At 48.8% G+C, this 225,672-nt stretch overlaps 11 protein-coding genes, 1 long non-coding RNA gene, 1 other non-coding gene and 1 pseudogene across 27 annotated transcripts; 8 read left to right on the top strand and 6 right to left on the bottom strand.

Annotated features, from left to right (window-relative positions):
• Window positions 1-9,624: 9,624 nt before the first annotated feature.
• Rpp25 (ribonuclease P/MRP subunit p25) lies at window positions 9,625-11,039 on the top strand. The gene has a single exon (XM_020175874.2). It carries the CDS (start codon window positions 9,837-9,839, stop codon window positions 10,434-10,436), a length of 600 nt encoding a protein of 199 aa, XP_020031463.2. The 5' UTR covers window positions 9,625-9,836; the 3' UTR covers window positions 10,437-11,039.
• Window positions 11,040-30,347: 19,308 nt separating this feature from the next.
• Window positions 30,348-40,348, top strand: Cox5a (cytochrome c oxidase subunit 5A). The gene is made up of 5 exons (XM_020178760.2): window positions 30,348-30,534; window positions 35,858-35,974; window positions 37,292-37,413; window positions 38,716-38,839; window positions 40,183-40,348. The coding sequence occupies exons 1-4, from the start codon at window positions 30,435-30,437 to the stop codon at window positions 38,827-38,829; spliced, it is 453 nt and encodes a 150-aa protein (XP_020034349.1). The 5' UTR covers window positions 30,348-30,434; the 3' UTR covers window positions 38,830-38,839; window positions 40,183-40,348.
• Window positions 40,349-48,829: 8,481 nt separating this feature from the next.
• Window positions 48,830-57,380, top strand: Fam219b (family with sequence similarity 219 member B). 4 transcript variants are annotated; one of them, XM_020178753.2, is made up of 5 exons: window positions 48,830-52,037; window positions 52,186-52,273; window positions 52,955-53,032; window positions 53,432-53,590; window positions 55,053-55,188. In XM_020178753.2, exons 1-5 carry the CDS (start codon window positions 51,833-51,835, stop codon window positions 55,057-55,059), a joined length of 537 nt encoding a protein of 178 aa, XP_020034342.2. In that variant the 5' UTR covers window positions 48,830-51,832; the 3' UTR covers window positions 55,060-55,188. The 4 variants fall into 4 exon arrangements, with proteins under 4 accessions (XP_020034342.2, XP_073918029.1, XP_020034344.1 ...); XM_020178755.2 differs by having other exon boundaries at window positions 50,511-52,037; window positions 53,432-53,480; window positions 55,056-57,380; XM_020178754.2 differs by having other exon boundaries at window positions 50,523-52,037; window positions 53,432-53,480; window positions 55,053-57,380.
• Mpi (mannose phosphate isomerase) lies at window positions 52,753-67,171 on the bottom strand. 4 transcript variants are annotated; one of them, XM_020178752.2, is made up of 8 exons: window positions 67,017-67,171; window positions 66,423-66,550; window positions 65,521-65,721; window positions 64,613-64,754; window positions 64,101-64,283; window positions 61,933-62,106; window positions 61,095-61,303; window positions 52,753-54,461 (listed from the first exon to the last, which is right to left on the bottom strand). In XM_020178752.2, the coding sequence occupies exons 1-8, from the start codon at window positions 67,132-67,134 to the stop codon at window positions 54,456-54,458; spliced, it is 1,161 nt and encodes a 386-aa protein (XP_020034341.2). In that variant the 5' UTR covers window positions 67,135-67,171; the 3' UTR covers window positions 52,753-54,455. The 4 variants fall into 4 exon arrangements, with proteins under 4 accessions (XP_020034341.2, XP_020034340.2, XP_020034338.2 ...); XM_020178751.2 differs by lacking the exon at window positions 52,753-54,461 and adding an exon at window positions 56,236-56,529; XM_020178749.2 differs by lacking the exon at window positions 52,753-54,461 and adding an exon at window positions 57,917-60,804.
• A 5,038-nt stretch (window positions 67,172-72,209) lies between these two features.
• Window positions 72,210-75,330, bottom strand: LOC141419264 (uncharacterized). The gene is made up of 2 exons (XR_012444037.1): window positions 75,251-75,330; window positions 72,210-72,568 (listed from the first exon to the last, which is right to left on the bottom strand). It is a non-coding gene; the product is annotated as an uncharacterized lncRNA (long non-coding RNA).
• On the top strand, window positions 75,058-96,827 carry Scamp2 (secretory carrier membrane protein 2). Of its 2 annotated transcripts, XM_020178756.2 has the most exons (9): window positions 75,059-75,230; window positions 86,807-86,875; window positions 87,261-87,359; window positions 89,233-89,350; window positions 90,132-90,260; window positions 90,914-91,073; window positions 92,225-92,326; window positions 94,867-94,987; window positions 95,228-95,496. In XM_020178756.2, the coding sequence occupies exons 1-9, from the start codon at window positions 75,174-75,176 to the stop codon at window positions 95,360-95,362; spliced, it is 990 nt and encodes a 329-aa protein (XP_020034345.1). In that variant the 5' UTR covers window positions 75,059-75,173; the 3' UTR covers window positions 95,363-95,496. The 2 variants fall into 2 exon arrangements, with proteins under 2 accessions (XP_073918078.1, XP_020034345.1); XM_074061977.1 differs by lacking the exon at window positions 94,867-94,987 and having other exon boundaries at window positions 75,058-75,230; window positions 95,228-96,827.
• Window positions 96,828-97,335: 508 nt separating this feature from the next.
• Window positions 97,336-103,821, top strand: Ulk3 (unc-51 like kinase 3). 4 transcript variants are annotated; one of them, XM_074061974.1, is made up of 16 exons: window positions 97,336-97,518; window positions 98,138-98,275; window positions 98,360-98,480; window positions 99,011-99,115; window positions 99,787-99,930; window positions 100,120-100,202; window positions 100,688-100,843; window positions 101,018-101,123; window positions 101,331-101,371; window positions 101,638-101,740; window positions 101,850-101,914; window positions 101,992-102,070; window positions 102,141-102,181; window positions 102,513-102,560; window positions 102,695-102,761; window positions 102,865-103,821. In XM_074061974.1, exons 1-16 carry the CDS (start codon window positions 97,417-97,419, stop codon window positions 102,879-102,881), a joined length of 1,416 nt encoding a protein of 471 aa, XP_073918075.1. In that variant the 5' UTR covers window positions 97,336-97,416; the 3' UTR covers window positions 102,882-103,821. The 4 variants fall into 4 exon arrangements, with proteins under 4 accessions (XP_073918075.1, XP_020034351.1, XP_073918077.1 ...); XM_020178762.2 differs by having other exon boundaries at window positions 97,337-97,518; window positions 98,135-98,275; XM_074061976.1 differs by lacking the exon at window positions 97,336-97,518 and adding an exon at window positions 97,554-97,915.
• Window positions 103,822-109,297: 5,476 nt separating this feature from the next.
• Window positions 109,298-113,816, bottom strand: Cplx3 (complexin 3). The gene is made up of 3 exons (XM_020178764.2): window positions 113,556-113,816; window positions 112,320-112,407; window positions 109,298-110,411 (listed from the first exon to the last, which is right to left on the bottom strand). Exons 1-3 carry the CDS (start codon window positions 113,717-113,719, stop codon window positions 110,187-110,189), a joined length of 477 nt encoding a protein of 158 aa, XP_020034353.1. The 5' UTR covers window positions 113,720-113,816; the 3' UTR covers window positions 109,298-110,186.
• Window positions 113,817-114,701: 885 nt separating this feature from the next.
• On the bottom strand, window positions 114,702-131,441 carry Lman1l (lectin, mannose binding 1 like). The gene is made up of 13 exons (XM_020178759.2): window positions 125,497-131,441; window positions 123,222-123,376; window positions 122,998-123,105; window positions 122,837-122,895; window positions 121,259-121,358; window positions 120,760-120,880; window positions 119,924-119,979; window positions 119,314-119,446; window positions 118,886-119,037; window positions 117,819-117,886; window positions 116,854-116,977; window positions 116,127-116,254; window positions 114,702-114,936 (listed from the first exon to the last, which is right to left on the bottom strand). Exons 1-13 carry the CDS (start codon window positions 125,669-125,671, stop codon window positions 114,807-114,809), a joined length of 1,509 nt encoding a protein of 502 aa, XP_020034348.1. The 5' UTR covers window positions 125,672-131,441; the 3' UTR covers window positions 114,702-114,806.
• A 132-nt stretch (window positions 131,442-131,573) lies between these two features.
• Csk (C-terminal Src kinase) lies at window positions 131,574-151,304 on the bottom strand. Of its 3 annotated transcripts, XM_074062092.1 has the most exons (14): window positions 150,776-151,304; window positions 147,070-147,130; window positions 136,209-136,288; window positions 135,763-135,876; window positions 135,501-135,613; window positions 135,028-135,247; window positions 134,180-134,273; window positions 133,931-133,996; window positions 133,751-133,850; window positions 133,577-133,667; window positions 133,161-133,234; window positions 132,868-133,063; window positions 132,685-132,771; window positions 131,574-132,446 (listed from the first exon to the last, which is right to left on the bottom strand). In XM_074062092.1, the coding sequence occupies exons 3-14, from the start codon at window positions 136,221-136,223 to the stop codon at window positions 132,264-132,266; spliced, it is 1,353 nt and encodes a 450-aa protein (XP_073918193.1). In that variant the 5' UTR covers window positions 136,224-136,288; window positions 147,070-147,130; window positions 150,776-151,304; the 3' UTR covers window positions 131,574-132,263. The 3 variants fall into 3 exon arrangements, with proteins under 3 accessions (XP_073918193.1, XP_020034336.2, XP_073918194.1); XM_020178747.2 differs by lacking the exon at window positions 147,070-147,130; XM_074062093.1 differs by lacking the exons at window positions 147,070-147,130; window positions 150,776-151,304 and adding an exon at window positions 145,370-145,656.
• A 24,219-nt stretch (window positions 151,305-175,523) lies between these two features.
• On the bottom strand, window positions 175,524-181,681 carry Cyp1a2 (cytochrome P450 family 1 subfamily A member 2). Of its 3 annotated transcripts, none has more exons than XM_074061501.1 (7): window positions 181,548-181,681; window positions 179,971-180,801; window positions 179,285-179,405; window positions 178,466-178,555; window positions 178,078-178,201; window positions 177,187-177,273; window positions 175,524-176,114 (listed from the first exon to the last, which is right to left on the bottom strand). In XM_074061501.1, the coding sequence occupies exons 2-7, from the start codon at window positions 180,799-180,801 to the stop codon at window positions 175,820-175,822; spliced, it is 1,548 nt and encodes a 515-aa protein (XP_073917602.1). In that variant the 5' UTR covers window positions 181,548-181,681; the 3' UTR covers window positions 175,524-175,819. The 3 variants fall into 3 exon arrangements, with proteins under 3 accessions (XP_073917602.1, XP_073917603.1, XP_073917604.1); XM_074061502.1 differs by having other exon boundaries at window positions 179,971-180,806; window positions 181,548-181,651; XM_074061503.1 differs by having other exon boundaries at window positions 179,971-180,822; window positions 181,548-181,609.
• On the top strand, window positions 176,616-176,716 carry LOC141419381 (U6 spliceosomal RNA; annotated as a pseudogene).
• Window positions 181,682-197,263: 15,582 nt separating the features above from the next.
• On the top strand, window positions 197,264-204,132 carry Cyp1a1 (cytochrome P450 family 1 subfamily A member 1). Its single transcript, XM_020187046.2, has 7 exons — window positions 197,264-197,406; window positions 199,844-200,717; window positions 201,913-202,039; window positions 202,128-202,217; window positions 202,309-202,432; window positions 202,551-202,637; window positions 202,760-204,132. The coding sequence occupies exons 2-7, from the start codon at window positions 199,881-199,883 to the stop codon at window positions 203,067-203,069; spliced, it is 1,575 nt and encodes a 524-aa protein (XP_020042635.1). The 5' UTR covers window positions 197,264-197,406; window positions 199,844-199,880; the 3' UTR covers window positions 203,070-204,132.
• Window positions 199,423-199,491, top strand: Trnag-acc (transfer RNA glycine (anticodon ACC)). Its single transcript has one exon. It is a non-coding gene; the product is annotated as a tRNA-Gly (tRNA).
• Window positions 204,133-225,672: the final 21,540 nt, after the last annotated feature.

Raw genomic sequence — 225,672 nt, 5'->3', positions numbered from 1 at the left:
TGGTGTGGTAGATTGTCTACAGAGACAGCTGTCAACAATTCCTCCAGTTCTTGTATATGCATATGACAGGTGAGTCCATTTCCCTGTACCTTGAATCTGGGCTGGGCACTCATCTTTATTTGAGCAATAGAATGCAGAGAAAGTGATAACGTGTGACTTCCAGGTCTTATTAGGCCTTGCAGCCCCACTGTCACCTTAATTGGATGAAGCTGCTCAAGAAAGAAGCTTGGACTGGAGGCAGGTGTGGTGGTGCTCACCTGTAATCCCAGCGCTTGGGAAGCGGAGGTAGAAGGATCAACGAATTTGCAACCAGCCTGGGCTACATAATGAGACCCAGTCTCAAAAAAAAAAAAAAAAAACAACATGAAAACATGGGCTGGACACCAGCCAGCACTCTCAGCCATTTCTCCCTGGCTCAGGTCCCAGACACGTGAGTCAGGCCATCCTGAATATTTCATTAATGCAGCTGTGTAGAGTGACCAGACAGAGCCAACAGTGAGTGAGGCAGAATTGCTCAGCTGACCGGGCGCCGGTGGCTCACACCTGTAATCCTAGCAACTCAGGAGGCAGAGATCAGGAGGATCTTGGTTCAAAGCCAACCCTGACAAATAGCTCTTGAGACCTTATCTCAAAAAAACCCATCACAAAAGAGGACTGTTCTTTTTTTGTGATGGGCTCAAGGTGTAGGCCCTGTGTTCAAACTCCAGTACCAAAAAAAAAAAAACAAAAAAACTGCCCAGCTGAGTCCAGCCAAACCACAGTCACTGGAAATAAATCGTTTTTTACATTTTGTGCACACTGGCTTCGAACTCACTCTGTAGCCCAAGCTAACCTGGAACTCATGATCCTCATTAGCTCAGAATACCCAGAATACCTGGGATTACAGGTATGAGCCACCACATCCAGCTATTTAGTGACCAAATTTTAAAGTGATTTGTTACCTAGCATAGATAATGGAAACAATTGACATTTAAAAATCTGAAACTATCACATGAAAACATGATTTTTTTTTAATTCTTTTTTTGTTTTGTTTTTGGTGGTTTTTTTTTTTTGGTAGTACTGTGGTTTGAACTCAGGGCCTCACACTTGCTAGGCAGGCGCTCCACCAGCCCATTGCCTACACATTAGGAGAAAATTTGAAAGATATGCCAAATCTCAGTGAATATTGGTAGGTACTGCAGCACAACTGCTTTATAGGGAGAAGTTCTGCTCCCTTCCATGACTTCTCCTGGGGACAGAAATTATGGCAGGCAGTGACATTCAATCCCAACCCTAGCGTGCAGGTATAGCTCAGTGGTTCAGCACTTGTCTAGCAAGTGTGAGGCCTTGGGTTTGATCCCCAGCACCACTAAACAAAACCAACCCTGTATCTTTCCTGAGACAGGTCAGTGGGCAGGTCATTAATCAGAAAGTATGCATAATTTGGGGACAGAGAGTTCTCCCAGGAATTTTGTCAACAGAATTATTTACTCTCGTTGAAATATATACACTACACCTTCTGGAAGAGTCTGTGCAGTATGCCTGTGATTTAGTTCAGCACAATAGACAGCTAGCACACTTGATTAACTTCATCTTCAGCCTAAGACAATGGACGACCTGGTGGTGACAGGGGACACTCCTGGCCATAAAGGGAACTTGATCAAGTGTCTCCCTTGAACTGGTAGGAACCCCAGTACATCCAGCTTGATTTGGGGGCTCTGTTCTGTGATGGCAGGTTGGGAGATGGGGGTATCAGGGTGGTTTGTAAAAGAGCTGTTTCCACTCTCACCATTCCAAAGGGACGGGGAAGGGACAGCTGCCAGGAAGAGAGGTGACTCAGGGAAGAGGGACATATATTCCAGCATCTCCTAGGACCCCAGCCTATAAGTGTCTTTACAGCAACAAAATTTCATTGTTTATGGAGAACCTGACTCGACAGAATGTGAAGGCAGCGGGGTGTGTGCTTAGAACATGCAGAAAAGCTGACACAGCCACTCCCCATTGAAATGAAGCAGAAAATGTTCAATCACAAGCAATCAAAATAAAACTACTTGGCCTGCATTCCTGCCTGTCAACAAACAGCTGGGCCTGACAGCACTGGCTGCCCATGGAGGCTGACATCCCACTCTGCCCCCGCTATTTTTTTACACTGTCCTCCAGGTTCATCTACAAGCTTTACTGCTCCATAGCCTGTGGTCCAGGAACCTAGCCTATCTCTGAAAAGTGGGGTGATCACACCCTGGAGCTGCAGGGCAGGCTGGGGCGGGGGGAATAACATGAGACAATTCCAAGAGGTAAGTACTGCTACCATCATTTCCATTTTACAGGGAAGGAAACTGAGGCACAGAGAAGTCCATACATAGCTTGATCCAGGGCACAGCTAACAAGGGTCAGAACTGGGATTCAAACCTCTATAGCTGGACTCCAGAGTTCATATTCCTTACCACCCCACTAGATGCTTCTGCTTCTGGGGCTCTGTTGGCCAGGCATTCTCTAAGTTGTACCAAAAGAAAAAAAAGGCGGGTTGGAGGTGTGCCTCAAATGGTAGAGAGCTTGCCTAGCATGCCTGAAGTTCTGGGTTGAATCCCACCTACTGCAAAAAAAAAAAAAAAAAAAACCTAAAACAAAACAAAACAAAAAGAACCCTCAAACCCGATGTGGGTAACTCACATCTGTAATCCTAGATACTTGGTAGGCTGAGATCGGGAAGATTGAGGTTCAAAGCCAGCCTGGACAGGAGGTGTGGCTCAAGTGGTAGAGAGCCTGCTTTGCAAGCATGACACCTGAGTTCAACCCCAGTCCTCTCTCTCTTCTCTCTCTCTCTCTCTCTCTCTCTCTCTCTCTCTCTCTCTCTCTCTTTCTCAAAAACAAAAAAAACCAAAAAACCTCAAGTTCCAGCTACTCAAGAAGCTGAGGCAGGAGGATTGCTTAAGCCAGCCTGGTCAAGACAGCAAGAATCCATCTCTTAAAACAAAAGCCCTCAGAGCACCCCTCAAGGGCACTTCTATAACTCTGGAAAAGCAGACCCAACCAAACACCCTAACTCTGGTCAGAAGTGGAGGAAGACGAGTAGCAACAGAGTCCCCACCCCAGGGAAGCACAGAGCAGAACAAGGCATTCTAGCACCCTTGTTATGTCTGGCCAGGGTGGTCTTAATGACAGCTGCTGGCTTTCTGCCTGTTTCCCCTTCCTCCTGCAGGTGATCTAGTGCCATAATCAAGGACAAATGGAGCCAATCTGTCTGACTTTGGATCTGGCTCTATGTCACCTAGGAAGTGGGTGGCAGTGACCTCATAGTGCTTGTCATATTAAATGAATTACACATAAGCACTTCCTGTAGCGTCTGCCACATAGTAGTTACTAACTGAACGTCGGCAGCATTGGTAAGTATTCCTCACTTTATCACCTTCTTCCCACCCCAAGGTTCTCAAGCATTCTGATTCCTTTGTTATATATCAGTTCCCATCTTGGAGTTGGGGGTATGATTTTTCTTCCAGGGAAAAGTTGATCCAAAGATGGGAAGTAATGTCAAGGTCACAGCAGGCTCTTTGGAAGTGTCTTGGGGACAGAAGCTCTCTTTGGAACTCTGCTTAGAACTTTGCCCAGGTGAGTGGCTCTTTACTGCACTTGCCCTTGGAGTAAGGAAGGACAAGAGGGGAACTAGCAGCAGCACCCAACTCTTGGAGAGACAGAGAAAAAGATCTCATAGCTGTTTTATGCCCATTCCCCTCCCACAGACCTCTTTTCTCATTCATTTTAGGCCCCACATATTTTTGGCCCCTTTTTCTCTGCCATCAAGAACTTAGGTGACTTGGCCTATGTTCTAGGAAAGCCACCAAATTCACGCAAGATTAATGGTTCTTGTCCTCAAATGGCACCACTCGGTGGGTCTACAGTGGGAACTGAACCACCACTCCTCATCTGTGGGGCAAGAGGTAGCAGGGGAATAAGAACAAGCAGCCTGAAGGTGAGAGGTTTAGCTGGTGACAGGACTCCTAGATCCTCAAGGGGAAAAATGATACTTGGCGGTGAGACAAGGTGAGCCAAAGAAACAGCTGGAATCAGAACACTGCTCCAGGACCTGGGGCTCAGTCTGGCAGAAAAGTTACCTGACCTGGGCAGGAACTCCTGCACAACAGTCTTCTCCCTCCTCCCAGGCCATATCTGCCTCTAGACCTCATCTTCCTAGCATTATTTAATTGGCAGAGCTCTGATACCCATTGTCCCTCTGGATGCTCAGGAGAGCCCTGTAAAATAGTGACTTCTCTTATGCTTATGAAAATCATCTCATAGTCACACATGCATTCACTTAACATTTATTAAGTGCTTGCTGTATGCTAGGAAACAAATTGAGCCCTCCTGATTCAAGGGCAGTACTTTTTCAATACATAGATTCCTGCTTTTCTCTCCTGAATTTGCTTCCTAAACACTCCTTTTGTTTTTGTTGTTGTTCATTTGTTTTTGGTGTTATGGGGTTTGAACTCAGGGTTTCATGCTTGCTAGGCAGGTGCTCTACTGCTTGAGCCATGGTCCCAGTCCAACACTCCCTTTCTTCTGTGTTTTCTTTCTTTCTTTTCTTTCTTTCCTTCCTTCCTTCCTTCCTTTCTTTTTCTTCCTTTCTTCCTTTTTTTTGGCAGTACTGGGGTTTGAACTCAGTCCTGAGTTCAAAGAGCTTGAGACACTCCACCAGGCCTTTTTCATGATGGGTTTTGTCAAGATAGAGTCTGGCAAACTACTTGCCTGGGCTGACTTCGAACCATGATCCTCCTGACCAGCTAGGATTATAGGCATGAACCACCGGTGCCTGGCATTCTGTTGTGGTTTTGAAATTTCTACACATTCTTTGATATACCTCCCTTCAAGATGTGGAAGCTAAAGCTAGGTGTGGTTTTTCATACCTGTAATCCCAGCACTTGGGGAGGCCGAAGCAAGAGATGGTGAGTTTAAGGCCTCACTATATAGTGAGACATTGTCTCAAAAAACAGCCACAAAAAAAGAAAAAGAGGACGCTAATTCCTCTCCTTTGAATATGGGCTGGGCTCCCTTCCAACTGATAGAATAAAGTGGAAGTGGAGTAGAAATGATGTCAAATAACTTCAGAGGAGCTGGGCCACAAAAGAAGCAGCTTCCTGCCCGTTCACATCATGGTCTTTCACCTCCCACTCTGGGGGAAGCCAGCTACAGTGTCCTGACCCTAGTGGAGGAACGGGGACCCTCTGACCAACAAACATGGGAGTAAGCTTGGAAAAGTCTCCTCCAGCCCAGCCAACAGACTGTCCACAGACTCATGCAAAATCCTGAGCTAAGTGCAGCCTTCCACACTGCTCTTGACTTTCTGGCCCTCAGAAATGGTGAGGTAATACATATTTATGTGTTTAAGCTGCTGAATTGTGGGGATTTCTCTCTCTCTCTCTCTCTCTCTCTCTCTCTCTCTCTCTCTCTCTCTCTATTTATCTATCTATCTATCTATCTGTGGCAGCATTGGGGTTTGAATTCAAGGCCTCATGATTGCTAGGCAGGCACTCTTACTGCTTGAGCCACCCGCCAGGGCATTTTTTAATGTAGTAATAGATAACCAGTACATCTTCCCCACTCTGGAAACCCTCCCTGTCCCCAAAGCCAACCCATACCTTATTTGCACAACTTAAGTCATTTAAGTTTCTTTTACTAGGACATGGTGGTACATGCCTGTAACCCCAGCATTTGGGAGACTGAGGCAGAAGGATCTCAGGTTCCATGCCAGCCTTGGCTACATAGCAAAATTTTGTCTCAAAAATCCAAAAATGGTAGGGTTGGTGGAGTGGTTCAAGTGGTAGAGCACCTGCCTACCAAGGTGAGGCTCTGAGTTCAAACGCCAGTATGGCCAAAAAAAAAAAGATCAAAAATCCAAAAATGGTAGGGCTGGTGAAGTGTCTCAAATGGTAGAGTACCTTCCTAGCAAGCACAAATCCCTGAATTCAAACCCCAGAACTGGAAAAAAAAATCCAAATATAAATGAATTAATTAAAATAAACACAAATAATTAAAAGTTTCTTTTTTCTTTATACTCAACTAAGGCCAGAGTATCTGGATTTCAATATCCGTGGTTGCTACTTTCTAGCTGTGGTACATTGGGCAAGTTACTTAATCTGTCTCCGACTCAGTTTCCACATCTATCAGACAATCTGATGACACCCTCCTTGACAGGAAGGAGTCAAATCAGGGAACAGTCCTTTGAGAGTGCCCAATGCTGGGCACTTGGTGGGTTCCTAAGAAATCTGTGCTCCCTCTGACACCCTAACTTCCTGATTCCTGACTCCACCAGAGGCCGGGACTAGGACCCGTTCAAGAGCTCTCCTTGCCTTGCTGGAGCAGGAGTCAGAGGAAGAGAAGACCTGCCATGCATCAGGGATCTCCCTCTGGTCTGGAGTGAGAGATTTGCCACTGAGGCCAGTGTGTTTGCTGGAAAGTGCTTCTGCAGAAAAGGGGCTGGAGCCAGTGCCTTCTCCAGCCTGGCCACCCATCAGCACCTTCCCACAGTAAGAAGAATTCATTCACCACTCACCAGTCCCTAACATACTAGGGAAGCTGCTATGTCCAAGGCTTTCTCTATGTCTGTTTCTTTTCACCAGCTTTTCTCATCTCCCCTTTACTATTTTTTAAAACGTAATCACAGGGCTGGAGGTGTAGCTCAAGCAGTAGAGTGTCTGCCTAGCAAGGGCAAAGCCCTGAGTTCAAACCCAAGTACCGCCAAAAAACAGAACAACAAAACAAAACAAAAACTTACTTACAAATAATTTGTGAAAAAGAATAAACAATCAATGCATCCTGAGAAGTTAGCAGCCAAGGTTCTCTCATAATTAGCCTCATTTCACAGATGGTAAACCAAGGTTAAGTAAATCGTCTAAGGTCACAAGGAGGCAGAAAGAAGCTAATGAAGCTTCCATGCAGGGTCAGTACCTCATTTATACAAGCTATTTCAAGACTTTGTACTGTACTTAATTAATTTAGTAGTCCTTTTCTTAAAAAAGGCAACAAAACTCTATATGGCTGCAAATGTAACAGATACCAACGTGCAGTCTTCTTGTAGGTATTTTAAAAAATACATTCAAATGTATATATACACTATACGTGGAAACAGCGCTTAAAAAAAAAGGGTCCTACTGTGTGTTTGGAGGACACTCGCTCTTAGCACAGCGTCCTGGTATTCCACGTGTGTAACCAGGGCGTGTGTGCTGCACAGTCTGGGTTTACTTACCCTCTTCCCTGCACCGAGCCCTCGCTCCCCTCCCTGCAGAGTCTGTCCCCTTCCCTGGGGAGCCTGCCCGTTTCCCGAGTTTTGTCCCTTCGCAGGCTCGCGAAGTCTCACACTGCCCCTTCCCCTGTATCCTGGCTTGTCCCCCATTCCTTCCCGCCTCCTGCGTTTCTCCCCTCCCCCGACACCTCAGGACCCCCCGACACACACACACACACACTACCCCCCTCCGCCTGCGCTGGCTCCGGCCCTCCTCTCCATGCGGACTCAGTCAGTCCCCGCGTCCTCGCAGCCCCCGCACCACTGCCCCGCCGCAGCCGGCCAGGAGCGCACAGCCTGCGGGCTGCGCCGCGCGCTGACAGCGTAATGAATGGCTTCAGCTGTAATTAGCGACCCCGCGACTAAGCACGATGTGCATTTCCATTTTAAGTGCTGCAGAGGGAGGGGACCCGCAGGGGGAAAGCGGGCCTTTTCGGCGTTCTCCCTCCATCCACTCAGGACTGAAGTGAATGGGAGAGCATTCCACCGCAGAGGACAGTGGTGCGGGTGGCGGCGACTGCGCCCTTGAGGCCAACCTGGATGGATGCACGGCCACCCCATCCTCACCCTTCGCAAGCCGTAGTGTCCAGGTCCCTTCCTCCAAATTGCAGCCTATATCACCCCCGAGTGAGTGTTCGGCCGGGGCTTGTGTTCTCCCAGGAACAGAGAGCTCGCCTCTTCCTCAACCAACCCATTCCCACGTAGCTTGTCTTTTGGGGACTTTTCCTCGGGCCTATCCGAAACTGCCGTCCTGTAAGTCCTACCACCGCCTGGGCCTTGCAGAGCGCGCGGTTCCCCGCGGCCTGTGCGCACTACACACAGTCTTTATGTCTTTCGGAGACTGCCGTGTTTCCCGAGGTTGTGCTCCTGGAGCCCTCAGGAGCTGGGACCGGGCTAGAGTCCCTGTTCCGAGAACACTGCAAGGATCCCTGGTCCCAACGCGCGAGCAGATCGGGAGGAAGCCAGCCACTCCTACGTTGCCGCACAAACGTCCAGGGGCTGCAGCCACTCTTACGGGGCGATAAGGGGGTAAACCCTGGATTCGGAACAGCAAAGGTCTTTCACTGTCACAGGCGAGAACAACAGCGAAGGCGGAGAACAGGGCCCGGCGTTCCTTGATTGAAGCCCTGCAACCCCAGGCACTGTCGCGCCCCCAGTACTTTTGGGGTTGCCTGCTGGCCCCTGGGCGCTGTGCTCCTCCCCGTCGCGTCTGTCAGTTACCCGCACCAGGACCAAATCTGCCCTGCTCTGTAAGGAGGGTGGAAGATGAAGAGCAAGGCCCTGGGACAATTTTAGATAGGGTCGGCTCCTTATCAAACCCCCTCCCTACCATCAGTCCTTCAGGCCGGCCTCGTCTCTTTACTGTTCATCCCTCCTAGCCTCAGACCCCAGTTTCTCCTTCGGTCCTATGGAGTTTTCACAAAGGGTACCCAGTAGCTTTGTAATGTCAGTAAGGCGTCAATTCCATCCCTTTCTCGCCTCTCTCTCAAAACCTGCCTTCACTCAGTCTCCTTTTCTAAAAAGGAATCCACTCCGTCTCCAGAAGTCAAGCCTGACTTACAAGGAAATCCACCTGGGAGAAGGAAACTCCACGTTAGCAGGACATAATGCCTGGCCATGCCCTAAAGCATGTGGCTTAAAAAAGGGACTTTCAGGCAAGAGTCGCGGGGAGCTTAGAGCTTCTTGAGGAGGGGTCTCCTGTTCTCTTCCCCCCTTCACTTTAGGAAAGAGACTGGCGCAGAGCATCATTCCCCCAATCCCCAGGGGAGTGTGGGGACCCAGGAGCCTGGAGGTCCAGCAAACCGTGGCGAGGCCGAAACCTCGGCCTCTGGCCGCCCAGCGAGGACCGCTCCACCACCAAGTCGTTAGAGGAGAGACGCGGCGTGGAGCCTCAGCCAGCGCCTCCCGCACTCTGCTGACCGTGCACTGGCTGTCCTTGAGGCAAGAATACTCGGGAGGAGAAGGGAGGGGGCTCCCCTGAGGGTTGGGGGAGCGAGACCCCGGCAAGCCGCTCAAATATCTCTCCCTCGGAGGGGACTAGGGACGCCTTTCAGTTGAAACGAACCGGGCAGGACACAGGATCTGGCTGAAAACGGCGTTAGCACCGCAACCACAGTTTTTTTTCAGATAGCTCTTTTATAAGGGTTGGTTCGGAGAGGACTGATGGCGATTGAAAGGGAACTTCGCTTCCAAGTCACCCCCTGGAGCTGCTAATGCGACCCGCGCAGTGGACAGCTCACACCCCAGGCCAGCTGAGGACCCTGACTTCACCCGAAAGGCGGGGGTGGGGGCGGACCGGGCAGGAGAGGGGGCGGGGCCTGGAGCACAGGGCGGGGCCTCTCGGACTCCCGGGCGGGGCCTCCGCTAAAGGCGCGGAGCACAAGGCGCGGAGAGCGCGGAGTAGAGCAGCGCCCACGGGAGAAGTGAAGACCGAGGATCGCGCGATCCCAGCCCGCCCGCCCTCGTCCACGCAGTTCCCGCACCCTTACCCCTGCCGGCCCTAGCCGGGCGCCACCCGTGGCCATGCAGCCCTGGGGTTGAGGCGGCCCCATGGCAAAGCCGGAGGTCCCGAAGACGACGGCGCATGGAGAACTTCCGTAAGGTGCGCTCCGAGGAGGCGCCGGCCGGGAATGGGGCCGAAGGGGGCGGCCCGAGCTCGGGTCCCTTCGCCGACCTGGCGCCCGGCGCCGTGCATATGAGGGTCAAGGAGGGCAGTAAGATCCGCAACCTGCTGGCCTTCGCCACCGCAAGCATGGCGCAGCCATCCACGCGCGCCATCGTCTTCAGCGGCTGCGGCCGGGCCACCACCAAGACCGTCACGTGCGCCGAGATCCTGAAGCGCCGCCTGGCGGGCTTACACCAGGTCACGCGGCTGCGCTACCGGAGCGTGCGCGAGGTGTGGCAGAGCCTCCCGCCCGGGCCCACGCCGGGTCAGACGCCTGGCGAACCGGCCGCCAGTCTGAGTGTACTTAAGAACGTGCCCGGCCTTGCCATCCTGCTTTCCAAAGACGCGCTGGATCCGCGACAACCTGGCTACCAGCCTCCGAACTCCCATCCTGGTCCTTCATCTCCGCCAACCGCGCCGACGGCCAAGAGGAGCCTACGGGAACCCGCAGCTGGAGAAGGCACCGCCAAGCGGTCTCAGCCCGAGTCAGGGGCTGGGAACGAGGACCGGACTGCCTGAGAGCTCCCTGCGCTGGGCCACCTAGACCGGCTGGATCTTTATCGCCAACACCTCCAGCCTTTCACATCTGGGTCCTTAGGAGTCCTGGACACAGGTTCTCAGACTGGGAGCATGACCTCAAGGCGAAAAGTGAGGGGACCCAGGAGTGACACGAGAGGATGCTAACCAGCCCAGAGAAGCGTCGTGAGATTTGTTACCCGAAGACGCAAAACTTCACCTTTTCTGGGCCATACTGGGACCTTATTCGGGGAGGGAATGGTGGGCAGGGGGACTCTTGACCATAGGTTTAAAGGCGCCCACTCTTCGTGAAGGGGACCCGGACTCTGACAGCTGAAGAGCGCTCTTGGAATCGCCCCCACTGTTGACAGAGAAGGGCAAGGGTGGGAAACTGACTGTTTGAGGGTAGGGGAGTCTAAGATGTGGGGCCCTAATGTGCCCCCACCCCCTTTAGTTTTCCTTCGTCTTAACATCCTCCCTTCCCCATGCTGGCTCAGAGGGAGAGAGCCAGGACAGAACTTCCCATTCCTTCTCCCTTGAGCCCCACACCTGAAGTATTGCTTCAAATAAAACAAACACAAAAATTTGCTGTCTTCAGGCTTTTTCCTACCCACCTGCCTGTGTAGAGGTGCTTTGGCCTCCACCCATCCCCACTCCTTGTGTCTCAGCCTGCGCCTTTGGAGCTCTGTCCTCGTCCAGCCATAGCTTTTGTAATCTTCAGGGTCAGGCACAGAGACTGCAGGTTCAAAATGGTGCCAGGAGCATATTGCCCAGTCCCTGACTTCTTTCTCTCCTGCCCTGCTTGGCTGACTCTGCCCTGAGAAACTTGTGGCTAGAAGGGAGCCTGTATTCCCCTGTGCATCCACACAAAGGGAGAGGGAGCAGCACATTGTTTTGGGGGGATGGGCTCTCCTAGGGGTCACTGCCAAGGATGACAGACACTGCCAAGGTCTCTAAGCCTGCAGCCTCCTCCCAATAGACAGCCTTACCCAGAAAGCTGGCACAAAGCGCTCATTCCCATGAGCAGAATCTCCCCTTCATTGCCCTCTTTCTGCAAAAGGACAGTACACCCTTGGGAGAGGGGGAGGAGAGAGACAGCACAAATCCACTGCTGGAAATTACTATTCAGCAGAGAAGCTGGGACTTGGGCTGTGAATCACTGCAGGCTCCCTGATAAGCTGCTGCCTCCAGCCCTGCACAGCTGTGTTGAGGAGATAACAACCTTGGATGCCGCTCTTCCCAACTCCAAGTCAGCTGGGGAGTGTGGGGGGGATGGAGGGGGGAGTTGTATGCTGGAAGAGCAGGAGGGGTGGTATTGACTCCAAGGTCTCAGGAACAGACCCCACCCCTTGCAACTCAGCAGCACCCCTGGATAGGAGGAGATGGGGATGAATGTGTTTGTAAGTCATTTTGCTGATAGAACTCTGAAATAAATTCTGGTGACAAGAGGTAGGTTTCTGTGGCTGGAGGAGGGGCTTTTTAAAGAGGCCTCCTCCCTCCCCCAATATTTCTGCTTGCACTTTGGATCAGTGAGCTCTGTTATCCAGACTGTCACTGGCTGTCCTCCCTGATTTCCTGTCCCCCTTTTTGGTTTGTTTGTATTTTATCAGGATCTCTGTAGCCCAAGATGGCTTTAAATTCTTGATCCTCCCTGCCTCAACCTCCAAGTGCTAGGATTGTAGACATAAGCTACCCCTACCTTAATTTGCTGTTTCTGATGACTCCTTGGGGAGGGTCAAGAGGTTTAGGTGTGCTTGTGTGACCTAGGTGGCCAAGAAGGGTGGCAAGAATGTCATCTGTTCTGACAACTAAGGTACCCTGCGCCACTCCTGAGCTTCAGCACTTAAAGAAATGATAAAACTGCTGGATGCTGGTGGCTGTCACCTATAATCTTAGCTACTCAGGAGACAGAGACCCAAAAGGGTCGAGGTTCAAAGCAAATAGTTCCATGAGACCCAATCTTGAAAAAAATCTTTCACAGAAAAAGGACTGGTGGAGTGACTCAAGGTGTAGGCCCTGAGTTCACATCCCAGTGCTGCAAAAAAAAAAAAAAAAAAGATAAAACTTAAAAGAGGTCTTGCATTCTCGAAGCTAAAGGGATCCTGGGAACAGGGTGACTTTCCAAGACTTCAGTGGCCTGAAGTACTGACTGCCTGGTTCCCAGGACTATGTAATCACAGCCTGCTAGTCTTGCCAGGAGGAAGGCTGGAGTGGCTTTCTCCTTTGATGGGCCAGGTGAATCTCCTTTTAGCCTAGAACTTCATCCTAAGGGTTGGTGAAGAGAGAGGGGTGTATTTCCCCAACTTCAAAGTGTTAGCCTGCCCCCATGACAGAACAGGTCATGAGCTATTTTCTTTTCTGCACTCCCTCCCTATCCTAGCAGGTTTGACTTCCAGGCTTTTGGTGGGTATACTGACTCACCAATGGGCCCACCTCTGTAAGCACCCACCCTACCTTATTCACCTCGGGCCCTGCTATTCCCAGGAGCAGGCTTCAAAGGAAGGTGACAGATGTCTACCACAGCTGAGGTGGGAGCATGAGAAGTCCTGGGGCGCCTAGGGAAGCACCAAAGAGATAGGACCCACTTCTGGAAGGGATTAGTGGCAGAATGGGAGAAGTAGGGAGCCTCCCTTGGGAGCCCCCATCTTTAAGGGGAGGCCTCCTTAAAAAGCCCTTCCTCCATCCACAAACATCTTGGGTCCAGCCCGGGCTTGCTTACATTTCCTTGTGATACTTACAGAGTAAGGGGGACAATGAAACCTCACACCCAGAAAACTGTTAGGTCACAAAATCAAAATTCATTTGGAATCATAAAAGTACATAATGCATGGTCGGATAGGTGGCACCTTAGCTTTCTTCCACTCAATGAGTTTTCATTGTTGTGCCAGCTCTTAGTATAGGCACAGGGTGGGGCTGGGAGTGTAGAATCATGGAATAATCAGACAGGTCCCAGCCTTGTGAATTTTTTTTGTTTCTTGCAGCACTGGGGTTTGAACTCAGCACCTCACACTTGCTAAGCAGGCATCCTTATGGCTTGAGCCACTCTGCCAGCCTCCAGTCTCATGGAGGGAAAGAAAAGGAAGTTATGGCAGGCTGGCGGTGCATACCTATAATCTCAGCACTTTGGAGACAAGAGGTTCTCCAGTTTGAGGCCAGCCTGATCTACTTAGGTAGACCCTGCCTCAAAACAACAACAAAAAAAAAAAAAAAAAAGAAGAAGAAGAAAAGAAGTAAGCTATGGCATATTGATAAGAGAAGGTGGGAACTCTGAGAAGGGGACAATTAACTTGCCCAGAGGTGCTGATGGGATTGGATCTCCAAGAATCAGGCATTAACCAGCTGGACAGGGAATTCTAGACAGAGCACAGAGAGGTGAGGCTGCTATGGTGTTGGTACCTGAAGAATAGACTGAAGAGAAACAAGCAGGATTGGGCACGCGGAAATGGCCAGTGGAGGCCAGTGCATGCCCAGGCCTTTCCTGGTCTGACTGGTGTTTGAACTCCCTGAAGGGAGGCAGATTGGAAAGGGTTGCTGGGTGTAGGAGCTGAGACCATGGCTGTGGGGATGGAGATGGCTCAGATTTGAGAGCTACACGGCTCAGCTGCCATGACAGCCATGAAGGGGAGTGCCTCTTTCAGCATTAGCCTTAGAATGACCAGGATTTGGCCTGCCTTTCAGGCATCCCAGGAACCATGCCCTGTAAGGACTAGTGAAGAGGGGGAGGCAGTAGACTCCACACCTTTTTTTTTTTTTTTTTTTTTTTGGTGGGGCTGGGGTCTGAACTGAGGGCTTCACTTGCAAAGCAGGTGCTCTACCACCTGAGCCACACCAGTCTGTTTTGCTATGGTTGTTTTGGAGATAGGGTCTCTTGAACTATTTGCCTGGTCTGGCCTTGAACCTTAATCCTCCCAATCTCAGCCTTCTAAGTAGCTAGGATTACAGGAATGAGCCAAAAGAGCCTGGCAACCACATCTTCTACTCAGTAAAAATTTCAGGAGCTGTCATCCATTGGCCGTGAATCTGCCACAGACATCATACTGACCATAAATCAGCTGTGAACACACTGCCCAGTTGGGGGGAGACCTGAGCCCAATTGGGGGCTAAGGCACACCCCCCAACCCTTGCCCTCCATTTTTCAATCCCATTAGTTGGGCAGTTAGTCATTGTTTTGTCCACTAGGATCACTCTAGTCCCTTTATTTCACAGAGCTGTTGTAACACCTCTAGGTGTCCAAGAGAGAGGTGGTTATAAAAAGGGGGCCCAGGGAGGAGAGTAAGGAAAAAAATAAATAGCCACAGGATTCTCCCTGCTGGAGCACAGATACTACTTTGTAACTATGCCCTTTGGCTCGCCTTGAGGTCACCCTGCTGAAGCATGGGCCCATGACGGAATGAATCCGGCCTGTCTGCCTTGCTCCCCGCCCAGCTCCTGGCACACAAGAAGTCAATGAAGAGTTGTTGACTGAGTGAACAGAGACTGGCTGAGCCAGGTCTCTCAATTGTGTCACAACAAAGCTTGCAACTATTTAGGCCCATAAACAGTAGCCAAAGCAGCTCCTGTCCCAACCATAGCTTCCTTATCCCATCTGAGCCCTTGGATCCCCTGCTTTGTGGAGAAGCCAGGGTCACCGTAGCAATTAGGTGTGTCTGTTCAGCTGAGGACTCCAGTGTTGTTTCTGACATTTGATTATTACAGATGTTACAGATAGAACTGTGGCCCTCCAAGAGATGTTAAAGTCCTAACTCCTGGTACCAAATGACCTCATTTGGAAATACAGTCTTTGCATATTAGATGTAAATTAAGAAATTGAGGGGCCAGTGCCAGTGGCTCAAGCCTGTAATCCTAGGTACTCAGGAGGCGGAGTTCAAGAGGATTGCGGTTCAAAGCCAACCCTGGGCAAGTAGTTTGTGAGACTTTATCTCAAAAAACCCATCAAAATAAAAGGGCTGGTGGAGTGGCACAGCTTTTCTGAGCACCTTCCTGTACTGGAGCTTCTCTTTTCCTCTCTGCTTAATAAACTTCTGCACTTTCACTCAAAGAAAAAAAGGAAAAGAAACTGGGCTGGGGGTTCAGCTTAATGGTGGAGTGCTTACCTAGAATGTGCAGGGCCCTGGGTTCATTCCATAGGACCACTAGAAAAAAATGAAGGAAAGAAATTAAGACAATGCTATATAGATGTAGGATGAGGTTTTTATAAAACAAAGAGACACAGAGACAGATACACAAAGGGAAGAATGCCATGTAAAGATTGAAGCAGAGCTTGGAGTTCTGTATCTGTAAGCCATGGAACTCCAAGGATTGCCAGTGAAGAACGGAAGCTAAGGACTGGTGGCAGAGTGCCTGCTTAGCAAGTGTGAGGCCCTGAGTTCAAATCCCAGCAACTGCTAAAAAACCTTACAAACAAAAGAAAAAAAAAAACTAAAAGAAAGGAAGATATGGGGCAGATTTTTCCTACAGACTTCAGAGAGAACACAGCTTGACTCCAGACTGTGAAAGAATAACTTTCTTCTCTGGGATTTTTTTTTTTCAAGTGTAAAGCAGGAAAGTTTAATGAGATAGAAAAGTGTAAAGTTGGAGAGTAGAGCCCCCAGAACTGAGGAGGAAGGTGTCCTAAGAGAGGATGCCCGCTGAGATTTTTTTGTTTTTGTTTTCTGTGGGACTAGAGTTTGCACTCAGGGCTTTACACTTGCAAAGTAGGCAGTCTACTGCTTGAGCAACTCCTCCAGTCCATTTTGCTCCAGTTATTTTAGAGATGAGGCTCAGGATCTATCTGCCCAGGCTGGTCTCCAACTGGGTCCTTCTGATCTCATCCTCCCAAGTTGCCAGGATTATAAGCTTGAGCCACCAGTGTCTAGCTCCTCTCTGAGTTTTAAGCCACCTAGCCTATGGTACTTTGTGATAGTGCACTAGGGAACTAATTCCATAGGTATTCTTACTTCTTTCACTGGGAACAGCAAAGAGAAACATGGGGTGTTTGCCTAAAAAGCTTCTGTTCATCAAAAGAAATGGTCTCTAAACTGAAGAGAACACCCACAGAGTGGGAGAAAATATTTGCCAACTATACATCAGACAAAGGACTGATAACCAGAATATACAGGGAACTTAAAAAACTAAATTCTCCCAAAAACTAATGAACCAATAAAGAAATGGGCAAGTGAACTAAACAGAACTTTCTCAAAAGAAGAAATTCAAATGGCCAGAAAACACATGAAAAAATGCTCACCATCTCTAGCAATAAAGGAAATGCAAATTAAAACCACGCTAAGATTCCCCCTCACCCCTGTTAGAATAGCCATCATCAGCAACACCACCAACAACAGGTGTTGGCGAGGATGTGGGGGAAAAAGGAACCCTCTTACACTGTTGGTGGGAATGTAGACTAGTACAACCACTCTGGAAAAAAATTTGGAGGCTACTTAAAAATCTAAACATTGATCTACCATATGATCCAGCAATACCACTCTTGGGGATATACCCAAAAGACTGTTACTCCAGAGGCACCTGCACATCCATGTTTATTGCGGCACTATTCACAATAGCCAAGTTATGGAAACAGCCAAGATGCCCCAGCACTGACGAATGGATTAAGAAAATGTGGTATCTATACACAATGGAATTTTATGCAGCCATGAAGAAGAACGAAATGTTATCATTCACTGGTAAATGGATGGAATTGGAGAACATCATTCTGAGTGAGGTTAGCCTGGCTCAAAAAACCAAAAATCGTATGTTCTCCCTCATATGTGGACATTAGATCAAGGGCAAACACAACAATGGGATTGGACTATGAGCACATGATAAAAGCGAGAGCACACAAGGGAGGGGTGAGGATAGGTAAGACACCTAAAAAACTAGCTAGCGTTTGTTGCCCTTAACGCAGAGAAACTAAAGCAGATACCTTAAAGCAACTGAGGCCAATAGGAAAAGGGGACCAGGTACTAGAGAAAAGGTTAGATCAAAAAGAATTAACCTAGAAGGTAACACCCACGCACAGGAAATCAATGTGAGTCAATGCCCTGTATAGCTATCCTTATCTCAACCAGCAAAACCCCTTGTTCCTTCCTATTATTGCTTATACTCTCTCTACAACAAAATTAGAAATAAGGGCAAAATAGTTTCTGCTGGGTATTGAGTGGGGGGAGAGGGAGGGGGCGGAGTGGGTGGTAAGGGAGGGGGTGGGGGCAGGGGGGAGAAATGAACCAAGCCTTGTATGCACATATGAATAATAAAAGAAAAATGAAAAAAAAAATGGGATGTTTGCAAAGGTCCTTGTTATCACAATTTCCACCCCTGCATGGAGGGAGGGTTTATACATGGCAGGCTTGTGCTAGCAAGTATGCCTAGTGTTGTATTGGAGGTGATCATAGGCTTTGGAGGATGTCAGCCTGTGATGCTGGGCAAGTTACTGCTTCTGAGTCAGCCTTCTCATCTGCAACATAAGCCAGATTGTCGTGTGGAGAAGGAGGAAGATAATACCAGACCTCCAACCTTGGCTTATCGTAAAGATCATCTGGCACATTTGTTAAAAATAAAATTATCTGGGCTGAACTCCAAACCATTAGGACCAGAATCTCCCAAGAGAAGGGCTGGGGTGTTGCTTAGTGGTAGAACACTTGCCTAGCATGTGCAAGGCCCTGGATCTGATCCCCAGCATCACAAAAATAAACAAATAAATAAAATAAAATAATTGAAGAATCTCCCAGGAGGGACCCGGGAATGTGTATTTGATTTTGAGAATTAATCAAGGTTGTTTATTCTGAGATAATAGTTACATTTATAGTGTTGAGTTACTGTTGAGGAACTGCTTCGAGCTACCCCTAGAGGTGATGCTGAGAAAGAGAGGCTCTGGGCTCAGGTTGCTAGGAGGCAAAGGAGGGAAATCTTTTTTAGGACACTGGCTAAAGGACTCCAAGCACACTAGGCATCCTAGCTATTTGGGAGGCTGAGATCAAGAGGATCTAGGTTCAAGGTCAGCCTAAGCAAAAAAAAAAAAAATGTTTGGGAAACCCCCGTCTCAATGGAAAAAAGCTGGGCATGCAGGTCTGTCATCTCAGCAATGGTGAGAAGCTTGCTTTTATTTATTTAGTTAGTTAGTTATTTTGTGGTACTGGAGTTTGAACTCCGGGCCTACACCTTGAGCCACTCCACCAGCCCTTTCGTGATGGGTTTTTTTCAAGATAGGCTTTTGCAAACTATTTGTCACAGCTGGCTTTAAACCTCAATCTTCCTGATTTCTGCCTCCTGAGTAGTTAAGATTACAGGGATGAGACACCAGTGCCCAGCTTTGGTGAGAAGCTTTAAACAGGAGAAGCAAGGTCCAGGCTGGCATAGGCAAAAAGCAAGACCCCATCTCCAAAATAGATAGATAAAAAAGGGGCTGGAGATGTGGCTTAAGCAGTACAGTGCCTGCCTAGCAAGTGTGAGACCCTTAATTCAAACCCCAGTATTGTCAAAAAAAAAAAAAGAAAGAAAGAAAGAAAGGAGGGGGGAAGGTGGCCCAAATAATATATATACATATAAGTAAATATATATATTATAAATAAAATAAAATAAGAAGATAGGAAAAAAAGAAAAACGAGAGAGAGAGAGAACTCCTAGCACAAAGCTAGGAGTCTAGTCCCTCTGATGGGTAATTGGAAGAGTGGGCCCAACTCAAAGAAAGACCTAGATTTCATATCTGTGCAAATAGCTTCATCTGTGTGTGTATACATACATACACACATACATATATTCATATATAGATGTGGAAATACTGGAACCTTCATACTAGAGAAGTTACTTTGGGAAAAGGCTTGTCAGTTCCTCAGAAAGTTAAACAGAGTGACCATATGGCCATATATGATTCCCCTAGGTGTATACCCCAAAGAACTGAAAACATATCCACACAGAAAAAAATGGTACATGACTGCTTTGAACTGTATTGGATGGAGTATCCAGAACGATGTTAAATGCTAGCAGTGATATGTTCTTGTCCTGCTTCTAACTTTTAAGCTAAGGCTCATGGGATTTGTAACCATGAAAATTATGCTGGCATATACATTTGAAGTAGAGTATATTAAAATGTGTACATGAATTTTCATAGCAGTTCTATTCAAAGCTGCCCAAAAGTGAAAATAATATACATATCAACCAGCTGATGAAGGGGAAAAATAGCATTTTGATACAATGGAATATGAATCTGCTGGAGGAAGGAATGAGTACTGATTAATATTAGGTTATGGGTTGAATAAAGTCCCTCTCAGGGCTGGGGGAGTGGCTCAAGTGGTAGAGCACCTGCCTAGCAAGCATGAGGCCCTGGAGTCCCTCTCAAACAGTTTTTTTTTTTTTGTAGTTCTGGGGGTTTGAACTCAGGGCCTACACCTTGAGCCACTCCACCAACCCTGTTCTGTGATGGATATTTTTGAGATATGGTCTCATGAACTATTTGCAAGGGACTGACTTTGAACTGTGATCCTCCTGATCTCTGCCTCCTGAGTAGCCAGGATTACAGGCGTGAACCACCAGCACTGGGCTCCAAAATCAGTGTTGAAGTCCTAATATCCAGTACTTCAGAATGTGGTTACATTTAGAAACAGGACTTTATTTATTTACTTGGCAGCACTGGGGTTTGAACTCAGGGTTTATTTATTTGGCAGCACTGGGGTTTGAACTCAGGGTCTCATGCTTGCTAGGCAGGTGCTCTTACCACTTGAGCCACTCTGCCAGCCCTAAAAATAAGACTTTAAAGATGTAGTTAAAGTGAAGTGAGCTTGAGGCGGGAGAGATTAGAGAAATTGAGGCATGGGAAACAGGAGCCAGAAATTCAGAACTAAACATTGTCTTAGTGAAAGGTTGATTGCAAGTACACAGGCACTTTTTTCTTGGCTTTAAGCTTCACACTTCCTCACTGAGCTGCAACATATAACAGAAAAGCAGTATTCTTCACTTTCTTGCACCACCCATAAGCACCCAAGAAACTAAGCAAACTTATCTCCTAGAAGAATGCCCAAGTTGAGAAAACTGCCTAGGACAGTCCCTTCCTTTTATCTAAAGTTTGCTCATTAAAAATTACAGAAGCAGACTTCTATGTTGCAAGGACCAAATAAATAAAAGCTAATCAAGACATAATATTTCCAGGCCCAATTGATAACACCAATATAGTGCAATGACAAGCATGATTGACATGTACCAAGTGCTCAGAACAAAGGACAGCACTTATCTCAAGGAAGAATTAACAGAACCCCATAAATACCCTTGGTGTCAAACCAGCTGGCCACGTCTCTTCATCAGCACTTTGATTGCAAAATGTATCTTTTTTTTCTGCTTTACTTACTAAATTAAAATCTGCCCATTCCCTACCTTGTGTTGTGACTTGGCCTGAAATACTTTTCTGGAATAAGAGACAACTATGTATGGAGCTCAAGAGTTGAAGTTCTGCCAGGCACCTGTGGCTCACGCCTGTAATCCTAGCTATTCCGGAGGCAGAGATCAGGAGGATCAAGGTTTGAAGCCAGCCCAGGCAAATAGTTCAAGAGACCTTACCTTGAAAATACCCAATACAAAAAAAAAAAAAAACAGGGTTGTCAGAGTGTCTCAAGAGAGTGGCTCAAGAGATAGAACACTTGCCTAGCAAGCATGAGACCCTGAGTTCAAATTCCAGTGCCACAAAAAAAAAGAGAGTAAATAATGACATCATTAGTCCTTGTAAGAAGAGGGTATTGGAGCTGGATGTGCTCCTGTACACTTGTAATCCCAGCACTGGGGACGTGGAGGTTAAGACCACCATGAGTTTGAGGCCAGCCTGAGCTATATAACAAGACTCTGTCTCAAGCAAACATATAAAAAGAAGAGAGACAAGTCAGGTGCAGTGGCTCACATCTGTAATCCCAGCTTGGGAACTGGAGATTGGGAGGATCTCGATTCAAGGCCACCCTGAACAAAAAGTTAGTGAGGCCCCATCTCAATCAATAAACCAGGTGTAGTGGCATGCACCTCTCAGCTACTCTCGAGGCCAAGGCAGGAGGATTACAGTCTGAGGCTGGCCTTGGACAAAAATGCAAGACCCTACCTGAAAAATAACTGAAGCACAAAAAAGGCTGAAAGCCTGGCTTAAGTGGTAGAGCACCTGCTTACCAAGTTGCAAGGCCCTAAGCTCAAACCCCAGTATCACCAAAAAAAAGTGAGAAAAAAAAAGAACATATTGTGGATTCCCTTTATGCAGAATGTCCATAGCAGGCAAGCTAGATGTTTCCAAGAGCTGTCGGGGTTGGGGACAGTGGGGAGTGACCCTGTTTGGACTGCTGTTCTTTCTGGGGTGAGGACAATGTTCCAGAATTAGCAGCAGTGGTTGCACAATGCAATGGATATACTACACACCACTGTATTCTACACTTTAAAATTAGGAAAAAACTACCATTAGGCTCTCCCCCCTCATTGGATGGAGGTCATATAGGATCACCTTTTTTTGTTGCTGCTTTTGCAGTATTAGGGATCGAAACCCAGGGCTTCTTGCATGGTAAGCAAATGCTTGACCATTAAGTCAAATCCCCAGTCTTTTAAAAACTTTTTATTTTGAGTTGGGTGCTGGTGGCTCACACCTATAATCCTAGCTGATTAGGAAGCAAAGATCGGGAGGATTGCGGTTGGAAGCCAGCCCAGGCAAAGGGTTCTCGAGACCCTACCTCAAAACAACCCATCACAAAAACATCTTGAAAAAAAAAAAACATCACAGAAAAGGGCTGGCAGAGTGCCTGCCTTGCACGTGTGAGGCCCTGAGTTCAAAACCCCAGTGCTGAAAACTGGTTAGCAGTCTGCAAAAAACTGAAACTAGATCCATGTATATCACCCTATACCAAGATTAACTCAAAATGGATCAAGGATCTTAATATCAGACCACAAACTCTTAAGTTGATACAAGAAAGAGTAGGAAATACTCTGGAGTTAGTAGGTATAGGTAAGAACTTTCTCAATGAAACCCCAGCAGCACAGCAACTAAGAGATAGCATAGATAAATGGGACCTCATAAAGCTAAAAAGCTTCTGCTCAACAAAAGAAATGGTCTCTAAACTGAAGAGAACACCCACAGAGTGGGAGAAAATATTTGCCAGCTATACATCAGACAAAGGACTGATAACCAGAATATACAGGGAACTTAAAAAACTAAATTCTCCCAAAACTAATGAACCAATAAAGAAATGGGCACGTGAACTAAACAGAACTTTCTCAAAAGAAGAAATTCAAATGGCCAGAAAACACATGAAAAAATGCTCACCATCTCTAGCAATAAAGGAAATGCAAATTAAAACCACGCTAAGATTCCACCTCACCCCTGTTAGAATAGCCATCATCAGCAACACCACCAACAACAGGTGTTGGCGAGGATGCGGGGAAAAAGGAACCCTCTTACACTGTTGGTGGGAATGTAAACTAGTACAACCACTCTGGAAAAAAATTTGAAGGCTACTTAAAAAGCTGGACATCAATCTACCATTTGATCCAGTAATACCACTCTTGGGGATATACCCAAAAGAGTGTTACTCCAGAGGCACCTGCACACCCATGTTTATTGCGGCACTATTCACAATAGCCAAGTTATGGAAACAGCCAAGATGCCCCAGCACTGACAAATGGATTATGAAAATGTGGTATCTATACACAATGGAATTTTATGCAGCCATGAAGAAGAACGAAATGTTATCATTCGCTGGTAAATGGATGGAATTGGAGAACATCATTCTGAGTGAGGTTAGCCTGGCTCAAAAAACCAAAAATCATATGTTCTCCCTCATATGTGGACCTTAGATCAAGGGCAAACACAACAAGGGGATTGGACTTTGATCATATGATAAAAGCGAGAGCACACAAGGGAGGGGTGAGGATAGGTAAGACACCTAAAAAACTAGCTAGCATTTGTTGCCCTTAACGCAGAGAAACTAAAGCAGATACCTTAAAGCAACTGAGGCCAATAGGAAAAGGGGACCAGGAACTAGAGAAAAGGTGAGATCAAAAAGAATTAACCTAGAAGGTAACACCCACGCACAGGAAATCAATGTGAGTCAATGCCCTGTATAGCTATCCTTATCTCAACCAGCAAAACCCCTTGTTCCTTCCTATTACTGCTTATACTCTCTCTACAACAAAATTAGAAATAAGGGCAAAACAGTTTCTGCTGGGTATTGAGGGGGGGGAGAGGGAGGGGGCGGAGTGGGTGGTAAGGGAGGGGGTAGGGGCAGGGGGGAGAAATGAACCAAGCCTTGTATGCACATATGAATAATAAAAGAAAAGTGAAAAAAAAAATAGAAATCCAACTTTAAAAAAAAAAAAAAAACCCAGTGCTACCAAAACAAAACAAACAAACAAAAAACCTAAAGGTCTTGAGACAGGGTCTTGATAAGTTGCCCAGGCTGGCCTGCCTTGAATTTATGATCCTCAGGCCTCGGCATCTCTAGTAGCTGGGATTACAGAAGTGAGCCACAGCACCTAGCTCTTACCTCTGCCATTCTTGTTTCCAGGTGATCCCCACGATATGCTTGTCTGCCCACCTCTATGCCTTGGCCCCTGCTATGGCTGAATACCATCCCCTCCAAAGCTCGTGGTGAAGTTTAGTTGACATTGTCATAGTACTGGGATCTTTAAGGTGTGTGTAGGTCATGAGAGAACCACCTGCTTGAGTGAATTAATGCCTTTATCACCCAACTGGTTCACCCTTTCTCTCTTACCCTCACTTTGGCCTTCAGATATGATGGCCACTGTCTTGCTATGGCTATGACACAGGAAGAAGGCCCTTACCAGATGTCAGCATCTTGATACTGGCCTTCCCAGCCTCCAGAGCCCTAAGCCAATACATTTTGGTTCTTGTTATTTATTTGTTTGTTTATTTTTGTGTGTACTGGGGTTTGAACTCAGAGCCTACACCTTGAGCCACTCCACCTTTTTTGTGAAGGGTTTTTTCAAGACAGGATCTTGAGAACTATTTGCCCACCTGGCTGGCTTCTGCTTGAGATCTTCCTGATCTCTGCCTCCTGAGTAGCTAGGATTTCACCCATGAGCCACTGGTGCTCGGCTGTATTGACTTTTTTTTTTTTTTCCCCCGAGATAGGTTCTCTCGAACTATTTCCCAGGGCTGGCTTCAAACCATGATATTCCTGATCTCTGCCTCCTGAGTAGCTAGGATTACAGCCACTAGTACCTTGACATTTTGGTTCTTTATAGTCACCCAGTGTGTTAATCAGCTTTGCACTTTGGTAACAAAATACCTGAGATAATCAATATTAGTGAGGGAGGTTTCAGACTGTAGTAACTTGGCCTTGTTACTTTGGGCTGTGGAGTCTCAGTACATCACGACCAGAGCCTGTGGCACAGAAAGCCTATTCTCATTAGGGCATTCAGGAAACAAAAAGAAACAGGAAGGAGGTGAGGTCACAATATCACCTTCAGAGGCACATATCCAGTGACCTAACTTCTTACCACCACCTCTCAAGAGCCCCACAGGCTGGGGACTATACCCACAATACATGGACCTACATCAGATCCAAACTATAGCCCTCAGCCTCAGGGAGTAGTGCAAAATATGCCTGTGACCCCAGCACTCAAAATTGGAAGTAGGACAATCTTGAGTTCAGGACAACCCTGGGTTACGTTGTGAGTTCCAAGCCAGCCTCCATTACAGAGTGAGACCCTGCTCCAAAAAACCAAAACCAAAACCAAAAAGGACAGAGTTCTGGGTAGCTGAACAGGTAGAGGCTTCCTGGAAGGTGCGTAAGTGTGCTCAAGCCTGTAATCCTACCTATTCAGGAGGCAGAGATCAGGATTGCAGCTCAAGGCCAGCCCAGGCAAATAGTTCATGAGACCCTATCCTGAAAAATCCCATCACAAAAAAGGGGTGGTAGAGTGGCTCAAGGTGTAGACTCTGAGTTCAAACTCCAGTACTGGGAAAAAAAAAAAAAGATAGTGTTCCCCTGAGTTCTGTGAGCCATTCTGTCAAATTAATCAAACCCAAGGAAGAAGCTGTAGGAACTCCCAACTGGAAGTTCGTCAGGAGTTCCTGAGACCTGTGCTTGAGACTGGTATCTCAAGTAGTGGGTAGTCTGGTTGTCACTGGATTAGGGTTTCTAGGTCTGGGGGTCAGGAAGTTCTTGATTTTGTCAGTGAACGAATTCAAGGATGGACACAGAGGAGATTTAAGCAGGAGCAGGTTTATTAATGCAAAGTGAAAGCAAAGCAGAAGTGGTTTTTCCAGCTTGGCACCAGTGGCTCACACCTGAAATCCTGGCTACTTGGGAGACAGAGATCAGGAGGATTGTGGTTTGAAGCCAGCCTAGGCAAATAGTTCTTGAGACCCTGTCTTGAAAAAACCCTCACAAAAAAAACGCTGGTGGAGTGACTCAAGGTGTAGGCCCTGAGTACAAACCCCAGTACTGCACACACACACATAAAAAGGAAGTAGCTTCTCCAGCTGGAGGGGGGCAGACTCAAGAGGGAAGCTGCACTAGGAGTCCCAAGACCTCAAGCCTTTACTGGGGTCTGCGGACATGGGGGTGATAAGACCAGGAAAACTAGGTTAATGTGTCATTAACTTCTGGAGACTGGGTTAATGTGTCATCAGCTCCTCCGTGTGTTGAGTGAGGGCAGTGTTTAGCCTTGCATGCTCAGACCTGGCTGTGATTTTCCATGGGCTGTGGGAGCTGCCCATGGAAGGTCAGCAAGACCCTCCTCCTGAATGTCACAAGTCGTTCCATTAATGTTAGCAATCCAGGATGTGATTCCTTATCAACACCCAAGCCATCATTCTCAGCCATCATGCTTCCTTCCTCTCTGCCTAACATGGTTATCATGGTGAGGCTGAGCCCCCAGAACCTGAAACTGAATTAGGAGAAAGTGAGTTTGTTCAGAACAGTTGCTAAGGTATTAAGCATGAGGTTGTCGTCTCTTGATCTCTTAGCCTCTCCTAGGTGGGTTTGATCTAATCAGGTGAGATTTTCTTCTTCTTCTTCTTTTTTTTTAATGGTGGTTCGTACTTAAGGCTTCACACTTGCTAGGCAGGTGTTCTATCACTCGAGTCACTCCACCAGCCCTGTTTTGTGTTGGACACTTTCAAGATAGGGTTTTGCAAACTTTTTGCCCAGAACCGTAATCCTCCTGATCTCTGCCTCCTGAGTAGCTAGGATTACAGGTGTGAGACACTAGCACCCTGCTCAGGTGAGATGTTTAAAAAGGGGTGAAGTGTCAGAGAGACACTTGCCCACTGGCCTGAAGAAATAAGCTACAGTATTGTGAGAGGGCCTTGGAGGGAGTCACATGGTGGGGACACAAGGGTGGATGTAGGAGTTTAAGAGTATTCGTGGTTGACAGTGAATGAATGAGTGAGAATTCAGTGAATGAGTGAGACTCATTCACTGAATTCTGCCAACAACCTGAATGACCTTGAAAGACAACTCCAAGTTCTAGATAAGACCACGGACTTAGTCAATATCTTGATTTTAGCCTTGCAAGACTCTGAATATGTCAAACCCCAGATCTACAAAAAAAAAAATCCCAGGTAGAGAATTCAGTTATGCTATGCCTAGACTTCTGATCCACACAAACTGGAAAATAATAATGGATATTATTTTAAGTTGCTCAGTTTGTGATAAATTGTTCTGCAGTAAACAAACACAGGTGATTAGGGCTGAGGCCTAGGTAGCAGGGGGCTCAGAATTCACTGGCAGGTGAATTCTTTCAGCCAAGGTAAGAAAGGAAACAATTTCTAGAGACAGAAAAACTTTCAGCCAAGGTAAGAAAGGAAACAATTTCTAGAGACAGAAAAACAGGCTCAAATCTAAGGCCTGCTATTTATGGTCTGTGTGATTCTTGGACAAGTGTCATTTGAGTCTATTCCTTCATCAATAAAATAGAGATAGCCAGGTATGATGGCACATGGGAGGCTAAAGCAGGAGGATCACTAGTTCCAGGCTAGCCAGGCTACATAGTGAAACCCTATCTCAATAAAAATAAAATAGGTCAGGTGGCTTACACCTGTAATTCCAGATACTTGGGAGGTAGAGATCAGGACGATCAGATTTGGAGTCCAGCCTGGGCAAAAACTTCAGCTACGACTTGGGCAAAAAGTTAGTGAGACATCATCTCAATTAATAAGCTGGGCTTGGTGCCGTAAGTCTGTGGTCCCATCTGTGTGAGAGGTCATAGGTGGGAAGATCAAGGTCTGAGGTCAACTCTGGGCAAAAACTTGAGGCCCTACCTGAAGAATAACTATAGCAAAAAATGGCTGGGGTGTAGCTCAACTAGTAGAATGCCTGCCTAGCAAGCATTGGGCTCTTGAGTTCAAACCCCAGTACCAAAAAAATAAAAACTAAAAGAGATAAACATGTGTGTCACAAGGTTATGAAGCATAGATGAGTAGATAATAAATAATCAGTGGTATACAGTGGCATATAATAATCACAATTGTTTTGGGGGTTTTTTGTTTTTTTTGTTTTTGAGACAGGTGGTCTCGCTTTGTTTACCATGCTGGCCTCCAACTCCTGGGTTCAAGTGATCTTCCCCATTCACCCTCCCAAATAGTTGGGATTACATGCATATATCATCATTTCACTGGCTTATAATGTTATATTTCTTAAAAACAAAATAAAAATAAACAAAAATCCCAGCTGGTGTTGGTGGCTCACTCCTAGCTACTCAGGAGGCAGAGATCAGGAGGATCAAGGTTCAAAGCCAGAAGTAGTTCACGAGAGCCTATCCTGAAGACACCCATCACAAAAAAAGGGCTGGTGGAGTGGCTCAAGTGGTAGGCATATATGCCTAGTAAAAATGAGGCACTGAGTTCAAACCTAGTGATACAGAAAAAAAAAAAAATCAGTAGCCAATCTAGGTGAAAGTGGGAAGACTGTCAGCAAGCAGGGAGAACAGTTGGAATTCATTTACAACACACCCCGGAGCTTTCTTACTTATGGGAGTCCTGACTTCATCCTGAGCTTCTAGCTCTTGGAGATTTGTATAACACTCATTGACAGCAAAGAGGTCGGAGCTTCTCAGACATGTTTTGGCTAGGTTGGTGGAAGAAGGTAGGGACAGATGACTTTGAAAACAAAAGCTTTTTAACTCTTTCCCGAGCAGGTTCATTTCCCTCTAAAGCCACACTTTAGGGAAGGAAAAGAGGACAGGGGTGCTGAGAAGCAGGAGAGAGGGCCTATAGCGAGGAATAGTGACCTGAATGCTGGCTGTTTTATCTTCATTTGGTCCAAGATAGACAATGGGAGATCAAGACAAAGGAGACTTACTTTAACTCTGGGTGGCATCAAATCATTCAGGCCTGGGAAAAGTGCCCCACTGCGCAGGGGCTCAGAGTCAAGATGTATTAACTGAGACCAGATTAGATGTAAAAGTTTTGGAACTTGATCAACCCCATTTCAGAGGGTCTGCAAGAGAGTCAAGAGCCTTCCTAGCCAGGGGCTGGTGGCTCATACCTGTAATCCTAGCCACTCAGGAGGATTCCAAGCCAGCCCCAGGGCAAATACCTCATGAGACCCTATCTTGGAAAAAAAACCATCACAAAAATGGCTGGTAGAGTGGCTCATGGTGTAGGCCCTGAGTTCAAACCCCAGAACCACAAAAAATAAATAAATAAAAATAAGAAGCCTTCTTGTAGGGAATAGAGTTAGGCAGTTGGTCATAAAAATACAGAGAATCCTCAGAACTGAAGACGTGGGGAAGAGCCTCAATTGCAACAAACTAATTTCTGAGTGCTTTCTTATCTGTAAAATGAAGAAGTTAGACTTGTTTTTTTTTGAAGTGGGACTGGGGTTTGAACTCAGGGCTTCACAGGTGCTGTACTGCTTGAGCCACACCTCTAGTCCATTTTGCTTTGGTTATTTTGGAGATGGGGGTCTCCTGAACTAGTTCCCCGGACTGGCCCTGACTCGTGATCCTCCTAATCTCAGCCTCCCAAGTAGCCACGGGTGCCTGACTTGGACTCATCTTTTAATGCTTGTCAATTGATGATATAAGAATAGTCACTAATACATTCCCATGAATGTAGGCAGTTTCTTTCCCATTTGTTCTCTTATTTTAGTCTCAAGGGGAGATCCAGTGAGCAAAGATTTGGTTTTGTTTTGTAACACAAGCTTGCTCTATAGCCTAGGCTGGTCTCTTACTCATGGTCCTACTGCCTTTGCCTCCCTTATGTTGCTATCGCAGACCTGACCTAGTTGCCCTGTGGGACTTAGGTTTAGGTCCTGGTTGTGGTAGATGATACTGCATGATGCCTTCCCCAAACCCTTAGCCATTTCTGATGGCTTTTTACCCCTATGATTTTTCTGCTAGAGGGCGTACTTTGCTCAGAAGTGCCAGGAACAGCCCTCGGCCAATAAAGAACCCCCCTTAGCCTCCTCAATCCTTCCATGGGTTCCTGCATTTCCTTCTGCACTGTCACATGGGTCCCCAATAGGATCAAGCTCTGGTTGTTCCCATTTATAAGGGGAACTTATTTCTTTAATTTTTCCTTTTTTTTTTTTTCCTTTTTTCAGGTACTGGGGCTTGAAATCAGGGCCTACACCTTGAGCCACTCCACTAGCCCTTTTTTGTGATGGGATTTTTGAGATAGGGTCTCGAGAACCCAGGCTGGCTTTGAACTGCGAATCTCCTGATCTCTGCCTCCTGAATAGCTAAAATTACAGATGCCAGCTAGAAGTGAACCACCGGCACCCGGCTGAGTATTTTTATTACAACTGGTCATTGTTATTTCTATTATCTCCATATTGCGGTGGTAAAGTTTCCTCCATTGGCGGGCTCGATCCCTCACACAGTCCCTGGCGGATCCACTAAGGCCACCCATTGAGGCGGAGGAAGCGCGAGGCGCCCACGTGGTTTGTCCTCAGCGCCCCGCCGTAGCCCGCCGCAGGGGGCGGGGCTACACGCCCCTCCCACTTTGCGTCGCTGCGTGAGTCCCGCCCCCGCGAGCTCCGGAGCGGCCCGCGAGCTCACACCCGGCTTCTCTCCGGCTTCAGCCAGCGCGCCGCCATCGCCGCGATGCTAGGCGCTGCTCTCCGCCGCTGCGCTCTGGCCGCAGCCTCCCGGGCCGGCTCCCGAGGCCTTCGGCACTCGACCCCGGCCCCGAGCCCTGTCGCCGGTAAGCCGTCCGCCCGCCGGAGCCCGCGCCCGTGTGTCCTTGCGGTGACCTGGGCCCCCACGCCACTCGAGGGCAGGCTCCCCCGGCGGCCTAGCCTCTGCCCTGCGGGCGGGCGACCGAGCCCTGGGACTGCCACTGCCCTCGCTGCTGCCTCGAGCCGCGGAGGACGTGGGGGCGCGCCCGGGGGCCTTTCTCGGCTGCGACTTTCCGGCGCCGGCATCGCCACGGGTCAGGTGTGACCGGGGAAGGGGCGCGGGGTTCCCCCCCTCCGCCCCAGGGCCGTGACCGTGTCCCCGGACGACCCTATGGCCACCTGGCCCCGAGCGGACTCCGCCCGCCGGCCCGCAGTGTCCTGGCGAAGGTGACATTGAGCCTCGGGGCGCGGCGTCCGCCCCGGCGTCGCCTCGCGCGCTCCCTGCTTCCGTATGGGCACCGTAGACCCGGGTCCGACGGTTTTCTGTTGACGGTTTGCTTGTCACCTCCGCAGCCCGTGCTGGCCGTAGTGACTGTTGAGCCACGTTCGGACACATGGAAGCGGGTGGTGGGTTGCTTGCGGTTTGGAAGAGAGCCTGAGCGTTCTGGATAGGTTTTAGGGTACGAATGTGACTCTTGCGAACATGTCTGCAAACATTCATTTTTGGGTCCTGCCGCACCCTCCGTTTGGATTAGAAGAAGCCTCGTTGCTGGAGTATGAAATGTGCTAATTGTCTCCTATATTTTACCCTCCTCTTTACATGTGTTCCGGGAGATTTTATGTCCAGCACTGTAGTAGTCCTTTTGTGTGATGCTGGGGATCATGCATGCTCAGGCAAGTTCTCCATCACCGAGCTCCAGCTCCAGCCCCCAGTACTTTTAATTGTAGTTGTACCTGGATCTTGGTTCATGGTGGTAGTATGTATATTATGAGATTTAGGTCCTATATGACCTGAAGTTTGACATACTGAAACAGTAAAATAACTCAGGTAGTCAAAAACTAGTAACACACTTCCTTGACTGTTTGAATCTCAAGAATATTTTGTGCTTTATTCAATCCAGACTTTTATGTTTCATAATGGATCATAAAACAGTATGGCTGACACACACTTTTCAGACCGTGGAGATTATCGTATTTTACAAGAGAAGTCGGGGGCCCACCTATTTGTTTCTTAACTATAAAAGTTGTTGGTTCGGCCCATCCTGATGTTTGTCAGATTTTGTGGGGATTTTGTTTCTTTACTTATGTAATTGCTGAAGTAGCAAGTATTAGATTAGTTTTTATGTAGATAACACGGTTGGAGGTTTCTTTTGACATCTTAAAAGTTTCTGGAAAAAAATTTCTACATTTAGCAGTTTTGGGAAATGGCAGAGGTTTTTGGCAAACCCTATATTAAGTAGATTCTTTTTTTCCTGGTGGTTTATCTCCCAGGCATTCTCTTCACCCTCTGGAGTGTAATTCATAAACCCAAGGCTTTATTTTAGGCATTCGGTCCTTTACACTTAAATATTTGCCACCGGGAGGCAGTATTGATCACAAGTTGTGTCAGCTGCTTTTTATCGGTGTGACCTTGGACATGTTACTTAATCTTAAGCCTCAATTGCCTCTTGTGTAAAATCAGGATAATGTTTAGTAGTTGTAAGGTTTGAGTGAGATAATGTAATTTTCTGTTACCTTATGCAGTGCAAATAATATAGTCATGTTTTGCTTAAGGCTGCGTGGTGTATTCCTTCTTATATGCAGTCTGTGTTTGACTGAAATGCTGCTATGTGATACCTAAACTATATGTTTGCTTTATTAAAGTGTATTTCATTTTTGGATTTTTTTTTTTTTTTTCAGTGCTGAGGATGGAACCCAGGGCTTTGTGCATATCATGCAAGTGCTCTACCACTGAGCTACATCTCCAGTCCTTTTGGATAATTTTTGGGCATTATAGGTAGAGGTTTGTTACCACTGTGAGACCATAGAGGTTTTATGCAACTGAAAGTCAAAAAAGCAACCACATGGTGGTGTACATCTATAATCCGAGCTATAGCCCAGGCAAAGTTAACCTTATCTCAAGAATATACAAAACAAGAAGGGTGAGGTGTGGCTCAAGTGATAGTGAGTTCTGCTGGAGGCCCTGGGTTCAATCCCCAATGCCACTAAACGAAAGTCAAAAAAGCCAGGCAAGGTAACCCACGTCTGTAATCATCTATGATCCTAGCACTTCAGGGAGGCAGAGACAGGAATCTTTTTTTTTTTTTGGGTGGTACTGGAATTTGAACTCAGGGTCTCACGCTTGCTAGACAGGTGCTCTACCACTTGAGCCACTCCACCAGCCCAGACAGGAATCTCAAACAGGGCTAACCCAGCCTATCTAATGAGACCCTATCTCAAAAAAAAAAAGTAAAAAAGAGTTAGATTTCTTTTTTGGTGTTGGGGGTACTGGGGTTTGAACTCAGGGCCTCATGCTTGCTAGGCAGGTGCTCTACCACTTGAACCAGTAGGCCAGTCCTTTTTTGTGTTGGATGTTTTCAAGATAGGGTCTTTTGAGCTTTTTGTGGGAACTGGCTTTGAACTTCAGTACTCCTCATCTCAGCCTCTCATTTCAGGAAAGAGAGGCCTTGGAGGTAGGCTTAAGGGGCCATAAGTAACAACCTAAATCTAGTATTTGGTCCATGAAGTGGTTTCCAACTTGAAGCACAGTCATTTACCAATAACTGCTGAATTAGGTGATTTAAGTCAGTCCTTAAAACCTATGAAAGCCTGGCTTCTACCTCCTTTTCCTGAGAGTTATGGAAGGACCCGGAAGGGTAGGAGGTTGGCGTGGGGTTGAGTTTGTGCTGTACCTTTTTTTTTTGAACTCAGGACTTTACACTTGCAAATCGGGTGCTCTACCACTTGATCCAGACTCTAGTTCATTTTGCTCTGGTTATTTTTGCAAACTATTTGCCCATGCTGGCCTCAAAATTCAATCCTCCCTATCTCAGCCTCCCAAGTACATAGAATTATAGACATGTGCCATTGGTGCTTGGCTCCTTAGGGTTTTTTGTTTTTGTTTTTTTAAAGCATATTAGCTTTTAAAAGAAAAATGGAGCATGTAGTGAATACCAAAAACCTTTTTTTTTTTTTTTTTTTTTTTTTCCAAAATGTCCCCTGCTCTGTGTTGGGGATCAAGTCCTGAGCTACACCAAACGTTCCTGTTTTTCACAGTTGCTTCTCTTTTCCTCCCCTGGTATGTTCATGTTGTATCAAAGCACTAATTGTTTGCCAAAATTTTGCCTTTCAAGCCTCACAGCAGGGTGAAGAGGCTGTACTTAAGTGAGGTGGTAATGGTGGGATGGCTGTGTAATTTCCCTAAAATAAAACATGTGAAGTATATGGGTACTTGTCCATTGCTAAGGGAATAAATTCGGCTCTTACCTTTAGTGGATTAGGAATACAGTTTAAGTAAACCAAGTAGGAGAGGCTATTTTTACACTTACAGAAGAGATTTGTATTCTCAGTGCATGCTTGGTATTCCAAACAATTGCTGTATAATAGAGTTTTTGGGTATAACTAGTTTGTAATTTGACTTCTGGAAGAGAGGTGATCAAATTGAAGGTCAAGGTTTCCTTGGATTAAATTTTGTTGGTTATCTGTTTCACAGTTAGAAAAGAAAACTAGCACTCTTCAAGTCCATGCCTAGTGAACAAAACAATTGGTCGAGAAAAGGATACTTTTCTTGGTAGAAGGAAGGGTAAAGTTTTCTAGTTAACTCTGGGACTGGGATATAGGTCAAAGTAGAGCATTTGACTACATGTACACTGCTCAGGGCTGGATCTCTAGCACAGGAAAAAAACTTATCTCTGGGGAGAATGTGGATATAATTTCATTTTTCTTGAGTAAATACTCAGGAATGGAATTACTGGGTTATATGGTGCCTGTGTGTTTAACTTGATAAGAAACTAAACAGTCTTCCAAAGTGCTTGTATTTTATACTTGCACTGAGTATTCAGTGCAAGGATAGTTGGTTTTTTAAAATGGTGGCTTAAAAATTCTTGAGAGCATTAGGATAAAAGGTTATTACAATCTATGTTTTCAGTTATATCAAATGTATTCGTGTTGTAAGACATTAAATAGCCACATAGGTTTTGTGGGTTTTGTTTTTTTCTTTTTTTGGCAGTACTAAGGTTTGAACTCAGGGCCTGCATCTTGAGACACTCTGCTAGCCCTTTTTGTGATAGGTGTTTTGTTTTGTTTTGTTTGGAGATAGGGTCTTGAGAGCTATTTGCCCCGGCTGGCTTCAACCACAATCTTCCTGATCTCTGCCTCCTGAGTAGCTGGGATTCCAGGCTTGAGCCACTCATGCCTGGCTGCTGTATAGTTTTGACTAAATATTTGGATTTATCAGGTACATTTAGGCCTAGAGAGCTTTTTGTTGTTGTTTTTCTTGTCATAAAAGTTAAAACATGTCTACTTTCACCTTTTTTATATATATGTCTCACTTCGTTCTGGGCATGGACTGTAGAGGTAGCTTCGTCTTGGGGAAATTGGACTTGTGCTGTGATCTTGTGGGACTAATGATAGGTATTTTGCTGTAGGCTCAAATGATAATTTAAGTGAGAATATTAAGAAGCCTTCAAAGAATAATTAGAAGAAGCCGGGCGCCAATGGCTTACGCCTCCAAAATAATCAGAGCAAAATGTATTGGAGGTGTGGCTCAAAAGTAAAAGAGGGCCTGTTTTGCAAGCACAAAACTCTGAGTTCAAACTCCAGTCCCACCAAAAAAATAATGTAAGGGAGGGGGTGGGGGCAGGGGGGAGAAATGAACCAAGCCTTGTATGCACATATGAATAATAAAAGAAAAATGAAAAAAATAAATAAATAAAATGAGAAGAGCTGGGCATGTTGGCTGAGGCAGGAGAACAAAGCTGGAGGCCAGCCTGGCTACATGTCAAGGCCCTGTCTCAAACCAACCAAATAAAAAAAACAGCTTAATGCATTGAGCAAGTTAGTGAACTACTGGATGGGGGTGCGGCTACTGTCATTTGAGCTCAGGGCTTTGCACCTGAGAGACGGATGTTACTGTTTGAGCCATGCCTCCAACCTCTCTTTGCTGTGGTTTTGAGACAGAGTCTCAATTTTACCCAGGCTGGCTTGACCCGTGAACTTCCTATGTATGTTTCCCATGGTAGCTGAGGTAGCAGGTGTGCACCACTGCGCTCAGCTATGGGTTGAGATGGGGGGGAAGGTGGATCTCACAAACTTTGTAGTCCCGGCTGGCCTTGAACCTCCATTCTCCTGATCTCTACCTCCCAAGTACCTAGGATTATAGCATGAGCTCCCAGCTCAGCTACACATTGACATTACCTCTTTTCATTGTAGCTATCCAGTTAACTCGCTGCTATTCCCATGGGTCACATGAGACAGATGAGGAGTTTGATGCTCGTTGGGTGACATACTTCAACAAGCCAGACATAGATGCTTGGGAATTACGTAAAGGTAATTAGAATGTAGACATTGTCTACTTCAGTGTGTAAATGTGCACTCTCTCTCCACTTTGTTGAAAGCGAGTATTTTGAAGACATGCATCATGTAAACCGGGTACTGTCATGGAGCTTGAGGTTAGGAGAGTTTACAGCTTCTGTAGAGCTTCCTGAGAAACGGGTATACAGCAGTTGCTGTGGGCATTTTGAGCCAGATAATTCTTTGTTGCATGTGGCTGTCCTTTGCAGTATAGTATGTTGAGCAGTAATTTTGGCCTCTACCCATTATATGCACTATATATACACCACAGTTGTAGAAACCAAAAATGTCATTGCCCAGTGTCCCCTGGCGACAAAATCTCTCAGTTGAAAACTACTGCTACAGAAATAGGTCTAGTTGAGCAGTTAACAGTTTTGTACCTTTTAGGTAATTTACACAAGCAGTCATTTGTTTCTCTTCCCCTCTGAGTAATGGTTTGAGGTTTTTATTTTTTTCTTTAGAGTTTTGCCCTAAATTTGCAGATTTTTTTAAACATGAATAAGTATCATTAAAGATAACTAGTACTCCTTGTAGGTATATAGTAATCTATCTCAGACCAAGAATTCAGGGTCTGTGGGTGTACAGCTGTATGTATGATTTGTATTCACTTGTATCGTTTGTTTGAATATTTTACAACAATAAAAGCAAGAAACCTAAGTACCTTAAACTTCCCTGCTGGAACGTAATGACTTCACTGATGCAGCCAGGGAAATTGTTACTGAATAGTCTTGAGTAGAAGTAATGAAAAGCACAGTAATTCTGCATTCCCATTAAGTGAGTCTTAAATTTTATTATGTGTTATTTTGTGCAGACACGAAAAGAATCATTTTCTGGCTGAACGTTTATGAGTCTTTATACTAGTGTTTCTCTATAATGTCTCCTTAATGTCCTCATTTGGGCTTCATTAACTCTTCCTTGGCATTTTTCTGGTTGTTTTTAGATTACTTTCCAATACAATCTGTTTTAAAGCATCTAAAATAGGTGTATCATATTAGGAGTTAAATTTAAGTTGAAAATGACCCTCTTGTTTGAAGAGAAAAATTATGAAAATAGTGTTGCGTTTAAGAGTTTTTCTGTCTGTCTGCATGTTGCATAATTTTACTAATTCACTGTGGAAGAGCCATTGTTATTTTATCACCTAGAATTTGTTAAAGGTAAATTCTCAGTTTATAGATAATAGAGGCCCAAACAGATACAGTCACATGTCCATAATTCAGTAAGAATATATAGAACTAAATTTTAATTTAAGTGAGGGCATTTCAGGTTGACTTACCCTTCTTTTTAATTTAACAGGGATGAACACTCTTGTTGGCTATGATCTGGTTCCAGAACCCAAAATCATTGATGCTGCTTTGCGGGCTTGCAGACGGTTAAATGATTTTGCTAGTGCTGTTCGCATCCTAGAAGTTGTTAAGGTCAGTGAAATAACAATGCTAAAATTATTTCAGAAGTAGAAGGGCTGTTGATCAGATATCAGCATATTGTGTTTTTAAATTTGTTAAACTACCTAAAATTAGTTCTTTTTTTAAATAGTGAACATTAAATTGTACAAAATAGTGAACTTCAATGTGATTCGTGTGTATTATATTCTTTGATCATATCAAACCTCCTTATTCCCCTCTCTTATCCTGTTTCCTCGGATCCCCATTCTCTTCCCTAATAATCTACTATTAGTTCTTAAATAGCTAGAGGAAATATACATTGTAATTAAAATTTGTCCAACATATTAAAAAATGTGCATGATATACTTTGGCTCAGCAATTTTATTTGAAAATTGATCTGAATGAATAATTGAGGGCATAGAAAAGGTATTCATCCTTTTGCTATTTGTGAAATGATATGAAATGAAATGTTGTTAGTTTTCTTAGGATGGGACTTCCCAGAACTAACTGGTTATTACTGTGCAAGTACTAGTAATATAGACGTGTGTGTTTGGTGAGTATTTCGAAAGCCTCCTGTCCTGGACATAGATACTCCTGAGTGCAGCTCTGCAGATGAGATGCTGTGGTCTGTGAGAAGTTCAAGGTCCGTAAGGAGCAAAGTGCCATTACTTTATCTGTAGTGGGCAAAATAATTAGAGATCCGTTCAGCACTGGTAGCTAATTCAGTTAGGATTTTACATTGGAGGCAAATTAAAACCTTACCCTGTGTTAACTCAATTTTTCCTGTTGCCTGCTGTGCACGTTTAATTATCTTTAGAAAATTCTGTCATCACCACATTCTTTTCCAGTAATTCTAGACTTAAATTTTTTTTTCTGAATTTAGTCTTAATTGTCTTTGTTTCTCTGTCTCTCTCTCTCTCTCTCTCTTTCTCGGTGGTACTGGAATTGAATTCAAGGCCTTGCATACCTTAGAAGGCAGACACTCTACCGTTTGAGCCATGCCCCCAGCCCTTTTGTTTATATTTTGTTTTTGAGGTAGGGTCTCATTAACGTTGTCTGGGCTTTACTCAAACTCATGATCCTCCTGCCTCCACCTTCCAGTAGCTGGGGTTATAGTTGTGCACTTCCACACCCAGCTCAAAATACTTTTAAAACCTACTTTGCACAGTATAGATTGGTTTCTTCATTGGACAAATATGTCGCATGAAAATAGATAATTTATGTTAATTCTGTGCTTCCAACTTCGGCATAGATAAATGATTTAAAGCTTTCTCAAGTTCAATTTTGTTAGAGATAACTTCTCAGAGTTAACTTGACTATTTTCTTTGCTAACAGGACAAAGCAGGACCTCATAAGGAAATCTACCCATATGTCATCCAGGAACTTAGACCAACTTTAAACGAACTGGGAATCTCCACTCCAGAGGAACTGGGCCTTGACAAAGTGTAAACCCCCATAGGTGAGCAGCACACCACCGAGGAGGGAGGACTCTGAGCACTCTCAGAGCTCTTCTAGCTAGAGGTCATGGCCATGAGCATAAGGGACTTAGAGAGTACCATGGTGATAAATGTAAAGAACTGAAATTACTTCTAGTTGTCTTCATTCTCTTACTGGTGTGAAGGCAGCCAAAATCCTCCGTATTTAAAAATCTCTCCGTGAACTATTTCAAGTGTAAAGACTAGCATAGATGATAGCACAGTGATTCCATGCATACCCACCCAAGATTTTCATATATTATTATTTTGCCATATTTCATTTGTGGGTTTTTTTGGTTTTTTTCCCAGCACTGGGGTTTGGAACTCAGGGCTTCATACTTTCTAGGCAGCCATTTTTACTGCTTGAGCCACTCCTCCAGTCTCAATGATTTTATTTCTGGTGATACTGGGGTTTGAACTCAGGGCCTGACGCTTGCTAGGCAGGCACTCTACCACTTAAGTCATTCTGCCAACCCTGTGAGCTGTTTTTTGGTTTTTGTTTTTTCCCAAGAAATGACTGGTTTCACATAGAGTTGGAGCTCTCTGTGTGCCCTTATTATTTTTTTTTTTTTTTACTAGCAAAGTTAATTTGATATTTTTGTGTGTCTAGGTTAGAACTTAATAGACAAAAAAATCTATTCAGTAGTAAAACTTATTTGATATCTCGTTCTCTGTGGAAAGATAGATTAAGTAGTAAAAACCATCACATCACAAGATTATCTAGGCAGTGGGCAGAATGTAGAAAATCCTCTGTAAAACAAAATTTATAAGCAGTAACTCATTTTATTTAACAAACATAGTGTACATAGCTTTTACTGTGCTAGGCACTGTTGTAAGTGCCGTCTATATTAACTCATTTAATTCTCATAGCAATCCTATGAGATATTTACTGTTGTTAAAATTATTTCCATTTTCCTGCTTTACTGATGAGGAATCTGAGATGCCTTGTTCAAGGCCATATAAGTAGTGGTGTAAACCCAGGCATTCTAGCCTCAGTCCATTGCTCTTACTATGCCAAGCATCTAGTGCAGGCATTTTGGTTCTGAGGCATTTACCAAGGACAGTCTCCTTCCTCATAGACATTAATAATGAGGCTCAAATAGAGGATTTGCTTCCTAAGAGTAAGAGGACCTTTATTTTTTAAAAAGTGGAACTAAATTGTCTTATAAAAGTTTCAAAAGGAGTGTATCCAATTAAAATAAGAGCAGAAAAAGCTACAGAGAGAGTAATTTCCCAGGGCTGTAGTTCCAAAGGTTATTTTAAATAAGATTTCCAGCTATCTTTATTAACGCTTTGCTTGTTAATTCTTTGTGTTTTTCTCTTACAGATGGGCTTCCTACAGACTTACTGATATTGTTACTTGATTGTACACCATCACCTGGAAATGCTGATATAACAAATTACCTTATTCGAACAAATTTTCCTTTATTGAGTATCAAACCATGTAATGGTAACTTGGACTTTAATAAAAGGGAAATGAGTTTGAACTGAAATTAGCTATGGTTCCATTGCTTGCATTAAGAAGCAGAAGATGCAGTGCTGTGGGGCCACTGGTTTCTCCTTTTGTTGCCTTGTTACATGCTGAGAAGCTGCTGTAATTGTCTGGAAACCCATCAGCTGTGAAAGTCAGCTTCATCAACGTATCTGGGTACTCTGGCTGGTAAATGAGCTCAAGGCTAGACGTCATTTATAAATAATTTTCTTCTTGATAGGGCCAATAAGGACCTGGCCTTAGGAAACTGTCTATGGTAGTGGATCAAATTGTGTACTTTCCCAAAGCAGGTGAAGTAAGCTTAAAAGTGTGCTGTGTGGTAGCCAAAGCCTCTTAGACCTTGCGCTTCTCTTACTGTCCTTTCCTGCAAAGTATTTGCTGACATAGTTTTGGAGGCGTTCTTATTAAAGAATGGGACAGGTGCTGGTGGCTCACACCTGTAATCCTATCTACTCTGGGAAGCAGAGATCAGGAGGATCGCAGTTCAAAGGCAGCCTGGGCAAATAGTTCATGAGACGCTATCTCGAGAATACCTAACACAAAACAGGGCTGGTGTCTTGGCTCAAGTAGTAGAATACCTGCCTAGCAGGTACGAAGTCCTGAATACAAACCCAGTACTGCCACAAAAAAACAAACCAACAAACAAAAACGGGAGTAAATGGGTTTACCTCTTAAGAGAAAACTTGAATCCTGTCTCACTTTGGAAGGCCCATAATACTGCAACACAGCTGCAGGATAAAGAGGTTCTGAGTCTGGGTGACTCTGGCATGGCTAATGAGACTGCAGGAGCAGAACCGTTAATATCAGGTTGAAATTTAGATGTCTTCTCTGGAAGGCCATGTCAGGAACTCTTTGGTTCTTGTTTTCCTGCAGTATGAGGGCCTCGTGCATGCCAGTCAAGCACTCCACACTCAGGCAAACTGAGTTACATCCCCAGCCCATTTTGGTAAGGTTTTAGAACAGTAGCTTTTATAAATATTTGTCCCCTTACTTACCACCTTGTTAAGTAGAAATCAGGAATCAATTGAAATAGCATATATGCCTATTTAGAGTGTAGCAGCCCCATCCCCACTGCTTCCTCTGTAGCATGGACATTGTTCATGTTACTCCCTCCAGGAATGCATGCTAACCTAGTCCTGCCCCTCATGAATCTTGATGTGGGGCTGGGGGTGTAGCTCAGTGGTAGAGCACGTGCCTGATGTGTACAAGTCTTGGTGTGAGAGAAGGGCTGTTACACAGAATTATCACACACAAATACAGCAGATTTTAAAAGTTCTGTGAAGGAATAGAGGCCTCTGAGGAAAAGTTGAAGCCTAGAGAATTAATCCCAAAGGTAGTTTAAATATTGTGTGATATATTTGGCCTTTGCACCAAGGCCAAACAGTAGTAGGGAAGGGAGATTTTTTTTCTTTAAACAACTCTTGTATATACATATGTAATCACATTTAAACCTGCTTCAATTACCAAGATACAAAGGAGTTACAAATCATAACTAGCTGAGAAAAGACTGTTAATATCACATGCTCTTGACATAATAGGAGGAGTGCCAGACTAGTAAAATGGTCTGTCCTCGTGGCTCGTGGTCATGGGAGAAAGCGAAAGGGGGAAAGTAGGTGCACAGCTATCAACAAGAGTGAAATGATGCTATGATTCAGATCACAGACATTGAATGCCTACTGTATAGCAAACATGAAGAGTCACATTACTGTGGTACAGTTGATAATTTGATGAGGGAATGAGAACTCTGGGAAAGCCTGTTTTGCAGGTTGAAGAGATGATGCCATGTAGGAATAGAGGAGTCAGCAAAAAGGCACTTGGAGCAAAGTAAAGAAGGTGCTATATTTGATTCTGAGCCTGTTAAATTTCAGGCATGGGAGGGAGGTCAAGGAGGCCTTAGCTCTGAAAGGAGTAAAACTAGTGAGAAGAATTTTAGGTTTGAAACAGCAAAAGGTAAGATTTGCAAGGAAAGTCATTTGGACTTAGGCATAAAATAGGCTGATGGCTGGCACTGTGGTAAAGAGGAGAGCATAATTTCCTTTATCTCTAAGGTAGAGGCCGGCAAACTATAGCCCATGGGCCAGAAAATATCTCCTGGCATATGAAAATCATATGAAATTCAGAATTCAGTGTCCACAAGGATTTAGTGGCACACAGCCACACTCATTTACTTGTATATTATGTCTTTTTTTTTTTTTTTGCAGTACTATAGGGTTGAACTCAGGGCCTTGAGTTTGCTAAGCAGGCACTTAACCACTTTAGCCTCTCCTCCAGCCCTTTTTGAATTGATTATTTTGGAGCTAAGGTCTCCCTCTATGCGCTGGCCAGCCTGGACCACGATCCTCCTATTTGTGCTGCTCTGCATAGCTGGGATGACACGCCCACTGTGACATGCCACTGAGCCCAGCCATTGATCAAGAAACTTCTTCCCTCAGCCTCCTGATCCTCATTAACTAGGATTACAGGCTGGAGCCACTGTGCCTGGCCTTGCTGTTTTTAACTGGTAAAATACCAGAACAGAATCTTACCATCTTAACCATAAGTGTACAGTTCAGTGACAAAAAGTGCATTCAAATTGTGCATTATCTGTGGCAATTGTGTTAGAAGAGTTGAGTAGTTGTGGCAGACTTACATGGTCCACAAAATCAGACATATTTACTGTTTGGCTCTGGCCAGTTACAGAAAAAGTTTGCCAACCTTTAAATTAAAATAATGGAAAGCTTGGTGTGATGGTGCCCATCTGTAATCCCAGCACTCAGGAGGCTGAGGCAGAATGACCTCGAGTTCAAGGCCTGCCTGGACTACATAACAAGACCCTATCAAAAATAATGATAATGATGATGATAATAATAGTGACATTTAAAGCTTGCAGGAAAACTAGTGGAACTGGAGATCCTGCTGTTGAGCAAGATAAGCCAAGGTCAAAAAGCCAAATATTAGCAGGGCACCAGTGGCTTTTGCTCTACTCGGGAGGCAGAGATCAGGAGGAAGTTTGAGGATTAAGGCCAACCTGGCATATAGTTTGTAAAGACCCTATTTTGAAAATACCTAACACACATAAAAAGGGCTGAGTGGCTCAAGTGGTAGAGCACCTGCCTGGCAAACTCGAGGCCATGAATTTAAACCCCACTCGTGTGGACTCTAGACCTAAAGTGATAATGATAATAGTAATGGGACATGAGTGTAAAGAGACTGTCTGGGGCAGGTCAGTGTGAGGGGGAGGAATGAGTATGGGGGTGGTGAAGGGGATCGAAGTGCTGTTACATACATATACATACACAGCATAATGAAGCCCACCTGCATCTGCCTGATTGTTTCTTAACTGTCAAAACCCAGTTAGACAGTTTTGGCAAAAATATTACATGATTAAAAAGAAAAATACTACAAGCTGGGCGCTGGTGGCTCACACCAGGAGGCAGAGATCAGGAGGATCACGGTTCGAAGCCAGTCCAGGCAAATAGTTTTCCGAGACCCTATCTCGAAAAATCCCAAACAAAAAGAAAAAAAAAAAAAAACAGGGCTGGAGGAGTGACTCAAGTTGAAGCTCCAATACTACCAAAAAAAGAAAAATGCTGCAAAATTATGTGAAATTCCAGTTACATCCTCAAGAGTGACATGTTGACAATTTGTCTTTTTTCATTCCATCTGCCTACCAGCTGATGAAGCAGCATAATGTAGCAATAAGGTGGGAAATGAGGTTTAGATTCGGACCTGTGTTCAAACCCCTGTCTACCACAGTGTCAAGGACAAAGTTAAAATTTAGTTTAACAATCTTACTCTGCTGGTTTTTTTTCCCCTTAACTCAAAAATCAGGCAACACTTTATTCCATTAAATGGAACGAGTGCTTCCAGTGAGTGACCAGAGGAAGTTGGTTTTGTAGACAGAAAAGAGCCGAAGAAACCAGAAAAAAAGAAGATTGATCACTTAAGTTACTTTCTTGTAAGTTGGGGACAGGGAGACAGAGCAATAGAAAATTAACTAGTTACATAAGGTTACTTCTGGGTACTTTTTCTGTGAAAGCATTAAGGCACAGGACCTCATTATTATGCTAATGAAATTTGACTATTCTTTCTAATCCTGATATTTTGGGTCTGATAAAGTTTCACCTTGGTGACTTGGAACTTCAGTGGGAGTGACTCTGTTTTTAGTCTGGTCTGTTGGGGTCTAGTATAAGAGCTTATTTCAAATCCAATGGCCTCCTGTATTTGTTTGTGGTGCTTGACTGGGTTTGAAATCCAGGGCCTCAGGCATGCTAGACAAGAACCAACAACTGAGTCACATCCAGCCCCTCTAATGCTCTGTAGCAGCAGCCATATGGATAAGTTATTCACCCTTCCTGTTCTGTGGTTTTTCTTCAATGATAATGGGAGCTATCTTGCAGGGTTATAATGAGAATGAAAGATGAGGGAGATTGTCTGATTTGTTCTAAACGTGTTTTGGTAATGCTTGGGAAAATGGCTTAAGCCTAGGCAGTCTCTCCTAAGCTCATCAGCTGCACTGCAGTCTTTTGTCTTTTGGTTTTTTGGCAGGACTGGAGTTTGAACTCAGGGTTTCCTGATTGCAAAGCAGGTGCTCTACCACTTAAGCCACACCTCCAGCCCATTTTGTTCTGGTTATTTTCAAGATGGAGTTTCATGCCTGGGCTGGCCTCATACCAAAATCTTCCCAATCTCAGCCTCCCAAGTAGCTAGGATTATAGGTGAGAGTCACATGCAGTGCAGTTTCTCCTGCTCTTTCATTGTATATCAGGGAGCTTGTTTTCTTCCTTAGTAGGATGACACAAGAAGTCACATTTTGCTGAGGCATTGTTGGGTTTGCCATTTTCCTACACTGAGGAAGTTTAGTTGATGAGCAAAGTGAGATGATCCTGTGTGCTGCTTGGCTCCTCACAGCTATGACCATGACTCTGCATTAACTAGCATTTGGCCTAGGCAAAGGTGTGAGACCCTATCTGAAAAATAGACTAAAAAGCAAAAGGGTTAGGGGCAAGGTTCAAATGGTAGATTGTTTGCCTAGTAAGTGTGAGGCAATGACTTCAATCTCCAGGACTGCCCCCCCACCAAAAAAAAAAAAAAAGGACAGGTGTGTTGAGGATGTAGCAAGAGGCAGGGTGCTTGCCTAGCATGTGCACTAGGCTTTGGGTTCGTTCCTCAGCATCTCAAAGGAATAATTTTTTCAAGTGGATGGGGTCTTGAAGCACCCAAGAATTCAACTCCCAGAGCTGGGCACCAGTGGCTCACACTTATAATCCTAGCTACTCAGGAGGCAGAGATCAGGAGGACCTTGGTTCAAAGCCAATCTTGGGCAAATAGTTCATGAGACCCTATCTGGAAAAAAAAAAAAAATCACACAAAAAAAGGGCTGGTGGAATGGCTCAAGGGGTAGGCCCTGAGCCAAACCCCAGTACCGCAAAAAAAAAAAAAAAAAAAAAGCAACTCCCAGCCAGGTGTGATGGTACACACCTATACTCACAGCTACTCAGATGGCAGAGGCCAGAAATGCTCTTGATCCCAGGCGTTTTTGACCAGCCCCGGCAATATATACCCAGTATTGAAAAGAAAAAATAATTTAACTCTTTTCAATTTCTCTTCCACTTCATGGCCTCAGACAAGTCAGTTAACTTTGTGACTCAGTTTCCTTATATGTGAGGTGTGTATGCCAGTGCCACATGAGGATGTTGTGAGGATCATGAACTCTGTCCTTCCCCAGGGGGAAGTGACATGAATTAATGTGGGGGGAGGAAGGGAAAAGTGGGGCTTCCTGGAGCCCAGGTTTATGGATCCATCTGTCAGTTATCTGTGCTTTACCAGTGTTGGGAGAAGTTGAAGTGTCAAACTTGGTAAGATGGGTTCTGAAAATCACTGTTACTGGGCATGGTCTTTTGTGCTTCCAGTGCCAGCACTTTGGAGGCTGAGGCAGGAGCATCTCAAGTTTGAGACCAGCCTGGGGTACATCACTGTCCCTCCCCCCCCAATTCGAATGTCCAACCCCAGAAACTGGCCTAGATGAAGGAATTCAGTTAGGGTGAACAGCAGAACCAGAATTAACTGATGGATACTCCTCTGTTCCAAGATCAAGACATGTTAGGGAATGGATGGGATTCCCAGGGTTTGGAACCAGGAATAAAGGATGTGACTGCCCAGTGGGGATAGGAGATCCAAAGCCAGGGTGGAGGTTTTCATTCCTAACAGCTGAGAATCTCGTCCCAAGAACCCCTATTCAAAATTAGGGACTGAGCGGTGCCTTACCTATCAGCAGGTCTGCAGGGCCCTTGCAGCACCTGCACACCATAGGAGACAATGGACCTTGACTGAGTAGAAAAGCAGAGGATCCCCAGGCCTAGCAGGGGAGCCTCATGGTCACTGTGGGCTGGGTCTGTGGAGCAGGGGTGAGGAAGAAGGACCCTCAGCTGGCTGTGGGCAGTTCTTGCTCTGGAGCCTCTTAGAACCTAGGTGTTGTTTTTTGGTTTTTTTGGGTGGATGGGGAAGAACACCTTAATTTTTCATAGGTTCCTAGTGAATATAATTCCTTTTTTTTCCCATAGATTTTTCTAAGCTAACTAAAAGGAAATAGCTGGGTGCCCATGGCTCACACCTGTAAATCCTAGCTACTTTGTAAATTGAGATTGGGAGGATCTCAGTTCGAGGCTGGCCAGGCAAATAGTTCACCAGACCCTCATCTCAACGAGAGCAGAATATACTGGAGGTGTGGCTCAAGTGGGAGAGCACCTGCTTTGCAAGCTGGAAGCTCTGTGTTCAAACCTCAATCAATCTCACAAAAAAAAAAAAAAATATATATATATATATATATATATATATATATATGACCTTATGCTAAAAACAAAGGATACAACATGAATTAGTTTGCCTTTGGGGAGTATAAAGTCAAATAGGAGACCCTAGAACACTAAAGTATAATAATAGCATACATTTCTCTTTTTTCCCCTCATTTGTTTTTCCCTCATTTGAGGAAAGAACTTCAAGAAATAGGACCTTTCCCTCAAGATCCTATTTCTTGAGAAAGGATCTTGCTATGTTACAGAGACTGGCCTCAAACTCCTCAGTTCAAATGAACCTCCTTGCCTCAGCCTCCAAGCTGGGAAATGTAGAAAAGCCAGGAATAAACTATTTTGGTGCCCACAGGGACCTGAGTTCAAATTTCAGGCTTATGACTTAACTGATGAATTTGACAAAGTTTAAGCCTTATTTGTATAAAAGGAATAACAACAGCTTTGTTGGGAACTCATAAAGATGAAACATTGAGTCATATGAAATTTTTTTTTTTGCAGTGCTGGGGTTTGAACTCAGGGCCTACACCTTGAGCCCTTTTTTTTTTTTTTTTTTTTTTTTTTTTTTGGTGATGGGTTTGTTTCGAGATAGAATTTCAGGAACTATTTCCCTGGGCTGACTTGGAACCGCGATCCTTCTGATCTCTGCCGCCTGAGTAGCTAGGATTACAGGCATGAGCCACGAGGGTCTGGGTTGTTACGTGTCCGTGTCGAGAGTCCTTGTCTTCACAGGCCAGGGAACTGGCTCGTGAGGCAGCTGAATGACAAGCCAAAGTCAGTATATAAAGTACGATTTATTAGAGAGAAAGAAAAGGCTACAGCTAGAGAAGTGCAGTGGAGCCCGGAAGCTGGTAGCTCGCTGCTCGAGAGTGAAGGCTGGGGTTTTTATGGACGTTTTAACTCTGGGTTGGGGGGTTTTCTCATGGGCCTTGCATTTCAAGGGCTTCCTTAGGTGAACTGGTTTGGTTTGCACCTTTATTGAGGGAAGGAAACAATCTTGAGAGCATTTTGCTCATCAGCCCTGTGGCTGTCATTCAGACCCTGTATCTCTCCTTCAGGATGCAGGAAAGCAGGCCTCCATCTCCTCAGGATGCAGGAATAATAATTACCCTCCATGGGGGATGGGATACTCACTCATCTGCCTTAGGTCTCCAGACCCAACAAATCCCCCCTCTGAGACAAGCACCCAACTGCTGTGGGGAGAGGGATGATGACTCATCGATGACTCATCTAGCTGCTTCTGCTGACAATGAGGCGTGGGGGGATAGAGGAGAGGGTACTTGTCTCAGCAATCTAAGGAACCCTGTGAAGGCCACTTCTCTTGGTCACCTACGGTATACTGAGGCCAGGCCTCAGTACAAAGCTTCCAACATTTCCTTTCAATGTTTTAATAGACAAGCCAGAAGACTGGAAGGGGGCAGATCCCTCTAGAAAGATGACAACAATAAAGTGGGTCAGTTCCCTTCTGGTCAGTGTCCTGACTGGGAATGACCTTACCAGCAAGTCCAGGCGTCCCTTTCTCGTGACTTTCCCCTCCACCCGTGGTCAGGACCGGGGAAAGTGAACTGGTTGGGTTAGACCACATGACTGACACAGTGAGAAGAGAAAGAAAAACAAATGCTAGGATCCTGCCTTTTATCTAACAGCAGGCAGCCTCTTTTATAAGGCTACCTTTTTAACAAAGGAATACATCGTCTGTAAAGTTAGAGAAGGGCGTTCAGAGAGCGTCCTGGGGTAATAACAATACCATAAGGGAAGACTAGTGTTAATATTTGCAGGGAAAATTTATGCTGAGGCCAAAAGTATAGGAAATTTTAAATGAGAAGTTTAGAGACCACAGTAACATCCATTTTGCTATTTCTGGGACTATAACCTTGAGATAACAATTAGCTTATGAGGACTGGGTCCATCAGGCCCAAGGTGTAAGGTGGGGCTGGGAACCGGGCTTGAGCAAAGGGCCATTGCTCCTTCCCATGCCCGGGATGAGTGATCCCATCCTGTGGCCTGTCGCCTCTCCCCCCTTCCCATGTACGCATGCCTGCACATGTTTATTTTTCCTCTCATTCATTTTGGGGAAGTGGTGGCAGGCTGCAGCCATCGCCATGTGTGCTTGGCAGCCTAGGATATGCTGGGTCCTCTCTATGAATTCTCTTAGCTTGGCAAGTGTTTCTGCTGTGTCCAGGAGCCGACATCCTGGTGCCTGTTTGCTTTCCTTCCTCTCCTTATGGGGGCAGAGTTAGGGTGTGAGCATGGCAGCCACAGGTTTTTTGTAAGCGGTTTGCTTCCCCGAGAGTGCTGCTAAACTAGTTGGAATAACTTAAGTCATAACATACCATGCTACAAGTTTTTCATGGGAAGCCAGGATCCCAGTAAGCCCAGGGAGGGGAAGACAGAGATAAAGGACAAGGCAGGACCAGGGAGGGAGCTCACTGAAGGACGCCCACAGCTATTTAGAATTGCTTGGGAAAGAGGAAGGAGAGGCTGAGGATTGGGGAAAAGAGCATTTCCAGGCTCAACACATGAGGGACTATTGATCATCCCTGCTATCCAGGTCGATCCTGCCCAAAGGCAGTACTGGAGCACTGGAAGCAAGAGGTGACCTCCACTCTCGGGCCACGGAAACCATGAAGGAAATGTAAGAGAGCTGATTGTCTGTTTGCCACAGACATGGCTGGAGAGGTCTGAGACTTAGCCGCCTTTGGAGCCTCAGGGCGGGTCAGGAAGTTGCATCTCCAGCCTTTGAGTGACACTGGGGAGTGCCCTGGCCAGAACACCTTTTTTGGCTTGAAGACAAACTTTCCTTTCCATCAGCTGTTTTTGGACCTCCTCTTAAGTGGGTCAGATCTTGAAAGAGAAGAGAGAGTTTAAGGAGAGGAAAAAGAATAAGCCTCGTGCACTGAAGTCGAGTTCCGCCCACATAGCATTGGCAGTGCGGTATAAATCCCCGCCTGGCCTCTGAGTTTCCTCAGATTGCCTGCCGTACAGCTGTAGTGGGCTCGGACCTTTTCCTCAGTTTCCCAAGGGAGAAATCCTCCTTAACAAGACAGAGAGAGAGCGAGAGTGAGTGGGCCTGAGAGTTCCACCGTAGCTAGACTGTGGTGGTGGGGGTCTCTCCTGGAAAACAGACTCCACTGGAGTGCCGGACACTCATGGTCACGTTCCTAGGCAGCCTTTCCCAGTTTGGCACAGCCTATACCGACCTTGGTTCAGAAGAGATTGGGTCCCTTTGTGCATCGCCAAAATGTTACATGTCCGTGTCGAGGGTCCTTGTCTTCACAGGCCAGGGAACTGGCTCATGAGGCAGCTGAATGACGAGCCAAAGCCAGTGTATAAAGTAGGATTTATTAGAGAGAAAGGAAAAGCTACAGCTAGAGAAGTGCAGTGGAGTCCGGAAGCTGGTAGCTCGCTGCTCGAGAGTGAAGGCTGGGGTTTTTATGGACGTTTTAACTCTGGGTTGGGGGGGTTTCTCATTGGCCTTGCATTTCAAGGGCTTTCTCAGGTGAGCTGGTTTGGTTTGCACCTTTCTTGGGGGAAGAGAAACAATCTTGAGAGCATTTTGCTCATCAGCCCTGTGGCAGATCTGTATCTCTCCTTCAGGCTGCAGGAATGCAGGCCTCCATCTTCTCAGGATGCAGGAACAATAATTGCCCTCCGTGGGGGATGGGATACTCACTCATCTGCCTTAGGTCTCCAGACCCAACAGGCTGAAATTGACATTTCCAAAAGCCAGAAACAGTCCAAGAGATGGAGCAGCGGTGGGATCCACTAAGGATTCCTTTGTGTTTCTGATTTTTCAAAAACTCCAGCCCTGAGTTCTCCCTTTTCTCCTATACTGCCTAATGCATAGTTTCAACCAACGTTCTGTGTGTGACCTTCGGGGCTCAGAGGCCGCACAATGTTGGCCTGCCCTGCGGGGGCCAACATATTAACGAGCCTCGTGAGATCTAGCAGCTCGGACAACCATCTGGAGCTTATTTCCAGCCAGCCACAAACAAGCACACTCTTCCCTTGGGGCCGGAGAAGTGGAGTCTTGACACCGCTCCACACAGCCTCAAGGGCGCACTTTCACTCTACTTTCCAGTGTCCTTTTTTTCTTTCTGTCACTGTAGAACAGCTAGTCTGCATTGGTTCCGTGTCATCTTTTGCAGTGCTGGACATCGAACTCAGGGCCTTGCCCATGCCAGGAAAGCGCCCTGCCCCGAGGTGTGGAAACTGAGGCCTGGAGAGGGTCAGCCTCTTCCGAGGGCTCGGGCACCACGTGGTGTTAGAAAGATCGCCCGGGTGGCGTCGGCCCGCGCAGCCCAGGCACTGCCGCTCTTCGGGGCGCCTCCGCAGATCCTCTTCAGTTCAACCCAAGCTCCTGAGTCCGCGCTCGGGAGCAATGGCTACGGCGAGATGATCCGCGAGGCGCACCCCGTAAGTGTCACTGTATTTCGACTATGGACAGAACTGACAGCCTGCACACCACCAGGCTCCAACGGACCTCCAGTCTCACAGTGTGCGGGAAAGCAGGGCGGAAACTGCCCAGCCCCGGGCAGGCCGGAACATTTGTGCTGACCCCCGTGCAGGCGAGCCGGAAAACTCCAGGAGGGCGCTCCGCCCGCGCACCGCCATCTTGCTAAAGGAGAACCCGCCCCGGCCAGCCGACCGCTCCTTGGTCGTGGGGCGTGGCTAAGCCGCCGGAGGGGCGGAGCCTAGCCATGGCGGCCGCTGAGCTTGGCGGGCGTGCGGTGCGGGCCTCCACCCCGGGACCCGGGGTCCCGGACCGCGCGGCCGGAGCTGCACGGCCGCCCTCCGGGCGGAGCGGAAGCGGAGCCCTCCGGCCGGGGGAGCGCATCCCCGCGACCGTGGAGAAGCGGGGGCCGTACATGGTGACGCGCGCGCCTTCCATTCAGGCTAAGCTGCGTGAGTGTGGCCGGATGCGGGAGGGTCTCCGGCGGCCTCGTCCCCACGAGGAAGGGGTGCAAGAACAGCCTTCTGCGGCCCCCGAAAATCCGTTGGGCGACTGGGCGGGGTGGGGAAGACCCGGCTGACCCGGCCCTTTGATTTGCAGAGAAGCACCGGGACCTGGCCAAGGCCGTGCTGCGGAGAAAAGGCATGCTGGGGGCCGCGCCGCCCCGCCCCGACCCTTCAGGGAAAAGGTCTCCGCGCGCCACCGCCTCTGTGCCTGCAGTGCCCTCCGCCCGGGAGACCGGGTGCTCACGCTTAAGACCGAGCTTAAACCATCTTTAAACACGGCCTTAAAGATGGGAGAGCCTCTTCAGGGCTCGAATAGTATCAAGAAAAGGGCTTTGGAATAAAGGCCTTGTGTCCCTCATAGGATCATTCACTGAGCATCTAAGTCAGGGAGGAACTTGGTGGCTGGTGTCCCCAGAGTGAGGACGGAGAACCTTGTGGGGACGGCCGGTGCTGTTTTTTTTGTTTTGCCTTTTTGCAGATTGCTAAACTCAGCTGGGTAGGGCCTGCCGCAGTGCCTGCTTTTACAGCTGAGGGCTGAAACTCCCAGGGTGAAGGGATTTGCCCAAGGACTTGCAGTTTTTTATTCCTCTGGTTAAATAAGGGTTGGGCGGGGGTGCTTTACCTGGTTCATGGAAAGGGGAGGCGTGACTTTTTCCAGGAGCTTTGGGGGAAGTGGAGTGGGGCAGCATATATACTCCCAGGAGCTGTAGCCAGATTCAAAGAGCCGCAGGGAGTGGTGGCTGTGTGACCAGGAAGAAGGCAAGTCTGGAGCAGTCACTGCAGTCAGTTCTTCCACAAGAGCGAGGATTCTGGCTTTCCCCATTAACTGCCTGTGCTTTCATCCATGCTTGGTCTCTCGTCAGGTCAGTGAAGTTTAACAAGGGCTATACTGCTCTTAGCCAAAGCCCGGATGAAAACCTGGTGTCCCTTGACTCGGACAGGTAAGTGCTCCCCTTGCAAATACCTCTCGGGGAGTGACTTGGAAAGCACTGCATATCGCTTGGTGCCTTTGCCTGTTTCCTGTCTCCTCCGAGGCCCTTTGCACACTCCAGGGCTGTTCTCTGAGCACTGCCCCTTCCCAGGATGGCTTGCTTAGAGGACTCATAGGTAACCTAGGGAATCATCCTGACCTACTGTGTCTGCAGTTAGCAAGAGTGTCCCTGTTTGTGCTGGAGCCAACTGAGGGAGCCATTTGCACTCACCGCAGATTCTGGGCTTTTCTATGGCGTGTGGTCTTCGCTTCACAAGTCCTTCAGATGCCCTTGCATGCTCTCCCCGGTGCCATCTGCAGCTGTACTCCATAGTCCTCCCCTGAACTGACTGTCTTCCTCTTCTCCTAGTGATGGGGAGCTGGAATCCAGATACTCCTCCGGGTATTCCTCTGCAGAGGCAAGTCCAGAGCGCCTTTCTGCGCGGGGCCAGGCTGCAGGCAGCATCACCGCCACTGCCAAATGCTTGTTTGGTGCCTGCTATGTGCACAGCATTGTACCAGACTTCTGGTCTGTTCTCCAGTCTTCCATTCTGCCCTCTTCCCTTGGCAGAGATATAGGTGTTTAGGAGGGCTGTTGAAAACCCAGAAGACTGTATCTTCAGGGCTGGAAATGACCTCAGTAGTCTGACCACAGCTTAGAAGAGGAATCCTCTTTATGTTTACTAGCCTCTGCTTGCATGGATGCCTCTTGTAATTGGGTACTCCAAGAAGCATTGAAGCATTGCTTGCTGTACTCCCCCAACACACAACTCCTTCTTTAGATACCTTTTAGAGAAGTCTTTCTTGGTCATTTGAAATGTTTCTTGCAGCCTGCACCCACTGGTCCTAGGACTGCCTTCCAGTGTCACACAGTAATTCTACTGTCCGTTTGCCTGTTCTTTATCTGAGGTCAGAGTTCAACCCTCTCCCACCCATCTTCCACCAAACTTGCTTTCTTCCAGGCCAAACTACTTCAGTTCCTTTAGTCATTCCATCTCTGGGAATTCAGACTCAGACTGAGATACTCCCGGGCTGGCCTTGTGGACATATTTTCAGAGTGATTATCCCAGACAGAGACACAAAGACATGAAGTTCTCAGGCAGGCATAGTAGCATGAACCTGTAGTCCCAGCTACTCAGGAAGCTGAGGCAGGAGGATCACTTGAGTGCAGGAGTGTAAGGCCAGCCTGGGCAGACAGTGGAACCCCCATCTCAGAAAATACAGTTTGGGCACATGCAGCTTGCTCCCTTTGATGGAGGCGAAGTCCTGGGACTATAACTGTATGCTACTAGGACCTGTTCCTTATTCTCTTTGATATCCTTTCTTAATCTTTGAGTTTCTGCAAAAGATGAGAGGCAGTTTGCATGTTGCATCCTTCTTGAATGTCTGGGAGACTAAAACTGTTAAAAGTAAGGAAAGGAAACTTAGCCAAAAACCAGAGGAAGTCTTACACTTTTCGCAGCCTCATTAATTTTGTCTGCTCAGTGGAACTGGTGAAACCAGCCTGACCATTCCACTTTGCAGGGACCCAGCTCTGCTGGCAGGGAAGGATAACAGGCCTAACAGACAGTGCAGACAAACTACCCTGTCCCTCCTTCCACTGAAACTCATATTCCTCTACCACTCTAGTCCATCCTTCTGTTGTTATTGGCCCATGTTTCCATCCTTGACAGAGGCATCTGGGTTTCCAGTGGGAAGGGTCAGGGCAGTGACTTTCAAACATAATGTAGAATTTGACATTTATATGTGATGTCTCAGGATTCTTTAGTGAGAGCAGCTCCCCTGGGATCAGTGATGTGACGTCTGGACAGTACTCTCACTCTCACTGCTGGGCGAGGCACAAGGGAAGTGGTGCTTCTGTAGTCCAGGGGTGTGGGGCTTGCCTGGGGTAGAGCATGGATAGGAAGCTCTGGTGTGGAAACAGGCCTGCCTTTTGGGCAGCAGTTACTTCTGCTTTGCATCCTGGCTTAATTCCCTCTTCTCTCTTTTAGCAGGTAAACCAGGATGTGAGCCGGCAGCTGCTACAGGATGGATATCACCTGGATGAGATTCCAGATGACGAGGACTTGGACCTCATTCCCCCTAAGCCTATGGCCTCCTCCACGTGCTCCTGCTGCTGGTGCTGCCTTGGGAACTCTTCCTGTACCCTACAGTAGACATAACCCTCTCCAAGATGGGCCCTATTCACCATAAGGCCTACAGAGCCCTGTTGGCCCTTTATAGCTCCGAGTGCAGTGGGAATTGCTGTCAACCCAGAATCACTGGAGGCACTGACCTTCTGAGCAGGTCAGTGACCTACAGGCAGCCCTCACCTGATGCTTCTCAGGCCAGAGGCCCCCACCTGGGCCATAGAATGATAGGTGGAATTCTGCAGTTCTCTCATGTTGGAGTTTGGAGAAGTGGACTGAGTAAGGGCACGAGCAGAGGACTCACACTTCTTAGGATGGCTGACAGAGGTGACTAAGAAAACCACTTGTAGACATCTTGAAGGGTATTTACCATGGTGTTCTTGGAAGGGGAAAAAGAAAGTTTTTGTGGCCTGGGCAGTGTTGCATCAGGAGGCAGAAGATAGCACTTTATTATGGCTTGCAGATGGGAATCTGAAAAACAGTATAACTAGGACCAGTTCAAGAAATTCCATATGGGCTGGGGGTGTGGCTCAAGTAAAGTGCCTGCCTGCCAAGCCCAAGACCCTGAGTTCAAAACCCCAGTGCTGCAAAAAAAAAAAAAATTTCCATATGCTCTCCTCTTCCCAACTGTAAGATGAATTAACAGGTTTGACCTGTAAGAGAGCACAGAGTGGGTCCCTTTGTCCCTCTACTGATTACATCTACCTAGTTATGTCAGGGAATATAGCAGGTTGCTTAATGATGCAATAGAATCTTGACCTGGGGCATGCTTAAACTGGCCCACCATCTGGGTGGGTTTAGTGATTCTGGCAGCCCTTCCCTAGTTAGAAAAAAACTGCTCTATCATGTACATATTTATTTATTTGTATTTCCCTGGTCTTGGCTTGTTTCTCCACCCCAGTCTTTGCAACACAGGTGCTCTACCACTTGAGCTGTACCCCAGTCACCCCCAGTGAACTAAAGGTTCTGTTGAAGATACTGGGGTTAGCCCCAGAAGCTTGCAGTTTTTGTGGTTACCAACAGAGGGAGCTGCAAAGACAGTCAGTGCCTTCCTATTTAGCTTTTTCAACTTGAGAAGTAGCAGTGGGAGAGAGTAGGTGCCCTAGTACAGCTGTGTGGCCTTGGCCTAGACAGAAGCTTCCAGACAGGACGGAGAAGAAAGAAGACAACTTTCAGTCCTCTGCCTGAGGAGATCAGAATGCTAACTGCAGAGGGCCTCCTGGCCTCTAGCAAAGGCCATCCTGTAGCCTGTTTCCTCTGCCCCACCACAGGCTTCCAGGTGTAGCTCTGCTAGAGTGCTCATCTAGCATGTGTGAGGTTCTGGGTTCAATCCCCAGCTCTGCAAAAAAAAAAAAAAAATTTTTTTTTTTTTTTGAAGGCCCAGGCTTTAATATTAGCGAACTTGAAGTGAGCACAGCTTTTCTCCACCCCAGGCCAAACATGACAGAGACAGGCATAATTCCCTCGTGATCCCCATTGGGTCATTTCTTTTGCTGCTAAGTCTCTTTCTCTAATTTACTTTTTCAAAGCCCTCTGCCGTCTTTTTTTTGGCCTCACCCAGGATCATGGTGTGGCTTGAATGGGTTGAATGAGAGTGGACCATGGTCAGGATTAGGATGTGGTCCCTACATGGGGGAAAAGCCTCCTGTGACCACCAGAGGCCAGACTCTGGCTGTACCACAAGAAGTGACTAGAAGACTAAGAAGTCATATTAAAAAGGCCTGATTTGTTAGAGAACCATTCTAGTAGTGCTTGATGGGCAACTTTCTTTGTATTTTTCTCCCTTCTGAACTAGACAGTATCTAGAAGTTGTAGCTCCAGGAGGGAGATAGGACTGACCAGAGGCACATCAGCTTGACACTGTAGAGCACTGCCTTGTGGGAAAAGTTGCAGGGACCTAGATCAGGGAATAGTGTGCAGTGAGGCAGGGTAGAAGTGGTTAATTGTTGGAATCAGGGGGCCACAGACCAAAATACCACCAATAAAGGCACCAAGGTGTCCAGAGCCAAACTGCCTTAATTCCAAGTTCAGGGTGTTTTGCAGGTGACAGTCCCCTGGGGAGATGCATCTGGGCTTCCCACACAGGTAGGAGTGGCTTCATCTGATGTATACAGTACTGAGTGCTCAGACCTCTTGGCTTGCACTTCTACATTCTACCTTTATAAAAATAAATGCTGTCATGCTGGTTGAGCTGTGTCTGTTGCAGTAGGATTTTTTTTTTTTTTTTTGCTGTAGTAGGGTTTGAATTCAGGACCTACACCTTGAGCCACTCTACCAGTCCTTTTTTGTGAAGGGTTCTTTTGAGATAGGGTCTTGTGGAACTGTTTGCCCAAGGTGGCTTTGAACTGCAATCCTCCTGATCTCTGCCTCCTGAGTAGCTAGGATTATAGGCCACCAGCACCTGGCCTGCAATAGGATTTTTAAGAAAGGTCTGATGGCTGTGCGCTGGTGGCTCACACCTATAATCCTAGTTAATCAAGAGGCAGAGATCAGGAGGATCGTGGTTTGAAGCCAGCTTGGGCACATTTAAAAAAAAAAAAAAAAGGCCTAGATATCCTGAAGTGAAGAAATACCCTAATAGCTTAACTGGGGCAATGCTTTCTGGAAACCCCTTGAAGAAAGGGTTTTCCCTTGAGCATCATTTTTTGGGCCTGTTTCACTGGAGACCATGAGTTGAATGAGCCCTTTGCAGATCATCTCTCTTTAGAATAGGCAACCCCAGATCCTTTCTTTTCTTTTTTTTTTTTTGGCGGGGGTTGATAGTATTGGGGTTTGAACTCAGTGTCCATTTGAGCCACACTTCCAGCCCTCATAATTTTTTTTCATGTTCCTGGAGAAGCTGAAGAAATTTTAGAGGCAAAGAAAATCCCCCAAACTAGCCAGGTGCTGATGACCCATGCCTGTAATCCTAGTACTAGGGGGTTAGCGATCAGGGGGATCAAGGTTCAAAGTCAGCCAAGGCAAACAGTTCAAGAGACCCTTTCTCAAAAATAACCAACACAAAAGAGGACTGGTGGAATGGCTCAGTGGTGAGTGCCTGCCTAGTAAGCTTGAAGGTCTGAGTTCAAAGCTGAGTACCACCAAAAGAATAAAAAAAAAGTGGGCTGGGGATATGGCTCAGTGGTTTAGTGTTTGCCTAGCATGCATGAGGCCCTGAGTTCAATCCCCAGTACCACAAAAAAGAAAGTTTTTTGTTTTTTTTAACTATAGTGTCTTGCTATGTATCCCAAGCTGACCTCAAACTCAACAATCCTTCTGCCTCAGCCTCCTGGGTGCTGGGATTACAGGTACCACCATGCCCAGCTCTTAAACATTTTTGAAGGTGTTCTCTTACAACTCCATTGTGCAGGGGCATCTAGTGGGAGCAGAAGCCCAGAAACACATTTGGTGGTTGGCTTGATTTCTTTGGAGACAGAATTGCATTGCACTATGTAGTTCAGGCTGGCCTGGAACTTGAGATCCTCCTGCCTCAGCCTCCCTATGTCCAGCTTCAGAAACATTGTTTTCTATGACTAAACCCTTAGCCCACAGGAAGGAGAAGCCAGTGGTCTCTGCTTAGTGTGAAGTGACAGGATTTAAGAGTGCAGGTCAGAAACCTCAGGAGCCACACAGACAGACAACAGCCTTTTGCATAGGTGTATCCCACCCCTCCTCAGTACTTCCTGCCAGTTTAGCAAAGGTAGCTGGGCTTCTCACAATAAAAACTGGATTATTCTGTCCCTAGCCCTATAATCTACAATGACTGAAATATAGTTAGAGAAGGACATGGCAATTTTCTGTGAAGAGCAATACAGCCAGAGATTTCAGCTTGGGCTGAGCGTAGCCAAAGCACATGCCTAGCATGTGAAAGGCCCTGGGTTTGATCCCAGCACCACAAAGCAAGCTTCAGCTTTGCAGGCCATGCAGTCTGGTGCAGCCACTCAACTTGACCATGGCAGCCCAAAAGCCAAATAGTATTTAAATGAATGGGCAAGGCCTGCCAGCCTTTGTTTGTTGACTCCTACTGTAGTGCCAATTGAAAAATAGGAAGCCGGATGCCAGTGCTCACACTTATGATCCTAGCTACTTAGGAAGCTGAGATCAGGAGGATCGAGGTTCACAGCCAGCCTGAGCCGGCAGTTTGTGAGACCCTACCTCAAAAACATGCAACATAAAAAAGGGCTAGTAGAGTGGCTCAAGTGGTAGGGCGCCTGCATAGCAAGTGTGAAGCTCTTGAGTTCAAACCCCAGTATCACACACACACACAAAAAGTTGTGTGTGGTGATGCACACTTGTAATCCCATTTCTGTGGAGGCTGAGGGAAGAGGATCTCAAGTTCTAGGCCAGTCAGGGCTATATCACCAGACCCTATCTTTAGAAGAAAGATGTGAGTGTGTACTGGCTCACAACCTGTAATTCCAGTTAATTGGTATGCAGAGATAAGAAGGATCAAGGTTCAAGGCCACCCAACAAAGGAGGTGGGTGTGGTAGCACATGCCTACAAAGGATGATCTTAGTTTTGAGACCAGCATAGGCAAAAAGCCAAAAAGTGAGACCCTATCTGAAGAATAACCTAAAGCAAAAAGGTGTGGCTCAAGTGATAGAGCCTTGCTTGGCAAGCTTCAGGCCTCAAATTCAAACCCCAGTATCACCTCCGCACCCCAACAAAAAAAAAGAGAAGCTGCAATCTGTGCATCAGAGGCTGAAACTGGCTTCCTCTCCCACTCCTTCCTATAAAAGGATTCTGGAATCTAGCCTGCCCACCCCCAGGAAGCTGAATAAAGCAAAAAGGACAACCTCTAGGGAGAGCTTTCATCCTACTTCAGGGACAGAAATACCAAAGGCTGAGTACTGTTTACCTCACAGCCTCAACACAAGTGATCTTTAATTGCTTTGACAGAGCAAGAGGATATAGCAACGTTAGTCCACAGGCCTCCCCCTTCCCTTTTCCCTGCAGCCAAAGAGGCAGGGAGTCCCATGGCGAAAACCCTGTTCTTGGATGTTACCTCTTGCTCTCAAGGATGCTGAGTTGGGTCACAGGTTTCACCAGAAAGTCTAATGCCATAGCTGGAGCACAATCCTAAGAGGATGCGAGCCTGGCTCAGATGTGCAAGGTCCTGGATTGTTGAGAGACTACAATCCTGAGAGGATTCGAGCCTGGCTCAGATGTGCAAGGTCCTGGATTGTTGAGAGACTATAAGTAGAGTGGCAGGCCTTAGTCCTCACATGGGCCCCTCATCCCCAAAGATGGTTCAGCCTGGGCATGCTCAGGAGTCACTACCTTCAAGGTCACTACACCAGCTCTTCGAGAGTGCACCCAAAGAATGCACAGCAGGGAGGAGGATTGGGTGGGGCCTGAGAGGTGGGGCTGGCTGGGATTAGGGTGACCAAAAAAGAGCTAGGGAGGTGGAGGTCTCTACAGCAGACAGCAGGCCCGGAATATCAGCAGGTCTTTGGGCACAGTAAGCTTTAGTGACACACGCTCATTGGCCCCAATGAAGAGCACCCCACCACGCTGCAGAGCAATGGTCGCCTGGGTGGTGGGTGTACTGGCTGTCACTGTCCCTTGCACCATCAGGAGGATGCTGGCAGAGTCCAGTGCCATGACCTTGTATTCAGTGACAGAACCAGGGACCTGGGCAGGAGAGGGAGGGAGAGGACAGTGCAGCTCAGTCTCTGTGCCCATCAGCTCCCAGGCTGAGGACAACTTTGAGGACAGTGAGTGACAGTCCTGCTACCTCCTCCCACACTGGTAAGGCTCTCATCAGCCTTACCACATCTGGTCCCGGTGCAGGGAAATGGATGGGTCCTGTGATTGCACCCTACCAAGTGAGTCTGGCAGAAAGGAGACCCAGCCTCGGGGCTATTCCTCATAGCGATTCTTGCCAGGTTTATCATGCTACACATGCCACAGCCCCCACTCACCTCCATTTTCATAACAGTGAAGTCTGGTACAGGAGGGTCATAGATGGAGAGGTAGGGGTCTTCCTGGCTCTTTGTTGGGGGGAAGAGCCTGTCTTTGCTGGGGCTGGGGGTATAGCTGAGCATTTCACACAGGGTTGGCACATCGATGAACTTGGGTGTCAGGCCAGCACGCACTGTGTTGTCCGAACACGCCATGCACTCCACACAGTCTGGGGACAAAGAGTTGTCATGTACCAAGTTGATGAAGTTTACCAAGGAGTTTGGCTCCCAGTTAGGGCTGGGCTTCCTAACGTGGTCTACATGAACCCTCTGCAGAGCGAGGTAAAAATGTGTGAATAGCATTCTCTGGAAGAACAGGGGTATGATATCAAACACCAAAAGCAGGTGATCTGTCACCCCTTAGGAAGCCCAGTACCTCCCAACTTCTTTAAGAGAACCCTGTGCATGAGGGAATAAGCTGCTAACAGTCAAAATGTGACACCCTTCTGTAGCAACATGCATATTTAACAATCTCTGGATACTCAGAACAGGCATGCAAAGGCTGGAGTAGGAGGGAGAGAACAGGAAGTAGCCCTGTCCTGTTTCAAACTGTGGTTCCTACACTCACTGATAGGGGTTAACACTGAGATCATGACTTCACAGGCTGGCAGAACATTATAAGCAGTGTCCACTTAGGCGTTCATCACCCCTACTGGCCATTTCCCTGCTGACCCAGGAGCCCTCAGAGGAAAGAGCTGGATGGTCCTCAGAGAAAACCTTCCCAATCACCTTTTGTCCAGATGGGGAGACAAGGCTCAAGGGGGATGGCAGTGGGGCTCACTGCTGAAATGGGGCTCACCTCCCTTCAGGTAGGCATGGGGCACATTTGCCTCCAGAAACATGGCCTCTCCCGGCTTCAGGGTGAGCAGGTTCAGGAAGTAGATGGCAAAACACCCGATATCACCTGGGTACTGCTGATGCAGCTGCAGCAAGAGCTCCCCGCAGATGTCCTCCATGCTGTTTCCGGCAGACACTGAGGGTCACAGAGCACCCCAAGGCCACTCAGGGATGCTCTGTGATGTTCACAGTCCCACCCTGACCAGGGAGTCCTAGGGAGGAGCTGGTTCCCAAACAAATGCACATGGTGTGCTCAGGAACGCCCTCTAGAGTGCAGCCTTCTTTGGCCCTATAGCCCACACAGATGCCCTCTCTCACGTCACCTCAACTGTCTGCATGTCCACCACCCTGGCCTCCAAAAGGGCTACTGTCCTTGTAGGGAAAGATTTCTCAACCTTGGCACTGCTGGGTTTAGGACCAGATAATTCTTTGTCACAGGGGCTGTCCTGTGCACTGTTGCACATGAAACAGCATCCTTGGCCTCTCCACAGGGTACTACTAACACCCCAATCCAGGTTGCTTTTGTGTGTGTGTGTGTGTGGTGTGGTTTGAACTCATGGCCTACACCTTGAGCTACTCCAGCCCTTTTTGTGAAGGGTTTTTTGAGGTAGGGTCTCATGAACTATTTGCCTGGGCTGGCTTCAAACCTCGATCCTCCTGATCTCTGCCTCCTGAGTAGCTAGAATTACAGGCATGAGCTCCAGGGTTTTTTGATTGTCTCAAGATAATCAAAAAAGTCTCCAGACAACTGCCAAATGTCCCCTGATTGAGAACCACTGCTCTTGGAGCTCAAAATCTAGATAGTTTTCATGAAGGGTGACAAACTCCCCATTAGCCCAGGACTTAACTTTTTTAACACTGAAAGTCCCGTGTCTTATGAAATTTCTCCGTCTCAGACAAACTAGGATGATTACCTACTCCAGACAGCGCCAGACAGAATGTGCCAAAGGTCAAACTGTATCCCAGAGACTGACGGGCTGATGAGCTCAGCCTGGGCTAGAGTGCTGAAGCAGGCTTCTTGGAAGGGGGCAGGTACGGGGCAGGGGGAACTGAGTTTCCTTGGGCGTGCAGAGAAGTGGGGAGGGTATCTGAGTAAAAGCAGAATGTGTAAGTGCCACAATGAAGAAACCTCGTCCAGATGGGGGGGTGCTTGAGTCTGCATTCAGAGACTTGCTGAATGGCTACTATGTTAAGCACAAGGACTTACCAAATTCAGACACAAGTCCCTGGCCCAGTTTTAATAAGTGTGCATGTGACGACACACTTGTGGGTGCTAAGGGGTCCACACAGAACTGGGGCTGGAGGTATGGTTCAAGCAGTAGAGCACCTGCCTAGTAAGTGCAAACCCGAGTTCAAACCGCAGTACCACCAAATACAAAAAACAAAAGCATATATAACGGATGTATGAACCTATGGGAGCTTGGAGCAGAGGGAGTAACTGGTTCTGCTATGAGAGCAAGCAAGCAGAGGAAACACTCCAGCAGGGGAAAAGTGCAGGGATTACACCAGAAGAGAGCTCTGGCGCTACCTGAAGAAAGAAAGGCTAGGACTGCCAGGCTAAGGAGCAGAGGCCTCGTCAACTGACAAGTAAGCTCGACTGAGAATGTCTGCCTTATGTGTCACTGCTTGAATTGACTCTTCAACCCACAGGTGATGTGACCACACCTGTCAGTCATTTCCTGAACGCTTCTGAGCACAAGTTGGACCCCTAGGAGGTATTTAAAGAAGAGCTAATGATTGAGAGTGCTAAGCACCGGTTCTCTAGAGAAATGGTCCTGTTCCCTTCCTGCTTGCTGGTCCCCAAATACTAGTCTATCCATGCTTCTAGCTGCAGGGTTGGGGAGAAGCTCAGAATGCCTGGGTGGAAGGCATCAGGCCTTTCAGGCTAGCCTGCCTCCAACCATCTAGAAAGAGCAACCAGTCACTCGACATAGGGCCTCACTCCACAAACACTGGGAAAAAAATGGTAGTGGAGGGGGAAAAAAAAAAAAAGGTAGTGGCCAAAAGGCCATATACATTGGACTACTTTTTGTGTTCCAGTTGGGCAAAGGGATCGAGAATCCCGTCCTCTTAGTCTTTTGGAAGCCCAGGCCAGGGCACTGGCCCCACCCAGGCTTCTGCCATGCCCACCTTGCTGGGAGATCCGCTTCACCAACAGGTTGAGCTGTTCTACCACCATCTTCTTCTCACTCCTCATCAGGTGGGAGAAGCAGCTCCGCAGAGCAGAAACCACAGCCTGGGTGTCACTGCTCATGCTCTCCCTCAGCTGTGCTGCTGCCTCATCTCCAATCAGGAGCTGGAACTCAGGCACCTCTGCAGGAAGGCCAGGCCCAGGGTCCACATCAGGAACAGTAAGGAACCCTCAAGGCCTTGAAGGAGGCTTCTCCATCCCACCCTTAACTAAAGACCAGGCAACACTAACCAAATCCTGCAATGCACACCAGCTATTCCCCACTAGCCCTCAACAACCACACCCAAGCCTGGTCACATTGGTGGAACCCACTGACTCTAACACTGCCTCATGAGGCCAAACAGCCCTTCAGTTCTGACATATGTCCTCTGTTCTCTGCCACTGTTTCTGCTCTGGCCTAGGTTCCCCACATATCCCAAATGCATGCCCTCAGCATCTGTCTCAACCTTACTCTTCAGAAAGGTCACAATCTCCTCAACTGGCCGGAAGCCACACAAGCCCTGGAAGGAGGTGAGGGCAATGGCCATCTCTGGCTTGTGGTTGTCATCAGGGTAGTGCTGTGGAGCCTGGAGGTGCAGCTTCTCTGCCAGCTCCTGTGGTGGCCAAGGGAAGAGGATGGTCAGAGTGAGCCATCACCCAGCAGGAACCCAGTCCCACCAACCCCTTCTCTCCACCCTCCCCAGTTGTCAGATGGCAGTGGCTTGCTTCTTACCTCTGTCAATGAACCCAGTCAAGGCATGATGCCGAAATTTGGGGTTCAACCAACCCAGGGCAGGGAAACAAGCCAAATCTGGAGGAGAGCTGGGGCAGACTTTAAGAGGCCTGGCCTGTGAATCAAGAAACCCAAACAACAGGCCCAGCTCTGACACTAACAAGCTGTGTGACTTCAGTATACCCCTCCCTTCTCTGGGTCTTAGTTTGCCTATTTAAAAATGAGGAGTTTGGAGAGCTAAGGGCATAGGCTGGACTTGGGGACTCATAGAGAAGACTCCATGGAAATGGAGCTGACGTGACAGCTAGGGTGCCTGCCCTGCCATGGAGTTGAACTCTCCCAGTGAGCCAGGTGGGAAAATGGCAGATACGAATAGGCTGGCTGGGTGAGGAGAAGTCAGGAACAAATTCCCAGAATGAACTTGGAGAAGTCCCATGACACAGGCTGGTCAGCTGTCCACTTAGACATAGCTTTTGCATGTATCACCAGCATTTGGCCTTGCACAGCTAAATCAGGAATTGTTAGACCTGGATTTAACTCTGGGCTGGAGCTTGGCACAGCGAGGTAAAAGCAGCAGTAAAACTCATGAGAGGGCCCTGGAGTAAGGCTTTCTCTACCTTGACTTCTGCATCCCTCTGATCCAGTACCTTGTTAGGATGTGCCTGGATGGACAGGGCTGTTTCCACTGAGAGCACTTTGAAGAGGAAGGGAAGCTTGCCATTGAAAGTGTTTTTGACCTTTGAGCCCAAGCAGTCCTGGTTTTCAGCAATCCACTGGCCTAGGGTCTTCTGTGAGATGTGATTATCAAGGATCTTAGCATCACCCCGGGGATGAGTCCCCATCCACAGCTAGAAAGACAGGAAAACTTGAAAGAGGAAAAGGAAAAATCTGGCACCACCAATTGGGCCTGCCCCAAGCTATGCTATGGTTCCCTCAGGGCAGCTAGGTCCTGGGACAGGCTCCTAGGCCTGGATACAAATATACCATCACACAAAGGCAGCAGAACCCAGATCATCAGGAATCAGGAGACCCAGGCCCTGACTCTCATCAGCTGTGGTTAGAGCCTTGGGTTAGTTATGTCCCTTCTTATGTGTCAGTTTTCCTGTCTGTCCAATAAGAATGACACCTGCACTGTCAAGGTCACTGAAAAGCCATGACTCCCAAATTGCTCTGTGAGGAGTTGACATTTATTTATTCCATCTCAAAAGAGAGGATAAAGCTTTCTTATGCATTGCCTTTTTCTCTCCTAAATAGGCAGAATGAATAATTATTGTAGGTTAATAAAAATGCAAAACTAATCAAGGTAACAAATTTATTGTCAAAGAGGGCTGAATTAAAATTCAGTAGTGCTCAGAGTTGCTGGGGGAAAGGAGGGTACTGGAAAAGAAGAGAGAAAACCTCTCTTCTTTTAGTGCCACCGCCTGGTCGGTTGACCTGCACCCATCTGAAGAGCCTTCTCCTGCTCACGCTCTTCCCAGAAGAGCCACATGGCTTGCTTCAGATCCTTTCATCTCACCTGCGGCTACCTGCGGGTAAGCCCGCGTCTCACCTCTGCATAGGGCTTGTCCTCTGAGATCTGGGCCAGTGGGTCACTACTGGCCAGCAGGCACGCCACTTCGCTGTTGGAGCCCATCTTCCCCCAGGCATACTGCTGCACCACACAGGAAAGTGGAAACACTGGGGACACAAGCAGAGGGTCAGCTTCCACTCAACTCCTCAGACCCGGCCCTAGTGTTGGGGGGTCGGGGGGCAGGCACGAGCGAGTCAAACAAGGGTCTGTAGATTCTCGGGTGGGACCCCTCTCTTCTGCAAGCCTCGTTGTTGCCATCTTTAGGCTGGGCAGATGAAGCTCTTATCTGCCCGGGGCGGGAGGGGGGGGCGGTGCGAGGGCGGAGGGAGCAGGAGATACCCGCCCCACTGCAGGGGATCTAAAAGCGACCTGATCGCTGCCGGGGAGGGAGGGGCCCCTGTCCCTCCCCCCCCTTCAGGGCTGCAATCCCCATCGCAGGTCCTCTCCCCTGTCCGGCGCCCATTCAACTTTCCACGAAGCCCAAGGGGTGGACTCGACCCAGTAGGTCACGTCGGGATTAGTCTCCAGGACACGACCATCTTTAGGCTCAAGGACACCGGGTCAACGACTCACCTCGCTGACTAGCCATCCTGGCCGCACAGAACCTGGTTTCGGGCACGTATGCCCTTCCCGGCAACACCCGCGACCCTGCGCGCAGAGCCTCACGGGAAGTGTAGTTCCTGGCGCCCATACGGCTCCGCCCCTTCGGGCCCTCGCTGGAGCCCTAGCTCACCTCCACGGGTCGGGCACCTTCAGCAGAACCCCCACTTCAGTCCCAATCCGGGCCCCAGCATTCCTCCCATCCTTCTCCCTTCCCAGACCTATATTTATTGAGCACCTGCTGAGTGCCATGCACTGTTCTCAGGGGTGGAGGATGCATAGGAGAACAAGATTCACTCCCCCTCCCCCCCCCATACCCGTTGCCTTTGCAGAGCTTCTGTTCTGGAGAAGGGAAGAGAAATGAGTGTAAGATCAAACCATACAGCACGGCAAAAGGCAATAAAGAGCTGGGCGTGCTGGTGCGTGACTGTGATCTCAGCTACTGGAGAGGCTGAGGCAGGAGGATCACAAGTTAGGGGCCAGCCTGAGCCACTTGGTAAAAGACTGCCTTAAAAAAAAATAAAGCCAGGCGCCAGTGGCTCACGCCTCTAATCCTAGCTACTTGGGAGGCAGAGATCAGGAGGTCAAAGCCAGCCCCGGCAAATAATTCGCAAGCCCCTATCTCAAATAAACCAACCATAAAACGGCCGGTGGAGTGGTTCAAGGTGTAGGCCCTGAGTACAAACCCCAAGTAAATAAGAAAAAAGAAAGACAATAAAGATGACATATTAAGTGAGAGAGCAGCTGAGGCTGGAAGGCAGCATGCTAGGTGCACATTCCATACTGAGTATATCCTTAGCCCCAGAATTTAAGAGATATTGAAGGCCCAGGAGAGAAGAGTGTTATAGGCAGATGACACAGCCAGTCAACTAGCCCTAGGGCTGGAACCTGGGCTTGTGTTTGTCCTGTTCAGGAGTAAATAACAAAGAGGCTAGTGTGGCAGGAGCAGAGGGAGCTGGCCAGGGGGCAATGAGGAGGTCCCAGAGGAAAGATGGTGGGCAGGGCTTTGTAGGTTGTGGTGAGGACTTTGGGTTTTCTGCTTGTTGCCGGATTCAGATCACTGAGTCCAGGGCCAGAAAGTCCTTGTGGTTAGAGGCCTGAGTAACGATGATGATGGCAAAATTTCACACACATACCTTCTGTGAGCTTTGGTTTCTTCCTCTGTAGAATGGGGATAGCAATGTCGGCCTACCAGGCTTGTTGGAGGGTGTGATAGGGTGATGTGGGACCTGTAAGACCAGCAGTGATCTCTGCTTCTCTGATCCTCTCTGTCCTAGGTGTCAGGAACCCAACCTCTCTTCCAGTCCAAGCTATTTACAAGCTGTACTCACAAAAATCAGGGAGTTACCGCATGGCGAAGGCTGGGCCTCAGCTGTGGGGTAATCTTGCCATGTCCTATGGAGAAAGACTCTGACATCCCAACCTTCTTAGCAGCTTAAGAGGAGAGCAGTCAGCTGGGGGACCCAAAAGCACAGCTGTCAAAACTCGAGGGAACTGGAGAGAGCGGTTACACACAGCTGTGATTCCCACAGCTAGGAAGGATGAGGCCCTGAGTTCAAGTCCCAGTACTGACAAATTAAGACAAAAATCACTGATTTAGCTAGGTATGGTGACCTTATTCAGGAGGTTGAGGCAGGAGGGTCTTGAGTTTGAAGCTAGTCTACACAACTTAGTGAGACCCTGTCTCAGAATAAAATTTTTTAAAAAGGGCTGGCAGTATAGTTCAGTGTCAGAGCATTTACCCAGCATGCATGAGGTCTTGGGTTCAATCCCCAGTACCTCAAAAAAAGAAAGTCACTTATTTTTTTTTCTTTTGGTGGTACTAGGGTTTGAACTCAGGACTTCATGCTTACTAGGCACACACTCTACCAAAAAATCACTAATTTGGAGGTCACAAAACTAAGCAATATATTATTAGTCTGCCTCTGGCTTTGCTATTGATGACGCCTCTGACTGAAGCCCTTAATGGTTAAAACTGCTCTCTCATGGAAGTTGCTTTCTATCTTCCCCTGTCCTTTATCTATTTTTTTTTTTTGACAGTAGTGGGGTTTGAACTCAGGGTCCTAAACTTGCTATACAAGCTCTCTACCACTTGAGCCACACCCTAGCCCACCCCCATTCTGTATCTTATATATTTATTTTATTTTAGAATTAGCATACATTAATACTACAAGGGGATTTCACTGTGATATGCATACAGTGTACCTTGAACAAGTTCAGCCCCTTGATTGTATTTCTATTCCCCTTCTCTCTCATCCCCCTTTCAAACAGCATTTGGGAATGTCATTGTGCTGTCTTCGTATGGACATATGCAGTGCACGTCCATCCTCTTCACTCCTCAGTATCCTTTCCTTTTTCCTCCCCAGCCTCCCCACGCTGATCCTCCAAACAGTCTCCCATACATAATCACGTCTTTTTATCACCACCACAATCAGTTTAGGTCTAGGTTCCAGTAATAAGCAAGAACATGAGATATTTGACTTTGAGCATGCCCATACTATATTTTAAACTATGAGGTTTAAGGTCTCTAGGAAAAGGAACTTAACAGACATGTCATAAAACTTACTAATCGGTAATGTGTAAGTCTAATCAGAATGGTCACTATGAATCTCAACCCCCTGTATAATGAATATATCCTAGTAAAAAAAACTTAAGGAAAAACAACTTACTTATCAGTAACTTTTCTCTAGATTTTTTTTTTTTTTTTTGCAGTACTGGAGTTTGAACTTAGGACCTACACCTTGAGCCACTCAACCAGCCGTTTTTTTGTGATTTTTTTTTCCAGACAGGGTCTCACAAACTATTTGCCCAGGCTGGCTTCAAACCATGATCCTCCTGATCTCTGCCTCCTGAGTAGCTAGGATTACAGGCGTGAGCCACCAGCATCCAGCTATCCTTTGCATTCTTTATAATAAACTGATAAAACATGTGTTTCCCTGACTTCTATAAGCCACTCTAGCAAATTTATGGAACCTCGGAGAAAGTTGGGAAACTGATTATAGCCCAGTCAGAAGCACAGGTACAACAACCTGGGGCCTGTGATTGACACCTGAAGTAATGGGCAGTCTTATGGGACCAACCTATAGGACTGACCTGGGACAGTCTATCCCTAGGAAGATAGTGTCAGAGTTGAATTACAGGATGCCCAGTTTGGTGTCTGCTGGAGAGGTGCTTGGGGTGTAGGGAAAACTCTCTCACATATCTGGTATTCCAAGTTGTGACTGGAATTCAGTCACTTGGTATTCCAAGTGACTGGGAGAGTAGAAGAAAAAAAGAGGCTGTTTTTCTTCAAGTCTTTAGACAACCCTATAGGAGAGGTACTGTCACTAGCCTTACTTTTTGTGTTTATGTGCATAGAAGTAGTTTTTTTGGGGGGAGGGAGAGGCTGGGGTTTTAACTAAGGGCTTTGTGCTTGCAAAGCAGCCACTCTACCACTTGAACCACACCTCCAGTCCATTTTGCTTTGGTTATTTTGGAGATGGGGTCTGGTCTCCTGAACTATTTCCCTGGGCTGGCCTCAAACTGAGATCCTCCTGATCTCAGTCTCCCAATTAGTTAGGATTACAGGTGGGAGCCACCAGCACCCAACTACTAGTCCCATTTTATTATTTCTTCTTGTGGTGCTGGGACTTGAACCCAGAGCCTTGCACATGCTAGGCGAATGCTCTGTCACAGAGCTACAGCTCCAGATGAAAAATGGGACTCTATAAGGCAGAGAAATGGGTTCAAGGTATAGAGCTCCATGCCACAATACCCATTCCTGCTGAATGAATGAATGAGCAAATCAATGGTGGCTCTCACAGGGCAGTTGATGGACCCTAGGGAGTGTCAGAGACAGGTGGGAGGGCAGCCTCCACTCTGGCTATGATCAAGTTCTGTTCCTTCTTCATCCACCCAGCATCTTGCTAGCTGTAACACACGAGGAGGAGGTAGGACCCCTATGATGTAAATATATCCTTCTCTTAGGGTGTAGACAGAGACAGCAAGGATCTCTGCACTTGGAGGGGTGGCTGAGGGATAGAGGACACACACACAGATACCTTCCCATCCTCCCACTTGGGAATGTTTCCTTGAGAAATGGAGCTGAACCCTAATGGATAATTAGGACTTAGGGGACAGGAAGGTAAGAGAAGCTGACAAAGGAAACAGTAAATATTCACTGTACTTTTTTCTGTGGTACTGGGGTTTGAACTCAGGGCCTTCACCTTGAGCCACTCTACCAGGCCTTTTTCTTGAAGGGTTTTTTTGAGATAGGTTCTTGAGAACTATTTGCCTGGGCTGGCTTTGAACCTCGATCTTCTTGATCTCTGCTTCCTGAGTGGCTAGGATTACAGGTATGAGTCACTGGAACGTGGCTTATTCACTGTACTTGGTACTATGTTAGTGCCAGAAAAACAACAGTGAGCAACACAGGCCCTGGTGGAGCTATCTGTTAGTGGAGGAGACAGACATAAACACATAATCACCTATACACGCTTGCAATTACAATCTGTAATAGGCATTATGAAGGGAAATTACAGGGTAACATAAGAGCTTATGATGAGGGAGGGGAATTGATCTAGCGACAGAAAGCCACTACTGAGGAAAGAGCCTGAACTTGAGTTTGAAGGCTAAGTGTAAGTTGAGGATATTGGTGAGGGAGGCATGGAGTAAGGGCATATCATTTTGAAGGGATAGTCTGTGCAAGGATCCTGAGGCAGGAGGGAACAGGAGAACTGTGAGGAACTGAAAAGTCACTACAAAGGCAGGGCTCTCACATGTAATCCTAGCTACTCAAGAGGCAGAGATTAGGAGAATGGCAGTTCAAAACCAGCCTGGGAAAATATTTCTCGAGAACTTATCTCGAAAAAACCCTTCACAAAAAAGGGTTGGTAGAGGGGCTCAAGGTATAGACCCTGAGTTCAAATCCCAGCACTGCAAAAAAAAAAGTCACTACAAAGACTGAGATGAAGGGGGGTGGGCATGAGAAGGGATAGATAGGACAGACAGAGGTGAAGGCAGATCTTGAATGACCTTGAGGCCAAAGTAAGAACTTGGGCATCTATAGGAATTAATTGAAAGATTTTAAAAAGAAAGTTCCATGAGAATATTGTTTCCTTTAAAAAGATCTCTGGAAATGGTGATAGCCCTTGATGCTTTACATAGAGAGGGAATTGTATGCTGCGATTTGAATCCAAACAACATCTTATTGAATGACAGAGGACACATTCAGCTAACGTATTTTAGCAGGTGGAGTGAGGTTGAAGATTCCTGTGACAGCGATGCCATAGAGAGAATGTACTGTGCCCCAGAGGTTGGAGCAATCACAGAAGAAACCGAGGCCTGTGATTGGTGGAGTTTGGGTGCTGTCCTCTTTGAACTTCTCACTGGCAAGACTCTGGTTGAGTGTCATCCAGCAGGAATAAATATTCACACTACGCTGAACATGCCAGAATGTATTTCTGAAGAGGCTCTTGCAGTTCTGGAACGTCTGGGTGCTGGAGTTGCTGGTGTTGAAGATACCATATCTCATCCATTTTTCACTCCTGTGGATTGGGCAGAATTGATGAGATGAACAACATTCACACATTCTAATATCCTCTGTAACAGGCATCTCTGATATAGCAGCTCTGCCTCACAGTCTTGTACGGAGCACCAAAGCATTTGGACAAGGACCTTCGGAGGAAATTAGGAGGTGGGAGGCTAAAAGAGATTCATTTTTAGTTACTGTCTAGGCTAGAGATTGGTCACTTTTGCCAGTGGCTGTTTTATACACCTGTAACCAAGAGTGTGACTTAATTTAATCTACATTTAGGGTTGAGGTGTGTTTCATACTCAAGTGAAATAGGAATGCCCTTCAAGAAGTTCCCCTCTGTGAAGCCCTAATGAAGAATGGCGTTTTACTGGAAGAAGGAACTTTACATGGCAGCTACAGTGCTGCTGCTAACTGGGGTTGGTTCATATGATCAAGACAATATTGCTGACTAATACACTGAAAGTGCTTCAAGGACACTGTCATTCATGGGACTTTACAAAGTGAAAAAAAAAAAAGTACACATACTGCCTGAAAGGAAACCTGTACTGTGATGCTACATAATTAATGCATTTTGAATGGGGTCCCAGATTACTTCTGTGTGGAGAGAATACTTTATGTTGTCAATTTTTAACTTTGTTGGCTGACACTGCTAATTTTGAGAAGGTTCAGATAAACACTAGTTTCTCTCTGGTCAAGCTCATCGTTCTTTTCCATCTCCATTTCCTGCTCCCTTTGCTTACTCTCTCAGATTCTCTTCTTTCCTACTTCTACTAACACACATGCAATGAAAAAGTGAAAGGAGTATTTATTTCTCCAAACTGTATCAACTTGATAAAGACTAAGAAATCATGATATAAAGCAAATTTGGTAAAAATAAATAAAAATAAAAATAAAAAGATCTCTGGAGCTGGGCATGGTGATGCACACCTATAGTCCCTGATACTTGGGAGGCTGAGGTAGGAGGATCATGCGAGCCCAGGAGTTCAAGACCAGTCTGGACAACATAGGGAGACCCTCATCTCAAAAAGCAAAAACAAGCCAGGCCTGGTGGTATATGCCTATAATCCTAGCACTGGAGAGACTGAGGCAGGAGAACTGAGAGTTGGAGGCCAGTCTGGGTTACACAGACTGTCTCACAAACCAATCCCCCCCAAAACCAACAACAAAACAAAGAACACCACATATCTGGTTACAACATGAAGAATAAGAGGCCAATTAGCATCTCTGTTCTAGTCCAGGGTGAGAAATGATGATGGCTGAATTCCAAAACAGAAACAACAAAACCTGAACTGGGCATGATGGTAATCCCAATACTCTGGAGGCTGAGGCAGGAGGATGGAGAGTTCAAGGCCACCTTGGGCTACATAGTGAGTTTGAGGACAGCCTGGGTTATATAGTGAGATCCTTTCACCAAAAAAAAAAAACAAAAAACCAAAAAAAAAAAAACATAAAACATAAAAAAAAAAACAAAAGAAAAAGTTCAAGCTGGGCTGGCAGAGTAGCTCAAGTGGTAAGTGGTAAGAGCGCCTGCCTAGCAAGAGGGAAGTCCTGAGTTCAAATCCCAGGGCCACCAAAAAAAGAATTAAAAATTTCAAGCTAGGCGCCCTGGTGGCTCACGCCTGTAATCCTAGTTACTCAAGAGGCAGAGATCAGGTGGATCACAGTTAGAAAAGCCAGCCTTGGGGCAAATAGATTGTGAGACTTTATCTTGAAAATACCCAACACAAAACAGGGCTGGTGGAGTGGCTCAAATGGTGGAGCATCTAGAAAGCAAGAGGCCCTGAGTTCAAACTCTGTTACAGCCAAAAAAAAGAAATATTCAAAAAGGCCGTCTCAAGATATTTATAAGATATTTATAAGATATTTATAAGATATTTATTTATAAAAGATATTTATAAGATGAGCTTACAAGGTGAGCTTGTGGGAGTTAATCAGCCACCTCCCCTTGACCGAGGCTCGTTACTGAACTCCCTCATTCACTTCGTTAATGCCCAGGTTCAAATCCTCACCTGTGTGGGCTCAGGGATCCTTATCCCCCAAACAGTAAAACCTGACACCAGGGGTGAGGCCGAAGAAAGGGGGCTCAGCTAAGATAGGGGCTTCTGCTTGGTCCTTGTGTTTCTCTCTCTCCGAGGAGAACCCCTCTGCCTGACCCGTCACCCCGTCCCCTGCCCTGGGATTTCTACGGACTTTCCAAACTTGTTTTAGAGGAAAGGAAGGAATTAAGTTTTCTTTCGATGCCACTTTTAAGAGTTTAACTTTAGAAAAACGAAGCTATAAAAAAGAAAAAAAAAAAAACGAAGCTGGAAGGGCTCAGATTAAGACGCAGTGAGGACCCTGACTCCGGCTCCCTGGTTTCTCGGCGCCCCCGGAACAATGAAGTGCCTAGCGCAGAGAACTAGTGGATGGAATCAATCTCTCTCTCTAGTGGGCGGGCAGAGGGGTGGAGTCGACCTCTGTGACGTCTCAAGGCCACGCCCCCTGGGAGGGCGCTGCGCCTGCGCCGGAACGGCTACCTCGCTCCCGGAAGTGGAGGGTCTACACAGATCGCCGCTGGGTCTGGGTGCCCGGAGGCAGCTGCGCTCGCGGAGCTAGCCCTCTGGCCTCCGACCACCATGTCGGCCTTCGACACCAACCCCTTTGCGGACCCAATGGATGTAAACCCCTTCCAGGTAAGATCCCTCCAACTTACAGATCTCTCTAGAGTCAAGGGCCGCCGCCCGTGCTGCTTTCGCCAGCGGTGGGAGACGTGGCGTAGGAGGGACAGGCCATCTGCCCAATGGGAGAGCGGGCTCTGAGGGCTGCCCTATCGTAGCGTGTAGGGGGCGGGACTAGCAGCAGGTGGAACTGCGGAGGGGGCGGGGACCCTGTAGCTTGGGAAGAAGTGGGATGTTTTAGCACCTGGGGGGATGTAGCCGCTGTGACTGGGGGAAGGAACTGGAACAGGCACGGCCGGACCCTTAGAGAGATTTCCCTTGGCGTTAAAGAATAGCAAAATGTGGCTATCACATTCCTGCGATTTTGGGAAGACACCTGTTTTGAGTCAGCTTAGGAGAAAGGGTAACCGAAACAAGAGGAAGTGGAAGTGTCTAATGGGATGGAGAAGTGGGGGAAGCCCAACACATCCCACCACTACCACCAGCAGCAGCAACGAAACTAGCATAAAAAGTATAGGACAGTCCCTGGAGTTTATCAGGACTAGAAAGCTGGGAGAAGGTAGGAAACTAACCCAAGCTGAAAAATGACCTGGATAAGATTCCACGCTTGTGACCTCGGGTCTCGTTTGCAATGCGTTTTGGGCAGAGAGCAGAGCCCAGGTCAGGGTGGAGGGAACGCTGTTCTGAGTCTTGAAGCATAGGAATGTTGGTCTGATGGACCTGCGAGTGGCGGCAGGGTAGTTTAGATGCACTGACCTATGAGCTGGCCTGACCTTTGGAACAATCGAGGAAGAAACAATTTTTTGTTATTGTTTTTTGGCGCGCTAGGGTTTTGGACTCAGGGCTTCAAACTTGCTAAGCAGGCGCTCTTACTGCTTGAGCTACTCCACCAGCCCTTTTTTGTGTTGGGTTTTTTCGAGATAGAGTCTCATCAATTATTTGCCCTGGGCTGACTTTGAAGCAAGATCTTCCTCATCTCTGCCTTCTGGGAAGCTAGGATTACAGGCGTGAGCCACCTGTGCCTGGCTGCAATCTGCTGACCTAAAGCCAAAATCTTCCTGCCTTTGAGCAGACAGCACAGAGATGTTCCTTTTTTTCTGGTGAAGGGCGCGAACTCTTGTTAATGGCAAGACACATGTGCCTCTTCTTTCATGTCTGCTCAAAACCAGTTCTAGGGAAGCCTGCTTGTGCTGACCAGTGATTTATGAGCTCTGATATTTCTGCTCTGTTAGGATGTCTTTAGGCACATTAACTCATCTGGTTTGTACCTTATTTTGGTCATTGGCAGCTTCAAAGTTTCCTGCAGGTGTCAGGGAAGTCCTTGGAGAGGTTCTTCCTGTGACTTCCACCTTGAGCAAAGGGTCAGAGCAAAGGCAAAGGAGACTTGAACTAAATAATTGTGCACTATCAGGAGAGTGGAAATTTTATGCTTGTTTCTTGATCTCAAGGTGACTTAGCCAATGGGAGCCCTCAAGGCAAATTTTGGTAGCTTGTTCTTGTTCACACTGAAGAATTCTGAACATTCCTTTTGTAGCTTAATATTTCTTGACAGAGCCTTTGCAAGGACCTTGTCTCTTACGTAAGGCAAACAAACAGTCATCTCTACTAGTTGAATAAGGAAAGAACATTTGTTTTTTTTTTTTCCTGTTATTGTCTTCTGGTAGCTGTTTTGTTTTCATTACAAAACTGCTTTATAATACTGAGGTTTGGGTTTTAGAAGGATCTAGAAGCCTTTTGGAGTGTGTGGTGTGTGATAATGTTCCTGTTTTTCTCCCCTTTTCTTCTTTTTTTGTCCCCATCAGAATCAAAATTTCTGCTGACAACAGAGGTGGTCAGCTTTTCTCCAGTGCTAGCAGTGGGCAGGACTGTCCTGCCCTGTATTAATAGCTCCTTGACAGTCTTAAGCCATTATCTGAACTCAGAAATGATTGTGCAAACTGTGGGAGAAGTAACTTCTGCATTCAGGCAAGACAGTGTTCATCAGACAGCCAGCTCCAGGATATGGCAAGACAGGAAACAGCTGTTGGCTCGCAGAGCAGCAACATCTGGTGGGGAATCCTGTGTGGGAAGGAGAGAGCTGGCTGCCATACTGCTCTGCCTCATCCTGGACTGGCTTTCCATTCTTGGCACGCAGCTGTGTAGGGAGAAGCAGCTTTGAATGTGAGGCCCCTGAGTTCTTTCTCCTGGTCAGAACTGCTGTCCCTTCCTTAAGATGGAAGTGTCTGCTTCCCTGACTACCAGGGCTGGGACATTGCCTCCTTGCAGTCCATGGGTGATGGGTGTGAGCCCAGCTTCATTTGCTCAGGGTGTTGGCACAGAGCTCAGGAAAGAGCAGGTAGAAAGGTGATAGACTCAAACTGTCACACCAAGTCAGCCTCCAGAATAGGTTGGTTTTTGTTTTTTTTTTTTCACACCATATAATGGTGGATTATAAAAATATACTCAGCGTTCAGAGTCTGTGGTTGATTGTTAGAACCGGGAACATTCTTAGAAATGTAGTCTTTTCAGTTTATCAATATGAAGGCAAGTCCCCTGTGAGAATGAGACATGCCAGTCATCAGCAGTATGCCAGAATTAGCAGCAGGAAGGGGCTGAGACCTGGGTCTCATTCTTGGGAAGGTGCTGTTTTAATGGTTTTTTGGTGTTAAACTGTCCTTAGGTTATTTTAGGCCAGCTAAGATGGATTTTTATTTATTTATTTATTTATTTATTTATTTTGGTGGTATTGGGGTTTGAACTCGGGGCCTCAACCTTTTTTTTTGGTACAGGGGCTTGAACTCAGGGCTTACACCTTGCGTCACTCCACCAGCCCTTTTTTGCGATGGGTTTTTTCCTTTCTTTCTTTTTTTAATCTTATTTTACTTTATTTTTGGCAGTACTGGGTTTTGAACTCAGGACCTCACACTTGCTAGGCAGGTGCTCTACCACTTGAGCCACTCCAGCAGCCCTTTTTTGTGAAGGGCTTTTTTCAAGATAGGATCTCATGGAGTATTTGCTGGGGCTGGCTTCAAACGTTGATCCTCCTAGCTCTGCCTCCTTAGTAGCTAGGATTATAAGCATGAGCCACTGGTACCCAGCCTAGATAGGTACTCTTACTACTTGAAACACACCACCAGCCCTAAGTCAGCCAAGGAAAGAATTCATATCATCACCCTCGTTACTGTTCCTGAAATGAGAGTACTGGTAGTGATGAAAATAACAAATTAGCATTAACTAAGCTTTTTCCCCTAGTGTGAGGGAATGGAATAATATTGATCGTATTATTATACCTTTTTGTTTTTGTTAAGGTGATGGGGATTGAACACAGGGTTTCATCATGCTAAGCATGTATTCTACCACCAAGCTATACCCAGCCCCTTTATTGTGCTTTTTTTTTTTGATGGTATGGGGGTTTTGAACTCAGGGCCTCACTCTTGCTACCCAGGCACTCTACCACTTGAGCCACTTCGCCAGCCTTTTTTGGGTTGGGTATTTTCTGTCTCTCTCTCTCTTTTTTTTTTGGTGGTGAGGTTTGAATTCAGGGTTTTGCATTTGCTAAGCAGGCATTCTTGTGCTTGGTGTTTTTGAGATAGGATCTCTTAAACTATTTGCTGAAGCTGGCTTGACCCCCCTGATCTCTGCCTCCTGAGTAGCTAGGGTTATAGGCATGAGCCACCAGTGCCTCCTTTTTGTGCTTTTAAAGTTAGTACTTCTATTTGTTTATTTTTTGGTAATTCCTGGGTTTGAACACAAGGCCTTGTGCTTCGTAGGCAGGGGTTTTACCACTTGAGCCCATCCACAGTCCTTTTTGTTTTACTTTTTTTTTGGGTGGGGTGGGGGGAACTGGGACTTGAACTCAGGGCTTCATGTTTGCAAAGCAGGTGCTCTACAGCTTAAACCACACCTCCAGTCCATTTTGCTGTGATTATTTTTGAGATGGGGATCTCACGAACTATCTGCCCAGGCTGGCCTTAAACCTTGATCCTCCCAATCTCAGCCTCTTAAGTAGCTAGGATTAACATATCAGGCTGCATTAGTTATTTTTTCTGAATAGGGTCTTTTTGCCCCTGCCAGCCTGGACTTCAATCCTCCTATTTATACTTCCCAAATAGCTGGGTTGAGATGGTGTCTCTCACAGGCCTTGACCCATGATTTCCCTGATCTCCACCTCCCGAGTAGCTAGGATTACAGGCATGAACCACTATGACTGGCCCTATTTATTTATTTATTTATTTGAGACAAGTTCTTGCTATGTAGCAAGCCAGCCTTGAACTCCCAGTCCTCTTGCCTCTACCTCCTGAATGCTAGGATTACAGGCATGGGCCACCACACCTAGCTTTAAGTTAATTCTTTAAAACAATGTATATTCTGAGTACTGCCAGTCCTGAAAGGTGCTTAGAGTTCTGTGGTCAAATTGTTTGGGACTCTATACCTATTACATTTTTCTTTAAGATTGCCAAGGCTCATTAATTTGTTAAAGACTCTTTGAAATCCTATACTGAAGACATTTGCTCGACTTTGAGTCAGCATTTCTCAAAATTATTCAACCATGGAAATGTCTGCTGTCATAAATGCCAGTGAAACTCCTAGCACATCTTTAAGTTGACTTCCTCATCAAGTTCTTAGCCCTACCCTACAATTTGGGTACAGTGTTGATGACCTGGTCCTTGAGTGTAGGTACAGTTGGGATTGTTAGAAAACTTCCCACAAGGTAAGAGCTGTGAATGGAAAGTTAAGTCAGAGAATTCGGTAGATGCTTACCAAACTCCAAGGAGGAAGCAGGAAACATCAAGCCAAGGGTTGGCAATTTCACAACCTCCCCTGGCACTCCCTAATTTCTCTGTTAATTATGGCTTGTCTGTTCTGTGCCCTCAGGGTATTTGGGTCTCTTCTTTGGAATGATTCCAGGGTGTCTGCCCCCAAAAGTTTCTCACTAGGTCTTGTTAGGTGATGAAGAAGCAGAAAGCTACCGGGAAGCTTTGTACTGTGTCTTATTTTTCAGCAGTCCGCTAAAAATCAGACCACCCAGGCAAATGCCAGGGCTGCTTTTCCTACATACACTTCTGCCAGATTATCACAGACCAGTGCTCTGATCTCAGGAGGGGGCGTGGAGGAGGTGGTGGTGTGGAACAGAGGAAGCCTTTCAGTGTTCCCAGTTGCCCAGTCACACAATCTCACTTTCACACATTGCCTCCTTGCAGTTAAAAGATAATCTCAGTGCTGTGGCTGCTTCGCAAGGGTCTGAAACATTTTCCTCCTGCAAGAGGAGAAAGTGGCAGTAGAAACGTGATTTGAGTGTGGACCGAGTTACAGAAGTTCCTGCACAGGCACTGAGGGCTTCTCTGCTTCCCAGAGAGGGTTGGCTCCCCCTTAACTGTAACTTTGGGAATTCTCAGAGGCACCAAATGGAGCTGGTAGAATTTCACTGTAGAACAGCAGCATTGTCTTAAGAAATTTGAAAGTGGCAAGGTTGTTATAGCTTAATGCTGACTCCAGACAGCTGCCCAAATGGGGGTGTTCCTGCCTTTGTGGTTGGTACCTGGAACCAAGCTGGGTGTTAGAACTTGGCCAGAGACTCAGGTGAACTTGGACTCTATGCTTCTGTTAAATTATCTTTGGAGCCACTGTGTTTAGGACAATTCTGTGCTCAGAGATTGGTAATATTTAACCAGGATAAACAAGAGGTAACTGCCACCCAGAGAAGAGTGCTGCACACATTTGTAAGGTGTGGCCTGGCCAACAAGTGCCCCTTTGAGATGCTCACACATTGGTACACATCATTGAGTCCCTGCTACTCCACTGGCCAGAACAGGAGAGCAAGGTGACTGGCCAGGCCTTCTAATGTGGCAGCAGAACCAAGAATGCTCACCGTGACAACACACCGTAGTGTGATGGGGCAGTGTGCAAAAGGAGCAGCTGGGATCTTGGGAGGAAGCACAGAGCCCTGTGGCAGAAAGGGCTTGCTTGGGCTGAGAGCAGAAAACCATGGCAATATTGGGAATATTGGCACATGGGAATGTTTTGGATGAAGGATCAGCAAGAATCAAACTTGCTCTTGCATGCTGTCACCCATGTATTCCTGTGTGCAGCCCAGGCACCTAATCACTCTTCCTTGGCAGGAGTGGGGTTTGAACTCGGGGCTTCCCCTTGCAACACAGGCACTCTACCACTTGAGCCACACCTCTGGTCTATTTTGCTCTGGTATTTTGGAGATGGGGTTCTTGTAAACTCTTTGCCCAAGCTGGCCTTGAACCAAGATCCTCCTGATCTCAGCCTCCCAAGTAGCTAGGATTACAGTCATGAGCCCATCTCATCTGATCATTCTCATATACTGTGGTCTCTTGAGAGCTGTGAGACTGGGCGACCTGTGCTGTGTGTGACACACACCCTTGTTTGGCCAGTTCTTCTGAAGTTCCCTTTGGCTGATAACTCTCACCTGTGTTGGCCTGTTTTCACTTCCTGTGTCATCCATTTAGGAGTTCTGTACTTGACCCTGTTCTCACTCTACACTTTCAGTTCAGGGGCCTCAGAATAGCATCCACACGCTGATTCTATATCTAGATCTCTGGTTCTTACCACTCTCTTGAGCTTCTAACATTTCCAGCTCTCACCCGGGCCTTTTGAACATTCCAATCAGATATCCACAGGTGTCGTCCAGTCTGGCTCCGAATCTTCTGTGAGCCTCTCCCTACCCTCCTCACCCAACTTGAAAAACCTGCTCCTTATTCCCTGCAGTCACCTATGGCTAATAGTGGCACTTTCACCAGTCACCCAGGCTGGCAACCCCAGCCCTCAACTCCTTCTTTTCCTGCCCTCCTGACCAATCCCAAGTGCTGAGCCTGTGCCATTGACCCCAGAAGGGTTTTCTGCAGTTCTCCCTCCTTCTCCATCCTCAGCTGCCATCCATGTTGCCGTCTGTCCTAGCCAGCCCTCCTGCCGTCATCCTTCCCATCATTGCAGGTCCTCCCCATTGCCAGAATGATCATGGCATCCTCAGTTTGCACATGTCTAGTTATTCCCCAGGGCTGGTGGGGTCAAGCCTAAACCCCTCCGGTGTGGCCCTGCTCTTGTGAGGCTGGTTTCCAATACTCCTGGCTCCTCTCCACCCACCTTGACCTATAGCCTCCATAAACCTTCTCTCAGTCCCTAGATATATGCTGTTTTGAAAGATTCTGTAGTTAGCCAGGTGCTGGTGACTCACACCTATAATCCTAGCTACTCAGTGGCAGAGATCAGGAGGATCACGGTTCAAAGGCAGCCCAGGAAAATAGTTCACGAGATCCTATTTCAAAAAAAACCCATCACAAAAAGGGCTGGTGGAGTGGCTCAAGATGTAGGCCCCAGTCCAAACCCCAGTACTGCAATCAATCAATCAATAAATGAAAATGTTGTGGCTTCACAAATGCATTTCTTGCTTCCCACATTACAGCCTGCTAAGTTCCTTTCATCTCTTAAGATCCAGCTCAGATACCAGCTCAGTAAAGCTTTGCCTTCTTCCCTTCCTTTGGGAGCCCATCTTCCTTAGAGCTCTCCAGAGTGTCTCCCCTCCCTCCTGTCATCACTCAGCACCTTGCCATGGTCCCCTGGGATATGTTCACTTGTCTCTACTACCAGACTGAACTACACTAAAGCAGGAGCTGTGTCCTGCTCATCTTGGCAAATTCCTCCTGCTGTTCACTGAATAGAAAGAACTGAATTTGGGAGTTTTTTCCTACTTATAAATTCAATAAAGGATGCTGGGCAGTCTAGCAGTTGAGGGGTTTCACCTCAACTTCTCCATATGAAGCTTAGCCCTCAGCATCCTTTGCATAACTGCTTGATCCACTTAAGAGCCAGTGGGTGCTCAGTGAATGGGAAGGAAGGTTGGTGCTATTGGCTGTCCATTTGTGATTTACAGTGCAAACACTTATCCCAGCCGATCAGTGTGGTCCTAACTTGAAAGACCCTTTCTCTGAATGTGTCTTAACCGAGGATGTTCCCCGAACCAGCTCTTCAAAGTCAGAAAGGAAGCATGCAGCAGCTTTTGTCAGTGCCTTCCAGAGTGGGTTCTCTCATTCAGCCCCAGTGATGGAGCTCCCTCCATTTGTCAGGCACCATACCAGGCATGAGGAAGCCTTGGCCTCTCAGGTTTGCCCTCTCCTGTCCCCGGAGACAGACTGACTTTGACTCAGGTTCTTGCCCATCCAGTGCCTCTGGGTTCTTCGGTGAGCTGTTGGCCCCTTCTGAGCTTGGACTTTTCCAGCTGCAAAGCAGGATGACCCCTCCCTTACAGTGTTGTCCTGCAAGTCCACTGAGGAGGTGTGTGGTCACGTTTCTCAGCTAGGGCTCCTCTGCAGAGTCACAGAACATACAAGCTGACTATAGTGGCTTTTCTCCAATCTCTCCCAGTGGAGTATAACAAGTATAATCTAGATGCATAGAAGAGAAGGTAGGTCACTGCAAATAGTGGATTTTAAGTCTCTCAGAGCACCACATTCTTTGAGAACAGTGGCCACAACTCCACAATGGTATCGTGTGGTGAGCCTGGCACATAGTCGACACTCAGTGAATGTCACACCCCTCCTGCAGCCCCTCCTCCTCTCTCCCCTTTCTCCCAGGCCTCAGCTTCTCTTGAAGCCACACACAGCTTTCAGAGAGGACCCAGCTTTCCTCAATGGGAAGTCCCCTCACGGCTCAGTGTTTTTGGCTTGTCTTCTCAAGCAAGGTGTGTCTGAGTCCTTGGGCCCCTGCCGTGATGCAGGTCTCCTAGCATAGGGGAGTGCTTCCTAGAGAAAGTGGAGGCCTACAGTGTGCAGCACTTGTTGCCAAACCTCCCTGAGGGGCCGCTCACCTTGGGCCCTTTGCCACAGCCCAGGAAGCTGAAGGATGGACTGGGCCTTGATGCACCTGGCTACCCAGTGTTCCCAGCCTCCTAGTGGGGACAGGCTCTGTTAAGGGGGTCTAGGGCCAAACCTTGAAGATTTTAGAAAAAGGCAGGGGGATCAGTGTGGACAGGGTATCATCCCCTCCATCTCCATCCCACCCCAGAATCCGCTACTTGGCTGCCAGTGGTGAAAGAAATTGCATCTGGCCATGGGCCTCAGGTTGCATATTAGACGTGCACCTTGGCCAGGTGTATATATGCCAGCACCTGAAACTGCTACCAGAGCTGCCTCTCTGTTTCTCTGTCCCATGGTGACTCAGACGCCAGTAACCAGTTCATGGCTGCTGGGTCTGATTTCAGTGGCTTGAGCTCCCTCCCTATGCTCTGGCTGGGTTTCTGCTCACTTGGAGTGGGAAGCAGATGCTGAGCCCTCATCTTCCTTGCAGATGGAAGGAAGACAATTGCTAGTCGTTCATGAAATAACCTCAGGACCAATCCCTCCAACTTCAGGTGGCTTCCCAGACCTCACTTTATCCACATTCCAAAAGCCACCAGAGCAGAGGTGGTATTCAGAGGAAGGATGTGGACATGGTATCTGGTGCCAAGGAGGTTGGAGGGAGGTACAGGCTGCATAGGATGAAGCCTGCTCAGAGACAGTGATTTTGGGCTGTGTGCCCAGCTCTGGATGGGGCCCTGGGAGTGGTCAGACATGTCTTGCCCTCCAGGAGCTGTGACCTGAGTGGGAAGATGAGAGTTATTATCTGTGAGCCAGGCGTGGTGGCACATCCTGTAATGCTAGCACATGGGAAGCTGAAGCCAGACAATCATGAGTTTGAGGCTACATAGTAAGACCCTGTCACAACAAAACAAGCCAGGTAGGTGCCTGTGACTCAGGCCTGCAATCCTAGCTACTTAGGAGCCTGAGATCAAGAGGATCACTGTTTGAGGCCAGCCCTGGCAAATAGTTTGTGAGACCCCCATCTTCAAAATAACCAGAGCAAAATGGCTCAAGCAGTAGAGTGTCTGCTTTGCAAGCATGAAGCCCTGAGTTCAAACCCTAGTCCTACCAAAAAACAAAAAAGAATTGGAGGCTTCCAACAAAGGCCTCCTGATGGAGGTGAAGCTGGGCCTGAAGAATGGGAGCCCCTGGTGGAGTAGTGAGGGCCTGGAAGTGAGGTGCAGATATGCAGGCCAGTGCAAGTCTGATTCCCCCCACACGCCTCACAGCTGTTCCTCACAGAGCCCCAGCATGGCTGTGGATCAGACCTGAACACTGCACTTATGACCCTGAAGGGGAGAGTGTAGAGGAATTCCACTGAGGGAGAGCAGGATGACTGCTTAGGTGAAGAGGAGGGCTGGAGTCCCTAGCAGGTACCAGATGGGAAAGACAAGGCTGTGCTCTAAGGACCTTTTTTTTTCAGTGCTGGGGTTTGACCTCAGGACCTGGTACTTGCTGGGGAAGTGCTCTGCCACTAAGCTACATCCCTAGCCCCAAGCAGGATGTTTTCATTTTTTTGAGACAGGGTCTCATTATGTAGCACAGGCTGCCTTCAAACTCATGGTCCTCTTGCCTCAGACTCCCAAGTGCTGGGATTACAGACTTGTATCATCATGCCCTTCCGTTAGGACTTTTTTTTTGGGGGGGGGGTCTGGGGTTTAAACTCAGAGCTTCATGTTTACAGAGCAGGTGCTCTATCCTTAGGCCACACCTTTAAGTCTTTTTTGCTCTGGTTATTTTGGAAATGGGGTTTCATGAACTAGTTGCTTAGGCTGGCCTCAAATTGCAATCCTCCCAATCTCAGCCTCCCCAGTAGCTAGGATTGTAGGCATGAGCCACCTGAAGACAGCTTTGTTAGGAAATGTTTTGAAAAGAACTTAAAAAAACAAACAGAAAACATTTTTCTGGCTTTTCATCTGAGCCCTTCATATCGCTCCTCCTGGCAAGTGCACTTGATTTAATAAATCAGCATTGGCAATAGCAACATCATTCCATGACCTTATACTTGTCCTTTAAGAAACAAGAGGAACAAATGATTTCTGTAAAATAAAAAAAAACAGTACAGAAAGGTTATGAAGTGGACTGGGGTGTGGCTCAGTGGTAGAGAGCCTAGCATGCACAAGGCCCTGGGTTCCATCTCTTACACTGCAATGAATAGAGAAGAATAATTAAGAAAAAAAAAAAAAAAAACAGGCACTCTTGGTTCATGCCTGTAATCCTAGCTACTTGGGAGGTTGAGATTGGGAGGATTGCAGTTCAAGGCCAGCCCTAGCAAATAGTTCATGAGATCCCCATCTCTAAAATAACCAGAGCAAAATGGACTAGAGGAGAGTGTCCGTTTTGCAAGTGGGAAGCTCTGAGTTCAAACCCCAGTCCCACTAAAAGGAAAAAAAAGAAAGGCTATGAAGTGATAAGTCTCCACCTCCACCACCCCACTAACTACCCCACTCCCTGGAAGTAAATACCAAGAGCCCTTTCTAAGTCTATAGGGTGCTAAGAACCTGTGTGGTCCCTCCTCCCAGGCCTGGAGAGCAGAAGGCTTGCTTAACTCAGCAGGGCCGCCCTTCCAGAAAGGGAGAAGGGATTTTGGTTCCAGTGTGGCAGGTAGGACAGAACATTCAAGAGAGGCTGCTGAGGGCACTGGGAAGGTGACTAGCATCCTCACTGCAGCTGAGTGTCACGGGTTGCCTGCTGGCCCTTGGCCAGGGCTTTCTTCTCCCAGTACCTAATGCCTCTCTTTCACCTTTCCAGGATCCCTCCGTGACCCAGCTGACCAATGCCGCACAGGGTGGCCTGGCTGAATTCAACCCCTTCTCAGAGGTTGGTGAATGTGCCCACTCTCAGAGTCCTGTGGTCCTGTGGGTTGTAACAGGGTCTCTGGGGCAAAGATCCATGTCAGAGAAAGAAGCAGCTCTGAGAAGCTGTAGTCCTCAAATGTGAACTCGAGGTGAGGCAAGAATGGGGATGTCATGAGAGGTTTCTGAACCTCTCCCCATGGGATCCTGGCCTGGGCCCTTCCCTGAAGAGGACAGGGCAATGACTGAGAGCTCTGGATCCACTATGGCCAGGAAACCAGGTTAGAGGTCATCGTGTCCTGAGCCTGAGCCTTGTGGGCCAAGAGCAAAGCCCAGACCACATGGCTCTCACCCTGTGAGGTTGCCACTGGTAGAGCGCACTCAGTTCTCAATTTTGATCTGTCCCACAGACAAATGCAACAACGACAGTTCCTGCCACACAGCTACCTGGCCCCTCGCAGCCAGCAGTTCTCCAGCCCTCAGTGGAACCAACTCAGCCAACCCCTCAGGTACTGGTGACAAAGAACCCTTGGCCTCCATTCAGGGAGGGAATCACCCAGACCTGTAGCTGAACTCCAAGGCTGGAGGTAGGCAGAGGGCCTTAATCCTTAGCTCCCCTGCAGGGGCCCCCTTGCTAATTTCTCTGGACCTGGTCACTTACAAACGGAGGGGCTGCTTTACCACCCAGTGTCTCCACCCACGCCATCCCACATCCCACTGCCACTACCAAAAATAAGCTCTACTTACCAGGTTGGGGTCCTTGTTGTCTTTTGAGAGAGCGTTTGCCCTGCTGTGGCACTGCAGATCCCCCTGGGCCTTTGGCTTCTTCTCTTACCTGGGCCCAGTAGTCTGTGTTTGTTTGGTGGTGCTGAGGGTCAAAGCCAGGGTGTCATCTGTGCTAAGTACAGGCTGTATCACTGGGCTACATCCCCCAACCCATCTCTCTTTTTTTCAGCCTCATCTGTTTCTGCCTTCCTTCCTATTTTCCTTCCTCCCTTTACCAAATATGATGAATCCTGTTTGCTTTGTGCCCAGTACTCCCCTCTGTCACCTCCCTACCCTACCCTTGTGAGCTGCGGGCCACCCCTGTGACATGACCCACAGCGGAGTTGTGTGTTGCAGCTCCTGCTTAGGCAGGCCAGCAAGTTCCTGCCTGCCCGATTCCTGGCGGCGGGTGAGCTCTCAGAGAGGCAGATGCTGCTAGGAGGAGATAGTTTTCTCAGAGACAGCTACATGCAAAAGCTTCCGAAGGTAGGCCCAGTATAGATGAGGAAGAGGGAGGGCCGGGCCCTGGAGCCTACTCAGTTTGGGTCCTAGAACCCTGTGGAGGCGAGGCAAGTCCTGTATGCAGTGTGACTTTTTGTTCAGCAGAGGATAGGGTGGGCTGCTGGGACCCGGGTTCTGTATCACTAAAGGCACAGACTTGAGGAGAGGAGGTTAAGACCCTCAGTATGGTGCTGTGTGGTCAGTTCTCCTGCCTCTGTCTCCATTGCCTCAAGTTCATCTCTCAGAGGCAGCGTTGGCTCTTTGGAGAACTTCTTTTGGTGAGGTGTTCATATGCATACTGCCTGATTTGTCATCCTGTGAGCAAAGTGCACTGTAGTCTCATTCTTCAGGAAGAAACTGGTGACACCATGGCAGTAGCCATCAGGAACAGGGCCCTGAGCCCAGTTCTGCTCAGCCTCACTGAGTCTCTGAGCTGCCTTGCTTGGAGGCTCTGTTCTACCTGCCAAGGAGATAAAGCTTAGATTCTAGGCCAGCAGACCAGGGCCACACCTCAAGGGGACTCTGGGGGAGGGGTGGCAGTCATAGTTCAGGTGATCAGCGCTATTCAAGTGGGCCTCGGAAAGCAGCTTCTGGGGCAGAGCCAGGAGTTGGGGTGCTTCAGTATAGATCCTCAGGACTCCAGCACACATGTCTGCCCTGAAGTGTCTCTGCTCTGTGCTCACTGCTGACACTTTGCACTGTCCCCTCTCCACACACCCACACCCTCCAGGCTCTACACATGGGGTTGGGGGCCTCTGGATTTCTGGCTTGAGGTTAGTCTGTTGTGAGGTCTTTTCCCTCTGCTATTACTGCAGAGGTCTCTATAACTGAACCCAGCCTGGACTCCACTAGAGGGCCAAAGGGTGAAGCCAGGGGGATAGTTTTTCTATCTCAAGCCTAGGACTGAGGGGAGTCCTAGTAATGCCTGCGGGGCCACAGGTGGCATGAGGACAGGGGGAGACAGGTCTGCCTGGCTTCTCTATGGTGTTCCTTGGTGCCTGAGTCACTCTGTGGGGCTTGGACTGCCTCTGGGACTCCCTGCCTGGGCCAGGGGACCTTTGTTCACCTGCCCAGGTTGACACTGTTCCTCTTGTCTCCTGTCCTGGCTCTCTTTAGGCTGTGGCGGCTGCAGCCCAGGCAGGACTGCTCCGGCAGCAGGAAGAACTGGACAGGAAAGCTGCTGAGTTGGAACGCAAGGAGCGGGAGCTACAGAATGCTGCAGCCAACTTGCACGGTAAGGGAGGCTGCCAGGGCCCAGCCTGCCCTGTCTGCTGCAGGAGAGTAATCTGAGTCCTGCACAGATGGCCCTCCCCACACTTACCTGGGCTGTCTTCTGAGGCAGCTGCAGAACTGGTGGAGCTCTTGATCCTCTCAGAGGGTGCCAGTCATGGGGAGAGCAGCAAGTTGGAAGTTGGGAGACCGGTAGGATATTCCTAACAGATGTAGTTTCTTTCTGCACTCCTCCCAGCTCTGAAATTCTTTGATTCTTTGATGGCATGGTGGCACTGGACCCACAGGTCTTTGCTAATGATGATGACCCCAGTTGCCTGTTTATGGGCTGGTTGTTAATAAAAATAGTCACTTAGTCTAGGCACCGGTGGCTCACGCCTGTAATCCTAGCAACTCAGGAGGCAGAGATCAGGAGGATCAAGGTTCGAAGCCAGCCTGGACAAGTAGTTCTCCAGACCCTATCTCGAAAAACCCATCAGGATAAAAGGGCTGATGGAGTGGCTCAAGGTGTAGATCCTGAGTTCAAACCCTGGTACTGCCAAAAAAGAAAAAAATAAGTCACTTAGGCCATTTAGTTCTCCGTATTTCCCAGTGCATTTGGGCTCCATTATCTCTGAGTGAGCTTGTGGGCGTCTGTTTGGGTCCCTATTCCATCTCACTTCATGCTCCACAAAACCCCAGAGCCCCTTGACAAGCCCCATTCTACCCATCAACTGGGCCAGCATGCACACTTCTCCACGTCAGTTCTGAGGCTGGGCCCTCCCCCTGCTGTCTCTTTCCTGTAGTGAGAGAGAACAACTGGCCGCCCTTGCCCTCATGGTGCCCTGTCAAGCCCTGCTTTTACCAGGACTTCTCTGCTGAGATCCCTGCCGACTACCAGCGGATCTGCAAGATGCTGTACTATCTCTGGATGTGTGAGTCCAGCTCCTGCCCTTGGAATTCTGGGGTGCAGTGTGTGTGCTGTGAGAGCCCCGTCTTTTTTCTTTTTGCTCCTCCTTGGTGGTGGAGACTTCCTGCAGACTCTAGCCTTCCCAGTGCCTGGGCTGGTGTGAGGAGATCTCTTCTGCCCACCAGCTGCTGCCTGGCTGGGAGCCTACTCAAGAGAGCCAGTCCAGGCTACTGAGCAAGTGGGATGGGACTAGCCAGAGGCTTCCAAGCCCCTGAAGAGCTCCCTGCCAAAAACGGCCTGCCATCGTTGAAGGCCTTGCCTCCCCCCAGGCCTTTAGGAAAAAGACTCTCCCTTAGCTTCATCATGGGGCAGGGAAAAAGGTCACTTAATTTTTCAAGAATCAGCCATGGGTCTGTACCTCCCTATGTCCCTCCTTCCCCCAAGACCTGGGCAGGTCTGTCACCTGTCAGGAACTTAGTTTGGTCTCTGGTGTGAGGTCCCAGGAAATCAGGATTTGAAAGCTAACCCTACCTAGGTCGGTCTGAGGTCCTGTCCTATTTCTGCAGCTGCCCTCACAGCATGAACCTCATTTCCTCTCCTAGGGAGTGGCTTGCCCTGTGGGGGAGCCCTTTAGCCATCTTGGCTCAAGCCACATCTCTCTCCTCACCCCTTCCCCAGTGCATTCACTGACTCTGTTTCTGAACCTGCTTGCGTGCCTGGCCTGGTTCACAAGTGACGCTTCCAATGGAACGGCCTTTGGTCTCTCCATCCTGTGGTTTGTGATCTTCACCCCCTGTGCCTTCCTTTGTTGGTACCGCCCCATCTACAAGGCTTTTAGGTGAGTGGGGCTGGGGGAAGGGGTGAGAATATGGCTGGCATCCCAGTAGCAGGCAGTGGATCCCAGGCCCATGGGTCCCATTTCAATCTTAGCACAGCACAGTGATGGGAGAAGTGCACTTTCCCATACCTACCTGGAGCCAGAGAAAACGGATCAGGAAGCCGTTTTTCACAGTTGTACCTGAGATCTGCTCTGTGCCTTATCCTTGGATAAGCACAGGAGACCTAGAGGGCATCTGGAGTGTTACCTGCCATCCACTGTACCCAGTCTGGCTGGCAGGCAGATATTTCAGTTGCTGGATAGAGAGAGCTCCTTTCTGAGATTCTGAGTGTGTCTCGTTGAGAGTGTTAGGTGGGCACACTCAATAGCCCATCCCTTGTTCTCACTTCTCCCCAGTGATGCTCGGCCATATGTGGAGTTTCAGGACCTAGAATAGATCCTGTAAGCCTGAATGGAAGCCCCCTCACAGACCCTGGGGTTTTGGAATTGTACCTCATGGTTGATGCTTTCAGAGCTGAGAGGCCAGCAGACCCTAAGAAGTGTGGGAGCAGAGGGCAGCTGGACTATCCCATGCATCATTAGGCAGGTCCTGAACTCCCACTGTATTCCAGTCCACAGAGGTGCCGAGGTGCTTAACCCTCGAATCCTATCCAGTGTTCCTACTCTCCGACTACCTTCCTTTCTTTCCACAGGGTATTGGGGTTTTTTTTGTTTTTGTTTTTCTGGTTTACAGTCAAACTCAGGGCCTCGTGTATATGTGCTGTACCACTGGGCTACACTCCCAGCCCTAGTTTACAGTTTTATTATTAGAGATTTATGCCTTTGGGTTAGATTTTTCTTTCCTGCTATGAAAAGCAAGTATTCCAAGAGATGGACCTCTTTATATTGTCCTTTGAGTGAGCAGTTTGCTGTCTGTGCTGGGGTCAAGCTCTGACCCCTTAAATTGGGAAGCAGTAAAAGGCTTCCCAATCCACAACCCTTGTGGACTGTGGTGTACACCCTTTTGGACAGTGTGACTGGTCCCTGGGGCTCTGTCTGCTTGTCCCTCCTGTGTCCTGATGCCAAGTAAGGAGAAGTGTCACATCACGTAAGGAGTGCTGGAGAGCATGGCCCCAGTCCTCCTGTAACTTCCTATTTCCCTCTCTCCACAGGTCTGACAACTCTTTCAGTTTCTTCGTGTTCTTCTTCATATTTTTTTGTCAGATAGGGGTCTACTTCATCCAGATGATTGGCTTGCCTACCCTGGGGACCAGGTGAGAGCTGGGGCATCACAGGGAGTTAGGCTTTGGATATAGGGCTCGGCTTTCTTCCCCTGTTTCCTGGCTCCTAGAGAGCCCCACAGATGAACCCACTTCTAACATGGTAGGGAGGAGCTGGGCGAACCTGCTTGAATGGATCTTGGACCCCTTTCCAGGTCTTTTTATTTATTTGTGGTGCCGTGGATTGAATGCAGGGTCTTGCACATGCTAGGCAAGTGCTCTCCTATTGAGTTGCATCCCCACGCCCCCTTTCCAGTTCTTTTCCAGTAGCAATTTACTGTCTTCCCTTGCTCTTCACTCTCTAGGCTGTGTGGGTGAACTTGGCTTGGATGTTTAAGACTGACTGGCACTGAATTCATCCTCTTCCTTTTCTCCTGCCATACCCTCCTAGAGGCTGATGGATGCCCTGGCGTTTGCAGCCTCGGAGGGCCTTGCACCTGTAGGAGATGAGGCCCAGCCTTCCCTGGACAGGCTTCTTTTGCTCCTCCTTAAGCACGTGGCTGGCTTGAGTTTTCTTGCTACCTCAATCCACAGCTCAGAATTAATTACCAAAAGGAAAGCTCATGGCTGATGTTTTCCTTTCTACCCCAGTGCACAGGGAGCATTGCAGAAAGGTCAGGCTGGCACTTGGGTGAGAGCCTGAGCCTGCAAGGGTGACACTATTTTAGTCCACTCCCTGCAGTGAGACTGGCAAGTCCAGTGCATGAGGAGGGGGCTGGGACCCCTGGCACTCCAAGCCAGTGCATGCTGCCCTCTCACCATCCCACTTCTCTCTCTGCTGTTTTTAGTTTGATCCTTTGGGGTTTTTTGGTGGTACTGGGTTTGAACTTGTCCTTATGCTTGCTAGGCAGGTGCTCTACCATCTGAGCCACTCCACCAGCCCTTTTTGTGAAGGGTTTTTTGAGATAGGGTCTCACAGACTATTTGCCCAGGCTGGCTTTGAACTGCAATCCTCCTGATCTCTGCCTCCTGAGTAGCTAGGATTACAGGCATGAGTGCCGGGCTAGTCTAGCCCCTTTTGATCAATGGCCCAGTTTCATTATTCATTACCCTAAGCAAGATTCTGGTAGAAAGACTGTGATTAATAACTGCCATTTGCACTCTGGACCCGGAGGTGGAAGCTTGAGTTCTTATCCTGGCCCCGCCCTTCCCTCCTCTGCCTGGGCCCACCTAGATGAGCTCTGCAGCCTCCAGCCTCCTTTCTACAGCCCTTCCATCACCACACCCTTTCTTGTACCTCACAGCACTCTTTTATATTTATTGTAAAATGCATGTAACATAAAATTCCCTATCTCATTTAGCACTGAAACCACTTAAGACTATATAATTCCATGGCATTTAGTACATTCGTAATGTCACCTCTATTTCCAGAACATTTCTATCAGCCTAGGAGGAAACCCTATACCTCCTAAGCAGTCATTCCTCATTCTCTCTTTCCCCAGCCCCTGACAGCCATTAAACTGCATTCTGTATTTATGGATTTGTCTATCCTGGACATTTTATATGAATTGGATCATGTAATATATTGCCTTCTGGCTTTCTTCATAGAGCATAATATTTCCAAGATTCATTCATGTTTTGGTATGTATTAGTACTTCATTCCTTCTTCTTGTGACTGAATAATGTTCCACTGTAGGGATAGTCTGCTTTTATATATTCATCAGTTGATGGACATTTTGTAATCCTAGCACTCAGGAGGCTGAGGCAGGAGGATTGTGAGTTCAAGGCCAGCCTGGACTATGTAGTGAGATCCTGTCTCAAAAAAAATGAAAAGTTACTTCGACTCTAAGGATTTTAGCTCTTATACTTCCATTTCTGACTTTCTTGGAGTTAATTTTTCTATATAGTGAAGTAAGTTTCAGTTGTCCCAGTGCCATTTGTTGAAGAGACTTCCATTTCCCTTTGGTTTTAGTACCCTTGTCAAAAATTAATTGGTCACAGATTTATGGTTTTATTTCCGGACTCTGAACTCCATTTCATTGATCTGTTTGTCCACTCATCTTTATGACTGCCTTTGTGCTTTTATGCCAGTCTCATACTGTTTTGATTACTGTGCCTTTGTAGTAAACTCTGAGATCAGGAAATATGAGGATTTCAGGGGCTGTCCTTGGGTCCCAGTGGGAAAAGCTGAGGTGACAGGATGAAGGCAACAGGCTGGCTAGTGCTCCTCCTTCCCAGAGAGTGGGAGTGAGCAGCCAGGCCTTCCCTGCCCCCAACCCCAAGCAGCAGGAGAAGGCTGAGCCCAGTGTTGCTCCTCACTCTGAGGGCATCTGCCACATCGGTCCTTCTAGACCTCAAACAGCCAGAAATTCCCCATGTGAATCCACCTCTGAGGCTCCAGGGGAAGCCACATGGGCAGCATGGGGCCTATCCGTCCTCACATAGGCCTGGTCTTACAGGCCAAGGGTTCTCAGCCACAGCTTTCCTGTGCTGCAGGGAGACCCCCAAGTGGTGGTCCGGATACAGAGGCCTCTTGGAGAAGAGCTCCCCATGGGGACTTTCCCTTTGTAGTGGTTGTTCTCTTCCCTTTGTAGTGGTTGGCTTGCGGCCCTGTCTGCACTGAAAGAAAAGCCCTTGGCTGTGTCAATTATCATGGTGGTGGTGGCTGGCTTCTTCACCCTCTGTGCTGGGCTCTCACTCTTCCTCCTGCAGCGGGTAAGTAGGGGATGGGCCAATAGCAAACCCAAGGAAGCAGGTGCTTCTCTCCTGCCTTGGCCACAAGGTGCTCCTCACCTTTGCAGTTGGGCCCCCCAGAGGTCCAGTGCCTTTGTCCAAGGCTCTACGTGGACAGCCAGGCAGGGTTGGGCTCCCAGTGTCCCCTTGGAATGTAACCTGAATGGCTAGGATTGTGCTGTACCACAGGGCAGGCTCCTCTCACCCAGCCTCTTTCCCCAGGTGCACTCCTTCTACCGCCGGACAGGAGCCAGCTTCCAGCAGGCCCAGGAGGAGTTTTCCCAGGGCATCTTCAGTAGCAGAACCTTCCGCAATGCTGCCTCGTCTGCTGCCCGAGGCACCTTCCAGGGGAACTAGTCCTGCTGACTCTCCTTCCCTGTGCCCCAGCCTCTTCTCTCTCCTGCCTTCTGAGCTGCACTTTCCGTGGGTGCCTTATGCAATGGTTATGCCCGGCACAGACCTGGTGGGGGTCTTGTCCTGGCTCTTCCTCCTTCCTCAGCAACCGGCTGTCCCTTCCATCTGAAGGAAGGGGAGGGAGGGACAGGGAATTTTTTTTACACAAGAGAAAAGAAAAAATAACAAAGCTGTCTTTCCTTCTCTGGTGGTAGTTTGCTAGGATTCTTTTGTCTGGAAGCAGTGGGACTGAAGTTGTGTTTCCCCTTAATGAAGGAACACACACACACATACACACACACACGCCTGTGGCCTCCACAGCCCTGCCCTGCCTGCCTAGGCTAGGATAAGCCTCTCAAGGGCTCCATTTTAGGTGAGCTGAAGTCTGGGTAGGTGGGCAGTTCTCTTCCCCAGATTACACTGGGGTGGTCTTCCAGCCTCCAGAGCCTCTGACCTGGTTGCCCCAGCCTTTCCTCTGCCTTTGTTCTTCACAAGTAGGTTCATAGCCCCTTAGGTCCTTTGTAGCCTCCTGGTGTTGATAGCACCTGGGGCCCTCCCTGAGCTCTTCTCTTCAGACCTTCTGAATGTATAATGAGGTTGTTTGGGATTTGGGGATAGAGAGAAATAAGGATATTGATCCCAAGTTGTCCTGCTCAGCTTTTGGCTGTCTTCTAGGTGGGTGGGTCTGGCTGTCCAGGTGTCATTTGGCTCTGTTTGTCTTGATTTTCTCTTCTCCTGAGACCAGCTGCTCTCTGCCTTAGCCTTCCTTCTTACTTAGCAGTATCCAGCTTGGACAGTTCTTTGGGAGGGTGGGGGAATCAGACCAGAACTGTCCTGCAGGCAGGACTGCTGAGCCACCTTTCTGAGGTTTCCTCCTACAGAGTACAATCTAGGTCCCTTTCCACTCACCTTGAGGGTTTTCCTAGAGGTGTCACTGCATAGACACCCAGGGGGCCACCAGTGAAGCCTTCACCCTGTCCTGCAGAGCTACAGGAGCTGGTGTGTAGGCTATGGGAACTTATCACCAAGTTGGCCAGTCTCCTGCCTCTGGGTCCATCTGTGGCTATCAGCTCACAAGGGCCAAGAGCCACAGAATGACAGTGACAGCAACCAGGGTTTTGTAAATTTCCTGTTTTTTTTTCCCCTCCATGTACAAATGTATATGTTGGCCGGGTGCCAGTGGCTCATTCCTGTAATCCTAGCTACTCAGGAGGCAGAGATCAGGAGGATCACTGTTCGAAGCCAGCCCGGATAAATAGTTTGCAAGACTCTTATCTCGAAAATAACCCATCACAAAAAAGGACTGGTGGAGTGGCTCAAGGTGTCGGCTCTGAGTTCAAACCCCAGTACCACCAAAAAAAAAAAAAAAAACCCACAAATGTATATGTTGTTTCAATTTTTGTGCTTAAATAAAAGACATTTTCAGACAGCACTGGTCCTGGTGTCTGCTAGACTTGGGAGGACTGTGGTTCAATCAGGGTAGGGGCTGAGGGCCTCCTAGGATAGGTGAGGGGACATCTAGATGGTCTCTGACTGGCTTGTGACAAGTGGTCAAAGCCTCTCATCTCTGAGGACGGAGGAACCCTTTCCTAAGAGTGAAAGGCAGATGAGAGGCCCAGGGGAGACAACTTGGGAGTCTTCCAAAGGCATTTTGTTGTCCAGTTGCCCCACTTTCAGAGCTACTGATGTTGGCAGGCAGGACTTGGGGCCCTCCTTGAATCTTCCCTGCACCCCAGCACCTGCTCGCTAACTCCTCCCCTCCTGCCCCTTCAGTGGGTGATCTCTAGGAAGCTGCCACTGGGTGATCGCAGCTGTCCCCAAACCCGCCTCTTGGGGCCCGGCGGAGAGCGGGTGCGGGCGGGGGGGAGGAGCTCTGGCGGGGGCGGAGCCTCGCTGCGCTTCCGGCGGGCGGTGCGGGGGCCGCGTGGAGCCCCGCCCCGGCACCCCGCGCTCGGCCCACTCGGCTCCGGGCCGAACCCGGCGCCGGGAAACCGGAAGCGCCTGGCGGCCGGCGCGGGATGGCTGGGCCCGGCTGGGGTCCCCCACGGCTGGACGGCTTCATCCTAACCGAGCGCCTGGGCAGTGGCACGTACGCCACCGTGTATAAGGCCTACGCCAAGGTGGGTGTGGGCGCGCCGTCCCCGAGGGGCTCCCGGTGCCGAGCACCTATGCCCGCCAAACCCGAGCAAGCCCAGCCGGGCGCCGGCCGGGAGAGCTGGAGGGCCCGCGGCCTGCCTTCCGCCAGGCTGACCTCCGGTGCAGGTTGGAGCTGATCGCCATGCTGAAGTCTTAAAAACAAATATACACACACCCGCGTTTGGGCTGCAGGGGCGGGCGGAGACCTCGGTGGAGCCTCGGTGTCAGTGGCTGGGGACAAAACGGAAGTTGCCTGGTGGGCTGGGAGGAGTCTGGGACTGGACTCCAGGAGGCAGGACCAGTTAGGCATGTCCAGCTCTTGACACTCGCTGAGCGACGTGCCTTTTCGGGGCCGCTCTAGAACGCAGTGCAGTGGGCAAGGTAGCAAAGGGTTGGAGGGCAGCAGGCTGGGTCGGGAAGCCAGAATTCCAGAATCCAGATGCCTCCTTGATTCAGGAAAGGGAAGCTGGGAAGCCGGGAGGCCTGTGTGGAGTGGGTAGGCCCAGGGAGGGGGAAGGGAGCAGAGAGACCCAGACTCCCTCCAGCTAGTCATGGCTCTAGTCCCCCTCAGGCAGAGCCCCCAAGTCTCCCATCCCACAGAAGGACACTCGCGAGGTGGTAGCCATAAAGTGTGTGGCCAAGAGAAGTCTGAACAAGGCATCGGTGGAAAACCTCCTCACTGAGATTGAGATCCTCAAGGACATTCGGCACCCCCACATCGTGCAGCTGAAAGACTTCCAGGTGGGAGCCTGGGATGGGACTCCTTCAAAAGAGAGCTGGAGAAGGGACACTGTCTTCAGACTGCCTCTCTACCTCTAACTACAGTGGGACAGTGACAATATCTACCTCATCATGGAGTTCTGCGCAGGAGGTGACCTGTCCCGCTTCATCCATACCCGCAGGATTCTGCCTGAGAAGGTGGCTCGTGTCTTCATGCAGCAGCTGGGTAAAAACCTCTGATCCCAGCCTGACTCCCCTTCCCATGTTCTGTGCTTCTCCCCCGACGCACTGCTTTGCAGTCGTCTGCTGCCTAGCTTGGATTTTGGGGGCCCTGTCTTTTCCATGTTCCCATCCCTAGCTCCAGGATGCTGTGAGAGAGGCAGAGAGGAGCCTCCATCTGGGGAGTTTAGGCTTCCACTTGTGGGACATGACATAAGTACACTGTACCCAGGGCCCAATTTATGGAACCCAAGTGCTTTAGCAAGGAAAAGTGTAAGAACCTAAAGAGCTACAGCATCTCAGGACACTCCTGAGAGGAGAAGAGACTTGTGCAAAGTATAGGGAGGAGGACAGTGTGTACATAGGGAATGGCAAAGTCTTAAAAGTAGCTGGAGCCTGGTACTTCTATGCAAAGCATTTTGTAGACCAGCCAGGCCAGACCTGGGGTTGTGCAGCTTGAAGGGGTCTGGGGAGGAGAGAAGCAGGCAGAAGACGGGCTCCTCTGACCTGTATCTCTGTGCTGGTCCTGCTCCCCAGCTAGTGCCCTGCAGTTCCTGCATGAACGAAACATCTCTCACCTGGATCTGAAACCACAGAACATTCTGCTGAGCTCTGTGGAGAAGCCCCACCTGAAACTAGCAGGTCTGAGTCTGGACCATCGGGTGAGGGTTTTGGCGTGGGTGGACAGAGCTCCTTCAACCTGGGCTGCCTCTGCAACCTGGTTTTCAGCCAGTGCTCCATTGAGTCATCACAGTGACAGGCTGGATCCAGGGTGGGCCCATCACCAGAAGGTAGTACCTTTCTCACGCTGCCAACGCTCAAGTCCTTGAGTGTTTTGGGCAGAATTAGGGCTCAGTCTATGGTCAGAGTTGTGACTCGCTGTGGGTTCAGGTTTGGGGCTCAATTTGGAAATAGTGCCAGTTTGTAACCAGTGTCATGGATTGGTCTGTGATCGGGGAGCAGACTTAGTCTGTTGTCAGGGTGGGGCTCAAACTGTATTAATCTGGGGCAGCCTAGGAGGGTACATGGTGGGGCAAGGGAGGCCATGGTCCCTGTAAGAGCTGGATAAGAATGGACTTGAGGCTGGAGACCAGAGAATGTGGCATAGCCTAAGCTTTTTGGGAGCATTGAGGGGTTATGCAGGAGATGGAGGAGGAGGGTGCTACAGGCTGATGAGTGCAGGCAAGGGAGCAGGATCGATCCTGGAGAGTCAAGGGTGAGGCCACCCTAATACTGGAGCTGGGTGAGGCTTTATAGGACAGGAGCAAAAGCATCTGAAATTTAAACCCTCGCGCCTGGCCTCTTGCCTGCAGACTTTGGCTTTGCACAGCACATGTCTCCATGGGATGAGAAGCATGTGCTTCGTGGCTCCCCGCTCTATATGGCCCCTGAGATGGTGTGTCAGCGGCAGTATGATGCCCGTGTGGACCTCTGGTCTGTGGGGGTCATCCTATATGGTGAGACTTTTGTCCCCTAATCCCCACCCCAAGGGATGCACTGTGTGTCCTCAGGCCAGGCCTTTCTGGGCCTCTCCCTGATGGACCCAAGGACCCTGCTCTGGAGGGACATCAGTCCTCCTGCCTAGGGGTAGGCTAGGCTAGGCTCAACTCCATCCCCTCCAGTCTTCCCTCTGCCTCCTTCCACAGAAGCCCTCTTTGGGCAGCCCCCGTTTGCCTCCAGGTCATTCTCGGAGCTGGAAGACAAGATCCGTAGCAACCGGGTTATTGAGGTAGGTCTGGTAGGTCCTTGGCAACCATGTGGGAGGGTGGGGGGGAGTCAGGGCCCTGAGATGTTAGGCTCACTCCCATCTGCACAGACTGAACTGTGGGCTCCAGAATACCTGCTTGGCAGGGGGGCATTCTCCAGGGTGAAGTCAAGGCTCTTGTTCATTTCTGGGACCCAGGTTAGCCACAGCAGGCAGCCAAGGGCCTGCTGCACAGACTTCTGTGCAGGTCCCCATGGAGAGAAGATCACAGCAGAGCCAGGTACTAGCTTCTCTTGAGTATGGTCCAGGGCTAGGGGAGGACCCATAGTCAAAGCTTCACAACAGCTATGGGCAGGAGCCTGGGGAAGGAGGCCTGGTTCTCCATAACCTTGACCACTGTGTTCCTCCCAGGTCTGTCAGCGGTACCTCTGGAGGTCCTGACAGGCCCCTGGCTTCACGTCCAGGTGCTGGAGCCCAGTGTGAACTCTCTGTCCTTACCCCTCCTGCAGCTCCCCCTTCGGCCTCCACTCTCCCGAGACTGCCGGGATCTGCTGCAGCGGCTCCTGGAGCGGGACCCTGGCCGTCGAATCTCTTTCCAGGACTTCTTTGCCCACCCCTGGGTGGACCTGGAGCATATGCCCAGTGGGGAGAGCCTGGCACGAGCAGTAAGCAATCCCAGGGGATGGATGAGGTGGGGGGCCGGGTGGGATCCTGTCTGCCCCCTCTGATGGTGAACAGATGACTTACTCAGAGAGGGTGGCCAAGGGCAGGCTCAGGAAGACTGACCCTGGTGGGTGTGGGAGAAGGAAGGTGGGCCTGACTTCTGATCTGCCTATCAGACAGCCCTGGTGGTGCAGGCTGTGAAGAAGGACCAAGAGGGGGACGCCACAGCTGCCTTGTCGCTCTATTGCAAGGCTCTAGACTTCTTTGTGCCAGCTCTGCACTGTGAGTCCCTGGCCATGCCTGTAGCCCTGGGAGGGGATGGGAATTGGCTGTAGCTTTAGTGAGGGATTCCAGAAGTTCCCCATCCAGAATCTTGTAGGAGACAAGGCAGAGAATAAACCTGGAACTTGATGTTTTGGGGATTCTGGAGGGTTGGTGTGAGGCAGGGGTTTCCCCCAGACTCTTCACATGAACCTCCACCTTCTGCAGATGAAGTGGATGCTCAGCGGAAGGAGGCAATTAAGGCAAAGGTGGGTGAGGTCCCAGAAGGAAATGGGTCCCAGGAGGAGCACAAGGGGAGGGCGCCAAGAGAGTCCAGGCCTCTGGGGAATGGCTGACTTAGAATTGAAACCTCCTCTCCCATAACCAAGGGCTTGGGAGGGTCAGGCCAGCCTCATTTGCCCCTAATATGATTGTAGCTTGGGGCGATCAGTGAGAACCCAGAGGATGAACTTGGAGGTGGGTGCTGCCAGGGAGGCGTTGGGCCCTCACTCCTCAGCCTCTCCCCCTCCTACAGGTGGGGCAGTACGTGTCCCGGGCTGAAGAACTCAAGGCCATCGTGTCTTCCTCCAGTCAGGCTCTGCTGAGGCAGGGGACCACTACTCGAGACCTGCTCAGAGGTAGGAACCCGCAGCCTCCCTCCAGCTTGCAGAGGCAGGTTAGGGTCTGCAACCTGTGCCAAGAAAACAGGCTGCTCCTCTCACCCTGAGCCTTTGCCCCTCACTCCAGAGATGGCCCGGGACAAGCCACGCCTCCTAGCTGCCCTGGAAGTGGCCTCAGCTGCCATGGCCAAGGTTTGTGCCCAGTGGGAGGGGCAGGATGCAGGAATCCAAGTCCTGGCCGGAATGACCTATTGTCCACGTGGCTGTAGGAGGAGGAAGCTGGCGGAGAGCAGGATGCCCTGGATCTGTACCAGCACAGCCTGGGGGAGCTGCTGCTGCTGCTGGCAGGTGAGGCCCCAGCACCATCCCCACCAGTCCCCTGGCTGCTGTGCCCTCACCACCTGCCCTCTCTTTACAGCGGAGCCCCCAGGCCGGAGGCGAGAGCTGCTTCACACTGAGGTGCCCACAGGGGTTGGGGGTCTGGGGGGGCTTTCTCTTCTTCTTTAACTCTGCTCTTGTCTGTGGGACCTCCTGAGGTTTTCTGTGGGAGTTCCTGCTCCCAGGTATTCCAAGTCTGGTAGTCAAACCTCATAGACTTGTGAAGTCAGTGGCCCAGGGCTCAGATGAGCAGAAAGTCTGCTGGGTGGCTGCAGCTGGGAAGGCTTTGTGGAGGGAATGTACATAAGAGCTTACAGGGGAAGCTGTTCTAATGGGGCAGAGTATTCTGGAGAGCATCAGGGGTGAAGAGGAGCTCAACTGTAAACACACACACACCGTGTTTCCACTGCAGGTTCAAAACCTCATGGCTCGAGCTGAATACCTGAAGGAGCAGGTCAAGGTGAGCAGAAAGGGGCCACATGAGGCAAGGAATGGTGGATTCTCTCTCTGCGCCCCCATCCCCCTTGTATATGCTGTAGCTCCCATGTCTGACTCTGACTCCCTCAGCTCTCACACTGCCTTTGTGTCCTACAGATGAGGACGTCTCGCTGGGAAGCAGAGACCCTGGACAAAGAGGGGCTGTTGGAGTCAGTTCGTAGCTGTGAGTCCTGCCCTGGAGTCTGACCCTTCAGAACAGGATGAGGACTGGGGGTGGCCCTGGCTTTTGCCTCTCTTGCCAAAGACCTCCCCCTCTCCCCTCTTAGCATGCACTCTGCAGTGACCCTAGAAGGATGACTGGATGAGCAGCACATCTGGAGTAAAGGGCACACTAATCCAGATGGATGCTCAGAATGAGGTGGCCCTGTACATTCCTGAGGAGCTTCGTAGATGGACACCTCTGAAACCCCACATCCTAGAGTCCCCAGCCTCCCTTGGGATGTTCCCCACTCCCAGAGGATCTGGCATCCTGTGTGTTGTGTGCTGGGACCACCGGGGCCCAACTGGGAGGAGAGTTTCTCCCATGAGGCCTTTGTTACTGGTGACTGCTGGGTCTGAGCCTGTCCATCTAGGGTATCAAGCCACCTATGGTTTGCTCCAAGAAGATGACAGGGGGCCCTCTGCAGAGCACTTCTGCTTTCTCCCTGCCAAGGGAAGCTCCTGCCTGTGCCCTAGACTTGCTCTTCCTTGGAGCCTTTATTCTAACTCACCTCCCTCCTTGTACTGGAATGGGGTGCTCCATGACCCCTCAGGGACCACACAACCCCACAGTACACACTCAGCCTCACAGAACTTTTCAGACTTCCTGGGAGCTCACACCTGCACCATCTCAGTACTTAGATAGTCCTTCAAGCATGAAAGTAGTCTCCTTTGAGAACCCCATACCTGTTCCTGCCCTGACACAGGATCCTCAATCCTCGTCCCTCCATGGAGCAGGCCCTGTGCTGGAGTTTGGGCCTGGGTCTCCCCACCCTGCAGTGGGGGCCACTGATACCTCCACAGCCCACAGCATGGGCTCTTATGAGGGCAGAACTTACCCTGGAGAAGAATGTACACACCTCGAGTTACTTCATGGTTTCTTTTTAAAGTCGGAGAAGGTCGTGGTGACTTCTAACCCTTCTGTCCTTAACTGCCTCCTTAGGGCAAGAGTTGTCTGTCCTCCCTACAGGAGGCTGGGTGTAAAAAATGTAATTCACTGTTTGTCTATTAAATTATTTTTGGTACTTGTGCATCTCTTCTTGCCCTTGGAACAAGTGAGGTAGCCCTGCTCACAGCCTGGGGCAAAAGAGCCCAGAAAAACCTGGGAACCTGATGTAGGGCTGGGAGAGGTCACTGTAGAGAGTGATAAGCATGTCAGCCTCCAGCCCTCATCCCTGGTATTCAGGAGTCAGGATAACTGCCTAGGGGGCCAAGGAGAGGTGGGAGCTCAGGCCCAGGAGCCCTGTGCGCCTCAGCACAGTGGTAGGTGGTGGTCCTCTTAACCCCCCTCCCCACACTGTACACTCCTTAGCCAGGGTCCTGGGGTTCCCCCCCTTTAATGAGTGAACAGTGAGCTATTTTGGGAAAAGGGCATCATCTATTCTCAGTCCCCAAAAACCCCCAAAATGGGGTCATTTGCAGCAGCTTCTGTGCCCTTGGTCTGATCAGCCCTTGTTGGGAGTCCGTTAAGGAAGGGTGGTGCACGTGCAGGCAGCCACCAGGAGCATTCCTTACACTTTGGACTTGGGTTTTTGGTTTTTTATTTTGGTGGGATTGAACTCAGGACTTCATGCTTGCAAAGCGGGGACTCTACCACTAGAGCCACACCTCCAGTCCTGCTTAGACTTCTGGGTACCACCAAGATGCTCAGTTTTCCACGTGGTATTAGACTGCTTCTGATGCGTGGGGTGGGGGGGGGGACTTGTTCTCTGGGGGAATTAATTCCCCTGAAGCCCTCGGCATGGCCACTGGGGGGCAGCGTGGAGCCGGCTACAGTCCTAGCCCTGCCCCTTGGCTCCACGGCTTGGGACCTGTTGATCTGCATCTATGAAAGGAGGATATCTGCCCCATGGGAATCTGAAACTAGGTAGCATACATGTGTCTGGCACAGAGTAAGAATTCAGTAAAATGTTATTTTCAGATCTAGGAAGCAAGCATACTTCAGGTTATCTCTGGAAATGAGCCAAACAGAAAGAAGTCCTTGGTAGGTGAAATGAGAGGGAAAGGAGAGGATGAGTAGAAAAGACTGGGAGGACAGTGGAAAGGACAAAAGATAGGTGGAAGGTCACTGTTGTCCCCCCAACTTCCCAATTATTACAATAGCTGCATTGCTGGCTGAGAAGGGCCTGAAGTTCTTTCCTATGTGGTTGTGATGAAGAGTGAGCCCCTGTGGGGACCAGAGACAGGAAAGTCCTGAGAGACAGAGGCCCTGGGAAGGGCCCCTCCCTGGATGCATATCCTCCAGACCGATCCTGGATCCAAGCTGGAAGGAGGGGTCTAGGGACAAGGGAAGCGGTGGGCTCTCTCTGTAGGACGTTTTCTAATGGCACAAACCTATGGGAGACATGCAAATCTGCTTTTCAGATATTTTGCCTCTTGGGAGCAGAAGTACCCTTCTACCTCTCACCAAAGCAAGGCAGATGCCCCCCAGTAATGTCCAGGGGCCCCCACTCTGCCTTAGCGTCCACCTCCCTAATTCACTCAAGCTCAGAGCCAGTACCAGGCCAAGCTTTGGTGAACACCTGGGCTTGGGCCTTCTATTCTCCCAGGGCCAGAGAGGGAGCAGGTTGAGGGACCCAGATGTCCCTGTGCCCAGCCTATCCCTTGTTGGGCTTTCTGGTAGGATATAGAATCTTGGTTCCTTCAGGAGGTCATCTGGAAGGGCTCTTGTCTCCAGAGGCCAGGTTGCTGTCTCACCCCTGCCTCCCAGAGAGTTGGCCCCACTCTGAGACTGGAGTTGGAGCGACAGGGCACGTCAGTGACCACTTTCCCAGAGTAATGCACACCTGCAGCTATACATTTAAAATTATACACACGCACACACATAGACATGAAAACACAGCCCTGTCCAAGGTCACAGGCGCCTGCAGATTCCCCACAGACTTATTCTCATGGTCACATCACAAGCACAGCCCTTGCTCAGTGAGGTTGAGGCAGCCACAACTCTGCTGCTTTCTGGACCCAGGCTACTCTGGCTCCCTACGCTTCACACAGACTCTGGGAACAGTAGTGCCTGGCGGACACTGGGTTAGAGGCAGGGCAGTGGGCTTTGTAGCTCTCCACCTCCTCTACAGCCTCGGGTCTATGGGATAGAGGACAGAAGGTCTGGACTCCCGGGCTGAGCATCAGCTGGGTCAGTGGGCACTGCCAGCAGCCCTTGTGGGCAAGTGAACAGGCCTCAGGTGTCCCCAGTGCCTGCCTGAGGCTCCAGTGTCTGAGAAGGGACCATCTGGCTATTGGGGGAAAAGGAGATCCTACATATGCCAGGCCCTGGCCACCACTCCAACTCCTCCCTAGGGGCTAGCTGGCCTCTGGAATGTCACTTGTTCTTTCCACACCCTTCTTGCCACTGGGAAATGGGCCTGAGATGTCTGGCTGGGTGGAAGGCAGGAGAAAGGGAACTTTTGTGAATCATAGATCCAGAGCCCTGAAGGTGTATATGCTGGGGGTGAGAGTAAGTAAGAGAGGGAGTGGGGACAGAAGAGCTTTTCCCCCACCTTTGATATTTCCTGTGTCCTCAGACTGCCTGCAAGGGAAAGGAAGCTGGGTGCTGGTGGCTCAGGCCTGTAATCCTAGCTACGCAGGAGGCAGAGATCAGTAGGATCGTGGTTCGAAGCCAGCCCAGGCAAATAGTTCACAAGACAATATCTTGAAAAGCTCCATCACAAAAAAGGGCTGGTGGAGTGGCTCAAGGTGTAGGCCCTGAGTTCAAACCCCAATACAGCAAAAAAAAAAAAAAAGGGCAGGAGTGGGGGAAGGAAGAAGAAAAGGTGGGGCAAAGAACAGGAGGGTGGGAGTGAAGGAGAAGGCCTGAGCATCAGTCTCCAAAGTATGGTGACCTAATGGTGTGGTTTTAGGCATTGTGAAAAGAAAGTTTTGATGGCAAGTGGTTTTCTTTTATCTTCACCTCATACCAGGTTGGTGGACTGGTCATGGAGCATGTGATTGTCTCAGAGAGAGTGGAAAAAGGACAGAAAGACAGCTGGAGTCCAGGCATCCAGAGCCTGAGGGCCTGAGACTGGGGAGAGGGATGGGGCAGGTGCAGGGGAGGAGATCCAACTTGGCCAGTACTGTCCCCTGTGGAGGTCATGGGTGCAGGACAGGCACTGAACCAGGAATGAGGCAAAGGTGGGGGACACAGATGAGGATGTGGATGGCCAGAGAAATCCAGACAAAGGGCTGACAAAGGGGAAGGAAGAGGGAGGCAGAGCAAGGCCACCAGAAGCAGGGATCCCTCATGCTGCTCTCTTTACCCACCTTTGCCTGAGCCTACAACTCCTTCCTCTTGCCCCAGACCCTCCTCCACTGTATATCAGGGACACTGTAGACAGGTCAAGGCTTCTTGGGTTCCCAGACGGTTAGGTTAGGGGGGAACCAGAGGCTCAGTCCCCTTCCACTTCCTGACCCCAGGTGCCAAACAGCCCTGCTTTGACAGGGTTCAGTGAGTTTCCCTGAGCGCCCCCACTGCCTGCCACGCTGGCCTCTCCCTCTTGGCCTGCAAAGCACTGAGGGGGAAGGGGCTGTCCAATCCCATTAGGCAGAAGGGCCCTGGAGGGCAGAGAGCTGACGTGGGTCCTGCTGCTGACACTGCTGAAGAGAGCCCGTGCTCCCTCACGCCTGGCTTGGGACTCTTCCAGCTCCAGGAAGGTCAGAGCGGTTTTTGTCCAGTGGCCATTAGGTCGTTCCTAAGGGCAGCCTAGGAGCTCTGAGGCCCAGGCACCTTGGCAGGATGCACAGAAGAATAAGGCCCAGGGCGACAGCCTCAATCCTGCCGGCCCCACCTTCCTAACAGCTTGTTTTCTCTTTCTCCAGGCTGCCCCCCTCCCCAGGGTACCTACTGCACAGGTGTTCTCTTCCTGGTTCTTATTTTACAAAAGAAACCTAATGGAAATTTTGCTAAACCTGCAGATAGCCTTTCCTGCCTCTAAATCCTGGGTGGCTTCCCCACAGGCTGGCCTCAGCCTCCACTGGCCCCAGACTCTCAAGGCCAGGCGATACCAGGTAGCCTCTAGCCCTTTCCACCTGCCTGACAGCCCCTGGGATAACTGCTCCAGCAGAACCTTGGAGACACCATCCCCTACTCTGCCCACCTACTACAGGATGAGATTTCAGCTCACTCTAAAAATGTTTTTAAAAGATCTTTGGTAGAGCAGAGTGTGGCATGGCAATGCATGCCTGAAATCCCAGCACTCAGGAGGCTGAGGCGGGATCTAGGGAAAATTTTCAAAATAAATTTATTGCCTAGGTACAAACTCCTCTGAAGACACCAGGTTCTGTGCCAGGATCAGCTTCCTGCCTTACCCTGGGCCACCTCACACCAAGCTTTAGGGAACTCCTTCCTGCCCCTGCCCTGCCAGCAAAGCCCAGGAGGCACCACTTGACTTCTGGCCCTGCACCATCGTCACTTTTTTTTTCTTTTAAAAGGATTCGCTGCCATTCATTGATATGGTCTGTCACATGCAAGGGCTAAAGAAAGAAAGAAAAAGAACTGGGTGCCAGTAGCTCACGCCTGTAGTCCTAGCTACTCAGGAGGCAGAGATCAGGAGGATTGAGGTTCAAAGCCAGCCTGGGGTAAATAGTTCCGAGAGACCCTAGCTTGGAAAAACCCTTCACAAAAAAGGTAGAGTGGCTCAAGGTGTAGGCCCTGAGGTCAAGCCCCAGTACAGCAAAAAGAAAAGAAAGAAAGAAAGAGGGAGAGAGAGAGAGAGAGAGAGAGAGAGAGAGAGAGAGAGAGAGAGAGAGAGGAGGGAGAGAGGGAGGAAGGGAGGAAGGGAAAGAAAGAAAACAAGCTGAGTACTGGTGGCTGGTGGCTTATGCTTATAAGCCTAGCTACTTGGGAGGCTGAAATCGGAGGACTGTGGTTCAAGTCCAGTCCAGGGAAATAATTCGTGAGACCCCATCTCCAATATACCAGGACAAAAATGGACTGGAGGTGTGGCTCAGTGGTAGAGTACCTGCTTTGCAAGCATGAAGGCCTGAGTTTAAACCCCAATCTCACCCAAAAAAAAAAAAAATCACTCTTGGAAACATGTATCATTATTGTGGGTTATTGTATGTTATTGGGTTGGGAGACTCCTCATTTTACAGTGAACAAAACAGGCTCAAAAGGGACACAGCAGTGCCAGGTTGGAGGACAGTTGCCCTGCCTTGTCTGTTACATTGCTGCATTCTCCCTCTCCTAGGTGAGGAGGAGCTACAGACACAGATGCCAGAGACAATATAGTCACGCAGCCACGCAGAGGTGCTTCTGGTGCCCTCAGGCAATGCTCCCAAGGCCCCTTCCATACTCAGTCAGCTGTCACATCCTCCTCAAAGCCCAGAGCCCAGACCTATTTTGTCTTGCCCCAGGCCAGATCTGCTGCTGCTCCTACCATACAGATGCCCCCTCACCCAGGGTCCTGAGAGGGTAGAGGCAGAACATCTTATAGGAGTGGGCACCGAAAGGGGGTTCCTTGCACTGGATGTCTCCTCTCCTGTGAAGCTGCAAATGAGGAGGCAGAGAACACCCTACAAGGCTCAAGGTCAGTAAGAAATGGGAAGGTAGCCATGTCATTTAGAATTTTTATTTTTCACTGAGCTCGAAGAGGAGATTCCAGCTATGGAATCCAGAGAGAGTTCTACAGGAACAGAACACAACTGGCTGGGCCCTGGGCCCAGAAAAGGCCTAGAGCCGCCTGGGCTACTGTTCAGTGCCAGCTCCCTTCTTGGCACTCCGCCCCCTCACACAGCGTTGCTCAGCTCCCAGAGCCTACAGTGGCAGCTGCTTGAGGCTGTGGCTGCAGCTGCTGCCCTACCCAAAGAGGTGTATGGGCTGTGCTCTGAGTGACCAGGGATACCAAGTGGGAAAAAAAATCTTAGAAAAAATTCTGTTCAAACCCATTTTACAGATGAGGAAAAGAGGCCCAGAAAGAGTAGTAGCTTTCAAGAACAATAAAAGTGGAGACTAGATCTCAGGCTTCCTGTCTGCCCAAAGCCCCATCTGAGAACATATCTGAGTGTTGGTGTCTGGGGGGCTGCTGTACCCCAGACGATGTGTAATCCATATGTCATGAAGTATCTGTGGCAGATATACCAAAGCTGTGGGTTCCTGTTTGAAGAACTTGGAACCATACCCAGAGAGGGCTGGGCTTATTTCCATAATCTTGGAGGGCCTCCTCAGACAGAGTTGGGGATGGTAGGATGAGAAATGGGACCTTTGCTTCCACTGGAGACAGAGAGAGACCAGAAAGCAGGCTTGAGGCATGGGTGAAAAGGGCTTTGAGGCTAAACTGGGCAAGGGAACACAGTCCAAAATGGGATACACGTCCCAGGAAGTCGTTGGGACACAAGCTTAGCCCTCATGGGGGCCCAGAGCTCTGGCCATCCCAGAGGGGAACCCCATAGGAAGTGGTCACATGATGCAGCACTTCTCAGCTGATTGCTTGAGGTCTCCCAGTGTGGTTTGAGCCTTGTCCTTGAGTGAGCTGAGGTCCAAGCCAGGGAGGCTGGCCAGCTGCCCTAAGACCGAGGCCTTCTCTTCCTCCTCCTCTGTATCCTCCTCAATCATCTTGGCCAGCTCCCGGGGCAGCTCCACGTCTCCACCGGCCATCTGGATCTGGCTCTCATCTGTCTCATTCTGAAGGAAAGAAGGCAGGGGAAGGTGGAGGTCTATGAGTTCCCAGAGTTGAGGGGGCATGCAAACAAACTGAACTGGTTCCCACTAGATTTCCAAGTTCCCCGTTCCAGTAAGCTCAGTCCCGACCCCTCCCACATCCCAGGATCAAGCACTTCATGCATGGACACAGAGACCTTGTACTTTTATACATTGTATTTTACACCACCTTACTCCTGAAGAACTAGCACAGTGAGTAAAAATGAAAGGAGAACACCTAGGAGTCATACTGTTACAGTCAGCTCAGTCATGTGTTGACTATTGTTAACTATACTAAAGGATGTAACCAATAGGGTGCCATTTATCAAAACCTGTTATATGGCTGACATTGAACTGGGTGCTTTTAATTCTCACAATAAAAAGCACCTAAGCCAGGTGTCCCTGAGTTCCAACCCCAGTACCAAACAAACAAACAAAAAAAGCACTTAAGAGGTAGGACAGTTATCTCTGCCTCTGCTTTAAAAATAAGAGAATGAAGGCTCAGATAATTTAAATAAGTAACTCGCCCAAGGGAGCTAGCTCAAATCTCTATCACTAGCTGGACGTGATGACTCACACTTGTAATTCCAGCTCAGGAATTAGATGTGGAGATCAGGAAGATCTCCATCTGAAGTTGGACCTGGCCAAAAAAAAAAAAAAAAAAAAAAAGCAAGCCCCTACCTGAAAAATATTTAAAGCAAAAAAGGGACTGGGGGCATGGCTCAACTGGTAGAGCACTCTGGACCGAGTTCAAACCCTAGTACCACCAAAAAACAAACAAAAAAAAGTCACTATTTCTACATCTGTACTCTTTTTACATGGCACCTACTGATAGCCATTGTACTTCCTTATCCCTCTGGGAGGCCTTGGGGCTTTCCGATCCTGTGTTGTGCCTCTTATGTGCTTAGTGACAGGATTTGAGAAATGACTCCATTCCTCTCTGGGTTTGCAGTAAGGCAGGTTTTCTGGATCAAAAATTTCCCTTTGAGAGAATTCCAAACCCTGTGGGGAGTCAGAAACAGCCAGGGGCTCAGTAAACATTTGCTGAATGAGTGAATGTGATGTTGACATATTTGATCTTTCAATTAAAGTGGATGATCAAGGTCAGGCGTGCTGCGGCGTTTTACTTCTATTTTCCCCTCGAGCCTAGCACAGCTCCTGGCACACTAGGGTAATATTCTTGGCTCACGCTCTTCTTAGACAACAGGAGTAGCACATGCATGTGCCCATCTAGTGCTGCAATGGGGCAGGGGCCTCCTGAGACACACAGAAGCCACAGCAGACCCCATACCCTAGAAAGCAGGCTGGGTCCTACAGCAAGCAAAGACTCATAATTCACAAGCTTGAGTGCAACACTCACAGCTGTATGACCTCAGCCAAGTCCCTTCATTTCTTTGAGCCTCACCTTCCTTATTTGTAGATGTGGGTGACAGTTATCTGGCACCATTATTGGGCGGTTAGGTGAGAACAGGAAGGTTACACAGAGGCTGCTGCCTTCTGTCCCCCAGCCTGCCCTTCACATGTACTCAAAAGCCTAAAGAGCATTCATTCACCCCTTTGTAGAACCTGCTCTCTGCCTTCTCTGTGCCTTCCATGCACCAGGCTTGATCTGGGGTTGGGGAGGTGGGGGGGTGGAGGTGTGTGTTTTATTCCAAAAACACAAACCTGTCAGTCTCCAGAGAGACGGGCTTTACCTCAACAACAACCCGTGACCCTGCTGACTCTGGTTAACCATGAGTGAGTGAATGAATGAATGAGCGAGGGAAGGTTAGATATAATCAAACAGCTTGTAAGTCTTAGGGCTGGGAGCTGTGATGCCGGAAGGGGTGAAAATGTCCAGAGCTGAGAGCCCAGGGTCCCAGGACTGTGTCTCACCCTGAGTCTCCCTCATACCTTGGGCAGACGGTATTTGTCTCGGAAGTGACTCCGAAGAGTGGCTCGCTCTGCCTTCCTCTGAGTGAACTGCGCATCTCTCTCCATCCTGTGGAGGCACCAGGGTGGAGTCACCACAAGGGCTGAGAAGAAGGGGTGGGATCTTCGGGGGAGAGGCCAAGGGGGTCTCCGCCACCCCCACCCTGCTAATCTGTGTGTAGCGAGGGTGTTCTGACTGGAAGGCCTAGCCGGCCCCTCTCCTCATCACAGCAACTTTTATTGTCTCAGCACCTGACACTGGACAGAGCCAGCAGGGATGGGGTGTCAGTCTGTCTGACTGTCCCTGCAGACCATATTTTATGTACCTGCAGTCTTCACCTCGGGTCCGTCTTTCCCTCCCTGACAAGCTGTGTTGGGAGGGGAAAAAGTATTCGCCTGGCAGCTCCACTGCTGCTTTAGATAGATCTTTAGGTAAATCACTTCCCTTCCTCTTCTGTTAATGGGGTTGAGATTTTGCAACTTGCAGAACTATCAGAACGAAGTGAAATAGCAATAGCTAACATTTCGTGATTTGTCATCTGCTATGCGCTGTGCTAATGTGCTAAAGGTTTATATGCATTAAGTCATTTAACCTTCATGTATATATAAAGTCATATATTATGATTTCCACTCCCATCTTCCAGAAGAGGGAAAGAGACAGAAAGGCTAAGAACCTTGCCTAAAGTCACTCAGCTAGAAAGAAGCAAAGCCAGGATCTGAACCAAAGCAGCCTTGCTTCAGAATCCAGACTGTAACTCAGAGACTCCAGCTCCACTCTGTCTCAGAGCTGCTGACCATAACTGGGCTCAATGTCCAGGAGCGCCCCCACCCCAGGGTCTGGCCTTATGGCTCTGAGCCCCCTCTTTGGCTACACCACTTTTCTCAGAGCCTTAGGCTCAGAGGAGCCCCAGTTGGAAGTCAGGCGGCTAGGACCAGATCGGATTAAGGGATTACCTGTTTCGTCAGAAATGCACGTGCACCCCCCCCCTCCCAGGCACCGGTCATCCCTCCTGGACTCCATCTGGGCCAGAAATCAGAAGCTGGAGCAGGGTCCTGGATTTGAGACAGGGTGGCTGTGGGAGCAACCTGGAAGGGACGTCCCAGCCACTTACCAGGTTTAGGAAAGGAGCAGAAGGGGTTTGACCTAAACCTGGCCCAGGGGTGGGCCCAGCGGCTGTGTGTGTGGGGTCATTGGGGCCAGGAAGGGAACCCACTCACTTCTCTTCCACCAGTTGCTTCTGATACTCCTCGTACTCCTCTCGGCTCATGCCCTGCGCTTGGGCCGCTGACTTGTCCCCGTCCCCCTTGTCCTCGCCGCCCCCCAGGCTCCCGGTGAGGTTCTTCAGCTGGCCGCCCACCATAGTCTTCACCATGAACGCCATAGTCTTCGCCCGCCCCGGCACCGATCGCCCGGTCCCTCGCCCCGGGCTCTGGCACGTCCGCGCCCACTTCAGCACTGGGTCCCGCGGACAGCTCCCGCCGCGAGCCCGCGCCCCACGCTCTGCGCCGCCCGCCCCCGCCCCCCGGGCCCGCCCCCGCCCCCCGGGCCCGCCCCCACCTTCCCAAACCCCTCCTCGCGGGGGGCGGGGGGCACGCACGGGGCTGAGAAGGCTGGACCACGTGCCCGCGCCACACTCCCTCCTCTCCCACGTGCCTACTTCCACGCCGAGCTCCGCTGGCCACTGCTGACAGCAGATTAGGCCCTTCAGTGGTGGGTTTGCCCTCCCCGGGAGGAGGGGGCTGCGCCGATCGTGCCCTGAACCCCGCTTTCTACCCTCTTCCAACTTCCTCTTCTCTTGGATCATCATCCACAGCCAGGACTTCAGCTGGGAGACCCTGGTAGCAGCAGGGGGCAAAACACCCAGTCTTGGACCTCCCCATCCTCCCCCGCAACACACTCCCACCCTACAGTCTGCTGACCACAGCAGCTATTTTGGGAAGAGGGGAGATGCAAGAAAGTAAGCAGGAATTGCAGTTATGGTTCACCCATGAGTTCACCTCTCAGGGTTCCTGTCACGTGCCTGTCCTGCTGTCCCTGGAGCCTCAGGGGGTGAGGAGGGAGACAGTTGTTTGATGATGCGGGCAGGGCTGGGGCAGGAGGGACACTGGGAGACACCACACTTTTTTGTTCTTGGTGAATTTAGGGACAGAATTATACACGGTTGTCTCTGTCCTTCAGTAGTCCAGAGGGAAGGGCTGTGGAGCAGCAGGTCTTTGGGGAATTAAGCCTTGCCTGCTTGGAGCCCACTCCTGACTTCCTACCCAGAGGAGGTGAAAGCCATCCGAGAGATTAGGGGAGACTACAAGGTAAATAAGTGAGCACATCAAAACGGTAAGGAGGAAACCACCTTTAATAAGGCAGGGCTCTTCAAACGCTAAGATGTGGGCAGTAGCTGGACACTCAGAGGAAGTGGTTACTCTGGCCCTTGATGCCACCTGCTTCCCAGGGAGAAGTGACTTTGAGGTGGGTCAAGCATGAATGCTGGGTGAGACAGGCTGCCTCCTCAGAGCCCGCAGCACCCTAGGGAGGTGTGGGGTAGGACCCAGAGGAAGGCTTCCCGAGGACAGACCCTCCAGAATGCTCCTGTCCAGCTCCTGCCTGCCACCAGAGAGAGAAGAAAGTTACTTCGGTCCCTCCCTCTGGGCATTTGAAACCAAGACTCAACACTTGTCTCCTTGCACTCACTCCTTACAATGGTCTCCCTGCTCTGGGACCTTCTGTGGCTCCCTTGGGATGCCACATAAAGCCACAATTTCCCCCTAGCATTTACGGTCCAGTCCGTCTGTGTGGCTTACTGCACTGCACCCCAATGCACACTCATTTCTACCTTGTCTCTTTTAACGATCAGTACCTTTCACTCCTCCTAGGCACTGATTCTGATTCTTTTTGTCTTGAAGATCTCTCAGAGAGAACTGTCAGTCCCTTTTACAAGGCCCTTAGCATATCCTCATGTCTAAATATCCCTCATGCATTCAGCAAACACCCACTTAGCAGAAATAGTTAACCCCTCCCCCACCTTTTCAATTATCTTCACCCTGATTTTTTTTTTAAGGCAGCTTCTCTCTGTGCAACCCAGGCTGGCCTTGAACTCTAGATCTTCCTGTCTCTGCCTCCCAAGTTCTTGCAATTTCAGGTGTGCACTTCTACACCCAGCTTCTTTGCCCATTTTCAGGAAGTGGTTCTAACACTACTGAACTGTTACTTTTTTTTTTTGGCAGCACTGGGGTTTGAACTCAGGGCCTCATGCTTCCTAGGTAGGTGCTCTTAGTGTTTAACTGACTCCGAGGCCAGCCCTGAACTGTTACCTTTTTTTTTTCCCAAAAATACTATGATTTTTGCGTGTGTCCCTCCATATCTTTTTCAAGCTGTTCCCTTCACATCAATGCCTTTACTTACCTTGTCAGGGTGGGAAACTCCTAGTCACTTTGATGACCCAAGTCAAATGTCCTTTCCAGATCATTTTCTGGTCTCCCCCATTTGTATCAAGTGCTTTCTCTTGCACGCCTATAATCTCTGGGCTTCTTGCCTCATGGCACTGGCCACAGAGGGTGTTCAGTTTCTGTCTCTAGAGTGAGCTCTGTGCTGGCAGAATCAGATGCAGCTGAGGGCTGAGGAAGTGGTCTATGTCTCAGGAAAAAAATGGGGCCTAGCCTGCTTTGCTCCTTTTCATCTGGAGTGGGCAGCTCCCCTCTGGGGCCTCAGGGCCCCCTCTCTCAAATTGAACAACTGTAGCTGAGAACAGAGCAATGCTGGGTAATATGGGAAGTCGTGCCCACAGGTAGGCCCACCTGAAGTTCACATAGCAGAAGAAGCCAACAGTCTGGATGAGGAGGAAGAACAGGAAGATACCAGGCTGCAGGCATGTGGAGACACCTGGGCACCAGGCAGGTGGGCAGGACGCCTTGGCTGCCACTTTCTGAAAGGGGAAAATCTGAGGTCCTGGCTCAGCTTTTAACCCAGAAGGAGGGAGAGGACCTGAAATCACTATCATGCATGGTCCCTGTTTATCTCTCGCAGGCTTGTGGCATTCTGGCTCTTATCTAGGGCAGATGGAGAAAGGGCAGTGTACAAAGCTGCCTCTCCCACCCCAGCTCCCACAGCTCCATCTGTGTGATCAGCTGGGAAGACGTGGGTCCTGGAATCATCAGGGGGTCCAAAGGCTTAGGAGATGAGAGCAGAGAGAAGTGAGAAGTGAAAGACAGGGTGAGGGTAAGGGAAAGAGCAACACAAGGAAGGGCCAGGTCCACCACCAAACTCTAAATGATCTTCCATTCTGTCTTTGAGGGGGTTGTGTCAAGGGGTCTCCAGGGCCCTGCTGGTTCTGCGCGTGTGGGACTGCAGGGAGCAGAGAGGATAGAGACAAGCTGAGCTCTGGTCCCTGGATGCCGGTGTGCGTGTACACACGGATGCTAGGGGTCCTTTGAGGGAGGACAAAGGAAGGTTGCTCAGGGCTGCAGAAGTGCTGGACACACCTTAGGGATGGGCCTTTCATGCTACCCACTACTTTTTCCTTACTACCAGGCCCCGAAGGTCCTTCTGCAGGAGGCTGAGGATCTGGTCCAGCTCCAAGAAATGATGCTGGGTGCCCACAGGCAGGTAGAAGACCTGAGTTCCTGAGGCCATGTGGGCAGCTGCATCCCTGATGAAGGGGGGTGGAAACCAAGGGAGATGACCCATTACTGCTCTGGTTGTACCCAGATCATCTAATCATTTCACATAACCCCAGGAGCAGCACATGGTGGGGAACAGGCACCAGCCATAGGGTCCCTTCTTTAGGACTGGTCTTTTCACTCCAAATCTCCCTAGATCCTTAGACAGCTTTAGCTCAGTCAAGGATCTCCCAAAAGCTGTCTGTCTCAACGCCAGACTCCACTGGTTTTGCCTTTCGTCCCCAGCCCCACAGGACTTAGCTTCTATCCCTCTTCTCCTACACCAGTGCCAGGCGTCTAGTTGGAGGCGGTGGCCGGGGCAGAGGGGCTACAGCGTCCACAGTGTGCAGGTGATTTCTATGGGTAGTTCTAGAGTTGTAAGAATTCCAGAGTGGGATGTGGGAGGCTGGAGGGGAGCAAAACAAATTCAGGGACTCCCTTCTCCCACTGGTCTCATCTTGGCTGTGCTCCCTCCAGGAACCTCCATCAAAACACTTGGCTCCCTGCAGGAGCTGTCACTGAAGGAAAGAAGCCTCAGTTCTGCTGACCCTGCCTAGGGTGGGAATGTCTCATGGGGGCCTTTGTGATGGGCTCCTCCTCAAGAGAATTGCTTTTGAACTAGGACTTTCAAAACTTGATTCAATTGAGTTCAGGTCAATTAAGTAAACTTAACTCCACCCCTAGAACCTCCCACTACCAGGTTCTGTGCTCGGTGTTCAGGAAATGATGAAAGGAATGAAGAATTCATGGAGGAACTTCAGGCAGAGAGGCCAGTTGGTGCAGGGGCTTCTCTTCCCTCTCCCCAGTCCCCCTCCTCACCCTTTCCCTTACCTCATCTCTTGCAGGGACTGCAGCAGAGTACGCTGTCCACACATCAGGGTGCTGACCTTGACAGAGTCCTGCAGGAGGGCCAGGCTCTTGTCTAGCTAGGGTCCAGGGCACAGCACTCTCTTCTCAGAGCCCACCTTCCCCAGGGATACTGCAATTCTCTTCCTTCCAGACCTTACCAGGTTTCCAGGGCTCTCTTCATTTTGGACACATTGAGTTTCCTGACCCTTGTCCATCTGGGATTCTAGGGTACCCCCTTCTCCTTCTCCTGAACCCCTCTCCCTAAAGGCACCCATTTCCTCCAACAGGGACTCTCCTGGACTTCCTCAAAATTCCTCTTCTTTCTAAAAGTGGTCCAAGTCCACGATGGGGCAAAGGCCCAGGTCAAACCTCCCTGCCCCTTCTCCTAGGGCATATAACCCAAACAGGACCAGCACTGGCTAAAATCAGTACATAGGTTTCTGTCCTGCAGAGCGACTTAGAGAGATAGCTGTCTCTCTTGGTGGTGGATGGAATCTGGCAGGAAGAGTCCAGGACCTGGAGGTAAAATCAGAGGCCTGACTCTGGACTGTGGGCTCCTCCCTTCTGTCCTCCTCCAGCAGCCTAGCCTAAGCTGTTCTGGCCTGAGGACAAAGGCTTAAAACCTTGAGCTGTCAGAGAGCAGAAAAGCCTGCCAGCCCTGCTGGCCTCCTCTGCCCAGTAGCTAAAGCCTTGTCTGGGCTTGGCTCTCAGGCCCCCAGGCTGGGTGTGTCCCGGGGCCTGACTCCTCGGGGAGGAGCCTGGATGGCAATGAAGATGAAATGAGGATTCTGATGCAACTAAGCCATATGCAAATTAGCACCTAGTCTATTTCTGTCATTTGTCTACAGATCCAAGTCCAAACACCTGGCATCTCCTCTCCCTAGCCCCAGCTGTGTGGCTCTGGGAACATTTGCTTGTGCAGAGATGCCCCTCCCCATTCTATGACCCGTATGTAACCTTTCACCCCAGCAGCCCTTAGGGAAGGCTGGCTTCTGACTTCCTCTTTCACGTCCACAGTTGGAGCTTTGGGTTCCTGACAGGTCACTCACCCAGCCTCCCTCAGGCCTGGCCTGCCCTGGGGGCCCCAGCTGTTTCTTCCACTGCCTCTCGGCCTGGGCCAACTGCTGGGACAGAGCCTGGAGGGCCTGCAGGATCCACCTCTGTTTATCCAGTATCTCCTCCAGGTCGAAGAGCCTTTGCCCTGGGGATTGGGGCAGCCAGGATGTGAACAAGTGAGGTGCAGCAACAGATCCCGTCTTGGGAAGTAATTCACATAGAGGAGCGTGAGAAGGTATGGATTCTGCCTTCAAGGCTTGTCCCCAAGGCTTGGGTGGTTGACAGGGATAGGACAAAACACCAGGGTCCAGGTTCTACTTAGATATGGCCTGTTGGTTAAAGGAATCCTGATTCCAAGGACAGAGGTCTCGTGGCATTCAAATAGGCCATTTGTCCACCTGCCTGCTCCCTGGGTCCCTACCCTCTTCCTGGACTTTGGAGTTCAGCTGTGGAATGATGTCCTCTTGGGGGCCTAGGGCCAACCTTGCCTGCAGCTCTTCTAGCTGCCTTGCCAAGCGTTGCTGTTCCATTTCCAAGAAGGGCCGGGGAGCAGCCTGGAGGAGGAAGACAAAAGGTCATATCCAAAGGTGAGGGAACCTTCCCCTTCGGGCCACCCATTAGCCCTGACCACACACTTGCCCTGACCAGGAAAGAATCCTAAGCTCAGCCACTAGGCTCTGCAGTTTCTAGTCATCTAAGCCCAGCTTCCACCACCAAGTCTCACACCCTCCCCTTCCCCCCCACCACTGCAGGCCTGTGCACACTGCTCCTTTAAGTTTATCTTCTCCAGTTTGGACATCTCCTCTATGCTCACACAGCCCCCTGCACCTTTTGGCAGCCTGCATTGATCACTCTGAGCCACTATGACACACGCCTGGAAGGACAGAGCCTGCCCCAGCAGGCTCACACACAGCCCAGCCTGAGTAGAATGCAGGAGATAATGGTTGAAATAGTATGTCTGAGGACACTGTGACACTGGGTAGAAGCATCTGGGGAGACAAGGGTCCTAGGTGGATCAGGGTTGGCATCACCTCTGGACCTGGCTCGCTCAGACTGAAGGTCAGGAAGGACAGGACATCATGGTCATCTGGAAGAGGGAGATAAGATTCGTCCACCGTCAGCCTATCAATTCAGACCTCGCCCCGCCTACAGGCCCATTATATCTCCGGGAGGCAAAAGATCTGGGTGACTTTGGGCAGCTCTCTGACCTTCATCATAGGAAATGTATGAGGGTCAGACAAGCAGATGTGTGGACTTCCGGGGCTGAACCACACACTCAGCCAGAGGCGGGCTCCCAGGGAGTGGCAAAACTGCAAAATCAGTAAGCATCCCCAGCTAGAGTCATAGCAGCAGACCATGTGACATCCTTAGGCTCCAAGCACAGCTGCTGCTGGTAGCAGCAACCACGAACTGGCTGCTTCTCCACCTGGCCCTGACCATATCCCTGCCCTTAAAAACCTTCCATGGTTTCCCAGTGCCCAGCGTCTAAACACCAAAGTCCTAGCATTCAGGGACTCCCACTGTCTGGTTGCACCCTGCCTTCCAGCTGCGGGACCCTGTGTGAGCTCTCCATTGCGTCACATCCCTTCTTCCCCATTTCCTTAAATGGCTCTCTTTCGCCTGTCCCAAAGCATCTAGCACGGTGGCACTTGTAGGCTCAATCCTACAAAGAAAACTTCTCACATGTTGTCCCATTTGAGACTTTCATTAACCCTGCAAGGCAGATGTGACCCTCTCCCGAGGGTAACAGAAGCCAGAAGCTCAGAGAGGACTCATGGTAACTTACCCAGGCCATTGTAGACGGTATGCTAAAGTTGTTTCATCAAACACTGCCCCTCTGCTCTTACCTGCCCAGTGGGATCCTTACCTGCCAGGGTGCTGGTAGCTGCTGAGACCCCAAAGAAACCTCCAGGGGCCAAAATCAGGGGTCCCACATCAACACAGATCTCGTCGGGGTCATTTGGAGTGAGGCCGCTGCCCAAGGACACCTGAGGAACATGCAGGAAGTAGGCTTCTGCCTCTCCCCAGCCCCAGCAGGGGGGCTTGCCCTCCCCCCACTCACTGGTTACCCTGGTCCTGAGGGAGGGCAGAAGCCACAGGACTTGGGATCAGAAGGGAATAAAAGTGACCTACACTCCTGGTCTCATGTGACCCCTATGTGCACATGCCCTGGGTGTGTTAGGATTCTGTGCACAGCTGCAAGATCCCAGGTGGGTACTGGCCTGAATGTGTCAAGGACCCCCACGTGGGTATGAGGACTGGTGTATGTGCAGGGACCTCGTGTCAGTTGGGACCATGGGCACCCCATGCAACAGCTGTGTAACTTGGAGCACCCCTCACCCTCAAAAGCAGGAGGGGGAACTCACATGCAGCCTCTGCCCCCAGTAGGTGATCCTGGCTCTGAAGGGGTATGGCCTGTTCCGGAAGTCCCGGTGACAGGAGCCCAACACCTGATTGGCTCCATCCCTGTGGGCATTTGGAATTCAGCCAGGTCACACGGGACCCAAGGCCTGGCCAACAGGGAGCAGTCCTACAAGCCACTCTGTCCAAGCCTGCAGTGTTACCCTCTCCTACTGGGTGACCTGGTATGGACAAATCTCTCTGGTCTAGCTTGAGTCTCCCTTGTCGTAACTACCGGCTCCTTAGCAGGAGAAAGAGGGATGGGGAAGCAAGCTCTGCCTAGCAGAGTGTTTGGATTTGGGATTTAAGAAGGGGCCAGGAGCCAGGGGCTGGTAGTTCACACCTGTAGTCCTAGCTACTGAGGAGGCAAAGATCAGGAGGATTGCAGTTTGGAGCCAACCTGGGGCAAAAAGTTCTTGAAACTCTATCTCAAAAAAACCCATCACAAAGAAGCGCTGGTGAGTGGCTCAAGGTGGAGGCCCTGAGTTCAAACCTCAGTACAGCAGACAAACAAACAAAAAAAGAAGGAGCCAGATGCCTCCATGTGGCCCTTCCCCAGAGGGACAGAGGCCTGGACCAACCGTGGGGTTTCTGACCTCTGTACCTCCAACCCTGTGCCTCATCTTACCAGCCTTCCCTCCCTCCCTCTTTCCCTTAAACTTCAGGTCCTTTCCCTGTGCCTCTGGGGGAACCTCGTTCTTTTCCCTTATGCGAAGGCTTAGACTGCAGCAGGACAGACGGCATGGCGTCCCTCCTAACAGCTAAGGACAGTGAAGCCAGCCTACCTCCCCACAGGTGGCATGGACGGTGCTGCAGAGTCAGGGACACAATGTTGAGCCCTGAGTTTCTCTGGGCACACGGACAGTGCAGCTCACACCAGGGCACCCGTCACTGCCACCTTTAGTGGAGAGAGAGGCAGCACAGAGCGGGGCGAAACCAGCTGCAGGGAAGCACCCTGGGTTTGCACTCCTGGCTGTGTGACCTCGGAAAGTTCCCTCACCTTTCCCAAGCCTGGTCCTATTGCTGCCTTTAAAAGGAGGTTAATAACCACAACTACCTCATAACAAGGTTACGAGGCTTAACCAAGACAATGAATGTCAAGTGCTTGGGCGCCGTGCCTGGCGTACAGTAAGCTCAGCTCCATAAACATTAGCAATTATTCTAATTGCTATGAGCTCAGGGATATTTGCTAAGAGAGATGATAAACCGGCCCAGCCGCTGAGAGGCAGCCGGTTGGGGAGGACAGAATGCCATGTCATCTGGGAGAAAGGGACTGTGCAGCTGGTGCCCAGGAAGGGCAGGGATCCTCCCCAGGCAAGTCTGTGCTCAGCTCTGCGCACAGCTGTGTGACCTCTGCACATCATTTCACCTCTCTGGTGAAAGGCCAGCAAGGGTGGCAGTCCTAGGAGGAGTGGGCTCCCTGGGGCCAGCAAGGGTGGCAGTCCTAGGAGGAGTGGGCTCCCTGGGGAGTGGAAAGGAAGTTGTGGGTGAGTGCTATATTCCCCCCCTGCCCAAGAACCAGGTCAGTTCCCACAGGCCCTTACCCAGGTTGCTCAGGGAGGGTATGCCCATCGCTGGCCAGCACACGGATGGCAGGGCTGTTCTGCACAGGAGGTGACAATCAGCACAGGAATTGAGCCACCCGCACAGGAAGGAGGGTTTGGGCACTGACAGGCAGTGGGGCAAGCTGGAGACCGCTCCTTACCTGGGCATCCTTGGTTGAGGAATCAAAGATGATCCCAATGCCGTCCCACGAAGCTGGTTCTCCCAGGACAGAGTTGACTTGGCCTCTGTCCTGGGTGTACCACACAGCCTGCAGGTACCCAGCCCCTCAGCTCAGGGGTTCCTAAAGCACACTGGAATCCTGGGGCTTATCACCTCCCTCCCTGACTGCCCCCCCTCTGACGGACCTGGGTAGGAGCCACTCACCATGCCCTGGGCGCCCCTGCGTCCCAGACCCGTCACCCTCATCTGCATCTCCACCTCCCAGGCAGGGAAGGGGACAGAGGCCCTGCTCCACACGGCGCCACTCTGGTTCCTCAAGGATGGCACCAGTCGTACTTCCTCCAGGCCTGGGATGGCATCTGTGGAACAGGGCAACTCAGGGCCCAGCATGAGGCCTCATTGTACCTTCATCTCCCATCTCTGTGACTCATTAGCCATAGCTGGGGCCCCAAGAGGAGATCACGTGAAGACCTGCCATTAAATAAGGCATGGCTGGTCAGATGCACAATTCCACTGAAGAAGTGGAACCAGGGCCTAGCAGCAGGGACTTTGTTGCCAGAGGAGGGCAACAAAGGCCAGCACTTTGTGTTCTCACTTCACTCTCCACAGGTCTGTGTTGTCTGTTTTTATAAGACCCAATTTTATAGTGTGAAGTTCTGAATTCAAGTCCCAGCACCGCCCCCCAAACAACCCACAACAAGCAAACAAAAATCCAGTGACCCAGAACGTAGGAGAGGGGGAAAATGACCATGGGACACTCAGGATGGTGGGAAGGCCACGGAAGCTTGGAGGACACTTCTGGGTGGCCAAATGAGGCTCCTGGGGCAGGGGAACCTGGTGCTTTCCAAGGCGAGGAAGGCAGGAAGGCAAATGGGCAGAGGTGTGTGCTGGCTGGCAAGATGGTGAGGAAAGGGTGTAGGATGATTGGGTGTGAAAATTCTCCCTGATGCTGGTGGGTGGGTGGAAGGAACCCTATGTGATAGGAGAGGAAAGGAGGAAACTGAGGCAGACCTGGTAGGAACTAGAGGAAGGGAAATCAGAGGCCCCACTCCAGCTCCCCACCCTCCGGCCTGCCAGCCTGGAACCTGGCCTATGGCCCAGACCCTGCCAGAACTTTCTGGAGGCTGCTGATCCAGGCTGTTTGCTCTGCAAAGGCCAGAAAGGGGTGGGGAGTAGCAGAAGCTACAAGGTCAGAAGTCCTAGGGCTCCTGGGACTGTCTCCTGAGTTGTGTGTGTGTATGTTTGTTTGAGACAGGGTTTTGCTATTTAGCCCAGGCTGACCTCCTAAATGCTGGGATTAAAGGCTTGTACCACCTGGCCCAAAGTGACTTGCAGAAGTCAAGGGTTGTCTGTTACCTACTACCTTTATTCATTCAAGCCTTATGTGGAGTGTCTGTGGACCTCACCCCAGACTGAGTCAGCCCTGTGTCCCCTGGGTGGGCACAGAGGATCATTGAGGTGGGAGTTTGATAGAAGGAGGAATGGACAGTGAGTGTATCACTGGGCATCTTGGACAATGTGGCTTTGCTTTCCTATATATATGCTCTGTGACACCCAGACAGGCCAAGGCCTGACATGGTGCTATGAGAAATGGTCAGACCCTTGGTTCACCTGCTGTGCGGAGGCTGAAGGAGGCTGAAAGAAAGCTCCTGCTAACAGCGCCTGTCACTTTAGCAGGCCTCAGGCAGGAATCATACCATTTCTCAGAACTTGTGTCACATAAGCAGAGATACACACTGTCTTTGCTTTGTCTGCTAGGAAGCTCTGAACTAAATCCATGCCTAGGCAGAGCTCACAGAATGTTTGGAAACAAGGTTCCTGGACTCATTTTATGCTGCTCTCTAACCTGAAGTCCCACTCTTTTCCTTTACTCTTCACATAGGCTCTTCCGTAGGGTAAGTTCTGAGGAAGGCCTCACAGACCCTTTTGCAAACAAGATCAGGCAGAGATGGACTCTGTGTGCCTGAGTTTGGAGGGCGCTGACCAGACCTGAGGGCTAACATGAGCTTATGTCTGCTCCCACCTCCAACACACACCCTGGCAAAACAACTAGACGTGAGGGTGCCTGCATCCTGGTAGCCTCAGGTCTTAAGGACGGTAGGGCCAAACAGAATGGTCAGGATAGCGCTTTGTTCTATGGTCCACAGTGACTTATGTCTCTGGCTGGGACTTCATGTGTGTGTATGCATGACGTGGTCCAAAAGGCAGAGGAAGGGGTGAAGGGACAAAGAGAAGAATCAAGTCCTAGGGCAGAGAAGGAGAGGCAGAGAGGAGAAACTGAGGCTGGTGGGTGGCGGTGGAGTTTTGGTGAATGGAGGAGAAAAGCCTAGAAAGAGTCCTAGGCCTGTGCACTGTCCCTCCAGTCTGGCCCCACTTTTGACACAGGCTGGCACTGGCATATCCACTCTCCACCCAGCAACAGCCCTTCCAGCGCTCTGAGGGACCCCGGGCATAACTGGCCCCCGCCTCTGCCCCTCACCTCCATGATGGCTCCAAAATGGAATTCCAGCCCCAGGCAATGCCAGCTGTGGTCCCTTGAAGCTGAACTTGTACTCAAACCTGCGCCGAGCACCACGGGCCTCCTCAGCGCTGTGGGGGGCCAGGAGCAGGAGAAGGAGGCAGCGCAAAGGAGACAGACCACCAACCCCCGGCATTGTGAAGACTGCTGATGTCTGAGTGCCAGGGTAGATGGTAGCTGGGAAGCCAGGGAGGGGCTCTTGGGCCTGAGCCAAGCAAGGAGGAGCTGGGGACCAGCCAAGACCTGGCTTTTGGCACCGTCTTCCCCCTCCCTCCCCAACACAGACATCCTGTTCCTTGCAGGCCTGATCTCAGGCCCCACCCTCCCTCACCTCCAGCCCGGATGGCCAGTCAGCCCTTGCCACCCTCTGCAGCTGAGTGTTGCCCCTGCTCTTTGGCTCAGGCCATCTTTCCACCTTCCCTCAGCATCAGCAGCTGGTGACAGAGGCGGGGGTGGCATGCTCACAGATGCACAGGGACAGGCCCCACCCGTTAGCAGCCCTGGCCTCTCCTGCCTGTTGGAGACCTCCTTTGCTTTCTGCCTCTTTAATGGAACATGAATGATGACTCTAGTCCATCCACCCTGCCCTTCTGTTTCCTCTTCAGCCCTTCCTCCTCCCCCCTCCAGCTGCTGCTCAACCCTCCTGTGTTCCGGAAAGCTCATCTTTCCCAGCACCCTGGTGTCTTCAACAAATAAATTACATGAGCAAAGAAAGGGAGCCTCAAGAGACAGAACAAACAAATGTAATGCATAGATCTTCTTTAGAGTCTAAGTTTAACCCAACAACTGGAAAAAAAAGAGACAATTGGGGAAATTTGAACAATGGCTATTTGATTATATTAGGGAATTATTAAAAATTTTAGGGGTAATATGGTATGTTGCAGTTATGGGTTTTTGTTGTTGTGGTAACAACAACAAAAGGTGTAGGCTTTGAACTCAGGGCCTACACCTTGAGCCACTCCACCAGCCCTTTTTTGTGATTTTTTTTTTTTTTTTCGAGATAAGGTCTCATGAACTATTTATCCAGGCTGGCTTTGAACCTCGATCCTCCTGATCTCTGCCCCGAGTAGCTAGGATTACAGGCATTGAGCCACTGGCACCCAGCTGTAGTTATTATGATTTTTTTTTTAAGTCTTTTGGAGAAACATACTAAAGCTTTATGGATGAATTCATATAATGTCTGGGATTTGCTCCAAAATACTCCAAAGCCTGGGGAGAGCAGGTGGTATATAGACAACACAGGCTTGACCTTGAGTCGATAACTAAAGCTGCATGGTATGAATTTGAGGTTCAATACATTATTCGCATTTTTTATTTATGTATTTTTGTGGTGCTGGCAATGGAACCCAGGACCTCTCCGATACTGAGCAAGTGCCCTACCACTGAGCTATACCCCCAGCCTACTTTTTTATTTGACTTTCCATATTAAAACTTTCTTTTTTTTGGCAGTACTCAAGTTTGAACTCAGGGCCTCAAGTTTGCTAGGTAGATACTATACCACTTGAGCCTCTCCACCCAGTCAAACATGTTTGGTTTTGTTTTTGGCAGGGGGGAGGGCACTGGGGTTTGAACTCAGGGCCTTGTGCTTGCTGGGTAAGCAGTCTACCACTTGAGTCATGAATCTAGCCCTTTTTGCTTTTGTTACTTTATTTTTATGTTGGTGGGACTGGGGTTTGAACTGAGGGCTTTATGCTCACAAAGCAGACTCTACTGCTTGAGCCACACATCCAGTCCATTTTGCTCTGCAGATAGGGTTTTGCAAAAGTATTTGCCTGGGCTGGCCTTGAACCTAAATCCTCCCGGTCTCAGCCTCCCAAGTAGGTAGGATTAGAGGTATGAGTTACTGGCATCTAGCCCTTGCTTTTATTATTTTTCAGATAGGGTCTCGCACTTTCGCCTTCGCCAGCTTCTGACTGAGCTCCTCTTGCCTCATTGTTGGGATTACAGATGTGAGTTACCATACCAGCTCTTCAAGCACTCAGGGCCTCATGCTTGCTAGGCAGGCACTCTATCACTTGGATCACTCTTTCAGCCCTGTTTTTTATTGGGTATTTTTAAAGATAGGGTCTCATGAACTATTTGCCTGGGCTGGCTTTGAACTGTGTTCCTCCTGATCTCTGCTTCCTAAGAAGCTAGGACTATGGGTGCCTTTTTTTTTTGTGGTACGGGGTTTGAAATCAGGAATTTGTGCTTGCTAAGCAAGTGCTCTACCACTTGAGCCACTCAGTCAGCCCTACTTCAAATCTTTTCATCCAAATAAAAGTTGGTTTTTCATGGTGAATTCTTTGCCAATAATTCTGGTTAGCTGAACTTTCATTGTGCTTTGTATGTTACCATAGGATTCAGTCCCTGAGAGTCTATGGAAGGACTGAAGTAAGGTTGTAAATGGACAATTTTAGGACATGCTAAGTCAGTTCTTGACACTAAGCTCTCAACCACCACCGCTGCTCTCACCCTTGCCTTCTCTCCCTCCCTGTTCCTTGAGTTGGAGCTCCTCAGTTCTCTTCCTTCCTCACTTTCCACACATTTCCTGACACAGCTCATCCACACCCCTGGCCTCTAGCACACTGCCTGGTCTGTGATCCCCAAATCCCTACATCCAGTCCAGCCTATCCTTGGAACTGCAGGAATGTCCCTCTCTGCAGGGGGCATCTCTGTTTGGATGTCACTAAGGCCTGACACCATGTCCAAACAACCCCTCTTCTCTAGCACACACCCAGCCTCCTCCAGACCTCAGACCACACCACCTGAGCACCAGAGCAGAGATTGGAACTCCCCCTAGGTCCTTTCTGCCTCATCCTCTGCAACCACTACCAGCTAGCTCGTTTCCTCTTGCCACGCTCAGATTGTCACTTCATTCCTCAATCTCCCAGAGGTCTCCTGTGTAACATGGGGACAATACCTCAAGAGTTGTCTGGAGTGTTAGATGAGATACTCATGAAGTGCTTAGAACAGAGCCTGGCAGGTAGTGAACGCTCAGCTTGGTAACATGCCAGCTGGGTTGATCTCCCCCATGTTACCCGCTTCACAGCAATGACCTCCACCTAGCTAACAGGCATCCTCCCCATACCTCCCTGGACTTCCTCTATACCGGAAAGATCTTTGAAAAAGGCAGAGCTGACCCAGCATGCCCATTCCTCTTTTATAGATTTTATGATTCTTCTGATCACCTCCAGAGTAGCTAGGATAGCAGGCATGGGCCATAGTGTCCACCTGGGAGGTTTGTTTTTAAGAAGGCAGAGACTTGAGCAAAGTCCTAGACACTTTTACAGCTTCTGATCATCTTTGCATAAAGTTGAGCTCTTTATTGGGCCCACAAAGACAGGTAGGATTTGGGCTCTGCTTTCAGCCTCATGTGCTCCCAAATCACAGCCCTGGCTTCTGAGCCTGTCACTCTCTTCCCTGTGCCTGAGAAGTTGTCCAAAGCCTCTTGCTTCCTCTGCCCCATTGGCTGGGTGTTAGCAATAGGTGACATCCCACTGGGAACCAAGTTGAGTCCCAGGAGGGTTCCCCCACCTGCCCATGAGCTCCTGGGGGCAGGAACTGTCTTTCTCATCTACAATGAGCCAGCAGCCAGCACAGAGCAGAAGGAAAGGAAGAAAGGGACAGAGAGAGAGAGAGAGAGAGAGAGAGAGAGAGAGAGAGAAGAGGACTTAACCCAGGATATCAGCAAAACTGTCAATCAGAGCACCCCACCTCACACCCTGCCATAGATTTGGTGGTTAAACATTCACCAAGGCACCACTGTGAGTCTCCTTTGAAGTTTCAGAGGGACTGTCCATGTCCCATCCCATCCCAGGCCACCTTCCTTATGCTCTGGGTTCCGGTTCCAGACCCAGGCCTGTGCTTTAAGGAAGGCTCTGTCATTCATCACTACCACTCCTTCCTAGCTTCTGCCTCCTCTCAGGACTCAGGCAGGATCTGAAAGTCAGTGTCCTTCCCTTTGATAGTCAGATTTGCTCGTCTCTGCCTTCTTAAAACCAAACCTCCCAGTTGGACTCTATGGCCCATGTTTATTATCCTAGCTACTCTGGAGGTGATCAGAAGAATCATGGTTCAAGATCAGTCTAGGCAAAAAGTTAGTGAGATTCCATCTCAACCAATAAGGTGGGTGTGTGGCGCATCCTGATTTATGGGGGAGACCGTGGGTAAGAGGATCCTAGTCTGGGGCTAGGTGCCAGTGGTACATGCCTATAATCCTAGCTACTCAGGAGGCAGGGATCAGGATTGGGGTTTGAGGCCAGCCCAGGCAAAAAGTCCGACCCTATCTCAAAAGGGCTGGTGGAGTGGCTCAAGTGGCAGAACACCTGCCTAGCTAGTACAAGGCCCTGAGTTCAAACCCCAGTATGGTAAAAACAAAGCAAAAAACCCAGAGAATTCTAGTTTGAGACCACCAGAGACTCTATGTGCAAAATAACTGAAGCAAAAAAGGTTTGGGGGCGTGACTTGAGTGGTAGAGCACTGACTAATAAGTACCAGGCCCTGAGTTCAAACCTCAGTACAGGGCTGGAGGTATGGCTCAAGAAGTAGAGTGCTTGCCTAGAGTTCACCCTCTTCTCTCATGTCCTCCCACAAAGATCCCATTCTTATCTATGGCTTCAGGTTCCATCTATCCACTGATAACTCAAATTTCCTCCTCTAGTGCCTGGGCTCCAATAAATTACTTAGTACCTCTTGGCAGCTTCAAAGGCACATTTACAACCCAATACCCATGATGCTCCAGCCTGGTTCCCTCACTTAGCGGGTACCCTGCCCCAATCCATCAAAGTAGAGCCAGGTGTTGCTATGGCTCCTTCCTCTCCTCCAACCTCACACTGAACCCGTTTGGTCAACTTCACCTCTTACATTTCCCTGGATTCTGTCTACCTCCTACCATCCTCTCTCTCCTAGTAGCTAGTGTGGTCATTTTGCTCAAAATTTGCTACTGGCTTCCTATGGCTCTTGGTTTGATAAAAGGCCACAGCCTCCCCTCTCTAGCCCCATCTCACACCTTCAGCCCCTAGCTGTCTCTAAAGCATCTTCTCAGAGGTCCTGAACAAGCTGTTCAACCTCTGGCTGGTCTCTTCCTAGGTTGCTGCTAACCCCAACCATCCTTCCTCTCTCACCTTCTTCCAGAAGTGTTCCTTGATCAATAGGTGAGACTCATGTTAGGTGTCGTCTTCTTAACACTTGTCACTATTTGTGATTATGTGATTGTCCTCTCCACTGTGAGCTCCCTGGGGTCTGTTTTGCTCACTGTGGAACCCCAGTCACAGTAGTCTGGTCAACTTTTAGAAAAATTAGTCTGGTAGTATATGCAGAAGATGGCTGGGGAAGTGAGGAGATTGTTGCCCTGGGCCAGGAAGAGACCAGAGGCTGAGTCATAGTGGGAGCTGAGGAGGAAGGGCCTTGACAGGACAGGGGAACCTCCCCACCCATGTCTTAGATCAAGCCTCCCCCACCTGGGTTCTGCTACCCCTGGACAAGCTGAGGGGAGATTATCATTCTACATCTGTGTGCCTGGCTACAGGGCCTGGATCCCCTTCCCCCTGCAAAATCCAGTAAGACACAGGGTCTACACAGTGGGGATGGAGCAAAGCAGTTACATGTCAGGTGAAATGTGACGTCCACCAGAGGCTCAGAGGCTCCCCTTCCCACCACCCTTCAGCTCAGCATCTTCTGAGGATTCTCATCTCCAGTCAGGCCCTGGGATGTCATCCCATCTGGTCTGGACTGGGCTCCCGCCTCCTTGTGCTGTGGGCCTGAATGACTCAGCAGGAGAGGCAGCTGGAACCCCCAGGAATCATCCTGTGGATGGGCAGCCCCAGAGCCCAAGGCCCGAATGCCAGGCCCAGGTGCAGCTCGAAGGGAGGGGCAGGTGGTGAGCACTCCCCATGGGCAGACAAAGAACACTCGCTCGTGCAACTGACACAAAGCGGAGGCTACATCTTCTGGCCATGCTCCCCTAGCCCCACTCACAGAGACAGGGGACGGACAAGATGGCATGGGGGACGACCAGGCAGACAGCAGGCTCGGCGGAGGAAGCGCCGAGGCTGGGCGGCGGTGCCCTCATGGAGTGGTTTATTGATTCCATCTCACAAGGCAGGTGGGTGAGCGGCAGCGGCACATGAAATCCAAGCCCCCGACAGACGTCTGCCTCGGGCGCATGCAAACAGTGCAACATGGTCAAGCGCAAACATGGGGCGACCGAGGCAACATGGGACACGGGACACGAAATGCGGGAACGAGGCTGGGGTGATGGATCCCCAGAGAGGGGTTGGTCCCTCCCACCCTTGGGGGCAGGAAAGGAAAAATAAGATTCGTACTTCTTGTAAAATGCCCATTTGCTGGGTATTTTCTTTCTCCTTATCTTGAAAAATAATAAAAAATAAACACACGGAAAAAAATCTCAAAAAAGGAAAGGAATAAAACTCTAAGAAGGCGAGTGATGGGAGGCCAGGAGAAGGCTGATCGTGGTGGGGCACTGCCTCCCGCGCCTCAGCCTCCTCCCTTCTTGGCCCCCTCAGTGGGTACCCCAAGCCCTACAGGTGGGTCCATGAGAGAAGGTGCCAGGCCTAGGTGGGGCCCTTAGGCCAGAGGGGACAGATTGCTGGATCGGAGGAAAGAGGCCAGCCAGCCCACTGGGGCTCAGTTCAGGTCTAGGCCCAGCAAGCAGAGCAGCAGGGCACCAGGTCCACGATCTTCCAGGTCCAGTCCCTGTAGGCCCAGGGCCTGCGCAGAGGCAGAGGTCACAGGTGCAGCTCATGGGCTTTGATGTGCTCAAGCTGCTCTCGAAGCTGCAGAAAGGAAGGCCGCGTGGCGGCATCCAGGTGCCAGCACTTCTTCATGACCTCGTAGACTGCAGGCGGGCAGCCATCTGGGGCATCCATCTTGTAGCCCTTTTCCACCCGAGGGACGACGTCCTTCAGGGGCTGTGTGTGGGCAAGTGGGTGGTGTGAGTTTGTGCAGGGCCCGACACTACGTGGCACCCTGTCCAGGGATTCCCTTCAGCTCTGCCTCAGCCCCGGGCCAGGATGTGGCCTGGAAGCTCCACAGGGCAGGCCTGAAGTTTCTAGGCCTTAGATGAGGGAGGCAGCCCCAGGGGGCCACTACCCCAACCAACCCTCCCTCTACCCCAGCCACGCACAGGGCTCCAGTGCCCAAACTCACAATTCTTGGGTAAGGCACTCGCCCGAAGGAATAAATTTCCCAGAGAAGGATTCCAAAACTCCATACATCAGACTTGGTGGAGAATTTCTGTCATGTGGATGGAAGAACTGGCATCAGATCCTGGGAATCTAGGGCTGATGGGTGACCCAGAACCCTTGCCCTGTGTTGCAAAGGCCATCCCACCTTCTCTCTCAGGGCTTCAGGGGCTGTCCACTTGACTGGCAGCTTGCCTGTGTCCTGGGTGCTGGAGGCCTCCTTGGTGAGGCCAAAGTCGCTAACTTTGGCCACGTTGTCCTCAGACACCAGCACGTTTCGGGCAGCCAGGTCCCGGTGCACGAAGTTGTTGCCCTCCAGGTACTCCATGGCCTCACAGACATCTCTAAAGGCAGCCACGTGACACTCAGACCGGGGCTCCCATAGCAGGGTAGGGGTTTCCCTCAAGTCCCCATCATCCTCCCACCAGCTGTGTCACTCACAGTGAGAACTTGAGGAGACAGTCTCCGCCCAGCACCGACCGACCACGTGACCGCAGATAGTCCACCAGGCTCCCCTGGGGACAGGACAGACACACTGATTAGCGCACCGAGCAGAATGCCCTATGGCTCACAGGGATGGGGCTTGAGGGCTAAGTAAACAGTGACACCCAAAGGAGAAGGGGGACAGGGAAGGACCAGAAAGCTCTACTCATTGTCTGTTAGTCCTCAAACCTGAGGGAGACTTTGTTATCTGCACTTCACAGATGGGGACATTGAGACCTGGAAGGTCTCTGGACGTGACTGGTCCAGAGGCAGTCAAATGATGAGGGAGGACTGATGACCGCAAACCTCAGTCCTCCCTCAGGTGGGACAGGGTGAAGGAATGAGGTACAATGGGGTTTGGGACAGGCACCCACCTTGGCCATGTACTCAGTGACAATGTAGAGCCCGCCCTTCTCCTCCACGATCACACCCAGCAGCTGTACCAGGTTGCTATGCCGAAGTTGCCTGGGGCAGGATGGGATGTTCAGAACCTGCCCAACCTCCCTGCCCCTACAGGCCAACTCCTCACCACCCCTGCCCCAACTCACGTCATGACTGAGGCTTCAGCCAAGAAGGCCTGGGCTGTGGCGTCGTTTTTAATGCACTTGACGGCAACTCTGTTCCCTCGGTAATCACCCAACATTACGTCTGGGGGAAAGAAGGGAGGGCTGTTTCCTGGATTCCCCGCAGCCCCTCAAGACCTTCCTGGGGCTCCCCCCGAAGCTCACCTCCAAATTCCCCCTTCCCGATGGTCTGCAGCAGTTTCAGTTCCTTCATGTTTAGCGCCCAGCCACCTGTGGAGGGTCAATGAGGGTGAGAGGCTGGCCAGGGTCATCCTTGGGATGACAGACATAGGATGGACTGTCTTGGATGTGATGTTCCTTGGGGTCTCTAAACCTCCAGGACAGGGGTGGGGCTGGGAGGCCTGGATGAGGGGAGTCGGGTGAGTGAGAGGCATGGGGTCGGAGTGTACTCACTGCGGTAGAACTCATCCTGGGCCGCCACTGTGCCCTCCATGACCTTTGGTTTGATGAGGCGAGTGCAGAGTCCATCAGCATCAGTGGTGTAGTGCTAAGGTGGAAGCAGGGCCCTCAGAGGCAGCCCATCCAGTCCCGCCTCCCAGCAGCTACAGCAGACGCATCACTCACGTCTGACCACTAGAGGACGGCAGAGGCTGGTCCTGCCCAGCCTGAGCTGCTTTGCATACGGAGGACTCCCCATTTCCGGCAGGGCAGGATGTCTGCCCATTTCCCATGCCACTCTATACCCAACTGCCAAACAGACACCCAGTTGTTGCTACCACTCTGGGCCTCACCAGCATCCTGAAGTAGAGGGCAAAGCCTGGCTTCATCCTGACACCAATGTCTGGTGTGCTCAGAACCTCTGCCCTCCCCTGCTAAAGGCCAAGCCAGGCCAACAGTAGAAAGGAAAGTGAGTCTGGAGGCATGTGGATGCCAGGTGTGGCCTGGCCAGAGTTGGCAGGGCTGGCCTTGGAAGCTTTAGGGATCTGTGGGTATGTAGCTCGAGCTCAAGTTTACATGTGCACATCTGGACACGTGCTTCTGTGACTGGCAGGAGAAAGTGAGCTTTGGGATCAACATGCAGGCAGATTCTAGTCTGGGCTTAAGTGCTCTGAACCTTTGTGTGCTGGGCTACAAATGGGGATGGTGCTGCCTTCCATGCAGGGGCAGAGATCAGCCCTGGCACACAGCCAGTGCTCCACTGAGGTGGGAGTGGAGTTAGAATCGGGTTGGGTGCCAGCGTTCCCAGGTCTGTTCAGGAGCGTGGGGGGGGACAGGCCGCCTGCGGGAGCCCCTCCCCTCACCTCCACCAGCTGCATGAGGTTCTCAAAGTACACCTCCTCGTCGATGCTGAGCTTGCTGGCATGGTACATGATGCGGTAATGCTCCACCTTGCCCTCGCAGCTCACACACAGTGTGTAGTCCCCGGGGTAGTTGGTGCTCTCCCGCACCAGGAACAGGCCTGTCTCCGGTGGGTAAAGAAGCCGCTCGGCCTGCTCCCGTGTGATCTTGCCGTGGAACCAGCTGGATAGGGGAGGGGAGGCAGGGCCAAGGGTCATGGTGGCCTGAGAGTAGGAGCCTGGTGCCTCCCCCACCGTACTCTACTCAGTGTCTCCAGCTCCAGGCAATCAGGACTCTCCCGATTGCCGTCCCTTCTTCTTCCACACTCTCCCGGTGCCATGAGGGCCAGCTTCCACATCCTGTCCCACCCCAGGGAGCCGTCTTACTCTGGCGGCTGGCTGTGCTGTGCGGGAGGCCGGGCCCAGGCGGTACTCACGGCATCAGGCTGAGTTTGGTGCCCGCTTTTACGCCCTCTCGCTTCTGCACATAGTTGGCTGGGATGATGCCCTCTCGGCCCACCTTGTTCCGGGCTTTGTACCAGTTGGGGTCCTGCAAAGACCAGCCGGGCTGGACTCAGGCCACCCCTGCTGAAGCCCCAGAGCCAGGCTCTCGGTCTCAGGCCCGCCCCCTCTGCTGAACACCCAGGCAGAAGCCCCAGAGCAGGGACGGTAGGGCAGACGTCCAGGGTCCCCAAGTACCTTGGTGACTGCCACAATGGTGAGCACGTCTCCTTTGCAGAAGGGAAGGTCCTGCTCAGCGGTCCCATGGAAGTTGTACTTGGCAATACATTCTGTACCGGATGGCCAGGCGGCCTGCAGGGCAGGGGACAGGTGAATGGGTGTGGCCAGGGTCCCTTTCCACGCCCCTGACTGTACATCCTCCAGGTCACAGCCTCTTAGTGGGCTTCCATGAGGCTGGGTGAGGAGCCCCTCTCTGAGAACTCTGTGTCCCTTCCAGCTGAGATCCCCCAACTACATCAGGCCTGTGCTCCTGCTCTGTCTGACAAGCACACCGGAATTCTACTTTACTCAAAGTCTGGGCTGGAGCAGAGGCCTGGGAAAAAGGAACTATGCTGAACTAAGCCCCCATTCTCTCTTTCTGGGGGTGGTAGGAATGTGGAAACGACACACACTTTCTCTCGTACCTGTATTGCCGACATCTTCTCAGGAGATCTGGTGTCCCCGTGTTACAGGCAGGCCAACCTATCACTTGGTACCATTAGAGCTGTGGGGAGAAGGGTCAAGGCTGAGAAGGGCTGAGAAGAGAGTCCTACCCACTCAGTGGGACCAACTCCTTCCCCATGGGAGTGTGCACAGGTGTCAAGGCTTCCAAGAGCTAGGATGTGGGAACAGGACTGTTCTCTCTAGTCTTAGGCAGGAGAATAAAGGCTAAAGTCTCCCAGGGACTGAGACCTTTGTCTCCCAAGAGGATCAGAGGAAGCTTGGAGGATCAGCAATACCACAGCCACCTGCCATCAGTCCTGAGCTGGGTACAGCTATCTGGCCAGGCATGGAAGGGCCCAGGGCAGCTCTGTGAGACTGGGAAGGTGCTATGTGGCCTGGGAAGGTCACTTGTGCCCTGTAGGCCTCGCAGTTTCTCTATAAAAGCTTGCATCTCTAAAGCCAAAAACGTATAAGCCTACTTCTTGGTATACACCCAAGATAGAACAGAGCCCTGGTCCGCCAGGACAGGCCCAGGTGCCCTCACAGCAGCCCACTTTATAATACACCTCAGACTGGGAACTGCCCAAGTGTCTGAAACGGGAACAGTCTCAAAAGGGATGCTATATAGCAGTGAGCCCAATCCACTTCAGCTACAGAATGGCCCTGATGGCTTCCTCAACAGAGGAGCCAAGAAGCCAGGCACAGGAAGTCACACATTGTGATTCCATTTACATGAAGGTCAAAATTGGCCCAAAACAACCCACGATGTCAGGATGAAGCCCTGGGGAGGGGGGAGACTGGAAGGGGCGCAAGGGGACTCCGGGTGTTCCTTATGGGGACTGTCTAAGCCCATTTGCTTGATGGGATCACTGTGTGACAACTCTCTTGAAGCACCAGTGTGACTGGTGGGCTTCTTTGTGTGTGTGTACTTCAATAAAGGCAATTCCCCAAAGTGCTACCCTGGCCGAGCCCATGTACCCAAAGCAGCAGCCGGCTCTGTCTGTCTACAAATGCCAGAGCTCCCTCCAACACCTGGTCTTCTCAAACATGGCTCAGGGCCCCTTGGCCACCACTCAGGGAAAAAGTGAGGGACTAGGGCTACTGCTCCCTTTCTAGGTGGGGAAACTGAGTCTGAGACAAGGCCACAGGCCCCTCTGTGGTCACATGACATTAGAAGAGAGCCCCATGAGCTTTGTTGCCAGGCTCATCTGATGGGATGGATGAGATCTGGTGGCCAAACTGACGGTTACAAATATTATCACCTGTGGGAGAGGACATTTCAGTGCAGGTACAAGTATTGGTGAGTGTGCACACACGCCTGTACAGAGAGAGCAATGCAGCTGAGCCTCAAAGACTGGAGGTTTAGAAAAGAAAAGAAGAGGGTGAAGCCCCTATAATCCCAACACTCAGGAAGCTGAGGCAAGAGGCTCATGTGTTCAAGGCTACCTAGTGAGACCCTGTCTCAAAAAAAAAAAAAAAAAAAAAAAAGAAATGAAGTGAGAGAGGGAGGGAGGGAGGGAGGAGAGAAAGAAAGAAGGAAGGAAGGGAGGTAAAGAGAGAAAGGAAGGAGGGAGGAAAAAACAAAGGAAAGAGAAAAAGAGCAAGAAGGAAGAAATGGAGAGAGAGAGAGAGAGAGAGAGAAAGGCAGGTGGGCAGTGGCGTCAGAGAAGGTTGGTGTGGCAGCAGAGCAGAGGTGTTGGGTAGAGACAGCTCCCCCCAGGAACTGATCTGGGGGAAGCTGATGGTAGGGGAAGGTGGACTCTGTGATTCCAGCTTCTAGAGCACATGCTAAGCCCCCTCAACTGTCTGCTATAGAGGACCGTTTCTGGTAGGCCAGGCATCAACCATGCAGGGCGGCAAGGGGCTTTGGCTGCCACTATGGGGAGCCAGAGTTAGACTGTGAAGTGAGGGGCCTGGGGAGCTTCAGCAGAGAGCAAGAGATCTTGGAGCCCAGCATGAGCTGGGGAGAAGGGAGGGGGCACACATGACCACCACTTCCAGGCTGACTCCTGGCTCTAACCAGACAGACCTGGACTTCGAACCTGCCTTTGCCAGTGTGCATCTCAGGGTGAACGACTTCAACCCTTCTGAGCCTCTCATCCCTGCCCTTGAAAGGTGGCACTACAACCTCCTTCAAGCAGGGTGTGTGTGGAGGGAGTTTTGGAATGAGACCCCCAAACTTGGAACTGCCTGGCAATTCCTCCCCTCCTCCAGGACCACACAGCCCTTTCTGCAATGAGAAGCCATTTCATTAAGCATCACTGTCTAGACAGGGTGCTGAGGCCCAGTGAAGAGCTGGGAACCCTACATACCCATATTTTTGTGACCAAGCCAGCATGAATATAAGAACCACTCCGTGGACCTATAGACTACGAGCTATGAGGAAGCTGTGAGCTCTCCTCACTCCCATTTTACAGATACAGAAACTGAGGCTCAACAGCTCAAACAACTCGCCTAAAGTCACACAGCCCAAGTTTGAGTGGGGGTTCCACTGTGGTTGGGTTGGCCCTCAAACTCCAGCCTAAAACTTCTAGCCTGAAGGCCCTGCCAGCTCACGTGGACATCCCATGTCCTCCATCCCCTTCCCAAACTCACTACCCCTTGCTGCCACTGCAGGAGGGCGCAGGGCTGCTGCACTGTTAGTCATCCCTCCAGCTGTCAGTCTGCAAACACTCCTTCCCGGCCTGCAGCTGCTGCTGCCACCTCCCCACTGCCATGATGATAATAATAAAAATAATAACAGGCCCTGTTTTCTGAGCATTTATTTGGTGCCAGGCCCTGTCCTTGGCACATCATGGCACATCTAATCCTAACAACTCCAAGAGACAGGCTGTTATTACCCTCAGAGTGGCATGTGGCCTTGCCTGAGGTCACACCTCAAGTGAGCCTTGAGTCCCTCTCCAGTCAGATTCCTGAACTGTTCAGCAGACCTCCTGACCCACACAATGCCCCCAAGAGCTGCTGTCTGGCAGGCAAGGTGGGAGAGGAACAGCCATGAGGAGTACGGATGTAGTTAGAGAAAAAGGCAAGTCAGGAGTGATAGGGTGGACTCTGAAAGTCACAGAGGACCTGGAAGGTGCCCATGCCTGGTGGGCCTTTGGGACCTGGTTTCCTTATCCTCACAACTGTTCACTGAGAATCCTGTAGCTCCGAGGGCTTCTCTGAGGATGGCTCAGTAGCCTCTGTGCAGGCTGGGGTACCTCCTCAGGCACCCCTAGGTGAGGCCCTCCCCAGCCCGGTCTGAGGCTGAGAGCCAGAGTGGCTTTGAGAGGCTGTGTTCTGCAAATTGGCTTCAACAAGCTAGCCAGGATCCTTTGCCATGTCATCTCAACTTTAGACTAAAACAGTCTGTGCAATCATTGTGCAGGAACACTGTCCTAGGAGTCAAGAGGTTCTGAGTCCTGGACCTGACTGCCACCAATTTTCTGTGTGACCTGGGGAAAGTCACTAGAGCTTTCTGGGACTTGCTGGATTCCAGCACCCTTACTTCCCACCCACTTTTCCCCAACACTTGCACCCTGCCCACCTCCCTCTCCATTCATCCCAGGAACTTCCACAACCTTTGAAGTGCAGCTGGGGATGCTTTCTTTTGCCCAGACTTTTTTTAAAAATGCAATTGAGTCAAACCCCAGTACTGGAGAAAAAAAAAAAGCAATAGGAAAGTTCCTTCAGTACTGCTCGTAGGAGCAAGAGATGGGGAGACAGCCTTTATGTCCATTAATGGGGGAATGGCCAAACAAATTGCCAGAGAGCTAAAAAAACAGTACAGCTCAGGAGGAGGGGCCGGAACAGACCTCTTTTTGAGAACCTGGAACATTCCCCATGATACAGTAAGTGAAATGGTTTCCAGCTCAAGTCATTGAAGGAAAGCTGCTGCTGGGCTGGTAGAGTGGTTCAAGTGGTAGAGCGCCTGCCTAGCAAATATGAGGCCCTGCGTTCAAACCTCAGTACTGCCAAAAAAAAAAGAAGAAGAAAGCAAGCTGCTGGTGGAATAGAACAGGAACACAAGCAGGGCACAGTGGCACATCCTCCAATCTTAGCACTCAGGAGGCTGAGGCAGGAGGATGATAAGTTTGAGGCCAGTCTGGGCTACACAGTGAAACCCTGTCTCAAACAAGGGATCGGGGTAGGGTGGGGTGGGTAGGAGGTTGGGTGTTGGGGCTCACACCAACTATGCAAGCAGGAGGAGTGAGGTCTGAGGCCACCCCAGGCAAAGTTAGAGACCCTACCTGAAAAAGAAACTTGGACTTGGGAGTGTGGTTGTTGGTAGAGCACTTGCCAAGCAAATGTGAGGCAGAATTCAATCCCCAGTACCACCAAAAAAACAAAACAAAAAGAGATACAATTTCTAAGCCACAATGCCACAGATTAACTACAGAGAGCAAAAGCACTGTGCAGCAGGGAGACCCTTACCAAGGGACATCTTAACCAAGTGACGAAGTTCTTGCAATAAGGAGACTAGGAGACATTCCTACAGTAATGCAGTCTGTCTCACCTGTGTGTCACTCCTGCCAGCACTGTTTAACCTGACTCCAATCAGGGAAAGTATCAAATTCCAAATAAATGAAGGTCAATGTCATAAAAGACTTTAAAAAATGAAAAAAAAAAAAAAAGGCTGGAGAATTTTCTAGATTTCATTGGACACTAATGAAACATGACAAGATTTGATGATTCTGAACTGGATTCTGGATGGGGACTCATTTGGGGACAACTGAGGAAGTGGGAAGGATAGATAACAGGGAATTAACGTCAACGCTCTTGAGACACTTGGGGCCTAAACTCAGGGCTTCATGCCTGGGAGGCAGGTGCTCTACCACTCGAGCCACGCCTCTAGCCTTTAGTTATTTTAAAGATGGGGCTTTGCTTCATGCCAGGCCAGCTTAGACCATGATCCTCCTATTATGCTTCCCGCCGTAGCTGGGATGACAGGCTCCATAACTGTGCCCAGCCCCTTTTAATTTTTTTTTTTTTGAGACAGGCCACTGTGTTGCCAAGGCTGGGCTCAAGTGGTCTCCCAGTCCCAGCCTCCTGAGTAGCTGGGGAAGTTTTGCAAATGATGTCAGTGCTTTTTTTGGTGATACTAGGGTTTGAACTCAGGGCCTCGTGCTTTCTAGACAGGTCACACCCTTTTTTCCTTTTTCTTTTTGGTGGTAATGGGGTTTGAACTCAGGGCCTCATGCCTGCTAGGCAGGCACTCTTAGCTTGAGCCACGCCCCCAGCCAGCTCAATTTTCTTGTGTGGTTATGTAAAAGACAGACTAAATTTTCCAGCGTGAAAGACATAATGCTTGCAACTAGCACTCAAACAAATCAGAAAAAAAACCCTGTGTACACATATCTATGTAGATACGGGAGGTAAAGCAAGTTTGCCTGAAGTACTGCAGGATCTGGGTTCTACTCCTAGCACCAAGAAAAAAAAAAAAAGAGTGAAAGGTAAAGCAAATGTGGCAAAATGTTAAGAACTGGTAAATCTGGGTGAAAGATAAGTGAATATCATTTTACCATTACTTCCAATTTTGGAGGTTTTTTTGGGGGGGATAGCACTGGGGTTTGAACTCAGCGCCTCACACTTGTGAGGCAGGCACTCTACCACTTGAGCTATCCCACCAGCTCTTTTTTGGGTTGGGTTTTTTCAAGATAGGGTCTTGTGAACTGTTTGCCTGTAGCTGGCTTAGAACAGTCATCCTCCTGATCTCTGCCTCCTGAGTAGCTAGAATTACAGACATGAGCCTCCGGCGCCCAGCTATTTCAACTTTTTGATGAGTTTGTAACATTCAAAACCAAAGGTTGTGGGGGAAAAGTCAGGTGAAGTTCATTTACAGTACACTATAAATTGTGGGGGTTTTTTTTTGGTTTTGTTTTGTTTTTTGAGTTTTCAAGTTTTTGAGACCGGATCTTGCTATGTAGCCCAGGCTGGCCTCAGACTCTCAATCCTCCCGCCTTGGCCTCAGAGTGCATCAAGTATGAACCATCAAACCCAGCTCACAAGTTGGGTTTTAAAAGAAGGCACATAACACATCCTGAACCCTGGATATGCCTAAATTATCTTTGGAAAGACACCGGAAAATGCTAACAGAGGCTGCCTCTGGGATGGGGAGAATGGGATCTAGTTCAAGGAAAACTTACTTTTTACTCTGGATTTGCTAATTTGTCCTCTTTTGACCTTTTTAAAGTCACATGCATCTATTACTTTCCCCCTAAAAATAAAATTAAAAATGTCACTTTTTTTTTTTTTTTTTTTTGGTGGCACTGGGGTTTGAATTCTGGGCCTCATGCTTGCTAGGCAGGTGCTTTTACCACTTAAGCCACTTACAAGCCCTTTTTTGTGATGGGTTTTTTTCAAGCTACAACCTCTCAAACAGTTTGCCAGGCTGGCTTTGAACTGTGGTCCTCCTGATCTCTGCCTCCTGAGTAGCTAGGATTACAGGGGTGAGCCACCAGCGCCCGGATAAAAACGCGTCACTTTTTGAAACCACCTCTGTCAGGAGTCTTCCTTGGTTGCCAGCGGTGCTAGCTGGCAGGTGTCCTGGGCCTGTCACCCAGTGCTCCAGAGAGGACTTCAGTGGCCATGCCTGTGGCTGAGGGTGGAAGGGAGACTCTTCACGGTAAGCTAGGATGTGACTCACATTTGCATCCCCAGCATGGACCCAGCATGGACTGGGCCCAGAGCAGCTGTTTAGTAAGCAAGCGCTGAGTGAGTGAATGAATAAATGAACGAACAAGCAAGCAAAGGGAAAGCCAAGCTAGCTGCATCACACTGAGGTCCCATAACCCACAGGGCTGTGTAAACATAACCCCAAAGGGACAACGGCTATCACCTCATCTCCATCAGGCTGGAGGACACGAGGCTTGGGACATGGAAGGGCCAACACTTTAGTCTGACTTCCTGCCCCAAACCCTGCTCCCAGCAGCCCTTGTGCTGGGGTCCCGGGAACAGGCTGGGCATTGTGCCCAAGCACTGAGGTCAGCGGCCACAGCCTCAGGCAGGCCTTTCTTGGGGAGCCCAGGCTGTCAGAGAGGGAGGATGGAGGGGGAACTGAGAGACTAGATGCTCCCAGGCTGCCCTTTCCCTGCTCTGGAGGCAGCAGTAGACCCCCAAAGCCAGGCATGTGCAGAGGGCCAGGGTAGGTCAGGGGCCTCCTGCCCTGCCCCCTCACCAAAACTCCACTGCTTAATGGGGCGTGGGAGCCTCCAGTAACTGTTTACACCAAGCTAAAAATACTCACTGAAAAGGGAAGTGTACCCGAGACCTGGGGGGGGGCTGGGGGCCATGGCCCCCAGAGACTCTGGGGGTGGGGGCTACTGGAGACAACAGAGAGGCCCATTGCCTTCTCATTCTTTGAGCATGTCCAGAGGCATGCTTGGTGGGTGAAGTGGGCAGGAGAAGGAAAGGTCCAGGAGGTGTTACCCTTGGGGGACCAAAGAACTCCTCTGGGCCCACCCTGTGTTGGGGTACTGAGGACCCCAAACAAACGCAGACCAGGCCGCTGACTAAACGACAGTCAATCGTGGCCTAGTGTGCACAGTGCCTCCGAAACCTGAGGCGCTTGAGGACGGGGGTGTGGCTGAGCACGTAAAGCACCTACTTGGCATGCACACCCCAGTTTTCGGTCCCTAGCATTGCAGAAAAAGCCAGAGGAGAGCACAGGGGAAGGAGGAGGAGGGGCTGGAGCTGGAAGGATTTCAGGGGGAAGTCACTGGGAGAGGGGTGCCCTAGCACAGGCCAAAGGTAAGATTCGGCAGTCTGTACAGAGGGAGTTAGGTAAGGCTGAAGAAACTCAGGGCGGGGAGGCTTCCCACCGTCGCAGGGCAGACTACCTGAGGGGCAGGGCTGCCAGCAGTTGGGCTGGTTTGGCAGCAGTAAAATCAGCCCCACCCCTGGCTGTACTGAGGACACCCAGGCTGACTGACAGCACCTGTGTCACCCTGGCCACACACCAGGTCATGGGCCTGGAGGGTTCCCACTGCCCCAGCACCCCCAGTGTACAGATGCCTCAGTGGTCGGGCAGCAGAGACCCTTGGAGATGTCTAAACTGTGCGTGTGTGGCGGTGAGGAGGAGCTAGATGCCCAGTTTATACTCAAGTACATGCTGCCCTATCCTCACCCCCAAGGCTCCCTCAGCCTCAGCACCTGATCCAAGGGGAGGGCAAGTTTAATAACCGAAAAATGTGAAAAAAGCAAATTACAGCACCTCACCGGGCTTTTTTCCTACCCCCAATGGCTCAGTGGGACAGGAAATCCTGTCTAGCGGTTTGGGAGAGATGGGGGCTGGGTTTGAGGAGGCTAATGGGGAGCCTTGTCCCCTGGGCACACTGTGGCTTGAGGCTGCCACTCTGGCCCAGAAAGGTTTCTAATTACCGCTCAGGAGCCTAATTACCTATGTGCACTGGGCAACCGGGACTGCAGGTCTCCCCAGGGCCTCACCCCAGGCCTCTGTTCCCCCCACTGCTTTAGCACAGGTGGTCTTTGCATCTTCATTTGCCTGCATTTGCGTAGTCTTCTGGCACTAACCTCCACAACCCTTCAAAGTCATGGAGGTGTCTTCATCCCACATCCCCAGGTCTCCCAGCCACGTATGGAAGGGGAGACAGACAGCTCATGAGCACTCTAGAGCTCTGATTTCTGGCCTCTAGTTCAAAATCGGGATCTGCAGCACACACAGCTCAGAAGGCAAAGCCATGAGGACATCCAGACTTGCTATGTGTCACCTGGGGGGGAGGAGGGTCGTCATTGATACACTCCCCCTACAGGACAGGCTAACCCAAACCAGTTTGTGGCCCTGCTAAAAGTACTGTTGATCTCTATCGGACAGAGAAGGAAACAAGCTCTTCTGGCTTCCAAGGGCTAGATCAGGCAGGGCCTTAAGCTCAGCTGTCTGAACCTTGGTCAGGAGACCTTCCCTCCATCTTTTCAGGGCAGATGACACCCTGAAAGTGTGGGGGACACTAATGGGAGGGTTCTGCCCAGAGCTTGGCCCTCTTCCTCTAGGAAGGAAAGATACACATGTGCTCACTTCGTGCACCTGCATAGACTGGCTTTGCACAGAGAAGCCAAAAGCTCAAGCAGGGCCTCACAGCAACCAAGAAACCAGAAGCCCTTGAGAGGGTAAAAGTTCCAAATAAGGATCTCTGCTCCACCATACCTCTTCCTTCAAAAGCTTCTTGATTTTCACAGGCCCTTCCCCTTCCTCCAGGAAGTCCTCCAGGCTGCTCCAGCCCACGCAAATCCCCAGTTTCAATGCCCACCAGCCCTGCCAGGAAGTGGGAACCACAGGCCCCTTGTGATGACTGCCATGAGCCTGGCCTCCATGGCCGGTGTGGAACTCATGCCCTCCTGTTTTCCTGCAGTATGCACAAAGCAGGCTGCAGATGCCCAAGCCTGGGTGAGGACTAGGTACCAGGCTGGGCACAGCTGAAAAGCAGCAGCCGGGGAGGACAAAGTTTAGATGACACCCAGGTTTTACCCACCCACAAACCTTCCAACCATGCGGAACTCAGGACAGCTGGGGGGGCAACCAGCAGCTCTATTCTGCTGGTTCCAGACCACGGAAGGGGAGGTGAGGGGAGGGAAGCTGCGGTTGGAGGGCGTGCACAGCAAGTGTGCAGAGGATGAGAAGCTGCCCTCATCACACCAGGAAGAGAAACTGAGCAGAAGAAAGAATGCGCAGGGCTGTGTGGGGCCCTCCAGTCCTGGGGCCTGAGGAGGGGAGTGCCCAGATAGTGTCTGGACAAACCACTCTCCAAGCCTCAGTTTCCCCATGTAAAAAATGAGTCTCTCTCTGGTCTTGCCAGAATGCTGCTGATCCATGCAGTCTACAACCAGTGGGCGCTACAGGCTACATCATGGCCTAGAAGAGAGCACCCCTGATGGTGGGGAGCAGGGGCTAAGCCATCCAAAGCCAGTACCTCCCAGCTCACTTCTCCCCTCAGCCACGCAGGGAGCACACTAGCTCTTCCTTCTCTGGCTCTTTATTTTTAGGTCTGAATTTGACTTTAATCATTACTTAGCGGATTCTATTTCCAGCCCTTGGATGAAGGGACCCAGAGAGGGAGGCAGTGCTGGGTGTGGCGGGGGGGCCAGCCTGCTCCTCCACCCATCCTGTCCCCAACCAAGGGCGGGGGAACTGAGAAACACCCAAAGGGTTTGCCCCAGCCAGGCCAGCATCTTGGGGAGGACTCCACCCTGTGACCTCATCTCGGCCAAAGTTGTGGGACAGGCAGTTGTAGTGCCCAAGTCCCTTGTCCCGAGACCAGGGGGGAGGGAGACATGCAGAGGCAAAAGTCTGGCAGCCAGAGTTTCAGGTCACAAGCCTGGGGGACCTCTGCAATGAAGGGGCCACCTCTGGGTCATCTGGGGCTACAGACTCTTGGGTCCAGAGAGCGCCAAGCAGACTGGTTTCTTCCTACTGCCCACAGGGAGGCCCTGGGAGGGCACTCCCAGTTACTCTAGTCTGCATGGAAGCAAGGAGAGTCACAGTGGTGCACCTTCAGGGTTGGACCTGGGGACACCTGCCAAGGAAGAAGCTGCTTCCACACAGGGGTTCCTCAGGGACCCCAGCTCTCGGACGGGGGAGAACCATCGGAGTTCTCTCCCAACTCTCAGACGGGAGGCTCTAGAATCCCCTAGCCCAGACCCTGGCTTTCTTTCCACTCCTGGCCACTGACAAGTTGAGGCTGGCTGGCTGGCTGTCCCTGGCTCAGGATGCCCTGCCCAAGTCTCCTTCTAAGGAGGCCTCTGTTTCCACTGGGACACACGGGCTGCGCGAGCTTTGCAGAAGCTGGGAGGTAAGCGGCAGCTAATCTCTCAGAAGATGCATCTTGGGCCCAGTGTAGTGGTACACACCTATAATCCCAGCACTTGGAGAATCTTGAATTTGAAGTCAGCCTGGGCTATACAGGAGACCCTGTTTCAAAAGAACAAAAAGAGGACTCTTCTGAAAAGAAGGCCTCTTCCAATCAGCTCTGAGGCTGGGAGATGGGAAAGGGAACGGGTGAGGTCAGGCCTGGGGCACCAACCAGCAGTCCATGCCCTGAGCCAATCAATCAAGTGAAAGGAGGCAGAGCAGACCACTGCCCATAGTATCCCAGACCCTCAGGGTCAGAGGATTTCAGACCACTCCTGCTTCTAACCAGGCACAGGGCTCAGGTATCTCCTGCACAAGCTGAGGCATTCCTTCACCACCAACAACCTCTAGCAGAGACAGTCAGTGCTCTGAAGCAAGCATCGCCATCCCTGTGATTTGTACAAAGGAACTTGGGCTCAGAAGGCAGTGACTTGTCCTACGTCCCTTCACCCTGGCTTCAGCAGCATGGCTAGGCCTAGAATCCATGTGGGTTGACTGCCAACTGCCTGCTCTCTCCTAGCTGCTTTTGGGGCTCGTAGTAACAACCCCCACAGCTGCAACGACGGGAAGAACGTGCTCAGTAAGAGGGTACGGTGACGCTGCTGTGGCAGAGTTCCTGGGAATCGCTGAAGTTTTTTAGTGAGAACTACTCTGACCATGCAGCACTGTGAGAAAATGCCCACAGCCACAGTACTGAATGAGAAAGGTATCATGGCATACTCTGATGACAACAGGGACAAAGGAAGAGAAACAAGAAAGACTGGTGGGGACTCCAAAACGCTAAAGCAGTCACTGCCTGGGAGAAAGAGATGATTTTTCTTTTGTTTTCTAAATCTTGTTTTTTTTTTCTTTGGTACCAGAATTTGAACTCAGAACTTTGTGCTTTGCTAGGCAGATGCTCTACCACTTGAACTACATCACCAGCCCCTTGTTTTATTTTTCAGACAGGGTCTCAAAAATCCTCCTCAAGATCCTCCTGCCTCAGCCTCCCAGAGTGCTAGACTCCAGGTGTGTGCCATCAAGCCTAAGAAAATTAGAGTATGTAACTGTTCTTTTTTCTCTCATTTTTGGTGCTGGGAATCAAACTCAGGGCCTCACACATGTTAGGCAAGCGCTCTGCCCCTGAGCTATGTGTGTGTGTGTATATATATATATATACATATCCTTATATCCTTACCCCAGTTTCATTTGTTTGTTTTGGTGGCACTGGAAGTTGAACTCAGGGCCTCACGCTTGCTAGGCAGGCATTGCACCAGGCACTCCATTAGTCCAGTTTTCTTTTAATTAATTCAGATCCCAGGTCTGGAACAGGTGTCTAAGACATTTCTGCCAGGGAACAGCCCTTTTGTACCAGGACAGCCCCTCCGACAGGTAAAGATCTCTACATTCCCCCTCGCCACCCCCGACTCAGCACCTCTGCTCTTTGAGGATTGTATGTCAAGGCTTTAAAAAATCCCTCAAAAGCTGGGCGCTGGTGGCTCACGCCTATAATCCTAGCTACTCAGGAGGCAGAGATCAGGAGGATCAAGGTTTGAAGCCAGCCTGGGCTATATAGCTCCTGAGATCCTATCTCAAAAAAAGCCATCACAAAAAAGGGGCTGGTGGAGTGGCTTGAGGTGTAGACCTTGAGTTCAAGCCCCAGTTACCGCCCCCCCACCCCAAAACCAAATCCCTCAAAAGATGGGAGCCCAGAACTGGACCCAGATAGTCCTGTCCTATCAAACCACAAGGGAACTTCTTGGGTCAGATGAGTCACACTGTGGATCCCTGGCCTTTGCTCTCGCCTGTACTGGTCAGGGGAGGCTGAAGCCTGCCCTCTCTCCAAAACTTCTTGTGGGCCACTTCCAGTGGCTAAGTCTCTCTGGCTGGTGCCCTTGCAGTGGGGTAGGCAACTGTCTTCTGGTCTTTTCTCGCCTTTGACCCAATGCAGAAAGAAGAGTAGTCACTTCTGAGAGGGAGGAAGGCACCAAGTTCACCACATAAAATACACATCCCCATATGCGTGCTAGCCTGAGCCAGCTCCTTTTTACAAAGGCCTCGGGACCCTGAGCCGCACCCTCGAAGCACCCAACCATGTCAGGCCCAGGCCCAGCCCCTCAGGCAGGAAGGGAAATTCAGCCTGGGTGTGGGGTTGTGTGAACAGTCTCAAAGGCCCAGAACATTTGGGCCTTCTCCTCTGTGCATGTCAGGGCAACAGGAGCAAACCCTAAGTCAAGGGCAGGGGTCTGGGCAAGCAAAACTGCCAGTGGCTCCAAGGGTGCCCAAACATGGCTTAGCAACCTCAGGATGCCCGAGGATCCTGCTGTACTGCTAATCTCACTCCCCCGGCCTGTGCCCTGCTCCTGCTGTGGCCATACCAATGAAGAGACCAGAATACTCAGAGCTCAGGGAGCTTGAAATGAGCCCCATGGGTGTCCCCACCCTGCCAATGCTCTCATGCCAAGGCTGCAGGGTGCTGCCAGTGGAGACAGCGAACTCAGCGGGCTCCTGAGCCAGCGGGGCCAAATGTGGGGAGGGTGGATGGGGTCAGGACTGACCATCAGGCTGCTTCAACTCAGTGCCAAGAACAAGCATGACCCCAAGCCACACCACAGGTGCCCCCACGCAATCACTATGTCTCCTGCCATAACTGGTGCCAGTAAGACCCAGCCTTCAGACACTAAGGGGAAATTTCACAGACAGTGTTGATGCTGCCTGAACCCAGAATTAGGCAGAGCTGAGGCCGGAAGCCCTCTCCCTCCTCTCCACCTCTCTGCAGGGGAGCACGTGCTCACCCCACAAGGTCCCTCTTGGCCCAGGCTAGGGCCTGCATCGCTGGACAGGTGGCTGGTGTCTGCCTGGTTTTCCTCTACCCACAGTAGTCCAGTTCTGCAGCTAGCCACTAGAGGCCTGGAGTAGCGGCCTCCCTCTTTGGGCCTCAGTTTACAGATCTACAAAATGGGCAGGGAAGTAACTCCAAGTTAATTTCCAAAGATACACTGGCTGGACACACCCCTTCCTAACACCTGGCCTAGGCCCTGAGAGGCCTGGGAAAATGGGCTGAGCAAGGCCAGCAGGTGGGAGTATAGTGCTAATGCCCCAGGGTCAAGTCCACCCAGGACGGAAGTCCTGCCCAGTTCCCCCACCCAAGGGTCAGAGTTCCTTGGCTTAGGCCTGCTCTTCTGAGAGGCCTAGGGTGACAGGCTCAGTCCCAGGACCTGGGCTTCTAGTAAAGCTGAAGGGAGGTGGCTGGGCCCTGGAGGGCCTGGAGCCTGTAGGGCCTCAGTGCAGGACTGAGGGAGGGATCAGAACCACGCAAACCAGGGGACTTGCGTGGAGGCCCTGGGCAGGGAAGGGCAAACTCCCAAGAGCCCAAGTACAGTCTCCAGCGCCCTGGCCCTAAGTGACGCTCTCCCTTCCAGGCTCCAGCTCTTACTCTGAGTTCCACATCGGAGGGACTCAGGAGACCCGAGACAGTTCTGGGGGGGGGGGCAGTACCTCCCTCGTAACTCTCTCCCAGTAAGGTTCTGACAGTGACTCCCGGGAGAATTCGAACCTATGAAGGAGGAGGTGGGGGATGGGAGTGGACGCGACAGAGGCTGCACAGAGGCGGGACGTGCGACCTCCACCCTCCTCTCACGGCGGCGGCGGGGGGGGGCGATGGGGGGCGGGAGAAGGGAGAGTCACTCAAGACACCCATCTTCTCGGGGGCTGCCCAGCACTCACCTCTCTCGGGGCACTGCGGTCCGGGCCACCTCGTCGCGGGCGGCATCAGCGGCCTGCAGGACGGTCCATGCGGCCAAGGGGGAGGGGAGGGGCACAGGGGTCCCCAGAGGGTGCGGTACAAAGAAGTATGGATGCGAAAAGAAGGGGGAGGAAGGACAGCCAGGCAGAGGCAGGGGGACGGCCGCGCGGCCTGGGTCGGGAGGGAAGAAAGGCGGGGGAAGGGGGCGGGAGTCGGGGGGAGGAAACAATGTAGCCGGCGCGGCCCCGGCAGAGTTCCGCTTCCGAACGCCGCCACCAAGGCTCGCTTTTGGAACGTCGCGCCGGCTGCCGGGGGCCGCCCCGGACGCTCGGTCGCACGCCCCGGGGCTCCCCGCGCTCTCCGCCCCGGGGGCTCGGACGGCCAGAGGTTGTGGCCGGGGCGGGAGGGACAGCTAAGCCAGGGGACCGGCCCCGACGGCGGTGCGGCCGGCGGTCGTCCCGCTCGGACCCCGCCCCGGCGGAGATCCCCGAGGCAGGGCGCGGGGTGGCGCGGGAGCGGGAGGGCGGCGGCGGGCTCGGCGGCGGCGGCGACGGCGGCGGCCAACCCACCCCTCGGCTCGCCCGGGCTCCGCTGGGAGGAAGCTCGCAGGCCTGGCGAGAGGAAGCGCGGCCCGGATCCTCCGCCCGCCGCAGCGCGCCTGCGCGAGGGGGGCCTGCCCGGCTCGCGGCGGGGCGTGGGCCGGCGAGGCGGCGCCCTCTGCTGGCCGCCCGCGGAACTGCGGGGGGTGTGTCCGCGCCCTGCCCCCACTCGCCGGCCTGCGCCAAGGCGCCCTGTGCCTTCCCAGAGGGCCATCAGCCCGCCTTGGACCAGTCGCGACCTCCCCGCCTTCTCTGGACGAAGCTGCCCCGCTATAATGGGCAGAGCCTCACTTGCGGCAGTAAGCGTTCATCCACTCACTCACTCATTCATTCACAAACGTTTTCTCTGGCGCACACTATTAAAAAAAAACCCTTTCAGCCTGGCATTGGGGTCTCACGTCTGTCATCCTAGCTACTCAGGAGGCAGAGATCAGGAGGATCGGGGTTCAAAGCCAGCTCCAGGCAAATAGTTCCAGACACCCTATCTCCAAAATTCCCATCACAGAAAAGGACTGATGGAGTGGCTAAGCGTGAGATGATCCTGAGTTCAAACCCCAGTGCCGCCCAATACAAAACAAAACGCACCCTCATTACTGTTGAGATCCCCGTCGGTGGGAGCAGATGGACCATTGCAAAGAACTCATTGATGGAGAGGTGTTGTGCAAGGTCCACAGGAAGCAGGAAAAAAGGGAAGGTTCAGGACAGTGGAGACTTCATAGAGCTGGGACCCAGGCAGATAGGCACAAAAAGGGAAGGAGTGGTGAGAGAGCTTGGTGGCTTCTGGGGACTATAAATAGCTCAGTAGGTTGCAGCCTGCAAGTGGGTGGGGGATCGCATGGGACTATCTTGGACTTTATTTTCAGCCCGGAGGCAATAAGGAAGTTATCAGTAGCTGTGTGACCTTGGGCAAGTTATCTGACCTCTCTGTGCTGTACTAGCTCCATTTGATACAATAGGGCCAAATAATGACACCAGCTTAATAAGGTTTTGTGGGGAGGAAGTGAGTTAATAGGTTTAGAGTGTTTAGTGTGCTGTGGCAGGCACCTGGTGAGTCCCCAATTAAACATGGGCTGTTATTATATATCATTGTTAATGAGAAGTCAGGAACCTCCCTAGTAATCTGCTCTTAGCTATAGGAGAGGAAATTTGCTCAGGCAGGAGGGGAGCACAGAATGGGGGAGTCCAGCGGAGCTATGAGATGTCAGGGGACTTTCTAGTGACTGGGCCATAAAGGAAGGGGGGGCTTAGGTGGACAGAAAGGAAGGGGCAGCCTCAGGTGTGGGAAGTGAGGATGCTGGCAGTCTTAAATGGCAGAGTCCAGACTCACTCTGCATTCCAAATTTCTTTTTCTTTTCTTTTCCATACTGTACAAAAATTAGACCAGGAAAAAAAAATTAGACCAGGCGCGGGCAGCTCACACCTGTAATCCTAGCTACTCAGGAGGCAGAGATCATGAGGATCTCCGTTCAAAGCCAGCCCAGCCCAGGCAAATAATTTGCGAGACCCTATCTTGAAAAAAAAAATTATAAAAAGGACTGCTGGAGTGGCTCAGGTGTAGGTCCTGAGTTCAAATCCCAGTATCGCAGAGTGAGTCTGGAGGGGCTGACAGCGAAAGGGACAGTAAAGCGCCCTGTAGGACACAGAGCTAAAGATTGCAAAGAGCCTCGAATGCCCAGAGATGGGCATGGCCCCTGCCCCCCAGACAGACTACAGGTTGGACCTCTGACCCAGCATGCACCAGGACCAGCTTCTGAGTGAAGAGCCAGCCCCCAGGGAGAGATGCCCTTTGAGAAGGTATCTGAGAGATCTCAGGGACAGGAATGGTATAATGAACAAAAACATCAATTTTAGAAAAGAAAAAAAGAGAGAGAAAAAAATCCCACCAAATTTAACCTCAGATCTCAGGATTAAATCTTGACTGGGTGGCTAACTAGCTGTGTGGCTTTGGGTTGATTACCTAAGGTCTCTGAGCTCACTTTCCTCTTCTGTAAGATCAGAGTCACAGCACACCGCTGTCATGAGAGATGTGCAGATTAGCAAGATAAGGGGACTGGGGTGAAGGGGGTAGAGGCAGAATCAGTCTCCCTGTCTTTCCTTTGAGGTTAAGATGGAATGATATAGCCCCACATGGGCACCCTGTCTCTCAGAGTTCTGCAAAACCTGTGGAAGGGAGAAGTTGACACCCCCTTCCGTCCCTGGCTTAATTAACTAGCAGAGTGGGTGTTGGGGAGTACTGTGCAGACTTGGGGAGCACTCTAAACCCTGTTCAGGGAGGTTTAGCTCAAGTGGTAGGGCACTTGCTTTGCAAGCTTGAAGCCCTGAGTTCAAACCCCACTCCCACCAAAAAAAAGTTAAACCCTGTTCAGGTTTTGTCACCCACCTTTCTCCCTTTGCCCCCAAATACATTTGACTTTTCCCCTTGGCTGTGCTATGAACTTTGAAGTCAAATAAACCTGCATTTGAATCCAGGCTCCACCTCTTCTCGAGGGTGAAAAAAATGGACATTTTCTGAACCCCAGACACTGGGGATAAAAATGCTGAACCAGACGGTGCAAGAGCCAATTAACTTCCAACTTCACAGCTCATTCACTCTCTCATTTATTCACTCAACAATCAGTGAGCTCCTGCTAGTAGTGAGATGGATGCTGGAGATGAAGGAGTAAGAGAACACCACTGTTCTTGCAGGAAGATAAATAAATAAATAGGGCCATCAGACACCATGGTATGAAGGTGCTGAGCACCTGAAAGGATGGGTGACAACAGGAGGACATGCATCTCAGCTTCCAGACCCTGGGAAGGGACTGAGCCAGCCTTAGGAGAGTGGAGGGAGGGGACTGGATGGGCCTGAGGTACAGAAGGACTCAGTAATGGAGAAGCAGCCAGAAGGCCAAGGTGATGAGACCAGACAGCAGGGCAGAGCAGAATGAGAGGAAGACACCAGAACCTGCAGGCACAGTGGACCAGAGATTAATTTTGACTTTGGATTATGTTACATGAGCAATTGGATACCACTGAAAGGTTTTTTGTTTGTTAATTTGTTTTTCGTGGTACTGGAATTTGAACTCAGGGCCCTGCACTTGCTAGGCAAGCTCTCTACCACTTGAGGCATGCCCACATTCCTTTTTTTGTTTTCGTTTTGTATTTCAGAGAGGGTCTTGGCTTTTTCCCTGGACTGACCTCAGACTCACCTCCAGAGTAGCTCTGGCTACTGAAAAGTTTTAAACTGGAATGCCATGACAAAGAGGGAAAGACAAAACCCCAGTGATACCAGGGACAGTGGCTCGTACCTTCAATCCCAGTTACTTAGGAGGTGGCAATCGGGAGGATCACAGTTCCAGTCCAGGTAAAAACTTCTTGAGACACCCCCCCATCTCAATCAGTAAGCCAAGCATGCATTTGTTATCCCAGCTATGTGAGAGACTGTAGGTAGGATGATGATGATTTCAAACTGGCCCAAGCAAAAATTCAAGACCCTATCTGGAAAATAACAGGGAAAAAGGATCAAGGGCGTAGCTCAAGTGGTACCTTCTAGCAAGTCCAATGCCCTAAGTTCAAATCCTAGTACCGGGGTAGGGGAAAATCCAGTGAGGAGGCTGTTGTTTGGTCCAGACCAGTGATGATGGGTGTGGGTCCTGGTGGAAGAGCAGATGGAGAAGTGAGTGGACACAGGAGAGTCACGTGACAGTTCTCCATGACGTCCTGTGGGGAGGAGTGAGGTCTCACGAGGCGGGGTGGAGAACGAAGGGAGACACACACACAGGACAGATTGTGGTTGACAGTTGAGTTTGATTTTGGACCAACTGAATTCATGTAAAACATGGAGCTGTCAAGTCACCATTTGGGACCAAACGTTAGCGTTTCTGGGCTGGTTAACTTGTCCTTTAGTGGTGGGACCAGCCCTGGGGCAGGAGAGGGAGGAAGAAGGCTGGGGAAGGGCTGGAGGTGGGGAATAGGGATGCTGCATTTGGGTGAGAGGAGCCGAATGGGCTAGGGGCCTGCAGAGTGGTGCTGGCGTCCAGCAGGCCCGGGTTTAGGTTCTGTGTGCACCAAGCACTCACCAGGGTCCCTGCTGCTTCCCCTCCCCCACTCTGCTGACATTTTAGAGAAGCTGTGAAGTAGTTTGAAGTTTGCTCTGGGCAGGCCCCCAGGGCAGAAAACAGGAAGCCAAGATTAAAGGCAGGTTTCCTGCAGAGCAGGTGCTCAGGCCTAGCTGGCTTCTCTTGCTGATGGCACCTGGCACCCTCAGCTCTGGGAGCTATTAGCTGTCCTATAATGCTGGCATCACCATCCCTAGACCTTAGGAAAATGAGCTTCTTCCAGAAAGAGGTTGAGCAAGAAGCCTGATGGGGGCACAGGCAGGAAATGGGCCACCTGGGAGGTGGTGGGACTGAGCAGAAAGAGCACGCATGGGCTTTGGGGCCACTCAAGCCTTGTATGAATTCCACTTCCCTGATGTGGGGTCCTACTGAGCTGTGGGGTGGGCTGAGGGGTGAGAAGGGTGGAAAGGGAGCCTTATTGGAAGGTGGTCAAAGTGGCCGGGCCAGTGCTTGGGCACAGAATTTCTAGGGAAAGACAGGAACTGGAAGTAAGTAAAGCTTCAATGTCCACAGGTGCCAAAGGCTCCGGGAACCAGGGGGCCAGGACAGCCTCCCCTGTGACCTCCTCTCCTTCCTGACACACAGGATGGCAGGCTTCCTGGGACTCCCAAATCAGGGGGCTGAGCCTCTCTCCTGCAGAGCCCAAGCCTCCCCACCCTCACCCTCCAAAGCTGTTCTCGGAGGAAGCACCTGCTTGGATCCAGGGCTTTCCACACTGAAACCCTGCGTGACTTTCTCATGAGGGTGAGGCATCGGCTGGGAGACCCAGGCTCTGGGGACCTGGCCTTTGACATTGGGTCAATACTTTTGCTCTAGCCACCAGTCCCCCCACCTGCCAAAGGGTTAGATTAGGTGATCTGCAGGTCTGACTTCTCCTGCACAAGTGGAGGGCTCTAGGAATAGTGGAGAGGGCTGGCAACTACTTCCAACTTCTGTCCCCTTAAGACAGGGAGCTGCCATTTACTAGGCACGTGCCAGGCATGTGTTATTAACAACAATATTAGCAGTTGCAGTACTAATATTATTGGTGGTACTAGGATTTGAACTCAAGGCCTTGTGCTTGCTAGGCAGGCACTCTACCACTTGGGCCGCACCCCCAGTCTTTTTTCACTTTATTTATTTTTCAGGTAGGGTCTCACACTTATGCAGGGGCCAGGCTAGGAACACAGTCCTCTTACCTATACCTCCCATGTAGCTGGGATCGCAGATGGGCACCACAACACCCGATTTATTGCTTGAGATGGGGTCTCACTAACTTTTTGCTCAGGCTGAACTTGAACCTTGATCCTTCCAGTCTCCACCTACTGAAACTGAGCAGCTGGGATTTTAGGCATGAGCCACCACGCTAAATCTTGACTACTATTATTATTACTATTAGTGATAATGGCTGATATTTACTGAGCACAGACTAGGCACAAGTACTTTTCATATCGGACCAAAGTCTGTTCTCCACACCACTAGTTTCCTTCCTCCTGGGTTCCTGTCTTCTTGGAATGTCTGTCTGGCCAGGGCACAGAGGTACAAGGCCATGTGAGTTCCAGGTGGAAGGCAACACAGTGCAGAGCAGAGGAGCCCTCAGCCCATGCAGGAAGGGAAGCAGGTGGAGGGGAACAGGAACAGAGGCCCGGACCTGGAGGACCTTGAACTTTGGGAAACACTGACAGGGTTGGGAGCAGGTGGCGTGTAGGGCCTAGGGCAGAACACTGGGAGCAGAGGGTATCTGTGCACCACAGGGGTCTCTAGACTTCATCTTTAGGGCAGAGACACCTCCCTCCCTATCGGAAGGTTTCACCACAGCCTCAGCTGACCAGATTTGCATTGTAAAAGCATCACTCCTTCTTCTGGTGGAAAACTGACTGCCTGTCCTCCCAGAAGCTTCCATGACTCTTTTCCCAGATCCCAAGGCTGGGTCCCTCCCCTCTGCTGTGCTCCCTTCATGGCAGAATGGTCTTTGTTCCCCTTTTTACATCCTGGTCTGCTGCTAGAGCCCGAAGCCTGGTGCTGCAATGTTGGTTGGATGAATTAGTGACATGAATTTCAATTAATAGTAATAAAAAGAAACAAGAATATAGGGCTTACAATCTGCCAGCACCTTACTGAGCACATTTTTTTTGACAGGGTTTTGCAATATAGCTCAAGCTGCCTAAGCCTCCTGGTTTTTTTTTTTTTTTTTTTTTTTGTGGTGCTGGGATTTGAACTCAGGGCCTACACCTTGAGCCACTCCACCAGTTCTTTTTTGCGATGGGTTTTTTTGAGACAGGGTCTCGAGAACTATTTGCCCAGGCTGGCTTCGAACCACGATCCTCCTGATCTCTGCCTCCTGAGTAGCTGGAATTACAGGCAGGAGTCACCAGCACCTGGCTGCCAAGCCTCCTGAGTATTGAAATTATAGGCATGCAGCACTATGCCTGACCTTAGCACTTTTGTTTTGTCATTTAATCTCCCAATATAGTCAGGAAGTGGGCCCCCAAAATCATTTGCAGGTTGACACTTACCCCTCCATAAGGCCCCAGAGACCTTTATCTGCCAGGTGTCCTCTTTGTACTGGACCAACCCTCATCCAGGAGTCCCTAGCTCTGCTTGCTGATTGGAAGCCCAGTTGGTGTGGCTCTGACTTGCTCCTGGGGACAGAGTAGGGGAAAGCCAGCCAGGGGCCCTGTGGCACTCTGTGATGAAAAGGTTGGAGACCTGGGGTGGGTGGGGTGGGTGAGAAAAAGTAGGAGCTTGTTTCAGGCCCAGCTTTTGCAAATATGCAAATCCTCCTGTCCAGGTGTTGTACCTGTGATAAACCCAGGTGCCAACACTTGTGCCTGTCAGATTGGGGGATCTTAGAAAAGCCTTTGTCTGGTTTGGAGCTGGGGTGGTGCTCTAAAGAAGGGAGCCTGTGATCCCCAAGAAGCTTCCAAGACTGCCTGTGAGTCAGTTGAGGCCTGGTGGAAAAGATCCTTTCCCCTCAGTGGTTAGGCCCTTCAGGGTTTCCATCTGGAGAGTGGATGTCTGATGGCACAAGCCCTGTAGGGACAGGGACTAGTTCCTTTTCTTTTCTCCCTCCAGGCAGCACAGAACCTCTAGCAGAACACACATGCAGAATAAATAAGCAAGGGACTGAATTCTCCTTGGTGTCCTTGACTGCTTGCAGGGTTTCCATTCCATCCCTTCTATCCTCTCCCCTAATCCATCTTCTTGGGGCTCCTAATCTTAACCTCTGGACCTGAAGGAGTGCCTTTCTGATGTACAGGTAGACTGGGGGTTCCACTCAGTTCTCCCTTTAGCCTGGGCCACTTCAGGTTGGAGAGATGGGCCTCTCTGCCCCCAAAGTCTCCCCCACCTCACCATCCCCTACAACCACGGGGTCAGGCAGAAGTGAGTGGCAGCCTGAGAGGTGACAGGCCTGCCTGTCGGGAGCCAGGAGTCACTCCCCCCTTGCCTGGGGCCCAGGGCAGGAGGGTCAGGGGCTTTGCCTTTGCTCAATGAGTGAATGTTGGGGTGAGAGGACCCAGCTGGGGAGGAGCTTGTGATGAAGGGCTTCAAGATGCCAGGCTGTGTGACAAGGCTCCTCCAAGCACAAGGGTCCCTGGAGACTATTTCCATTGGCAGGTGGAATGAGAGACCAGGGGCAAGCATCCTGTTCAAATCGCACTGGAGGCTTTATCTTCCCGAAGTGGTTCTGTCCTTTCCGTGGTCCCTGTGAGCAGTCCATGCATATTTTGCTTATGTTAGCCAAGGGCAGTTTCTGTTGGCTGTGACTTAGAACCCTGACCCCTGTGGGGGCGGTGGAGGATGAGGTAAAGTCTTGCGTGGGAAGTGCTAGCTTCACAGCAGCTACAAACAAAGGCCATTGTCCTCGCCTTGCACTTTGCACTGACTTGTCTTCTGCCCGCCCTTAGAATTGGGTTTGGTTTCTGATGGCGCCCCCTGCTGGTCCCGTCAGAGCTGGGGGAGAGCAGCGCCCCCTAGTGACCAGAGACCAGATCTCACCAGGAAAGGGAAGAGAAGAGGCCCCAGGCAAAACAGTCCCAAGGCTCTGTCCCTGTCCCAGAGCACACCTAGAGCACCCCATATCTGCTTTGGGAAAGTCAGGCTGTTAGAAGGCTGGAGAGGATTTGCCAAGGCTCGACGAGGGCTGCTTCCCAACTGGGAGCATCCAGGGCAGCTGCGGGCTAGGGCTGGCCTGGGTGGTTGAAGGCAGGATGGCCTTAAGCAGCTGGAAGGGAAGGAGATAAGGCCACTTTCGGAAAGCATGACCGACATGGTCATCGTTCACAGAATAGCAGGAACCAGCCCTTCCAGACACCGCCCCCAGGGTTCCCATCGGGTTCCGGGAGGGGTTTTGTGGAGGGAAGCAGGTGGGGTCAGCCAGAGCAGCATGGGGCTGCCAGGACTCCCCTGGTTTTCCTCCTTGGGCTGCTCCCTGATTCCAAGGCCACCACCACACTGGGCCCCTGGGGCTCCCCTGTACTGGCACCAGCATCGTTTACAGCCCTGGGGGTTTCTTAAGTAAGGGCCAGGCAAGGAGGGCAGAAAGGTTAAGCACCTTCTGGATGCCGGGTGTTTGCATTAGCTCTCATTAGATCATTTTCCTTCAAGGAAGACAGTAGCAGATAGATCTTGTCTGTATGGTAAGGCTGATTTACAGAATCACCCCAAAGCCTGGACTTTTTCTCCTGCCCCAGGAGAGGGCTTGGGGGGCAACTGCAGAAGCCCTGGGCTCAGGTGCTAGGCTTGCTTGGCAGAGAAGGGCTGTGAGATGGGGGGAGATGTTTGCTTCCTGCCTGTCCACACTCCATCTAGCATTTGGAAACCTTTGGTGCAGAGTAGGAGGGTACAGCTGCCAGGGTCCTGGACCTTGGGGACACAAAGATGGAGGATGGGGAGGTGGGAGGGCGAGCAAGGCTCATGGTGATGAAGGCTCAAGTAGAGGTCAAACTTCTGGCTTCTTGAGTGCGATCAAGCCTGGATTCCAGGCATATTCGAGATTCTGGAATTTAATTCCTCTGAATACCAGATATGAGAAGACAGATGGGGGAGAGGGTGTAAATCCTTGTAGAACTTCCCACTCCCATCTTGGTGCCTTTGGTGCACCTGTAACCCTCATTTGCTCACCCATTGCCCTAGGGAAGCATGCAGTGTGCATCCCAGGTCAGGAATGGGATGGCACCATCAATGTTCCCAGTGGCCCCAGCACAAAGATCGGCCTTGGAGGTGGAGAGCTACCTGTTCTTGAAAATATGAGAGCAGAAGTTGAACTCCTGGTAGGGAGCTGCACAAGGAATTTCTACTTCAGGTGGGACTATGAAACCCACATCAAGGAATAGTGGCATATCCTCTGGCCACTTTTTTTTTTTTTCTGGTGGGATTAGGGTTTGAACTCAGGGCTTTGAGCTTGCAAAGGGTGCGCTCTACCACTTGAGCCAAGCCTCCAGTCTATTTTTCTCTGGTTAATTTGGAGATGGGTTATTTGCCTCAGCTGGCCTCAAACCACAATTCTCCCATTCTCAGCCTCCCAAATAGCTAGGATTACGGGTCTGAGCCACCCGCGTCCAGCCTCTGGCCACTCTTAGGGGCCCTCAAAAAATTATACATAGGAAGGTCCTGAGACTTGACTTGAAACTGCATTTGCCAAACAAGCTCACTTTTCCTTAGACTGCCTTTTTTTTTTTTTTTTTTTTGCGGGGGATGGGGTCTTCAGGTGAAGGACAGCCGCTGAGGGATGCATACGTGTCTCTGAGTGACCACGAGGGGGCGACACAGACTGCATTCTCATTGCTGCAGCTTCCAGCAGGGAGGGTGGGGTCAGATTCTCTGGATCAGGAAGAGGGGACAGAACGCGCAGCTGTGGGGAAGGGGAATGCAGGGCTTCTGTTTTCCCCACAGATCACAAGCCAGGCTCTTTTTAGGTGGGACGCTTTCCTTCCACCACTGGATCCTGCTACTGGACAAAGTTTGCGGAATGTGAAGACTACAGTTGTAGCTTGACATTTAGGGACAGATTTTCCCTCCTCTGGGGTAGCGAGAATGTGCTGGAGGAAGACAGCAGTGCTGACCCCCCAGGTGGGAAGCCTTAGACACAGGGTGAGCTGGTGAAATACTGGGTCAGGCACATTTGTGGAGCACCAGTGTCTTGTGATGGCTGGTGAGTGCTCATTTCAGAGCAGCCGGACACTTCCCGGAGCAGCTGCCCACCTGAGCAGTTGCACCTTTCCTTAGATTGGGGTCAGGGTTCCCCTTTGAGTGAGGGCGGAGGAGTCGGGGAGAAGCAATCCCTATTCAATGGTATCACGTGCCTCCCTGGGACTCAAGGCGGACAGAGCCAGGACCCCTGTGAGCTCCAAGATGAAGGTACTGGGCAGTGCCCAGGAGACCCACCCAGGCCCACCCACTGCCTGCCTGCAGGGCGGCGGAGGGGGCTGGAGGACACACAGGAGCCTGTGTGTAGGGGGCCTGGCAGGGAAGGGGCTGGGTGAAGCCTGGTGTTTATGTCTTGCCAGTTTTGTTTTGGGTTTTTTTTTTTTTTTTTTTTTGGTGGCATTGGGGTTTGAACTCAGGGCCTCACACATGCTAGGCAAGTGCTCTGCCACTTGAGCCACTCTGCCAGCTCTTCATGTTTACTCTTTTAGTGTCTTTTCACTAGGCCATAGCTTCCTGAGAACAGAAGAGAACCATGCTAATCCTGCTCGTTGCCATAACTCCACCAGCCAGCACAGCCGGCACCTGGCACATAAAAGATGTTCAATGAGTATTATATAAATTCCTTTTATAGGGGTGGTATAGGATTTGAACTCATGGCCTTGTGCTTGCTAGGCAGGGGTTCTACTGCTTGAGCCACTCTTCCAGCACTTTTTGCTCTGGTAACTATGGAGATGGGGCTCATGCTTTTGCCCAAGCAGGTCTGGGCCTTGATTCTTCTATTCTAAGCTTCCTGCCATCACTCTTGTACCACCACACTTGGCTTTTTTCCACTGAGATGGGGTCTCACAAACTTCCAGGCTGGACTGGAACTGCAATCCTCCAGATCTCAGTCTCTGAAGCAGCTAAGATTACAGGCGTGGGCCACTGCTGGCTGGCTGCCTTTTCTTTTCTTTTTTTTTTCTCCCTCCTTCCTTCTTTCCTCCCTCCCTCCTTCTTTCTTTCTTTCTTTCTTCCTTCCTTCCTTCCTTCCTTCCTTCCTTCCTTCCTTCCTTCCTTCCTCCCTCTTTCTTTCTCTCTCTCTCTCCCTTCCTTCCTTCCTCCCTCCCTCCCTCCCTCTTTTTCTTTCTTTCTTCCTTCCTTCCTTCCTTTCGTCTTTTGATATTGGGGTTTGAACTCTAGGCCTGCATCTTGCTAGGCAGGCACTTGAGCCATGTCCCCAGCCCTCTGTTGCTTTTTTTTTTTTTAGTTTGTTTTTCAGATAAGGTCTCATGCTTTTGTCCAGACCAGCCTCAGACTTCTCCTACCATGTAGCTGCGATTATAGGCATTAACCTCCACACTCTGCTTGTTTTTTTTTTTTTTTTTTTTTTTTTTTGTGCAGTACTGGGGTTTGAACTCAGGGCCTTCACCTTGAGCCACTCCACCAGTTTTTGTGAAGGGTTTTTTTGAGATAGGGTCTCACAAACTATTTGCCAGGGCTGGCTTTGAATCATGATCCTCCTGATCTCTGCCTCCTGAGTAGCTAGGATTATAGGCGTGAGCCACTAACATTTGGCTTTTTTTTAATTTAATTTTTAAGATTTTTGTTCTGATTGTTTTTCTTTTTGTTTTTTGGTTTGTTTTTGAGATGGATCTCACCAACTTTTTGCCCAGGCTGGCCTCAAACTGCCATCCTCCTATCTCTATCTCCCAAGTTGCTGGGATTACAGGCATGCATCATCACTCCTGGATAATTACTTTTGTGAAATAGGAAATCTATACAGATGGTATAAAGCCAAAAATTTACTTAGGAATGAAATCTCCCTCAAATCCACATCCCCTAGACTTCTAGTACCTTCCATAGAGAAGAAACATATTTTTTCTCATCCAAGCTCTTCTCTGAATATTAGCACATACTTGTGTTTAAAAACATAAATGGTAACAAAACTCTAGGTTTTGTTCTGTGTAATTCTCCATATCATGGTATTATTTTGTACGGATCTATCCTAATTTATGAAGTCATTTTTATTATTATTGCAATAAGTGGGATACTGTGTCAACTAGCTGGAGTCTCCAAAGATAAATCCATTTGTTTGTGAGTAACACTGACACGGCAATACACGTGTCATGGGGAGCTCTGCGTGTCTTTGCAGAGTTGGGACAAGGGACAGGGTTAAAGGTACAAAGAAAATGACATAAGTTATTTTGATACAGCGATTATTGGTTGCAAGGATCAATAACAAGGGTGGTGCCAGTCCAAGGTTGAGCAATTAGTGGGCAAATGTCCCATGGAAGTGACCCCTGTATAAGGCCACAGTGGTCACCGTGCAAGAGTCTGTTGGGAGTCGTGCTTGTTATCAGGTGTACATGTATTATCGATAAATAACTTTATTTTTGTTAGTGCTTGACAAAAGTGACCCCATTTTAATTCTAGTAACTTTCTGCTCTAATAAAAATCTTTGAATAAGTGAGATGCTGGTGGCTCATGCCTGTAATCCTAGCTACTCAGGAGGCAGAGATCAGGAGGATGGAGGTTCAAAGCCAGCCCGGGGAAATAGTTCTTGAGGCCCTATTTTGATCAAGCCCATCACAAAAAAGGGCTGGTGGAGTGGCTCAAGTGGTAGAGTGCCTGCCTAGCAAGCTCGAGGCCCTGAGTTCAAACCCCAGTCCTAGCAAAAACAAACAAAAAAACCTGTGAGTGTGTTAATGTCATTGATGTAAGCTTAAGTGAAGGATGAATTCCTACAAGTGGGATTGCTTTGTGAAAGAGTACTAATGTTAAAATTTCTCATGTGTGAGGCTCTGGGTTCACAATTCCCACTACCACAGTTGTGTTTTCTTTCTTTCTTTCTTTCTTTTTTGACAAATAGCATCACATTTATTCTTTAGGGCTTTAAACTTTTTTTTAATGTGTGGTACTGAAGTTTGAACTCCAGACCTTCACCTTGAGCCACTCTGCCAGCCCTTTTTTTTGTGATGGTGTTTTTCGAGATAGGGTCTTGTGGAACTATTTGCCCTGGTTGTCTTTGAACTGCTATCCTCCTGCTCTCTGCCTCCTGTGTAGCTAGGATTACAGACGTGAGCCACTGGTGCCTGGCTAAACTGTTTTTCATTAAAAAAAATTCTTGGCAGTACTAGGGTTTGAACTCTGGGCCTTGTGCTTGCCAGGCAGGTGCTCTACCACTTGAACCATGTCCCCAACCCTTTTTGCTTTAGTTATTTTTCAAATAAGGTCTTGCTTTTATGCCTGGGCTGACCTGGACCTTGATCTTCCTATTTATGCTTTCTTCTTATCTGGCATGACAGGCATACACCTCCACACTCAGCTTTTATTGGTTAAGATGGGCTCTAACAAACTTTTTGCCCTGGCTGGCCTTGAACTGCAATCCTCCCCATCTGTCTCCTGAGTAGTTAGAATTACAGGCGTGAGCCACTGTGCCCAGCTTCATTTTGTTTTATTTATTTTTTTGCAGTACTGGGGTTTGAACTTAGGGCCTACATCTTGATTCAGTCCACCAGCCCTCACCCTCCCTTTTTTTGTTGTTGATGGTATTTTTCAAGACAGGGTCTCCCAAACTATTTGCCTGGGCTGGCTTTAAGCCTCGATCCTCCTGATCTCTGCCTCCTGAGTAGCTAGGATTACAGGCATGAGCCACTGGCACCCAGCCACCATCTCTTTATTTTATGAGGGTACTGGGGTTTGAACTCAGGGACTTGCGCTTGCTAGGCAAATGCTCTACCACCTGAGCCATTGGTCCCAGTCCTTATTTTTTGCTTTCATTATTTTTGGGATGGGATCTCATGGTTTTACTTGGGCTGGCCTGGACTGTGATCCACCTACTTATAACTCCCAAGCAGCTGGGGGACAAGTGTGTGCCATGCCTGGTTTATTGGAGGAGAAGGGGGTCTTGCTAAATTTTTGCCCAGCATGGCTGGATCTAGCACCCTCCTGATCTTTGCCTCCCGAATATTTGGGATTAAAGTGTGAGCCATCATACCAGGCTCTCCATCTCTTTATAATTTTAAAAATCACTTATAGCTTCTTCCTCCCTTAACAATTCATGTAATTTGTCCATTTCTTTATTGGTTTGCTAGGTTTTTCTTTTAAATAAATACTCTTTGCAACTTAAGGAAATTGACCTTTTATCTGTGTATTATTCAGGTTCCTCCCAGAAGGAAATAGATGATATGTTCAAATCAGTTTAATTTGAGAAGGGGTTAATACAGGGATTTTTTTTTTTTTTACCAAGGGTAGGCAGGAGCAGCAGGCTTTGCAGAGTAGTGCAATGGCGTAGAGAAGCCTCTAGGGGGAGCAGTTACAAGAGATCCTGGAGAGGACCTGTCCCTAATTGCTCTTAGATGACTACACTGGAACCAGAGAGCAAGGGACTGTGGGTGGGGCCACGGCAGGCCAGCTTCCTGCGACAGGGAGCAGCGTGGAGAGGGGCTCCGGAGGGGTGAAAAGAAAGCTGAACTGCATACATTCCTTGTGTGTCTTCTGATTTGTTTATGATTCTTTGGAATGACTTTTTGTTTTTTTCTTCTTTGGTGGTGCTGGGAGTTGAACTCAGGGCCCTGTGCATGCCAGGCAAGCACTCTATCACTGAGCCATATCTCCAGCCCCTGGAATGACTTATTCTTATGTAGCAGAACCCATCTTTTTTTTCCTTAGGGCTTTTGGATTTGTGTCATATTTACAAAAGCTTTTTTTTTTTTTTTTAACTGTCAGATTATTTTACAAAATCAATTTCATCAGCTCATGTTTTCTTCTGGCCTTTCATGGTTTTATTACCAACATTTAAATCTTTGATCCATTTGAATTTATTTTGGTGTTCTGATGGAGGTGACTATCAAAATTTTTTCCAACATTATTCAATGATAGGTCCTTTCCTCACTAATTTGAATGTTACTATTTGTTTGTTTGTTTAAGAGATTTAGTCTCCCAAACTGCTGGGTTCAAATGATCCTCTTTCTCAGCCTCCTGAGCAGCTGGGACTATAGATGCGCCATGGTGCCGGACTGAAATATTACCTTTTCATAAGAATTCTTAAGCTGGTGCAGTGACTCACATCTGTAATCCTAGCTACTTGGAAGGCAGAGATTGGAGGATTTCAGTTTGAGGCCAGCTCCCGCAAAAAAGATTGTGAAATCCCATCTCAACCAATAGCTGGGCATGGTGGCCTGTGTCTCTTATTCCAGCTACGTAGGAAGAGTAAATAGAATTGTGGTCCAGGCCTGCTAGGGCATAAATATGGGATCCTATTTAAAAAAATAACCAAAGCGCAAAAGGGCTGTGGTTGTGGCTTGTGGGGTAAAGTGCCTGCCTAGCACTTATGAGGTCCTGGGTTCAATCCCCAGTCGTGCCAAAAAAAAGTTGGGCACAGGTGGCTCACGCCTGTAATCCTAGCTACTCAGGAGGCAAGGATCAGGAAAATCTCAGTTCAAAGCCAACCCTGGGCAAATAGTTTATAAGCCCTTATCTTGAAAAATCCTTCACAAAATAGGGCTGGTGGATTGGCTTAAGGTGTAGGCCCCGAGTTCAAACCCCAGTACCAAAAACAAAAGAACTCCAATGAATGAATAATTTGGGAACATTGCCAGTAATTAAGTCACTGCTGTATCAGTCATTACCCAGCATTGCAGCTCCTTGTCACTCCAGGCCCTGCCACACCCTGGTATCCTCTAGGTCTCCAAATGGAGGTGGTGTGGGGTCCATCAGAGAATGTAGTTCCTGGGGCCTCCAGCCAAGAGTACCAGTGGGGACAGGGTGGGCGTGCATATCCAGTGCTGCTCCTGGGTATGTGTGTGCAGGCTGCAGAAGTGGAGTGCCCACTCTGTAGGTACGTGGGCAGGTGTAGCCAGGTGTGTGCCCGTGCGCGACTGCACTAGGTGTGTGATCAGGTGGATCAGCAGGCCAGCCAGGCATGTTCTTGCAGGAGTGCCTGCCATCCTCTGTGCCCTCAGGGCCCAGGGAACCTGTTGCTCGAATGCCTGGAAATCTCTCAGTCCCCAGGTAGGTGACTGTGGGAAGCAGCTGGCTGGGTAATCAGGCAGCTTTGGGAAGCACATTGTGCTCCTCCTGCTCCCTGGCAAGGATCACACCTGAGGATGGGAGACCTGGACCTGGTGGTGACACTTCCATGGCCAGAGGAGCTGAGTTCCTGCCCAGTGTTTTCTGGGGGACTCAAAGAGAACAACGAGTCTCTGGGCAAGATCCAGGTTGACTTCAGCACCCACACACACACCCAGGGGTTGTGATTTGAGTCAAAGCCTTCAACGCATGCCCCACGCAAGGAGGGTTCAGTGCAGGGCTGGTTTCAGTCAGCCCCCCCACCCCCGTGCGTGCACACACATGCGCGCGCACGCGCACACACACACGCACACGCACACTGTCTTCTGGGTGGGGAAATCGGTGCCCAGAGCTCCTGGGCAGCAGCTTTCCTCGTGGGGTCCCTCTGAGCTATCAATTGGGTGTGGACGGGAGTAAATGGGAGAGCTGTTCCCACTTCCACCTGCCCTCCTTCCCCCAACACTGTCTTAGAGACCCTGGTCTGACAGTGGAGGTGCCAGACCCATCTGGAGCGTGGTTGTGTGTGCGCGTGCGTGCGTGTGTGCGCGTGCGTGTGGTGGGGGGGTTGGGGGGAGTATGGGCAAAGGTGCTGGTGCCATTATACAAATGAGACTAAGCTAACTATTGGAAGGATTTTGAGGAAGAGGGTATCCCCACACCCAGGCTGTGCCCTATATAGTATCTGGGCATTTTTGGGGTCCTAACTTCATCGCTCTGTGTACTGTAGGAGTTTTGGCCTCTCCCAGGTGGATCCTTCTGGAACTCTCGTCTTTGCTGGCTCATCCTCTGGGCTTCTGACTTGGCTTTCTTTGCTGGGTGGCTTATGCAGTACTCATGGAGATTATTCTAGACCAGGACACACATGGGAGATGTAGAGATGAATGAGAATAGGGCACTGGACTCTTGGGGGGCACCCAGCCCAACTGCAGAGAAGGGTCAGGAATGCCCAGCTAGATTGATTCTCTCTGGAAGAGGGGGTGGGGAAAGTCAGTGCAGGTGGTGGAGATGGGATGCCCCCAGGAGAGAGGCCTGGAGTGCCCCTAGGTCCCCTGGGCTTCTCCAGGTCAGGCGTCGGTGGGGGGCGGGGGAGGGGGGGCGGTGGCCTGTCCCACTGGGAGGTCAGCTTCCTTCCCGCAGCTCCTTCTCACGCGATGGGCCGGAAGGGGTTGGGGGCCCATTGTTCCCTGGCACGCTAGCACCCCCCAGCCCTCCCCAACTTTGGGTGGGGGAAGGAACAGGAGGAAGTGAGCTGAGCCCAGGCCCTGGCAGGACCCCAGTGAGAGAGGGTGCAGAGTTCCAGGAATGCTGGTTTACTCGTGTGTACCCAGTGTGTACACAGCTGCATGTGTCACACACATGGCGTGGGTTTGATCCTGTCCTGAGAACACCCTTCCCAGGCATGCCTGGGGTGTGTGTGTGTGTGTGTGTGTGTGTGTGTGTGTGTGTGTGTGTGTGTTGCACACACTATTGCATTAAGCCTCCCTCTCCTGGGGGAGGATTATCATCCTCAATTACAGGTGAGAAAATCCAGATTCAGAAAGGTTATGCAACTGACCCAAGGCTAGTGGATCAGGACTGGGATCCAGTGCCAGCCTCCTACCTTATCACCTTTCCATATCCCAAGCCCTGAGGCTTATCCCTAATTACTGGCCCCAGGTGGAGTGGGGAGTACAGAGGAAGGAGTGGCTCCGGGGAGCTATCCAGTGTCATCACAGTATCCTTCTAAAACCAGAAAAGTCCAGGCAGGAGAGCGAGGCAGTGGCAGTGGAGGACCAGAGGCTGCCTCTCTCTCCTCAGTGTAAGGCGAGGGATAGCAGGTGCCCTGCTGCACTGACTGAGCACTGCCCACCCCAGCCGCACCCCAGCGGATGCTGTGCACCTGGCGTTGTATCTTGGCAGAGGGGCACAGACTACAGATTCTTAGGAGACAAATTTTAAGAGGGTGCTCTGAGGGCTGGGGAGCTCAGATCAGGATGTGACTATCTCCAGTGGCAGCCCCCTCTCAGGGGCAGGAAACCAGTGACATGGGTAAGGTGGAGAACAAACTCATGGACTGCCTTTTTTTTTTTTTTTGACAGTACTGGGATTTGAACTCGGGGCTTCTACACTTGCTAGGCAGGTGCTCTACTGCTTGAGCCACTCCACTTGCCATAGATTGACTCTTTGAACTGTATAAACTCAGATCTAGGAAAAGCCAACCTCTGGTTGGTACCCCCATTCAGACAGTGCACTCAGTGCCGTTTCAGTCTGCTCCATCCTGATTCCTTTGTCAACGGGAAAGTCCTGGCACAGGGAGCAGATCCCCTTAGGAAGAGATTTACTGGGGGAAGGGCACCTGAGTGACTAGGCACCAAGGACATTTTGGAAGTGAAGTGACCCTGAGGGTAAAAAGAGCCAGGTGGGAACATCTGACACAGTGTCACAGCTGCCTTTGAGAAGGGGTAAGCTGAGTTGGAACCAAAACAATGGTGTTCCTCTCCCTATAATTTGTAAGGTGACCCAGTCTTGGGGACATGGGGATAGCCAGGGGAGCTTGCTTTCTGCCAAGAGTAGGAAGAGCAGAAAAGTGACACATGGAGGTTCTCATGTGACTCTGCTGGCTTTCTTCTATGCCATTGTCTCTTGTGGGCCTGGTGTGCAGGTGTTCCCTGCCAGAGTGGTCACAGTGTTGTGCTTTTCTCTCCTGTGCTCTACCACTGAGCTGCATCCCCAGTCCTGGTATGACTGTTTGGACTAGGATGGACACTATTCCAAGGGAACCCAACCACTGACTGACCTGTGACCTCTGACCTGACCTGTATGGCTTGGCTAAAAAGATGACACTGGCCAATCAAACTCTTCCCTCAAGAGGCTGACCTATAAAAATAGAAAACAAACAAACAAAAAAAGACAAAAAAAACAAAAGAGGCTAACCTATGTGATCTAAAGGAGATCTGGTTGATGGTAGATCCTTGATATAAAAAGTTAAGAGATCTTTCAGGTACAGTGGCTCCTACTTGCAATCCTAGCTACTCTGGAGGTAGATATGGAGAAAGTCATGGTTTGAGGCCAGACTGGGCATAAAGAAAAAGTAAGTGAGATCCCCATCTCAATAAAAAACAAGCTGGATATAGTGGTGCATGTCTATCACCCCAGCTACATGGGCAGCTGTAGGGAGAAGGAGGGTTGGTCCAAGGCCAGCCCTAGCCAAAAAAACTAGACCGTATCAGAAAAATAACCTAAAGCAAAAGGGGCTGGAGGCATGGATCGTGTGTTAGAGCGCCTGCCTAGCAAGCATTAAGGCCTGATTTCAAACTTCAGTATTGCCATTAAAAAGAAAATGGAGCTCTGAAGTGGGCAGACATGGAGGTCTAGAGAGTTCCTTACTTCCCCCTGGGGAACAGAGGAGGGATTCCCAGCCCAGTGAATTTTCTACCATTCCCTCTGCCAAAATTACCCCTCCCCAATACACTGCACTGGGTTTTGCCCACAACAAGCAAGGCTGACAGAGCAGGTGCTAGTGTTGGTTCCCTGATCTTCGGGTTCAGAGGTGGCTGAAGATAGGGACTTACTCAAGGTCACCCAGGTCTCCTAACCCTCCTGCCAATTACTCTTTCCACTGATCATGTTGCATTTCTGTCCAGGCGGTCCTGACTCATGGGTAGGACATGCAGGGAAGAGCCCCGGGATGCGTATGAGGGAAAGGGTACCTTCCCGAGTCCCTGCTGCACCAACGTGAGCTTGTGCCCTCTGAGCCTCAGATTCCTTATCTCCAGAGTGGATATAGCAGTGCTCACCTTCTAGGGTCATTAGAACAGACTGTGACAGTGCATGTCCAAGGCTTTCCCAGAGAGGGGCAAGACAGAACTGGCCCAGTATGCCCCAGTTGAAGACAGGAACAGTGACCAAGGGAGCAAAGTCTGTGTTCCAGTCATCCTACCTTGGCTCTGACTAGAAAGAAACCCTCAGACAGTCAGTTAAAGATTGACAAGGTGTGCTGCTCAGGCCAACTTTGGTGCACATGAGGTCAGATGGTGGGATGACTGTTGGATGATGTGGTGTTTTGGTGGCACTGGGATTTGAACTCAGAGCCTACACCTTGAGCCACTCCACCAGCCCTTTTTTGTGATGGGTTTTTTTTCAAGATAGGGTCTCATGAACTATATACTTGAAGGCTGGTTTCTATCCACGATCCTCCTGATCTCTGCCTCCTGAGTAGATTGGATTACAGGCATGAGCCACTGGTGCCCGGCTTCTAAGGTGTTTCTTGTTTGTTTGTTTTCAGTAATGGGATTTGAACTAAGGGCCTCTTGCTTGCTAGGCAGATGCTGTATTACTTAAGCCATACCCCAGCCCTTTTTTGTTTTACTTACTTTGCAGATAGGGTCTTTGCCCGGGGCTGCTCTCAGATCACAATCCTCTTACCCAAGCCCCAAGCCTCCCACATATTTGGATTACAGATGTATACCAGCTTGTTGATTGAGATGGTGGTCTCACTAACTTTTTGCCCAGGTTGACCTTGAAACTCCATGCTCCCAATCTCCTTGCCAGGGAGCTGGGATTGCAGACACGAGCCACCAAGTCTGGATTTTTTTCTCTTTTCTTTCTTTCTTCTTCTTCTTCTTTTTTTTTTTTTGGTGGTGGTACTGGGGCTTGGACTCAGGACCTCATGTTTGCTAGGCTTACTAGGCAGACGCTCTACTACTTGAGCCATTCTGCCAGCCCCAGGTTTTTTTTTCTTTGAGATGGGGTCTCCCCACGAAGGCCAGGCTAGCCTCGAACTCACAATTCTCCTGCCCCAGCCTCCTGAGGACTTCAGGCATGTGCCACTATGCCTGGCCTGTTTCCATACTTTTGCCTTTTCCAGATGTAGGGTTGAAATCATACAGTATGTAACCTTTTCAGATTGGCTTTCACTTAACAATCTGCGTTTAATGTTCTCCCATGTGTTGTTGTGACTTTGATAACTCATCTCTTTTTATCACACACAATATTTTATTTTGTCACTTTCCTTTAGAAAGATTGTGGTCCTAGGTTGGTGGCACACCAACCTAGCCTACCACACCTTGAGAAGTAGAGGTAGGAGGACAGAGAGTTTGAGGCCAGCATGGGCTACATAGAGATCCTTTCTCAAAAACAAGCAACAAAAAAACCCATGTGAAGTGATTCACCTCAGTAATCCCAGCTAGTCAGGATCGGAGATCGGGGAGGATCACAGTTCCAGGTCAGTTGGAATAAAAAGTTCTTGATACCCCATCTCAGTCAGTAAGCCAGGTGTGGTGATGAACATCTGTGGTTTCACCTAAGTTGAAGATGTATGTAGGAAGATCGTGGTCTGAAACCAGTTCTGAGCAAAAGCATGAGCCCCCACCTGAAAAATAACTAAAGCAAGAGGGTTGGAGGAGTGGCACAAGTGGTAGCACACCTGCCTAGCAAGCGCAAAGCCCTGAGTTCAAATCCCACTACAGAAAAAAAGATTGTGATAAAAGCAGTCATAAAACTTATCTTTTTAACCATACAATTCAGTGACGTTAGCTACACCGATGTTATGTAACCATCACCACTCTCAATTTCCAGAATTTTTCCATCATCCCAAACAGAAATTCTGTTTTCACTAAAATAACTCCCCATCTTGCCTCCTCTTAGCCTCTGAGAACCTCTATTCTCCTTTATATCTCTGTGAACGTGCCTACTTCCTGTACCTCTTGTAAGTGATATTGTTCAATAGTTTTTCCTTTTGTGTCTGGCTTATTTTGCTTTACATAATGTTTTAAGGGTTTATTCACAATATAGCCTGACCCAGGTTGTCACGCCTTCCTGCGGCTGAATTATCCCTTCTGTGCACTTACTGAGTCTTTTTTCTTGGTGGTGCTGGGCTTTGAACAGCGCCTCATGCTTGCTAGGCAAGTACTCCACCATTTGAGCCACAGCCACAGCCCTACTCACGGTCTTCTTTACCCAGGTATTTACTGGTGGACACTGGCCTCTGTCCATCTTCCCACTGTTGTGAATAATGGTGCAGTGAACAATCGTTCCTGTACTTTTTTTTTTTTTTTTTGGCGGGACTGGGGTTTGAACTCGGGGTCCTTCATTAACGAGCCAGGTGCTCTCCCACTTGAGCCACGTCTCCAGCCCTTTTTGCTTTAGGTTATTTTTCAGATAGTGTCTGTGTCTTTTGCTCAGGATGGACCTTGAACCACGATCCTCTCCAGGCCTCCCATGTAACTGGGATTACAGATGTGTTGCTACCACGCCTAGCTTGTTTATTGAGATGGGGGCTTGTTAACTTTTTTCCAGGTGGGCCTTGAACCTTGATTCTCCTGTTCTCTGCCTCCTGAGTAGCTGGAATTAAAGCTGTGAGCCACTGCACCTGGCTCATGTACTTTACTTTGGGAGTCCTGGAGTTTGAACTTGGCTTCCTGCTTGCTAGGTTGGCATTATCACTTGAGCCACTCCACCAGTCCAACTTGTTTTGGTTTTTTTTGGTGGTGGTACTGGAGTTTGACCTTCAGGACTTTGTGCTTGCAAGGCAGGCCCTCTACTGTTTAAACCACATCTCCAGCCCCACGTGTACTTTTTTCTTTTTTGCCATAATGGGGAATGAACTCAGAGCCTTACACATGGTAGGCAAGTACTTTGCCACTGAGATACATCCTCAGTCTTTTTTTTTTTTTTAAGACAGTCTTGCTGTGTAGCCCAGGGTAGCCTTGAACTCACTATTCTCTTGTTTCTGCTTCCTGAGTTGTAAGGATTACAGGTATGTACCACTGTGTCTGGACAAAAGTTTTTGTTTGAAAACTTGTTTTCAGTTCTTTAGGATATATATGTAGGAGTGCAATTGCTGGATCGTAAGATAATTTTATGTTTAAATTTTGATGAACTGCCAAGCCATTTTTCACAGTGGCTGAATCATTTTATATTCCCACCAACACATGGTGGGGGAGTTACAATTTCTCCATATACTTACAAACACTTACCATTTTTCATCCTGTACTAGTTCATTGCGAATTTTTAAACATTTGTTTAAATATTTATTTATTTGATGGTATGGGGTTTGAACTCAGGACCTCATATGCTTGCTAGGCAAGTGCTCTACCACTTAAGCCACACCTTCAGATCTTAAATTTTTTTTTTTTTCTAAGACATGGTCTTGCTATGTTGCCCAAGCTGGTCTTGAACTCCTGAGCTCAAGGGACCCTCTTGCCGCAGCCTTCAAAGTAGCTGGGACTACAGATGTGTACTACCACATCTGGCTTTGCTGTGGTTTGATTTATATTTCCCTATGACTAATGATAGTGAACATCTTTTCCTGGGGTTATCGGTCATTTGGATATCTTTCTTTTTAGAGAATTTTTATTCAAGTCTGTCCATTTTTTAATTGGCTTACTTTTTTTTTTTTTTGAGTTGTAAGAGTTCTTTGTATATTCTGGATATTAACCCCTTATCAGATTATGTTTTGCAGACATTTTCTTCCATTCTGAGAGTCATTTTGTCACCCTCTTGATAGCGTCCTTTGATGAGACGGTTGTTTGCAGGTAACCCAAACACTTCCTGGGAGCTATTCTCCCCTGGTTGTGCTTGAACAAATCAAGGCCTGGTGAGAAGTCACATATTCTACTTTTTGAGGATGAGACATGAAGAATCCCTATTCATCCATGTGAATTTGGCCCATGAGGCTAGATCACTTCTTCCCTGTCCCTTTCAGGTATTCAAAGACTTGGGTCAAACAAGAACAGAGGGAAGAGAGAGCAAGAAAGGCAGCGATTATAATGACTAATGAAACAGACCCAGGCTTGGTCATAGGACTTAAAAAAACAGGGCTATGGGTAAACCTTGAAAGGATGATGCTAAGTGAAAGAAGCTGGTCACAGACCACAGATTGTACCACTCCATTTATATGAAATGTCCAGAATAGGCCAATTCATAAAGACAGAAAATAGACCAGTAGCTAGTGGGGCAGTAGAGACAAGTTAGCAGGACCAGTCATGAAAAGCATTTCACAGGTATGGGTTTTTAGTGTGGGTGACAGAGATTGTCTTAAAACTATGATAGTTATACAATGAGTTATAAGAATTATAGCTCAATAAAGTTGGCATTTAAGAAGAAAGGGGAAGAAGCACGGACTGAGGCCCCCTGGATGCCCCTCCCCGGCCTCAGCATGGCCTGGCCTTCCTCACTTGGAGAGGCGCAGCCGTGCCTGGAAGTGCTGGCAGCGGGCATGTTTCATGGTCAGCCCGTAGATGGGGGTCAGGTCCACCTTCGTGCCTGGTGGCACGCTGAACTCCAGCTGATGCAACAGGATGGCCAGGAAGAGGAAGACCTCCCACTTGGCTGGGGTCTCCCCTATGCACCGGCGTTTGCCCAAGCCGAACAGCATGGTCTTTTCACTTAAGGTTTTGTTTATGGCTGTGTCGTTGGCCGTAAGAAATCGCTCTGGGCGGAACTCAGAGGGGTCCCCCCATGTCTTCCTGCAAGAGGAATACAGGAGATAGGATCCCTGCCTGGAAGGAAAGCCTGGGGTGGGGGATTTCTGAACAGTCTTCTGTTGAGAACCCGTGTTAAAACAGATTGAGGCTAACAAGAGCTTAACAGGAAAGCTCTCTCGAAAATGACATCTTGAACACCGTGCTTTTTACTGTTAATTATTTGTTTTTGCAGTGCTGGAGATCGAACCCAGGGCCTCACATATGCTAACTATAAACTACTACTGATCTACATGCCCAGTCCTAATTTGCTATTTTATTTTATTTTTTTGGCAGTGCTGGAGTTTGAACTCAGGGTCTCACACTTACGAGGCAGGCACTTTATCACTTGAGCCAATCTAACAGCCCTTTTTTTTTTTTTTCAAAATAGGGTCTTGAGAACTATTTGCTGACTTCTAACCTCCTGATCTTTGCCTCCTGAGTAGCTAGGATTGCAGTCGTGAGCCAGTGGTACCCAGTCTAACTTGCTATTATAAAGAAATAATGGTGGTCACTTCAGCAGCACATATATTAAAATTGGAACAATACAGATTAGCATGGCTCCTGTGCAAGGGTGACACTCAATTTGTGGAATGTTCCATATACGTATATGAAATAATGCTTTCTCTAAACTAAATTAAAAGAAGGAAAACATGTTTTTTTTTTTTTTGTCCTTTTGATTCTACTCAAATTATGCCAATAGCAAGGGAAATCAACCATTTTGCTTACTGTTTTGGAATAATTACCGACAGCACAAATATGGATGACACTTTCATACACAGAAGTGTCCCAGTTTGAATGGCAAATTCTAGGGTTCCCCTATCCATAGACTGGAGTGGGGTTTTCCAAAGAGACGGGACTGGGCTATTCCCGTCAGAGTCACTTGAGGTACTCTCTCTTGTCTACTAAAGTAGAATCGTGGGAAGCAGGGCATAATCTTAACGAACTTCCTGGTCAATTCTTATTTGAGAAACACAGATCTAAACTTGTCACTTAGAACAGGCTATAGAGCAATCCAGACATTATTTCACCAGCTCCTGCCAGCCACACCTGCGTCTCCGTGAGAACGAGTACTCACTGGTCATGGTTGACCTGCCACTGGTTTATGAAGATGCAGCGTTCCTTGGGAATGTGGAAGCCTTTCAGTGTGGTGTCCCTTGTCGTGCTGAGGAGGGAGGGTGGCTCTGTCAGACTCGGGGCTGGAAAAGTTGGGGTGGGTTTGTTCCCCCCTCCATCCCATCCCAATATCTGCCCTGGACATGGGGAAGGAGCACGAGGGCAGGGAAAAAGGGGATTATCCTCTCTTTCCTCCTTCCACAGCTTCTGCTTTTCAGCTTCAACACATGTTCACTAGACTCTGTGCCCAGCTGTGGGCTGGACTGTTCTCTGAAGGCAGGTGGTCTGGGCCAGCTCTGGGGAGTGTCAAACTCCTACTCCAAGAATAGCTAGACTGATATGGGCAGTAGTAAATGTTAACTAGGAGCTATAAGTCCTAGAAGACATCAGGACAAAGTAATGCCAGCCGCAGAGTCAAAAAGGCTTGAGGGCTAGAGGTATGGCTCCAGGAGTAGAGCATCTGCCTAGCAAGCATGGAAGTCCTGAGTTCAAATCCTAGTACTACACACACACACACACACACACACGGCTTTTGCTGGAGGGGAATCATGTCATGATTGACCTTGGACAAGGGATTCTGGGAACCAGAAAAGTGGGTAGAAGACCTTCCAGGCAGAAGTTCCACCATCAGCAAAATTGGAAGGTGACTGGATCACATGGAAACAGCAGGGAGGACCCAGCAGGAGCAGAGGTACTCAAAAGGAGTGAATATGAACTGAGCTCCAAGATGGGGATGAACTGGAGGCTGGGGGTCTGTGAGGAAGCTGGTGTCATGGCCAGGAAGGAAACAGATGGGCCTGAGCCAGGGTTGAGAAGCTAGGAGGAGGAACCCAGGGCAGACAAGCAGCAGAACCTGTGGGGAATGGTGAAGGGGACGAAGGAGGTGTGTCGGAAGAGCTCCAGGATGAAGGCCTCCAGATAGGGCAGCTGGGGTCTGTCAGAGAGCCGAGGCCTCCGCTCCCGGCCAATCACCGTGTCTGCCAATTAAAGGATGAACAGAGATTGGGGACTGCTCCTACAGCTCCTTGCATCTGTGTCCTGTACTATGACACATGTCACTCTATGTGGGATTATGTGTACTCACATGCCTGAGACCTCCCAACCCCCAACGTCTTCTGGGCAACGAATATCATATGTCCAAGGCTTGCACATAGTAGGCATTCAACAGGTATTTGGAGGTTGAATAAATGACCTGGGGCCCCAAGCTTTCTCCTGGCCAGAGAGTTGGGGGCACCACATACCCAGCTCCTTGTGGATCTTCCTCTGTACCTCAGGCCTTGTCACAAGGTACATAAGGCTCCAGGAGACAGCTGTTGTGACTGTGTCAAACCCTGGCAGCAATGGAGCAAGGTGAAAGAGAAAGGAAGCCAGGAAATCACCACTTACCAAGTGCACTTCATGAATACAGCAAGATTTTATCTTTCTCTGGCCCCAGACCATGAATTTCTGAGCCTGCCTTTCTTCTTTCTTTCCTTCCTTCCTTCCTTCCTTCCTCCCGTCCTTCCTATCTTTATAGTTTTTTGGCGATACTGGGGGTTCAAACTCAGGGCCTTGCACTTGCTAGACAGGCGCTCTACCACTTGAGCCATGGCCCCCAGCCCTAGACCACGAGTGTTCTGAGGGGCAGGGCTCAGTCTCTTGATTATGAATATGAGACACTGTCTTCATAAGTGGCTGCTAGAATTATACGGCCTATAATTAAAGGTCAAAGAACTCTTTTTCTTTTTCTTTTTTTTGGTGGTACTGGGGTTTGAACTTAGGGCCTCATGATTGCTAGGCAGGCACTCTTACTGCTTGAGCCCCTCTGTTAGCCCAAGGCCCAAGGTCAGAGAACTCTTTACTGTTCAGATGGGGAAGCTGAGGCCCAGAAGAGGAGAGAGACTTGATTGAGTTTCCACTGGGAGTTGGTGGCACAGCTTGGGGTCGAACCTTGATCTCAGGCTAGGTGTCTTTATCCTATACCCTCTGGCTTGAGGTTGGCAGGTTAGTTGATAGACCCAGGGCTGGGCAAGGTATGGGGTGAACACCAGGCACCGATGGATGGAAAGTCTGGCTCCTACCGGCTCCAAAGATGTCATTGACAATGTTGACTATCTTCTCCTGGGGGATGAGGCCACCATTGGCTGTGGAATTCTTCTGGCTGTGCTTGAACAGGGCACTGGTGATATCTTGGACAGTGTTCTAAGGGGACAGAAGCTTAAAGGCAACATTGGCATTTCCAGGGCCAGGGGGGCTGACATTTCCAGGAGAAACAGATAGCATCCCTAGTAAGGCATAAAGTTTCATTCATACCCCAGTGACCCTTCCTCCCAGTCACCCTGGGGGTCCAGTTTCAAAGGAGGAAGAGGTTGGAGCGAACACAGGAAGAAAAGTCATGCAGAGCTGGGGATTAGCCTCTGTTGGGACTCAGGTTCCAAAGAACAAAAGCCTTCTCACCCAGACTGGGCCCCCCTCCCCATTGCACGGCTCTGCCAGGGCCCCATTTGTAGGCTTTTTCACTCTGGGGCTTTGAGCAGCCCTGAGTAGGAGGCTGTAAGGAGGAAACTGAGGCACAGAAGGGAGGAAGTGATTACTGCTGGACACACAGCTGCTCGTAGTATCCCAGAGCCTTCCTAGCCTTGGTAAGCTCATGAGCTGGGCACAAGGGACCCACCCTGGCCCTTTGGGTAAAAAGCTCATGAGCTGGGCACAAGGGACCCACCCTGGCCCTTTGGGTCCCCCTTAATCACCTGCCTCCCAGGCTCACCTTGTCAAAGTACTGGTAGTGCTTCTGGACTGTTTTCTGCAGGAATACCAGGAAGTTCTGGTTGAAGTTCTTAAACCTCTGCAGGGCAGGGTTGGGCAGGTAGCGGAGGATGGGGAAGAAGTCCACAGGATTCCCAGAGGTGGCATTCTCCACGAAGTCCCTGCTGATCTTCACAATGTTCAGCATCTCATTGGTCTGGGGGAAGTTTTTCCCAAAGCACATGGCACCGATGACGTTGGCCACTGACCCTACCACATGGTCATAGGGGTCAAAGTGCCCAGCCTCTGCCATCAGTTCCTGGAACTTGCTGACTAGGGACTCAGCCTGCCTGCTCACGTGGTCCTCCAAGTAGCAAGAGGCTGTGGAAACCGGGTCTGAGGCTATGGAGAAACTCTTGAGGGCGTCTAGAGCCAGGCGTCGGCGGGCAGCCCACACCGGCCCACTGTCTGGGTTGAAGGTCATGCTCTTGCCATTTGTAATAAGGCTGAAGCTGTAGAGGTTGGGTCGGCCCTTGAAATCGTCCCCCTGTTTCACTAGGGCCTGCCGGATGGTGTCCAGGCCACTCAGCACCACCACCGGTGTGGAGCCAATTCGGATCTGCATCACATCTCCATAGTGCTGGCTCAGCTTGGCCAGCGTCAGGTGTGGGTTCTTCCCCAGGGTGAACACATGCCCGATCAGGGGCCAGCCCCAGGGCCCCGGTGGACTCTTCAGGCCTTTGGTGGAGACCTGGGGCCTCAAGGCTCTGATCACCCAGAACACCAGGCAGAAGATGGAAGTAGCCAGGAGAAGCTCCATGGCGGAGAAGGGAACAGACAGGGGCAGTGCCATCTGTACTGACAAGAAAAGAGGCTGAGAGTGGAGATGGAACAATTCGTTCCTTCATTCATTCACTTACTTATTCAAAAAGCATTGACATACATTCTGCACCTGGCTCCCAGCTGGACAGCCATCCCGTTCCTTGGAGCTCACTCTAGCATGTCACAGAATCAGAGGGCTGGAAAGCAGCTAATGCAAGAGTCTGAATTCCCAGCACTGGCTCTACCTTTTATTCACCCATTACTTTCCAATTCTGAGGTTGGAGTGCAGGCAAACAACCATCCAAAAACAGAGAAGCTCGGGACAGCCCCCAGGCAGCCCCCTGGGCATTGTGCCAAAGGGTCTTTTAATAGTGCTCCCTGCTGACCCCTTCAAACAGCAACATTTGGGTCCCAGGGATGAAACAAATGTCCTGTAATGACCCTTGTCTTGAAAACACGCTTTATCAAGGGTGGGGCCTCTTCAAAGTTTGAGTCTCCATCCCCTCAGAGTCTTAGAGGCTGAGGTGGGCCGCACCACAGCCAGGGCTACTCTAGTGCCAGGTGAGGACTCCCTCCCCATCTCTCCACTCCATGTAATGGTCCTTAGAGATGGCCTAGCTGCTCGACTAAAAATAAAGACAGTGAGGTCCAGAGCTGAGCAGCACAACAAGGACAAGACCTCGGGCCTTGTACACCTGCCCCACCTCTCCATCCCTGCTAGTTCCCAGGACATAAGTAGGGGATCCCAGGGACTGGAAAACAGGCTCAGAAAGTTACCTCTAAAGGCAGCTGTTTGAGATCAGCAGGCTGCTGGGACTAGTCCAGGAAGAAGGGCTTCTGGCTCCAGATGAGGGACTTTTTATAAATTCTGCCCTCTTTCCGATTGGTCCTGCTGTTCTGGTCACCTGCCATCAAAGCTGAATCACTGAACAAGGATGAAAGGATCAATCCTGGGCTTTGGGCCATCATCCCTCAGCTTTACCTACTACTTCGGGGTCAGGAACAGCTCTTTGGGGAGGATCTGGGGAGGAATGTCCAGCTCCTTTCAGGGACTAGGCCAGGGACCTATTTCTTTCAAGGGTAGACGGGATGCTGGGAGAGAAAGTTAGGCTCTGTGGACTAGTTCAGTCTTCTTTCCTACTGTGCCCATGAGGAAGGGAGACGCCTGGACAAAGTGTCCAGTCAGGGGCTGACCAGGCTCACTGCTCTTCTCCAGAGGGATGATCTGTAGTCACCTCCACTATCCTGTGGAAACAGACAGGCAGTGGGCATGTCCCAGCTCTCTCTAAATTTCAGGCCAAGTCCCCAATCTGAAAACAGGAGGTGACAAAGACTCTGCATCCTCACCCCCTGCCTTTGTGTAGTACTAAGGATCAAACCTGGGGCCTCCTGCATGCTAGGCAAGTGCTCTACCTCCAAACCACATACCAAGCACCCTTTCCTCCCTTTTTTTATTTTTGAGGAGTCTGTATTCTACAGAGAGGCTCTCTCACCACCCTCTCTCCTAAGAGATGGTATGAAATTAAAATGCTAACAAAGGCCTGGTATGGTGGTACATGCCTGTAATCCCAGCACTCAGATACTGAAGCAGGAGGACCATGAGTTGAAGGAAGCCTGAGCTACATAGGAGTTCCAGGCCAGCCTGGGTTACATAGCAAGACCCTGTCACAAAAAAGCGAATGAAGGGACTGGAGGTGTGGCTCCAGCAGTAGAGTGCTTGCTTTGTAAGTCCAAAGCCCTGAGTTCAAACTCTAGTACCACACACACACACACACACACACACACAAAAGCTAATGAAGAAAGTTCATGCCGTGGGTTGTTCCTTATGACAACTGGCTTGTTTTTTTGTTTTTTTTTTTCTTGTGGAACTGGGGTTTGAACCTAGGGTTTTGTGCTTACAAAGCAGTTGCTCTACTGTGTAAGACAAAGTCTTACAGCTCCAACTATTTCCCCAGGCTAGTCTCAAACTGTGATCCTCCTGATCCTAGCCTCCCAGTAGCTATGATTATAGGCGTGAGTCACCAGCACCCAGGTGGCTTGTATTCTTGAAAATGGTCAACATAATTAGGAAGAAAAATAAAAAAAGACGGGTCTGTGCTAGAGCCAAGAGACTAGAAAGAAATAAGAAATAAGCAAATGCAATATGTGAAGCTGATTGGATCCTGGATTTGACAAAAAAATTTAACATACAAAAGATATTTTGGGGGTAATTAGGGACATGTGAACATGGACTGGAAATTGAATATTTGGGGTGAGTGCTAATTTTCCTAGGTGTGGACAATGGCATTATGACTGCATCCTTGCTCTCAGAGATCAATGCTATCAATGTTATTTGGGGGTGAGGTTTTATTTCAAATGGTTCTGTTTTTAAAAAGTACACTAGGGCTTCCTCTAGTGGTAGACAGCCTGCCTAGCAAGTATGACAAAAAAAAAAAAAAAAGAAGAAGAAAAGAAAGAAAAAGAAAACGGAAAGAAAAATTCTAGTTGGGTGTGGTGTGGCTGCACTTGCAGTTTCAGCTACTCAGGGAGCTGTGACTTCTCCAGAGGCTGGAGCATCACTCGAATCCCTAACTCTTCAAAAAATACACTTCCATCTATTTATCCATCGATTCATCCCTCCATCCATCCATGTATCTATCCTATCTATCTAATCTGTCAATTTATCTAACTATCATCTATCTACCTACCTATCTATCATAATCAATCCAATCTATCATCTATGTATCCATCTATCCATCCATGTATCTATCCTATCTATCTATCCATCCATCCAGTCATCTATCATCTATCTATCTATCTACCTATCTATCTATCTATTTACCTACCCCCCATCTACTATCTGTCAAGAGAAAGTACATTTGAGAAACGTCAGCTACCCATGAACCTAGGTGATCATGGGTGTTCATTGTATAAAAGGCTCCTTAAAACCAATGTACAATATAAGCCTATTTGGAATTGTCACAATAAATCCCCCTGTATAACGAATACATGCTAATAAAAAATAAATGGATAAATATATTTTTTAAAAGGCTCCTTAAGATAGATCCAAGTCTTGGTCAGGTCTAAAAAGAGGATTAGGACAAGTCTGAAATTGGATTTGAGAAGTAAATTTTGATTCAAATGGGCTTTTTATTCCTGAAAATGAGAAAGCTGTAGGATCAACCTGTGAGGTCAAGGAGCAAGAAAGGGGACTCTGACAGAGTGACAGAGTGGCTTGAATACCTGCTGAGAGTAAAGGAAAACTGCTTCCTGTCTGCCTTTCCAGTAAGTTCAGCTCACTCAAGGGTCAACTTTGAAGCTGGGTTAGGTTTTTATAGAAAATTGACATTCTCTCTCTCTCTCTCTCTCTCTCTCTCTCTCTCATTAATGAACTAAAGTCCATTGTTTATTTAGATATCCTTAGTGTTTATTTAATGCCTTTTTTCTGTCCTCTGGGACACCATAGGACATTTAGTACCCATCATGTCTCTGTATAATTCTTAGCTGTGACAGTTTCTCAGGCTATCCTTGGTTTTGATGACCTTGACAGTTTTCAGGAGTCCTGGCCAGGTGTTTTGTAGGATGTTTGCTGTTAGAATTTGCCAGCTGTTTCTCTCCTGGTAAGCTCAAGGTTGTGGATTGTTGGGAGGAAAACCTCAGGGGTACAGCATCAGTTTCATCACACCCTCTCGTGTCAAGGGCACACACACTATCAACAGGACTATTGCAGTTGACCTTGGCCAGCTGACTGAACAGTGTTTGTCATGCTTCCCACCGTAAAGCTACTCCTTGCCTCTTTGGAAGGAAGTCAGTATGCATAGCCCACACCCAAGAAGTGGGGAGTATTTACATAAATATTTGGACATTTCTCTATGACAGATTATTTTTCTTTTTAATGGTTTCTTAAAACTTTAAGAGGTGAAACAGAAAGGTGTATATATTAAATAATTTTTTTGTGGTACTGGCAATAAATCCAGGTCCTCACGAATATTAGGCAAGAGCTCTACCACTTGAGCCATGTCCCCATCCCTTTTTGTTTTTTGTATTGTTTTTGAGGTAGGATCTCATTAACTTTGCCAACACTGGCCATGAACTCTTGATCCTTCTGCCTCAGCTTCCCAAGTAGCTGGGATTATGGGCATGGGTCACCATGCTCAGCCTGAAAATGTGGGGGAGGTGAGGGTAGAATCTTGCTCTGTAGCCAGGCATAATGGCTCATACCTATATTCCCAGCTACTTGGGAAGCAGAGATGGGGAGACTCAAGGTTTGAGGCCAGACCAGGCAAAAATTTAGCAAGACCCCATATGAACAAAATAGGCCAGATGTGGTAGCATGAGCAACCCAATCAGGATCAGAAGGCCCCCATGTGCTCCCTTCCCAAAGTAATCATGACCCCAACTTCTAATTGCATGGATTTTTCTGATCCATTTTTATTTTTTATATAAACAAAATCACATGATGTGTGCTTTTTTGGAGGGAATTTGTTTTAACTTAATAGACTTTATTTTTTTAGAGCAGTTTTAGATTAATAGAAATATTGGGTGGAAAGTTCAGACAGCTCCTATAGAGACACTGTGCCCCATTGTTTTTTTTGGGGCTTGGGGTGGTACAGGGATTTGAACTCAGGGCCTCATACTTGCTAGATAGGTGCTCTACCACTTGAGCCACTCTGCCTGTCTGAAATGTCCCGTTGTTAACATCTTGCATTAGTGTATTTGTTACAACTGATAAATGAATATTTATGTATTATCCACTGAAAACCATCCTGTATTTATTTACTTTGTGTGTGCTGGGGATTGAACCCGGGATCTTGTAAATGTTAGGCAAGCACACCCTCTGTGACTTAAATTAAGGTGTGCTCTTTGTGTTATATAGTTCAGTGGTTTTCCTTTTATTTAAAAAAAAATCCTTGCCAGGTGCCAGTGGCTCATGCCTGTAATCCTAGGTGCTCAAGATGCAGAGAACAGCAGGATCTCGGTTTGAAGCCAGTCCAGGCAATTGGTTCATGAGAGCCTATCTTAAAAATACCCAACATAAAAAAGAGGCTGGTGGAGAGGCTCAAATGGTAGAGCGCCTGCCTAGCAAGCATGACGCCCTGAGTTCAAACACCTGTACAAAAAAAAAAAAAAAATATATATATATATATATATATATATATATATATCTCCTGGTAAAATATGCATGAAATTTACCATTTTAACCTTTTTTTTTGTGGTACTGAGATTAAACCCTAAACCCAGGGGCTCCAATAAGCACTTTACCATTTGAGCTCCCTACACTGCTCTGTCTTTTCTGTGTCTATTTTGTTTTTGAGATAAGGTCCCTGAGCTAACTTTGCCTGGGTTGGTCTTGAACTTGAGATCCTCCTGCCTCTGCCTCCCAAGTAGCCAAGATTACAGGCTTCTGGCATTCTGGTACTACACATTGCTTTCACCACTTTTTTTGAGGTACTGTGGTTTGAACTCAGGACCTCATGGTTGTTAGGCAAGCACTCTACAGTGTAAACCATGCCCAGCCCTTTTTGCTTTAGTTTATTTTTTGAGTAGGGTCCTGGACTGGAGCTAGTCTTGGACCTTGATCCTCCTACTTAAACCTCTCATGTAGCTGGGATTACAGATGTGCATGTCCAGGCCTAGCTGCTTTAACCATTTTTAAAAATTTCTTTCTTTTTTTGGTGGTACTGGGATTTGAACTCAGAACTTCACATTTGCAAGGCAGCTGCTCTACTGCTTGAGCCACACCTCCAGTCCTTAACCATTTTTGTTTAAGTATGTAATTCCCTGGGCTTGAATCTGGTTTGTTATTTGACACTCTTTTTTATGACACAATGAGGGTCATTCTTATTATCATAAATGACGTTCCTTTACAATATGGATGCCAGTGCTTACTCATCTATTTGACTGACTATTGCTTGACCTCTGAGTTACTTTCTGTGTGGGTTATGATGGGCCCTGTGCTTGCCAGGCAGGTGCTCTACTATTTACTCCACTCCCCCAGTCCTTTTTGCTTTAAGTATTTTTTGAGTAGGGATTCACATTTATGCCAGGCCAGCCTGGACTGTGATCCTCTTATTTCCTCTTATTTCTGCTTTCCAAGTAGCTAGGATGGCAGGCCTGTGCCACCACACCCAGCTTTTTTCTTTTCTTTTTTTTTTTTTTTATTGTTTGAGATGTGATCTCAATAACTTTTTGCCCTGGCTGGCCTCAAAACCTTGATTCTCCTGATCTCTGCCTCCTGAGTAGCTAGGATTATAGGTGTGAGCCACCACACCCAGCACAATGTGTATAGACCTAGGGCTAGGATTGGTAGGTCACAGGTAAATGACTAGCTTTAATAGATTCTACCAAACAATTTTTCAAAATAGCTGAGTCAACTTTTACTCCTACCAGCTGGGTCAGAGGGTTCTGATACTGTTCATCCTTACCATCTCTGGATGGTTTTTTTTTTTGTAGTACTGAGGTTTGAACTCAGGGCTTCATGCTTGCAAAGCAGGCGCTCTACCACTTGAGCCACACCTCCAGCCCTATATGCTGAATCCTTTGCTTGAAACTTGCTCTCTGCCCTACAATCCCTGCCCAACTCCTGCTTGTCATTTTATACCCTGCTCAGCTGTCACCACCCTGGCTGAGTCCCTCTGAGTTCCTATAGCCCCCATACTGCCCTCTTCAGCAGTACTTGTCACACTGTCTACCCTCAGGACCATGAGTTCCTTGGAGGTTGCTATGGTTTGGGTCTCAAGTGTCCTCAAGACCCATGTGTTAGTGGGTTGGTCCCAGCTTGGTGCTATTGGAAGTGGGGGAACCTTTGAGAGGTGAAGTCTAGTGGGAGTGCCCTTGAAGCAGAGTGTGGGACCCTGGTTCCTTTTTCTTTTCTTTTCACTTCCTGGCCATGAAGTGAGCAGTTTTGTTACGCCACACTCTCCCCATCATGTTGCACTGTCTCCCCCAAAGCAACGGGGCCAACCCATTATGGACTGAAAATTCTAAAGCTATGAGCCAAAATAAACCTTTTCTCTTTATTAGTCATCATCTTAAGTACTTGTTAACAATGACAGAAAGCTGACTGTCACAGAGGTTGGGGCAGCCCTTGCTTTTCTTCCTATCTTTAGCCTCTAACACTGGTACTGGCACACAGCACACACTCAGAGAAAGGTTTGTTGACTGATTAGTGTTTACAAGCAAGAGTACAAGCCTGCATCAATGCACCTGTAATGGGCAGCCCGTCACCGCTTCTTCCTCACCTGTGATGACTTCAGTCACAAGGAGTGGTAGTTTTTTTTTTGGCTGGCCTATCACCAAACTCCTGCCCAGACTTCACGGGAGGTACCTGCCATCATGCCCAGATGGACAAATGGTCACCTACCTGCCTAGTAGACTGCACTCTGGGTCATCACCCTGCCAGAAGCCTAGGAATTCTTTTCTTTTTGGCAGTACTGGAATTTTGAACTCAGGGCCTCACACTTGCTAGGCAGGTGCTTTTCCATTTGAGCCATTCTGCCAACCCTTTATTGTGTTGGATATTTTTTGGTATAGGGTGTCAAGAAATATTTTCCCAGGTTGGGTTTTAATCATGATCCTCCTGATCTCTGCCTCCTGAGTGGCTAGGATTCCAGGCGTGACCCACCAGCACCTGGCCTGGGAATTTTTAAAGACACCTGGTCTCATTTACTGCCCACTAAATTCTCAAGATTCTACCTCCTCAGTACTCCAAGTCAGTACTCCAACTCAGTACTCCAAGTCAGTACTCCAAGTCAGTACTCCAACTCAGTACTCCAAGTCAGTACTCCAACTCAGTACTCCAACTCAGTACTCCAAGTCAGTACTCCAACTCAGTACTCCAAGTCAGTACTCCAACTCAGTACTCCAAGTCAGTACTCCAAGTCAGTACTCCAACTCAGTACTCCAAGTCAGACCCCTTCTCTCCGTTACTGTGGCCTCTGCCCTGGAGCAGGCTGTCAGTATTGCTTCCCACAGCCAACTTTGCAGGAGCTCTATTTGGCTTCACTGTCTTTAGGCCAATAGAACTTTCTGAGACGATAGGAAATAAGGCTGGGCCGTAGCTCAGTGGTAGAACACTTGCCTAGCACACTTTCTATATCCCCAGAACTTCAAAAAAAAAAAAAAAAAACAAGAAGAAGAAGAAAAAAAGAAAAGAGATTCTCTGTTTTGTTGAGAAGGTATCCACTAGCACTTGAAATGTAGATAATGTAATTGAGATCCTGATTTTTTTTTTGCAGAACTGGGGTTTGAACTTAGGACCTTGCACTTGCTAGGCAAGATACTGAAGTTTTGATCCAATTTGATTTTAAATTTAACCAGCCACCCGCAGCGCTAGGCTTGGTGCCCTTCTCATCCTCCAGTCCGTGCTCTGTGCTCCCCCCTAGGAGAACTTTCTGAAATTGCAAATCTGGGCAAGGTCAGCTCCATTTCTCAAGGCATTCCAAACAAGTCTGGCAGGTGGGCAAGTTCCAGCTCTCATCTCATTTTTCACCCATTCTTCCCCCTCATACAACTTTCCCAGCCAGAGGAAAAACCTTACAATTCCTCTTGTTTTCTGCAGACATTCTGTTCCCTCTGCCTGGAACACCTGACCTGCCTCCCATTCACCTCTTCTCATTCAGCAAACACCCTCCAGCATAGACAGTGTAACGCTATGGAGCACTGATGATAAAACAGTCTCATCTCTCTACTAAAGCCGGTCCTTCCCCAAATACTGGGCCAGCTTGGCCCCTGCTCTGGTACAGATCTTTCATGGTATGAACACCATGATGTCATATTGCTTTGATTTTTGTCCTCCCTCTCTACACTGTGAACAACCTGAGGCACACTATACTCTTACTTCCTGATTTTTACTGCGCTTCCTGTCAAATAGTGGGTGCTCAGCTGTACTCTTTGAGCATAAATTATGTTGCCACTTGGGACTGGGGATATAACTCAGTAGTAGAGTGAGTACATGAGGTCCAGGGTTCAATCCCCAGCACTGCCAAAAATAAATAAATAAATAAATACATAAAATGCATATATAAGAGGAGTCATTGTTCTAACAGGAAATTTTCAACAGTGAGGAAGGCAGTCTGTGCCTTCACAGAGGAGATGGGGACAATAGCAGGGAAACAAGCCAAGCAGCCAAGCATGGTGGTATGAGCCTATAGTCCCAGCCACTCAGGAGGCTGAGGCAGGAAGGATCACTTGAGCCCAAGAGCTCAAGACCAGCCTGGGGAACATGAGACCCTGTCTCAAAAAAAAAAAAAAATCAAATTTAAAATAAGGAAACAGGTAAATAAGATAACTGCAGGCCCAGGTTGGCCTGAAAATGCTTTTTTCACTCCATGCTCTGTGTGCTGAGGCCCCTGCTCCTTACCTTCTAGCTTCTTGCTGGGTTTAGTTGATGGAAGGCTCTGGAGGATGGGGGATGGGAGCCGATGACAGAATGAAGAGTACATTCACCCCTCCATCCCTCCTGCGAAGACAGCTTCCAGGCAGCTCTCCTGTCCTTACAGTCCCTCTCAGTTTTGGAAATGACTTGGGCTAAGGTGGTGAGGGCTGTTCTCTGTCACTTAGGCCTATGTTACTATACTGTCCTGTGTTGCTTTCTCTGTACTCCACCCATATCTTTGTGAGTACTTCTTTTCTTAAACTGTCTTTAATGACCCAAGTCCCAGTCAACAGGCCTCCAGCCAACAATGGTAGTGAGAGCTGTGCTCCCAGACTACTGGGAGAGTGTGAGGAACAGCACAGTGATTTTGCCCTGCTGATCAACTCTGCAGAAGCACACACCTCCCAACATCCCCACGCCTTCCTGGGGACTTTGGGAGATACAGTTGGCCTTCACAAGTGGTTCTGATGGGGGCCATTTTGGCACAGGGGAAAGCATCGGGAAGCTGCAGGGCAAGGGTGACTTCTTTTATGACTCTGTCCAGCCTGGGCAGGGCATTTTGGGACATGTACCCAGTGAACTCAGGGACTCACAATTGCTGGGCAGGTGCTCTATCACTTGAGCCACTCCGCCAGCCCTGTTTTTTTGAGATAGGGTCTTGAAAACTATTTGCCTGGGGTGGCCTCGAACCGTGATCCTCTGGATCTCTGCCTCCCTAATAGCTAGGATTATAGGAGTGAGCCAAGGCATCCAGCTATAACTTACTTTTAATTAAAAAAAATTAATCTGGAATTTTTTTTTTTTTTTTAGTACTGGGGTTTGAACTCAGGGCCTTGTTCTTGTGAGACAGGTGCTCTACCACTTGAGCCATGCCTCCTGTTCTAGGATCTTTTGAGAGTGCAAGAGGGTACTCTAATAATTATGGCAGGACAACAAGCCCTGACCAAGACTGTCCTGGGAAAGTATTGTCACCTTAACTATAACTGCCAAGAGCCAAGGAACCAAGGGCTGCCCAACTGAGCCCTGGACTCTTGCCAATTGAATCTCTCTGGCTCTTTAGGCACGGGGGCTGAGATCTTGGGCATCGTAGAGGGTGACTGGGTGAGAGACAGTCCTAGTTCCCCACACCTACTCAAACTTTGCTTTTCCCAAACTACTTTCCCCGGACCTCCCACTACTACTCTTTGTCCAAGCTGTGCCCTCTGTCCATGCCAGGAATGTTCTTCTTATGTTCCTTACACTCTGTGACCCTTCTCTAGCTCTCCACACTTCAGAGAGTCCCTTTGACACTTCTGCCCCTTCCCCAGTCTTCTCTGGTTCAGCACAAGTTTGGTTCAGGTGTGGCTCCTGACTCCACCATGGGGGAAGGGATTTTTGAGGTTTTGCTTGTCTCCCATCCCTTTGCTACATAGCAGTGCTGATTGAAGGGTCTAGGCTGGATGACTCTGTTAGGCCAAATCTCTCAGCTATCTACATCCCTACAGCTCAGAGCTCTCTCTCCTCCCCTCTGCCCCTGAACTCCTGGTATCGATCACTAGGGAATCCTAGCCAAAGAGCTTCTCACGCAAAGGCATGAAAACTTTGACCCAGGATTGGGTGTTCAGTTCCCGGCCAAGGTCCTTGAACTTCCTGCCTCCTTCTCTGCTCTGGGATCAGTGAGGTCCCCCTTTCATTGTTGTGGCTATTAGCCTAGACAGTTGTGGTGATGAGAAGTGCAAAGTACTTTGTAACCCCAGTACACCTGACTTCTGTCCTAGGGTCCCGGTGGAGGCCCTGGCTCAGGGCCTGAGGCTGTCTCCTGGGGCTTTCGTTGAGGGAAAAGCCCTGGCCTGGAAACAAGATTCCACAATTCTAGGCTCTGTTTTCCTTGGTCACATGTCATTGGGCCTTTTCCTTTCTGGCATCGGTCCTTCCAGCTGAGAAGTGGGAAAGGAGATGGCTCTAGCAGTTAATAAATTTCTTTGGAGTCAAGAGCCCCTTAGAAAAAAAAAAGAGCCCCTTAGAGAACATGAGGCAATTCACCTTCTAACAAACTCAGGGGTTTCCTGGATCCCTGGCCAGGAGCCCCAGCGCTAGATGGTCTTCCAGGCCTGGACACCAGGCTGGAGCTTCGGCACTGCTGAGGACTCTAGAAAGCTGAGGGAGAGGGTGGCTGCAGAGCAGGCTGGCGGGGGGGAGGGGAGGATCTGGAAATGCCTTGCTCCCCACTTCCTTGCCATGACTCCCATGTAGGCTGTTTTTACTCTGTGGCTTTTGATCCAAGTGGGACTGAAGGACAGACCTCTCTTGGGTACCATGAAGCAACTTGGGCTAAGTAAGAGATGCAGTGAAGGCAGGCACCAGTGGCTCACGTCTGTAATCCTAGCTACTGAGTAGGCAGAGATCAGGACGATTGTGGTTTGAAGCCAACCTGGGCAAATAGTTTACAAGACCCTATCTTGAAAAAACCCATCACAAAAAAGGGCTGGCAGAGCGGCTCAAGTGGTAAAAGTGCCTGCCTAGCAAGCATGAGGCCCTGAGTTCAAATCCCAGTGCTTAAAAAAAAAAAAGAGCAGCAAGTAGAATGAATGGAAGAATGCAAAGAAAGGCCACTAGCACCTCCCTTGTCTCCTGCCTATTCTGTTACCTAAGTTCCACCATTGTACATTTTGAGCTCAACCTCACTCTTACCATGTACCCCATCTATAATGAGGCTGTGTCTAATTTCTTTAATAATCATTGTATCTTATCAGTAATCGGTGTATTCCATCAGTTTCCCACAGGCTGGTTTCTGTGGCAGGGTATGGAGGAAGAAGAGGCAGATTGGGTCATAGGGAGGTTCAAATGTCCTGGGAACAACTGTAGAGAAGTGCTGGAGAAGTCTCACATGCTGTGAGGACCCCGAGGGGACCCAGGAGGAAGTGATGTTTTATCTGAGACACCAAGTCACAGACATTGGAAGTAAAGTGAGCAGTTGTGGTAGGTTCTGCTAAAGGATTTGGCTTCTATCCTCAGATATCCAAGGGCGTTAATCAAATGGTAACAGAGATTTTGCATTTTTGAAAAGACAATTCTGGCTGGCGGCAATGATTCACAACCATAATCCTAGCTACTTGGGAGACTGAAATCAGGAAGATCATGGTTTGAGGCCAGATGAGGCAAAAAATTCGAGACCCTATCTCAACCAATAAAAAGCTGGGTATGGTGGTGCAAGGGTATTCAGTTACAAGGGAGGTGTAAATAGGAGGCTCACAGACCAGGCCAACCCTGGCATAAATCCAAGACCCTATTCAAGAAGTAGCTAAAGTAAAAAGGGCTGAGAGTGAGACTCAAATGGAAAAACGCCTGCCTAGCAAGCTCAAGGCCCTGAGTCAAATCCCAGTACTGCCCTCCTCAAAAAAAAAAAAAAAAAAGCCACAAAAACCACTCTGGTAAGTATGTAGCTATGTAAGTTTGTCAGGTAAGACTAAATGAAGATGTTACATTAAATCATAATGAAGTCTTTTCTGTGAAATGTTCTTTTGTCTCTCCTGCCCCTCCTCCGGCAAAAAACCACTTTCAAATTCTAAAGTGTTTCTAATTGATGTTCTTATAAATACTCCAGCCTTTTGAGTCCTGGTCTTGTTCAAAGACATACTGTATGCAGGACTGGTACCAATTGACTGTTCAGTTAAGATTAATGGATTGGTCATAATTTTAAAATATGGGGGTAAAAATGATAAAGAATGGAATGGACTCAAATAGAACAGTGAAAAACATTCATCATTTGTACCTTGAATATAGAATTTCTCAAGTTAAAATAGTGTATTTATTTACATATGTAATAATTTTTAAATTTTTTTTATTTTTGCATTTACATACCTGTGTACACAGTTTTTACACCATATTCACTTTACTACCCTATATGTAGTAATTTATAAATTCCATTTTATAGTTTTCCTCCTCGAAGTTGAAATAATGCATTTAATAATTTGGGATTTGGGAAGTATGTTCAATTGGAATTGTCAGGGATGAGTTCTTCAGAAATTAAAAAAATTGTTCTAAAAGAGCTGTGATTTTTAACTCTTGAAATACATTGACACTTACGTAATTTCTTTCTTTTTTTTTTTGTGGTGGAACTGGGGTTGAACCAGGGCCTTATGCTTGCTATGCTAGACAGGTGCTGTACCACTTGAGCTATTCCATCAGCCCCCCATTGTCACTTAGATTTCCAATGATGATTAAAGTTCTTTTAAATTAGAATCACCAATGCCTTCAAGGATTTCTTAGAAAACGTGATGTTAGGCTGGACATGGTGGTGCACACCTGTAATCCCAGCTACTCAAGAAGTGGAGATTGGGAGATCACAGTTTGAGACCAGCCTTGGCAAAGTTCATGAAACCCCATTACAAACAATGCCTTGGTGTAGTGGTACATGCCTGTCATACCAGCTATCTGGAAAAGCACAACTAAGTCAGAAAGTGAGATCCTAGCTCAAAAATAACCAACACAAAAAGGGCTAGCAGAGAGGCTCAAGCAGTATAGCACCTGAGCTCAATGCCCAGTACTGCAAAAAAAGAGAAAAAAGGAAAGTTGGGCACTGGTGGTTCATGCCTGTAATCCTAGCTACTCAGGAGGCAGAGATCAGGACTGTGGTTTGAAGCCAGCCGGGCAAATAGTTCACAAGATCCTATTGCAAAAAAAAAAAATTCCCTCACAAAAAAGGGCTTAGCAGAGTGACTCAAGTGTAGGCGCTGAGTTCAAACTTCAGTACTATTAAAAAAAGGAAAATGTGGTATTGGGTGTTAACTTTTACACAGTTCTGAACATTATATCTGGCAAATATTTTGAAAGACGACAGAAAGCTAAAGATTCTAAACTTAACTAGAGGGCTGGCAGAATGGCTCAAGTGGTGTGCTTACCTAGCAAGTGTGAGATCCTGAGTTCAAACCCTAGCACTGCTAAAAAAAATATTTAAACTTAACTAGAATGTGCTTTTTTTTTTTTTGGCAGTACTGAGGTTTGAACATGCTGGGCAGGCACTCTACCACTTGACCCATGCCCCAGCACTTTTTTATTTCTATTTACTTATTTTCTTTTTAGTTACTCATTTTTGCCCAGGCAGGCCTGGACTGTAATCTGTATAGCTGTAACGACAGGCACTTCCCATCACACCCACCTAATTGGTTGAGATGGGGTGTTGCTAACTTTTTGCCCTGGCTGGCCTTTTATCATGATCTTCCTAATGTCTGCCTTGTCAGTAGTTGGGATTACAGTCGTGAGCCACCTGTGCCTGGCTGCCTAATTCTTTCCATAGTACTTTGTATCCTTTGCCATTCTCTGCATTTTGTTGCTTACTGTTTATCTCCTCCCATCAGAATGCAAGCTCCATCAAAGGAGCCGTCCTCTCTAGGCGCAGGTGGCCCACCCCTGTAATCCTAGTTACTTGGGAGGCAGAGATCAGGAGGATCAAGGTTCCAGGACACTCAAACAGTTCGCCAGACCCTACTTTAAAAGTACCCAACACAAGAAAGGGTTAGCGAAGTGGCTCAAGTGGTAGAGTGCCTGCCTAACAAGTGTGAGACCCCTGAGTTCAAACCCCACTACCACCAAAGAAAGAAAAAGCCTTTGTCAGTTTTTGTTCGCTTCTGCATCAATTGCCAGTGCCTAGCACACAGTAGGTGGTTGGTAAATATTTGTGCAATGCATGGGGAGGCATCTGACAGGAGTGGGAGGTGAGGAGGGTGAATGTGGTTGTTTTCTGGGTTCAGGAGCAGCTCAGGAAGGGCAGCTGATGACAGCTCGGGACTGGTTGAGCTAGACACGCAAATATAGGTTTTCTCCCTGGATCACTTACACTGGGAGAGCTCGGCAGGGGTGGAGACAGCCTCGGAGGCAGACAGCCAGGCGTGCCGGGCGGCGCAGGGCTGCGTGTCCTGCCACAGGCGTGGACCCAAAAATGTGGACACGCGCAGGCCTTCGCCAGCAGGCAGAAGCCGAGTTCCGCACGCAAGCCTGGCCCTTTGCACCGCTCCCCTCCCCCCACATCCAAGGGCTCGCTTGATTTGCTCGGTCGGCTCCTACCCCTCCACTCCCACCCCGACCCAGACGCCCAGCCAGAGACTGGCCCTTTAAGAGCCGCGCCCCCGACTCCCCCCACCCCCATCCCTAGCGTGACTGCGCTGGGACCCGCGCCCGGCGGGGGAGTGGGGCCGCTGGGTGGCTGCGCGGGCCTCCGGACGCTTCTCACGCAACTCCCGGGCACCGCGCCCCCGGCCAGGTGGGGCGGGGATGGGCCGCCCGACCTCTGCCCCCGGGGAGAAGCAGCAGGCGCACGCAAGCAGTCGGGGAGCCTGCGCGTCAGGCGCCCCTTGGTGACCCCGGGCTCCCTCCCGCTGCCTCCTTGGACCGTCCTATCCTCCGCCATCCGCACCTAGCCGTGCATGCATCCCCACCCGCCGCCCGATTTCTCTGCCTCGCCAACCCAAAATGCCAGCAGCCCTGGGCCGGGAGGGTCCCGGGCGGAGGGGTCCCTAGGTGGCAGCACGCCTAAGGTGACCCTAGAAGCGGCGCTGCGCTGCGCCAGTACTGAGCGCTCGGGTACACTGTACGTCTGCCTCCCACTCCTGCCCGTGGTCTCATGGCCCGGGCTCTGGGGGAGAAGGCCAGTCTTATGGCGCCTCTGGCCTTCCGGCCGGTGACCTCAGGGCTGGGGTCGCTGCGATTCTCACGCAAGCCGGGACTCAGTAACTCATGTTGGCGGAGAGGAGGTCGCCACCAAGCAAACCTGCCCCCGTCTGGCACTCACTGGTGTGTCGTGGGGGACAGGCACCTGTACACACCGTGTTCTGGTGGATGCAAAAATAAAGAGGCGTTTGCGTGCCCCGGGAATGGGGTCCTCCTCATGTCCTCTCTTGGACTGTCTTGGGACTTCTCCCTCAATCCCCTCTCTCAGCTGGGTTCTTTGCTGTCCCTGGAGTGCTTGGAAGTGAGGCGTCCCAGGTGTCCCAAACTGTCACCCTTTTACATATCGGCGCCTAGATAAGTTGTCCCATAGTGGGTTCTTGCCTATCTCCAACCCCCTTCTTTTTCCTAGAGCTATGAGCCCCCTCCCTTTTCCCCCTCTTTCGTCCCACATGCCGCCCCTCCCCCTGTCCCATCACCACGCTCCAGGAAAGGGGGCGTGGCCACACGCACAGCCTCCTATAAAGGTGGTGGTGCCTTCACTCTCACCCTGAAGGTGACTTGGAGCCTTTCTGATCCTCTTTGGGGGTCCCTGGCCCCAGAGATCATTCTCAGCTCAGCACCTTCTCACAGCCACAGGTGAGTGCTGGGGGACTTTGAGCTTGCCCCAATTAAAGGAACATTTTTGGTAACTGTAGGTTTTCCTAGGTAGCCACTGGCCTAGCTCTTCCAAAAAGAGCGTCTTTGGTGGCCAGCAGAAGAACAGGACTTGCCCAAGGTCCAGTAGCTGGTATCAGATCTCTAGCTATAGATGCCTCTACCCTCCCTTTCAGGACTCCAGGACCCAGGCTCCAGCTTAAATCTCCATCAACTTCCTGACCATCTTGGGGTTTCCCCATCAGGGCTGCCTGATGGGACAACTTGAGCGCAGCTGCTGGTTGCATGGTGGGATGCTTCCCCTGGGTGGGCAGGTATTGGATGGAGGGAATGGACTGGATTCTTTCTAGCTGTACTTTTCCCTATCTTAAAGCTGCTTCAAGTGGCCTCTGCCCTCTCAAAAAGTGACTCGTCAGAAATGAGAGGTCCTGGACCAGACAAGAGAGGCTGATCAGAGCAGGAGCCTGGGCACTACCTAGGGGCTTCCCCATCCCACTCACTGTCTTCTCTATCCTTTGCTGGGAGACCATCAGTGTGGCAGACTGTCTGCTGCAGGGAGCTGGAAACACCAGCCCCGGAAAACTCATCAGGCACATTTCCCTTGGCTTCTTACCATCGTATATAGGCTGGAGGTTCTTTGGGCACTCATGGTGTGGAAGGGGACACCATGGCACACCAAGGCTGACACACCCTGGTTCACTCAGGGAACCAGGGATCTGTTGTGCTTTGGGACTCTGCTCCTCCAGGAAGCCTTCCTCTCTCTCTGAGGCAGCTGTAGGATTTGAGGTAGGAGCCATACATTTCCTTGTCTTGTGTGGTTCCCTGTGGGGAAACCTCGCTGGTAAGACTGTCAGGATCACCAGGGTACATTTGGGTCTCTGTAGGATTAGGCAGGGCACTCTGAATTAGGAGATCCTGTCCCAGCCTCTCTCTTAGGTTGTGTAATTGGAGTCCAGAAAGGTAAAATAACCAGTTCTGACTTCTAGTCCAGTGGCCCATGATTGGTACACCTTCAAGCCTAGCGCCAACGTCTCAGCTCAGCTTCTGTTCCAATCCATTCCTTATTTCCTGTATTCCAGTCTGGAGTTTTCTTACAGCCATGGCTTGATGGGCATCTTTCATTTACTCTCTGCTCCCTGGGGACCTGCAAAAGAGGGTAGGCCTAAACTATTCATTCATTGAGAAATGAGCACAACAAAAACCTGGCCTGGATTTCTGCTACTAGGAGCCCTATTTAGCTGGTCTCTAGCTGCTTTTAAACTAAGGGTCAATTTAACTCAGACAGCTGGAGCTGGGAGCAGTGTAGCTTGGGCAGTGTGGCCTTCCTGTTTCTGTCTTACTGTGTACTAGGGTTTGGTGTTATTCCCTAGATTCTGGGATTCAACCCTAGAGAACTGTGGGTTCTAGAAAAATTCTGTCATTGATCTTCAAAGGGAGGTGTTTGTGATAACAGCTGGACACTTCCTCCAGAGAACTTTCCATCAGAGCTCTGAGCCCTGGTTCTGTCACTGATTGCTGGGTGACTTTGGGGAAGTCATTACCCCCTCTGGAGGTCAGTTTGCCCAAATATGAAATGAGCCAAAGAAGTGGATGATCCCTAATTCCTGAGAGCATAGTTTTCTTAAATGTGGTGGGCAGGACTCAAAGGGACTTGGGGTGACACATGTTCGATTATGTGTTTATTTGGATGTGTTGGGTTGTTTCATACAATTTTAGGGTAATGATACCTGGGTGGATTTAAAGCTGAGTTTAGGAAGATGTGAAGTAAATGACCAAACTGATGCTGAAGGAAATCACAGACTGAGATTGGAAGTTGCTATTTTAGATTGGTACAGCAGTAAGAGAAGGTGTTTTAGCTGGGTGCCAGTGGGTCACACCTGTAATAATCCTAGTTACTCGGGAGGCAGAGATCAAGAGGATAGCTGTTGGAGACTAGCCTGGGCAAATAGTCAATGAGCTCCTATCTGGAAAATATCCAACACAAAAAAAGGGTTGGCAGAGTGGCTCAAGTGGTAGAGCTCCTGCCTACCAAGCATGAGGCCCTGAGTTCAAACCCCAGTATCACCAAAAAAAAAGAAAAAAAGAAGATAAGGTGTTCTGAAATTGGGCAACTTGGGTTCAGAGTCTATTGAATATTCCCTGACTGTGATCTTGAGCATGTTACTTACCCTCTCTGAGCCTCACTACAGCCTTCATCACAGGCTTGTGGCTAGGACTGAATGAGAAATGACTGAAATTCTTGGCACAGAGTGGCAGCTCAACAAAGAACTTTTGCCTGCCACCTCCTCCTCCCCTTTGTGCCCAGTGAGCAGTTCAGAGTGGAAGTTTTCTCTTTTCCTGGACTTGCATGCTGATATTATTGGATATTGGCTCCTTCCATCCTCCATCTGATGGCTTGTTTTTTTTTCTTCTTGCCCAGTCTCTCAGCAGCCACCTCAAAGCTCTCTACACTGAACATGCTTTCTGTGTATGGACTCCTAGTCCCTGTCTCAGCCATGGAGTTGCTCCTGACTGCTACTGTCTTCTGCCTGGTGCTATGGGTGGTCAGAGCCTCAAGGCACCAGGTCCCCAAAGGTCTCAAGAGTCCACCGGGACCCTGGGGCTGGCCCCTGATTGGGCACGTGTTTACCCTGGGGAAGAACCCACACCTGACACTGGCCAAGCTGAGCCAGCACTATGGGGATGTGCTGCAGATTCGAATTGGCTCCACACCCGTGGTGGTACTGAGTGGCCTGGACACCATCCGGCAGGCCCTAGTGAAGCAGGGGGATGATTTCAAGGGCCGGCCAGACCTCTACAGCTTCACTTTAGTTGGCAATGGTGATAGCATGACCTTCAACCCAGACAGTGGGCCAGTGTGGGTTGCCCGCAGGCGCCTGGCCCAGAATGCCCTGAAGAGTTTCTCCACTGCCTTGAGCCCAGCTTCTGCATCCTCTTGCTACTTGGAGGAGCATGTGACCAAGGAGGCTGAGTCCCTAATCAGCAAGTTTCAGCAGGTGATGGCAGAGGCTGGGCACTTCGACCCCTGCAGATATGTGGTGGTGTCAGTGACCAACATCATCTGTGCCATGTGTTTTGGTCAGCGCTATGACCACGATGACCAAGAGTTGTTTAGTTTAGTCAGCCTGAGTCATGAGTTTGGGGAGGTGACTGCCTCTGGATTCCCAGCCGACTTCATCCCTATCCTCCGCTACTTGCCCAACCCTTCCCTGAAAGTCTTCAAGGACCTGAATGAGAAATTCTACAGGTTCGTGCAGAAGATAATCAAGGATCACTACAGAACATATGAGAAGGTACAGACTGGGAGAGGCAGGTGGCTGGTGGGAAGCTAGGGTCAGGGACTGAGAGGTCAGAGACAAATCTGAAGCCAGTAGTGGCTCCGCCCTTGTCCATCCTTGGCAAGGCAAGGAAATAGAACCTTTCTTTCCTTCTTTCCTTCCTTCCTTCCTTCCTTCTTTCTTTCTCTTCCATCCAGCCATCCTTTTTTTTTTTTTTTGCAGCATTGGGGTTTGAACTCAGGGTCTACACCTTGAGCCACTCTACCAGCCCTTCTTTGTGATGGGTTTTTTTGAGATAGGGTCTCATGAGCTACTTGCTTAGGCTGGCTTCAAACCATGATCCTCCTGATCTCTGCCTCCTGAGTAGCTAGGATTACAGGTGTGAGCCACTGGCATCCTTTCATTTGAACCCAGGGCTTAGCTCTGGCTAGACACTCTACCACTTTAGTCGTACCCCCAGCCCTTTTTTGCCTTTTTAGTCACTTTTCAGGAAGGGTGTCAGGTTTTTGCCCAGGGCTAGCCTCAGATCATGATCCACCTACCTATGGCCTCACACATAACTGAGACCACAAACATGTGCCACCATTCCTGGCTTATTTTTTGAAATAACAGGTGTGAGCTACCACATTTGTCCTAGGAAATAGAGCTTTTTCTTAACTTGCCCATCTATGTTTCCATCAGACAAGAGCACTGAATAACTACTTCTTGCAGGACCCTTGGCCAGTTGCAAGGCCCAGAAAGAGTTTAAGAGTTTGTCTCCTGGTCTCATGGTAACTACCATCCAGAAGGGCACATCCAGAAGATATCTGTATCAGACTCTGTGTGTCTGATGTCCCTTGAGTTGAGGCCACCAGTGCTCTAAGGTAGGAGAGGAAGTTGGAGAGGCAGAGAGAAGCTGAGACAGCAGCCTCAGAAGTGTCACCTCTTGAGCAAAGGTGTTAGCAATAGTGATGGACTAGCTGGGTACTGGTGGCTCAGGCCTGTAATTTCAGCTACTCAGGAGGCAGAGATCAGGAGGATTATGGCTCGAAGCCAGCCTGGGCAAATAGTTCACGAGACCCTGTCTTGAAAAACCTCATCACAAAAAAGGGCTAGTGGAGTGGCTCAAGTTGTAGGCCCTGAGTTCAAGCCCCAGTACCACCAAAAAAAAAAAAAAAAAAAAAGAGAGTAGGCTTGGGATCTTGCTTACCTGTGTGTCTTTCCTACCCAGGGCCACATCCGGGACATCACAGACAGCCTCATTGAGCACTGTCAGGAAAAGAGGCTGGATGAGAATGCCAATATTCAGCTCCCAGATGAGAAGATCATTGCTATTACCTTGGACCTCTTTGGGGCTGGTATGCACTACCCCAGTGTGCCCTTCCTGCACTCAAATGGTCCAACCTACCATAGACCTAATATCTCTTTCTGTTCTGCCCTGTCCAGGGTTTGACACAGTCACCACTGCCATCTCCTGGAGCCTCATGTACCTGGTAACGAATCCTAGCATACAAAGAAAGATCCAGAAGGAGCTGGGTAGGTGGTGGCTCCATTCAAAGGGTTTTAGGAGGGGGCCCTGCCAAGTCTGGGCAGCCTCTGAGTCTATTTGGACCTTTGTGTTCTGTAGACACGGTGATTGGCCGGGAGCGGAGGCCTCGGCTCTCTGACAGATCCCAGCTGCCCTATCTGGAGGCCTTCATCCTGGAGCTCTTCCGACACACCTCCTTCGTCCCCTTCACCATCCCCCACAGGTGAGGCCCCATAGATCTGAGCCTTACTCTAATCCACCATCTGGTGGGAGGGACATGCATGGAAGACAAGGGGATTCCCTTGTAGCTCTGAGGCTAGCTGAACTTCCTCTCTCCCCAGCACCACAAAAGACACAAGTGTGAATGGCTTTTACATCCCCAAGGGGCGCTGTATCTTTGTGAACCAGTGGCAGATCAACCATGACCAGTAAGTTAAGAGAGGCGGTGGAAACTCCTGGGTGGGCTGGGTCCTCTTGTCCTTTGGGGTTCAACCCAGTTGGTCTTCTGAGCCCTAGAGCTGCTCCTTCAGCTGCCTCCCTCTCTTTGCAGGAAGCTGTGGGGTGACCCATCAGAGTTCCGGCCTGAGCGGTTTCTCACCCCTGATGGCACTCTAGACAAGTCCCTGAGTGAGAAGGTCATTCTCTTTGGCCTGGGCAAGCGGAAGTGCATTGGGGAGAACATTGGTCGCCTGGAGGTCTTTCTCTTCCTTGCCATCCTGCTGCAGCAGGTAGAATTCAGTGTACTCCCAGGCAAGAAGGTAGACATGACCCCCATCTATGGGCTAAGTGTAAAGCATCCTCCCTGTGAGTACTTCCAAACACAGCTGCGCTTTTCTGGGCCTGAGTGCCCTAGAGCATAGACTCTGTCCACCTGGCCTGACAGTGCATCAGTCCATGGGGCTGGTCCAGTCAGGTCTAAACTTCACGGAAACTCGCAGATGCTGAAAGGTCATGCCTGCCCCCTAACCTGGACTTGACCCTCTCCACACTGACCACAGACAGTGAGCACAGCAGAGGCCCCACAGGAGCCAACACAGCCTTCTGAAGTTAAGCATGAGCTAGGAGGCCTGGTAGGGTTAGCAGGCCTTTGTGCCTCTGAACACCTCAAAAAAGCTCTTTGGGAACACCTGTGTCCAGCAGCTGGTGGGCTTGAGAAACACTTGAAGCAGGCGATGCCAGGGCCAATCTGGTCTCTTTGACAATGGGGAGTAAGGGTTCTCACCACTTGCACTGGCCAAGCAACCTGACCACTTGGGTCTGAGATACTGTGCTTGGGCATGTCTGCCCTACCTCCAGACTGGAGCAAACAGGGCTGCCTCCTGACCTTGTAAGGCTCCCTGTTCCTGTCCAGGAGGGAGTGAGACTTGTGTTTAAGAGGACCAGAAAGCAGAGGAACTGCGACTCTCCAGGCATGAGGACCTGGGCTGGAATGAAGGAATTACCTGTATTTTAGTCACATTTGTATACTCTGCATTAGATGTTTTTTAAAAAATGTTTGTACACAGGACCTTTTTATTCTGGCCTGCATTGTGCTTGCCCATGGGTATTAATCATATCTAAGAGTTTTAGAACCACTTATGTAATGCAGCAGAGAAAATTCTAACCCAAGTTTTCAGAAATGTACAGAAAACAGCTATCTGAGCTAAATAAAAACATTATCTAGAAGTCCTACAGGTGGAGAGCCTTTGAATCTTGGATGAAGCCATCACTCATCTACATGTATCCCTTGGGCCCAAACTTATGTGGGATTTTCCTGTGGGGAAGGGGAAAGAGAAGTCCCAATAAGAGGTGAAGGCACTGCTTTCAGGCAGTTTGTTTAGAAATCAAGATTGTCATTCAAGGTTTCCCTCCCTCTCTAACTTATCACACATTGATGGAAAGTAATCTTTGGAGGTATGAAGTGAATAAAACAGTGTCTGCTTTCAGGAGCCTCCCAATCTGATTGAAGGGTCTGACCCATAAACACATCAGACCTGCCTACGGGAAGGTGGAGTCCAGCGCTGGGGATGGGACTGAGTGGGGCAAGGGATGCTGGGAGAAGTTCCAAGGTCTTTGGGATATCTGAGTTAAGTCTTCCTGGAAGGATGAGAGGCAGTCTCACTAGCAGCTCACAGCATCAGATGAATCAGATCACAGTTTTGGGGGAAGAGGGAGTTTCAGCTTAGAACGTGTAACCTGCTCCTCACTGTTCATGACCTGGTTCAGGTTATAGCTCTGTTAGAACAACTGAGGCTAACCACTGATGGAGAACAAGGTCTTTGATTATGGGGTTCCCATAAGCAGACTGTGACCCACTTTTCAAGGCTGAAAGTCCCTGTCCAGCTGGGATGACAGAGTGGCAGTGGCAAATAACCCACATGTCCAGGAACTGCTCTCACCAAAGGGCTAAGGGGAGATGCATCTTGGGATGTGACCCTTCCCTTGTGTCACCTCAGCCCAGCCTTCTACCTGAACATTGTGTAGTGACAGCAGTGGCCATCCATGCTTTCTGACAGGGGGAGAGAGCTTCCGCTCACCAAGAGGTTCAGGCCAACCACAGGAACAAGCTGCAATCAGCTGGAGCAACCCTCTTTGAGTGTGGAGATGAGAAATCTGGTGCCCAGTTACTCTCACTCATATATATATCTTGCTTAGAAAATAACTTGTGGGCTGGTTGAGTGGCTGGTATGGTAGAGTGCCTGCCCAGCAAGCATGAGGCCCTGAGTTCAAACCATGGGACTGCCAAAAAATAAAATAACTTGTGACAGGCATGGTAGTTCATGCCTATAATCCTAACTACTCAGGAGGCAGAGATTGGGAGGATCGTGGTTTGAGGCCAGTCTGAGCAAAAAGTTCAGGAGACCCCGTCTTAACTAGTATGAAAGCTGGGTGTGGTGGCTACTGTCATTCCAGCTAGGAGGGTAGCATAAATAGGAGGATCTCTGTCAATGAGCATTCTTATTTCCTAATAGCCAGATCGCAATCCAGGGCTTTTGGGATAAACAACTGTTTACAAATCTGGGTCAAGGGCTGTAAAAGATAAGCTTGAGCTATTTGGTCATGTCAGATGGTTAGGATGCTACAAAGACTACCAGGAGTGGATCAAGGCATTCTGTAGTCAGTTTGAAGAGGCTTCAGTTATCAAAGACAGTGTCAATAATTTTTAAAATAATAGCCACAGATTAAAATCCACCAAATATATTTGAACCCATGAGTTCATAAGATTTCTTTTTTTTTTTTTTTTTTTGCAGTACTGGGGTTTGGACTCAGGGCCTACACCTTGAGCCACTCCGCCAGCCCTTTTTTGTGAAGGATTTTTTTAGAGAAAGGGTCTTGTGAACTATTTGCCCAGAATGGCTTGAATTGTGATCCTCCTGATCTCTGCTTCCTGAGTAGCTAGGATTACAGGTGTGAGCCACTGGCACCCGGCCATAAGATATTTAAGAGAAAGCCAAATATTATGTGACTTCTGATGGAGGAACATATCACAGAGTATCATCAAAGGGACTAAACCAGAGACCGACTGAGCCTCTGGATCCAGATGCTGATGTGTGACAAATACAGAGGATGAGGGACATGCTGAACCACGATGTGAATGTACAGCCTGTAAAATCTGACTTTAGAAACTATATGGGTCAAAGGGCCTGAGTTCTTCAACAGAAAAATTAAAAGGAAAAGAATGTAGGGGATACCTGTAGCTTAAAAGAGACTTAACAAGCCAGTTGAAATTTTAAGAAATAAACAACACTAAGCTCTAGTGTATCCTTAGAGAACTGTAAAGAACAGGAAATGATGACTAGAAGAGTTTGGAGAAGTTGGGTGTGGTGGTACATGCCTGTAATCCTAGCATTCAGGATGTTGTGGCAAGAGGATTGGGAATTCAAGGCCAGCATAGAGAGTTTGAGGCTGGTCTGGGCTACATAGTGAGACCCTGTCCCCCTAAAAAACCCACCAAAATACTGGGCATAATAGTACACAGCTATAATCCTAGATACGTGGGAGGTAGAGATGGGAGGATTGCAGTTTGATGCCAGTCAGGGTAAAAGTTATGGAGACCCTGCCTCAAAAAAGCAAGGTGGGCTTGGTGGTTCCCACCTGTAATTACAGCTAGGTGGGAAACAAAGGTAGGAGAATTGAGGTCCAAGAACAGTCCTGAGCAAAAGCATGAGATTCTATCTGAAAAATAAACTAAAGCAAAAAAGGGCTGGAGGTGTGGCTCAAGTGGAGAGTGCTTGCCCAGCAAGTGTGAGACCCTGAGTTCAAACCCCAGTAACACCCCCCCACACACACCCACACGAGTTTGGAGAGGGGTTACTTTTGCAGGGACGGAGTGGGTTGTAACTGAGGTGGGACTAGTGGCCTGCTGCTGAGATGGTTTGATAACGTTCCATTTCTTCAGCTGGGTGTGGCTATAAGGATGCTGGCTTTATAGAAATGAAGAAAAACATACAAATAGCTTGTATGGACTTTTGTAAATAAACTCCATCAGGATCATACCTGTAGTTAACCTGTTGGGATTCATCCCTCATTGCAGTGAGGGGAAGGCACACCACAGAGAATAAGATGTTAGAAAGAGATGATTTTAGGGTTTAGGCTTTGGTTGGAGGAGCTGTGGGGAGGACCTAGGGAAGTGGGATCAGGTCACGATTGGATGTTGTGAGATAGTCAGGACAATTCTATGATTATTTGATGGGTAGCCCAGGGACTATGCTTTTATCTGTGCTAGCCAAAATTACAAAGAGGCCTTCCTTTGTTTCATTTTATCATGCTGGCAGAGTGACCTTGTCTGAGATTGGTGTCCTGTGAGAAGAGAACTGCAGAGCAGGAGAATCAAATGGCCTGTGAGCATCAGGTCAGTGTATAATCAGCTGTGAACTTCAGATCAGTTTTGGCTGTCAGGGGCCGTTCTTTCACAGTTTGCCTTTTTTTGTCAAGGACAAAGTTAGGTCTGAGAACATTAATCTATTATATCCAGGCTTTCATCAGTGCCAAGATTTTGCTGATTAAAATCAATTTGCTAATCAAGAATAGCACCCACTGAATGTAGTCTGTAATTGAACCAGAATTAATCTTTTCTTCTTTTGTTGTAGGATGAATTATTGGAACATCTGATGTGACACTGCTGGGCAGTGGCACTTAAGATTCTGACAGATTATACTGGCCAATTGTCATATAGGCAATTACCAGAATCAAAATAACTCCTGGTTCTTTTAATAGGTCTAGAAGTCAAGAGACGAGATTGAGATGATGAAATCCAGGCAATGAAAATGTGTCTCAGAATCTAGTTTGGTTTGTTTTAGAGTCAGGTGGCCTTTTCTATTTGCTTTGTTGTATTTGTTAGGTGCAGTAAGTAGTGTTTGTTACAGCATAAATTCTCCCGTGACTGCTAAGAGGATATCAAGAGCAATATGGTTGCCTGTGGCAATTCCAGGAGATGAATTTAGTCTGTTGGGCATTCAGAGCAGAAGTGGTATCATACATGACAAAGTCTCCAGACATTAATCTCTTATATCTAGGTTCTCATCATGGGCAAAGTTTTGATAATTTAAACCAACTTTTTGATCAAGAACAATGCCCATTGCACAATCCATAATTGAACCTGAATTGATCTTTTCTTCTTTAGCTGTAGGATCAGTTATGGGACCACGCAATGTGACAATGATGGGCCAGAGACAGGCTTTGAACCTTTCCTTGTACTGTTCCCACCATGGGAACTGTAAATCTATTCTCCTCCTGGAATTTCCTCCAACACTCTGTGCTTACCCTATTTTGGAAGCTTCTGGGTCTCTTTAAGGAAGCATGATAATGTTTTTCCTATTTAAGGAAACATCCATTGTTTTGGAAATGTAAGATGGTCTAGCTGCTTTGGAAAGTCTGTCTTTCCTCAAAGGTTAAACATGGAGTTACTAAATCACCCAGCAATTCCACTCCTAGGTATATACCCAAGAGAAAGGAAAACAGGTGTCCACACCAAACCTTGTCCATGAATGTTCATACAGTGTTGGTCATAATAAAAGCTGAAATAATCCAAATTAAATAACCCAAATCACCCGACAGATGGATACAATGAAATGCTAATCAACCATAGAAAAGACTGAAGCACAAGTAGGTGCTGGCATGTGGATGAATCTTGAAAACACTATGCAAAGTAAAGAAAACATTACTATCTATGAAGACCACACATCATAACGTCCCATTGTATGAAATGTCTACAATAAGTACACTCATGGAGGCAGAAAGCAGGGCCAGGGGGAGGTAGGAATTTGGAGTGCACCCTTACAGACACACTCGGAAATAATGTTTAAAGCCAGGTATGGTGGTACATACCTGTAATTCCAGCACTTGGGAGGCTGGAGCAGGAGGATCACAAATCGTTTCAGGCCAGCCTGGGCTATATATAGCAAGACCCTGTCTCAACAACAACAATAACAACCAAGTGTTTAATCAGCTTTCTGGGCATCCCATGACCCAGTCAGACTGGCACACAAATCATCATACCCTCCTAGAGCCAATCAGATTCCTCTGTAAAGAGTCAGCATAATATGTAAATTGCATACAGTAAACATAGAGCCCTACATCACTTAGCAGTGGGGACACACTGAGAAATGTGTCCATTGTACAAACATCACAGAGTGTATCTACTCAAACCGAAATGGTGTAGGCCAATCACCTGACATGGCCTCTTGATGTAATCAAGAGGTCTGATAAAGATGAGCTGGGTCATACGGTAGTGCAGTAAGATTTACTTTTTAATACATATAAGGAGCACATGCCAAAATAACAATAAAAAGTATAGTACAGGGCTGAGGGGTGTGACTCAGTGGTACAGTGTTTGTGAGGACCTGGGTTCAATCCCCAGACCTACAAAGAAACAAACAGTAGAATAAATACAGAAATCACTAAGATAGAAACTTATTATCATCATCATCCATATTGTACTGTACATGGTGCTATGGTTCAGAAAAATAAGCAAACAAACACAAAAAACCCAATAATTACTACGGTTCACATATGTTCCCAAAGGGTCCTGTGTTAAAGGCTTGGTTACCAGCCTGTGACGCTATTGGGGGTGGTGGAACTTTTAAGAGGTAGGGCCTAGTAGAAGGAGGTTAGGCCATGGGGGTGTGCCCTTGAGGAGGCTATCAGAAGTCAGCCCCCTTCCTGTTTGTCTTTCTCTTTCTTTCTTTCTTTTGGCGGTACTGAGATTTGAACTCAGGACCTCCATCTTGGGAACGCTTTGGCTGAGGCTGTCTTTGAACCGTAAGCCTCCTGATCTCTGCCTCCTGAGTACCTAGGATTACCGATGTGAGCCACCAGGGCTTGGTCTGTTTGTCTTTTTGTTTCCCAGCAGCAGTGAGGTGAACAGGCCTCCTCTGCCACATGTTCCCACAGGCCTAAAGAGATGTGGTCAAGCAATGTAGGACTAAAACCTCTGAAACCATAATCCAGTATCAATCTTTCTTCTTCATAAGCTTATTTCTGAGGCATTTTGTCATAGTAACACAATAATTGTATTGCTATATTTTTATATACATTAGTAATCCTTTGTGCTATGATGTTTTGACAGTTATGCTGTCACCAGGTGATAGCAATTTTTCAGCTCTGCTATAATCTACTTTTTTCCCCAGTGCTGGGGATCGAACCCAGGGTCTCATGCATACTAGGCAAGCACTCTACTGAGCTACTTTCCCACCCATGAGACCACCACCATATCTGTGTCCATCATTGACTGAAATGCTGTTATGTGGTACATGATTGTATATATCTGAATGGCTGAGACATTACCGGGACAGACTAGTTTTCCAAAAATGCAGGTATTTAGTGCTTGGCAAGTTTGCATTGGTTTTGTCTGTCAGTCGGTCTCCTTGTCTTATTAACACTTCAGAAACTTCACCAGAATGAAAGTCTCACAAAAAGCAGCAAACCCACAGGATCCTTGATTCTTGAATTCTCAGGTTTTTTTTTGGCGGGGGGGGGGCGGGCAGTGCTGGGTTTTAAACTCAGGGCCCCACACTTGCTAGGCAGGTGCTCTACCACTTGAGCCACTCCACTAGTCCTGTACTCAGTTCTGATCTGTTGTATGGGAGACATTAATTGTCCTGAAGTTCTCCTGCTGAGACAGTTTGTCTCAAGGACTAATTGAGATTCAAGTATTTCAACTGAGTTCTTGTCACTGTATTTTGCCATCCTAGGATCTCCTAGGCTCCTTTGCAGTTCTCCTTGGTTCAACATTGGAGACTTCATCAGACAGCTCTTTACTAACCCTGTTTATCTTCTGTTGCTTTTTTTTTTTTTTTTGGGTAATGGGGCTTGAACTCAGGGCCTTCACCTTGAGCCACTCCACCAGCCCTATTTTTGTGAAGAGTTTTTCTTGAACCGTGAGCTGACTTTGAGCCATGATCCTCCTGGTCTTTGCCTCCTGAGTAGCTAGGATTACAGGCATGAGCACTGGCGCCTGGCTAAATAATTCTTTTCTTTTTTTGTCTTCTGCTACTTTACTTACCTGTCAAATGCTTTTTTTCATTGCCTGGTAGTTTTTGTTCTGATTGGGATTGGGAGCATTTTTAAAGGAATGGACAGAAGCACAGGTCGTTAAGTCTCTTTCCAAGCTGTCTTAAGAACACTAATATCTTTTTAGTTTAAGTATGGCCCATGCAATATTTGGAATCTACTTACTATTGTTTATCTGAAACTCAAATTTAACTGACCTCCTTCTTTTCTTTTCTTTATACTAAATACAGCAATATGCTTGTGAATCCATTAGATCCACAATTTGTAGTGCAGGGTATTCCACGTCCCTGTAGAGGAAAGACAGCCTTGCTGCACGGTGCTGAGGCTGCTGTGGGAAGCGCAGTCTGAGGTCGTGGCACCAGTGCAGTGGTGCCCAGCTGTATTGCTCAGTTCAACTCCTCACTCTGTGTTCCGATCATGGTCCATCTGTGTCCATCTGAAGTTGTCAGCATTTAACCTCCAGCTCCTCTTGATTTAATTCATCCATCTTACTGTTTTTTGTAGTCCTAAATCCTATACCTATTTGGCAAAATAGCATTGTTTTCATTAAAAATGGTTTAGGATTACAGTGGTCATTTTTTTTTTTTTGGCTAGCCTACATCTTGAGCTACTCCACCAGCCCTTTTTGTGATGGGTTTTTTCTAGATAGAGTTTTGAAAATTATTGGCCCAGGCTGGCTTTGAACTGTGATCCTCCTGATCTCTGCCTCCTGAGTAGCTAGGATTATAGGCAGTTAATTTACAGTGGCCTTTTAAGGGAACTTTTCTGGATTTCTTTTTTTACGTTAATAAGTTTTATGCCTCCCTGAAGTTTTAGAACAAAAAGGGAAAATGAAAATTGAGTTCTGCAATGGGCAACCTTTTTCTTGGTGATAAAGGCTCTTGTATTATGCACACTTTAGGAAAATCTAACCCTCTTACATAAGTTTAATATTAAAAAAGACAAAGCAGGCTGTGTGCTGGTGGTTCCTGCTTGTAATCCTAGCTACTTGGGAGGGTGAGATTGGGAGAATCACTGTTTGAGGCCAGCCCTGGGGAATAGTTAGCAAGACCCCATCTCCAAAACAACCACAGCAAAATAGACTGGAGGTGTGGCTCAGGTGGCAGATTGTTTGCTTTGCAAGTGGAAGCACTGAATGCAAACCCCAGTCCCATCAAAAAAACAAACACAAAACCAGAGAAAACTACTAAATTAGACTCTAAGGCCCTTTAGAATCTATAAGAGCCCTGTGCTATTTGGTTTGTAAAGGAAACTTTAGAAACTCAAAAATTACTAAAGGAAGGAGAAACATTTAAATTATAATGCTTTAAGTAAGCTGCCTCTAGGTGAAGGAAGTTGAATTCAGAGGGGAACAAAAGAAGTGAGCTGGTGGCCCACACCTGTAATCCCAGCTACTCAGGAGGCAGAGATCAGGAGGATTGTGGTTTGAAGCCAGCCGGGGCAAATAGTTTGTGAAACCCTATCTTGAAAAACCCTTCACAAAAATAGGGCTGATGGAGTGGCTCAAGGTAAAGGCCCTGAGTTCACGCCCCAGTGCCACACAAACGCACAAAAAAGCCAAAATTACCGGTGCAAAATTGACTTGGAGATGTGTGGCTCAATGAGCAGAGTGCCTACTTTGCAAGCATGAAGACCTGGGCTCAAATCCCAATCCTACAAGAAAAAAAAAAAAAATAGAAGTCAAGAGGCTAGAGGTCGGCTTTCTGTCTGCCCATCTGCTGCCTCCTGTCCTCCCCTCCTAGTGGGCGCCATGATCCGCAAGGTCCTGACCCTCTCTGTCTTGTGTGCCCTGGCTGTGGCTTTCCCCACACCACCCCCAGCTCCTCCAGACTCAACCAGTGAACTAGACTCAACCGGTGAGCCAGAGTTTACAACTTATGTGGAGATCACCTCTGAAGTGGACTTAAGCACGGCTGTAGAGGTAACCACAGATGGAGATTCAACCACTGACTCACAGCAGACTGCAAACCCAGAGGCCACCAAAGATGTGTATGAGGGGGACACACAAACTTTTGAATTCTCTACTGACGTCAAGATGGTCACCTCCAGCTTTGTGGATGAAGCCAGTGAGACCACAGATCAGATCAGCAACTTCACAGAAAGCAATGAGTCTGCGACCGTGTATCTTTAAAATGAAGCAAAATCTCTGTTAGCTGTGACCTGTGCTATCCACCATTTTTTACTGCTATACTACAGTACCCAGCCTAGGAGAAACAGCAAGGCAATGATCCCGGGTGGGTGCTGTGAATTGCACCCAGAAGGCAGAGGCCCATTTTGTAGTTCTGTCCAATTTATTATGAGCTTAATAAACATTCACTGACTGCACCAAAAAAAAAAAAAGAGGCTAGAGGTATGGTTCCAAGGGTAGAGAGTTTCTGTCCAGCAGTTCAAACCCAAATAAATGAATGAATCCAAGCAGGGACATGGTGGCTCACACTCTATAATCCTGGCTACTGGGGAGGCAGAGATTGGGAGGACTGTGATTTGAGACCAGTCCAGGGGAAAAAAGCTCATGAAATCCTATTTCAACCAATAAAAGCTGAGTGTGGTGGCCCATGACTGTCATCCCAGCTAATGGTCTAGGTCAGCCACAGCACAAATGTAAGACTCTTCAAAAGACACCTATAAAAAAAGCAAAATGTGGCTCAAGTGGTAGAGCTCCTGCCTAGAAAGCTCAAGGGCCTGAGTTCAAAAGCCCAGTACAGGGCAGATGCCAGTGGCTCACACATATAATCCTAGCTACTTGGAAGTCTCAGGTAGGAGGATGGAGGTTCAAGGCCAGCCCAAACAAGGAGTTTGTGAGACTCCAGCTCAACAATAGCTGTGCATGGTAGCAAGCACCTGTCATTCCAAGCTATGCTGGAGGCTGAAATCAATTTGTAAGACCTCTTCTGTTTGGAAAAGGGCAGCGTGTAGTATTGTGTGCCTATCATCTCATTGATGGCAGAAAGCTTAAAATAGGATTATTGCATTCAGGCGGGCCTGTGTAAAAATGAGCAGAGCAAAACGGGCTGGCCTCAAACTCATCATCTTGCTCTGCTTCCAGAATGGCTGGGATTACAGACGTGAACTACCATGCCCTGCTTCAAATGTCTTATTCTGCTGTCATCGATTCATGCCTGTTGAAATTCATTCAGGAGGAGTCCAAGAAACTACTTTGCAATATTTCATGAGTATTCTTGCTCCTTGGCTTGGTATACTTGCATCTGAACATAATTTACAAAATCTTTTTCCTCTAGAAGTCATTGCTGATACCCAACAAAAGAGCCTTGGCTCATTTGCTGCCAGGGCATTAGATTAAAAAACTAGACAGGCTACTGGTTGGCTGAATAATTGTCTGAGTAAGTAATTACCTACTGACATATGCCTTTTCTTGTATATTTGGATACATGCTCAAGTAGAAAAGTTTTTACAAAAATAAGCTACATGGGGGCTGGAGGTCATGGCTCAAGCAGTAGAGTGCCTTCCTCATAAGTGCGAAGCCCTGAGTTCAAACCCCAGTACCACCCCCCAAAAAAAATCTACATGATTTTCAAAACTTCTCTTTTGGCATGAATTCTCATGGCGAGGCCTTGGGAAACCTTGAATGATGGTTGAGAAGTGCTTTCAACACCTCCTTAAAGTTTGAGTTGGCATCTTCACTTAAGAGTCATGTGTTGCTCAACCTTCAGAATCTTTGTGTGTGTGTGTGTGTGTGTGTGTGTGTGTGTGTGTGTGTGTGTGTAGTGGGGTGGTACTGGGATTTGAACTCAAGGACTCAAGATTATTAGGCAGGTAGTCTACCACTTGAGCTATACCTCCAGTCCTTTTTGCTTTTAGCTTGTTTTTCACATAGGGTCTTATACTTTTGCCTGGGCTGGCCTTGGACCATGATTCAACTACTTCTGCCTCCTGAATGGAATTACAGATGTGACCCTCTATGCCCAGTTTCAAACTTCAGAATTTTAAAAGCTACTGTTATAGCTGCTATTCTGAAAAGATTCATCAAATGACACTTCAGAGGAGGAAAATAGACCACTATGGGTATCAACTCGATTTAAACAACAGATCATCAACTGGGCACAGTAAGACTAAACACAGCTGTGAAAATCTGGGGACATGAATCAGAATTTTATAGTGTCTTCTTATCTTAGGTAACAAAGGAGGATTGGAAAAAGGACAAACAGGGCATAATATTAGGAACCAGTTAATTGAAATCACTTCAGCATTAAGGATAGTGCTGAAAAATATTATTTTGTAAACTGCAGAAGCCTGAGAAAATTTTAAAATCATATCTGGGAAAAAGAGGAACAAAATTGGAGGAATTAGCTATAACGTCCAGTGAAAATTAAATTTTTTATGTATTTTGTGGTATAGAGTTTGAACTCAGGGCTTCAGACTTGCGAGGCAGGTGTTCTGCCCCTTTATCCCTTTTACTTTATTTTTCAAATAGTTTCTTGTGTTTTTTCCTGGGCCAGCCTGGACTGAGAGCCTCCTATTTATACCTCCCATAGAGTGGGGTCTTATCCATAAATAGTTCAAATCTCAGCTCCTTCATTTACTGTATGGTCCTCAGCAAGTGACATAAGATCCTTGAATTCACATTTTTACAACTATAAAATGGAAAAAAATATTTTCTACTTCACAAGATTATTGTGAGGATTGGAAAAAGTGTTTAAAACTCTAGAATCATGCATGGTTTACAGTAGGTGCATAATAACTTATTTCCTTTCTCTCTTCATAATAGGAAAATTGGGAAGATGTAAAATCAAGCCACAGATGTCATCCCTAAGAGGCAGGAGCTGAGGGTGGATGACAGCGTGTACAGATTGGGAATCTGGGCTTAGTGTATTAATTAGCTTTTTGTTGCTGTGACAAATACTTGAGAGAAACGATTTAAAAGTGGGAAAGATTTTATTTTGGCTTGTAGGTTCAGAGATTTTTGGTCCATGGTCAATTGGCCCCACTGCTCATGGATCTGTGGTGAGGCAGACCATCATGGTGGACAGGGTGCAGAGACAGACCTACTCACCTCAAGGCCACTGAGAAGCAGAGAGGGACAGGCAGGGGCAGGGCAAGCTAAGCCTTTTTTTTTTTTTTTTGCAGTGTTGGGGTTTGAACTCAGGGCCTTCATCTTGAGCCACTCCATCAGCCCTTTTTTGTGAAGGTTTTTTTCGAGATAGAGACAGGGTCTCTTGAACTATTTCCCTGGGCTGGCTTGGAAACGAGATCCTCCTGATCTCTGCCTCCTGAGTAGCTAGGATTACAGCGTGAGCCTCCAGAGTCTGGCATAAAATATGCCTTTCAAAGAGTTGCCTCCAACTTCCTCTGACCAGGTCCACCTCCTGAGAGCCCACTGAAGAAGTTAATGTCTTCATGATCCAATCACCTCTTAACAGCACCGTCAGCTGATGAACCTTTTGTGGGAAACACTTCATATCCACACCACAGCACCTAGCATCCCCTTTTATCAGTTCCTCCCTCTCTTCCTGTGATGGTACACATCTGGGGGTACATATGGGGTCCTGGGAGGAGCAGGGGCTGGACTACATGTCAGAGGGCCAACTCTCATTCCCACCCAGCTGTTAGCTAGCTCTGGGTCCTTGAGCTAACCCTGCCTCCAATCTGAGTGTGGTGGTCATGAATATGTGCTGCCTTTTCCTCCTTGATTTTACTTATTTTAAAAAATACATTTGTGTTTTATTTATTTATTTTTGGTGGTATTGGGTTTTGAACTCAGGGCCTTATGCTTGCAAGGCATCTACTGCTTGAGCCACTCTGCTAGTCCCTTTTCCTCCTTTAGAGAACCATTTGGGGAACATGACTGACTGAAGGCCCCAGTGGCAACCCTATCCTCAATGCATCACTATGTTCACATCAAGGCCATTCTTCCACTGGGCTGCTCCCAATCCAGGACTGAGTATGGCAGGGTGCCAGTGCTGACCCATTTACATGGGAGTGGGGACTTTTCTAATGGCACCTGGCCTGAGGACTTCCCTTTAGCCTGGTTAAAGGTTTTCCAGCATGTACTGCATTTGAGAAACTTCCTACCCAACCCTGTTACTTCCCATTCTTTCTTCACAGACATTAGACCTGCATCCTGAGCTGACTTCTGTCCTCTATCTTTCATGGGCATGTTCCCAACAATCTCTTATACATCTGGTCCCATTTAACATCTCCTTCTTGGAAGATCCACTTGACGATCTTGGGATTTGGCCTGTTCAATCTATATGTGAGGATGTGGAAGGTTGTTGTTTGAAATATATAATTTAAAAAAAAGCAGGGCTGGGCATGGTATTTAATTCCTATAATCCCAGCTATGCAGCAAGTGTAGATGGGAGAATCACGGTTCAAGCCCAGCTCAGGGAAAATAGTTAGAGAAACCCTATCTCCAAAAACAAGCTAGGTGTGGTGGCTCACACCTGCATTCCCAGAAACGAGGGAGGCAGAGGTAGAAGATACAATTCATTGAAAATACCAACAAATTAATAAACTTCTAGCAAGAGTGAATAGGCAAAAAACAGAAAACATAAACCACCAATATCAATAACGAAAGAATTATCACTACAGATCCTACTGGTATTGAAAAGATAAAGAAGAGAATATTATTAGCTTTTATGCTAACAGTTTTGATACTTTTTGATTTTGATTAAAAAAAGTTTTTGGCAGTACTGCTCTTTTTTGTGTTGGGTATTTTTGAGATAGGGTCTCACTTTTGCCTGGGTTGGCTTCAAACTTCGATCCTTCTGATCCTTCTGTGAGTTGCTGGTGCCCAGCCCCATTAAAACATTTTAGGATCTTGGTTTTGGCAGTACTGGAGTTTGAACACAGGACGTTGCACTTGCTACTTGATCCACACCTTCAGCTGGTTTGGGTTAGAAAATTCTTTAGATAATCCATCCTACCAAAATGAAACAGAAAACCTGAATAATCCTATATCTATTAAAGACATAGAATTGGTTTTCAAAATCTTTCCCAGTAAAAGAACTTCAGGCCCAGATGTTCTCACAGGTAAATTCCATCGTATATTTGACGAAAAAATAATAATAACATTTTACAACATTATTTTTTTTCTGAAACTAGAGCAGGGAACAATTCCAGCTCATTCTAGGAGGCCTTCACAAATAAAGCAGGGCTTGAGTGAGGCTCTGAATTAGCAGCAGCTTCAACAGGCGGGGAAGCAGGTAGCTGAAGAAACTGGGAACGCTGAAAAAAGGTGGTTCTATTTGTGTTCATCACCCTCCCATTCAATAGTACAAATCCTGGAGTATTAAGCACAATAATAAAGCAAACACTGGAGAGAAAACAAAATAATCCATAGCAATTTTTTTTTGGCAGCACTGGAGTTTGAACTCAGGGCTTCATGCTTGCTAAACAGGCACTCTTACTACTTGAGCTGCTCCTTCAGCCCTTTTTTTGTGATGGGTGTCTTTGAGATAGGATCTCACGAACTATTTGCCTTGGCTGGCTTTGAATCACGATTCTCTTGATCTCTGCTTCTTGAGTTGCTAGAATTACAGGCATGAGCTACCAGTGCCCAGCCATAGTGATTTCTTATTTTGCATAGTTTTAAAACTATGCAAAACATTCTACTATTTTGCATAGTAGAAGACATCCTCATTTTCTTCATTCTTTTTTCTTTTTCTTAAACTAAAACTCTTCTCTCAGAATAAATCTGCAACCGTTCATGGCCAAACCATAGCCAAGGGTACAAGGAAGAACGAAAGTCTGTCTGAGATCAGACTCCACATGCAGCTTGGGTTAATCTGGAAAATCGGCAGGTCTTCACAGATGATGGAGAATAGGAACATGTAAGTGATGGCTTAGAGATTCAAAAGACTGGCAGCTTCTTCAATACCAGAAGCTGTGTAAAAAAAACAAAAGTGTCAGCTTTCACACAAGGTCTCAATTTCTTCTGGAAAATGGGATCATATGAGTGACTAGCTTGCTCATTTAGGAAGGAGCCAAGGGAGGCTGGTGGAGTAGCTCAAGTGGTAGAGTACCTGCCTAGCAAGCATGAGGCCCTGAGTTCAAACCTTAGCAACACCAAAAAAAAAAAAAAGTATGAAGTATTTTATACTGTTAAAGAAGAAGGAGGAGGAGGAGGAGGAGGAGGAGCCAAGGAAGCAGAGCCCTGAAGGAGAGGCTGGGTTTAAGCTCCTGCACATTCTGAACTATAGCTCTGTGGCCTCTGACCCTCTCTGTGGCCTCACCACCACCTCTGGTACCACAGTTTCTCAGGGCCTCCTCTCACTGACTCTGGGCTTTGGGCCCACAGCAAACATCAACTGTTTCCCAGGGGGACTAGAAGCAGTAATGAGTGGTTGGCTACTTTGACTTCTGACAAAAAGCTGGACCAGGTCCTAGGCCTGGGATCTTGTCAGCTTTTCCCCAGCACACAGTTGTCCTTGACCATATACTGTTTTGTTTTGTTTGTTACTTCCTATGTGATTATGGCCCTAATTTTCTTTCCTTCCTGGATCTGTACCCCTTAGAAAGTGACTTTACATCTCTTCCTGTGAAGAAGTGTATACTCTCTCCCCCGTCTTGAGTCTGGGCTGGACTTCTGACTTGCTTATGGTCAGGCCTCAAGAGACCTGCCCACCTTTGCCCTTTCTTTGCATCCTACCACCCCCATGGGGACAAACCCAGGAGTCTGCTAGATATAACAGATCTTATGGAACCAAGAGGAATTGTCCCATTTGAGGTCATCTAAGTAGCTAACATTCTTGAGTGAGTCCAGCCAAGATTAGCCATGTCCAGCCCATTCAGCAGAACTACCCAAGTAAACCACAGTTTAGTAAGCTAAATAACAATTATTTTATTTTGTTGGTGGTAATGGGGCTTCACACCTGCTAGGCAGGCACTCTACCACTTGAGTCAATCTGCCAGCCCTGTTTTGGGAATTTTCAAGATAAGATCTTGAAAATTATTTGCCCAGGCTGACTTTGAACCACAGTCCTCCTGATCTCTGCCTCCTGAGTAGCTAGGATTACAGGCATGAACCACTGGCATCTGGTTATGATTGTTTTAAGACACTACATTTTGGGGTGGTTTGTTGCACAGCAATGTAGAATCAATTCACTGTATTAGTTTGGTTTTTCTGGTTGAACCATAAGGTTCTTCAGGGTAAGTTTTTGTTCCCTCCATTCCAGCTTCTAGTACTGGCTGAGCACTGGTTGGTTGGCACACACCATAAATCCTTGTTGACAAGCTCGCTCTTCAGTAGAAACATTCTTACTTGATCAGGTGACTTTGAGCATACTGCTTTGCCTCTCTGGGTTTATTTCTCTGCTGTTCCCAGTGCTGCTCTTTCTAAAGGATTGGATTCTGAGTAAATGAGGATGTCAGTCCCTATGCCAGGTCATTTCCTGAGAATCTCTGGGTGGGTCCTTCATAAGAATATTAGATCTCATTTTTAGAAGTGCAGACTTGTGAAAAAAGGTCAACACATTCTTGAGTTTATCACAAAATTGTTTAAATGCCTTTACCCTGCATGCAGAATTATTAATTTAGTTCCCACTTTTCCCTGCACTTCTCTTGCAGGAGGAATGTCACATATCTCCAGATATGGGACTGAAGTGTGTGGTAGTGGAAGGGATTGCCCAGAGAATGAGGGAACAAAGAGGTACACAACTTGCAATTTTCATTCACTTGGGCTGTGAGGAATACACAGCAGTGCCCTTGACTCCTCAACATTCTGTGCAGTGGTGAGACCTTTGAGATATACTTGGGGAGGACGCTTGGCTCTTAGGTCCCTTAGAAAGGAGCCTGCTTTTGGGGCAGGACGCTTGGCACTTAGGTCCCTTAGAAAGGAGCCTGCTTTTGGGGCAGGACGCTTGGCTCTTAGGTCCCTTAGAAAGAAGCCTGCTCTGGGGAGGACGCTTGGCTCTTAGGTCCCTTAGAAAGAAGCCTGCTTTGGGGGAGGACGCTTGGCTCTTAGGTCCCTTAGAAAGAAGCCTGCTTTGGGGGCAGGACGCTTGGCTCTTAGGTCCCTTAGAAAGAAGCCTGCTTTGGGGGAGGACGCTTGGCTCTTAGGTCCCTTAGAAAGAAGCCTGCTTTGGGGGCAGGACGCTTGGCTCTTAGGTCCCTTAGAAAGGAGCCTGCTTTGGGGGCTGTTTCCCCAGCACACTTCCTTCTTGACACAATCTTGGCTTCAGTTCAATCAAGCTCTGTGACTGCACAGTGAGATCATCTTTCTCATTATTATTTTTTTTAGCAGTACTGGGGTTTGAATTCTGGGCTTCACTCTTGCAAAGCAGGTGCTCTGCCCTTTTGAGCCACACCTCCAGTCCACTTCCTAAATATTTTAATAGTTGGCTTGCAGGTCTAGGTGAGGAATAGACCTGAGCCCAAATGGTCGAATGCCTGCTTAGCAAGCATGAGGCCCTGAGTTCAAATCCTAGTAACACAAAAATTTTTTTCAAAAAGCTCAATTGGGGGAGAAGAAAGAAGGGGTATAGAAATATGATGGATGGGTGAACTTGTTCGAGGTATACTGTTCAGATGTATGGAATCCTCGTATTATTAATGTGTGCTAATTCAAATATAAAATTAAATATAAAATATAAAAAATGCTCAATTAACACCACAAAAGACAAGAAGTGTGGAAGACAAAAATAAGGAAAGAACAAATAAAAACATAACAAATATCAATAAGTACTTTAAACATCAGTGATCTAAGCACACTAATTAAAGGATAGAGATTGTCAGAGTGGATAAAAAAATAAGACCCACCTCAAGAAATCCATTTTAAATATAAAGACACATACAGATTAAAAGTAAAGTGGAGAAAAATACACCATGCTAACACTAATCAAGAGAAAGCAAGCCAGGTGCTAGTGGCTCACCTGTGATCCTAGCTACTCAGGAGGCAGAGATCAGGAGGATTTTGGTTCGAAGCCAGCCCAGGCAAATAGTTCAGGAGACCCTAGCTCCCAAAAACTCTTCACAAAAAAGGGTTGGTTTAGTGGCTCAAGGTGAAGGCCCTGAGTTCAAGCCCCAGTACCGCTCCCCTCCCAAAAAAAGTAACAAATAAGCAGGGCGTGGCACACTACACACCTGTAATCCTAGCATTGGGAAGCTGAGGCAGGAGGATCATAAATTCCAGACCAGACTGGGCTACATAACAAGCCCGTGCCTCAAAAAACAACAAACAAAAAGATAAATGTGAATAATTCAATGTTGACAATTTTTGTTTTGTTTTTGCATTTCTGGTGTTTGAACTCAGGGCCTACACCTTGAGCCACTCTACCAGTCCCTTTTTTTGTGATAGGTTTTTTGGAGATAGGGTCTCGAGAACTGTTTGTCTGGGCTGGATTGGAATAGTGATCCTCCTGGTCTCTGCCTCCTCAGTAGCTAGGATCACAGGCATAAGCCACCAGTGCCCAGCCAATGCTCACAAGTTTAATAACTTAGATGAAATGAAAAAAATTCCTTACAAGATACAATCTGCCAAAGCTTACATAAGAAGAATTAAACAATAGAACAATATGAAAGAAATTAAATTAATCATTAGTAACCTTCTTGAACAGAAGCATCAAACTCTGATAGGTTCCCTGGTGAATTATACCAAAGGTTTAAGGAAGAAATTTTACAAATTCCCCACAATATTTTTCAGAAGTTAGAAGCTGAAGGAGTATTTCCTAATTCATTCCATGAGGCCAGTATTACCCTAATACCTAAACCACACAAATATAGGAAAAGAAAACTACGACCAGTATCTCTTACGAGTACAGATGCAAAAACACTCAACAAAATATTAGGAAATGGAATCCAAATATGTGTAAAAAGAACTATACAAGCCAGGTGATGTAGTTCATTCCTACAATCCCAGCTACTTAGGAGGCTGAGATTGGGAAGATCGAGATTCAAGGCCAGTCCAGGTCAAACCCCTATTGCCACCAAAAGCAAAACAAACAAAAAAAGGCCAGTCCAGGTAAATAGTTCTTGAGATCCTATCTCCAAAAGTAACCAGAACAAAATGGACCGGAGGTTTTTGTCTTGAGCAAAAGCATAAGAGCCTATCTGAAAAAGGAACTAAAAAGGGGGACATGGCTCAAGGGTTAAAGAGTGTTTGCCTAGCAACTTTGAGGCTGAGTTTAATCCCCAATATCACCAAAAAAAAAAAACCCCAAAATTACACATTATAACCAGGTGAGATTTGCCCTGGGTATGCAAGGCTGGTTAAACATTTGAAAATCAATTAATGTAATTTACCTCATCAGCAAGCTAAAGAAGAGACATAGCTGGGTGCGGTGTAATCCTCAAGCTAATGCTTGTAATCCTTACTAGTCAGGAGGATCATGGTTCAAAGCCAACTTGGCATGGTGGTGAGCACCCATGCTGTCAGGAAGCATAAACATGTGGATCACGGTCCAGGCTGGCTTGGGTATAAACGCAAAACCCTATCCCCAAAACAGCTAAAAGCAGGAAAGGTTTGGGGGCATGGTTGAAGTGGAAGAGCACCTACCTAGCAAGTGCAGGGCCCTGAGTTCAAACCCCAGTACCACTAAAAATTATATGGTGAAGAAAAAGACCCAGAAGAGTCAATTCAGTATTGAAGGAGAAGATTAAAGTTGGAGGTTTGACACTACCCAACCTCAAGACTTACTATAAACTATAGTGATCAAGACAGTAATTGGTGAAAGAACAGACAAGTCAATGGAACAGAGTAGACAGACGAGAAATAAGCCCAGATTAATATGTTAATCGATCTTTAACGAAGGAGCAAAGGAAATACATAGAAAAAAGATAGTTTTTCAATAAATGTTGCTAGAACAAATGGACTTACACATGCAAAAAATTAATCTACACAGAGATTAATTACACAGATTAACCTACAGAGATTTAATTTGAAAAATTAACTCAAAATGGATTGTAGACCTAAATATAAAGTACAAAACTATAAAATTCCTAGATGATAACATTGGGGGAACCTAATTGACCTTGGGCATGTCAGCAACATTTTAGGTACAATACCAAGGCAAGCACTATTACCACTCAACCCACTCTACCAGCCTTCTTTTGTGTTGGGTATTTTCGAGATAGGGTCTTTCATGAGCTATTTCCCCAGGATGGCCTCAAACCACAATCTTCCTGATTTTTTTCCTCCAAAGTAGCTAGGATTCTAGTGCCAGGCTCTTGGCAGTTTCTTGTAAACTACACATACCATATGAACCAGCAATCACATTCCATGGTAGTCATCCAGATGAATTGAAAACTTCTGTCCAAACTAAAACTTACCCACAGATATTTATAGCAGCTTTATTTTTAATTATCAAAACTTATTCACAACCAAGATGTCCTTCAATAGGCGAATGGACAAACTGTTGTACATTTAGAAAATGGAGTTTTAATTTGCACAAAAAAAAGAAATGAGCTATCAAGCCACAAAAAGACGTGAAGGAACATTAAATCCATATTACTAAGCAAAGGAATCCAACCTCAAAAGCTAATATACTGTATGTCTCTAACTACATAACATTCTGGAAAAAAGCAAAATTATGGAGACAATGAAAGGATCAGTGATGCCAGGGGTTGGGATGGAAGAGGGATGCCTAAGTACAGCATAGATTTTTAGGGCAGTGAGATTATTTTATATGACACAATGGTGGATAAATGTCATACATTTATCAAAACCCATAGTTGTACAATACACTAAGAATGAACCTTAATGTAAACTGTGGACTCTGGGTGACTATGATGTGTCAATGTAGGTTCATCAGTTGTTAAGTGTGTCACTGTGATGCAGGATGTCTATGGGGAGGGATGTGTGTGTGTGTGTGTGTGTGTGTACAGGGGATTGTGTACTTTCTGCTAAATTTCTGCCCTAAACTTGAGGCAGGATAGAGCAGAGAAAATCAGGCATGGGAAACAGTAGCCAGGAATTCAGAGATAAACATTATATTCATATATAATTAAAAGCAAATAGACACTATTTTCTTTGCTTAAGTCTCATACTCCCTCAATAAGCCATAACATTTAGTAAAAAGGAAAAAAATGAAAACAAGCAGCTCTCTCCCTCTGCTTGCTCAAATAACTAGTGTGCTCTGGGAACTGTGTAAGGGATCTTAAAGAAAATTTTTTATCCTGGGGAAAAAAATCTGGAAAAATCATTCCTCTAGGCACAAAGAGTATATAGATGGACACCTGTCTTGAAGGGAGCATTTGACAGGACCCATTTTTTTGCTCTGCCTTGAAATCTCTGGGGCCAATTAACTAAACAGCGTAACATTAAAAAATGATTAAATATACCAGTGTCAGAACAAAGGAGAGCACTTGTCCTAAGGTGAATATGAGCCAAATCCCCAATCTACTTTCTCACCATAAATACCCTTGATGCTAGAGCACTCATTGCACCTGTTATCAGATGTGTCTGTATCCATGGCTGGGCTGTGTACTACATTTCTACTACCTGGATGTGTCCTAAAATTCTTTTTGATGACATCATGAGCTCACTACGTGAGGACTAGGCAGAGACTTCCTCCCTGGAGCATCACTGGTTCCAGTAACAAGTCTAATTTGATTTTAATTTTAATTTATTTATTTTCTCTGTCTGTTTTTGGTGGCACTGGGGTTTTAACTCAGGGCCTCATGCCTGCGAGGCGGTCTTACCACTTGAGCCATTCTGCCACCCAATTTTAATTTTATTAACGTTTATTAAAAAAAAAAAAAAGCAGGTCTCTACAGATCTAGGGAAACTTTGGTAATGGGAGCAGGATGTGTATAAAGCAGTTCCCTGAAAATTTTATAAAGTTCCTGACTTGATTTGTAGAGCCAGGTTTGGAAGTACAGTAGTATCCTACTTGCAGATTTAAACTCTGTAATTCCACATTACACTCAGCTTTAAACGTGTTTTTATTTTTTTTCCCCCAAAAATCAAGGTTAAAAATTCTACAGTGCCAAGGGGAGGACAGTAGCTCCTTCCCACGGAGCACTGGAGAGGGGGGCGGTTAAGCAGACTGGCTGATAACCCCTTCGGCCCCCGAAATG

The sequence above is a fragment of the Castor canadensis genome, chromosome 19 (assembly GCF_047511655.1).
Source record: "Castor canadensis chromosome 19, mCasCan1.hap1v2, whole genome shotgun sequence".
NCBI lineage: Eukaryota > Metazoa > Chordata > Mammalia > Rodentia > Castoridae > Castor > Castor canadensis.
The sequence above is the reverse complement of the archived record's forward strand: the minus strand, read 5'-3'. Positions and strand labels throughout refer to the sequence as shown.

Excerpts from the sequence above, each read along its gene's own strand:
- Scamp2 (XM_074061977.1), top strand. The coding sequence starts at position 75,174 with ATGTCGGCCTTCGACACCAACCCCTTTGCGGACCCAATGGATGTAAAC. Across the intron at positions 75,231-86,806 it reads TGGATGTAAACCCCTTCCAG|GATCCCTCCGTGACCCAGCT; the intron begins GTAAGATCCCTC and ends TCACCTTTCCAG. Across the intron at positions 87,360-89,232 it reads CAACTCAGCCAACCCCTCAG|GCTGTGGCGGCTGCAGCCCA; the intron begins GTACTGGTGACA and ends GGCTCTCTTTAG.
- Ulk3 (XM_020178762.2), top strand. The coding sequence starts at position 97,417 with ATGGCTGGGCCCGGCTGGGGTCCCCCACGGCTGGACGGCTTCATCCTA. Across the intron at positions 99,116-99,786 it reads GCCCCACCTGAAACTAGCAG|ACTTTGGCTTTGCACAGCAC; the intron begins GTCTGAGTCTGG and ends TCTTGCCTGCAG. Across the intron at positions 100,844-101,017 it reads GGGAGAGCCTGGCACGAGCA|ACAGCCCTGGTGGTGCAGGC; the intron begins GTAAGCAATCCC and ends TCTGCCTATCAG.
- Fam219b (XM_020178754.2), top strand. The coding sequence starts at position 51,833 with ATGGCGGCCGCTGAGCTTGGCGGGCGTGCGGTGCGGGCCTCCACCCCG. Across the intron at positions 52,038-52,185 it reads TTCCATTCAGGCTAAGCTGC|AGAAGCACCGGGACCTGGCC; the intron begins GTGAGTGTGGCC and ends TTTGATTTGCAG. Across the intron at positions 53,481-55,052 it reads CCGGGTATTCCTCTGCAGAG|CAGGTAAACCAGGATGTGAG; the intron begins GCAAGTCCAGAG and ends TCTCTCTTTTAG.
- Lman1l (XM_020178759.2), bottom strand. The coding sequence starts at position 125,671 with ATGCCGGGGGTTGGTGGTCTGTCTCCTTTGCGCTGCCTCCTTCTCCTG. Across the intron at positions 119,980-120,759 it reads AGCTACCAGCACCCTGGCAG|ATGACCATGATGTCCTGTCC; the intron begins GTAAGGATCCCA and ends TCCCTCTTCCAG. Across the intron at positions 117,887-118,885 it reads CCAGGCCTGAGGGAGGCTGG|GACTCTGTCAAGGTCAGCAC; the intron begins GTGAGTGACCTG and ends GCCCTCCTGCAG.
- Cyp1a1 (XM_020187046.2), top strand. The coding sequence starts at position 199,881 with ATGCTTTCTGTGTATGGACTCCTAGTCCCTGTCTCAGCCATGGAGTTG. Across the intron at positions 202,218-202,308 it reads AAAGATCCAGAAGGAGCTGG|ACACGGTGATTGGCCGGGAG; the intron begins GTAGGTGGTGGC and ends TGTGTTCTGTAG. Across the intron at positions 202,638-202,759 it reads TGGCAGATCAACCATGACCA|GAAGCTGTGGGGTGACCCAT; the intron begins GTAAGTTAAGAG and ends CTCTCTTTGCAG.
- Cplx3 (XM_020178764.2), bottom strand. The coding sequence starts at position 113,719 with ATGGCGTTCATGGTGAAGACTATGGTGGGCGGCCAGCTGAAGAACCTC. Across the intron at positions 112,408-113,555 it reads AAGCAACTGGTGGAAGAGAA|GATGGAGAGAGATGCGCAGT; the intron begins GTGAGTGGGTTC and ends GTGCCTCCACAG. Across the intron at positions 110,412-112,319 it reads ACAAATACCGTCTGCCCAAG|AATGAGACAGATGAGAGCCA; the intron begins GTATGAGGGAGA and ends TCTTTCCTTCAG.
- Rpp25 (XM_020175874.2), top strand. The coding sequence starts at position 9,837 with ATGGAGAACTTCCGTAAGGTGCGCTCCGAGGAGGCGCCGGCCGGGAAT.
- Cox5a (XM_020178760.2), top strand. The coding sequence starts at position 30,435 with ATGCTAGGCGCTGCTCTCCGCCGCTGCGCTCTGGCCGCAGCCTCCCGG. Across the intron at positions 30,535-35,857 it reads GGCCCCGAGCCCTGTCGCCG|CTATCCAGTTAACTCGCTGC; the intron begins GTAAGCCGTCCG and ends TTTTCATTGTAG. Across the intron at positions 37,414-38,715 it reads GCATCCTAGAAGTTGTTAAG|GACAAAGCAGGACCTCATAA; the intron begins GTCAGTGAAATA and ends CTTTGCTAACAG.
- Csk (XM_074062092.1), bottom strand. Across the intron at positions 133,668-133,750 it reads GCTGAAGCCTCAGTCATGAC|GCAACTTCGGCATAGCAACC; the intron begins GTGAGTTGGGGC and ends ATCCTGCCCCAG. Across the intron at positions 133,064-133,160 it reads TGTCTCCTCAAGTTCTCACT|AGATGTCTGTGAGGCCATGG; the intron begins GTGAGTGACACA and ends GGCTGCCTTTAG.
- Cyp1a2 (XM_074061501.1), bottom strand. The coding sequence starts at position 180,801 with ATGGCACTGCCCCTGTCTGTTCCCTTCTCCGCCATGGAGCTTCTCCTG. Across the intron at positions 178,556-179,284 it reads CAATGACATCTTTGGAGCCG|GGTTTGACACAGTCACAACA; the intron begins GTAGGAGCCAGA and ends CATTGCTGCCAG. Across the intron at positions 176,115-177,186 it reads TGGCAGGTCAACCATGACCA|GAAGACATGGGGGGACCCCT; the intron begins GTGAGTACTCGT and ends TTCCTCTTGCAG.
- Mpi (XM_020178749.2), bottom strand. The coding sequence starts at position 67,134 with ATGGGCGCCAGGAACTACACTTCCCGTGAGGCTCTGCGCGCAGGGTCG. Across the intron at positions 64,755-65,520 it reads TCCAGGCACATCCTAACAAG|GAGCTGGCAGAGAAGCTGCA; the intron begins GTACTGGATCAG and ends TGGCCACCACAG. Across the intron at positions 61,304-61,932 it reads CCATGCCTACCTGAAGGGAG|ACTGTGTGGAGTGCATGGCG; the intron begins GTGAGCCCCATT and ends CTTTGTCCCCAG.